The sequence below is a fragment of the Gopherus evgoodei genome, chromosome 1 (assembly GCF_007399415.2).
Source record: "Gopherus evgoodei ecotype Sinaloan lineage chromosome 1, rGopEvg1_v1.p, whole genome shotgun sequence".
Taxonomy (NCBI): domain Eukaryota; kingdom Metazoa; phylum Chordata; order Testudines; family Testudinidae; genus Gopherus; species Gopherus evgoodei.
The window spans coordinates 304,722,666-304,935,115 of NC_044322.1; the positions used below are offsets into that span (position 1 = coordinate 304,722,666).

General features: G+C 42.6%; 1 protein-coding gene and 1 long non-coding RNA gene across 10 annotated transcripts; both read right to left on the reverse strand.

Annotated features, from left to right (window-relative positions):
- Positions 1–5,628: 5,628 nt before the first annotated feature.
- LOC115644475 lies at positions 5,629–9,557 on the reverse strand. 3 transcript variants are annotated; one of them, XR_003998505.1, is made up of 2 exons: positions 7,558–9,557; positions 5,629–6,678 (listed from the first exon to the last, which is right to left on the reverse strand). It is a non-coding gene; the product is annotated as an uncharacterized LOC115644475 (long non-coding RNA). The 3 variants fall into 3 exon arrangements; XR_003998503.1 differs by having other exon boundaries at positions 7,456–9,543; XR_003998504.1 differs by lacking the exon at positions 7,558–9,557 and adding an exon at positions 7,105–7,449.
- A 16,784-nt stretch (positions 9,558–26,341) lies between these two features.
- MON2 (MON2 homolog, regulator of endosome-to-Golgi trafficking) lies at positions 26,342–197,865 on the reverse strand. Of its 7 annotated transcripts, XM_030548862.1 has the most exons (36): positions 178,131–178,134; positions 175,492–175,496; positions 171,433–171,496; positions 167,109–167,236; positions 165,375–165,506; positions 148,071–148,200; positions 146,130–146,227; positions 145,011–145,136; positions 143,889–144,083; positions 137,453–137,577; positions 136,923–137,062; positions 127,396–127,549; positions 120,239–120,471; positions 118,524–118,605; positions 115,551–115,732; positions 111,455–111,567; positions 110,659–110,763; positions 110,163–110,243; positions 110,004–110,077; positions 109,836–109,926; positions 108,308–108,409; positions 105,254–105,364; positions 100,434–100,609; positions 86,324–86,486; positions 85,470–85,763; positions 84,137–84,335; positions 78,539–79,161; positions 72,365–72,508; positions 71,792–71,809; positions 71,374–71,502; positions 67,719–67,909; positions 51,236–51,296; positions 48,971–49,094; positions 48,012–48,237; positions 41,483–41,565; positions 26,342–27,720 (listed from the first exon to the last, which is right to left on the reverse strand). In XM_030548862.1, exons 4-36 carry the CDS (start codon positions 167,193–167,195, stop codon positions 27,557–27,559), a joined length of 4,956 nt encoding a protein of 1,651 aa, XP_030404722.1. In that variant the 5' UTR covers positions 167,196–167,236; positions 171,433–171,496; positions 175,492–175,496; positions 178,131–178,134; the 3' UTR covers positions 26,342–27,556. The 7 variants fall into 7 exon arrangements, with proteins under 7 accessions (XP_030404722.1, XP_030404717.1, XP_030404716.1 ...); XM_030548857.1 differs by lacking the exons at positions 175,492–175,496; positions 178,131–178,134 and adding an exon at positions 197,646–197,865 and having other exon boundaries at positions 48,012–48,219; XM_030548856.1 differs by lacking the exons at positions 175,492–175,496; positions 178,131–178,134 and adding an exon at positions 197,646–197,865.
- Positions 197,866–212,450: the final 14,585 nt, after the last annotated feature.

Sequence of the window (212,450 nt, forward strand, 5' to 3'; positions counted from 1 at the left end):
CAAATGCAAGACTGATGCCATTCCGGATTTAAATCACTACCTTAGTACAACTTAATGTGGGGATTGAGGCGGCAGCAAAACCATATTAAGAGTCCAACACAGGAAGGAAAGCTCCAACTTCTATTGAGAGGTAATGGGCAATGCAGGGCTTGGAAAGTATTGGAGGGCAGGTAAGCTGATAGGAAACATGAGCAAGGAGTAAAGGTACACAGAAAATTGGAAGAAAGATAGGCAGATTGGCAAGCAGTCTATGGGGAGAGAGACTGGAAGGCCAGATAAAGAAGGCCTTCTCTTCAGCAATCATAATCCTGAATGGGGATAAAGAATGACAGTTTATCTCCAGACTTCATATTTATCTCCCAGGATACATGTGCCAGCATCCCTCGTTCTGATGTAACACTTACCACACCAGAGTGCAGACACAGCCTCCAGCCAATTCCCATCAGGTGTAAGCCTTTCATTCAGTTCTACTAACTCCCAATTAGAGAACACTTGCAGTGACCCATCTCCCTATTCACTCTCCAAGTGCAACCTTTTTCAATAATCCATTCACACAGAGACTGTGAAGTCTGTAAATCTACTAGCTGAACTGGGAAGGTTGAAAATTTTAAAAAATAAAGATAAAAGCACTGAAATAAAAGATTTAAATATTTTCTAAAACCAAAGGGACTTCCTGAATCTCTCAGGCAAGGTGTAAGTGCATATTGGCAGACTGAAAAAACTACAATATTCTAATCCAAATACGCAAGTCACAAGATTCAGAAATTAAGTTTCTCCAAACCTCTCTTTTCCTATACCTTATATATGCTTAATCACACTTGCAGCTCATTTGCCTAAGAACATAAGAACGGTCGTACCGGGTCAGACCAAAGGTCCATCTAGCCCAGTATCCTGTCTACCGACAGTGGCCAATGCCAGCTGCTCCAGAGGGAGTAGACCTAACAGGCAATGATCAAGTGCTCTCTCCTGCCATTCATCTCCATCCTCTGACAAACAGAGGCTAGGGACACCATTCCTTACCCATTCTGGCTAACAGCCATTAATGGACTTAACCTCTATGAATTTATCCAGTTTTCTTTTAAACGCTGTTATAGTCCTAGCCTTCACAACCTCCTCAGGTAAGGAGTTCCACAAGTTGACTGTGCGCTGCGTGAAGAAGTTCCTTGTATTTGTTTTAAACCTGAGGCCTATTAATTTCATTTGGTGACCACTAGTTCTTGTATTATGGGAAAAAGTAAAGAACTTTTCCTTATCCACTTTCTCCACATCACTCATGATTTTATATACCTCTATCATATTCCCCCTTAGTCTCCTCTTTTCCAAGCTGAAGAGTCCTAGCCTCTTTAATCTCTCCTCATATGGGACTCATTCCAAACCCCTAATCATTTTAGGTGCCCTTTTCTGAACCTTTTCTAGTGCCAGTGTATCTTTTTTGAGATGAGGAGACCACATCTGTACGCAGTATTCGAGATGTGGGCGTACCATTGATTTATATAAGGGCAATAATATATTCTCTGTCTTATTCTCTATCCCCTTTTTAATGATTCCTAACATCCTGTTTGCCTTTTTGACCACCTCTGCACACTGCATGGACATTTTCAGAGAACTATCCACGATGACTCCAAGATCTTTTTCCTGACTTCTTGTAGCTAAATTAGTCCTCATCATATCATATGCATAGTTGGGGTTATTTTTTCCAATGTGCATTACATTACTTGCCATTTTGTTGCCCAATCACTTAGGTTTGTGAGATCTTTTTGAAGTTCGTCACAGTCTGCTTTGTATCTTGAGCAGTTCAGTATCATCTGCAAACTTTGCCATCTCACTGTTTAAAGATAAGAACCCTCCTATTACACCCATCTGCAGTTCACAACAAAATATTATCTTAGCTCTTATCAATGTGCAGTACAAAAAACACATTCTCCATCCATCATTTCATTAAGAATATCCATTTTACAGATTGGCTAAAGATGCAAGAGTAGCATCACTTCTGAGATGAACTCCAAGGGTCAGAGTAAAGGTTCTTCATACAACTTTCTCTGAATTACCTAGTTTTCAAATACTTTTTAAAAGCAGTATTTCAATGCTTTAATGCATATTTATAGCCTTAACTATCTATGAATTTATACTTTACTGATCCAGTACACTAAATAACTATATGGGTGAAATGAGACAATCACTTTGCTCTCAAATGAACTCGCACAGAAAAATGATAAAAGATAAAAACCCACTTATTACAATAATCTATAAACCACTAAATCTCACCCTGCCCCCAGTCCTTTTCTCCCATCCTTTCCCATCTATGGAGAGGTCTTAACTGGCTATTTCATATAGAATGGTCTCTTGAAATATGTGTTAACCACTTATGCTAAACAATCTGTTCCAACTTGCATTTAGCTGTGACACCCAAGGCCTTGTCTACATTAGGAAATTAGGTTGGTGTGATGTTCAGGGATGTGTAAAATCCACATCCCTGAGCAATGCATTTAAACCAACCTAAGCAATGGTCTCAGGTTGCAGTGGGGGAGGTCTAGGTTGGATATTTAGAAACACTATTTCACTAGGAGGGTGGTGAAGCACTGGAATGGGTTACCTAGGGGGGTGGTGAAATCTCCATCCTTAGAGGTTTTGGAGGCCTGGCTTGACAAAGCTCTGGCTGGAATCATTTAGTTGGGGGTGGTCCTGCTTTGAGCAGGGGGCTGGACTAGATGACCTCCTGAGGTCTCTTCCAACCCTAATCTATGATTCTTAACCCTTGATGTAGGTAGCACTAGCACTAGGTCAACAGGAGAATTCTCCCATGGACTAAGCTACTGCCTCTTGGAAAGCAGAGCACCAACACTGATAGAAGAAATCCTCCCACCAGCATAGGTAGCATGTTCACTGAAGCACTACAGTGGCACAGCTGCAGCATTTTAAATGTAGACAAGTCTTGGGTACATCTCCCAGACCTAAGAAAAGCTCTGTGTAAGCTCAAAAGCTTGTCTCTCTCACTAACAGAAGTTGGTCTAATAAAAGATACTACCTCATCCCCCTTCTCTCCCTAATATCCTGGGATCGACAACAATGCTGCATACTTTACTCAATATTTTTTGAAGGTCTGTCTCCAAATTGCACCTGGGATGTTTTGTTCATCACATGCTTTACACTGATCTATTTTTTTTAACACTCTAGCAATTGTGAATTTTCAAGTATCAGTTCTTTTAGTATGGGGACTGGGCCTTCTCCCTGCTGACAGAAAGGGCAACTGCACCCTCCAGGGAAACAACTGTCATTAGTACAAGGTTTTAAGTTGATGTGTGCCAGTCTCTTTAGAACAGGGATTGGCACAACATAGCTGGTGGGGAGAACGGCTGCTGCCTCTTCTCAAAATAGGTAAGACAATAGTGCAGAAGGGCATCAGATCAGGGAAAAAGAGCATCTAAAGCTTAATCAACTATGCTGTGATTCTCAATGCATTTTTATCATTTTGTGACTCAAAAGCGCTCAAAGCTACATAATAACTTTTCTTGCATTACTTTCTCACTCGGCAAACACAATAGGGACATTATATCCATGAACTAAATGCCTTCACACATGGATCCCATCAACTCAGTCATGTGCCTATTTTAACTTTTCTATAGGGAATTCATATAAAAGGATATTAGTTGAAACCCCTTGCAGTTAATATAAAAAAAATATGTTGTATACAATGACAATGATACATTCGAAACAGCAGGGTGCATTTTAAGTTTTTTGTCTCTGAATACTGATTTGTCAAGTCCTGTAAAGGATCATTAAATTTGTAAAACACTGACTCTGTACTCAGTTCCTTCCATCTGGCAATCACAAATCACTTTCAGAAACAACAGTGAATTTAACTTCACAGTACCTGTAAGATTGGCATTATTCTCATTTTGCAAGAAGAAGAATCAGGAAGAAAGTAAAGGGCTGATCTTGCAGCCCTTATTCATACGAGCAGCTGCACTGAAGTCAAAAATTGGACAATCGGGCTCTAAATAACTTGCCCACGGTCATGCACAAGTCCATGGCAGACCGAGGAATAGAACTTTAGTCCCCTTACTCATTCATGTACAGGTCTGTCGCATCTTACACTAGGATTACGTTCCACGGTCAGCGTGTAAAGCGAAAACTGCGTATAGTCAAAATTACATTGAGCGTAATGGCGGGCCAAATCGCCCGCACTACAGATATAGTATTAAAATCGTTCTTTTTCTTTTTTGCTGACCACGTAAAGCTGAAATTGCGCATGTTAAATGCATGTAAATTGTGACAGACCTGTACCTTAAAGACTAAATGAGAAATTCGGGCATTATACCATTACGCTAAACTGACATCTTGCTAAAGCGCTCCATGGGAGGTAGGGAAAGCTCACAATATGGGTACTGGAATCAAACTTATTACAGAAGCTTCAACTATATATTAAGAATGAAAGAACAACCCCATGTGCCCGAGAAAGCAGCTCTCTTTGACTTGTCCCCATAGGTACAATTTTTTAATGCCACACCAATAAAGTTATTAAACATTTATTATAATATGGGATCCCTCCATCTACACGAACATTCTAAATTTATTATTTATAATCAACCACTAGAACACAACACATTTGAGGGTAAATTTGTTCCAATTAACTAACATATCTAAAGTGAAGCTCTACATCAGGGGGCAGCAACCTCTGGCATGCAGCTCCCCAGGGTAAGCACCCTGGTGGACTGGGCCAGTTTGTTTACCAGCCAGTGGGAGCTATGATCGGCCAAACCTGCTGACGCGGCAGGTAAACAAAGTGGCCAGGCCCGCCAGGGTGCTTACCCTGGTGAGCTGCATGCCAGAGTTTGCCGACCCCTGCTCCAGGTATTCACATACAACTAGAATTCAAGGCTCTCCACATTGGAGGTCAGTGTTAGAACACCTTATAAAATCCTAGTGGTAAGTAAGTGAGAATATATTCTCCCTACTATAGAGTCACGGGTAGAACCATCTACTCACAGGAAAAACAAAAGGTATTTTACTTTAGATCACTGTCCTGGGAGTGACTGAAAACTTAGCACACACTAACTTCAAATGTGACTTAATGGACGACCTTGTTTGGTAAAGCAGTGTAATTTGTTATATGTTTGCATATCTCTGTCACTTCCATTTTGGATTTCTGGGTATTTTCATGCATTTTGTCCTTTTAAGTAGTATTATAACAGGATTTATTATCTGCATTTAAATAAAATACTTTGACACAACCATTGTTCATTTATCAAGCTGCAAAATCACCTAAAATTTCTTAGTGAGAGAGTGAAAATCATATTTACTTTTTAAAGACGAAATTATATTACAAAGGGCTAGTACTGCAATGCACAAATGTACTACCAATGTATAAAAAGACTATGGGGTGAAATGATAGATACAAGATTTTCTGTATCCTGTAAGAATACTTTACATGTTCAACTTGTACCCAACATAAAAAAAAAGTCTTTAAAGCCACATAATATATTTTTATTATATTATTTCAGTCTGATTTGGAAACCAAAAATGTATTTGCTTATTGGTAAGTTGAAACATTAAGACACCGCCCCCTTATTTATGAGATACCAACTCTACCCCAATTTACTAAATATAATATATTTGTGAGAGATAGCTAGTGCTAAGGCATTAGCTTTATTTAAAAAAATTAGTCATAGCTTTGACAATTTTTTCTGATGTATCAAATGAAATTAGAATAGCAAACATGCAGAAATAATGTAAATTCAGTGTTATAGGACATATAATTGAAGAACTAAATTCTCAATACAAGACAAAGTTATGTTTATTGTAAGCATATTAATACATTTTAGATTCACACCATTAAGCGTGGTCAACATATTAAAATTCACAAAAAGTATCTCTCAATCAGCACTCTGATAAAAAATGTGAGCAATATGAATTTATGCCATCCATACTTCTTAGGTTAATTTGCTTTACTGTGAAATAATCAAAATGTACCCCAGACATTTTAAAGATTCAGAAGAAGAAATCTGTAAACGTTAAGCAAAATAAAATTAATTAGCTTGTATTGTACAAATACTGTCTTCCCAATAAGCAATGAAATGCTCTTCATACATATTAGCTTGTCCCAGACAATATCCATAGTTTTTCAGTATAAATATATACTTGTGATTTTAAATACAAATACAACATTTCAAGCAACATATATTCAAAATACACAGAAACAATACCAGTCAGTCATTAACTTGTATGTCTTCAGAATACATTAGAGCCATCCCCTTCAAAAGGTGGCTGGCAAAAATAACCTTAAGCATTAAAAGAAGCAGATACTGTACTGGCTCTTCAGCCAAAATTCCATAAGATAGTGTAAAAAAAGCCGCAAACTAATGGTCTTCCATCCAGCTGCACCAACAGAGCAATATCTATCTCACTGGTGTAAAAAGGAATCACTCACATTTCAGTAGCCAAGGAAAGGCTCAATTTCTGCAGGAGGAGGAGGGGGAAGAATTGTTTGCCACCCCATCAGCATGCAATCCCGGGAAAACAAAGGGGATTCCCACTGTCATTGTCTTCATCTGCAGCCGATCATCACCAGCACTAGCAAGGCAGTAGCTTGCGCAGTTATCTCCACAGCGGGCAATGTCACAACCCGACCAACAGCACAAACTACTACCTCAGCCAGGGCCATGGTGCACCCGACCCATCCTGAAGAGGAAAATAAGCAGACAGGCAACGTTGGACAATAAATGAAATTACAGAGAAACCAGAGCGGAGATACAAGGATTCTTGGTCGTTTGATGTTCCTCGTCTCCCGTATCTGCCGCAGACATCAGCCAGACTCGCCTTGCCTGGCTGTGAAAAGCAGAGGGAAACCCCGCCCAGCTCCCTGCTCGGCTTTGCCCTGTTCCTGGCGTGACCTGAGAGAGACGCGCGGGGCGCCCCGCGCTCACAGCGACACTACAGCCGCCAGCCGGCCCGAAGCGCGGGTTTAGCGTTGACAGCCCCAGCGCGGGCGGGGCGAGACCCTCCCTCCCTCCCCTGGCACCGCTCGGGCAGGGGCCAGGACCCGCATCCCACGCTGCCAGTGCAGCTGGTCACCCTGCCTGTGCCTGCCCGGTGACCAGCACTGACCTGCCGCCGCTGCCCGCCTCCTGCCCCGAGAGCCCCGCGGTAGCTGGCGGGGACACGGGCGCAGGCCGCTTAATCCGCACGAACGAGGAGCCAAGCGCTGCCGGCGGGCGGGCGGGGCGCGGGTCTGTCCCCTCCCCCGCCCCAGGGGAGCCCCGCGACAGGGCGGCGGCGCTTCCTCCCGCGAGCCGAGCTCCCCCCTGTACGGCCGCTGCTGAAGAGACACTGATTGAGGCCACCCGACGCAGCCCCTCCGCTGAGGCACGAGAGCCCCCTCAGGCGCCTTCCCGCGTCGCCGCCGCCTGTGTGGCCGGCTGCACCATAGAGATCGTGTGCGGGGAGAGAGGGGCTCACCCGCTAGTGCCCACGTGACTAGGCATGTCAATCACCCCGCCGTCGCCATCTTGAATGAGGGACGGGGCGCTGCTGCCTTTCGGGAACACGATCCCCTCTTACCCCCAACCAGCAAAGATGGCGCCGGCCGGCGGGAGCATTCTATGCCGAGGCAGACCCTGCGCCACCCTCCGCAGAGCCCGCCTCACGCCCCTCGGGACTCGCCGAAAGGAGCCGCCCTGGACCCAGCTCCCGCAGGCTGCGGTCAGGAGACGGAGAGTCCTTCCCAGAGTTCCCGCGCCTAGATCCGGGATTACGTAAAATCCGCGGGAAAACACTGGGCAGGGCCCCCGTTGCGGCGCAGGTCTCTGCCCGCATAGGCTTCTGGGATCTGTAGTTGTGAAAGTGTGGGTGTGGGGTTGTAGGTTCTGGCCCTAATAAATCAGAAGACTTGTATAAAAAACAATCAATAGGGATATTAGATCTTCTGGCTTTTAGGATAGTCACAGCACATGTTCTAGTTTTGCTGCATAAACGTGAGGGTCAGAACCCTTTTTTTTTTATTAAAGCAGTTTAAGGAAAGCACTTAAAAACAAACCCCAAACCCTGCAAGACTCATGATAAAATCAGGGGCACTTAGAACAATGCCATTATTTTACTGATTTTACTTTGGTTTGGCTCAGCTTTGCAGAACCAGCATAACTTGTGCATCAATAAGTTAATTCACTACAGCTTTGTCAACACAAGCTCTTGTCAGCAAAACTTGGGTTGGTCAGGGGTGTTTAAAAAAAAAAACAGCCCCCTGCCCAAGTTTCACTTACAAAAATGGAAACATAGCTACTGCCACTTGTTGGGGATGGTTTAATTATTCTGGCAGGAGAGCTCTCTCCCACCTGCATAGAGTGGCTACACAGGAGACCTTACAGTGGCACAACTGCAGCAGTACAGAAGTGCCGCTGTAAGGTCCATTGTGTAGATGTGGGCTAAGATGGGGCTGCTCTTTTACAAATCCACTAGACAGATCAGGGCTATCAAATTATGGGGATAATTTGGCTAACAAAACTTTTAATGCTAATGATGATGGAGCTGATGCCAGAGCAGAACACCACACCTTCAGTGGGGTCTTGCTAATACAAACAGCAATGCCGTTAGTGCCAGTTTGTAACAAGTTTCACTGTAGTTGAAAAAGCTGAAATCATGTCAACAAGAAGCAGACACATTTCTACCAACAAAAAATCAGAGGAAACAAGTTGCTCAAAGGACAGGCTTGGGAAAAGTAAAGGAAAATATTCTCTCTTTACCTTTACTATTTTTTTTAATTAATAAGTATACCAGATACCACACTAGAATATGGTTTACAAGACATTTTAAGTCATGTTATTAAAGAAAGTACATACACAGAGAAACAGAATTTGTGCTTCCTCAGAGTCCTTGCAACTTTGTAATAAGTAGCAACCGTAACTTTGTTTGTGACATCAAAATAATTTAAAAAACAACATGCTTCTGGTAGGAAAAATGGAAGTAGTGTAGCTTAATGGCTAAAGCCTAGGAATGGCAACTAACAGCTGAGTTGTACTCCTGGTTCTGGCAAAGACTTGTCTGACCTCAGGCAAATCACTCCCTTGGTGCTTCAATTTCCCCATCGTTAAAATCATGATAAGAATATTTCTCACATGGATACAGTGAATTAATTCAATACAGCTGCTGATTGAAGCCAGCAAAGACAATGAAAATTATTACTAGACAGGGACAGATTAACTGAGGAAACACAGGGCCCGGCTTTATGCAATTGTGGTTGGGCATGAAATAGGGCAATAAACTTCACAGGTAACTCGGTTCTGAGAAATGACTATTCAAAACTCTATAAATCAGTGTAAAAATTAGGAAACTTAAGTTCTCAAAATTGAATTTTGAGAAAAATGAAAATATTACAGAATTGTTTTGATTATAAAACCAAAAATAAGTGCAGTAGAGAATTCTAAATTGATATTTTTCCAAAGAACTGGAAACTACATGTTACAGATATTAGTCATGTAATTTGTTATACTATTGGAAGGCATTTGAGGTATGTCTACACAGGAATAAAAGACCTGCAACATGGCCATGGCTGGCCTGGATCAGCTGACTCAGACTGGGGGGGCTAAAAATTGCTGTGTAGACATTCAGGCTCTAGCCAGAGCTGAAACTCGAATGTCTACACAGCAATATTACAGCCCAGGCCCACGTTAGCTGACCTGGTCCAGCTCCGGATGTTTAATTGCTGTGTAGACATAAGTTATTTTACCACAGTCCTAGGCATGATATAAGAATGAACTAGAAAAACAGATAATACAAGTGGATATTTCAGTTATAAATTCTCTATTTTGAATTTTATTTTTATAAAAAAATATTAGGAAAGAATGCTCCCAGAGTCACTATGACATTTGGATCAATTGTAATTAACATAAAAAAGAAAGGAGAAATCTATTGCAAAGAGAATATATTTCTACCAAGTTCCACTAAGAATAATTACCAACAGCACTTCACATGTGCTGGGAGAACAACATGAGGGGGAAAGGAGTGCAGGAGAGCTGGCTGTATTTTAAAGAATCCTTATTGAGGTTGCAGGAACAAACCATCTTGATGAGTAGGAAGAATCATAAATATGGCAGGCGACTAGCTTGGCTTAACAGTGAAATTCTTGCTGATCTTAACACAAAAAAGAAGCTTACAAGAAGTGGAAGATTGGACAAATGATCAGGGAGGAGTATAAAAAGATTACTCAGGCATGCAGGAGTGAAATCAGGAAGGCCAAATCACACTTGGAGCTAGCAAGAGATGTTAAGAGTAACAAGAAGTTTCTTCAGGTATGTTAGCAACAAGAGGAAAGTCAAGGAAAGTGTGGGCCTCTTACTGAATGAGGGAGGCAACCTAGTGGCAGAGGATGCGGAAAAAGCTACTGTACTCAATGCTTTTTTTTTTGCCTCTGTCTTCACATACAAGGTCAGCTCCCAGACTGCTGCACTGGGCAGCACAGCATGGGGAGGAGGTGACCAGCTCTCTGTGGAGAAAGAAGTGGTTCATGACTATTTAGAAAAGCTGGACGAGCAGAGGTCCATGGGGCCGGATGTGCTGCATCTGAGGGTGCTAAAGGAGTTGGTGGATGTGATTGAAGAGCCATTGGCCATTATCTTTGAAAACTCATGGCAGTTGGGGGAAGTCCTGGGTGACTGGAAAAAGGCTAATGTAGTGTCCACCTTTAAAAAAGGGAAGGAGTAGGATCCAGGGAACTACAGGCCAGTCAGCCTCACCTCAGTCCCTGGAAAAATTATGGAGCAGGTCCTCAATGAATCAATTCTGAAGCATTTAGAGGAGAGGAAAGTGATCAGGAACAGTCTCCAATCTCTTTGATACAGTCTCTTATATGTCCAGAATAGTGAGTAGTACTAGGTAGGTAAGGTGAGTTAGGCTTATGTTTGTTTTCTTTTATTTGCAAATGTGTATTTTGCTGAAAGGATTTTAATTTGTACTTGTATACTTAGGCTGGGAGGGTATTCCCAGTGTCTATAGCTGAAAGACCCTGTAGCATATTCCATCTTAAATTTACAAAGATAATTTTTACTGTTTTTCTCTCTTTAATTAAAAGCTTTTCTTGTTTAAGAACCTGATTGTTTTTTTATTCTGGTGAGACCCCATGGGACTGGGTCTGGATCCACCAGGGAACTGGTGGGGAGAAAGGAGAGAAGGGGGAGAGAGAGGTTAATTTTCTCTCTGTGTTAGGATTACTTTCTCTCTCAGGGAGAGTCTGGGAGTGGGAGAGAGGAGGAGGGGGGAAGGTGAATTTTCCTCTGTTTTAAGATTCAAGGAGTTTGAATCACAGTGATCTTCCAGAGTAACCCAGGGAGGGGAAGCCTGGGAGAGGCAACGGTGAGGGAAAGGGTTTACTTTCCTTGTGTTAGGATCCAGAGGGACTGGGTCTTGGGGGTCCCTGGGCAGGGTTTTGGGGTGGGGACCGGAGTGTACTAGGCACTGGAATTCCTGGTTGGTGGCAGCGCTACAAGTACTAAGCTGGTAATTGAGCTTAGAGGAATTCATGCTAGTACCCCATCTTTTGGATGCTAAGGTTCAGAGTGGGGGATTATATCATGACAGGAACAGTGCACTGTGGGTATCTATCCCACAGTTCCTGCAGTCTCCGCTACCCATTGGAATTCTGGGTTAACTCCCAATGCCTGATGAGACAAAAACGTTGTCGCGGGTGGATTTGGGTACATTTTATCATTCACCCCTCTCTCCGTGAAAGCAGCATCAGACAATCGTTTCGTGCCTTTTCTCCGTGCAGACGCCATACCACGGTAAGCGTGCAGCCCACTCAGCTCAGCTCATCAACACTGTCGCTGTTGTGTCCTGGGTGCTGCTGTCAGCAGACAGTGCAGTAGGACTGCTAATTCTAGTCATACACTGCTTCCACTGCAACTCTGCTCTGTTGCTCTTGTCTCAATAGCAAATTTCTCCATGTTGTCTGTCATATGCTCCTGGGTACGTGTGTTTTTCCTCAGGAAATGTGCGAGGTGCTAACCGTCGTCCTTAACCGCTTCTGCTGCAAATCTGCTCCCCTGGTGCCATGAATCCACCTGGCAGGTCCTCTCATCGTTCTGTATAAATATCTATTCTCGTGGCATCCATCGTCATCCACCGCTTCTGCTGCAACTCTGCTCTCCTTCTCTCCTGCAGACACCATACTACTGCAAGCATGGAGCCCGCTCAGCTCATCACCACTGCTGCTGTTCTGAGCATTGTAAACATCTCGCGCATTATTCTGCAGTATGTAAAGAACCTGCAAAAGTAGGCGAGGAGGCGACAGCACGATCACAATAGTGATGAGGACACAGACAGACTTCTCTCAAAGCCTGGGCCCTGGCAATTTGGACATCATAGTGGTAATGGGGCAGATTTCTGCCATGGAACGCTGATTCTGGGCCCAGGAAACAAGCATAGACTGGTGGGACCGCATAGTGTTGCAGTTCTTGGATGATTCCCAGTGGCTGTGAAACTTTTGCATGCGTAAGGGCACTTTCATGGAACTTTGTGACTTGCTTTCCCCTGCCCTGAAGCACAAGAACACTAAGATGAGAGCAGCCCTCACAGTTGTGAAGCGAGGGATGATAATCCTCTAGAAGTGTGCAATGCCAGACAGCTACCAGTCAGTCGGGAATCAATTTGGAGTGGGTAAATCTACTGTGGAGTTGCTGTGATCCAAGTAGCCAATGCAATCACTGAGCTGCTGCTATCAAGGGTAGTGACTCTTGGAAATGTGCAGATCATAGCGGATGGCTTTGCTGCAATGGAGTTCCCTAACTGTGGTGGGGTGATAAATGGAATGCACCTCTCTATCTTGGGGCCGGACCATCTTGGAAGCCAGTATGTAAACTGCAAGGGGTACTTTTCAATCGTGCTGCAAGCACTGGTGGATCATAAGGGACGTTTCATCAACATCAACGTGGGATGGCTGGGAAAGGTGCATGATGCTCGCATCTTCAGGAACTCTGGTCTGTTTTAAGAGCTGCAGGAAGGAACTTATTTCCCAGACCAGAAAATTACCATTGGGGATGTTGAAATGCCTTTAGTTGTCCTTGGAGACCCAGCCTATCCCTTAATGCCATGGGTCATGAAGCCATACACAGGAACTCTGGACAGTAGTAAGAAGCAGTTCAACTACAGGCTGAGCAAGTGGTAGAACGTGCTTTTGGACATTTAAAAGCTCGCTGGCGCAGTTTACTGAGTAGGTTAGACCTCAGTGAAACCAATATTCCCATTGTTATTGCTGCTTGCTCCACAGTATCTGTGAGAGCAAGGGCGAGATGATTACGGTGGGGTGGGAGGTTGAGGCAAATCTCCTGGCCGCTGATTACACGCAGCCAGACACCATGGCAATTAAAAGAGCACAGCTGGGCGCCCTGCGCATTAGGGAGGCTTTGAAAACCAGTTTCATGACTGGTCAGGCTACAGTGTGACAGTTCTCTTTGTTTCTCCTTGATGAAAACCCACCCCTTTAGTTGACTCTACTTCCCTGTAAGCCAACTGACCTCCTCCCTTCGATCACCACTTTCAGAGGCAATAAAGTCATTACTGTTTCCAAATCATGTATTCTTTATTAATTCATCACACAAATCAGGGGAAACTCACAAGGTAGCCCGGGAGGGGTGGGTGAGGAGGGACGCACCGGGTGGGGTGGTAGATGAAGCGAGAAGGGAAGGACAAGGCCACACTACAGTTCAAAACTTATTAAATGCCAGCCTTCTGTTGCTTGGGCAATTCTTGAGGGTGGAGTGGCTGGGTGCCCATAGCCTCTCCCCCGTGTTCTCGGGCATTTCGGTGAGGAGGATATGGAACTTGGGGAGGAAGGCAGGCGGTTATACAGGGGCTGCAGTGGCGGTCTGTGCTCCGGCTGCCTTTCCTGCAGCTCCACCAGATGCCTGAACATGTCAGTTTGCTCCCCCATTAGCCTCAGCATTGCATCCTGCCTCCTCTCAGCATGCTCCTCCCTCCTCTCATTATGTTCATTTAACGCTTTCCTGGACTCTGCCATTGTTTGCCTCCAAGTATTCTGCTGAGCTCTTTCAGTGTGAGAGGACTGCATGAGCTCTGAAAACCTATTATTGTGTTTATGTTTTTTTCGCCTTCTAATCTGTGCTAGCCTCTGGGATGGAGATGATAGGGGGAGTTTAGAAACATTTGCAGCTGCGGGAGGAAAAGAAGGGAGAGTAGTATTTTAAAAGATACATTTTAGAGAACAAAGGGAAGACTATTTCACACTGAATCAAGTGATTCACATTTCATAGCACATGTGCTTTTGGTACAAGGTCGCGTTTTGCCTCTTATATTGAGTGCCTGCTGGTTTGGTGTGAGACATCACACACACTCAGCTGGGCAACAGAATTCGGCTTGCAGGCAGCCATGATAAGGCAAAGCGTTTCGGCTTCTTCAGTCTTCATAACATGTGGGAACAGTTTCAAACAGCAGCGCCCTCCTTTCCCATATCAAGCAAAGTCCATTAGGTTGGTCATTTAAAAAGAGGGGCTGCGGTTTTAGGGTGAATGTGCAGCACAATCTATCCCCCCCACCCCAATTCTCTGGGACGATCGCTTCACCTCCGCTCCCCGCCTACACATGGCTAGTATCAGGGAAGATCCCTGTCAGCCAAACACGAACAGCTCAGCATGAGCGGGCCTCCCCACACCGCATGGCTAACAGCGGGGATGATTTCTTTTCATCCAAAAGCAAACAGGTCAGCAGGAACAGGCACCTCTGAATGCCCCCTAAAACAAATTTTCTGTATTTCAACCAGTTGATGATGAATGATATCACTCTCCTGAGGCTAACACAGAGAGATAAAGAACGGATGTTGCTTGAATGCCACCAAAGCCTGGGCCCATTCGCTGCAATGTTTTGTTCTGCAATGATTCCAGACTACTTGCTACTGGCTTAGCATGGTAAAGTGTCCTACCATGGAGGACTGAATAAGGCTGCCCTCCCCAAAGCCTCTGCAAAGGCTTTTAGAGTACCTCCAGGAGATCTTCACAGAGATGTCCCTGGAAGATTTCTGCTCCATCCCCAGACACATTAACAGATTTTTCCAGTAGCTACACTGGCTGCAAATGCATCCCAAGTCTTCAGGGCAAATTAATCATTAAACACGCTTGCTTTTAAACCCTGTATTATATTTACAAAAGGTACACTCACCAGAGGTGCCTTCTCCAGCTTCATGGTCCGGGAGCCCGCCTTGGGAGGGTATTGGCTCCAGGGTGATGAACAGTTCCGTTCCTGGCTGCCTGGAAAAAGGGATTCTCTGCTTGCCTGCTGAGCACTATCCTCAACCTCCTCCTCCTCATCATCTTCCTCATTCACAAAATTGTCATCCCTGTTGCGTGAGACTCCCCCCTTGCAGGTGTCCATGGACAGTGGTGGGGTAGTGGTAGGTGCCCCCCCCAGAATTGCATGCAGCTCATCATAGAAGCAGCATGTATGTGGCTCTGACCAGCATCCTTTGTTTTTTGGTAAGCTTGCCTCAACTCCTTAACTTTTACGTGGCACTGCTGTGTGTTCCTGTTGTAGCCTCTGTCCATCATGCCCTTGGAGATTTTGGCAAATATACTGGCATTTCGTCTTTTGGAAAGGAGTTCTGCCTGCACGGATTCTTTTCCCCATACAGGGATCAGATCCAGTACCTCCTGTTCAGTCTATACTGGAGCTCTTTTGCAATTCTGAGACTCTACAGTCACCTGTGCTGATCAGCTTGCCACGCTGGTCAAACAGGAAATGAAATTCAAAAGTTCCGGGGGCTTTTTCTGTCTATCTAGCCAGTGCACCCGAGTTGAGAGTACTGTCCAGAGCGGTCACAATGAAGCAGTCTGGGATAGCTCCCAGAGGCCAATACCGTCGAACTGCGTCCACACTACCCCAAATTTGACCCAGCAAGGTCTATTTTAGTGCTAAAGCCCTTGCCGGGGAGGATTACAGAAATTGATTTTAAGAGCCCTTTAAGTCGGGTGCAGGGTTAAATTAACATAATGCTGCTAAATTCAACCTAAACTCGTAGTGTAGACCAGGGCTAAGAAAGAAAATAGGAATAGCTGATCTATAAATATCAATTATTAACGATTCACCCAGCTTCTCCATGCAATACATCCTCCTTTACTAGAAAAAATATCTTACTCAACTGCTAGAATAATACTAACAATGAACTAATATGGACTCTCTACAATTATATCTTACAATACCCAGAAAGTTAAGAAAAATTTAGATTATTTTAAGGTGGCCTTATAAAAGTTAAACCATCTTCTTAATACTACAATTTGATTTCTTCCTATGTGCAATTATTTCATGCATAGTAAATTGGCATACTGTCTTCTTTTCAAGAGAAATTAAAAATTTCCAGGCTCCTTCACCTAAAAATAATCCTAAATTGACAGGAACAAAGAATAGAATGTGTTCCCACTGAAGTCAACAGTAGAACTTCCAGCAGGGAGATAGCTCAGTGGTTTGAGCATTGGCCTGCTAAACCCAGGATTGTGAGTTCAATCCTTGAGGGGGCCATTTAGAGATATGGAGCAAAAATCTGTCTGGGGATTGGCCCTGCTTTGAGCAGGGGGTTGGATTAGATACCTCCTGAGGTCCCTTCCAACTCTGACATTCTACAAACTATAATGGGAGCTGGGTTAGGCTACTGATTGCATCTGCAGACCCAACCTACAGTTTGTGTTTTTCTCCAATACATTTTTTAACACTTGTAACCATGGACAAAGGGTTAGTTGGGGAACTACCTGTCTGAATTTCAGGATGAGAGGAGAAATGCCTTTTGATCTGGGCAAAACCATAATGCAATCTTTTAAGATCTTATTTCAGTAAATGCAGATATTATGCCTATTAGTATTTTGTTCTTTGATATCAGGATACTCAACATAATATTCAATAAACTTATTAAAAATTGGAAGCTGTGGCAACTTTTCTCCATCCAGAGCCTATGCTCTAAACAGAAATTAGGGTATATACTCACTTTTTCTTATTAGATAAACTGTGATTATATACAAGCTCGAAGTCTTGCTCATATTGTTGCAATGTCTGAGGCATGGAGATGAGGTAAGTTCTCCCCAATATACCAATATCTTGTATATGTTCCTTTCAATGTATCTGCCGGACTTTCCCATTTTCACTCCTGGCTGCCGATAATTTTTTTTTAGGAGGTGGTGGCTGCATTCAGTAATTTTATAATTACTGGAAGACATGTCCCACAGAATCTAGAGCAGGGGTTGGCAACCTTTCAGAAGTGGTGTGCCAAGTCTTCATTTATTCACTCTGATTTAAGGTTTTGCATGCCAGTAATACACTTCAACATTTTTAGAAGGTCTCTTTCTATAAGTCTATAATATATAACTCATCTATTGTTGTATGTAAAGTAAATAAGGTTTTTAAACTGTTTAAGAAGCTTAATTTATAATTAAATTAAAATGCAGAGGCCCCCAGACTGGTGGCCAGGACCCAGGCAGCGTGAGTGCACTGAAAATCAGCTCACGTGCTGCCTTTGGCATGCGTGCCATAGGTTACTTCCCCCGATCTAGAGCCTTTTAGTACATTGCAGGAAGGGAGCTCAAGAAGTTATCTTCGTAAGGCTATAAGAATTACTTGGACTCCCCAGCTACTTTTGGTGATCCAGTGCATTTTAGTGAATTTTAAACTAAAATAAGTTAGACTCCAACCTTGCAAACACATATGCGCATACTTTACTTTATGTGAGAGTACTTCTTTGAATGGGACTACTACTCATGTATATAAAGTTAAAAATATACATATGTATGTGAAGCTTCAGGGTCTGGTTAAGATATTTCTCGAAGGAGGAAGTACAGAATCTCCATTACTAGAAATATTAATTAAATAAAAATTCTACAGATCCATAAAGACTGTCTGCATCAATGCTCCTGTATCAATATTTATTAGAAAACAAGAACTCTCAGCAGAGGAAAAAAGACGGTTACTCACCTTTGTAACTGTTGTTCTTCGAGATGTGTTGCTCATATCCATTCCAGTTAGGTGTACGCGCCGCGCGTGCACATTCGTCGGAAAACTTTTACCCTAGCAACTCAGTGGGCCGGCAGGTCGCCCCCTAGAGTGGCGCCACCATGGCGCTCCATATATACTCCTGCCGGCCCACCCGCTCCTCAGTTCCTTCTTGCCGGCTACTCCGACAGTGGGGAAGGAGGGCGGGTGCGGAATGGATATGAGCAACACATCTCGAAGAACAACAGTTACAAAGGTGAGTAACCGTCTTTTCTTCTTCGAGTGATTGCTCATATCCATTCCAGTTAGGTGAATCCCAAGCCTTACAAAGGCGGTGGGGTCGGAGTGAAATGTGGCAGAATAACCAGGGCATACTGCGAAGCAAAGGTAAGGACCGAGGACCAATGGAGCTTCGCGACAGGTCTCGTGGGTAGAAACACGAGCCAGCAAGGCGGCAGATGAAGCCTGAGCCCTGGTAGAATGCACGGTGATGTGGCTTGGTGAAATATGAGCCAAATCAGAACAAGTGGGGATGTCCGCCATCACCCAAGATGAGATCCTCTGAGAGGAAAACAAGCAAGCCCTCCCTTTGGCCCGCTCCAGGGCAGAGCTGGGGCACCTTAGGAAATGATTCTGTCAGCACAAGATAATGCGAGCACTCCACAGATGTCCAAGGAGTGCAAAGGTTATGCCCATTGCGTTGAGCTGTGGGTAACACGAAAGGCCAAAACACCTTAGGGAGGAAAGCCGGGTGCGGTCACAACTGCACCTTGTCTTTGTGGAACCTTCGTAAGAGCTCTGATCTCAGAGACCCGTCTGGCCAAGACTAGGTTGAGGCCCCAGGGCGGGGCTGGGCGGCGCACCCGAGGGTGCAAGCGCTCCAAGCCCTTGAGGGACCTCGAACCCATAGAGCGTGGGACACTGAACGTCCATCTTAGCCTGCTGGAAGGTAGGGACGGCTGCTGAGAGTATCCTCAGCGATGATACCGCCAGATCCTGCCGCTGAAGGCCAGAGGCAGGCCAGATAGAGGGGATCGAGACCTCAGCAGGAGCAAGATCGAGCGTACTGCAGCTGTAAAGGAAACGCTTCCACCTGGCTCGGTACGTTGACCAGGTGGAAGGCTGCCTGTCACCCCAACTCAGGTACGCAGGAGCCACCGTGAGGCGAAGAGGCTGCAGGTCCGAGTGACGAAGCCTGTCATTGCCCTGAGTGATGAGGTCTGGGCTGACAGGCCGAGCAACGTGGTATGTCAGTGCTGCCTGGACCACTCTGGAGTGATCATGATGACGCACGCTCCGCCCCTGCGGAATTTGAGCAGGACGTAACGAACCAGTGGGAACAGCGGGAAGGCATAATGCAGTTGGCCGTTCCACGGTATCAGGAATGCGTCCAAGATCGATTCCGAGGAGAGACCGTGGAAGGAGCAGGACACCTGGCATTTCCTGCACTCGCGGTGAGCGAACAGGTCTGTGTGAGGAACCATTTCCACTTCCGGAAAGCGGGACGCCTCACATGGGGCAGAGTGATGACTCGTAAGACAGGAAAGACCTGCTGAGTCAAAGAGATAAGACGTTCCGAACGCCTGGGAGAAAGGACGTCGCCAGCTCCATCGAGCGGGCCATGCAAAAGACCCGGAAATGGATGGCCTCCTGACAAAAAAGGGGGGAGGACTATGTCCCCCCTGAATGCTTATGAAGCACCTGGCCATTGTGTTGGCTGTAAACACCGAGATACAACGGCCTCGCAGCTGCCGCTGGAACCCCTGGCACGCCAGGCGGACTACTCTGATTTTTGGGGCATTAATGAGGAATGCCAGCTCTCTAGAAGACCGAAGGCCTTAAGCTCGGAGGTGACCAGGAGCACTCGAGCAGAGAGATGATGCGTCCGCCGTCAGGGGCAGTGAGGGCTGGGGCGGATGAAACCGCATCCTGTCCACACCAAGGAGGGGGTTAGCCACCACTCTAGGGAGCCTAAGGCGTTCGAGGGAACGGTGACTACCATGACCATTGGCTCCCTGTCCAAGCGGTACGCCGAGGTGGGCCAGACTTGGAGAGGACGGAGGCGGAGCTTGGCGTGTTTGGTTACAAACTTGCGGGCAACCATGGACCCAGGAGACTGAGACAAGAACGAGCTGAGGTCGTTGGGAAAGCCTTCAGACCTCAGATGATTGATGCCATCGCCTAAAACCGCAGTTGCGATAAGCAGGCTCCGGCTAAGTAGGAGACCAAGATAGCCCCTAGGAAGCCCAACCTCTGCGTGGGAACCAGAGTGGATTGCTCTATAGTAATCATCAGGCCTTGATCTGTGAATAAGACCGTGACGATGCCCACGGCTGAGTGGGTTGTGTGTCAGAGTCTCCTCGGATAAGCGAATCGTCCCAATACGGAAAAACGCATATCCGACATAGCTACGGTAGGCGGCGACTATGGCCGTAAACCGGGAGTATTCACCGCTGGCTATAAAGCGGAGGCATCTCCCGTGCGGAGGGAAGATGGCATTGCTAAAGTACGCGTCCTTCCTATCCAGGGCGGCATAGTAGCCCCCAGGAGGCAAGGATGGAATAATGGTTCCCAGGGATACCATGCAGAACTTCAACCTTATCCCCAACCGGCTGAGTCCATGCAGGACCAGGGAGGTCTGAGACCTGTGTTCGAGTGGGGAACTAGGGCATAACGGGAGTAAAACCCCTAGCCCCTTTCGTCCGCTGAAGGGGGACAGGGCTGGAGCAATTTAAAGGTGGTACCTATGCTCCATCGTGCGCAGGACCCAGCGATCTAAAAGTAACTGGGGCCATGCCAGGAGAAAGCGGGATCAGGATCCCGTCTTGCGACTGGTACACCGCCCTCCGACGAACCTTGGAAGGTCCGTCTTTGGTCCCAGTGGTAATTGCGAGGGACCTCGACTCTGGCTTTTTAGGGGGCCTGACGTTTGTCTGCGGCCACCTTGGCCTCGCCGTTTTCCAGAGTTCTGCCTCTGGCTAGGCACAGAGTATGGCGGCTGGGGCCATAAAGGCCTGCGGTTGGCCGCAAGCATATACACGCTGAGACGCATTAGGACCCTATTGTCCAGCAGGCTTCGCAGTCTGGGCTGTCTCTGCCGCGAAGATGCCTGTACCAACAAAGGGTAAATTCTGTCCCCCGTCCTCCAAGACGGCAGCGAACTCTAGGTGGGAGGTTCGAGGGAGAAACTCCTCCACCCAGGTGCTATAATTATCGCAGCTAAGCAAGGCTTGTTGCTTTGTTACCCAGAGGCGCAGGGCCCCTGCAGAGTACACCTTGCATTCGCCAAGGCTCTTTCTGCTTCGGGGCTGGCGCCCGCTGGCCATGATATCAGGATCGTGGTCCTGAGCATAAAATCTGCGCATATGGGATGACACGGATGCGTGTCCGGATGGCCATGGAGGTACTAAAAGAAGGCACGGGCCGAGTCTCTGACTCACTCGGACCTTGCCCAACTCGGCACCGGGGACCGGCATCGGGAGGGGTATCGGTACCTGGAACGAGATCCAGACCCGCAACCAGAACGGTGTCGGGAGGTCGACCGAGATCTCGAGGCTCGGAGAAGAGCTACAGGAGTCAAGGTACCTGCCCCGGTGCCAGATGTCGGAACGGTGCCGATAGCGGGTCGGCGAACGGGATACCGACCGGTGCAGCGAGTGTGACCAGTACCGAGGAAAACAGTACCGGGACTGCCAGTGGTGTCCGGCGTGCCGGCGGGACCGTGATCATGGACGGTGCCGCTCTGCTGTACTGACAGGGGACAGTCCCTTGAAGAGACTGTATTACCCGTACCGGCGGTGCCCGGGTCAGGCAGCACTGACTCCGTCATGGCACTGAGAGCCCTCGCCGTTGGTAACATCTCCGGCGCGCAGGGAACAGCAGGCTCAACCACAGTGCGTACTGGGGAGCTGTCAGGCACCGGATTCGACGGCCCTCGTGGGGCCGGGATCCACGGTACCGAGGTCATCAGAGCTTCGGTAGGTGCCGGTGCCGGGAGAACCGAGTTATATAAGCCGTCTGGCTGGGGTGCCGTCAGCACTGAAGCAGCGGGAGTAATACGCTCAACCACGGCGCGTGCCGGGGAGCCGTCGGGCACCGGATTCGATAGCCCTTGTGGGACTGGAATCGACGGCGCCGATGGAAGCAGCCGGAACAGGAGCTCAACCACGGCGCGTGCCTGGGAGCCGTCAGGCACCGGATTCTACGGCCCTTGCGGGACCGGGATCGACGGTGCCGACGTCATCGGTGCCGCAGCAGGTGTCGGTGCCGGGCGATCCGACTTAAACTAGCCCTCTGGCCACGGTGCCGTTGGCACGGAAGCAGCCGGAAAATTAGCTCGACCACGGCGCGTGCCGGGGAGCCGTCAGGCACCGGATACTACGGCCCTTTTGGGACCGGGATCGACGGTGCCGACGTCATCGGTGCCGCAGCAGGTGTCGGTGCCGGGCGATCCGACGTAGACGAGCTCTCTGGCTGCGGTGCCGTTGGCACGGAAGCAGCCGGAGCAATACGCTCAACCACGGCGCGCGCCGGGGAGCCGTCAGGCACCGGATCCTACGGCCCTTGTGGGACCGGGATCGACGGTGCCGACGCCATCGGTGCCGCAGCAGGTGTCGGTGCCGGGCGATCCGACGTAGACGAGCCCTCTGGCTGCGGTGCCGTTGGCACGGAAGCAGCCGGAGCAATACGCTCAACCACGGCGCGCGCCGGGGAGCCGTCAGGCACCGGATTCTACGGCCCGTGTGGGACCGGGATCGACGGTGCCGACGTCATCGGTGCCGCAGCAGGTGTCGGTGCCGGGCGATCCGACGTAGACGAGCCCTCTGGCTGCGGTGCCGCTGGCACGGAAGCAGCAGGAGCAATACGCTCAACCACGGCGCGTGCCGGGGAGCCGTCAGGCACCGGATTCCACGGCCCTTGTGGGACCGGGATCGACGGTGCCGACGTCATCGGTGCCGCAGCAGGTGTCGGTGCCGGGCGATCCGACGTAGACGAGCCCTCTGGCTGCGGTGCCGCTGGCACGGAAGCAGCAGGAGCAATACGCTCAACCACGGCGCGTGCCGGGGAGCCGTCAGGCACCGGATTCCACGGCCCTTGTGGGACCGGGATCGACGGTGACGACGTCATCGGTGCCGTAGCAGGCGTCAGCGCCGGGCGATCCGACTAGACGAGCTCTCTGGCTGCGGTGCCGCTGGCACGGAAGCAGCAGGAGCAATACGCTCAACCACGGCGTGTGCCGGGGAGCCGTCAGGCACCGGATTCTACGGCTCTTATGGGACCGGGATCGACGGTGACGACGTCATCGGTGCCGTAGTAGGTGTCGGCGCCGGGCGATCCGACTAGACGAGCTCTCTGGCTGCGGTGCCGCTGGCACGGAAGCAGCAGGAGCAATGCGCTCAACCACGGCGCGTGCCGGGGAGCCGTCAGGCACCGGATTCTACGGCCCTCGTGGGACCGGGATCGACGGTGCCGACGTCGTCGGTGCCGGGCGAGCCATCTTAGACGAGCTGTCTAGCTGTGGTGCTGTCTAGCTGGCACAGAAGCAGCAGGAGCAGTAAGCTCTACCACGGCGCGAGCCGGGGAGCTGCCAGGCACCGGAGTCCCTGGTCCTGGGGGACTGGAATCGACGGAGCCGAAGTCATCGGTGCCTCTGCAGGCCGGATAACGCAACTGAGGCGAGCTCTCTGGCTGCGATGCAGGTGGCACGGAAGTAGCGGGAGCAGGGGGCTCAACCACGGCGCGTGCCGGGGAGCCGCCAGGCACCAGCAGGAATCGTAGACTCTCTCGACCTCGGAAGAAGGGAACGGTGTCGAGTCGACATCGGTGCCGGCGACGGTCGGTGCCGAAAGGCCTTGGTGGTACCGGCGGGGTCCGGTGCCGAGGAGGCGCTTCTGCCCGCCGCTTGAACATCGCTCCGCGCCCAAGGTGGAGGGGCAAGTGAAAGTCCCGCACCTTTTTGTTCTCGGCTTAAAAGCCTTGCAAATGGGGCACTTATCTGTCAAGTGTGATTCCCTGAGGCACTTCAAACAGGAGTCATGTAGGTCTCTCTTCGGCCGCGGCTTCTGGCAAGCCGGGCCCCTTTTGAAAACCCGGTGAGCCATTCATGGCTCCGGCACTGGGCTCATGGAAGGGGCTACTTCCTGAACCCCGCTAACTAAACTAACCATGTTAGCAAAGAAACACGTATAACCATACAAATATATATATAAAAGTGTTATAACTGCATAATTATATACGAGAAAACGAGTAGCTAGGGAAGTGGAGGTCAGCTAAGCCGCGCTCCACTGTTCCAACGACCGACACGGGCGGTAAGAAGGAACTGAGGAGCGGGTGGGCCGGCAGGAGTATATATGGAGCGCCATGGTGGCGCCACTCTAGGGGGCGACCTGCCGGCCCACTGAGTTGCTAGGGTAAAAGTTTTCCGACGAATGTGCACGCGCGGCGCGTACACCTAACTGGAATGGATATGAGCAATCACTCGAAGAAGAAAAAAGCAATACTTCAAATGTAAGGAATATTAGAGTTATAAATGAGCAAGATGACATTGTAAAGAGGCTGACTTTCATCCACAGTGAAAAGTCGTCCTTCTAAATTAAATGCTTAAGTTGTTATCTTTCATAAGCTAGTCATGTATATAAAAAATGGTAAGAATATCTGACTAGATTAGACCAAAGCTTTAAGGTGAGTTCCAGATGTACAATGCCCTAAGAATAATTTGGTGACTAAGGGGAGGAAAAATAAGCTAATAAATAGAAGAATGTTGGTTTTAAATGTCTCTTAAAAGGTGTGCCTCCCACCCCCCAGGCAATAAAGAATACTAAGTTGTAGAAGCAAAGAACATAAAGAAAACAGAAAATGTTTATACATATCAAGCTGAAGGAAGTTCACTGTACTGAGCATATACTGTTATCCTTTATTGGGTCTGATGTATCTTTAGCCTGCTTTCCCAAATAAAATAAACAGGAATTAAAAACAATAAGCTCTGACATAGCTAGCTAAAATAGAGACATCTAAATACCATTATTGTGCTCTTTTTTTTTTTTTTTAAGTGACACTATGGGCCCTGACCATCCTTCTACTGAAGTCAGCAAGACCTGGCCCTAAAAATATGTTGCTTTCATCAGTATTGCAGTTATTTTCAGTTTTAGAGGAAATCCAAAAATTGACATTCATTTGGTGTATAGGTTTCCATATTGTGGCATTTTGGAACTGCTTCTCAAAATTAGCTATTTTTACACTAAAAATGAACTAAAACATTTCAAGACCTACCCAAACTCAGCTGTTAGGGAAAATATTTGGTTTCTTAATACAAAATTTGTGTTCTCTAAAGCTCAGGAAGAAACTAGTTTATCCAAGGTCTTAAAGCCTGTTGTGCATTTACTGTAGTATAGAATCATAAAACTGGAAAGGACCTCGAGAGGTCATCTAGTCTAGTCTCCTGCACTCAAGGCAGGACTAAGTATTATCTAGACAATCCCTGACAGGTGTTTGTACAACCTGCTCTTAAAAATCCCCAATGATGGAAAATGAAACAAAGGAAAGTTCTCTCTCTCTCCTATTTTTTAAATGAGAATAATAATATAATCTACAGCATAAAAGGAGCAAGCATTTAAAACTATGGTTGCATAGTACTATGCACTTACAGACTCTCTAATTCTGACCAATTCATAATGAAACACTCTACTAGCAACTCTTTCAACTTTACATCAATTCTACGATTGCCAGTTTTGGTTGGACATATTCCTGGAAGTTTCATCACGACATTATTGTTAATTAAAGATTAATATTTAATTCCTGGAGACTTCAGGACAATCCTGGAGGGTTAGCAACCCTAATCTATTCACATAAACCAATCTTTTAACTCACAAAAGTATTTGAATGATCCTTGTTTTTAATATCTGCACAATATTTTAGAAGTCCAGAACCTAAAGTTAATCTCTGTAATCCATAGGAAGCTGTCTGCCCAATTTTTAAAAGCAGTGAGTACCCAACTCCTCCCAAGGACCTTGTCTGATTTCATAAAATCATAGAAATGTAGGCCTGCAAGGGACTTGGTAGGTCATCTAGTCCAGTCCTCTGCACTGGGCCAGGACAATAGCAGCTATTAAGAATTCAGCACTTTGGAAAAACCAGGCAGGTGCCTAGCTGTGGATGCAGGAGTCTAACTTTAGATTTTTATGTTTTTAAAGCTATGTTTTAAAGCTCTTCACATGGATGATAATAAATACCTAAATACAGGTGAAATATTACTGAAACAATTCATTGAATAGGAATATAATATGCTATGTCACAATTCAACTTTATAAAGAACAGTACTCAAAAGTATTCTGCTTCAACTACATAGTACATGAAAGGGAAACAAAATTCACATTTTACTTCATGACAGAAAGTTTACTGCACTTCTAAATGAATAACAAACTTCAAAAATACACTTCTCATGGTTTATATCACTTGAAGGTTAAAACAATTATTGTTTGGGCTGAAGACAGTACAAAACAGAGCGCTTAAGATTACTGAAACAAACAAACAAACAAAAATTACAGCCAAATATATCAGATATTTGAAATCACCTTTCTTGGATCATAATTCAAAGACAATGACAACTACCATTATGGGCAAAAGAGAGATATAAATCCCAAATATGAAACATTTTTGTAAAGCAGGACAACTACCAAAACCATAAAAATGGATAGACTTACGTAAACGAGTATGTTGAAACAAATATATTGTGATGTGAGGTATGGCAGAGTTGGAGTGCTACAGTATATTTCCACATTTTCAAACTCATTTCAAATCACCTACTTTAAAGTTTGAAATCAGCAGATCATTGGCTGTTTGCTGCCTTTCATCATATGACATCTTTGTTGAAATAAGATACATTCAAATAAGCAAAAAATTAACTGGATGATCAGATATGAATAACCATATCTGCCAATTATGAAGGCAAATTGTACGTAAAAATGCAAGCATACAACTTAGTATTCATAATAAATACATTTTTCAAGCATTTAACATTATCAATATTTTAAAAAGAATTTAAATAATAAATGCAACTATTTTATACAGAACTGTACCATTTATTATACACACAAGTTCATCAGTTCCCTTTGTTTACAAAGGCTGGTTACAGATAATCATATGGAATGTTACAGTACCATCTTGCATAAAATTTTAGTACAATTTTGTACTTGAAAAAATGGTGCAAAACACCAGCCTAATCAACCTGACTGAATTGAAATACTTTTTTTTTTTAATTACATCATTAACACATATACCACAAGCTATACATAAGCCCGCTTTTCAGTCACCACTTCAATATATTGTAGCAAATACATTAGGTTACAACTGATTCCATCCTGTCAAGTAAATTTATTAAAGGCTTGCACTGCTACTCACTCTGGAACCTTTGAGCTGTTAGCTTGTTGTATGCATGAATTACAAAGCTCTTGTTAGTACAACTGAAAGAAGGTCAACACTGGTTGCCAAGTACTAGTCACAAGAGATTTCCTCAGAGAAGTCTCAGTTAGGAACAAATATTCTTTTTTTGGGATACTTTTTCTCTTTTAAAAATAAAAAAAGTTTGATCTTTTCAAGACTCTCCATTCTGTACCTTGGGTGCTGGTGGATGCATGAAGTCCTTAAAGGGAACTAGTGCCTCCTTGAGAGCACAACAGACTTCCGAGGATGAGCAAGTGATACATTCAACTAAAGTTGGGTACAACGCAATAACTTGTGCCCATGTGTTTGCATCAACTGTAACAGAAAGTACAAAATGAAATAATGTAATATTGTTCATATTTTTGCAGTAGAAAAGCATTTTTAACTAATATGTAAAGAAAAATACTAAGAAAGCTATGGGACACCAGATTTTTACCTCAATCTCATTGAGCCCCAAATGGTTTTTTTTTTTTTAATACAACATAAGGGGTGAAGATGTATATTCAGCACAGAAAGACATTGTTAAAAACTAAAAGTCAAAGAAAAAGAAAAGAGAGTTACCTTTTCCGTAACTGGTGTTCTTCAAGATGTGTTGCTCATGTCTATTCCACAATAGGTGTGCATGCTTGCCATGTGCACCGGTGCCTGAAGTTTTTTCCCTAGCAGTACCCGTAGAGGAGTGCCCTAGTGACCCTTGGAGTGGCGCCTCCATGGTGTGGTATAAAGGGCACTGTGTGCTCCCCTCACCCTCAGTTCCTTCTTGCCAGACAACTCTGACAGAATGGAAGGAGGGTGGGATGTGGAATAGACATGAGCAAAACATCTTGAAGAACACAAGTTACGAAAAAGGTAATGGTCTTTTCTTCTTCGAGTGATTGCTCATATGTATTCCACAATACGTGATTCCATGCTATATCCGTTAGAGGTAGGAAGGAGTTCACAAACTCTCGGTATGGAGAACAGCTCTGCCGAACCTGGCGTCCTCCCTGGTCTGAGAGACAGTCGCATAATGCGAGGTGAACGTGTGAACTGAAGACCACATGGCAGCTCTACAAATGTCCTGAATGGGGACAAGGGCCAAAAAGGCAGCCGATGAGGCCTGCATCCTAGTCAAGTGAGCCTTCACAATTGGTGGCAGAGGGATTCCTGCCAGGTCATAACAGGAATAACGAGGTGATCCAGTTGAAGAGCCGCTGAGTGGAGATCGGCTGACCTTTTATGCACTCAGCCAAGGCGATTAACAGTTGCAAGGACTTTCTGAACAGCTTAGTCTGCTCCAAGTAAAAAGCCAGAGCCTGTCGCAAATCCAGTGTGTGTAGGCCACCACCAGTGACATACATTTCATGAAAACCTTGTGGGCAGTGGACAGACCAAACAGGAGTAGTGTAAATTGGTAGTGTTCCTGTCCCACTGTGAAACAGAGGAAGCATCTGTGCCCCTCGAATATATGAATGTGGAAGTACGCGTCCTGCAGATCGAGGGTGGCGTACCAGTCCCTGGGATCCGGGGAGGCCAGAGAGACCATGCAGAACTTGAGCTTCACCATGTACTGGTTCAGGCCTCGCAGGTCCAAGATGGGCCTGAGCCCCCCTTTGGCCTTCGGGATAAAGAAATAGTGGGAGTAGTACCCCTTGCCTTTGAACTCCCCCGGTACCACTTCCACCGCCCGTAGGCCCAGGAGCCGCCACACCACCTGCTCAAGCAGAGCCTTATGTGAGGGGTCCCCCAAGAGGGATGGGGGCAAGGGGTAGTTGGATGGGGAGGAAATAAACTGGAGGGTGTATCCCGGGAGATGATGTTGAGGACCCATCGGTCCAAGGTCAGCCGCAACCACGCTGGGAGGAAAGCACACAACCGACTGGGGAAGCTATATTGAGGCTGGATCCCTGATGAAAACTGGTAGGGCGGTTTTGACAGAGTGCCTTTTCCCCATTTGCTTGCCCTTGGAGGATCCAGGCTGGAGGGAAGGCCGAGACTGCCTCTGTGGGTGCCTCTTATAACCAGTTTTGTATTTTGACTGGGTGGCCTGAACTGCAGCTTGAACTTAGGTTTAGCCGGAGCCGGAACATAGAGACCCAGAGTCTGGAGAGTCGTTCGGGAGTCTTTCAGGCCATGCAGCTTTGTATCCATTTTCCGCAGATTGAGCTTTGCCATCAAACGGGCGGTCCTGCAGGGAGGTCTGCGCCTCGCTGGACAGCCCAGAGAGCAGAAGCCATGACGCCCTTCCACGGAGGCCATGGACCGCGCAGCTGTATCTGCTGAATCCGAAGCTGCCTGAAGGGTTGCCCTGGAAGCCGCTGTGCCTTCCTCCACCAGCACTTTGAACTCCTTCCTGTTGAGCTCCTGGAGGAAGTCCTCGAACTTGGGCACAGATTGAACTCATACTGGCCCAGAAGAGCCTGGTAGTTCACCACTCGTAACTGGAAGCTCGAGGACAAATTTTCTTCCAAATGAGTCCAGCCTCCTTGAATCTTTATTTTTTGGGGTAGAGGCTGGTTGGCCCTGTAGTTGACCGACTCGACCACCAGGGAGTTAGGAGCAGGGTGGGTGTATAAGTATTCATGCCTCGTGGCGGGTACAAAATACTTGCGTTCCACTCTCTTAGAGATGGGAGCCAATGAGGTTGGGGTTTGCCATAGGGCATTTGAAATTTTCACCATCCCTTCATGGAGAGGCAAGGCCACCCTGCCCTGTGCTGAGGAGAGTCCAAGGGCTCCTCCATCTCCTCTACCTGGAGGTGGAGACTTGATGCCACCCTTTTTAAGAGCTCTTGGTGAGCCCTAAAGTCCTCCTTTGGGACGGAGGGAAGAGGGGCCGTAAACACCTCATCTGGTGAGAGTGAAGAGGCTGGCACGGTACTTTGTGTCCCCACCGGCACTGGAGGGTCTACCACCTGGTTGGTCTCTGGGCATAGTGCTGAGGATGTACGTCCCACCGACTCCTTCCTCGGAGGTCTGGAGAGGGAGGCTGATGGTCCTTCTGAAGCTCCAGCCACCGAGCGAGCCCCCACCAGGGGCTGCGTCAGGGGCCACGGTGCCCTCTGGTACCACTGAGCAGACCACAGCACCTGCTGTGGCACCGGCGGGAGCCAGCTGTTCGGCCTGGCTCATCAATGGATGACTACAAAGAGAGGCCAGGCTGACATATGACCTGGACCAGGAGGAGTGGTGACGCTAAGAGCGATGTCAACCACGGGACTGCGACCCCTCCGTGGAGGACTGGTACCGTCAGTAACAGCTGCTCCATGATCGGCTCCAGCGAGTGGACCCGCAATGGCAAGACGCTGGCGATGAATGCCCAGGGCTGCGGAGGTGGTAACGTGGCGGGGTCCTGGAGCGGGACGACGAATGGAAACGATGTCAATGTTCGTGCCATGACTGACTGCTATAGCCCTCTGAGATGAGGATCTTTGGCATCATCCACCTCAGTCCTGTCCGTGTTCACTCCTCGAGGCGGAGCGGTGCCAAGAGTCTCGATCAGATGGAACCAAACCAGGCGGCCTGGTGGGCGTTGAGGGCAGTCCATGTGGACTGTGCCCCAAATGGACGCTGGGCAGCGAACAGTGTCAGGAACATTTCCTCGACCGAGACTGGCACTGAGCCGGGGGTGACTGCGGAGATCCCAGTGGTGGCTTGCCTCTGGAGTGCAGGGCCGACATTGGCGGTCCTCCTGGTACTGGCATGGACATAACATCCCAGGCTGCTTGCAGGGCCTCCAGTGTGGTTGAAGTTGAAGGCCTAGAAGCTGATGGGGATCGAGGACTGCCCAACATGGATCTAGCCTCTGCCCTGGATTTACTCCAGTGCCGCAGCAAAGAAAGCCTCTTCCTAGCCTTCTTGGCGTGCCCCAGGGACAGGGAGCGGTGCCGACTAATCAATGGCACCGAAGGGTCGCCATGCACCGACACTGTGGTGCCCAGTGCCAACTCCATCAGAATAGCCCAGAGCCAGATGTCCCTTTCTCTCTTGGTCCGAGGCTTAAACAACTTGCAAATCTTCCATCAATTGCTGACACGGGTTTCCCCCAAATAGCGTAAACAGTCCACATGCGGATCACTCACTGACATAGATCGCCTACATAAAATCGGAATATCAGGGTTGGAAGGGACCTCAGGAGGTCATCTAGTCCAACCCTCTGCTCAAGGCAAGAACCAATCCCCAGACAGATTTTTGCCTCAGATCCCTAAACGGCCCCCTCTAGGATTGAACTCACAACCCTGGATTTAGTAGGCCAATGCTCAAACCACTACATGTGTTGCACGACTTAAAACCTGGGGCATGCCCCGGCCTGGGCGCTGTAGCTAAACTAAACTAACTGACTAACTACAGGTAGTACACTGTACACACACTGAACTAACAAGCAGTTTTGGGGACGAGCTGCAGCAAAGCTGGAGCAGTTCCAAAGCACTTTCACTGACGACAAGAACGAACTGAGGGTGCGGGGAGCGCCATTCCAGGGGTCGCTAGGGCGCTTCCCTACGGGTACTGCTAGGGGAAAAATTTCCAGCACCGGTGCACGTGGAAAGCACGCACACCTATTGTGGAATACACATGAGCAATCACTCGAAGAATAATTTGTATTACAAAGCATCCTAGAACCCTAAACTATTGGGATGCTCATCCTCAAAATAGGGAAGTGGTATGTGGGCCTCATGCCAGTGAACCTCATAATAAATGAGCAGAAAGCTTTTATAAAAATACATTGCTTCAAATTCCAAATCACAAACAGAATGTATATCTAGTTTTTAAATGTACAGACATTTTAAATCAATATAACTAAGTCAGTTTTTCCTTTGATTACCTCACAAGAACTGAATTGTGTGTATCCTGCAACATCTGACACCAAAATGACCAATCTCTCCAGCCGCAACCCTGGGAGCAGGTGCAGGAGTGAGGTAAACTTTGCCTCAGCCACCCAGAGCAAGAAAAATCTTTGGCATAGCTCTGGTCTATTCTACATAGGGTGTCATTAATGATATGCTAAAACAGTGCAGGTCCTTTTTTCATTTGCAACCCCCTAAAAATTTATAAATGGAGGTGTGGACCTCTCTGGAAATTCAACAAGTGGCCTCTTCCCCATCGAGCCAACGTGATGGCTACCAGAAATGCTGTTTTCATCAATAAATGGAGGAGTTAGCAGGTAGCCATTGGTTCAAATGGAACTCTTGTAAGACATTTAAGAACCAGATTAACATTTCAAACCAGAATAGGACGTTTGACTGACAAAAAGATTTCCAAGCCCCCTGAAGAACTTAATTGTTTAGGCTGCGTGTCTGTTATGGAGATCATAAAAATCATGGATTCCATGACTTTCTGTGGCCTCCATGACTTCTGCAGCGGCCGACGCAGCTGGCTCTGGGGCTGCCCGAGCAGATCAGGCAGCTCCTGGGTCACCCAAACCGGGCGCTGCTGGGGAAGTTTGGGTGAGAGAGGGAGCTCAGGGTGCCGGGTGGTGCTTATCTGGAGGGGCACTCCCCTGAAGCGGCTGGCAGGTCCCTGCAGCTCCTAGGCAGATGGGTCAGGGGGCTCTAGACGCTGCCCCCACCCAGCGGCGCCACTCCTGCAGCTTTCATTGGCTGCAGGTCACAGGCAGTAAACAAAAATTCACAGCCCGTGACCTGTCCAGAGCGGGTGGTGGCTGCGCATGGAGCCGATCTGGCCTTTCTTCCCCCTAGAAGCTGCAGGGACACAACAGAGCCAGGTAGGCAGCCTGCAAGCCCCGCAAACCCTCCTCCCAGCACCAGCAGGGGTTCCCGGCCCTGTGCCACCTCCTGGTCCCTCCTCCCCTAGCACCAGTAGGGGTCCCTGGCCCACGCTGCAACCCCCCCCCCAACCACCAGCTGAGGTCCTATGCTGCTGCTCTCCGCACCCCCCCGGCTGAAGTTTTAGTCAGGGGTACATAGTACAAGTGATGGACAGGTCACGGGCTGTGAATTTTTGTTTACTGCCTGTGACCTGTCCATGACTTTTACTAAAAATACCCGTGATTAAAATGTAGCCTTACTCATCATCAATGGGTGGGCGAATATGGAATAACCTTCTGTTGGAGAATGGAAATCTGTGATGGCTGCCAGGAATACTCTAACAAAACACAATGACAGTTTAGTTCTAGAACGTAGTCCAGTATTTAACAACAATGAGGTTTTGGAATATGTTTTGAGATCACACCAACAGGCAAATCTTGTCCGCTTATGTAAGTGTGGCACATAGATGGTTTTCTGCTGTGCAGTAGCAACCTGATCGGGGTACCATGAGCTGAGAAATTGAAAAAACTGCAGGAACACAAACTCAATCCGGGGGCGCTCCAGAGATGTAGGTGCCACATAATTACAGGTTGTTTTTAAGACCATTAATCATCAACCAGCTGTACTATGAGCAGGAAAACCCTCAAGATTGGGGTGAAGGATCTTCCTGTGTTCCTTGGAGAGGAAAAGAGGAGCAATCAGGAGAGTGATCAGTGAGTGAACAGCCAGCTGTATCACATAAAGAAACTATGTTTGTCAGGGTCACGTCAGGACTGTTAAGAGTAGCTCTTGGTTTGTCCTTTTTTATTCTGAGTAGGACTTTAGATGTTAGAGGTGTCAGGGGAGAATGAGCCCTGAGTTCCAGGAGGCTGATGTGCAGAGTGGTTTCCTAAGGCATCCACCTGCCCTAGGCCATGTGGATGTCTAGATGCGCTCTCCACTCCAACAGGGATGCATCTGTCATTTTAACAACTGCTGGGGAAGGGAAGGTGAAAGACTTCTGCACAAACATTATGAGGGTATTTCTACAACTTGAGAGATTCCTTTATGAAGGTGCATATGGAAAGTAATGTAGTTAGACTGTCTGTTCAGTGCATAAACAGTCGTGAACCACCCTCAAAGGCACCACATTTGCAGTTTTGTGCGGTCTATAACTAAAGTACCAGCTGCCATATGCCCCAGCAGCTGATGACAGCTCTTGACTGAGGTTTGAATGCTAATCTGGATTGTGTTAACTATGCTGGATAGGGGCACAGATATGTGCATTGGAAAGCAGGCTCTTGCCACTACTGGACCAAGATTAGCTCCTATGAATTCTAACTTTTACAAAGGCGTCAACGTGGATTTTTGAATGTTGAAATGCAGGCCCAATCTAAGAAAGAGGTCAATGTCTTTGCAAGTTGTCTGTGAAGTTAGGCCCAGGGAGCTAAACACCTAGATAAGGGAACATTAGAACATTAAAATTCCTTTTCTGTGGAAGTGTGCCACTACTCCTGATGTACTACTGATGTGACTGATGTACTACTGATACGACATTTGAAAAGACCCTTGAGGTAGCTGATAAGCCAAAATGGAGCACTATGTACTAAAAATGATCTTGACTGAGAATAAAACATGGAAATCTTTTGTGGGATGAGTAGATCATTACATGGAAATATGCATCCTGAAGGTTGAGGCTAAGAGCCAATCCTCTTGGTCCAGTGCCAGAATTGTTGAAAATGTTGCTATTTTCAATTTCTGTGCTTTCACAAAGGTGTTGAGTAGCCTTAAATTGAGGATGGGTCTCCAACCTTTTTTTTTTTCTTCTCCTCTTTTTTGAACTAGGAAATACTTGGAATAAAACTCTTTCCCTCTGTGATGCATGGGAATTGAAGCTAGAGCACCCAAGAGTAGAAGAGAGTCTATTTTCTGTCATAACAAGCTCTCATGAGAGAGGTCCCTGAAGAGGGACAGGAAAGGGGGCTTGGAAGGCAGAAGAGAAATGAAGTGGATGATCTCCAAAACCCACTCATCCATAGTGATAGATTCCCAAGCCTACCGAAAGTGTTTACACTTAAGCTTAGGAATCTATCACTTGGCGGTTGCCAAAGAGAGGAAGGAAAGAGAGAGAAACATTGCAGTTGGTATGAAAAGGGGACAGCAGCTCAGGACCTCAACCACCCTGTCAAAATTGATGCTATGAAGTGGAAGATTGGGAAATGGGTGATTTTCTCTTCTGGAGTCTGTCTCTTGCACTGAAGTTCATGTGGCCTCTGGGAATTGAATGGGGCAGGATCTCTGTGCTGTCTGGGACTTACTAAACTCTCTCCTTTGGGTACACGTATAGATCCCCAGAGAAAATGTAAAGTGGGCCTTGGAGTCCTTTAATGTGTGCACTCATCCTGTGCTGTCAGTGAACAGTTTAGTACCAAAAAAAGGGACGTCTTCAACCATATTCTGGACCTCCTTTAGAAATCCTGAGAGCTGAAACCAGGTGGTCCTCTTCAAAACTACTGCCATAGAAATAGACTGAACGGCAGTATCAGCAGTGTCAAGAGAGGCCTGCAGAGATGGTATAGCCAGCAGTTGGCCTTCTGTAAAAATTGCCTGAAATCGCTCTGTGTTCTGCTGGTAGATATTCAATAAAGGAGTTCAGCCTGGTTTGGATGGTTATACTTCGCTATTAATGTCTGGTAGTTGGTGATCCTGAATTGTAAAGTAGCTGATGAATATTATTTTCTAAAATACACTGAAGCGCTTTCCCACCTTGCCGTGTCCTACAGCTCAGTATCCAGCCCAAGCCTGAATGTCTACACTGCAATTAAACAGCTCCTTAGCCCAACATCCATGAATCCGAGTCAGCTGGCCTGGGCCAGCTACGGGTTTTTTATTGCAGTGTAGACATACCCTTAGTGGCCAAGGAGTGAAGAAGGCATCTCCTAATGAGTTATGGTGGCATCCCCCCCACCCAGCAAAATTGTGGGAATTTCTTGTTGTATGGCATCAGGAAGAGGTCTATCCCTGTACAGCCCTAGGTGAGCACTACCTGTAGGACAGGATAGCTCAGCTCTCATTTGTAGTTCTCACAGAAATGTCTGTTCAGCGTTTCTACTATGATGCTTTGCAGACGTGATAGAAATGCCACTGAGATCTTGATTTGGTGGGTTATGCACCAGTTCCAAATTTCATTGCTTCTGTGCACAAGGATTGGGACTGTGCTCCCCCTCAGCAGTTTACATAAAATATGGTAGCTCTCTTGTTGATCATGTCTCTTCTGCGTGACTCTTGATTTTTGGAAAAAAATTACTGCACTTATATTGAACTGCTCTGAGCTCAAATAGATTGATGTGAAGAGCAGACTCCTAATGGGTCCACCTGCCTTGTGCCAGGAGATCACCAGCCTAACAGAGAGGCATCTGTAATGATGGTCCTTGTGGGGGAGTGAATACAAGCATACCTTGCAGGGATCCTTTCATTCACAGAGAGTTGAGAACTCAGAGATAGACACCCTCCTGGACAAGCTGTGCTTGAGCCAGGCTTGAAGGCACTGGGAATGCAGTCTGGCATGAGATCTTACAAATGTACAGGCTGCATATGGCCGACAAGCTGCAGATAGGCTCTTGCTGTAGTTTGTGTGTGTGGGGAATTAATAAACATTACATTAAAAAGTTTAAGTAAAATAAAATTAAAAAAACCAGATGAGCAAGCTAGCTAATCTGAAGTTAACTGACACCACAAAAACTCTGTCTCTAGCACACGCAGCTGAAGAAAAAACTGGAGCTGCAGCAGCTCTCAGACTGGAGCACAAGGACATATTAGGTGCAGGGGCAGACACTGCTACCAAAACACTCACACACCCGAAGTGTGCTACCAAACACTCGCACACCCATAGGGACAACTACTCTAGGAAGAACCTATTTATCAGGGATAAGGTAGACACACAAAGATGACTAACCTGACTCACAAAGGAAGAGCTGACAGACAATGAAGTTATGTTGTGGCTCTGTGCGCAAGTTAACCACCTACTATATAAAGATGAAGCATTTTCAGGTTAGTAGGTCTCCAGGGTTTAATGTAATGCATGCTATCCTTTAGGATCATAAACTGGATAGAAAATCTCAGATACAGTGGGTTCCACTTATTAACAAACTCTTGGTTTCCAACAAAAGTTTCCATTACCCAGAAATTGCCAACAAGTGGAAGACAGGTTTGTGGGGCTGTGGCCAAGAAAGGAAGTGCTGGGACATGCGGGTGCAACCTGGGGAGTGCATGGAGAGATACCACGCAGCTGTGTGTGTCCCCATGACCACCATTCCCTGTGGAAATCCCCAGCATCAGGGATGCAGCCCCCAATCCTGCTGCTAATCTGCCCACAACCTCCCCTCCCAGCCCACATTGCTGGGACTTTGGCAGGAGATACAGGCACCCCAGTCCTTTACCTCCTTTGCTGGCAGCTGGTCTTTGGCTGCAGTCGGGTTTGTGGGGAGGCAGCCAGGAAAGGCACATCCCAGTGCTTCTTTCCCCTGTGGAAGTCCCACAAACCTACCTGTGGCTGTGACCTATCCTCCAAAAAAAAAAGTCCTCAATAGTGTCATGCAGTTGCCACTATTTGAACTCCATTAAGTCAATGTGATGGGACTGGTTCCTGGCAAAATGCTGCTATTAACTAGGGAAGTTGTTAATATAGGATTGCTATTAAGTGGAATCTACCATATTTTGCTCTTATTTTGCACATTATTTCAGAGACAGTAATGCACCGCAGGAAATTTATGTATGATGTTAGACTTCCAGAGTTGGCAAAAAGAAGCAGCTTTTTAGCAGTCTCCATTCTATTCTTGTTGAAAGCTTTCTTAGTTTTGTATTTTTCTCTTCTGTTTCTGCTAAAAAAATTGTAGACATTTTTAAGGGATTTTCAAGCAGCCCTTTAAGGAACGTGGTCATGTTTGAAAAAGATGTGAGCCTCCTTGAAAAGTGACAGTTAAAAATGTGCTTCTGATTAGGGTAGGAGAGGAAAATAAAGACTATTAGCCATCCAAAGTGATAGCTGCAGCAGTCTTTTTGAAGCTTTTCAGGAACCACGCCTCTTGTCAATTTCAGAACCCTTCCTGAATGCAAGAACAGAGACAGCAGAGGGCATGAAAGGACAGCACAACACATATCCGTGATAGTACTTCTCATCCAGTTCAACAAATTGGAGTTTTAAACTATATGCCTTGTTTAGTTTGCTGTCTATTTTTAGCTTCCTGTCCTAAGAAAGTTTTTTTCCAACAGCATGAGTTTTACTTTTGATTTTGGAATACAATAGTTAAAAACAGAAGAGTCAAGAGTAATCTGATTCTAAGGAGTGTTAATTTTTCCTCAGGGGTATTAAGCAGCAGCTCTGGCAAACTGAACCAAGTGGAGAAATGTGCTGATGCACAAAGAAAATAGTGCACTCGGCACAGAATCTAGGCCCTGGTCTGCACTATGAGTTTAGGTCGAATTTAGCAGTGTTAGATCGATTTAAGCCTCCACCCGTCCACATGACAAAGCCATTTTTGTCGACTTAAAGGGCTCTTAAAATCGATTTCTGTACTCCTCCCTGATGAGGGGATTAGCGCTGAAATCGACATTGCTGGTTCAAATTTGGGGTAGCGTGGATGCAATTCAATGGTATTGGCCTCCAGGAGGTATCCCAGAGTGCTCCATTGTGACCGCTCTGGACAGCACTTTGAACTCAGATGCACTAGCCAGGTACACAGGAAAAGCCCCGAGAACTTTCGAATTTCATTTCCTGTTTGGCCAGCGTGGCGAGCTCATCAGCGCAGGTGACTATGTAGTCCCCCCCAGAAAGTTTCTACGCTCCCCCTATCATCTCTCTCCCTGAGGTTATCGCAGATTAGAAGGCAAAAAAACTACACTGGCGATGACACGTTTTCCAAGCTCATGCAGTCCTCCTGCACTGATAGGGCACAGCATAATGTATGGAGGCATTCAGTGGCAGAGGAAAGAACTGCTGTGTTTGCTTAACAGCAAAAGTATCATGCCTCGCTAGCAATCCTGCCCAAACCAGGTTGCTGGGTTACATGCACTCTGTGCTGTGTCAGCCTTGGGCGGGGGCATGACCGCTTTGTGAGCAGGAAGGCCATAGATATAGACCTTGCATTAGGTAGCTTCTGTAGCTAGAGAAAACATTGCTGTGCATTCGGCAAAGTCTGTGGCAAAACAAGAGAAGCCCCATAGTGTAGTGTTTATCAAATTCACCTAAGATGTGAAAGCCCTTTAGTGTAGTGGTGATCACGTTCCCCTAACACGCGAAACTTCGCCAGTTCAAAACTGGGCAGAAACAGGCCACTGTTCCTTATTCTGACTCCCCTCCTTAGAACAGACCGCACTGTGAAATTTTACTTTGAATTATATCAATTATGAGTTAAATAATATGGAAGCTCTCTCTAAGTTACAGTCCCGGGTTCCTTACCTTCAGCTGCTCTGATAAATTAAAATTTTTGTTAGGGGCAGGGGAAAATTTTCATGAAGCTTTTTATAGGAATTAAATGCTATCTAGGACACTAAAATAATCTAGATGTGGCCCATAGAGCGCAATCCTTTGTTCTGGATTTGTCATTCCACAAGTTGAATTGCTCCTTACTACTGTCCAGACTTCATGAGCCACGGGAGCAAGGGGTAGGGCTGGGGTAGCTGCAACCACGCGGTAATTCCGGCTGGGAGAGCAGCCTGCGGCAGAAGCCTCCAGCTCGCATGATATTCCAGGCAGGACTGAATCTCCATGAGATGAAACTTGAAGAGAATGACCTGAATTCACTCCCATTCGGTGCTCTAAGAGGAAGATAGCCATGTCTGTCCAGGCACCCCTGATTGACCTCACCGAGGTCTGCCAGCTGAGTGGGACCCCGACTGGCAGGAGCTGGTGGACAGAGTCCCAGACCCCACTGCCAGTCTGGGGCGCCGTCCATTGGCCCCGCTCAGCCCACTGCCTGCCTGGGGTTCCGATCATCCAGGCAGGCAGTGGGCTGAGCGGGTCCGGCAGACGGGACCCTGGAAAAAAGGCGCGAAATGATTGTCTGCTGTTGCTTTCATGGATGGAGGGAGGGATGGGGGCCTGACGACATGTACCCAAAACCATCCGCGACAAAGTTTTTGCCCCATCAGGAGCTTAACCCAGAATTCCAATGGGCAGCAGAGACTGTGGGAACTGTGGGATAGCTACCCTCAGTGCACCACTCTAAGTTGATGCTCGCCACTCCACTGACTTAATGCGCCTAGTGTGGACATACGCTTAGTTGCACTCCACCCACTTAATGTGCTTAGTGTGGACATATGCAAGAGACTGTATAAAATCGAATTCTAAAAAATTGACTTCTATAAAATCGACCTAATTTTGTAGTGTAGACATACTCTAGGAATTAAAGATTTGTACCAATACAAAAGAGCTAAGGGAGTGCACAGAAAATGATCTAATGGGGCTCAGAGGTTGAGAGGTGACTGACACTCGTGTCTGAGGATAGTGTGAGGAGACATGGAAGTAAAAAGTTATATTTAAAACACTAAACTGAAGGCAAATGAAAAAACAGAAGAAAGATTCAGTGAAGCAGCAAAGTAAAGAAGCCGAGTGGTGCTGAATGGTAGCAGGAGAATCACAGCTCTTGATGAACATTCCTTAATTGACTATGGTCAAGAATGAACTGGATATGTTTTCCAAGAGCAACAGTTAAGACTACTGGTGAACACTGACCAAAAATGTTCTAAAAGCTACAGGAATTCTGCTTGTGCAGCATTAGGGAGCCAACACTCTGAAGTAAAAGTATTACACAGATGGTATCTTTAGAAAAGTAAACTTATCCATATCACTTTACAAAAATGATTATCTTAATCTTAATGGACCTAATAGTGAACGAGAGCTTTAAGACTGAATAGAATATGGTCTGGGTAAACAAGGATTTAGCAAGATTAATGTAGACTACAATGGGAGATAAAGAAAAGATACAAAGATAAAGAAAATCACTCTAAGATCTTATATTTTATAGTAATTATTTACCAAAAAATGTTTTGGATTAAGAGCGAGCATTGGTACCTCAGCTGGAAGCTTTCTACTCTAGTGATATTATAGTGACACTCTTTTGTAAAGTGTTGTGAGAGTGACTGATGAAAAGCAATATATAAGAGTTAGATATTATTATTTTATTTATGTAGGCTGATGGACTCGTTAAAGAGATGTTTTAAAAATTTCTACTCGGCACCTACACAAACATGAAAGGGCAAATTAAGATTCTTATGAAATAGTGCTTTAAATATATTTTTTTGCACAAACATATTATGTACACAATTTTGTTTAGACTTCTGATTAAAACAACTTACCATTTTCAGGCTGAGTTTTCTTAAGGGAATCTATTAGAGTACTGACAGCTTTTAAAACGAATATGATTTCTGTTACTTGCTGCCTACAAGGGGAAAATATATAAACTATCAACTGTACAATTTCAAAAAATGTTTCCCAGAATACGATTTTTCTGTTGACTTTTATACAGCAAATACAAAAACAAATTTTGAATAATAAAACCTTTGAGATGCAACCCAGTGAAACCAAGGTTATTTAATGCTGTAATTAACATTCATCTTTAACTGATGTCATTTTCTCACATAAGTGTGACCAATTTATATTTAATTTTTGAAATCATGTCAATACATAGGCCTCGATCATGCAAACACTAATATATGTGCTTAACTTCAAGCATATAAGTAGTCCCACAGAAGTCATTTATTCAATCATGTACTCAATGGATAAATTTTTCAAGAGCTTTTAAATGGAACTGAGATGCCTAAGTTATTTAAGTGCTTTTAAAAATGTTACTATATATTTATGTTCAGTTTTCTATTTCAACAACAACTATGGTATGACTAATGCTTCAAAATACTACTACTTTGCTATTACTTTATTTTATTTTTAGGAACTATTATTTTCTCATCAACCTATCAATAGCTCTGCTAGAAATAAAGGAAGAGATGGTTACAGAAACTTTTCAGAGACAATGAAATACAGTTGTACTATTATATGTTGCACTCCTGAACTCTGGGCAATAGTCCTGAGGATAACTGCTTCTTAAAGGCACTTCCTTTCAATAGCCTTCCCAAATTTGGCCTTTGATCTGGAACTCCCTGCCCTTACACATTCTTCCATAACAAATGGTAACTCGCCCCGTACAGTAACTGCATTTCTTCGAGATGTGTCTCTGTGCGTGCATTTGTGCTCCTCGTACTTCTGTGGGAGATTTTTCATAGCAGTTTCTTTTCAGCCTGAGCATGCGTGTTATTCCACTTTGTGTTCCATGGCGTTGCTATATAGCACTGCACAGGCTAACCATCGTCAATTCCTTCTCTACTGTGAAGCCTCATGACAGGTAACTGAAGCAGAGCAGAAGGAGGGTGGGTACTGGAGCACCATCGGGTCAGACATCTCGAAGAACTGCAGTTACTGTACAGGATGAGTAACCATTTCTTCTTCGAGCAGCGTCCCTATCGGTTCTCCACTCTAGGTGACTACACAGAAGTTCCCTTTTAAGGAAGAGGCGGCTTTGGAGTCTAATTCAGTGTGAAAGAAAGTACTGCTGACCCGAACACAGTATCAGAAGCAGAGTTGTGAATTATAGCATAGCAGTCAGCAAACGTATGCATAGAAGCCAGTGTTGAGGCTTAATACATTTCAATGATAGGAACATTCTTAAAGACTGTGGAGGTGGAAATAGATTTCAGAGTGAGTTTGTAAGTCAGTGGGTGTTTCAAGATTATGAGATCGGTAGCAGTTACTAATACAGTCAGTTATCAAGCTAGAGAGCCTCTCTTTAGAGACTGCAGCTCCTTTTGCTCTGTCTGAGATCAAGACAAAAATCTGGAGGTCTTCCTGAAATGTTTAGTCCTATCAAGGTAGAAGACAAGGGAGCTCCTGACATCAAGTGTGTGGAGCAACGCTTCCCTCTTATCTGGTGAGGTTTATAGTAAAATACAGGGAGGTGAACAGGCTGATTAATATGGAAATCAGAAGGTACCTTTGGCAAAAACTTGGGGTATGGTCATAATGTAACATTGTCTCTGAAAATTATGGGTACTGTGTCATAAAATGGGGAGTATGCCTTACAAGCCCCATTTCCCCCATTCAGTGAGCCAATGTGATGGCAAACAAATGCCAATTTCACTGATAAACAGAGTTGTGAGCAGGCAGCCATAGGTTCAGATAGTGGTCTTACAAAGCATTTAAGAATCAAACTGAGGTCCTGAACTGTAGTAGGGCATTTAATTGGCACAGGCCTTTGAGGAACCTCATTGTCGTTGGGTGGGCAAATACAGCGTAACCTTCCACTGGAGGATGGCTGCCAGATGAACTCTAATGGAACTCAGTGACAATCCTGAGGTCTGTAGTTCTAGAATGTAACCCAGTATGTCTGGCAGCGATGAGGTTATTGGTGCAATGTGTTTGAGATTGCACCAATAAGCAAATATTGTCCATTTCTGTATTGCCATTTTTGCTGTGCAGTAACCCCCTTTTTACTTGCTGTGAATAGGCAGTTTCTATGCCCATGCTTTGAGGTGAAGGATTCTAAGATGGGGTGAAGGATCTTCCCACTCTTCTAAAAGGTGAGAGGAGGAGTGGTATGAAGAGCAATTGGGGAGAACACTGTCATCTGTATCAGAAAAGGAAACCATGTTTGTCAACTCTGGCCTTGTCCCTTTTAATTTTGAGTAGGACTCTGGATATTGGAGGAGTTGGGGGGAACATCTACGGAACACCTGGCAACAACTGGAGGTGAAAGGCATCCCCCAAGGATCAATGACCAGATCTGGAGCAAAACTGGGTGCATTTCCTGTTTATTGCTGGGGTGAAAAGGTCTATCTGAGGAGTACCCCATTGGTAGAATATGTGGTGAACTATGGCTGAATCTATCCCCCACTCATGGTCTTGAGAGAAATGCCTGTTGAGTCTGTCCACGGTCACACGCTAAACTCCTGGAAGGCATTTTGTGATAAAAATCTGATTTAATATACTCCAGTACCAAAGCTTTATAGCTTCAGCACAAGGAAGGGGGATCTTGCTCTTCCTTGATGGTTTATATAAAATATTTATGACACATTGTCAGTCATGATCTTTATGTTTTTGCCTCTAATTAGCGGCAGGAAACTGGAGACATGTGCATCTGCCTGCCCTTGATACCAGAGAAACTCCTTTTTGAAGGCCCCAGACTCCATCTTGTATCCCCTCCATTTTGAATAAGCAAGAATCACTCCACTATTAGATGAAAATATGTAGGTCATGTAGTACTGAAATTGTCATGGGAGAAGTTGACAGGGATAACATTGACCATGAGGCTGGGCACCTTCTGGGTACATTAAAGACAACGTTGCAAAGTGATATGGACAACCTGAAATGAGGCAGTTGTTGATCATAAGACTAGGTATATTATAAATTATGTTGCAAAATAGCAAGTAATGAGTTAATTGTTGATCATGAAACCAGATATTTTAGAAATAAGTGGTATGTGCTCTGGAGAGTTCTGACAAAAAGATATTAGCAAAAGCAAGCAAAACAACATGTCAATCAAGCCTGTCAGAAGAGGATATAAGAAGAGGTACAGAGGACATCAGTGTTCTGTTCGTTTGCTTTGCCTGTTTGGTACTGTCCATTCAGTCCAGGAGAGGGAAAGACCAGGAGCAGTTCAGTAAAGAGGGAAAAGACCAGGAGCAGGAGAGCAGAAGATCAGAAAGGAATAATCTAAAGACAGTTACCTGGAACTGTCAGTGGCCTGTGAATGACCGATCACCATAAGCAGGGTGCAGTCACTTAGCATCACATCAAACTGTGTGGTAATGTAGTTTTGGGGGGTGCTTTAGCCTGTTGTGTTGGGGATTTGTGTTACTGTGTTAAGGATTTGTGTTTGCACCAATAAAAGGGTGACTTGTTTTGGAATTATACTACCTGGGTCAATCATTTATCAGAAGTCTGTATCTGTGTCCTCCAGGTATTGCTTTAGCCATCCTGGAGACTCAGACCTGATGGTTAATAGGTGGGTTGTTTTGAGGGAGCCTTTGGTAAACCTTAGAGAGGTCACTGGGTGAGCTACTGGGGGATACCTAAATTGTGTTTCCAGGGTAACACTGAGTTCCAGGAGGAAGATATGCAGAGAAGTTTCTTGAGGCGTCCACCTACCCTGAACTGTTTGGAGCCTAGATGCGCACACCATCCCAACAGGGAAGCACCAGTCATTATGACAGTTGTTGGGGGGAGGACAGATGAAGGGGACTCCCTCACACAAGTTGTGAGGACATTTCCATCAACTATACTGAACTGGGTAAGGAAAGCAACATGTTGAGACTGTGTCTGCTAAGCGAATAAACCATCCTGAACTACCCTTAAAGGCACCGCATAAGCAGTCATGTGTGATCTATAGGGCCCTACCAAATTCACAGCCATGAAAAATGCACCAAAGACTGTGAAATTTGGCCTCTATGAGCTTTTACCCCATACTGTACAGATTTCATGGGGGGAGACCAGTGTTTCACAAACTGGGGGTCTTGACCCAAAAGTGAGTTGCAGGCAGGGTCCAACAAGGTTATTTTAGGGGGATTGTGGTACTGCCACCCTTACTTCTGTGCTGCCTTCACAGCTGGGGGGCTGGAGAGTGGTGGCTGTTCACTGGGCACCCAGCTCGGAAAGCAGGGGCGCAAAAATAAAGGTGGTAATACCATGCCATGCAATCCTTACTTCTGTGCTGCTGCCTTCAGAGCTCAGGAGGCGGAGAGTGGCGGCTGTTGACTGAGGGCCCAGCTCTGCAGGCAGAAGTGCAGAAGTAAGGGTGGCAATACCATACCCTGCCATCTTTACTTCTGCGCTGCTGCCGGGGGCTGCAGTTCTGACTTCAGAGCTGGGATACTGGCCAGCAGCCACCGCTCTCCAGCTGCCCAGCTCTGAAGGCAGCACTGACACAAGCAGCTGGACAGCAGTAAGGGTAGCAGTACCGTAACCCCTGCTATAATAATGCTGCAACCCCCCACTCCACCCCCAACTACGTTTTGGGTCAGGACCCCTACAATTACACCACCATGAAATTTCAGACTTAAAGAGCTGAAATCATGAAATTTACGAATTTTTTAATCCTCTGACCATGAAATTGACCAACATGGACTGTGAATTTGGTAGGAGTTTAGTGATCTATAATGAAAGTGCCAGCCACTATATGCCCCAGTAGCCAGAGACAGTACCTGACCAGGGTCTAAGGGCTGATTGGAATCGTACTGATTAAGTCTGAAGGGGACATATATCTGTGCACTGGGAGGAAGGCTCTTTTGCACAGGGGTCAAAGTGGACCACCTGCTTCAGGAAGAGTTCATTGCCTGAGAAGTCACCTCCCAGGAGTGTCCTTTCAGAAGCCAATCGTCTAGGTAAGGCAACAGGAAAATTGCATTCCTGCAGAGGTGACACACTATTACTAACATGACCTTTGAAAAGACCCATGGGGCATATGATAGGCCAAAATGGACCACCCTGTACTGAAAATCATGGAAGTGTAGGACTGGAAGGGACCTCAACAGGTCATTTATTCTAGTCGCTTACGCTCAGGACAGGACTATGTATAACTAGACGATTCCTAACAGATGTTTGTCTAATCTGTTCTTAAACCAATGACAGAGATTCCACAACCCCTCTCAGCAATTTGTTACAGTGCTTAACTACCCTAACATTAATTTTCCTAATATCCAACCTAAACCGCCCTTGCTGCAATTTAAGCCCATTGGTTCTTGTCCTATCCTGAGGTTAAGGAGAAAAAAATTCCCCCCTCCTCCTTGTAACAATCTTTTATGTATTTGAAAACTGTTATGTCCCCCACCCAGTCTTTTTATCTCTACTAAACAAAACCAATTTTTTCAGTCTTTCCTCATAGGTCATATTTTCTAAACTTTTAATAATTTTTGTTGCTCTTCTCTGGACTTTCTCAATTTGTCCACTTCTTTGATGAAATGCAGCTCAAGAACTTGACACAATACTCCAGTTGTGGCCTTATCAGTGAGGAGTAGAGTGAAAATTATTTCTAGGCTTGCTTTCCACACTCCTGCTAATACATCCCAGAATGAAGTTTTCTTTTTTGCAACAGTACTACACTGTTGACTCATGTTTAGCTTGTGATCCACTATAACTCGTAGGGTCCTTTTCTGTAGTACTCCTTCCTAGGAAGTCATTTCCCATTTTGCATGTGTGCGATTGATTGGTACTAGCCTACTGTAAAGCATAGGAATCATTTATGGGATGGGTGGATTCCAATGTGGAAATATGCAACCTGAAGGTCTAGGGCCGAAAACTAATCTCCTTGGTCCAGTGATGGGATTATCATTGCAAGTGTCACCATTCTGAATTTTTGTGCCTTCACAAAGGTATTGAGTAGTCTTAAATCTAGGCTGGATCTTCAACTGCCAACTCTCTTTTTTTTTGGGACCGGAAAACATCTAAAGTAAAACCTCTTCCCCTCTGTGCTGTGTTGGAACTGGTTCTATAGCATCCAGGTGTAGAAGGGGATCTATTTCCTGCCATAGCAGGTTCTTATGGGAAGGGTCCCTGAAATGGACAGAGAAGGAGGGTTGTCAGGTACAAAGAGGAAATTATCTCCAAAACCCACTTGTCCATAGTGACGGACTTCCAAGACACTGCAGCTGGTAAAGGTGGCTCCTGAAAGGAGAAAGGCAGGTGAAATATTGCACCTAGGGTGGAGCACCCATATTGACACTACCTGAGGAAGAACAGAGGTTTTTTTTTAGGTCAAATTATATTCTTAATTATAAATACATTTTTTTCAACCATAAAATATTGGTGTGCCCCCCCCCTTTTTAAAATACATACAGTACATACCGTGGAAGAGGACATTTGCCACTTAATCTTTCATCTTCTATGTAGCGATGCAGTACATCCTGTGATCTTTTCAAGAGTACAGACAGTGCCATTCTAGAGATGTATCCTTCCTGAGGAGTTGTGACTTTATTACTGAATGAAAACTGGAGCAGTGTTTCAAAGCACATCTTAGAAAATTCTTCTCTCATTCGAATATCTATTTCTGCTTCTGTCAAAGTAAAATAATCTTTAACAGTGAAACAAGTATGGTAAACATACTGTATTTTTTATTTCAATAGCTGCCTTAATCATACCTAAAGTATTTAAAATGGTAACATTTGCAAATACTGTAAAGCACACATTCTGAAAAAAGACAGCCATACAGCCATTCTTAAATAGCACATAAAATTCAGAAACAGCTACATATTTTCAATTAGTGTTTTAACTTAGCTATAAAGCTTTAATTTAAAAGCAATGTCTAGTCAGTTACATCCCTTAGTTTTTATCAAAGTCACTCAATCTCAAAGAACAGGATTTTTTTTTTATGCATTGCAATTGCCTGAAATTATTACCAGTACCTATTTAACTTGTATGCTGGAGACCAAAGTGAGTGGGAAGTGGAGAAAGACGTTTAAAAAAAAAAAAAAAAAAAAGACTCAAACCTAGGTAAGTACAAAGAGACAAGAGTGCATCCTTAAACAAGATATTTACTCCAAAATGCAGAAATATTACCAGAAAGTGGCAAACAAACAGAATACTATGCATTCTTCATAGCATGAAAGTTATCCCATAGATTAAAAAATTATAGTATTTGAGATCACCTCTGTGGGCTGGGAATTTATTCACAATATCGGTGAATAAGTACTACATGCAGTTTAAAATCTTTGGTAAAATCGGTATTGTAATATGCACATTTTAATTTGCCTTCCATACGATTTTTACACTGTTCTTATCTTTTGTTTATAATTCAGGTTACATACCCGTAAATGAGGATGACTGAGAATGTATTGAACCTTTATTAAGCATAGTCATTATCTGACCAACAAATTCCTTGGGAATAAAATTAGCATACGGCAGTATCTCTGTGCTGATGAGTTGCACCACCTAAAACAAATGAAATACATTTAAAATTTGTTTTCTAGGAAAAATTCAATGCTTAAAATTATAACTAACACTTAGAAGACATATCTACACTTAAAGAAATGGAACAAGATACAGGAAGTTATAGTCTGGATGCATTCATTAAATATAAGAAAATGTTCAAATAAAGTATGAATCGTCATGCTCAGTGAAACTTGAGAAGCAACATCTTTTATATTTATTATGCTTACTGCTGTAAAATTGCTAATACAGGATGTCTAAATTTTTCAAAAACAGGAGCTTAAAATTAGGCTTCTAAATTCATATTTTAGGCATCTGCCTGATCATCTGAAGGACAGATCACTCAACAGATCCCACTGAATTTTGAAAATCATTGCTGAAATGTTTACTTCAGACTGAATTTAGACAGTTTTGGAAAGGGACAAACTGACCTTCAGAACCAAACCTCCTCTTCCCCTCCCTACTCCATCTTAACTAGAAGATTAAGACAGTGTATTAACAAGACCAAGCAGAAGAATGTCTTTATAAGAGAAAGTCCTCTTTTGGCTTGATCCTGAGAGGAACTAACATGAGACAGTTAGGTCCCATGCACACCAGTAGGTCTGTTTTACTGCACACTAGATCTAAGTCAGTGACTCTCAACCTTTCCTGACTACTGTACCCCTTTTCAGGAGTCTGATTTGTCTTGCATACCCCCAAGTTCCACCTCACTTAAAAACATGCCTACAAAATCTGACAAAAACATATTTGTATCATAGCACACTATTACTGAAAAATTGTTTACTTTCTCATTTTTATCATATAATTATAAAATGAATCAATTAGAATATAAGTATTTTACTTGCATTTCAGTGTATAGTATATACAGCAGTATAAAACAGTCACTGTCTGTATGAAATTTTAGTTTGTACTGACGTTGCTAGTGCTTTTTAATTTAGCCTGTTATAAAACTAAACAAATAACTAAATGAGTTGATGTATCCTCTGGAAGACTTGTGTAGGTTGAGAACCACTGATCTAGGCCACTACAGGGAACTCTGCTTTCATTTTTAATCCTTAGTTCTGTACATCCTGGCTGCAGTCCCTGGGAGATAACTGAAAGCACTTAATTATCACTGCCCCTCAACCTAGAACTCCTATCTCAGCCCAGATGTGAAAGGTGACCAATCTCTCTTCCTTCAAATGTCTCTTTGTTCTCCAAGGCTTTTCCACTGTTAACCTAACCAAGTACTGTAATACACCCATTTAAACTGCAGTGCTGTCTGACAACCTGCCTGAGGTCATCAAGGGCATTATGTGTCTGAGTTGCTTCATCTGTCCATTCAGATTTAAAGTTCCTGGAGCAAGGATCATATCTTCCTGGTTTTTGTTTGTTTTTTTATATAGGTGAACACGATCACTGCTTAAATAATCATGATTACTGAATGTTTATCTCTTGACTAATCAAGAGTGTTGCTTCACTCTTAAGAAAGTGCAACATGAGGCATTCACTTTAGGTCAGGTTGTGAACATTTACTCTCAAATGGTAAGCAGTTGTGTGAGTAACAGTTCACAAATGGGAGTAAGGGGTTCACAGTGTGGTCCTCTATGAACATTTAATAAGGACTATTTATGAATACAGAAATAATTCTATTTAACAATTATGGGACAGATTGTGCCATTAAAGTATGATCTTGAGTATGGGATTGGATGGAGTTGCACCTTCTCAGAGAAAGCTTAGGAGACTTTTTAATTCAGAAAAGCAGGAGGCTTCAGTGAAATCTGGAGAATTGCAGCAGTTATGCCATCCCTTAGGAGGCTGTCACATGCATTCCCTCTATGCAGAACCAGATAATGCGTGGGAGATAGAGACATGTCCCACTTCCCTCCATTCCTTGGGGTTGTCCTGCACCCCAGCTGATCCCAACAAAGAACTCCTTGTGCATGACTTCCCACCCCTAAGCACACCCCAAAAGCCAGCCACAATCTGGACCCTGGTTTTAGCATCTTTTTTACTGATCAAAAAAGAAGTTGCAGCCAAGTTAGTAAAATTCAATATCAACCACAGTTTTCTCCAGATGTTAATTTATGACTGTTACCTATGAGTTTGAACATTCCAAGTTAGTTTATATATAAGGTAATACAAAAACACACTAGTCTCCTCACCTCAACATCAATACTCTCATTTCTCTGAAATTCTTGAATAGAAAGATTATCTGGAGGTATACTAAAAAGAAACATGAAAATATTATATTATATTTTTAAAGTGCATAGAATCTTCTGGAAATTGTAAAGAGAGAGAGAAAGCAGCATGCACGGTGTTAAAATAAAAAATATGTATATACATAAAGCTAGTACTGTATATGCCAGACTAATTAATATCTTAGAATACAAACCTTACAGCATATGAATAAATAAAACAACCTAAAAAGGACCGAGCAAAAAACATTGTATTAAAAAAAATAAGAAATCATAATAAAGTGTTACAAAAACAGTTGATTATTGACTTTAAATAGTAATCATTTGTCACTGACAGTATTGTTTTGATATGTGCTTTGTTTCATTAGCTATTGTGTGTGTCTGTAATCATCTGTATTAGTGTTTTAAAAAAACAGCACTTCAATTAAAAAAATCAGAAATTTGCAAAGATAAAGACTGTGGTACAAGAATAGTTTATCAGTGTATCAACAGGTTCCTCTTTGTTCATGTCATAATAGCAAATTTAAAATTGTCACTGTAAACCCTTTACACAGATTCCACAGAGACACTGCAGTGGATCAAACATATTTTACCATTGTTGCTTATCCTCTCTGGTCACAAGGTTATACGATTGTTGTCATTTTAATTTTTAAGCTTACCTTAAAAAGCACTTAATTTGAATTTTACTTGATTTTCCCACATGTCTACCAGATATCCGATTTTTGTTTTTGGTAGAATACTCTCCCATCTTTTTTAAAAAATAAAAAAAACCACATAATTTGAACTACCAAATGTTCATTTTCTCTCATTCCTGTTTAACAAGAGTGCATCCATCACTGAATTCTACTCCATAAAAATATTTGGGCTTGTTCCATATTTTAAATCACGCTGCTGACATGAAACTGAAGTATTGTGGGTGTTTCACAAACTACTAATTCTGAACAATTTCATGTTTTCTCCTTTACAATGTCACATCACTTTTGTAATGTATGTGCCCTTCATTTATGTGGCTAAGAGCGTCTGTCCAAGGGGAGTAGAGGGGGCAAGAGACATATCTGCCTTTAAGACTAAGCATGATAAGTTTATGGAGGGGATGGTATGATGGATAGCCTAATTTTGGCAATTAATTTGGCAACTGATCTTTGATTATCAGCAGGTAAGTATGTCCAGTGGTCTGTGATGGGATGTTAGATGGGACGGGATCTGAGTTACTACAGAGAATTCTTTCCTGGGTGCTGGCTGGTGAGTCTTGCCCACATGCTCAGGGTTTAACTGATCACCATATTTGGGGTCGGAAAGAATTTTCCTCCAGGGCAGATTGGCAGAGGCCCTGGAGGTTTTTCGCCTTCCTCTGCAGCATGGGGCACAGGTCACTTGCTGGAGAATTCTCTGCAGCTTGAGGTCTTCAAACCACAATCTGAGGACTTCAATAACTCAGACATAGGTTAGGGGTTTGTTATAGAAGTGGATGGGTGAGATTCTGTGGCCTGTGTTGTGCAGGAGGTCAGGCTAGATGATCATAATGGTCCCTTCTGACCTTAAAGTCTATGAGTCTGTAAGTTTCAAAACAGTTGGCATAGTCTTTTTGTCCTGTAGGTAGACAGCCAATCCTTATATTTGAGTTTACATTTTATATGTAATTTATTGTCTAGGGCAGAGGTTCTCAAATTGGGGGTCAGGACCCCTCAGGGGGTCATGAGATTATTACATGTGGGGGGGTCATGAGCTGTCAGCTGTTTTGCCGCCTGCATATATTTTAAAGTGTTTTTAATTTATAAAGGGGGTCGCACTTAGAGACTTGCTGTGTGAAAGGGGTCACCAGTACATAAGTTTGAGAACCATTGGTCTAGGGACTTCTATAGTTAAGTTTGCCTAACAATGTACATTATAAGAAACTGGTTTTAGTTGCTTATAACTTTGCCAAACAGTAAAAATGATGCAGCAATTTCTGAGGACAAAGTTAGGGGAAAATATGTTTTTTTTGCCAGTGTTAAAAAAATTCTTACAACCATTTTCACGGAGAAATTCCTGCATCTCCAGGCTTTAGAGTAGAGACTTGAAGATGGGCACAGAGGTCCCTTTGGGGTCAGAGTCATGTACTTTGCTTCTCCCATGAAAATTCATATGGCCAATTTATAACCCTATGCAAATGGCTATTTGCACATGCTCAGGGGAAGCCTCTCAGAATCTGGCAGCTAGATTCTCCAAACATTCTGTCTGCACTGAACATGTTCCAGTCCCACATACATCCTTTATGCCAACCACATTGTTCATACTTAATTCCACGGCTTCAGGACTTTCCCTGCAATTGCTCATCCTGTCTGCTGGGGGCCACTGTGATACCTGACACTAAAACTGAAAGGAAGGAGACTCTCTCTCCTTTGCTTTCAGTGCTTTCCATGCTAGCGGCCAAGCAGCAGTGAGGAGGAGGAGAAAGACACCTTACTTGAATGCAGAGGGATAAGGAGCAGAACGGACAGGTGTAGTTTGGAGGTGGATAAAAGTAAAGAAAGGCGGGCCATGTCCAAAAGGGGATAGGCTTGAGGGAGGAAAAACAACAGAAGGGTCGGTAACCACTATACTCCCCTCCAGAACACCCAAGTCCTAAAATTAATTTGCTGTCTAGAAAATTCTTGTAGAACCCACTTGCAAACTGTGTACCCTATCTCTAGCTAGTGACTGGTGTAAATTGAGGATAAAAGCCTACTACTTCTACCAGTTACTCCATTAGCTCAAGCGGTAAAGGCTGTGCTATGGATATAAAGATTCACAATGATGCAAACAGAAATTCTCTATTCCTGGTTTGTTTTAAAAAACAATTTAGACCACAGATCCCCAAACTGTGGGGCACCCCCTCCAAGATGGGTGTGGACAAACATTTGTGGGGGGCACAATGAGGCCCTGGCCAGCCCTCATCGGGAAAGAAGAGATCCTGCTCTGCCCCCAGCTCTGCTCCGGCTCTGCTCCCAGCCCCAGACTTGCCCTCAGTTGCAGCCCTGCTATGACTTCCGTTCCTAGCCCCACCCCAAGCTGTGGCCACAGTTTTGGCCCTTTACGCCATCTGCTCCCTGCTCCCGGCCCTGGCTCTCATGGGGGGCCTGACCACGAAAAGTTAAGGGACCACTGATCTAGATACTACAAACAATCGCTCTCTGCCTCACAGGAATAGTGTGAAGATAAATTAAATAATGTTTGTGAAACACTCAGATACTGCGGTAATCGGTTCCATAAAAAAAGGAATAAGAAAATTTAATGTTCTGTATTTGCTGCAAGTGTTGGTTGCTGTGCAGTAAGCCAGCCCAGGACCCACAAATACTGTATGCTGAGGGCATAAAGATATTGATTAGCCACCTGTTCAGTGAACGCTCTCTTCGTGTACACTGAATGGTGAAGGTGTCTATGCAAGAATTGTAGTGACGTAATTAAAAGTTGTATCACAATGCATACATATAGGGGAGGCTGAATTAAAGCTTGCATAGTCAACCTTAATTCTGGCATTTCCCCACTTTTGAATGCTTGACTTTTCAACCTCAGTGTTCTTTTGATGTGCTTTTGGTATGTTACATTCTATGTACACATGCACACACTTTTTCTGGTTTTGAATATTACTTCATATAATGCTTCCAAAAGAGTCTCTAAGAATTGTTATGAAGTAATACACCAGCATGCTACTCACAGCTCTGTTGGTGCAAATTAAAGTTTAACTTGAAAGAATAATATATTGACTCCTAAAAGTTCAGAATGATTTTGGCTTATTAGAAAAAACAATCTAGTTCTCTAAATTTCCATTATAAAGAAAGCAATACTTATTGCGTGGAAGATGTTATGTTCCATGACGGAGAAATTAATGTTTTATTTTTTCATTGGCCTGGGCTCTTTTGGCAACACCAACAACTGCTTAGCATACAACCTTGCACATAATTTTAGTTTCTCCTCTCCTACCTACGTTTCATTAAAAAAAAATTAAAAAAAAAATCTACCCACATCCAGCCCCACAGGTAGCTTACAAACCTACCCCAACTTAAGAGACAATAGGCTATTCAGGTAAAGTCACATATCCCAAGGCCAGAACACTGTGATCATCTAGTTTGATTTCCTGAATGACATAGACCAGAGGACTTGTCTGAATTAATTCCTGCTTCAAGGCCAATAGTTGTGGTTGAAGTAGAGTATATCTTTCAGAAAAACATTCAATCTTGATTTAATTTCCATTGATGGAAAATCCACTACAATTTGTGTTAATTGCACCTTCTTTCTAGTAGGAATTTGTCTAGCTTCAACTCCTAACCATTGGATGTTGTTGCACCTTTGTTTGATAAACTGAAGAACTCTCAATTATCAAATTTATGTTCCCCTTGTAGGAACTTACAGATTGTGATCAAATCACTCCTTCAACTTATTTTTGGTAAGCTAAATAGACTGAACTCTTTGAGTCTTTCACTGAAAGGCACATTGCCCAATCTTTTGATCACTCTTGTGTCTCTTCTCTTCTGTTGCATGTGTCACAAGTCAATATCTAGATTGTCCAGCATCTAACTGCTCCATCACTGAAAGCTCCAAAGTGTTGCAATCCAAATCTAATATTTTAATTTTGGAACTCCTCCACCGCATTTAACTATCTGCATCTCTGCCCTGCAGTCACACACTAAAGATTGAGCTAAGCCAAAATTTGGCACTATGGCGGGCTTGGCTTCTAAGTGCTTCTTTTAACCCTCTCCAACTTTTCAACAGCATTCCTGAAGTGTGGACACCAGAACTAGACCCGAGTGGTTACACCAGTGCCAAATACAGAGGTAATATAATCTCCCTACTCCTGTTCCCCTGTTTATACATGCAAGGTCACATTAGGCCTTTTAGCCTGAAATCTCATGTTCAGCTGATTACCCACCATGACCCCAAAGGCTTCTTCAGAGTCACTCCCTCCCTGGATTGAGTCCCCCATCCTGTAAGTATGGCCTACATTATTTGTTCCTAGATGAATGACACTACATTTGGCCATACTGAAACACATATGGTCTGCTTAAGCCCAGCTTATTAAGGGATCCAGGTCATTATCAGTGACCTGTCTTCTTCATTATGTACCAGTTAAAGAAATATGGGCTGGATGAATGGACTATAAGGTGGATAGAAAGCTGGCTAGATCGTCAGGCTCAAAGGGTAGTGATCAATGGCTTCATGTCTAGTTGGCAGCCAGTATCAAGCGGAGTGCCCCAAGGATTGGTCCTGGGGCCGGTTTGGTTCAGTATCTTCATTAATGATCTGGAGGATGGCGTGGACTGCACCCTCAGCAAGTCTGAAGATGACACTAAACTGGGACAAGTGGTAGACATGCTGGAGGGTAGGGACAGAATACAGAGAGACCTAGACAAATTAGAGGATTGGGCCAAAAGGAACCCAATGAGGTTCAACAAGTACAAATGCAGAGTCCTGCACTTAGGATGGAAGAATCCCATGCACTGCTACAGACTAGGGACCGAATGGCTAGGCAACAGTTCTGCAGAAAACGACCTAGGGGTTAGAGTGGACGAGGAGCTGGATATGAGTCGACAGTGTGCTCCTGTTGCCAAGAAGGATTTTGGGCTGTACAGTAGGGGCATTGCCAGCAGATCGAGGGACATGATCATTCCCCTCTATTCAACATTGGTGAGGCTTCATCTGGAATATTGTGTCCAGTTCTGATCCCCACACTACAGGAGGGATGTGGAAAAATTGGAAAAAATGATTAGGGGGCTGGAGCATATGACTTATGAGGAGAGGTTGAGGGAACTGGGATTTTTTACTCTGCAGAAGAGAAGAATGAGGGAGGATTTGATAGCTGCTTTCAACGATCTGAAAGGGGGTTCCAAAGAGGATGGATCTAGACTGTTCTCAGTGGCATCAGATGACAGAACAAGGAGTAATGGTCTCAAGTTGCTGTGGGGGAAGTATAGGTTGGATATTAGGAAAAACATTTTCACTAGGAGGGTGGTGAAGCACTGGAATGGGTTACCTAGGGAGGTGGTGGAATCTCCTTCCTTAGAGGTTTTTAAGGTCAGGCTTGACAAAGCCCTGGCTGGGATGATTTAGTTGAGGATTGGGTCCTGCTTTGAGCAGGGGGTTGGACTAGATGACCTCCTAAGGTCCCTTCCAATCCCGATATTCTGTGATTCTATGATCTACAAACTACCAGTAAAAGTTTAGTGTTTTCTTCCAGGTCACTCATAAAACTATTAAAAATAGTGCAGGGCCAAGAACCAATCCCTACAGGACTCTATTAGAAATATACTTGTCCAGTGATAACCCCCCCATTTACAATTATATTGTGAGACCTATTAGTCAGTCAGTTTTTAATCAATATAGTAAGTGCCATGTTGAATTGTATCGCACTGGTTTCTTAACCAAAACATTTTGTGGTATCAAGTCAAATGCCTACAGAAATCAAAGTATATTAAATCAATACTATTACCATTATCAACTAAACTTGTAATTTCATCAAAAATATTAATATAGTTTGAAAAGATCTGATTTCCATAAACCCATGTTGATTGACTTTAGTTACCCTCTTTTAATCTTTAAACTAAGTCCCATATTAGCCATTTTATTATTTTCCCCAGGATCAATGTCAAACTGGAAGTCCTATTATTATTTGGTGATCCCATTCATCTTTCTAAATGAATAATTTATTTAAAAAGAATAATTTCTTCCTGTCCTCTGCAACCTTCCCAGTGTTCTAAGCCTTACTAAAAATCAACATTAATGATTCAGAAGGTTCCTCAACCTTCTCTTTATAAACTGTTGGATGTAAGTTTTTCAGACTTGCTGATTTAGAAGTGTCTAACTTCAGTAGCTACTGTTGGAGTTAAAAGTATTTCCTCATCATGAACATCTTCTGATATGAATACATCATCTGACTTTTTTCCCATATACAGCACAGAAATGTTTACTGAATGCTTATGCTTTTACATTATTGACAGTTGTTCCATTAATGGATAATACCATTGCTGGGGTTCCTTTTATTCCTGTTATACTTAACCTTATTGTCCTTAACTTTGCTGGCCAGAGATTTCTCTTTGTGCTTATGCTTCTTCTAGTTATAGAAACGGGGAAGACAAATCATGGCAGCCAATCCAGCTGTTTGCCAAGAAGAGAAAGAGCAATTGAAGGAGCACAAAAAGGAATCCCGGATGCTTGATTCAAGGCTGAGAAATAAAGTAATGAACCAGGGAGCAGACTTAGTTTTAGTGTAGACACAGCCTAACTGATTACAAAATCATGATTAAGGGGCAAGATCAAAAGAAAACAGTTCAGTTTGCATCCACACAGCAACTTTTCTACCAACACAACTGTGCTTTCCATGGCAACACCTACTACCCTACTTAGATGGTCTAATATCAGTGGACTCTGAGAAAATCTGGGCAATTATCTATTCTATGCTATTGCAATTTTGCAAAGAAAGAAAGCCTGTACCACTGCCAGTTATTAGTTCAGTTTTAGTGGTGTTAGCAACAAAAGAAACCCTAAGTGTTTATAAACCAGCATTTGAAGTACCATGTTGATTAGAAGTACTATAAGGAGGCTTAGAAGAAACAAAGTTTAAAATGTTGGCTCCCACTATTACTAACACTAGTGAAGCTCAAAACAGTATTAACTACAGTGGAAACTTTTCAAAAAATGGTCTTAATATAGACAAGGTTATAACACCTCAGGGGGGCATAGAGGCCCAGAGGCCATGCACACAGCACCATGTGGGACAATGCACTCTGGGATATTTTACTAATCCGACACTACACTCTCACAAGGTATAGCAAATTTCAAGTTAAACCATGTAAGCATATGGATTTTACAATACTAAGAAGAGACAATCTTTAAGCAGGAATAGCTTCCAGACCTTAGCTAGAGTAGAGCTGGCGCTCCATTATATTATTATATGAAATTAGGAGAATGGGGAGAACAGGCTCTACACATCAGCAGCACAGCAGGGTCAGAGTGGTGTGAAGTGGTCCATTCATCTCAATGAGATGTTTGCAGCTGAAAGAAAATACCCAGTGGAGAATGCTGCCTGAAATAATAGCTCTGAGATGCGTGAATTGCTGCATTCATGACAGTGGGTGTTTCCATCCCTCCTCTCCAGTGTTAGAAAGAGTTTCTGATATGTGTCAAGCATACTCATTCTCAACTCCTCATCCCAGTCATCTCACAGCAGTTGGTTCTTTGTGCATGCCCTGAGCATGCCTGTTGCAAGCTCCCCATCCAGATCCTGGCTCACATGGAAAACGGCAGGGAGAAGGGCTCAGGCCCCCTTAGAGGAGAAAGGTACTCCAGATCCCATCTCATGTGATGGGAAGAGTAGGGAGAGGAACTCACACCCACCCAGAAAGGCAAATCTCCTCCAGAACCTACCTCACATGGTGCGGGTGTGAGTGTCTTCCATAGGTGAGCACAAGCCCTAGAGCTGCCAATTTTGGTTGGATATATTCCTGGAGAGTTCATCACAGGACATACCATATATACTCAATCATAAGCCGGTTTGTTTACAAGCTGCCCCCCCCGCCTCGGGATGGATAAGTCAAAATGAAAACTTTTTATAACTCACTCATAAGCCGACCCTATAATTCAGGGGTCAGAAAACTTTGGCTCCTAGGCCATCAGGATAAGCCACTGGTGGGCCAAGATCTTTTGTTTACTTTGAGTGTCTGCAGATATGGAGGTAAACCTAAATAAACAAAGTGTCCCAGTGCGCCAGCTGCTTACTCTGATGGGCCAGGGACAGCAATTGGTGGGGAAATTTTTTTGGGGGGGAACAACCGGGGCCACCCCCCCACATGACCCCACGCCTAGCCTGGGACCCTCACACTCTCCCCATCCCATCTCTTCCCACCTTATCCAAGGAAGGCCGGGGAGGATGTCTCTGACCTGGCTGGAGCTGCTCTGGCAGGTTGAGTGGCGTGGCCACAGCCAACTCCAGCGGGCCAGACCGGGTGATGTGGCTGCTTCGGAGGCTGGGGGGAGAGCAATGTGGCCAGAAGTGGAGAGACTCTGGCCCCTCCTTGCTCCCTCTGTTGCGGGGAGGGACTGTCTCTCACCTCTCCCTCTCTATACCTGTTCATAAGCTAACCCCCGTCTCTGGTGCTTTCCTTTTTTACTAAAAAATTAGGCTTAATCTTTAATGAAAGATTAATCTTTAATTCCTGGAGACTCCAGGCCAATCTTAAGAGTCGGCAACCCTAACAAGCCCCCCCTAGATCACAGCACACACACGAGAATGGGGAAGCAGGGGCTCAGACACCACAGGGAGCAGGGACCACTACAGAACCTGGCTCACATGAGGAGGGCTAGATATCCACAGAAAAGCAAGGCCCCCCATATCTCAGCTCTCATAATGGGGGGGGGCAGGAAGAGGGGCTCAGACTCCTCTAGAGGGGCAAGGGGGCTCCAGATCCCAGCACATACACAGAAAGGGAGAATGGCGGCTTACAGGTGCCCGTCCCTGTTCTCCCCAAGACCTGTTACTCAGCCCCATGTCCCCTTCTCAGTGTCCCACCTTCAATCCCCTCAATCTCTCTGACCTCCAGTACCACCCATCCCTCTCCCCAAAGCAGCGACAAACCCCTCATCTCTATTCCCTTCACATCCTAAAATGCCCCTCCCATGCCAGCAAGAATTCGCATCTTTATTTTATTTTTGATTATATCCCCCCCAAATAAAAACCCCTCACAGAGACAGATTTTAGCAGTACTTCCAGACTTTCCCAGATTTCAGCCTAAAGTAGGATTTAAACTGTCACTGGCTGGGTGAGTTCAGGATCTAAGTCTTACTGCTTATCCCCCAGCCAGAGCTATAATCCAGCTGCTGTGATAGCTTCCAGCTATAAATTCTCTCAGCCTCGTTCTCTGCATATGTTCAGTGTGATCTGCTTCGTGCTAGATCAGGGGTTTTCAAACTGGGGGTCAAGATCCCTCAGGGGGTCATGAGGTTATTACAAGGGGGTCGTGAGCTGTCAGCCTCGACCCCAAACCCCGCTTTGCCTCCAGCTTTTATAATGGCCTTAAATATATTTAAAAATGTTTTTAATTGATAAGGGGAGTTGCACTCAGAGGCTTGCTATGTGAAAGGGGTCACCAGTACAAAAGTTTGAGAACTACTGTGCTAGACCTTTACTCAAGAGCCTAACCAGAGAACCAAACTCTTTTGCTAGTAATGTTCTGAATTTTGTTATCCCCTCAGGGCTAGAGGGTCCCCACGCACTCTCTAGGAGTAACCACTGTGCCAGGATCAGAGTCGTGATTTGATCTCTACGTAAGTACATACACAAGAGAAGAGTAAAAAAGAGGACAGATATTTAGAAATTTGGTCACCATTTCGAGTATACTCAAAAGAGGACTTTCCATCCAAAAAGCCAGAATCTTTAAATATTGACCTGATTCTGAACCAGAAATGGACAATGTAGTATGTTAATATTTTATTGTAACTTTGCATTAATAAAAAGTTTTTCAAAAGCTATTTATTTCAAGGGGTTGTATCTCGGGAATCCACTGACCAAAAGACCCCAAATTTGGATCACTACCCATATCCCATGTGACATCAAATTTCAAGACAACCTGAGTAACCAGGTAGATTTTTTAGAGTACTAACAAGAGCTGTCCTTTAAACACAAAGGGCTTCTCAACTGCTGTACTAGTGCTCCACTATAATAGAATGGCAGCTGTTACAGGACAGATTCAAATAAACTTTTTCCTGCTTGCACTGTGCCAAAAGCATCACCGTTTATATATACTCATTCCTTATAAACTTCTTAACTGGGAGTTTATAAATTCACTGCAGTAAGAACTGCAGGATGAATCAGGTTTTTTTATTAAATGGATAAGACAACTTTTAACCCCCAAACTCTTCAGAAAAGATCACATCTTTCAGTACATATGACTTGTTGCAACAGCCAATTCAAATTTTATACTGTATAAGAAAAACTTTTCTTAGTCTTTGCAATAAAAATATTCTATAGCTGCACAGGTGGCTTTATAACCTACTTCCCTTTACTAATACTGTCAGTCGTGCAGTCATGAAGGAAGCATTTACTTCTATAGTATATCATACCCATTGTGTTCAAGAAATGAGTACTAAGAATATCTAACTGGCACTCCATCAAGGTCAAAGATAAAATCTAATAGGAAATCTAAGGATTTTATTGCAAATCTCTGGAAAGTTTCCTTCTGAATGACACATTATATAAACTTTACCACCTAACAAAAGAGAAAAGATTAAATTTAATACATCCTGCCATATTGGGGCACATTTTCTTGGCTACAGGTGAACTGAACAGTTTTAATATCAGTGTCAAAAATGTGATGAATTTCTGTTTGCTGTGTACGACTTGCCTTAGAAAAGTCTAGCACTGAAAGGCGCTGATTGGTGATACTACATCAAATGGATCGCCATGGTGGGCATCACAAATGGAAACTAAAACTAAATCCCAAAATGCCCTCAAAGCTGCTGCTTTGACTTTTTAAAAAATTCCCACTACGAATCCCTATTTCTAAAGTATACAAAAATCTCTGTCAGAGTTCTTCACACCACGCATAGCAATGTAAGCAAAATATGATTCAACCAACTGTGGTACGGTTTTATTTTAATTTTTATTTATTTATTTTTTAAACAGTATTCCCAATTGCCACTCATCTTTGAGGGAAAATAGTGTTGTATTAGGTTGTACTGACAGTTGATGAAGAAAGATTATTTAGGGGGAAAAAAGCATAGGAAGTGTACGGATAAGGGAATTAAGGTTTACACATTGGCCCTCTGAGTTCACTAAAAGGAGTATATGAATTGGAGAAACTTCTCTTGAACAATAAATAAATTAATCTCTTGAGTTTTAGGTTAACAAAACTGCTTGTGAGAACTATACATGAAGGAGTTGGAGGAGGGAAAGGGAATCTGAAACACCAAACTGGGACTCTATGGGCTTATTTGAGAAGGTGAAAAAAAAAAAGACTAATAAAAGATATGCTGACAAAAGTATTAACGAAGAAATGAGCAACAACAACAAAATCTTACATGTGTCTATACTTTAATGCTAGAAGAATAAGTAGTAAGCAGGCTGAGCTAGAAGTTTTCATTATTGAAAAAAATTATGATTTAGCTGGCTTTACAAAGATATGGGATATGACACAACTTGATCAATGCAGAAGAATAAAATTTCTACTGCAAATACTAAGAAGGAAAAAAAGAAGGCAGAGTAGTCGGGCATACCAAAAATACATACACAGAAATATGGAGGAATGAACAGCAAAAAAAACAAACCAACCCTATGTGAAATGAGAGATACACAGTATAACCTCAGAGTTACAAACACTAGAATTAAAATCTGGCTGGTCAACCACACACCTCATTTGGAACTGGAAGTATGCAATCAGGCAGCAGCAGAGACAAAAAAAATATGGTACCGTGTTAAATGTACACTACTAAAAAAGTAAACTTTCTGTGCTTGTTTCATTTAAATTAAGATGGTTAAAAGCAACATTTTTCTTCTGCATAGTAAAGTTTCAAAGCTGTATTAAGTCAATGTTCAATTATAAACTTTTGAAAGAACCACCATAATGTTATGTTCAGAGTTATGAACAACCTCCCTTCCCAAGGTGTTTGTAACTCTGAGGTTCTACTATACATCACCACCTAAATCAGTGAGTAAGGTAGAAGAGGCATTCATGGAGCATGTATACTATAGTTTTGTTGTCACTCTGCGAGGGTTAGAGATCTGGAGTGTGTCACTGGGATTCAAAAGCGTTCCAAAGATCAGCTGGCTACTGCAGCATACCAAAAGCAGATGTTACGACTTATTAGACTCAGCAGAAGAGTATCTTTTCTGATTCCCAAAGGCATATGCTGTCATAGTTCAGAAAACTAAATCAAAACTACTCCTACTTAACTATGATTGCATCAAATAAGTATCAACGTCCATGAAAAAGAACCCACTGTCAAGCAATAACATAACAAAGACATTTCACTAACAGTCACTAAGAGGACTAGCTTGCGCAAAAATGATAAGGCCTAAACATTAATTATCTCTGAAAAGCATCTTTTTGCTATTTCTCCCTGAAGCTTAAAGATTCACACATGCCTTAAGAGTCAAAAAATAACAGGTAGTAGCCAACTACTGCAACACTGACTAGATTGCTTTCCGAAAATACACTTGTTTCAGATACCAGTGTGTTTGACGTATAGATTTTCTACCAAATACATCTTTCTTTGTTGAAAGAATGACAAAGCTAAGAAAAAACTGGCAAGACCATGAAATAAAATGTTCAAAGAACTGAATACTATAATTAACCATTATTTTAAACAGGACAAATTTAATTTAACACAAATAGAATCTGCATAAAGTTACAACATTTAAAAAAATGCATAGTACTATAGGAGCCAGATTCTTTGGTCTGCCAAGTCTACTTCTGCACTTCTCTCATAGTAATGCAAAGATGACTTAAAGTGGCCCAAGATAATCAGTGGAGAATCCCTCGTGTGTGGGAACTCTCCACCAGTGAAGGCAGTTCTTCTACCTCCCTGGCCAGTCATCTCCCTCACTTGGTACAAAAGGAGAGGTAGATGTCAGCAGCATTTGGGGGGAAGTGGAGGGAGTGAGGGTGAGACAGAGTAAGAGAAGACCTCTGCAATGCTTGATCCTCTGCTGGATAATGGCACAAGTCAGACATGCTCCTCTGCACTTCTAACTTGTGTTAAGGTTTTGGATCAGGGAGCTGATGTCAGTTCCCTCATGCTACCCCACATCACTGCTTCAGAGCAGAATTTGGGGAGGATGGAGAACTTGCCCTTACAGAATACAGCTATGCAGCTTAAGCTCCAGTACCAGGTTTTAGGAAAGTATTTAGATAGTTGAGAAGAGGCTTACATTTCAAGTCTTCTATTGGTAGTGATATATTCCAAAAGCAAACCTGAGAAGATGATAGTGACAGCCAACTATGGGGATGTACACACAGTATACTCAGAAACTATTTTCCAATGCGATATATATGACCTGGTGACCAGGACGTATCTGGAACTTCATCATATTCATTGATCTGATTCACTTCCTGACATCTAACAGAGCTAGACCTTCATACTTTACTTTTCACGATAAATAATATGGACTATCCACCTAAGAATATTTCTGCTTCTGGCACTGTTTCTAACAGAAATTCCTTCTACCATGACCCCATTTAGTGATGTCTGCGGATGTCAGAGGATAAAGAGCAGAGGAGGTGGAGAATGTAACATCAAGATGTCTCTCTCTTGTTCACTAGCTCCAGTACTCATGCTGACAACAAATGGTATTCACTGTCCAAAAAAATGAGTCACTGTCTCCCAGAAGATTTCTGGGTGCAAAACAGATCCTTATGAATTTATGCTGTATATTTTGATTTACAGGAGGATGTGATTACAGTTTCAAGACTGATCTCTAGAAATGGACTCTAGGAAGAGTATTTTCTAACAACACTGCAAGGAAGTATGAAAGAAATATCTGTTTAAGTAAAATTTAAATTCATTCTCTGTCTTGACGGTTGTGAGCAAGGAATATTTGGATTTTTTTTTTTTTTTTTGCAGTATTACCTATCGCTGAAGAACAGATCTCCAGTGAACTATGGGGTTGCAAGAATCAATGATTTTGAGGTAAATTAATCACAATATGGAAGCTCTAGCAAAACATGTAGTAACTAAGGAAGTTCTTAGGGTAACTGAGGATGCCTCAGGTCTTGGGAATGATTTCTATCTTCCATTTATAAGAGCATAAAAAGAGAAGATCAGAGACAGAAGGAGCTAAATCATGGAGGACCCTGAAGGTGAGAATGAATTGCCCATATTTGATTCACAGAGCAATATGTTGACAGGAAAGAAATTTTAAGAGGGGCTGATTATGTTCACAGCACTGATCAAAATAGATTTAACACAGTAAGTTTTGGACTTATCTGTTTATGCACTCAGGAATGCACAAATTAAAAGTGTGATATTCCAGTACCTTTCTTGAACTGGTCATCCTTTCTGCTTGGAGTTTTTGAGTAATTTATCAAGTTTGTTTTAACCTTGCTCTTTCATTTTTTTACAATTAATATGTATTCCCCAAGGTAGCATTCCACGTAAATGTACTTTCTTTCACCCAGTCCTCTCCCATAATCTCACCGGATTCAGTTTATTAAGAGAGAGTTTTTGTTAGGTTTATTGTAAGCCAAAATAAACTGATTGTTTCAGGCTGACTCAAATTACTTACCCCAGGAATGAGTCCCACCAGAGATAGCAGAAGGAGATGCAACCATACAAGTAATTTAAACCATGTTTTCTCAACAACAGACAACCCAATAATTTAGTGTCAAAACAAATTAAAATCTTGATTGACAATATAAGTACCTTTAATCTTTCTGGAAAAACATTAAAAGAATGTTTCAAGTCCATCTTATTTAACAAAATTTCTCTGAAATGGACATAGACCTAGGAAGCATAGTAGCAAGATAATTATCTTGTGACCCTATTAATGGAAGCCCAAAATCACCCATTACGGCACTAAAGGATGAGAGTCAAACATGGAATTTTGTTCCTCTAGCTCTACTTATGGCTAACTGCTGTTGATAATCATCATTAAAGATGGCTGTAGAAGGAAGGAGGGAGCGTCATGCTTTTCATGAGCTGTCATTTTACATAGAACTATTCTACTCTTTTATCAGTAAATCTGCTGCTGAAATCACCTTTGCAACACTTGCTTTTGACAGATAATTATACAGATATAAAATATTCCATTCCGGATTATAAATATTATATTCTAGATTTTCAACAAATCATTAACAAAATTAAGTATACTTTGCAGCTATTTTATTAATTTCAGATCTAAAGAAAAAGCCATGAACACTAAAGGTTTTCAAGTGAAAAGCATGCAGTACAAATTTTAATATTCATAACTCATGAAGAGTGTAGAAAAAAAGCATCACAATGGAACTCTTACCAAAAAAAAAAAAAAAAAAAAAAAAAAAAAAATCATACAGTAACATGACGTTCACATTAACAACAAAAAGTCATTGAGTTCTAATAAAGTGGAAAAATCCACAAGGTCTGAATACACGTTAATAATTCTGCATGAGGACTAAGTTTCCACTGAGGTTTGCATGAAGATCAATGGGCAAATACGAAAAGTTGTACCCTGTCTTTCAAACTCAGTTTAGTTTAGAATTACAAGTAATACTAATGTCTGAACTCCCTTTTTTCCAAACAAAAGACGTTGGTTATTTTTTTTAAAATAAATTCTTTAACTTGTATATTTGTTCTTTAAAACACTTCCACCTAGCAAAAATATGATTAAATATAAGACTTTTCACTGGAGTGCATGTTTTGTGTGCACACACACCAAATTATATATTATCTACCATAAAGACCAGTTTAGTAAAATAGTAAGACATTTATAAACATTTTTTCACAACTTTATTTTTAAAGCTGCATGTACCTTTTGGTGAATAAAAAGTCTTCAAGTGTGTTGGCTAGTTCTGGCCACATACTGTCAAATTTTCCAGAAGAGGCATGCTGCCTTGCAACTGGCAGTCCAATAGAAAGAACTTTAAGAAGAGAAGATACTGCTAGTTTCCATGTGCTTTCAGAGGGGCAGGCGTACTTTAGGCTCAGAGGTATCCTCTGTGTCTGTGAAAAGAAAGTTTAAATAAGCTTTATACTTTCTTGAAGAAATGTAAGAGCCAGACACATCTATGGTAAAGAAAATCTCCACCAGAGATCTCTAAAGATATGTTACTCACACACACACACACACACACACACACACACACACACACACACACACACACACACACACACACACACACACACACACACACACACACACACACACACACTCTACATTTCCCTCCATGTTCTGGTGGGACTTGGGATGCTCTCTTCTAAATATGATTATTAGATTACTAATTGTATGCCAGCTGGCTCAAGCACAGATTTGATTAACCAAATTCAAGGTTAGAAGCGTTAAAGAGTTAATCCATTAGCAATTACATTGGAAAATTACCTGCTAATTTTCTTTTTCTAGACTACATCTATCATCTCTGCTAATCCTGACAAATTGGTTCCTGTTCCCTCTGCAAATAAATTGGAGGTAGTTCATCATTATGAGGGGGCTCTGAAGAATTAGCCCCTTCTACCTTGGAAGAATTGCTCTGCAGTGTCCCAAGTTGTGATGACACGAATTTGAAGAAAAGGCCATAAGGAATTCAAACTTCTTGTAAAATGTAAAAAAATGAACAATATACATCATTCATGTGAAGCATCTGGTCATTATTAAAAATAAGAGGTCTCAGCTTAAAAAGGCCAACAAACTGTTAAAGGTGGAACAGAGTAACAGAGATGGCATCCTGAGAAACAAAATTAGCACGGATAAGATTTTCCATTCTCTGTCATATGACTTTTGCTAATCCCAATGAGTGGGAATATAGCAAGTAATTAAATAATTTAAGAATGAACAGCTAGAGAGGAGTTGGAAGACTGGAAGGTGAGAGCACTGCTGCCAAGTAAACAGGAAGTTGTTTTAGAGCCCATCAGCTGGAGCACCACTCTGCCACAGAATGCAGATGTAGAATCCTGAAGTTGCAGTGCCTTGCAAACAGAGAGAGAGAGAGAGAGAGAGAGAGGACATTGCTGCTTTAAAGATTTCTTCTGCAGATGCTGAAGTTGTCTCTCTGCTCAGAATGTACTCATACATCTGGTGGAAGGGTCAAGAATATACTTGCAAAGGCTTTGTATGTTTCAATGATACAACATTTAGGGTATGATTTTCAGAAGTGCTCAGGGTTGTGCTATCTGCTCTAATTAAATCAATGGTTAAATTCCCATTGATTTCAGTGGAAGCAGTTATGCCACTCCTGACTGCTTTTGAAAACCACACTCCTCATCTAGTTGATTTGGGAGATTTTATGCCTAAATAACAAAGGTAAAAAGATAAACAGCGGATGACTTCCTAATGAGCTGTGTGTTTAAAATATATTTTGAAAGCCATAGTACTGTGGTTGAGTAACAACTAGATCAAATATACTGGAGAAAATTATGAGGCACTGAAAAATAATAGCTAGAATGGAAGACCATACCAAACAAATTACCAAATTCACAGGTGCAAATACTGTGGCTAAGACTTTACAAAAAAGGATGTCTAATCTTAGACTCCTAAATCTGTATTTAGGATTTTCAGTAATCAGGTACACTGCACTTTTGAAAGTCATGCACCACTATTTTCATATACATAAATATGGATTTAGAAGCCAGTTTTTAGGCATCCACACTTTTTTTAACCTTTGTCTATATCTATTGCATGCTTAGGCTACCACACAGTCAAACTAATGAACAGGGTTATGTGATCTCAGCTATATTACTGCCCTAATAGCTAGTCAATAGCTTTTAGCATGAAAAATTGCCTACTGCCTAACCCCTGCCTAAGACAATCACAAGACTCAGATCTAGAATTCCAAGTAGAGTTTGAGAGTTATTGTAGGAAAAAGTTTGTCTCAGAATAATTATATTACTACTGCAGTAAACAGCTCAATACACACATTTAACAAGCACAGTAGTTACGAACACCAGAGTTCCGAACTGACCAGTCAAACACACACCTCATTTGGAACTGGAAGTATGCAATCTGGCAGAAACAGAGGCAAAAATAAAAAGCAAATACAGTACAGTACTGTGTTAAATATAAACTATTAAAAGAATAAAAATGAAAGTTTTAAAAAAAGATCTGACCAGGGTAAGGAAACTTTGTGTTTGTTTCATTTAAATTAAGATGGTTAAAAGCAGCATTTTTCTTCTGCATAGTAAAGTTTCAAAGCTGTATTAAGTCAATGTTCAGTTGTAAACTTTTGAAAAGAACCATAATGTTTTGTTCAGAATTATGAACATTTCAGAGTGATGGACAACCTCCATTCTCAAGGTGTTCATAACTCCAAGGTTCTACTGTATAAATTTAAACAAATGATCTTACTTCAGTCCACTAAGGTTAAAGAACTCAATGTCATGATGTGGAAAATCTGTCTATGAATTTAGGCTGATCATCCAGACAAAGGACAATGGAGGGTTGCTAAACCTTGATGGTTGTCCATTCATATGTGAGCAACTTCTGGTAAAGGGTTGGCTGAATCTAGGTGACCCAGATTTCTTCCAACTCCGAGAGCTAGCATTTGAAGAAATGGAATTTCAGTAGAAGCAGAGCTGAGAGATCAAGTTTTAAATCACATAGCCTGAGAGACTTGGGGGTGGGGAAGAGGACTCAGAAAGTACTCACAGGAGGAACAAAGGAACAGATTTTTGGAGAAAGAGGAGACATCTTTGACAGGAGGATCAGCCAAGATAAAAGGAGTCTGGCTGGAGGACAAAAACTCCATGATTTGGAATAGAAGCCTGAATGTAGGAATGGGGTGCAAAAGAGGAGACCTAGAGCCTCAAAAAGTGACCTTCAGTTTGTGAGGAACATGCCAGAGTAGTGAGGAAAGTGAGGCAGAGGATGGTGTACAAATGTTTTATTTTTTTTTACTAGATGTATATTTCTCATGCTGTCTAAAGTAAAGCGTGATTGGTTTTGGAACCTTTGCAAATTCTGTGTTAGGTGTTTCCCCATCACGTCTCTGAAGTGGAAACCTGTAAGCCAGAGTTCCTACAAGTTTTGAGAAAGTGTGTGTTTAAGCCAGTGGGGAATCTGGGGTGTGGGGGAGTCTGGCACTGATCACAGGGCCTAGGCAGTTGGACTGTGGAATCTCAGCTCTCAGAAGGTGGTGCTAAGATGGGGTCCCAGGCAGAAGGGTTGTGGTTATTTTGGCTGTAGCCCTTCTACTGTTGATTCAAGCAGAGGCTGGTCAGGGAGCCTGCATGTAACTGCAGCTGGGTGTCTCTCTACCTGTGTGAATGCTGGTGGAAGTATAGGACCTGGCTCTGCAGCTTGTCACAGCAGCACAGAGTGAGAGGGAGCCTAGGCTGGTTGGTCAAAGGGCTCAGTGGTACCCCAGTTTCATGTGGCACCCCGGGGGAAACCCATGACAGTACTATCTATACTATTCCCCAGTGGCTCCAAATAAAAGTCACTACTTTAGTTCATAAACAGAATGCAAACTTTTTACCTTAATAATGTTCTGAAGAACCTTCTCATTAACTACAGCTTTGTGGCAAGCAGTCTTTTGGTACAAATCCACCACAACTTCCAAAGATCTCTCAGCAAATGGTACGTAATTCAATGCTACCCATTCTGCCTAGAAAAATAAAATTAGTACACTACTGAAGAAAACATGAAAAAACATTAGTTATGTAATAGAAAACTTACATTTTACATTTACCTGTTTTAACGCATGCAAAATTCTCAAGAATATATTTCATAAGGTAACAGTTTTGATCCAAGCAAAAAATAGTTTATGAAGAAAAAACATAACATTCTGAGTAAGAGCATGAAATAGATTTGGGTAAGGTAAATTTTAGTAGGTCAAGTGCTGTATTTTATGCAAAACTACTATATTAGGACAATCTTAAGGAAATTTAACTCACCGGTGCAAATAGTTGTATCTAGTGGGATTCCATTGTGTAGCAGGACAAACAGAATAAGAAAAATTAATACATATATAACAATTACCTGAAATTATATTAAAATTATATTTTCATGCTTACTGAAAACCATCAGTATGTGCATGGATTTAAAGAAATTTTATCGTGTTCTAATTTCCACAGCATAAAAGATTCAAAAATTGTCGACTACGGTGGAAGATTTTTTCAAAATAAGATTATTTTAAGTCCAATTATATTTTTAATATAAAATAAAGCAAGATATGTATGTCGGATTCCCTGGGAAGATTCAGATTTATTGTGTCTGATGTTCATTAAAGGCTTTTCCTTTAAGGAGGAATGAAAGTTTCAATAGGAAAGAAAATTTATATAGGAGGATGAAAATGCCTACAAAAACTAAATAATAATAAATTAATTGATAGCACAAGATGTACAGAAAGTTTTTGCACATGGGGGAAAATGGATGTGTCTTGGTAATCCACATCCATCTGAAGCTGAACGGACTGTTCACAAGATACCATATTAAAAACGGAACAGATATGATGCCTAAGAAATTACCTGATTATATTTTGCATTTGCAATGTGTTTCATTTCCAGCTGTCCATACTGTGGCGGTTTACAGGAGAATTCTACAAATGCCAAAAGCTGATCAAAGATTGCTGGATACATTATCTGCATGTTTTCTGAACCTACACATATGGCCTATAAAAACCAAAAGCCAAACATTATAATTCAATAATTTACCGCATGAAATTTCAGCATTTAAGAACTGCACCAATATTAAGAGCTTTTAAAGAGGAACAACCACTCTCAGAAGAAACAGAATATACTTTACAAAAATATAAATGCAGATTTATCAGTAATTTCTTGGACATATTTGCGAACTATGTCTATTTTTTGTTTAATCCATGTTTGCTCTTGCTATGTTATCATAATGTTAATTTTTTAGGACAATACAGAAAATGCTGTAACAACAGATTGGTGGCATAAATGCAAGATGGCTGCTGCAGGATCAAGCTGAACCAGCAAGCATGATGTCTTAGTAATAAAATTTGTGTCTTTGTGTAAGTTTTCTTGTCTGTTGACCTGTGCCCCAGTGTTTTGAAGTCTACTCTGAGGAACATTTAACACTGCAAGAAGTCATCATCACAAGGCTTTAATTGGTAGTTCAAAAATGATATATTATAAGAAGCAATGTACATCAAATGAGAACTATACGGAAGATTTCAACAGAACTGAGAACCATAATACAGCTTTATAATACAGCGCTTTCTAGTTATGATATATTTAGAAGATGTCAATGGAACAGAACAGGATGATGACTTCCTGCTGCGATATAAATTCTGAGGCAAAGCCAAGACATTTAGTTTCAAAGCGGAAGCCAATGATCCCATAAAGTTACTCTATTAATTTTCTTCAACGTCATATGTCTTGCCCCTTCCTCCTTGGAGTTTTCCGAGCCCCTCTCCATGTTAGAAGATTCCTTCCATTTTATTACTCCACAAAAGGCCCTACGTCATATTAATTCTATCTCCGGGGACAGCTCTAACACTCTTGCAGGCAATGAAAGGCGTGTCTAGATAATGAAACACTCCCCCTCCCAACAAAAATGGATTGTGCAGATATCACAGTTCTCAAACACTTAATAACCTCAGGACATGAGAAAGCTCAAATACTGAATTCTGATCAGTGTGACACTAAACCACTAGTCTAAACAAAAATGTTTGATATCCTGTAGTTTTAATAATTCAGTCTGATGGATGTTGGTACACTGGAGTGACAGTCCTTCACTGCATTTTGATAAGTTAAAAAAAGACTGCATGTATAAGAATAAAAAACAGGATTATTAGGTTTTAAAAAACAAGTCATATATACACACATTGATCAGTCACTGGAATCTAGAAAGGAAGAAGTGAAAAATATTCCATGAAATAGACTTTGAATGAGATTTAGAAGCCGAAGTCATTTGGGCACATTGGTTTAAATTTTCCAAAGCATCTATCATGAGAGAATATACACAATATTTAAAAAATCCACATACTTTGGGTCAATGTCTAAAAACTATGAAAGGTTCTTCAGTGGGGAACTGTATTTGAAAATAATCCAAAACAGATACCAAAGATGTTAGAAACTACAAAGTAGTCTTGCAGAGTATGACCAAGTATGTAAATGATCTGCAGCGTTTTTAAATTTCCATATAAGAAATAACTCTTCTACTTCACAAGCCATTATATTTTCCCCAGACACCCCTATATTAAGCCCATTACTGTACTTAGACTACAACATGTCAATCCTCAGGAAACTAAACTGTTGTGCATCACAGATAGAGAACAGACAAGATCACAGTGCCATCAATACCCAAGGCCTCTTCTATGGCAGGGAATTGATTAAGTGAGATATACCCAGATGATCCCAAGAAGTGAACCATGACCCATACTGCAGATGAAGGTGAAGGTGAACAACCTCCAAAGTCCCTGCCAATCTAACCAGGGGAAAATTCTTTCCCAGCCCCAAATCTGGTGATTAGTATGCTCATGAACATGTGAGCAAGACACACCAGCCAGGTATCTAGAAAGAGAATGCCCTGTACCATCTCAGAACACTGGTCCTCCCCATCCGTTGTTTCACTTCCAGCTGTGACCAATCTCTGATGCTTCAGAGAAAGGCAAAACAAACAAATAGAATACATCTGGTCAATTGTGCATGAGAAAAAAAATTCTTTTTTACCCCTGCAGGAGCCCGTCTGAAGCATAAGATTTGATTATAGTCATTATCTTAATGCCAGCCTGCAAGTGTTATGAACATAACGAGGGCAACACAGGCCATCCTGTTCTCCCCATGGCCCATGAAGGAAGGGTATTCCCATAGGGAAATCATAGATTCCAAAACCACACAGGTCACAGAACTTCTTCCAAAAACTGTATTAAAGCATAGCTTTTAAAAATACATGTAATCTTGTTTTAAAGACACCAGGCAATAGTCAGTCCATCACCTACTCTGGTAAGCTAATCAAATGTTTAACAACCCTCACAGTTAGGAAATTGTGTCTTATTTTAAGGCTGAGTTTATCTAACTTCAACTTCTAGCCATAGGATCTTGTTATGCCTGTCAGCCACGCTGAAAAGCCCCCCATTTTCCATTTGCAAGTCCTTAGACCCAATGATCAAGTCATCTCTCACTCTTCTCTTCAATAAGCTGAATAGGTTGAGCGCCTTAAGCCTCACATCTTAAAGCTTGTTCCTCAACCCTTGGATCATTTTTGTGGCCCTTCTTTGAACTCTCTCCAGCATTTCCACATCCTTCTTGAAGTATGGACCAGAACTGGACACGGTATTCTAGTAGTGTTTTTAATCCATACTAGGTGTAGAGCCATGCTCATTTCCCTATTTCTATTTGATATTCCCCTTTTTATACATCCAAGGATTACATGTGTGTTTTTTTCCACTGCCATTCCTTTGTTTTCATGAATTGCTTTTGAGTGGTGGGACTTGTGTGAGAACATATATGATGCAGTGTCCCCAGCTTCTACTACTTTCTAAGAATAAATAATAATCAAATAATCAGCATGAGACAGACATGCAGCATGGAAAATTTTAGGCGAAACAGTTAAAGTTTGACAAAGTTATAAATAACTGAAAATACTGTGGTTTTTTTTTGGGGGGGGGTTGGATTGGGGGAGTGGTGTGCAGAGGAATTTCGTTCAAAACGGTATGGCTATTTCTGAGAACCAGGGTAGGGAAAAATACATTGTTTTGCCCATATTAAAAAATTCTACTGACCTTTTGTTTGAAATTGTCTAGCACCCTCATGCTCTAGAGTACGGTCTTGAAATCTGACCACGGTGTCGGAGGAATTGTGTGTCCACAATGTGACTTTTGCTATCCCTATGAAAATTTGCCCAGTTTTAGCCAAGTTATAAGTCTCTGAAAAATTGGAATTTGCACATGCTCAGTAGAGGCTTAGATTTTAGCAGCTAAATTCCTTGGAAGATTCTGTTCAGAATGAACATGCTCCGGCCTGGAGCTCAGCAAGACTTTGCCTGTAGTTGCAGCCAGGGGTGGCTCCAGGCATCAGCATGCCAAGCGCGTGCCTGGGGTGGCAAGCCACGGGGGGCACTCTGCCAGTTGCTGCGAGGGCGGCAGGCAGGATTCCTTCGGCGGCATGCTTGTGGACGGTCCGCTGATCCCGCGGCTTCGGCGAACCTCCCGCAGGCGTGCCACCGAATCCGCGGAATGGGGGCCTCCCGCAGGCAAGCTGCCGAAGGCAGCCAGCCTGCCGTGCTAGGGGTGGCAAAATACCTAGACCCATCCCTGGTTGCAGCTCTGGGATGCTCTGGGCCATGCCTAATCCAGGTCCAAACAGTTAAACTGAGAACAGGAAGCCTGTTTCTCCTCTGCTTTGAGTGACCCCCTGCTGTGCCCTGACTACTGGAGAACACTGCCTTATCTGATGCAAAAGGGACAAGAGTTGTATCTGTAAGGGGTGCTGTGAGAATAGATTGGGACTAGGAATTTGAGGGGTGGCAGGGAGGGGAGAGGGAAACTGGGACTGGGAATTGTGGAGACGAGACTGGGACTGGCTGGGCAGCAGACTGGGACTTGAAGTCAGGGAGAGAAACAGGGAGGGTAACTGGAAGACAGCATAAGGAAGAAATACAGATTGAATGAGGGATCAGGATGTAAGCAGGAGACTGGGACTGGTTGGGGAAGCAGACTAGGGGGCGAGAGAAGGAGACGGATGAGACTAGGATTTGCTGAGCAAGGAGTCTGGATCTGGAGTGAGAAGTCTGAGGACTGGAGACTAACTGCATAAGTGAAGAGAATGGGGTTTGGATGAGAAACCAGGGCTGAGGAAGAGACAGGACTTCAACAGGGAGAAGCTGGATGGGATGGAGCGGAAAAATTCAAGGTTGGAGGAAGATGTGTCTATGCTCACTAGAAAACACTTCCCTCCAGAACTTGGAATGGAACCCAAGATTCCTGAGTGTACTCATTCCTCTACTGTCAGCAAATGTCTGTGAAACCCTTTGCCAAAGTCTCCCTTCCCCCTTCAGTGCTGGTCCACATAGAGGATGATAACCTCACTATTACTATTACCTGCTTCCTTAGATCGAAGTAGCGGAGGTCTGTTTGGTGGGTCTAAAGGTTCCAACTCTGCTGACAAAATATGTGCATGTCTATATACCACCATGTTTTTTCAGTTTGCTTTTTTAAAACCTAGAAAATTTAATGTAGCTTTGTGTGTGTGTGTAAGGAACATTATTAAGGTTGAAAGTGAAGTACTCAGAAGTCAAGCCTTAATTCTGGTTTTCCTAACATTTGAGTGCTTCGCTCTATAATCTTAGTAATATATGTGTGAGAGAGAGAGAGAAAATATGAATGAATATGTGGACAGTTACTTTTGCAAAGGAATAATTTTCAGTTCTAAAAAGAAAAAAGGTGCATTGGTAGGATGAAGTACAGTAGTTTGCTATGTTCCTCCACTCAGAATATTTCTTTTAAATGCAGGAAAGTTCCTGGAGGATTACTTCATTTCTGCCCATGCCTTCTACTTTTTAAGCATAGCTCTCATTTTGCAGCACGTTAAGAAAAAGTGCTGACAGGTGGTTTCAATTTAAAAGGTATGAGCAACAAGATCTAATCAGTGATAAATTTTAAAAGAAAATCAAGGCTACTGGATATAACTAATTTAATCAATAGATTCAAGTATTAGAGGGGTAGCCATGTTACTCTGGATCTGTAAAAAGCAATGAAGAGTCTTGTGGCACCTTACAGAGTAACAGATGTATTGGAGCATAAGCTTTCATGGGTGAATACCCACGTTGTCAGACACATGTAATGGAAATTTCCAGAAGCAGGTATAAACTGATTCTTGCCTGCATATTTATACCTGCCTCTGGAAATTTCCACTACATTTGTCTGACAAAGTGGGTATTCACCCACGAAAGCTTATGCTTCAATATGTCTGTTAGTCTATAAGGTGCCATAGGACTCTTTGTCGCTAAATCAATAGATTATTTCCTTCACAAAATAGTCATGTGATCTGAACATACAGATCACCCTTATCTGCTGCCTTGCGTTTTAGCTCTATTACAGAAACTCTTCACTTAAATGAATGGTGCTCTTCAGGGCCATGTCTTTGATAAGAATTTCTGCAGCAAAGCACTAGTATTTTTGTTTTACAGAGTAGATATGGGAAGAGAGGAGAAGAGGTAGAGAGAGCTGATGCTTTTTTCTTCCACTTTACACAACTGCAAGTCCTTAAATTAGGATCATCATCCTTCCAGACTTTGCTGGAGTGAACAATGTAAGAAAAGCTGTCCCCGCAGAGGCTGAGTGTATTGCCTCCACTCCATTTTCAGCCCATTAACATGCTAAAACTTAACAGTCAAGCAAGCAAATTATTGAACATGCAGTACTGAATATTAAGTATTTTCACAGTGATACAGAAGAGATTTTATTCAAGATTACACGATTCATGTCAATATAGAGCTGCTGAATGGCAAGAAGCTTAGTGTAGTAGGGACAGGAGACAAGGTGAGCTTCTGGTTCTGATTGTTCTTCAAAAGAAGCAAAATTATCTTTTACAGAAGAATAGTACATTACTAACCCAGAAGTAACTAGGCAACTAAGGTTAATTTAACTCAACATAGTGCAGGTGGCAAAGCAAAAGAACCACTACATAGTATGGTTCACCTTTCAAAGGACATCTAAAGCTGTATTATTATATTACCTTTTGTAAGACATCTAAAGCGGTAAGCACTGCTTCCTGCAAACTTGTCAAAACTGCTTCAGTATAAGATGGCAGGATGAAAGGGGAAGCATCAGAACTGATTGGAACTGAAACAGCACCATGTAAAATGACACCAAGCTTTTGGAGATCATCCATGCTGAAACCAGTTTTGATGTGTTGGTAGAGAGCTGGGAATATCTGAATTAAAGCTGTGAGAAAAGGTTGGCTGGGTATGAAAGTCAATTTCTCACAAGTAATTGGAGGCTTTGTACTTTCTGAGCCAATCCTATACCAGGTGTTCCAGGCAGCCCACCAAAGATTTAAATCTTCAATCTCATCTGTTATTATAGGTGGCTCAGATTCATTATATCTTCCAATTCTTTCTCCTATAGAGTCAGTTCTCATGAATGATCTGCCCAGACCAGTAGCAGTCATTGCCCCTAGGAGGGCAGGCACATTAATAGCAGGTGGCGTATCAGGTTTCTCTGAGTCTCGGACAGGAGACACAATTTGTAAAATTTCCTGAAAACTTTTCAGAGCAGCCAAGGAAACTTCATTGTTTTTGCTGAGTGCTGCAGACTGGATGTGATCAAGAAGAACATCCCAGGCTTTGGAAAAATCTCCTATTTAAAAAAAAAAAAAAAAAGGTAAATCAGTTTGAGGATTTTTTTTTGTTGTTGCCCCTTCATTTCACAGGAGTTGGAGGAGGGGGAAGGTACCTCCCTTCAACTGCTTTCTGAAAGAATTGGCTTGTGAAAAAAAAAATGCATTACACCAGTGACACAGACCTCAGTGGTTCTGGAGCCAACTTAGCAAAAGGGCCACAGTAATGCGAGTTCATTCTTTAATTTGCAATAGTACTAGCTATTATATATTATATATATATATATTTTTTTGCTGTGAGAATACCACCTTCCTATATAGGTTTACCTTTCGAAGGAAGGTATTATTCTCACAGCAAATAAGTTAATATCTTAGTGCAAGTTGATAAATTAATTGGTTAACAACATAGTAAAACCATCCTTACTGGTTAATAATTTAGATTGGTTAATAATTAAATCACATGTTTAATGTGTGCTACAGAGAGTTGCAGGAGACACATTAAAGAACCATTTGTGGCTTGTGAGCCTCAGTCTGAGTATCGCTGGTTTATACCAAATCTGCTACCTACATGTTGCACCACATGACTGGAAATGCATTCTCTTTATCTTGAATAGTGGAACTGATCCTGTTAGCATTATGCATACCATCGTTTTCATAGGGTCAAAGGCCAGAAGGGACTATTAGAATAGATCATCTAGTCTGACCTTCTGCACATCTCAGACCATTAAATTTCACCCCGATAATCCTATACTGTGCCCAATTATTTTAGTTAGATTAAAGCATTTCAGTGTCATCGCCCCCTCCTCCCCCACCTGCAGCTGGGGAGCTACAAGGTACTCGCCCTGCCCGTGACGGCTTGGAGCTTGGGGGCACCACTGTGTTAGGCAGCGTGGGTACCGCACAGCTTCCTGCCACTTCAGGGGGCTTTGGGATCCTGCAGCTCCTAGCCGCCAGGGCTGAAGTCACAGAGGTTCCGTGACCAAATCGTAGCCTTACCCATAGCCAGCACAGCTATGCCAGAAAACCCCACAGTGTAGACGTAGTTATGTTTGCAGAAGAGGGCTTCTACTGGTATAGCTCATGTTGTTTGTGGAGATGGTTTAGCTATGCCAGCAGAAAAACTCCTTCTGCAAGATGCATCTCACTAAGGGGCTCTGCTAGTGTAACTATACCAGCAAAGCATTTGTAGAGTACATAAGCTCTAAACTTGTTGCAGAGAACATGCAAGGCCCCTACAATGGCAGGAAACTGATTAGTTGAGATATGTACATATTGCAGGAGGCGATACATGCCCCATACTGCAGAAGAAAGTTGAATAAACTCCAAGGTCCCTATCAATCTGACCTGAAGGAAAATTCCATCCCAACTCAAAAACTGGTCATCAGTTTGGCCCTGAAAATGTGAGCAAGATATACCAGCCAGGCATCTATGAAATAGTACAGATAATCCTATCTCAGAGTACTGGTCCACCCCACTCAGTGTCCTGTCTCCAGCTGTCGACAATCTCTGATGCTTCAGAGAAAGCCAGAACCTCCCTACCCGCCTCCCCACACACAATGTATCTGGCCATCGTGCATCAGAGGAAAAAATTCCTTTCTAATCCCTGCAGGCAACAAGCTGAAGCCCAGATGTCTGTTGATTTCAACAGGAGTTAACTGTATATAAAGGACGCAGGATCAGATCCCTAGCCATTCAATATGCTCCTATGGTTCTCTGAATGAAACAAAATTCCATGATAATTATATCTTCATTGAGTCATAGGTATGCTGAGGGAGTTATTTAAGAGAGATAGGCACTACTCTCTAACTTAATTATGTCAACTAGAAGCACAATCACTAAATTGGAAATTAATGGAAATACCTAAAATGGTTTCTTGGATTAACAAAACAATTTAGTAAATGAAATGGGAACTACGGGAAGATTGTGGGGGTTGCTAATGAATATACTGAGATAATAATTCTGCTGTTAAACACGGCATCTAGTCTTCCATTTCCAGTTTTCTATAGTAACTCACTTGTTCCAATTCCTTATGTATCCTGTAGCAGGGAAATGAGGCCAGAATGCTCTAGACCAATTCTCCTATGGCACAGAACTACTAGAATGCAAGAAAGTAGAAGCCAGACTTAACTGAGACAAAAGTACAAGAATAGTGGCCCAGAGTGGAGGCCTGTAGACATTGGAAAGGAATTTTCAAAAGATTCAAAGTTGGGTGCCAAACTCCCTTAGGCTCCTTTGAAAATCCCAGTCTACATCAACTAGGTAAGGAAATATGTGGCAGCAAGGTACCGCACCTAAAACTAGCATGAACACACATAAAAGAAACCTAACAAGATTAAATTAAAATAAGAGTTTTAATACAAGGTGGTAAAGGGAGAAGTAGTTACATAGGCAAGAAGTTATGAAGTGTCCTCAAAGGAAAGCTAAATGTAGAGGCTTTTTCCTACAAAGTTTAAATAAGTGGTTACTATAGAACATGTCCATAACTTTAATTCCCTGTATTGGGTCATTGTTACCACGCTCTTTCCCAAAAATTCTCCATGACAAAACCACAGATCTCCTTTCAAAGGATGAGAGTTAAACCATCATACTTATTACGGAAGTTCTATTCACAGTTACACAGTTAAGGTTGAGTTTGGCATTTTAAGAAGGGTTGCAATCACTTTGTAATGAAGGAACAGTGTACCCTCCTCTAAATTGCAGCATTCAATCTTTCAGTACAGAATGAATTTTCAGGGAATTTACAAGTAAATTAGTTAATTTTCTTGAATTCATAACAAAAATTGATCTTTGAAGAAATTTAGCATCCTCTTCAAAACATATATAGCTAAATGAAGAAACTCTGTTATGAACAATAATGACACAATGACTATTAATCCTAAATATTTCTTTTAAAAGACTATACATTGCACCAGATCTATTCAACAGGAAGGACCAGAAGTAGAAACGCATGAGGTGATGTGCAAAGGACATTTGGGGGAAAAGCAAAGGAGGAAAGTGGGACGGTGAGCATAATGGAAAGTAAGAGGCAAGAGAGAGGGTAAAACGCGCAGTTATGGTACCTAAACAACTTTAATTCCAACCTGTAGTGATATCATTCAGTAACCCAGTAAGACAATTCTGGTAGTACATAATACTGTTTGTAGTCATGGATTACACTGACTTTTAAGGACACATTAAGATTTTCAATTTTTGTCACTACAGAAGGAAGTGAAGGTTGTTTGGGTGCCTTAACTGTACCTTTCTACTGCTTAACATGCATGGATTTCTGTTAATTTTAAACTTAACTCTGAATTTTCAGCGTTTGCAATGTTTGGGGTTGTTTTAATTACAATATTCCTGCAACGTTTTTACTTATAAATCACTAGTATGTATGCAACCTTAAATCTGGTTTTAGGTAGCTTAAATCCATGACTAGAAAATGATCATAAAAGGTGTGCTATGAAGTATGAAGTTATTTCATCACATTTATTCAAATGACTATTTCTACTGTACCAGAACTGTAGAATATCACATGTAGTCAAAGCCTGGTACATTCAATTAAAATTAATTAAAAGGAAACAAGCAGATCAAATATTAATTTTACTTTTCTTTTCTTTTCCCTTTTCTCACAGCCTGTCATGGCAATGTGACCAAGTAGATGGCAAAAATTCATCAATACAGCTTGAAATTACTTTTCACCAACTATATACTTCCTTAAATCTGTCGTTTTTCCATTTTGAATGTATTTAAGAGATATCATTTCACACTTTACAGTACTTAGAAAATGAAGTTCCTTTTGCAATTCATTAACTTAGAACTCCTCTCAGTACAAGCCTAACTCAGCTGAAATATTTTGTCTATGTTAGACTGTAAACTCATGTATGTTACACATGGTTGTACAGTTCAAGCAGTGTCAGCACTTGCTAATTAATCCTATTTTATATACTAATAACTTTGCAAATTCCGAAATGGTAAGTTGTTATAAAAAGGGAGAGGAGAATAAGTAAGGAATGCCAGAGAGAGCTACAAGGAGGGTGAAGAAGCAGAGAGAAAAGAGAGAGAAGAGAAGGTAAAAAAAAAAAAAAAAAAAAAGGAGAATAGCAAACATACGAGAAGAAACAAAAAGAATGATGAGGGGAGAGAAAAGGAAAGATTTAGAAGGAAAAAAGAACTGATGGACTTGCCACTATTAATTTCAGTTAGTGAAGAGATGCCAATCAAATATTTTGAACTAAAACAACATAAGAGGGAAAGTGGATGGATAAAGAGGAAGAGGAATCACTTGAAAGAGTGTAATCTTCAATTTCTTCCACTTCATAATGAGTCTTAATTTTTTTCCTTAATAAATTTCCCTTGTTCCTTTTTTTAAATTATGTACATCATTGACTGCGCTAGTGGACCCCTCAAGACACTCAATTTTTTCCCCTCCATTAATAAGTTCACTCAGATGCTCACATGAAGGAAACCTATATATAAATGTTAAAATATCAGGGCCCGTTAATAGTTTGAGACTACAGAACATGTTTTTTGTGTTAGGCATTCTCTCTCAGCAAATGAGGGGAAAACCCAGCATTTTTGGCAAGGATTCAAGAAATGCTTACAAAATTATGATTTTAACAAATATTTGACATCTGGAGTCAGGAATAATAGAATTAACATCAAATGTAGCCGCACTTGGTATTTAAGAATTCTAATTCTGAGCACCTGAGATTGCAGGCTCCACAACAGCTATCACTTTTCAAAGCACATACTATAGAATATATAGCTGTGAGATTAAACACTTTGCCAGTGATCTAACAAAAAAAAAAAAAAAAAAAAAAAAAAAAAACTTATCACAAAACAAATTAAAAGTTATATTACAACATCTGGCAATAAAATTAAATATTTGAATTGCTACATTTGACAGAACTGGGATCCAGTGAGCCAACTGCTAGCATTGAAATTGTCTGAGCCAGTTTTATTAGTAAAAAAAACCAAACAAACAACAAACAGTTCTTAAACATTAAGAGAGCCTACCTAAAGGTTGTAGTAAGTATCTCCTAGTGTTGAATATTCTCGCTACTCCCGCCAATGTTAATACCCATGTCTCAGCCCATTGTTTCTCTGCTGTATCCCTTGAATGATGAATGAGAATATTGCCTCCTCCTGATTCAATCTTCTCTTTGTCAGCTGTTGTGGAAGACTCTCTAACCCTATCCAACAGGTGAAACAGAACCTACGATATTCAGAAAAAGGATGCATTGATTATTTCAGTCACATATTTCAACTCAGGTAAATGTAACAAGGAAATCATAAAATAGCACACATTTTCTCCCTTTCCCTGTTAAATTCCAGAAGGCACCTGAAGGATTCCTCTGTTTCACCCAGCCTTCCCAGCACCTGTGGTGAGGGTACCTGAATCAGCCAGCTGATTGGATAGGCTGGCATATGGATCTTGAGATGAAGGGCCACCATTACCATGATCAGAAACTTTGAAAATATCCTTAGTGCTAATAAAAGACCAACACACTGACAATGCTCCATTCCCAGAGAAAATCTGAGAAACCTATGAAGTGCCTCCGTAGTAGCTTTTGTCTCTCTTTTAGATTGGCTGATGTCAAGAGACCAATAGGTCTGAAGTGCCATGCAGATGGAATGTGAGACAGCAGAATCAAGCTAGGTATGATCATAGTGGAACATGAGTCCCACAAGGGACAAGCAGTCTGCCCAGGTTCTAGGCAAAAGGATTTTCATACATAGGCTTGATTGGCTGGAAAGGGTCAGAAACAGAAGTGGCAGAAAAGCTAAGCCTCTTGTTAGATCATCCCAGTCACATGGATAAGGAATTACTTTCTTCCATGTGCTCTTCCCCAGGAAAAGGAAGTTGCTTTAATTTTTTCCAGGTAGAAACAAGATCCAGGTCTTCCTTTCTATCTGAGGTAGAAGGAAGACTGGGTCTTTGATGGCTATGCTACTCTCACAAAGGGCACCAAAATTTTATGCAAAGGAATCATGCATCTATCTGTGTGGAGAGAGTAAGAATGAGCAATACAACAGTCCAAGACCAGAGGATACAAACTGAAATACTGGTCTCAATTTCATGAGCACATTTGTGTAGAGAAGGGAAATCAAGATGATGTAAAAATGGTGATAAGCTAGCCTAGGGGCAGCACAGAAGGAAAAAGAAACCATCTGGAAGCTCTAAGAACGTTTAAGATAAAATAGTTCCTAGTTACTGTGTGTGTGTAAATAATATATTATCTTTAAAAATCCTATAAAAATTAAAACTGGTATTACAATAAGCATGTGTAAGAGACAGAGACTACCAAAATGTGGATGTTGTATTCTACAGCAGTTTTTTGCTCAGTACCTTCCATATAACTGTGTGCCATGTTGAATGTTGAAGTAAAGTTCCATGGGCACCAATTGTAGAAAACAATGTCTGTCCAGCACTCTTTCTAACTGCAGGTCGTGGATCTACACAGAGTTCCCCCAGCTTGGCATAGAGACAGAGCCAAAGGCAGTCAAATGGTGGTGCTGGGTGGAAAGGACGGTTTAACAACACTCCCTTCTCTTCTGCCTGCTTCTGCAATACTGCTTCCTCTTTGTTCAGCTCTTTTTCAATGGTTTCACCTCTTTGGAAGAAATAATCTGAAATATTCCACTACAAACAAAGAAATGTAGGAACACATTTTATGTATGGAAAAATAAAATATTTAAATACACATTGATAATTGCTCTGATTGTGAAGGAGCAGTGTTTCTAATTTGCCCATTTTAAAGTGTACTGCAAAATATGTCCTAAGCAACTCTCAGCTCTACTGATTAGAGAAGGATTACATTTAATTATTCTTACAAACCGATTATCAAGAACTATATTTATTTCCAATCTTCAGTTTTTAGGCTCTCAAGACACAAATATATACAAACTGAAGCATCAGAAAAGGATTATTAAAATCTATAATGTTTCTACTAAAAATGTTGATAATCGTCATCTCTCTGCAATACCATTCATTTTACATAATCATGTTTGTTTCAATAATAATTTACTTAAAGACAAATTCTTATCAGTACATTTACGTTGACTTCAGTGGGAGTTTTATGAGAGAATGACATGCAGTTTCCAGCCTTTATCGGGATAACAGTCTAGACATTAACTAGCATTAACAAGATTAATTAAATAAAAGCCACACTAATCCTCATTATGAATGCAAATGAAACTCACCAGTAAACCAATTGATGTTAGGCTAATGTTTAGTTCTTGATTGTGAAGTCCAAAGCTTCCTGCAACTTCAACAACTATTTGTAGGCAAGTGCATGGCACGGTTGGTAGGAAGTCTGTCACAACCAGCTGAAGACACTGGAATGCAGTTCGTATTAAGGACTCTCTTGAGGAAATTGAAATAAGGTACATGTTATTTTTTTTAAGAGGGTACAAATTATTCTATTATGCACCAGGATGCAACATTACTACAGAAGAATAATCGGATTTACACACTTGCTCTAGATTCAAGCAAAATTTGAAATACATTTAGGATTTGTCCCAACTGGGGAAAAAAGATGTTTGTGGGTTTTGTGTTTGGTGTGGACTTTTTTTTGGTTTGTTGTTCTTAAGAATGTGTTAGCTAGCACATTCTAAATTCTAATGCAGAGAAGGCAAGTTGTACTTTAGCACGTTGGCTAGACCAACTGAAGCACAGGCTCCCCCAACTCTGCCAGCTTTCACATGCTGAGGTACAACTTGCTTGTCTAAATGGAGTTTTAGAACTTGTTAGCTAACATTCTAAAATACGTCTTTATCCTTGGCAATATAAACCCTAAATTAGGTGGCAAGACCGAACTGGCCTGCAGAAAGTGGCAGGAAAGGAAGAAACCAAAAATGCATGACAGGATGCAGCTAAGCAACTGGATGTAGCAGGAGACAGTGTCTAACATGTAACCCTCTTTCTTCTCTTTTCATTTTACACGGTTAAACCAAAAACATTATTGCTATAATTAAAACTGCTGTTTTCACTTGCTCTGAGTTGACATGGAAACATTAAAAGACGAAATGGTCGTACAGAAACTTGAGTGGCTTCAAACAAGTAGATGCTACTTCAGCACACTAGAAAGTGTGCAGAAGTTGTTATCCATGTACAGTAGCTGTTTTGAAGCTGATGTGGAAGTCTTTGTTAAGGGCAGACATTTCTGCACATACACACATATGCCCTTAGTTAGAAGCTGGAAGATCTAGTCCAATCAGATCCAGCTCAGCCTTGCAGGAAGAAGATGGAGCTGGCAGGGTAACCCAGACAATCTATGGATTGGCTCTAAATAAAGTTTCCTGTAATTTTACAGATGTCAGTGGGATTGAGATTAGAAAACTCCATACAAGAGGAATCGCGGACTGGAGTCAACTCCTTTGTGAGCTGAACTACATCACTAAATCAAAGACATCATTTTAGCCTAACAGCTACAGAAATTGTCAGTTTTTTTTTCTTATTTCAAGTTGTGGGTGCACTCTGTATTGTGGATGCTGAAACAACTGGTTATGCGATACAACTGTTTTATCTAATTGTTAATATAATACCTATAATACCAGATTATCTCTGATTGCCAGAAGTCCCCATGATTGCATTTTCTGCGAGGTTTAAATATAAATATATTTTAGGATTTAGGCCAGTGTTATATGCTTCATTTTAAAGGAAAATAACTCTCTAATTAGTGATTAGTCTAGTGAGGGTGCGCTGTAACTGCTGTGCTGTAATAGTTTATCTTTGGAGTGTTATTCAGTAAAAAGACACTTGAAACAGCTAATTGTGTGTGTAACTGTCTTATGGTAGAGACTGGTACAGGATTCCTAAGAAAAGGAAAGTGAATCATATAATTTCCACTTTTAATATTCAGAGGGTTACTTTGGAAATTCATCTGTATTCCGTGCAAATACTGCAAATCAAATAGAAGAGTCCTGTAGCACAAAGCACATATAACCTACATATAACCTATGTAAGTTATATACAGTTGTAATCAAGCTTCACTCTGGAGCTTCCCTAGTATTTGACCCAGAGTTCACCACGCTTGGATTATAGAAGCATGGATCAATCCAGAACATAAATTCAGAAAAGGTCCAGAGTCTGAATAGAGGAGCATCAGTTCTATATTAGCTGAGCCCTGTGAAAAAATGTTTGTTTTCAGATACTAGGCTCTACAAGTAAGAGAAAAAACAGTTACCTATCTTTTGTAACTGTTCCTCTTCAAGATGTCTTGCTCATGTCCATTCCATTCTAGGTGTGTGTGCACCCGCATGCACAGTCATTGGAGACTTTTGCCTTAGCGGTATCTGTAGGGTCGTCTGTACCATCCCCTTGAGTGCTGCGTTCATGAGTTGGTATATTAGGTGCTGACCTATGACCTCTCAGTTCCTTCTTGCCAGTAACTCCGACAGAGGGGTAGGAGGGCGGGTAATGGAACAGACACGAGCAACATATCTCGAAGAACAAGTTACAAAAGGTAGGTAATCGTTTCTCCTTTGAATGCTTGCTCATGTCAATTCCATTCTAGGTGATTCACAAGCAGTATCCTCAGAGCTGGGTTCAGAGTCTTGTGGCTTGTAACACTGCTCTACAGAAGCCAGCATCGTCCTGGGCCTGCTGGGTAAGTGCATAAAGAGACGAGAATGTGTGGACGAACGACCAGGTGGCCACTCTACAGATGTCCTGGATAGGCTAGGAATGTTGCTGAGGAGGCTTACGCCCTGTTTGACTGGGCGGTTACAAGATTCAGGTCCCATTCTGGAACAGGGTCCCTGATGTGTGGGTAGAGGCCCTTGAGGAACCTGGCAGTCATGTCCTGGGCAAAAACCAACCTCCCCTCAAGCAGTGGATGGAAAGCCGAAATAGCGGCCAAGTGGACTTTGATAGTTGAAAGGGACAGGCCTTGGAGCTCCAGATGCAGTCCAGGACCAACTGCAGCAAGGCCCACTCATGTCGAATACCTTTATCCGAGGTCCAACAAGCAAACCACTTCCATTAGGCCAGGTAGGTCATTCTGATGGAGGGCTTTCTGCTTCCTGTTGGACAGTGGCTGAGCATTCCTGCTCCTCTGCATTTAACCATGCAGCAGCCAAGCAGTTAGGCGCTGCCAGGTTCAAATGCAGAAGACTGCTGTGGTACTGGGACAGCAGGTCAGGCCTGAGTAGCAACTATAACGGAGCAGCCACTGAGAGCTCCAGCAGCGTGCCGAATCAGTGCTGGTGTGAAAGTAGAGTGAATTATATTGTAAAAATAAGAATGGATTAAAGAAATGTTGCAGGTACCTTTAAGCAGAAATAAAAAATGTTGAAATACAGGTGCCAGGAAAAGAAAGATTAGGCATAAACAATGGTGCTAATGGCAAAACATTAACAGAAGATGGGTAATAGTTAGTAAGGAAATAAGATATGCATGTCCAGCCCAGGTAAACTTATCAGATTCTGCTTCCTTTGTTATCTTGTTAAGTTCTCGCCCTTATATCTGTATAAATAAGACAGTTTGTGTCTTGCATCGTGCTCACATTATCTGGGTGTTATTAGCAGAGCGCTGTGCTAATAAAACAGAGTGGTCTGACAAACTGTGAGTCCCGAGTCTAACTTTGACAATTTGGCAGGTCACACCGAGATGGCAACCGTCTTCACTAGGGCCGTGTGATTCCTGACCATTTTTGTAGGACGACCGTGGCAGCCAGCACCTGGGCATTTGGCCCGAGCGGTCCTCCACCTGAACGGAAAGGCGAACAACCACAGTGAAGTCTACACCATCGAACCTGTTGCTTCCCAACTCTGTTCTGGTAGGGATCCCAGGATCTCACATCAGGAATCTGGTCAGGTAATTATTTCTGTGTTTTGTCTGGACTGAGGACTGTCCTGTCTCTGTGTCTATCTGTTCTCCTGTTGAGTGTTTGAGTCTGGGTGCCGTCTCCGTCCAGGGATCGGCTGACCAAGGGTTCCTGTCCCCTGGTCTGAGTGAGTGGAATCTGCACAATCGCAGCCGCACTGCACCTTGGGTAAAACCCTTGGTGTGAAATCAAGGGCGATTGAGGCAGTAGCCTGTGGGCTCCTTTTGTGTGTTGCACCAGGCATCGCTCTGATGAACCCGAATTTCCTTCTTGTGGGATTGGTGTGTGAAGTCCTCCTGTATGGGTAACCAGACGTCTAAGTCGGGGCAGTTCCCTAAAGGAATGCTGGCTCATTTATGTATTTTAGGATGGGTCCGGACTCCTGTAAATTACTGGAAAAATGGTCTAGGCTAACTCAGGGGGATCCCATAACTCAGTGGCCATTGTTAAAATCTTGAAACAAAGACCTAGTGGACGTCTTAAAGGACAAACTTGGCCAGCCTAAAACTAAATTGGCTAAAGGAGAGATTAATTGTTTCATGCAGTGGTGGGAAGAGGCAAATTGTAGGTGGATAAAATCAAAACTCGCCTCTCTCAAATATTCAAATAAGTTACAAGCTTTATTAAAAGCCCCCTCTCCCACAACCAGACCGAGCACTCCCCTTTACCCCGTTCTCCAAACCCTGGATTGATCCCAACCCTCTTCATACTCCCATCTTATTGTAAAAAGGACAAAAAGCCCCTTGTTTTGTTCCCCTTTGTCGTCTGCCTCAGAAACTGATTCTTTAAGTGTTCCACTACCAATTCAGCAAGGATGGTGGGCTCCTCAACTAGACCCCACCATGCCTGGTCCTTTTTCTTAAACATTTCATTCAAAATTGTGAAGTGACCATAATATCACTCATAAACGGTTCATTGAAAAAAGCAGGATCGGGCCTAGACAAGCAGGCAAGCAACAGATAAAGAAACTGAAAAACAGGCTGGAAGCCCTAATGGCATAGTGTCAGGAGTAAGAAAAGCAGTAAGTGCAGACATGAACCCCTGGAACAATACCTAAAATGGTGAAATCTGAGGTGATAAAGGTGTCATTTTGGGAGATAAACAAGTGATTTAAGGAAAGAGAGTAAAAAGTTAACTCTACAGAGGCTGGAGAGAATTAAGCAGTTAAACTTTGTGAAAATGTTAAAAAGGACCACATTAAAGAGAGAATTCTGGGTTTCTTTGCAGCCATTCTGAAGGGAAAATGGGCCCTTTTCCAAAAGTGCACTTGTAAATAATCCAAATATATATACAGCTATGTAAAAACAAAGCAGTGTAAAGGAATGTTAAGGAAAAGAAAATGAGTATGTATCTATTTGTCTGCGAAAATATGTAAATTTCTAAGAATCTAAACCAGCACATCTGGTTTGTAAAACTCCTGTTTTGTAGGTGTAAGATAAATTGGTTTTGTTTTTGTTTTTAATGCCACTAAAAATTCAGTTGACTCTTTAATTCATAGCTGCAAAACCAACAGACCTTTCTGCAAGACACAGGTAATTGTGCTGTTTGGCTTTGGGATTTAGCATTTAACCCTTAAGGGGTAACTTGAGTCTTTACAAAATTTAAAATGTTTTTAAATAAAGACCAAGTCATGGCTGCAGCAGGGCAGTCCAAATCAGGAGAATAGGGAGAGATTCTGGAGTCTTTTTGTTTGTTTGGTTGTTTTTTTTTTTGGTAACAATAGCAGATAAGAGCTGTAGTGAAAGAATAAGAAATTAACAGTGACCCAGAAGCAACAGCAGAGGTGAGGTGCACAAAACAAAAAGAAGCAATGTTAAAAACACTGAGCCTTAAAATGGCTCTCTGTAATCAGACTGTCACTTTGATAAGGGTACTTAAAAACTCTGTAAGAACAAAATAATCAGTTATACCTTATGTAAAAATTGATATGGCTAATGTTTTAAAAAAAGTTATAGTATGGAAGGAATGTGCATTTTCCCTAGGACATGTGCAGTGTATATTGTAGAAAGGGGTAAAAGAAATGCAAATGAAATGTGCAGCTGAATTAAAATCTTATTAGGGCTCCAAAAAGACCCGCAATAGGCTGTGTTTTTTTTTTCAGATCCCTGTGTGTTAAGACAGAGGGTATGTCTACATCTACAATTTTGCAGCGCTGGTTGTTACAGCTGTATTAGTACAGCTGTATAGGGCCAGCGCTGCAGAGTGGCCACACTTACAGCAACCAGCGCTGCAAGTGGTGTTAGATGTGGCCACACTGCAGCGCTGTTGGGCGGCTTCAAGGGGGATTCGGGGAACGCGAGAGCAAACCGCGGGGAAGCAGGTCTCCTTCCCCGCGGTTTGCTCTCGCGTTCCCTGAACCCCCGTGCAAGCAGGTCTCCTTCCCCGCGGTTTGCTCTCGCGTTCCCCGAACCCCCGTGCAAGCAGGTCTCCTTCCCCGCGGTTTGCTCTCGCGTTCCCCGAACCCCCGTGCAAGCAGGTCTCCTTCCCCGCGGTTTGCTCTCGCGTTCCCCGAACCCCCCTGCAAACCGCGGGGAAGGAGATCTGCTTGCACGGGGGTTCGGGGAACGCGAGAGCAAACCGCGGGGAAGGAGACCTGCTTCCCCGCGGTTTGCTCTCGCGTTCCCCGAACCCCCCTGCAAACCGCGGGGAAGGAGACCTGCTTCCCCGCGGTTTGCTCTCGCGTTCCCCGAACCCCCCTGCAAACCGCAGGGAAGGAGACCCGCTTGGGGGGGGGATTCGGAGAACACCGGAGCAAACCGCGGGGAAGGAGACCTGCTTGATTACCAGAGAGGTATCCTCAGGTATGCTGGGATACCTGCTTATTCCACGGAGGTCAAGAAAAGCGCTGGTAAGTGTCTACACTTGATTACCAGCGCTGGATCACCAGCGCTGGATCCTCTACACCCGAGACAAAACGGGAGTACGGCCAGCGCTGCAAACAGGGAGTTGCAGCGCTGGTGATGCCCTGCAGATGTGTACACCTCCTAAGTTGCAGCGCTGTAACCCCCTCACCAGCGCTGCAACTTTGTGATGTAGACAAGCCCAGAGTCTCTGAGCTCTGCTGACGGCTTTGAATCCAAAAGCCAAGCCTGTGTGGATGCAAATTACCTAACTGATAAAGAAAAGTGACAACTGCCAGCACAAAAGAAGCTGCAAATAGAGAACATACCTGGTCAGCAAACAAATTGCCTAAATAAAAGACATGGTATAACAAGATACCTTTAATAGATTTAACATTAATGTTATTGTTAATATTAAACACTGAAATAAATTGAATGTTAGTAAATACCCTTGTAACAATGTATAATGTGTATGATTTTTGGAAAAATCCTTTAAGGTAATATGGTAATGATGCTTCTCAGCTATTACCTGTGAATAAACTTAAAGCTTAACACTGCAGGAAAAACATTACAAACTTGGTCTGCTATATAAGAGGAAAAACTGAGGTATACCACCTCATGAATTTAATAACTGAACAGTGGAATAATTTCCCCCAAATCCTTAAAAAGTAGAAGCCATTAAAACCTGGCCTGCCTACAAAACAAAAAACACAGGAAAATATGGAGGTAATTCCCCAATCAGCAACGGTATTTGTAAAAGAAAGGAATCTTTAGGCAATAATCAATGCCACCCCAAAAGGGGTAGAAAAATGTTATTTTTGTCTTTCAGAAAATCTAAAAAGCTAATACCAGCTACAGAACAAATGAAAGTAAAAAAAAAACCATACTGCAATAGCTATGGAATGTACTGAAAAGTAGATGTTTAGAACAAAAGATGTTTTGGGTAATATCAGAAAATATTAAAGTTTTAATGCATCTGTTAAAGCAAAGGAAAAAAATCATTGTTTGATACCTATCGATATAAATGGATGCAGTATGTCTCCAGCACGGTGAGACAAAATTTGTTAAGTGAAAAAATCGTTGTTAAAATTGCACACAAACAGACTCTGGAAGCAAAGATATGGAAAGTTAGCCCACTCCCCAGATTGCACCTGGAATCCTTCTGGCTACCCAGGACCTTGAGCCAGTGGGCTCTGCTTGATTTTCATCAGGACTATGTGAATCAGCAGCAGTGAAAGGAAAGCATATAACAAAGCCTCCAACCATTGGAGCAGAAAAAAGTTGAACTGGAAGTCTGTCGATTTCCCGAATTGAGCCGAAAACATGGCATTTCCTGTTCTGCCTGGATGCGAACAGGTTCTGGGGAATCCCTCAACCTCTGGAAGATGGAACTGAACGCTTCCGGGTGGAGGGACCACTCGTAGTGAGATGGGAAGGTCCTACTGAGGTGATCTGCCAAAGCATTCCTAGCCCTAGGAAGGTGAGTGGCTACGAGATGGATGCCGTTTTGTACACAGTAGTTCCAGACCTTGAGGGCTTCCTCGTAAAGGGCAGATGGTGTGGCTCCACACTGCTTGATATAGAACACAGCTGCTGTATTGTCCATCAGGACCTGGACTACTCTGTTTTTAAGTGAGGTAAGAAGGCTTGGCAGCCCAGGCGAGCTGCTCTGAGCTCCCTGATGTTGATATGTAGGGACTCAACTAATGATGCTGCATGCTGACACTGCCCAGGTGGGCTTCCCACCCCAGATCTAAGGCAACGGAGATGAGGGTCACCGATGTGGATAGAGCCGCAAAGGGAACTCCCTCCAACACCAGTACAGGACTCTGCAACCAGGTGAGTGACGACACTATGTGGTCCAGGACCCTGACCACATTGTTCAGGCTGTGTCTGTTTGGGATGTAGACCAATGCCAGCCACCTGTGCAGGGGCCTGAGGCGGAGCCACATATGGCAAGCCATGTAAGTGCAAGTCATCATGTGGCTCAACAAGTGCAGGCACATGTGAGCGGTAGTAAGAAGATGGGCTTGCATGCACGAGATGAGGTCCACCATGTCTTGGAACTGAGCCTTGGGGAGGAAGGCTCTGGCCTGAGCAGAGTCGAGGACCACTCCAATGAACTCTATGCTTTGTACCAGAATTAAGGTTGACTTTTTCTCATTTATTTACAACTTCAGGTCGAGACACGTAGAACAAATGGGATCGCGATACTGTCACACTGGAACCCGAGACCAACCCTTTATTAGCCAATCATCAAGATATGGGTAAATTTGAACACCCCAGCGCCTCAGGTAAGCAGCCACTAGTGTTATGCACTTCTTGAACACTCTTGGGGCTGACAGGAGACCGAATGGCAATGCCATGAATTGGAAATGGCGCTGGCCTAGAGTAAAACAAAGGAAGCACCTGTGCCCTGGGAAAATGGAAATATGCAGTTTTCAGGTCGAGGGCAGCGTACCAGTCTTCCAGATCCAGACAGAGGATGATGGAGACCAGGAAGACCATGCGAAACTTCAACTTTTTGAGAGACTTGTTGAGACGACGCAAGTCCAAAATGGAACTGAGGCCCCCTATTGCTTTTTGGGCTTAGGAAGTAGCGGGAGCAGAACCTCTTTTCCTTTCATGTCTTGAGGGACCTCCTCCATCACCTCCAGGCACAGGAGGTTCTCGACTTCTTGGACTAGGAGTTGCTCGTGAGAAGGGTCTATGAAGACGGACTGGGAAGGGGGTGGAAAGGAGGGTCAGCCATAAACTGCAAGGTGTAAGCTGAGGATATTACTTTGAGCCCCCAACGGTCCAAGGTCAGCTGAGACCAGGCCGACCAGAAGCGGCAAAGACAGTAGAGGAAATTGTGGAAGTGTGGATCCTGGGAGGTGACTGGGGTGTTGTCCTCGAGTGCAACCTCAGCATGACTGCTTCTGGCTTCCTTGGGCCAGGCTGAGAAGACGAATGGGAAGACAATGGATGTTGCCGCTTAGACCCCTTGTCTCTATCCTTTCTCCTGTAGGTGCTCAGCCGGGGAGTCCCCAAGGACCTAGACTGTGGAGGCAGAGGGCAGAACAGTTCCTGGCCTGCTAAGGAGTATGAAGTCCCAAGAAGTGGAGGGTGGCATGGGAGTCTTCAAGGCCATGGAGTCTCAAGTCCATGAGCTTGGAGAAGAGCCCATCCCCTTCGAACAGGAGGTCCTGTATAGTGGCCTGCGTCTCCTGGGATAACCCGGAGGACTGCAACCAGGAGTTACACCTCATGGCCAGCACAGAGGTGAACACTGGTCACTGAGTCAGCAGTGTGACAGGCCATTTGAAGGACCCCCCTTGCTGCCACTGTGCCTTCATCCAATAAAGCGGTGAACTCCTGAGCTCGGTCCTGTGGGAGGGCCTCCTTGAATTTGTTAAGGGAGTCCAACAGGTTAAAATTGTACGTGCTTAACAGGGCCTACTGGTTAGGCATCCAAAATTGCAGGCTTGCCATCGAATAAATCTTTCTGCCAAGCAAGTCTATAGAATCATAGAATATCAGGGTTGGAAGACACCTCAGCAGATCACCTAGTCCAGCCCCCTGCTCAAAGTAAGGCCAATACCAACTAAATCATCCCCACCAGGGCTTTGTCCAGCCTCTTGGTGTCTGTTTTTCAGTGTACCACTGACTTAGCCCTACCTGTCCATTTAATTAATGGCAGACATGACCAGTGACGCTGCTGGAGGGTACATATACAGATATTGAAACCCTTTCACGGGGAGGTAATATTTCTTTTCCACCTTCTTAGAAGCAGACAGAATCGAAGGGGAGGTCTGCCACAGTGATTTGGCAATCTTAAGGACTCCTAAGTGGCTGGGCAGCATGACCCAGGCCATGGTGGAGGAGCAGGGGGGCTGCCCGTTTAGGAGGGACTGCCACTGCCTTGTTCGGAGATGACAATGACAAGCGCACTGCTGGGGGAGGGGCGTGTTCTCCCTCCCCTTCTCTGGGAATGGCTCCTTAGGTGCTGGAGTTCGATGCACTGCCTCCACATCAGATTTGGTACCATATTCCGATTCCACCGCCAGCAGTGCTGGGGGTGGTTTGTCCGAGTCCACCAGGGATGACTGATGGGAACATGGGACCAGCATCATGGACACACTGCACAAGTTCCAGTATGGCCATTGAACAGGCCCCTTCCCTGCTGCCATGCTGTCTCTGCAGGTGCCGTGCCAGGTTATCGGCTCAGTGGTGAACCACCCCTCCTTGGAAAGGGGTTGAATTCCCAGTCCAAGTCTAACCATTGCTCTTCTGGCGACCAGGGCAGAACCGTCAAGGTCTGAGTCTGCCAACTGACACTAGTCCACTTCCGGTGAGGTGAGGATTGGTGACTGCCCGACTAGTAATACTGCGGGGGCCGGAGACTGGTGCCATGACACGGAGTGATCCCGCCCCGGTGGGGACTGACATCTGGGAGACTACCTGAGCGAGGGTGACCTGCACCATAGTGATCTTTCATGGGAAGCTTGCTAGTATCGGTGGTACAGGGACCAGTGCCTAGACTCTGGTGTCCCATGTCTTGTAGCAGGAGAGTGTGGTGTCAGGGATTGGAGACACGGTGTCAGGGTCCTAGGCCGCAGAGACGGTGATCTATACCTGCGGTCTGGGGACCAAGGGTGCTTCACTGCCCCATGAGGTGGTCCCATGATTGGCTTGCCCTTAGATGTTGGGGCCTTACCAAGTCCAGTGCCTGGTGCAGCGTCTGCGGTACCGGTCACCCAACCTGCTCTTTACCTGCTGGGGCCACTTCGGGCAACAAGGACCTGAGGAGAAGCCAAGGTCTCCTGCTGCTCCTGGGAGTCAGATCCCTGGATAGGCTCAGGTGTCTGACCTCAGTGGTACCCCCATGAAGGGCACATAGCCTGACACAGGTCCGTTGCCTGAGGTCCCTTTCCCCTCCAGTACCAGAGGGCTCTTCTTTTGCCACATCTATGGTGCTGGTGTTGCGCTCCACACCGATGCAGAGGTGGGCAGTGCGGGATCTGAGTGGGACATCTCCAACATAGGACAAAGCGCAACCTCCATGAGGAGGGTCCTCTAGTGGATATCCTGCTCCTTCTGGGTTCTGGGGCAAAAGCTCTTACAGATTCTGCACTTGTCCTTCCTATGGGACTCCCCAAAGCACTTCAAACAGCTGGCACGTGGGTCACTAATACACATCAGCCTGTTGCATGACAAGCATGGTTTGAAGCTGGAAGAAAGGGGCACGTCCCACTCAGGGGTAAAGTCCCAGCTGGGACTCTAACTACATACTAACCTAACACTTAATTTAATTGCTAACTAATGTGACAGATTCAGACCAGAAGAACATGAGAGTGGTGGAAGGCAGGGATATCAGCCTTCAGAATGAGCAGGTCCCTGTTCTCTGGATAGCCAAACAAAGGCTACTCTAGACCAATTAAGACACCGGACACCAATTAACCAGTTAAGGCCATTAGGCTAATGGAAACAGCTGGAACCAATCACAGTCCCACTTATACTGTTTAAAAGCTCTCCTTCCAGTGGCCTCTGGGGAGCTGAGGTGAAAAGAACTGGAGGAGAGGAAGCATTCCTGAATCCTGAAGTAAGGGTGAAGCTAGGAAAAGGGGAACCATGAGGGGAAGTGGCCCAGGGAATCAAAGCAGGGTCAGTGATGAAAGGAAAGCCTCCAAGAGCCGCTACCATTAGGGTCCCTGGGCTGGAGGCCGGAGTAGAGGGTGGGCCCGGGTTCTCCCCCCGCCATACTCTAGAGATCCCCTGGAGAAAGGAAGCAGGACTCGGTCCAGGCAGGGGGATGAACTGTGTCTACTGAGCTCTATGGAGCAACAGAGACTGTGTGGTATTCCCCCTTTCCATCTCCCATACTGGCCAGTGATGAAAGTAACTCAATAGGCTCTTGCCTACTGAGTTACTCTTGCCACTACAATGAGAAAAGGAGGTCGTACTGGGGCCTTACTGAGTTTCTGAGGCCACTGAATCTGCCCAGTAGCGCAGGACCCACCAATACAGGCTTGGAACTTGGTCACACTAAGTACCTACAAACTATATACAAAGACAGACAGACAATGGGCTGTGAAGAACCGCTAATGCTCTTGCGATGCAAGACAAGGCGCTCTGACCAACTGTCCCAGGCGGTAAGAAGGAACTGAGAGGCCATAGGGTCGGCAGCACCTAATATATCAACACATGAGCATGGCACGACCATCTGGATACCACTAAGGCAAAAATCTCTAATGACTGTGCACATGGGCGCACACACACACCTAGAACGGAATGGGTATAAGCAAGCACTCGAAGTAGGCTGTAGCCCACGAAAGCTTATGCTCAAATAAATTTGTTAGTCTCTAAGGTGCCACATGTACTCCTGTTCTAATTTTCTTTTGTAATTTCAATATTGGATCAAATTACTGAACCATATTTTTGTCTCTCTCACAATGGCAATGCTCCCGTACCAAATGCTTCAGAAGAATGCACAAGAAACCCCATAATGGACAATTATGGGATAACTTGTCTATAAAGGAAGGTTTTCTCCCTAAACCCCGTCAGTCAGCAGTTGGTTTATGCCTTACAGCATGAGGGTTTATGTCCTTTGCAAATGTTTTCTCCTATGTAGTTTATCTTATAAGAATAATGAGAATATCTAAACGTTAATATTTTCTGTTACTATTAAGTTCTTGATCTGAATGATATTGTGAAGAAATGAGTTCTGCAAGTGAATTATACATTCTGTAAAATATTTCCTTTTAATAATTTTAAATGTTTAGCCTCTTGTTCTTGTGCTATGAGAGAGTAAATAAGCACCTTACTTAAATTCTCTGTATCAAAATTTTGGCTCATTTCTTCCCCTATCTACTTGTTTTTTAGGCTTCTAAACAGAGATTATTAAAATAAGATCAACACTATGTAGCAATTACTCTATGGCCCAGAGGGAGAAACCATTAAACATTTTCTGAGTTTAGCAGTTAATATTTCTAATCTTCCAACAGAGTGCATATACAGAGCAGAGATATTATAAAGTAAGTTCTATCTTGCTTAAAAGAATAAAAGGAAGGACATCTGTAATGAAGGTACTTAGGAATGGGAATCACCTCCAGCCTTTTTCTTTATTGTTGCATGCATTTTCATAAGCTAGTGGAAAAGTCCAACGAATTTCTCTTGTGAATCACTTAGTTATTTTGTGGGAATTGGTCTACTAAAATATTACAAACAAAAACATGCCATGGGTTTATTCTGCCAGGTTTAATGTAAAATTTATCTGTGAAGTTACTCTTGTCATTCATCAGTATTTTTACTGTCAAAATTCACCATTACTATCAAAATGTATTTAATTCCACGGTAATATAAAACAGTAACAAACTCTGCAGAGGTCTCTCTCTAACACACACATCTTTCAAAGCACCAACCTTTCCATAACATTTATACTAATGGCTTATCAGTACAAATCTGCAGATTTTCAAATGATTTTTTTAAGTCTCTTGAAAGATTAATACAGTAGAAAGCTGACAATGTGACTTTAAATAAAACTTCTTTTCTGGGGAGTCCAGCTATTTAGAACATAGAAATAGCTAAAAACAATTATGAGTATTAGTAAATGGTGATTTCTCTGTTTTTCTTATCTATATCAGATTTATATCAATCACTTACCCTTGATCACTTCTGATTGCTCCCATGACACCAAGGACTAATGGCCAGCCAGGTCCTAGACTGTCACCTTGACTCTGCAAAATCTGCAATACACACTCCAATTGTTTGAGCCTGATATCAGGATGAATAATGTTTGAAAGTTCCTTCAATGGATTTAACAAAAGCAACTGCAGCCTCTAGAAATAAATAGAGAAACAACAAGGAGAGTAATAACTAACAGATTAAAACCACTCTCATGAAGCAACACAGAACAAACCTGCATTTTTTAGAGTGGGATTTTCAAAAGTGCCTACAAGCCATCAGTTGGAGGCTGGGCATCTAACTTCTTTAGGTACTTTTGAAGATAATTTTAAGGTATAGGTTTGTTCTCCCTCCTTAAAGTACTGTATTTCCCAACAAATTTGGAGATACTTTTAAATCTTGCAGGTGAAGTTTGAACTTAGGAAATGTAACATTATATTAAAAGATTGCAATGTATTATTTTAAAATAAGCACCAAACTATTACCCAATATGAGGGCTACTCTTTTAGACCCAAATGTATTTAAGTCACACAGAAACTTGGTGCAGTGTAAATGGAATTGTCATCCTGATAACTGCAAACAAATGCTAGATCAGGGATGGCCAACCTGTGGCTCCGGAGCCACATATGGGTCTTCAGAAGTTAGTATGCGGCTCCTTGTATAGGTACCAACTCCGGGACTGGACCTAAAGGAATCAACTTTCCAATGTGCTGGAGGGGCGGGGGGCGGTGCTCACTGCTCAACCCCTGGCTCTGCCACAGGCCCTTCCCCCACTCCACCCCTTCCCAGGTCCTCCCCTGAGCCTGCCGTGCCCTCGCTCCTTCCCCCACCCCGAGCCTCCTGCTGATCGGGAGGTGCAGGGAGGCAAGGGGAGACGCTGATCGGCTGGGCAGCAGGCTCTGGGAGCAGAGGTAGGGGGATCTGATGGGTGGGGGTGGAGACTGATGCTGATTGTGGCTCTTTGGCAATGTACACTGGTAAATTCTTGGTCCTTCCCAGGCTCAGGTTGGCCATCCCTGTGCTAGATCATTAGACTGAAGATACAGCTAAAGATTTATTTCCAGATTCTTTCAACCTTTATCCCTCCTTTTTGGGTCTTTGTTTCACAGAGTATCAAACACTTTGACTTTGGCAGGTTTTGGGAGCTCATGGCCAAGAATCAGGAACTCCTACATTCTCACTCACGCTTTTGCAATGACTTATTGTGTGACCTTGAGCAACTCACTTAACCACTATCTCAGTTTACTCATGTATAAACTGGGATTAAGAAAAATCACATTCCTTGTAATTTTGCTTCTTGGATGACGATTTCACAAGAGTCTCATTCATAAGTTTCATGCCACCAGTGTGAAACTGGTTGGGAACTTCCATAACCAAGGATCCTTGGAGGGCAATATCCCTCCATGCAAGCACTCATAATCGTTCCGTGAGAGTAATCATCAGTGGTTCACAGTCACGCTGAAAGGGCATAACAAGTGGGATCCCGCAGGGTATAACAAGGGCATAACAAGTGGGGTCCATTTCTGTTCAATATATTCATAAATTATTTATATAATGGCATAAAGAGTACACTTACAAAGTTTGCGGATGATACCAAGCTGGGAGGGGTTGCAAGTGCTTTGGAGGATAAGATTAAAATTCAAAATGATCTGGACAAACTGCAGAAATGGTCTGATGTAAATAGGATGAAATTCAATAAGGACAAATGCAAAGTACTGCCCTTAGGAAGGAACAATCAGTTGCACACATACAAAACGGGAAATGACTGCCTAGGAAGGAGTACTGTGGAAAGGGATCTGGGGGTCACAGTGGACAATGGTGTAATGCTGTTGCAAAAAAGCAATCATCATTCTGGGATATATAAGCAAGAGTGGTGTAAGCAAGACACGAGAAGTAATTCTTCTACTCTACTCCGTGCTAATTAGGCCTCAACTGGAGTATTGCGTCCAGTTCTGGGCACCACATTTCGGGAAAGATGTGGACAAATTGGAGAAAGTCCAGAGAAGAGCAACAAAAATGATTAAAGGTCTAGAAAATATGACCTATCAGGGAAGATTGAAAAGATTGGGTTTGTATAGTCTGGAGAAGAGATGACTGAAAGGGGACATAATAATAGTTTTCAAGTGCATAAAAGATTTTTACAGAAGGAGGGAGAAAAATTCTTCTTCTTAACCTCTAAGGATAGGACAGGAAGCAATGGGTTTAAATTGCAGCAAGGATGGTTTAGGTTGCACATCAGAAAAACCGTCTTAACTGTCAGAGTGGTTAAGCACTGGAATAAATTGCCTAGGGAGGTTGTGGGATCTCCAACATTGGTTAATTTTTGAGAGCTGGTTGGACAAACACCTGTTAGGAATGGTCTAGATAATACTTAGTCCTGCCGTTAGTGCAGAGGACTGGACTAGATGACCTCTCGAGGTCCCTTCCAGTTCTTTGTTTTTTTGATTCTATACATGCATCCTTACATCCCACAAAACAGGTCATACATTCTACTTGTGTTAGTGGTTCAGCCACTGCTCTCCTCAACAGTCAGTGTGATAATGGTATCTTCAAAGTTGGGAAAATTAGTTACTTTGTAATTCTGGTCCTTTGAAGTTCTCTCACAGAACTGTTATTCTCCACATAGATCACCACACCTGTCTCTCTTCAAAGTTTGGAGGTTTTTGCTTTCGAGGTCACACATTTTTACCTATATGAAAGTGCATGCGTGAATGTTCCATCCTTTTACACCAAAAGGAACTGACAGCTGATAACATCAGTGGACTGTACCACTTGCACTACAGGATTGGAAAATTGCCCGTGTTGGGATTGATGCACCTCACTATAACTCTTCAGCTGTGGGAGTTACCAGGCAATCTTGTATTCATGTAATGGATGCTGAGAGGATGGAATCTTTAAACTGTAATCTTTCACAGAAGTGTTTTGAAGATTAACTATTATCTTGTGCAGGGCTTATGAATCTTATAAAATAATAATGCTAAGCATTTTTATAGAGTATTATTTTTATAATATTAAGAGGCACGAGATGATATAGGATTTCATTTATTTTTCATGGTTGACAGATCTTTAATTATTCACCATGAAAGCATAATTAGCAGTTTTTTCCACAGTGCAGTTTTTTCAAATAAAAAGGGAAGTGATACAGATGAGCAGTAACTAATATTGACTACTGAGTCCACTTCAAATGCAATGGGAAGGAGAAAGGAGGACTTAAAAGAGAAGTGCATAGTATCAGACAGGGACATTCCATGCCAAAGTCCTAAAGGCTTTTATTTCTCAATAACAAACTGTACCCCCCCCCCAAAAAAAAATCTCCAAAACATTTTACCCTAAATGGAACAGACCATATCACATTAAAATGAAACACAATACTTTTATGTTCCTTTGTTTCATTTGGTATGTCACAGCCATCTATGGGGAGAGGGATAGCTCAGTGGTTTGAGCATCGGCCTGCTAAACCCAGGGTTGTGAGTTCTAACCCTTGAGGGGGCCATTTAGGGATCTGGGGCAAAAAATATGTCTAGGGATTGGTCCTGCTTTGAGCAGGGGTTTGGACAAGATGACCTCCTGAGGTCCCTTCCAACCCTGATATTCTATTATATGCATTACTTTAATTTTTATACATATACACTGAGTGAACTTAAAAGTTCTCCTTTTAACAGTTGCTTTGCTCTGGTGATATAATTTTCGATTCCAAATGTCTAATGACCGGAAGATTGCAGATCTCACCAGAACTTAGTCCTCAGTCAAAAAACACTGAACTTGTATCTCAGGCCTTGCTGGTTTGACTCCACGTGAAGGACTTGATTCCCTCAGTGCATCCAACCATTGTCTAGCTGCACTCAGCCCTCTGATTCTGTGGTCTAGTCTGTGCTAGCTCTAGCATACACCAATGAAGGACTGATATAACATGGCTGCATCATCTCTTTGGCAATTTCCCTATGTTAGGGTGAATGAAACCAGCTCTGCCAGTCTTCTGCCAGCTGAAAGTTCTCTCTCTCATGGTGGTTTTTCTCAGCTGGTCAGTCACTTTAAGAATCTGGTTCCTAAACTGAATAGTGCCTAAGGGCCAGATTTAAATAGAAAATCTGGCCCAAAAGATTAATTAGCAGTAGGAAATCTGCATTGAAGTAAAATTTATTAAATAAAAAGATAGTGTCTGAAACACTACCCCTAAAGAACATAGTTTTATTACACTTTTAAAAAAGAGACATAACTTTTAAAGTCAGATAATAAAAATATATATTGCCAAAGAAAAAAAAAAATTATAGGGACAGAGTAAGATAACAGAAAAGGGCTATTTTTTTTTTAATTAAATGCTGAGAAATGAATAGGCGACAGAAAAATTTAAGAAACAGCTGACGAGAAAAAGCCAAAGTATGTGTAGGAAAATCAGCTAACTTTCTCTCTCATATATAATGGCTTTATATAGGGAGATAGGATAAAGATTGATTCTTTTGGTGTATAAATTGTATCTTGTAATCCTGTGCCTTCTGTTAAAATTTTCTATATTCCTCTAACCATTTTAGAATGGTTTTGTACTGATGACAGTGGCCTATATTTTGTTCCACTACATGAACACAGTGAGTTAGCAACATCATTCTTTGTTCTCCATGTGTGAAGGGAAGGAGGTTGTAGCTGATCAGACTGCATGATCTCTGTACTTAATGCACAAAGTTCCATCTAAAGTATTTATAAACTCAATTGTTTGTTGAATTACCTGTAGGGAAGACTCTGATTTCATGTTCATTATGAATTCCAGAAAAGGAAAGAATCATTTCACAAAAAAATTACTTTACCTGATTTTGTGATAATGGAGGGTCATGGTTAAATGTAAGCCCGGCTTTAATGAGAGAGGTTAATGCTTCTGCCCCCCATTCTCTCATTCTGGAGTTTGGATGCTGGCAGACCTGAAGATACAGCATAGCCTTATTTAAAGATACATTCATTTAAACCAACAAGAGTTGTAAACTTTCACAATTCAAACTGGATATATAAACTATGTTGTGTTTTTAAAATAATGATGATAATCAAATATTAATTTACAAGAATAAGACAAATAGCTGGAACCTCTGTATTTCACTATTTTTCCTATATTTCTCAAAACAATGTGCTTCTGTCAATCAATTAGACAGCAAGGTCCTCAAATGTTAAGACTAAGTTTAATAATGATTAAGGAAAACACATCTGTAGGAAAAGCTTACCTTCTGAATAAGGAAACAAGAGGAAGCAATAGGGAGAGAGGCAGAAGTAAACAATGTGAAAATCAAGGCAGTTCAAGAAAATATAGTTTCACAAATTAAATGAAAAGGCAATACATATCATTGCTAATTTAGGTATTGGTAGCTTAAAAACGGTTTGACACAAAGAACCAAATTCTGCTCTAGAAGGTGTGCCTGTAACTCATTTTCATTTAACTTGGCCTTGAACTGTTATGAAACAAACTCATGTTCATTATTTTTTAGTACAGCAAAAAATTTTCTTAATATAACAGTTTGGAAGTAACCAACAAAAGCCTGTGTGTGTGTGTGTGTGTGTGTGTCTGTCTGTCTGTGTTTGGTTTGTTACACATAGAAATACACATTTAAATAGCCCTAAAATTATTGTACAAATGTTAGAAAATATAATGTGAAGATGACAAGCCATTCTTCTTTCAAACTCTTGAGAAAAAGATAGGTATAATGCCATAAATCAAAGAGATACTAAATTTTCACTGGCCTCTCAAAATTGACTTGCCTTTGTCTCTTGCCATGCATCCGATGAAGTGGGTATTCTCCCACGAAAGCTCATGCTCCAATACGTCCGTTAGTCTATAACGTGCCACAGGACTCTTTGCTGCTTTTAGAGATCCAGACTAACATGGCTACCCCTCTGATATTAATTTATTGATGTAACTCACATCAAGATTGCCCAATTCTAAATTTTCATAAATCACTATTTGTAGTGCAGAGAAATTAAAACACTACAAATGCATATCATCTTCTGCAAAGCCATGCAAACATACCATGAGCAGTTCTCCATGTTTTCATACTTGATATATCTGTGTCAGTCTCAAGAAAAAACTGTTTTGAGCCTTCAGCGATTTGTAAAGACAATGCTGCGCCAACCTCTTGTCAGTGGGGATGGGGATGTAAGGGACTGTCAGGGATAGGCAATGACTGTGCCAAGGGAAGATGGAGAAAGAGAAGGGCAGATTCAACTGTTCTGGGGATGTGTTGGTGGGGAGTGGAGAAGTGTCTCTACCACCCCGTCTATCACTCACTAGCCAGGGCCGCCCAGAGGATTCAGGGGGCCTGGGGTCTTTGGCAGCTAGGGGCCCCTGCTTCGGCAGTAATTCTGCGGCGGGGGTTCCTTCCGCCCAGCGAGAGTTTTCCGGGGCCCCCGGAGCAAGTGAAGGACCCCACTCTAGGGGCCCCAAAAAACACTGGTGGGGGCCCCTGTGGGGCCCGGGGCAAATTGCCCCACTTGCCCCCCCCCTCTGGGCGGCCCTGTCACTAGCCAAGCTTGAAGGGTGGCTCTCATGCCCTTTACTCCCAGCTATATGGAAAACATCCCAGGTAGAGCCTGGTGCAAATACACAAATGTGTGTCCACAGCTGATCCACAAAAATTATCTGCAGATTTGTAGGGCTCTAGACTGGGGGCCAGGCTGAGGCTCCCAGGCATTCCCCCTGCTGGGATCTGGTGGGGAGTTGCGGACCCTCCACCTGCCCTCGGCCAGGCGGGGAGCCGAGGGGGCAGGGATATGGCCAGGGGCTGCTCTCAGTGCTCCCCCGACTCCGTCAGGTGGAGGGTCCGCCACAGGTACCCAGCTGGGCTCCACATCCACAGAAATGATCCGTGGATATCCATGGATATAAAGCGGATACCCGTGGATTTTCAGGGCTCTAATCCCAGGTACACAGCAGCCATCCTGCTAGGATTTCTTCTGTTCTCCCTGCCACATACCACTGAAGTATAGTTCCAACTATGTTTCGCAGATGCTGGGTGGAGGGGGAAATCGGACCAAATTGCCAGTTTTGGGGATCAGGAAGGACTTTCCCCCCTCAGTGGAAGTCTGGCAGGGTGTCCACTATGTGTTATCCATCTTTCTCATAACATCATGAAGGCCCAATTTTAGGTTAATAAGGATTAAGGCAGCACTTTAAAAGAATGTTTGTTTATAGGTGGAATTTGTCATTTCATTTCAAGTTGTGACTGGTGTCCTGCATGGGCAAGAGCCTGTAAAAATCAGCTGCTGAAGGAAAATATGAGTAAGAGACTCAAGAGATGGCCAATACACTGAGCTGACCTGTAGGATAAAGGGTCTTCTGTCTTAAGTCTTTGCAAATAGGGTACCCTCATTCTTCCTCACAGGGGAAGATGAGAGGCTCTGGAGATGAGCTAAATCCGAGGGATTATGCTGAAGAGTGCCAACCCAGAATAGTGATTATTGCTTTACTATGTCAGGGAAATGTGCTCAACTTCATTTTGAGAACATTAACTACCCAATAGGCTACATGAATCCAGAATTAAACTTCTCTGAGGTGCAAGTAGTATATAAAAATGTTAAACTGATAATCATTTTGCTTTAACATACTTAAAATATATATAAAGGCAGATATTTAAGACTGTAGAGGAAAAAAATACACAATTCCAATAACACCTTTAAAGGTAAATGAGATATAAATCAATTCTAGAAACAGGAAGTCAGACAACCTAAAACTAAAAAGATCAATCAAAAGTTACATTTAGAATATTGATGCTTCTTTTTACCTTTTTAGTTAAGTCCTTGCAGAAAGATAGATATTAGAAAGATTTTACTAAGAGCTATATATATATATAGTAGTATTTATGATGAGACAAATCAGTTACCTCTAGGAGGTGACCAGTCAGAGGTCTCCACAGAATCTCAATCCTATGCATGTTAACCAGTCCCGTTTCCAACAGTTTAGCAACAGCAAAAAGAGATGGTTCCTAAGTAAAATGGAATTTAAACACATGATTAGAGGTACCTAGTGCAATTTTAGAAATGTTCCCCTTCTTTTGATTTCCTGGTAAGATTTTTCCATTAATTATAGTAATTGAATTTAATAATTTATGGAAGTCACAGACCTCATACTGCAGCTAAATGGGACTGGGAGGTTTCCACAAATGCAGCAACAATATGCTATTACCAGCCACAAGGGGATAGGAAAAGAGACAAACACTCCCTTTTGATAACAGTTTTTTCCTTTTTTGATACACTGAATTTGCTTGAGTAGCATGAGTATTAAAATCCCAGCCAAAGCTCTCTCTCTTGCATAATAATTTTTTTAATGCTATCCTTCCCAACAGAAAAATCTTAACACACTTTACTAACAAAAAAATCTAATTTCTGTTCCATCATAACAGACTTAAATTAGAAACATATAAAAGCCAACAGTAGAGATCATTTTATCTAAATATTTAGCAAAGCTCGTATTGCTGTTATCCTACATTTAGGATCAAAGTTGTAAGTTCCTGAAGAAATGTGATCAATTTCCCATTCAATTGATCTGTGTACAAAACAGTAGCATTTTATGCTCAACTATAAAAAAAATTAACTATCACCACACAGTCAAATGCTGCCACATTACAATTATGCGGCAGAGTGCACTTTACTATTTCCCCTTAACGTGAAGTTCTGTGTTCTCATTTTTAGTTGATATTCCAACTATTTTAACTCAATTTCATTTCTTTGCATTTTGAAGTCCCCTCTCTCAGTTTTATAATTTTAGTACATCATAAACCAAAAATCATTTAGTCATTTTTGTATTTACTTCTCTCCTGAAAACATTACCATCAAAGCAAAAGAACAAGCAACACACCACCCAATACCACACCCATCAAGGGGGATCCTCACCCCTAAAGCTCCTTAAATATCTCTGGAGGGTAGCGGGCTCAGAAAGTTGTTCCACTTCTCTCCTCAGGACTCCCACGTAATGATGTGCTTTTTTTGTTTTAAACCAACACTGTCAAACTAGTTTTCAAGCATTTTAGAAGGTATTGGTTGAAATGGAAGATTGTAATATATCCCAGAGCATACCATGTCATTCCATAACATCCTAGCTTTCTGAAATCTACAAAGCTTTTAAAAACTCATCCATCTACAACCTGATTATTAATGGAAATGCTCAACATTGCTTAATGTTAGAAAACATGATAAAAATACTGCACAAAAGTATTCACAGAAGATTTAGTAGCACTGCCAATCATTAAGAACCAGAAAATTCCTTGTCTTAATGTGCTAATTTTATGCTCATATCATATGTAACATTAACTTATTTTGATATTAAAAAACAGTAATCTAGCTTAACAACAAACATGAGTCTGATGCCTATCTTACAAATACATATCTGAAAAGTAATAAAGTGTTCTATACCTTGTTATTTCCATAGGCCATTTCCATGGCTTCCAGAGACAAGGAACAAAGGGCATTTATTAAATGATGTAAAGACACGTCATCAAGGTACCTGAAAAATACCAGCTATCAAAACACTGTCTCCGCTGATACAAACAAATACTTAGATCATAAGAAGATGTCTCTTACTGTGAGCTTTCAAATAGTCTTGAAAGTATGTTGGATATAACTGGTAAATCAGTCATAACTGCTGTAGTTAGAACCTAAGGGACAGAAAAATGTATTTTGTAGATTTCAAGAGAAAGTATTGCACAATCATTATATTACAGAATGAACAATTATTCTTACTGTGCTGGGTCCTTCTACAGCTCTCCCGGGTTTTAAGGCACCTCCAACGCCAGGCTTTAAACCCAGAATCCATACGAGATGCTGAAATATAAAGTAAATTTAAATTAAAAGTAAAATATAAATTTCTAACGCAACTATAAAGATCGATGAATATAAAATACTATATTCGTACATTTGGAGATACCTGATCTCTAAATATTTTTCTGAGTTCCATAAGAAAAGCCTCATCAGTTTGTGAGAAGAAGCTAATACTTCAACTCTTTTAGAGAACAATCAGTCTGCACCTGCTCTCTCAGGCAGATGCAACAAACTAAGTTCAGAGGACAGCGCTGGAGCACTTCTTTATGTACATTAGAACATATAATGAGTAAAATACAATCTAAGCATATGTTGCCGTGTTCAAATCAATAATGCCCAAATCTTAGAAATCATAACCCACCCTGAATTATTATAATAAACAAATAAAAAAGCAATACATGCATTACCTACACCATACCTGTAGAGTAGCCAAGGCAAGTTGCCATGATGTACCAAGGACTGCTCCATGGCAGTGGGCCAAGTTAAGTAACGTCCTCATACACTGGATATTTTTTGAAGTCAGCTAGACAGAACATGTTACATTGTTATATTTATGTATTATGAGACATCAATGGCATTCCTAGTAAAATCACTAATCTTAAAAAATATTTAATGATATAGTAAATAAAAAACCTGCACTTTTGTGATACATCCATACCAGGGAAGTAACTCAACAGCTTTCAACAACTGGTCCCCCATTCCCAATTGAATAAAGGTTGGGAATTGCCTGACAGTGTAAACAGAGTCAAATTATTTTCAGTTTTATTTCCAGAAATTAGACACTTTGTTTCTCCAGATGTCTGACTTTTAAAAAAAAATGGATGTTCAATCATATGACCCTGTCTACATAAACCATTTTTAAACCATAGTTGAGGGGGACATTCATGGTCATGATAATGGGTCATTCAGGTGCACAAAGAGCCACAGTGGCCACCTCTTACATGATAACAGATCTTTCATGTCCACAGGTTCTCCCAGCTATGAAAAAATTAGGAGGCTACTTTAAGAAAAATAGGCCTCTTATTACACTAAAAGATTATCCATTATCTCTGCTACAAGAAAATACGCAAGAAAATTCCAGCTAGTCATAGTGAGTATGTTCAGTTCATTGTAGTAGTTAGGAATCACACAGGAAGAAACGGCTTGAGAGAGAATCAGATACAGAAAAAGGAAGCAATTCAACAGAAAAAAGTTACTTAGAAATTGTACTTTACCATTACTGTTCCCTGTGGCTGGAGAGCTAGCGGTTGCCCTACTGCCACAACTTGCTGGTGAGATTCACTTGATGGACTGATAATCTGAACATTCTGCCCCTGAATCGAATAAGCTAAAAACAAAGAAAAATCCTCATGTAAAATGCAGTAAATATTCTATTAACTTGGCTGCAAAAACATAAGTAGTAACTTTACTCACGAGTGGTCCCGTTGGGAACCTTGCAGGACTGAGCCCATAGGTTATATTTATAGCAGTGTCATTATGTCACTTTATTTTATAGATAAAAATAGTCTCTCACTTATATTTATTATTGCATAGGACTTGCAGCGAAACAGATATTTATCTTGAAAGGGAAACAGTCAACTTAAAAGGACCTCATACAATCTCACTTCTACCTGAAAAATGTGTACCTAACTATTGTTAAAAGTAAATAAAGGCTACTCACCAGTAACCAGTGTTTGAGATGGACTCTACACATCCCCACTCTTTGGATGTGCCAGCGTCGCCGCCTAGACAGTCCAAATGCACAGGAGTGGAAATGTGCAAAAGCCATTCAAAGAACACTACCCAAAATAATTATTAGAATGGGAAGAGATTAGAAAAAGGGATTTTGCTCTATTTTTTCTACTTCGTTTACTTTGTGCATACTCAGTTGCTCTGTCAGTCACCATTCCTTTTATGTGTGTCTTTTCCAAACACAAAAAGAGAAACATTTGAAAAATAAGAAAGGATTATAAAACCACTGAACTCAGAGAGGGATTCTGGAGATTAGTACCAGAAATTATTTTAATTTTTTCTTTAAACTGACTGGGATTCCAGGGTGATAGTTCCTTTTAAATATCAGATCATGAGAGTATTACTGTATTTTACAGAATGACAAACCACATGTCCTCCTTTAGTTTTATCTGCACTGGAGGATTTTGGTATTGTAAACACCACGATAAGCCATTTGTCATGCTTGAAATATACTTCATACCCACACTCAAAATGTTTCAAATGGTGCACAAGCATTGCCAATGCTGTTAAAACTGCATTTTCTCTGTGTATAGCTCATTGTGGTTACCATGAATTAAGTCACTCTGCACGACTGTAGCTTGTGTATTCAAAGTGAAAATACTGAAGCTGCACTATGCCTCCCAAGTACAGTGCTAGCGTCATAGAGTGACTGACTCCTCTAAGAGAAAGCAGGGCCATTGAACCAATGATTGAGTAGCTGCCTCCCAACTCGGGTTAAAAGGTGGCACATAGGACATATAAGGGGAAGAGAAAGAAGAGCAGGTGAGAGCTGCCCAAGAGTACAGACTGAAAAAGCAAGGAAAGGGACAGGTGACAGCTGCCTGGAAGCAGAAAGGAAAGGGGGGAGGTGAGAGCTGCCTAGGACAGACAGGAACTCTGAAGAGAGCAGAAAGCTCTGCAGGCCCTCCCTGGGAATAGGGAGGGATTGGCTAGGAAACTAGCAGAGGTGCTAGCCTGCTGGACTACTGTACATGTATTTGAATAAGTTATGCCCAGAGGCATGACTCTGGACTGGACAGTGAAAGAGACTGAACTTTTATTTTTTTTTTTTATACCTGGACTGGGGAAACAGACAGGTGCACCTGTCATGCTGCAGCCTGCCATAGGAAAGCATCTCAGGCAGGTCTGTCCTATTACAGCTGTAAAGATAATTAGTCCCTTTCTGCAACCAACCTGTGCAAAGACTATTGTACTCCTCACCACTTTGTTTTTAGCTACTGAAAATTCCTAAATTTAATTCATGCAATGGACAAAATACAATACATTCAATCTTCTTTAAAGAATATTTAACATTAAGCCTCATTAAAAATATTTTAATGCAATAACAATGCCATTTCATTTTACAAAATATATATTTCATACACTGAAAAATTCTGATACTGTTCATGTTTTTATAAAAATTGGTATAGTGCCTTTTAACTGTAGATTGCTACCCCCGGAAGCTCCTTCTTTGAGACCTGTACCGAGAACTATGGCATAGGTAACTACAATGCTGCATCTGCAAATTATGCAGCGATGCACTCAAAACACCAGCGCTAATATGCATGCAATGCATCATTATAAATTACAATTCAGTGGAACCATTACAAGTTGCAAATCTCCTGGTTAGTCAAAGCTTCTCTTCTTATTCTATAAGTAAGGCTGCAAGTGTGTCACGGAGGTCACAGAAAGTCATGGATTCTGTGACTTTTCGTGACCTCCATGACTTCTGCACCAGCCTCTGCTGGGGCTGTCTTGAGCCACCATGCCCCCCTCCTCGAGCAGCAGAGTTTGTGTGTGGGAAGGGGTATGGGGTTGTGGCAGGCTCTGGGCAGCACTTACCTGGAGGATTCCTCGAAAGTGGCAACATCCCCCTCACTCACTAGGCAGAGGCATGGCCAGGCAGCTCTGCATGCTGTCTCTGCCTGCATGAACCGCCCCCACAACTCCCATTGGATGTGGTTCCCGGTCAATGGGAGCTGCAAAGCCAGCGCCGTGGGCGAAGACAGTGCACCGAGGGAGCCTGCTGGCCTTGCCAACTCCCTCTCAGCACCAGCAGGGGTCCCGAGCCACACCCCACTGTCCACACTCCCCCACCCAGTACCCAGGCTGTCCTCCCCCAGCACCTGTGGCGCCCCCGGGCAGTCCCTCCAACTCAAGTTTTGGTCAGGTGTATATAATAAAAGTCATGGACAGATCACGAACCATGAATTTTTGTTTACTGCCCGTGACTTTTACTAAAAATACCCATGACTAAAACGTAGCCCTACCTATAAGTATATGATAGTCATAATATGACATGGCAGCTAATGGTCCCAATTGCAACATAGGCCAGATCATCCTCTCCTATGGAAAACCTCATGAAGGAAAGAAAAAATCGGAGTTTCCTCAGATCATTCCAAATGGGGGTGCGTATATTTCTGCTTTTGTCTCCCCAAGAAACATCAGTGGCTTCTTCCCTAGAAGCCATACATCTCATGGGATCTAACACAGGCACAGTGCCATCAACACAAGTACCCTGTACTTCCACATTGATTATGAAGGGTTCTTCCCCCACTAGTTGCCCAACAGGTGTGAGCTATATTTAAGACATGCTATTACAATTCCCCAGTCTGCAAATGTGTCTAGAAAACTTTTCGTAAGGAGAGGGACTATAGTGCATAGTGCAGCGATCTGTAGGAAAGCTTAAACAGCTTTAGCCTTCAACAATTTACAAGTAGATTTTGCATTATAGGTGGAAGGACTATACTACCTGTATTTGCAACCTGTATCTCCTCCTACCCCTGATCTATTGCCTGCTCATGCAAGGGCCCTCAACCTTGAGGCATTCCCTGGTGGGATTGAAGGATAGCAGGGGAGAGTAGAGAATAGTGTTGCTGTGGCAGCTAAACCCAGCTTCCATGAAAGTAGGAGAGGTTCCCTACCACTCACAGATGTGGAAAATATGATCCAACCCATGGAGTTACAAAAAATATGACTACTATAAACAGAGGTTATTTTGGACATATTTTTGTGCTCTGTAAAGACTCATACAAGAAATAATACTTATAATTTTCTTGAAAATATGAATGCTGAGTAAACTTTTCTGCACAGAATAAATAAGATCTTTTAGCAATTTTTTAAAATATAATTACATTAAAAAAAATAAATACTCAGAATGGATGGAGGCATGAGAGCCATTATATCTAGGATGCATCAATACCAGAAATGTCAGTTACACATCACTTAAAAAAAAAAAACACAACAAAAACCAAAAGCAGTTTTCTTTTTCAAAGTTTATAGTGGATAAATAAATCAAATTCTCAATTATGCGAAGTGTTGCACATGGGCAGGCTCCAGCACGTGCACAGTGGGGCCACAGTCACGAGTATCAATTTGAAGTATCAGCTTTTCCAGTTTCATATACCACATTGCCAAACATTTTATGCCAGCAGACAATAAAAACTTACATATGTTTACAGTCATGTCATGAAAAAGAAAAGTACTCCAAGTTTGTCATTGTGGCTTGACATTTTTTACATTAAGCATGGGTTAACGTAGCGTGCGAAGAAGACTAAATAAACAAATGAGTATACAATTTAGCCTTAATTATACCCTTACATTTGCTGGAGAGAGTTGTAGTTGTGCTGTTCAGTACGGTGAGGGAATAATGAGGAGGCAAGGAGCCCTTGCAAATGGCAGTGATAAAGGCATCTCTTGAAGTTACAAGACCCAGTTTTCCACAAAGTGCAGCCATGGTCAATTCTGCTTTTAAGATATTTTCTGTGGCAGCTTCATCCGTGCTGAAAAAAGTACAAACCGTTTCATAGAGACAAGTCAGATAGTCATTATACAGAAATAAGCAGCTGGTTAGAAGTATGATGGTAAAAGCCAGCAAGAATTCATATACAATACTGTCAACACTGAAAACGTCAAAGAGCAAATTTAACCAATTAAAAAAACATTTTGCAACTCTAATTCTTATTACATAGTTCTTCTATTCTGAATGATTTAGCATAAGGAGTGTAGAGTGGATGTGTAATTTTTTTAAATTAGCTTTCTACCATCAGAAGAATGTCTATGAGGAATCAAGAGGGTTTCTGGAAGAAAAATATCTAATTAAAAATATTGCAAAACCATAGCTACTAGTAAATAAATCCCTCAAGGGAAGTAATCACAGCTTTTATCCTTTAAGTGGTATCATTTCACCGTACTGAAAAATTCCAGCTGCTAGTGTAAAAATGATTAAATAAGTAATTAAAAGGTAAATCTTCAAAAATCTAATTTCATTGGGTCCCGATTTGAAGTCCTACTAAGAGGTGTGTATAAATGTAAATAATATAAAGATCCTATTCTTTTAATATTTACAAGTCAAACATTTTTTCTGTGAAATCTGGATACAAGGTGGTTCTCTCTAGACCAGGTCTGCACAACACGTGGCTCGCGGAGGCTCACTGTGCGGTCCGCGGGGGGATTCTAAATCCCGCACACACGGCGCTCTGTGGGCAGCCCAGAGCTGCGGAGAGCCCTGAGCCCTTTAAATCCCAGCCTCAGCCTGTGGCCGGGATTCAAAGGGCTCTGGGCTGCCCGCAGCGGCGGGGTGCCCTGAGCCCTTTAAATCCCAGCCCCAGCCCGCGGTTGGGATTCAAAGGGCTTTGGGCTGCACGCAGCGGCAAGAAGCCCTGAGCCCTTTAAATCCCAGCCCGCAGCGGCGGGGAGCTCTGACCCCTTTAAATCTCAGCCGCGGCCAGGATTCAAAGGGCTCACGGCTCTCCGGTGGCTGCAGGCAGCCCAGAGCCCTTTGAATCTCAACCCGGCTCCAGCTCCGGCGGCCAGGCTGGGGCTAGGATTTAAAGGGCTAGCGCTCCCCGCAGTGGAAGAAGCTCTGGGCCCTTTAAATCTCTGCCCCAGTCCTGCAAAGCTCCGGTTCCCCCGGCCGCCGGAGCCCCGGGCCCTTTAATTTGCCCCTGAGGGCGCCCAGCCACCTCTTCAACTAGGAGCCCCTGGTTGATTTAAAATAAAGTATCATCTCCCCACCCCCAACCTTCCTTTTTGGCCCACAGCTGTTTTGGTGGGGCGGCGCTGGGGAAGAAGGGTTTGTTTCTGCAGGGCTGGGTGGTGCTGGGGCAGGGTGTTTCCGGGGCCTGGAGGTACTGCGGGGGGTGTTTCCGCAAGGCCAGGGAGTTTTGGCCCTCAGCTGTTTTCTTTGGAGTAATGTGGCCCTCGCCACTTTACGAGTTGTGCAGGCCTGCTCTAGACATTTAACCACAGTTTTAGGAGTTGACCCAGAAGGAAGCTAAGAACATAAGAACATCCATTTAGGGTCAGACCAGTGATCCATTTGGCTCAGTCTCCTGTCTTCAAACAGTGGCCAATGCCAGATGCTACAGAGGAAATGAATACAAAAGAATAACTACTGAATGATCCATTCCCTGTTGTCCACTCCCAGCTTCTGGCACTTAAGAGACTTAGGACACCCAGAGCATGGGGCTGCATCCCTAAGCATCTTGACTAATAGCAACTGATGGACCTATCCTCCACGAATTTATCTATTTTTTTAATCCAGTTATAGTAGGAGCAAAAGGTTTAAATTTTAAGATGTATAAAATTTTTACTGAAAAAGATGTTAAGAAAAAAAACCCAGAAAAAAAATTGGAAGACATATTGGTACAAAGACACTGATCAGGATGGGAGTGTCTCTATAACTGAAAGGGAATTCATCTTCAATTTGTCTAGCTCATAACAATTTTTTTTTTAATAATATAAATTAGTTTATAGATGGCATTTAACTCTAGGTAAAATCCATCTTATTTTTGCTACTTGGAGTGTTTGGGGGGGAAAGGGGAACATACTTGCACATGTGGTGGTTGTGTCCTGGAATTTGAGTTTGGGGAGGAAGCTTTTAAATAGTTTCATCTTACGACAAAATGTCAGCTTCCTAGAGATCCCTTCATTTGCTCACTTAATGCTCCAGTAAAGGATACATGTTTTAAACAGAATGACAATTATTTTTTTTTTATTGTTAGCAGCTCCAGGAGTGATCCCTGACTCCTATGGAATTGTGGTGTAGTAAAATATGGACTGTCCTTGTAATGCAAAAACTTTCACACTAACTATGTACACAAGAGAAGCACCAAAAAGAGAATAGGTATTTAGAAATTTGGGTCAACTTTTTTAGCAAGAACAGGGTGCCCCAGCCATCAGGCCAGAATCTTCAGCCAGTTTTTTTGTATATTAACCTGATCCTGGTTAAGTTATAAGTAACGTACAATATAGTATGTTAAAGTTTTATTGTAACTTGGCCTTAATGAAAAGTTGTAAAAAAAATAATAAAATTCTCTGATAAAATGATTTCTCATTCCACATAGAACTAGGACTTATGTTAAATTTTTAGGGATCATCAGAAAGATTATTCCTGCAAGGCCAGATTGTCCTTCCTTAAATCACAATCACCACAATCATTCATTCCCCATTTCCTGTGAACAGTTTCTTCGCCCAAGCCAGCTAACTAGACAACTTTAAAAAAAAACAGTTTTGGACAGAATTGTGAACATAACCAATGAAGATCAGCAAATATTAACATAGAGTGAGTACCTGGCATCAAGAAGCAGTGACAGCGCAGCAAGAAGACCACACCAACACGCATTCACCATTTCCTCCCAAACAGCTCTGTTAACTTAAAAAAAAAAAAAATTTTATAGTGCTAATAGATTCTGGAAGTTTATTAAATAACTGTTGTGCATTTGTCTGTGCAATAACAAATGCACAAATGCTAGCTGTTAGATCTTTTTTTAAGGTTAGTAATGTATAAGCCAAAATTACTTTTATATTCTCCTAAACAAAAAAGTAGTTACATTTGAGAGAAGATTGCTGAAGTGAAAATATCATCCATGCAATCATTAAAAATTAAGGAAACTGCCAGTTAAGTCACCAATCATTGCTCTCTGACTCCTTACCTTTTTAACAAATTCCCTTGCATTTTCACCCTATCACCAAGGCTAGGATTCTGTCACAGAGGTCACGGAATCCGTGAGTTTCATTGAACTCTGTGAATTTTGCGTGGCGGCTGGAGCTCCCAGCCTCAGCGGGGAGACCCAGCGCAGCTGTCCAGCCACGGTCGGTGGCTTCGCTGCATCTGCCCAGCCACAGCGGACAGCCAGTGGATCCCCTGCATCTGCCCAGTTGATGGACTTGAACATTATCCATGTTGTTTTTTCTCCCATCCTGCCCCGACTTTTGGCATGTCACAAAGGTGCATCATGTCAGGTATTCCTGTGGAGCCATGGCAGCAGCACCATGGAGAGCTCTGGATTTGTTGACGCCCTGGCCCATCCTGATGATATGCCCCTAACTCCCATAGCTGGGAAAGCAGTACTGAGTGTTGACGCTTAGCATGGAGGCATTCTGCTCCCTGCAGCATTACTGCCTCAGCTTCCTGGCATACTAGGCAGCAGTACCATCGGAGCCCTGTCTTTTTGTGCCCAGGGAGTAGGCTCAACACCACTCCTTGTACTAATCAGCTCCCTGTATCATTGCTGTTTCTGCCTCTTCCCCTATGTTTCTAATTAGGCTCCCTTTCCACCCTCCCTACTCATAGCCCCATTTAACTTTTGTTTCTCTGGAACCTCCATCTTGTCCTCTGCAGCCAGAGATCTCCTTCTCCCAGCCATATATCCTACCATCCCAATACCACTATTGACCAGGATGTCTCCCTGACCTTCCAGGGTTTCTGTGCTATGCCGAGTTGAGGACTCAGGGAGGCAGTAGGTAGTCGTGGAGAACAGAACTAACTAGTAGAACTTGGTCTATTGCCTTTTTCTTGCACAGATAAAATAGTATATAGCAAAAAAGGAAAATAACTTAAAATTGAAAAAAAGTGGCTTATGTCTGAGATGTTCTAAGTGTGAAACAGAGTGCCCACAAGTCAAGGGTTTCTAGAGACTGGCCATTCAGCTACAGAAACTCAAATGTTATCAGAAAAAATTTCAAAAAGAGATTTTCAAAAGCGTGTTCTGTCAAAGTTATTAAAAATGTGACCAAAAATTAAATTCATTTGCCCAAGAAAAAGTTCGTATATAAAAAACTTAGAAACTAAATTAAAATAAAGTATCAAAGAGAGGATTTTGCTCCTCTGCTTTAAATGTTAAATATGCAAGCAATCTTTATTATGGAGCTGCTAAGATGCTTCTATAAAACTCCATTTAAGACTTCTAAAGTAAACTGAATGTATCTAAAAATTCAAGGTATTTAATCATGAGATTTTATTTCTCTTGGGCTGCACTTAACATAGTATCGGCATTTTTGTATACCTAGCTCCTTGTCAGTTTGGTCAGATACTGACTGCAAATCTTGCTGCTCCAAAGACTGTATTGGTGATGAAGTTGCTTCAGTCATGGTCTGATTGTCTGTTTCAGCCTGTCCCAACTCTCCTTCAATCATGGTAGTGATACCACGGACAAGATCCAGTAAACAGTGAAATGCCACAGACATGGCATAACCTTCAGGAATTGTAGGCGGCTCTACTTTATCCAGCATTTCTAGGCTGAAAGATTAAAAACATTACAAAAATATTTAACAGCAATACTGATGAGGTAATTGAATGAACAATATGAAAAACTGATCAAATAAATTGACAATACTCCCACTACACACTATTAAATTATCAAGAGGTCATGTGGTAATATCCTAAATGAGTATTAACAAGGTACAAAAAAAGATCCTTACACCAAATACACCAAAACTAATTAAAATATGACTAAATATAAAGCTACAACGATATTGAGACTATTATAATATCTATGTCAATGAATCTTTGTGTTAGTGAAATCTGCTTAAATATTTGACCAATTTCCGAATGAATCACTTTATTTTTATTCTTATTGTATTAACTCAAAATTAATCACAGTACCACAAATCTATCACTTACAGATTTAAGGAATTTAAACAACGGAAAAGTAATAATTCAGAAAACTACCAGAAAAATAAACAAATTACAAAAAGTAAGGATATGTCATGTGGAAGTCACTGCTTGTCTGTTCCGATGAAGAGTTACTGCGGAGGCCCACCATAGCTAGGCAATATGTTGGAGGGTAACCAAATATTTCTCATCCCTCACTGAGCCATTTGTGTCGGACAACTCTAGCCACTGAAGCCACAGAAGAAGAGGTAGAGGTAGAATAGGAATCACTTACAGAAGTTGCAACTGACTGATAAGCAAGGGATCTGGATTAGATCCCAGTGCCTGCAAGCCATCAAAACAGACAATCAGTCTCTGGCTAAACTAGAATATTGAATTTGATTGGTTCCACACCTGCACGGATGTTGTAAGCATGAAAGAGTGCACTAGTGCATGCTCACAAGCTCCATTTAAGACTTCTAAAGTACATTGAATGTATCTAAAAATTCAAGGCATTTAATCATGAGATTTTATTTCTCGTGTTGTACTTAACATAGTATCTGCATTTTTGTGTACCTAGCTCCTTATCAGTTTGGTTGCATACTGTTTGCAAAACTTGCTGCTCTGAAGACTGTGTTGGTGATGAAGTTGCTTCTTTTTGGATTTACTGTACAAAGTTCATGATTATATTCATCACTGCTGGATATCATGTGACCAAAACATCACTATTTGACAGTTGCAGCCTCATTGCCTCTCCTCCCCCTTGCTATTCCCCTTCTGCCTCAAAATCAGCACAGAGCTGGTCAGCACAGTGGGAAAAGAGAGGAGGGAGCAAAGGGTGGTGGCAGTAGTAAAGCCAGCACAAGGAGAGACAGTGCTGCGCCAGAAACTACCCGCTGCCCCAACAACACCACCTGATAATTCAGGCAGCTCTCCAACTGTCCAGCTGCACCAGCCCTCTTCACTAACCCCATTACTTAAGTCATTATTACTCTAGCCCACCATCCACATATACCACCGCCCTGCACCATCCACTACTCCTCCTCTTACTCAGATGCCCCAGCTATTCCCTTTAGCATCCTCCCTGAAGAACTTGGGTATGCATACTAAGAGAGATCCCCCATAACTTGCTTCTGGGAAGCACAAATGGGAAAGACTGCCTTCCATTCCCATCCCACACCTGCTTTCAACTGCTCAGGGTAAGGCAGACCAGTCACTTGTTCTCCATCTATGAGAAAAAATATACAAGGGACTTGAGAGGCCGAAAACAAAATAGAAACTTGGTCTGATGACCCCAAAAGCAAGAAAAGAGAAAGAGTGTATTTGTATGTTGGCCCATTTTGGCATTCAGACATTCAATGAGGCCATGGCTTGAGCACAGTTGACTGGCAAAGTAATCATAGGGACTACATCAGAGACCAGCAGGAGAATATGACCTACTCAAAGCCATCAGATATTATGGTGGAGAGCTTAAGGGTCCTGCTTAGCGAGAACTGCCTATGACAAGGCTTACACAACTGAGCAGCCTACTCAGAAAATTAGGCTGATTAGCACTAGTAATACATCCCTTCCAACTGTCCTGTAACAGGATACTGTCTCACATGAAGCAAACTAGGGAAACACAGGCTAGACAAACCTACTATAAATTGGCATACAACTGGTTGGAAAATTATACTCAGAGTAGTTATCAATGGTTCACAGTCAGCTGGAGAGGCATATCAAGTGGGGTCTCACAGGGATTGGCCCAGAGTCTGGTTCTACTGAGTATCTTAATAAATGGTTTGGATAATGGCATAAAGTGTATACTCAAAGTCTGTGGATGACACTAAGCTAGGAAGGGTTGAAAGAGCTTTTGAAAGACAGGATTAGAATTCAAAATGATCTTGATAAGTTGGAGAAATGGTCTGAAATAAATAGGATGGAATTGAGTAAGGACAAATGCAAAGTGCTTTACTACACACTGAGGAAGCAATAATTAACTGCACAAATACAAAATGGGAAATGACTGCCTAGGAAAGAATACTGTAGAAAAGGATCTGGAAGTTATAGTGGACACAAATAAAATGAGGTAACAATGTAATACTGTTGGGAAAACAAACTGAACATCATTCTGGGATGTATTAGCACGAGTGTTGTAAGCAAAACACAAGTAGTAATTCTTCCATTCTCCTCAGCACTAATAAGGCCTCAACTGCAGTAATGTGTCCAGTTCTGGGAACCACACTTCAGGAAAGATGTGGACAAATTTAAGAAAGTCCAGAAGAGAGCAACAAAAACGATTAAAGGTCTAGAAAACATGACCTATAAGAAACGATTGAAAAAAACTGGTTTGTTTAGTCTGGAGAAGAGAAAACTGAGTGGGGACCTGATAACAGTCTTCAAGCACATAAAAGGTTGTCCACTGAGGACAGGACAAGAAGCAATGGGCTTAAATTGCAGCAAGGGAGATTTAGGTTAGACATTACGAAAAACTTCCTTACTGTAAGGGTAGTTAAGCACTGAAACAAATTACCTAGTGAAGTTAAGGAATCTCCGTCATAGAAGGTTTTCAGTAACATGTTAGACAAGGACCGGTCAGGAATGGTCTAGGAGGGGGGTGACCCAACTCGCATGCGAGTGGGGTGGTGCAGTAGGGGCTTCTGCCCAGTGGGATAAGGGGGGGTCTTGAGGCTTCTGCCTAGCAGGAGGAGGGGGTCTCAGGGCTTCAGCAGGAGTGGGGCTGAAGCCCCAACCCCCAGCTCCCAGCAGTTGTGTCCCAAATATTTGCTTCATCATTAGCAAATGGTAAAACACTAATCCGTAGAAGGCTGTAACTCAGTGGGGAAAAAAATGTCTTTAAATCACAACTTATTCAAGCAGAAAAAAACTCTCTCACCTTATAATCTTTTTTTTTTAAATAAATGTTCTAATCACTTAGCTGTTTATAAGAAAGTTTACAAGTCAATTAGTGTAAGTCAATAAAAAGTACAGCAAACAGAATGAGAATAATATTTGCACTAGTATTGTTAATTATCCATGGACATTGGATGTACAGTTTCAAATAACTTTTCTGTGGCTTTACACAGAACCACGTGGGTTACAGATTAAAACATGAATGGCTGAACTTCAATACTCAAGTATCAGAGGGGTAGCCGTGTTAGTCTGGATCTGTAAAAGCAGCAAAGAGTTCTGTGGCACCTTATAGACTAACAGATGTTTTGGAGCATGAGCTTTCATGGGTGAATACCCACTTCATGGGTATCTGAAGTGGGTATTCACCCATGAAAGCTCATCTCCAAAACGTCTGTTAGTCTATAAGGTGCCACAGGACTCTTTGCTGCTTCAATACTCGAGAACAAGGACACTCAAATTTATCATATTACAGCTTGATGCTACAACAGATGTATCTTTATATAATAGGGTTGATAAATGTAATTTTTTAAATTAATCAATTTTTAAAAAATTTAAATCATGATTTTTATTTCTCTCTCCACTTTAGAGATAAATTCCTAGCATTGATATTTTGTACTCATTTAATTAATTTCCTAATTGTCAGTAGACTTTCAGATTTTACAAAGAGGTGCGTTTTTTGTTTAAGAAATGTCATACTTAGAATAGTGAAATGCTCTGACCAGGCTACATTCATCCATCAGGGATTTCAGTATGAAGTCAATGAAACTTGCGCACCTAAAATCACAGGCTCCTGTTTTTGGAAATTTTGACTTGTGCTATATAAAAAAAGTCACTATGACTTTGTTAATGTATTAAAAGTCTGAATAACTTTTCATGTTAACATTAAAGCACTTTTGTTTTGAAGTGACAAAGATTTTATGCAAGTAAGAACAGTGTAATAAAAATAGTTTTAGCCCCTTATGCTGCAAATATTTATGTGCTTATCAATTTAACACGATAAATAGTTCCATTGAAGTCAAAGGGAATATTCATGTGAGTGAAGTTAAACCTGTTGAAATGTTTGCAGAATTTGGGACTTAATTTCAATATTTTGTGTTTTGTCTATAGTAGTGTTCAAATAAGATCCCCTATTCGTAGTGACATTTAGAACACAGCATTTATAATTTATTTCATTATAAATCTTAAGCTAAAGTTGGAATAGCACACTTTCAAATTAATTAAACAAAGCCTCAACCTAACTTAAATCAATGATTTTTTTTTTAAATCCAGTGACTTAAATAATTTAATCACCTTGACTTAAATCACTCTGCCTGCCTTGTTATATACAGCACAAGCAGTGTACATGGAACTTTCTAGGAAAGAAAAAGTCCCTGCTTCAAAGAGTTTACAAATTTAAGTCTGACTGATAATCACGCAGAAAATTAGACACACAGTGGATGAGAGATAACAAGGGGGGCGGGGGAGAAAAAAGGATGAACTGCTCTAGAGGAAACGTTACTTGCAAAAATTCAGACTGATATAACGTTTTGGTGATGGGTTTATTTTCTGGGGGAAAACTGTTAGTTTTGTTTTAATTAATAAAATATAAAATTAGGTGTGAGATGAACCAGAATACTCTGGAGGGAGGTTTAAGGATGGAAGATGAGCAGAGAAAGATAAGTTTTGAAGGATTTTAAAGAGGAGAGAAACGGGTACCTGGAAAAAGGGAAGGATGAGACTGATGTTAAAGTAGGGGACAGTGTAAAAGGAGGTACTATCTCATGTGGGAGAAGACAAAATGAGTGGGAACAGGCTAGGAGAGTGGGCGGCAAGTCAGATTAAGGCACATATACCTATGACCCCATCTCCTAGACTCACATAATGAAAACAAAAATCTGTTTTTGTTTTTGTTTTTTTTTTACAATTCTGTTTTGAGCCCTCATCTATCTGGACACTTATGTGACTCATTATAGTAGTATCTCACAGTCATTAATTTTATCCTCACAACACATCTGTGAGGTAAGGAAGACGTATCCTCCTTTTACAGATCGGTAACTGAAACACAGGGTAGATTAAGTGACTTGCCCAGGATCACAGTGGAGGTCCGTGGCTGAGCCAAGACTTGGACTCAGGTCTCTTGAGTCACAGTTCTATATACTAGCCACTAAACATACTTCCTATTTCATGACTGCAAATAAACAACATTCTGAAAATACAAATTAAATGTAACTGATATTTGCCTGAACCTGCCAAGAGCCCTATTATCTTAAATGGGGTGTCAACTCAAACCCATTGCTCTGGAGGGCTTTTGACTCCATCCCGGCAGGGATATATGCCATGTGGCTAGGACCCTGGTCCTCCCTGCAATCACACTATCATGGCTGTGCAGGGGTGTTTACAGAAGTATACACAGACAAGGGTGAATGGTAGCAGAATCCTCCCACCCCCTAGACAGACTTCATACACTTGAAGGCGAGGAATATGTAGGGAGAGCCCCTAGAGACTTCCATTAACCCAAATGATGGCTTATGTAGGTGATCCTTATCACTGCCACCCCAAAGTGGAGCACAGCCATAGTGTGGGAGCGCAGCTGCAGCAAAAAGACAAGGACAAGGGCCCAAATTCCCATACAAGTGTGTCTCTACCATCCTGGATTTCCTTAGTCTGGTTCTAGAGTATAAGCAGGGGAATAGAAGATCACAGCTGATCATAGGTTGGGGACAATTTTTATAGAGTCTTTCACATAAGGAAATAAATATGAACATAATTCAGAAGGAGCTGGAGTCAATGAACAGAAGAAAAGGTGAGGGGTGGGATACGTTGGAGAACCAGAAGATGATGAGGATTTTAGCTGAAGAGTTCTAGAGAAACAAGAGATGGGGGGAAAAAGGGAGAAAGCAGGAGACTATAATTGTTGGCCAAAGCATAAACCAGGTTTCATACTTAACCTACTTTTAGTTAAAACATGAAGAACAGCAGGGTAAGTTAGACAGTATTTGCACACTCAGTCTTAATCTCCTTGTTCAAATAGACATTGTCCAGCACAAAATGCTATTACACCTTCAATAGTGTCTGAAATTTATTCTTCAAAAACATTAAAAATCTATGATAGCTTGAGAAGAAAACCTCTGCACTCACTTTTGAAGATTCAGACCACTTGCTTTAAAAATAGTGTCTGAAATTTATTCTTCAAAAACATTAAAAATCTATGATAGCTTGCGAAGAAAACCTATGCACTCACTTTTGAAGATTCAGACCACTTGCTTTAAAAATACCCATTTCAGGTATGTTAGCAGTGCGGTGCAATTTTATGGGTTCTGAAACTAAATCACAGTTTTAAAGAGATGGCACTAAGGCCAGGTTTACACTACAAAATTACATCAATATAACTATGTCGCTCAGGGCTGTGAAAAATCCATACCCCTGAGTGATGCAGTTCTACTGACTTAACCCCGGGTGTAGACAGCGCTACGTTAAAATGAGGGCTTCTCCTGTTGACATAGCTGTATCCCAAGTACACAGAGAAGGTCAGATCACCGCATAGGCATCAACAGGAAGAGAATCTACAGTAGGACTAACGTCAGCAATGTGCTGAATGTCACTGTATATCAATGCAAGAATAACTACATAATTAACATGTAAATGTTTTTATTCCCAAAATTTCATTTTTAGAGAGACATTAGTAATTTTACTACTTACTAGGTAGCTTTAGCACTGCCTTGTATTGTTACAGTGAGTATAGGTATCCATGTGCCTCGATATTCAAATGCAGGTAATACAGTCACACCTCCACCCATTCCCAGCATTCCTGGGTTGGTTTGTGATGAGGCTGTACCACCAGATGTATTGCTTCCTATAAATTAAACAAAAACAGAAAGAATAAAAAACTATGCACTTGAGTTTTATTTTAATTAGAAGAAAGTATTCTTTTTCAGTATTTCATTGTGTGCAGAGATATGCATATAATAATGCAAGAACACATGCCTGATAAAAATTTATCATCTTTCGAGTGCCTCTGCTGGCTACAATGAGGTATATTTTGTATGTTTCTCTTAGTTAAAGGAGCATTGTTAATATAAATGATTCAGTTTTTACACACACACACACACACACACACACACACACCACACACACACACACACACACACACACACACACACACACACTTCAGAATATAAAATATTTTGCACTTCTGTAACACCTTCCAACAAAGAGCTCAAAACATTAGCAAATTAAACCTAAAAAGCCCTGTGATATGTTGGAGTAAAAAGGAGATTACTGAGTTACCATTAAACTGAATAAAGATATAAATAAATGTAAAATAGTTCTTTCACTTTAGGTTTACATATGTAACAAATGTAATAACACAGCTAGTAACCAGACTACAAGCCCTCCAGAAACTTTGCATTTGTATTCGGCTTGCTAGCCTGTGCTGAAGCCCATGTCACCATGTATATACTGCTATTGTTACCCATGCTAGCTAGATTAAAGTTAGCAGGGGTACAGCTGTACAATCACACGGTACAATCACACCTTCACTTACCAGTGTAGATATACCCTTGCTGTGCAGAGAAGGCCTTAATTTCCTGCTATGCACAAGCAGCTCACCTGACTATTCATTTAAAAACTGAAGGCCAATGCCTATGGTAGAAGCTGACAAGGCAATACGCTACAGTTGATTAATCATTGCCAGCAACAGATTCAGTTAGTAAGCCAGCTGCACAGAGCTGCTCTGCATCTGTGCTTCTGACATGAGTTTGAAGAAGGAGAGAGAGAATAAGGAAACATGGAAGAAAGAAAGAGACTCATGCAAAGGGAGAGGGAGACATAGCAAGGAAGAAGAATGAGTGAAATGAAGGATAGAGAAAACATGACAGGAAGATAAGGCAAAAATAATAGTGCTGGATACAAGGGCTTGTCTACACTTGAAAGTTATTTTGGATTTAGGCAGGGCGTGAAATTAGCAAGAACTATTCCAAAATAGCAACCCTGTGTACACACACTTATTCCGGGGGGGGGGGGGGGGGGGAGTGTCTACATGGGGAATTATTCCAAAACAGCTATTCTAGTTAATTTCCCTATGTAGACAAGCCCCCAAAATTTTTCCACTGGGAACTAAGGAGACTCCAGCGTTTATAACTGAGCTACCAAAATATGTCTAACAAACATCAGGTAAAGTAACTTTTTTCATTTTTAACATTCCTAATTTAATAAGGAATATGCGGATGTGGGAAAAAACTAAATTTCAGATTAAATTTAATTTCCAGGGAACACGAAAAATGTCCTCATATCTTAGATATTTTCTTGCACTGTCTGTGTTCTGTAGATATTAAGAAATGTACAGGTAAGAGGAAAAGTGGTACTATCATTTCAGTTACTGAAACTTAGGTCCACATCTCATTTTGGTCACATATGAAAATGTTGTCTCATTCTATTCCTCACTTGTAGATGCATCAAATCCTACATAATTTAGCTTAATTACATATAATTAATAACTTCTCAAGAGAGGTTCAGAATCACCCTAGAATAAAAAAAGATGTTTGACCATCAGGAATAGGAAAGTGCATCTGTCCTTACCTGAAATTTTCCTTCGAGTAATAAGTATCTCTGTTGCAATGGGTCCTACAGCTGGCTTACAGCCTGTGAGCCTAACCGGCACTGGCAGCAGAGGCAGTTCCCTCCAGTTGAGTCAAATTCCACAGCCAAGATGATTTCCCTGTACTTGCCTAACTTATGGATTGATAATTATATTTTGAAGAAAAAGCACAACAAAATAAACCTGAATTTTGGATGTCAATTTACATCTCTATCGTGGATGATTCATTTGTCTCCGGGTGGGCTGGATCTGTAGACCTTATTGCTTGAAGAATGGAAGTTTTTCAGTAAACACAAGTAAATTTTCCTATTCTTCATCACACTATGGTCCACAGATATCTTACAATTGGATTTTGAGAGCAATGTGCCTCCTACCTGGGTGGGAATTAGGAGTGTCCTTTAAATATGGACATCCAAAAGGAGGTACATTATATATCTTCTATCTTCCCTGGGCAGTGAGATGTAGAGAAGACTTCTGCCAAAAGTATCACTGGCTAAAGATTGCACTATATGTAGAATATGATGAATTTATTTATTAAGGGCCACATGGCAACCTAGCAGACCTCATTACAGGAAACAAATTTCTCTGCTCTAAGTTTGTTAGTGTTTCTACAGATTGGACTTGCTTGACAGAAGGAGGAACAATTTACTGAATTTACAGTTGGGAGGACTACTTGCCTGAATTTAAGGTCCAATAACAGGTCTCATCTGAAAAAGCTCCCAACTTCATAAATGTGTCTGACTGGAGTCAGTAGTTAGCCATTAAAATAAACTTCCTGTTATGTATGACCTTTACCACTGAGGTTCGATTGGAACAGTGCTGTAAGAACTGGAATTAGGTTCTATAACTTTGGATTGCATTTGTATAAAATTTGCTTTTCTTGAATATGTTGAGACCATTATAGTTCAGAGACTTATCCTTTTTGCTTGGACACTTGGATACATCCACATTAGAGGTGGAATTCAAGCTATGGGCTCATCTAAACGAACACTTCATTCACAGCAAGCTGGGTATAAATCTACTCCACACTAGTGAGCCATTCTCTAAGTGTCCATGTACTAAAAGTTCCCTAATGCACTTTGATTTATCCCGCTTTGAAATAGTAGAAGATCACAGATCACTAGGGAACTTTTGGTGTGCAGCAGCAAAGTCCAATGGACACCTACTGTGGGGTAGATTTATACAGCGTTCATATAGACAATCCCCAAGTGTCACTTGTTTAATACAGTAGCTAAAGTATGGACTTTGCATCAACCATCAGAAAAAAATAACAACTATTGGTTAACTTCTAGGGTCCACAAGAGTGACACTTGCTTCATCCAAATATCCATTTTGAATCTTTCTGGTGCTAGATGGAGAATTTTCTTTTCCAAAAGCAGACCTCCTTTGTGAGATAGAAATATCAGAAGATCTAATGCTAGGTCAATCTAGGCCTGAGATTGATAGCCATTTCAGTGCCCCCAATTTTTTTTTTTTTTAATTAAAGCTAATGTTAAAAAATTATATAATATACAGGTTAAGAAAAGTGTGTCTGCACATCTGGGTATAGTGCTTAGATTATCCACAATACAAATTTTATTTTAAAAGTCATAAGACACACAAAAGTGAATAATCAGCAATAACCCAAATTAAGGTGACTAAATTTAACAATACAGTTTGGATACTAGAATTTGAATACTTGGGTACATTACTCAGGAAAAGTTATACAGAGAGCTGGCTCTACAAAGCAAATACAGGAATGAGTGTAGATTGTCCCTCAGTAAATGAGCATTTAGGGTATCACTGGTGCGTCCCTATCTTTCATATCACTCTGATCGGAAGTAGATTATGTGTGCTTTCACTCACTTTCTGGCATTTCCATGGACTTCTTGAGAGTGGAAATAGGAAAAAACTGTGCGTATGATTTCTGCACAAGTCCATAAGAGTATCAGCTCTGGACAACGCCCAGTGACCTTATTTTGACCAAAGCTATTGGTAGCCATCTGCTCTCTAGCTGAAAGAATCTGTTACCCAACAGGACACCAATTCCAGATAGCACTGCCTGGGAGTCATGCAGATTGCTCCCCGCAACTGAGGGCATCTGTGCCTCATCTCAGCACCCTAGTACGTTCAAGATAACACATTCAAAGTAATATTCTCTCTTGTACTTCAAAGCCTGCTTCACTTGCCACATAATCTATACATTTCTTTCTATAGCGTCTGGAAGGAGTCAGGATTGTAAATCTACTTTTCTGATTACTCTGATTAGCCTCAGCTTTCCATGAAGTTTCCCATTGTAGAATTAAGAGAGCTGAGAAGAGGAAGCTACTCACCTTGTGCAATAACGATGGTTCTTTGAGATGTGTCCCTCTATGGGTGCGCCTCTAATCAGAGATTTTAGGTAACAGTGTCTGTTCAGCCTGCACATGTGCTCTCTCCCCCTTGTGGTCTGTCTTGAGGCTATGTAGCACTGTGCAGGTGCCTCTTCCCCTCCCTCCCCCAAGTTCCTTCTCTACCATAGAGCCCTATATTGAGAACTAGAGGGAAGGAGGGCATGTTGTGGAGCATGCATAAGGACATGCATCTGAAAGAACCATTGTTATTGCACAAGCTGAGCAACTTTCTCTTTTTCTTTGAGTAGTGTCCCTATGGGTGCTCCACGGTAGGTGACTTCACAGCAGTATCCCCCATGGAGAGCTGGGGCTTGGAAGTAGAGTCTGTTATTACAGAGTACTGAGGAGCCGAAGATGGCGTTGGAGGCCAAATCTCCAGGTTTCACATAATTTTCTGTGAAAGTGTGGGCAGATGTCCAAGTTGCTGCTCTACAGATTTCTGAGATAGGCACATCTTTAAGGAATGAGGCCAGGTTGAAATTGAACTCGCGGGGTCTGTACGGACACCAGACAGAGGCAATAGATTGCATCCTTGCTAACAGAGATTAATGCAACCCGAGACCCATTTGGATAGTCTTTGAGATGGTACTGTGGAGCCTTTGGATCTTTCTGCAAACGAAAGGAAGAGATTAGGGATTTCCTAAAGTCCTTAGTCCTGTCCAAGAAGAATGCTAGTCCTTAGTCCTGTCCAAGAAGAATGCAAGATCTAGCATAGGCAGAATCACCTTCCTGTTGTGATGTGGGTTTTTTTTCGGAGGGGGGGAAGGGCATGGGGAGGTGCGGGGAAGTTAGATCAGCTGATTTAAATGGAAAGCGGAGAACTTTAGGGAAAAACTTGGGATGTGGCCTTAGAGTTACTTTGTCTTTAAAAAAGACCATGAATGGTGGGTGTGCCGTCAGCGACGCTATTTATCCTATGTAACTCGCTGAGGTGATAGCAATTAGAAATGCTGTCTTCATGGATAGGTGTAAGAAAGAGCAAGTTGCAATGGGCTCAAAGGGAGGTCTAGCCAAAGCTCTGAGAACTAGGTTAAGATCCCAGGTTGGAGCAAGTGGTCTTACATGCAGGAAAATATTCCTAATATTAAGGAATCTACACATCAGCGGACGGGTGAACACCAAGTATCCACCTACATGACAGTGGAAGGCCATTATGGCTGCGATGTGTACCTTAAGGGAGCAGAGCAACAGTTCTGACCATCTGAGGTCTAAAATGGAGTCTAAAATCAGAGGAAGGGAGGACAAGGCTTTGTCTATGAGCTTAGAATGATACCAAATTTGGAATCATTTCCATTTTTGTAGGTAAGTATGTTGAGGGGTCGACTTTCGGCTCTGTAGCAACACATCTTTCATCTTGTTAGAGCATTCAACTTCTAAGTCTCGGAACCAAGAAGCAGCCAAGCATGGAGGCAGAGGATTGCAGGTTGAGGTGAAGGATCAGCCAGTCATTTTGAGAGAGTAGTTGAGGAATGGGCCGAAGAAAAAACCAGAGCTCATCTGTGCCAGTTAAGCGAACCAGACTTGTCTTGACCAGGAAGGGTCAATCAGAATAACTCTCACTTTGTCTTGTCAAATTTTCAGTACGACTTTGGTTAAAAGGGGAAAAGGCATACCAGAGATCTCTGTTCCATGGGAGGACAAGGGCGTCTCCCATTGAACGTTTCTCCTGGCCAGTAATGGAGCATTAGTGAGAACATTTCTTGTTCTGATAAGCAGCAAACAGATCGATAAGTCAGGGCGAATATGTCATGAACCACCTCTGAGTTCAGTTCCCATTTGTGATCGTGAGAAAAGTTCCAACAGACTATTGGCAGTCACATTCTGTATCCCTGGTAAGTATGTGGCTGACAAAAGCACACTATGATGGATGCACTAATTGCAAAGTTTGGGCACTTCTGTGCAGAGAGAGGAAGAGCTGGTGACTCCCTGGTGATTTATGTAAAACATACAGGTCACGTTGTCCATCATGACCTTTGTGTGAGTGTTCTTGATGAATGGCAGAAAGTATGCACAGACATTCCTGAGTGCCCTCAGCTCCAAAAGATCAATAGGGCTGCTTCTGTGGAAAATCAGTTGCCCTGAACCTTGCAGTTGTGTGGTCATGTAGGTGGGCTCCATAGGCTATTAGGGAGGCATTTACTGTTAGAGTCAATGCTGGTAGTGATGGCATGAATGGAATGCCTGCTCAAACACTGGATAGGTCTTTCCACCAGTCCAGGGAATGCCTTACTCTGGAGGGCATTGATTAGAGTTTGGTTAGTCTGTCTTTGTTCAGGGAATAGACAGAACTGAGTCATATCTGAAGACACCTCACAAATAGTCAGGCGTTTAACACCTGCAGGCAGTTCCTGACCCACATTTGGGAGCTGGCCTGGACTGTCTCTGAGACTCAGGAGGGTGGTAAGTCTGTGCTGTGTCGAGTTTGGCAGCAATAAACTCCAGTTGTTGTACAGGGGTCAGTATTGATTTCTGTAGGTTGAGTTGCACGCCTATCTAGCTGCGCAAATGCATGCATGGTTGTCTGAGTGGCTCATATTGCATCTTCAAATAAGGGAGCCCTGAAGAGGCAGTCATCCCAATGCAGGTAAATAACACCCAGTGTTCACAGGAGAGGCAGTATGGTGGAGAGAACCATGGACAATACCCTGGGTGCAGACAAGAGGCCAAAGGGGAGCACTCTGTACTGATAATGGTCCTGCCCAAAGGTAAACCGTAGGAATCTACTGTGGCGTACTGAGATGTGGAAGTAGGCATCTTGTAGCTTAAGGGACAAAAACCAATCTCCTTCCTCTAGGAACTAGAATAATGGCTGCTGGGTGACCATCTTGAACTTCTGTGCCTTCAGGTATTTGTTTAGTGCCCTTAGATCTAGAATGGGCCTCCAACCTCCATTCACCTGGGGGGGATCAGGAAATAACAGGAGTAAAACCCCTTGCCTCTGAATTGCACTGCAACTGGTTCATTGGCATAGCATAACAGATTCTCTACTTCCTGGTTCTCTTAAGAAGGGTCCCTGAAGAGGGATGGAGAATGGGGGTGGGACATGAATTGAATGGTGTAACCCTTCAAAATAATTTCCAAGACCCATCTGTCAGAGGTGATATTCTCCCAGCTGCTGTGAAAGAAGGCCAGGTGACTTCCAATGGGATGTGACAGGTGTGTAGAAGGCAGCTGATGTTGCAAGGAATAGCTGTCAAAAGTGTTTAGCGGAGGGGACATGAGAGAATGAGGATTGGGGTGCTGACCGCTTCCACTTTTTCACTCAGATTAGAGGCGAAGGGGCACAGATACACCTACAGTGGAGCATCCATAGGACACTACTTGAATAAGAACTTATTTACCTGATCAACTGATCTCAGTGACGAAAAGCCCCATAATATATCTGATGAAATAGATGTGTGTCCCACTATTTTTTTCAGGGACAAGACCTTTGGTCATGGGATTTTTAGGTTGAGAGAGACCATACCTGCAGCACTGTCCACTCATGTTAATACTGCTCATGAAAGCATGTGGAGGGCATGAAGTGACTCTTCTTAATTTTATTTCTAGTTACTTTTGTTGTTGTGGGTTGATGCCACCTGAGAGCTTTCATGCCCAGGAGAGGGGGTGGAGGTGATGCTTGCCCAGATTCAGTAATCTGCTTGAAATTTTTTTTAAAATATGTATATTTTATTTGATCCCCTAACTCTTATTTGCACAGCTGGCTTTCCCCTTTCCTGAATAGGAAGTGGGGTGGGGTAGGATGGGGAGGGTGTGGACACCCAGAGGAACCAGCACAGATGTTTGGCTTGGTCTTTTTTGCATAGATCTGCAGTGCTGAATCTCCATGAAGGTGGGAAAGTGAACCAAGTACTATGGATTATTCATCCTACTGCACATTGTAAAACTGAGCAGGTGACGTGGGTACTGAGGATTATCCACCCTGCTGTACTCTGTGAAGATGAGCAGGGAGCTATTTTTGTTTATGCATATCCCCTTTGGAAGTTTGTCCCCTATAATCCTGCTTCGGGGGGGGGGGGGTAAAATTGAGTTTAGACATTGCTTAAATTGGCTAGCAATCTCTCTGCTCTCAAAGAGGTGGGATTTACTGTCTTCTCTCCACAGCAGAGGCCCTCCTCCCTTATTGGGTTTCTCAGAATAAGTTATTTCTCAGAGACACTCTGCCACATGTGTCAGATAGGTTTATGTTACCCCTGAAGGTCTCAGCGTAGGAGCTGGGTAAGGATTCCAAGGGGGGAGGAGGATCCTATTATAAAGGTCACAGCAAGGAGACGGACTAGGACCCAAAGGCCCCTTATTGCACTTGGGTGGTTTTAGTGTCCATACTATGCCCACTGCCTTCCACCCGAAACCCAAGGGGGCTGAAGGGGAAGAAGTGACTGAGTTCCACAGTCAGAGGCATAGCTGCTGGGGCAGGCTCCAGGGACTTAAGTGTAATTTACCATCTGGTGCCCCACTCATCCAATGCCACTCCCCTTTTGGAGTTGGAAGTGGGGGAGTTACTTGCCCCCAAAGCAACCTATTCCAAAGCCTGCCCTGTCTGACTCCTTTCCTGCTTGAGAGAGGGAGGCAGAGACAACCCTGCCTGGACTGAGCCAAGGGGGAAAAACTGCACTTTGCCCACAGAGAAGGCAAAGCTCATCAACAAGACCTTTCCCTTTTGCCTTTCTTGGCCCAGCTCTCTCCCTAAAGGCCACAGAGGCATCAGCTGCTGCAAACATCTCAGAAGAAGCAGCAAAGCAGAGAGGAAAAAGTCTCCGCAAAGGCAAAAGTCTCCCTGGGACACAACTGGGAATCTGACAATCACATTATTGGGGCAAATTTCTGACAGTTAGAAATCTGAACCGCAGTTTGCAATTTCCCTTAGAAAAACTCTACAGCAGGGTGGGGTCTCACTGACACAGCAGAGGCAGCTAAAACTGCAGTGAACTTCAAGTGTCAGGGCATCTCCCTGCTGCAAGAGACTGACAGGTTCGATCCTGCCGCCAAGCTGCAAGCAGGCTGAAGTACCCATTGCAACAGACCGTCAGACCTTAGCACTATGAAAAGTAAAGGCATATTGACAATACAGTCTGTACAAGCTTGCACAGCACTACATTTCTCTTGGCTCAAGCTAGTTTCTCACTATCACGAGTGCTAAATTTATACTGAGAATTGTATCAAATAAGCAAACCTCAGATTTTCACAAATATATTTTTGATTATTATCAGAAATTATTAGGAAATTACTTGAAATAAAAAATACAAAAAAGTCTTTACCAGTTTGGTTTACTGTCGTTGATGTGTTTCCTGTGCTTGGTACAAGAAAAAGCGACTGGATGAATGATCCGAGTGCATTTACAATGTCACGGAAAACCTTGGTAGAATGCTGTTTCATATCATAGGATTGACAAAAGGACCTGTAAAGTGTTTTAAAACATTTCTGAGCACGTAATCAACAAATTAAAGAGTAAAAACTACATTTTTAAAGCCAGCTATTTAAATGAGTATGTATGTATAGTATGGTTAATGTTTCCTTATTCTGGCTGGACTATTTATAGGCTGAGCTGATAAAGTCTTTAAATTCTGGAACAAATATTTAAGTTTCAAGGCATTAAACCAAACAAGTTTGTTAATAATGGCTCAGTACTCAAGGACAATAAATATTCCCTTGCACTTCAAGAAACACTCCACACTGCAGATTCTATTGCTTTCAAGTCCCTAAATGCTTAGCACAAAGAAATTTTTTGCTACAGATAAATATGATCTCTTCATTTAATGCATAAAGTGAGATATGGCATAAGTATTACCTTAATAGCTGGGGCTGCACACAAAGCCTGTGGATAGATTCCACTGCAACAGCTCTTAACCACTGTGGTTTGTCTGCATCCAGAAACTTTACTAGTAGTGACAGAAAGATCTCACATTCTGTTACCTAAAACAAACAGGCTATAGTCATAAAAAGAAAAAAAGGAATGTGTCATCTAAGCCCTAAGCATATAATATATCAGCAAGTGCCAGTATCCCTGGCACATACAGGGTCATTCTGCTTGGCATAGGTTTTATATCTGTCAACAATAAGAAAAAAAAATACTTTCCCCACAAAAAAAATTATACCCAATGATCATGGGAGTGTTGACATGTCAAGCACATACTGTACATCCAAAGGCATTAAAACAAGTTAAATTCCTTATAGCCATATCTAAACAAAGTTTTAAAGAATGACATAGAACAAGTCCCTATTAGTTTGGCTTATTTTAAGGCTGGAGAGGTCAGCAGCAACTGAAAGTTAATCACTTTAGTGAAAGAACAGAGTTTTATAGTACAAATAGCTTTAACAGGCATCTGAGTTCTTTTGCTCCTAGCCAGTTTGAAGAGTTCAAGTCAGAAAGCCTCTTACTAAACTATTAACACTGAAGTAAGAAACAACTGCTCTCAAGCCAAAATGCGTGAAGTTGATGCAAGAAATATCGCAAAGAGCTTTAACTGAATTGAGAATCAAGATAAAATAGCTATCCAAGACCTTTATGGTAAGGGAAAAAAACATGCATGGGAAGATGGTTATTAATCCAAACTCTGATTTTTCATTTCAACCCATGCTTGAAAAATGTAGGAAGAGATGGTTATAGTTGCAGCATCTCACAACTACAGGTAAAAAATAAAAAAAAACAAACAAGTGAGAACAAACTGGAGCACACCATCTTTTTCTCCCAATCTGAAGCCCTGTTCCTATATATCATATCTGCAAATTAAGTTTCTTATCTCTCATTAGATATGTCAAATGTCAGACACCGAATGACAGGAAATATTTTACACAATGTACACTTAATGTCACAGGAAAACATCCAGACAAATAGTTTAGTGGAATTTAAAAAGGATATAGACACATATATGAAAAGTGTGAACCAGCAGCACCACAGCAGAAGCCTCAAGGGGTAGGAGGTAAGGGCACTAACCAAGCTCACCCTATAGCGCTTTAGAAACCAGGAGTTTGGCAACAGAACCCCCAGCAGCCTACACTCTATCCTTGAGAGACCATGTGGGCTGAAACCTTTCATGGAATTTTCAAGGGGCAGCAGATCTTTAAGACCACCCTCAACATCCTCTAGAAAAAAAAAAGACAGTCAGCAGCAGCAATCAATGTTAGCAGCACCAAGAGGAAGGACCTGGAGGGTATATATACGTTGCAGCTGAAAACCTGCCTTCCAGCCTGAATAGACAGACTCAAGCTAGCTCGGCTTGAGCTAGTGCACTAAACATAGCAACGTTGATGTTGCAGGATGGGCAGCAGCTGAGGTGAGCCACCCAAGCCACAGCATCACACAACTGTTTTTAGTGCAACAGTTCAAGCAGAGCTAGCACAAGTCTGTCTGCTCAGTCCCAGAAGTCTTGACTACTTTAGCAGTTCTCGATTCCTAGCTGTTTGGTGGGGTTGGGAGACTCATTGTTAGGTGGGGCAGTGTGGGAACGGGGGGAGCGCAGTAATGAGCAGACTCTGCAGTAATGGGCAGACTCCATAACACCGTCACAGCCCTGGACTTAGTAATAATCAGAGCATACAACTCTGTAACTGAGCATTGGACTTTCCACCATTTTGCACCAAACATCTGACAAGATCCTTAGATGCTCCTTGGACAATAGCTGAAACAGTAAGATTTCTTTCAGTCCTTCAGCTTTCTAGCCTCATAAGAAACAGGCATCCCATGAGGCAAGGCTTATGTAAAAGAAGGCCCTTCATCTGAGGGAACTGTGAAGATTTAAAAAACAAACAAACAAAAATACTAATAATTGTAAGGACAGAGGAATTTGGGAATAATCTATTTAGAAGGGGAAAAATAAATATGATAAAATATCATACTAGGCAGTGATCTCAGGGTCATTTTATTATAGGATGGAAGGATGGTTTGATAGAAAAATAATTTTGAAGTGTTCAGATGACTCTGAACCATCAAACTGTACACCGTGAAAGCCTATGTTACTCTGTATACGTATTACCATTATCCTCTCTTGTGCAATATGCACATCTTCCTACATCTTTATTTAAAATCAGTAAATTTCGGTGGGAAGGGGACAGGGACCAAATCTACCCACTCCCTTATATAGCATCTAGCACAACAGGGCCTTGCTGATCCCAATAGTGGCTTTGTGTGCTGTAGTAATAAAATTGATAACAAGCTTCATACTTCAGGATAAGCTAACCAAACCTACTGCGACTGCACAGTACTTCTTGCTCTCCCATGATAAATCTTAGGGAAAAAAAATGTTAGGAAACAATCATAGGGGACTTTCACCTTCCTCTGAAGCCTCAGGTATATGCCAGTGCTAGACAAGCAATTTCAAGCTGAAGTGGACCAATGCTTCCTAACTGTCCACAGATCAGTGAACAGAATCTTTTCCTGTTTATTAAGATAACTGTCAGTCTCAAAAGATGAATGTGGTGTAAGCACCAAAGCAATTCAGTTGCTGTGTGTCATGCTGCAGCATTGCGAGTGGCTAAAAACTCCAGTTCTCAAATGACAGTCCCTGCCTCTAATGGTGCAGGTATAAGGCGCAGGGTCAGAAAATGAAACCAGCATGCTTGGTGCTTGAGACCTGCTGTGCTTTCCTCTTTGCTCTCTTCACTTTCCCTCTCAACCACCTCCCATCAACCAATTTGACTACATGATGCAGTGCAGCACTCCAGTGTAACCTGTTACTAGCTAAGTCTTCCCAGCTTGCAGTGTCAATGCTGAAAGTTTTCAAATCCTGCTTGCAAATGTCCTTGACCCCAAGCCTAGGTCATCCCAGTGGTCTTGGAGCATCCACAAGTTCTCCATACAGAAGGTCTTCTGGAATGCATCCATCATCCATCCAGTACAGAGGACAAAGCCTATGAAGACATCTGTGTTTAAGAATGTTAAGATGTTGCAACAAAATGTTAGAACTTGGATGCTAGTGTGTTTTTGACTGCAAACTCCACCCCATGTTCATGGCAGTCTTGTTTGCTTTTCTTTGCCAAAAAAGGAGTAATGCATGTCATGTAGAGAGTCTGTGCCAAAGAGAGTGGCCACACAAAAGTCAAACTTCTTCAGCGTTCTATCCATGACTGCAGACTTTCTAAGGTCATTGACCTCCTCTAGGCCATTTGACATACCAGTTCACTTTGTCCTGACTTTCCAAGAAGAGAGTTTGAAGAAGGCAACCATCACACGCAAACCTTGGTGTGTAGGCCTAAGCTTAAAAAATAGGGAGGTAGATGCTTGCTTTAGAACCAAAGCCCATCCTTTCAGCAGTAATGACTCAACCAAAAGCCTTGGGGACTAAATGTCTAGAAGCCGACATGGATGCAGGAGAGATGCCAGAAGACAAAGCTGAGTTACAGTAACACCTGTCTGTTTTCTTCACTGCATATTGTGTTCAGAGTTTCCTCCTCTAGCTTTTGTTCAACCAAGAACTGGCTGCAAGGCAGCAGAACCAGGTGGATATTACTACTTTATGGACACTGTTTTTCATTCCAGTGGTGATCTGGCATAACCCCACTACTCAGTGAGAAGTGGAATTCCTGGTTTAGACACCGGGAACTCAGTCCATGGCAGATTGTATTGGGTTATGCAGTACCCAAAGCAGGTCACATTTGCCTGCCCTGTCCTCCCCGCTACATTATATACATAAGTGAAAATATGTGTTGGTTTTTTTTAAAAAAAGGGAATTTAATGTTTATGAAATGTGCGAGATTAACAGGTTTAGCATAGGCAATGGCAATACCAGAATCAGCTTTCTTTCACTGCTCTATCAACATGTTTTAAAATCTGACCCATCTACTAACCATTAGATGATAACTCCATTTCCATGGAAATTAAATTACTGAAATCTCTAAGAGTTAACAAGGATTTTAGATTTGGATGCTTTTACACCACGTGGGCACCTGCCATGAAGAATGAAAAAAGATGGTTGTACCATCTATCCAAGTGCCATTAGAAAGGGATTCCTCTCTCCCTTCTACTCGAATATCTGTATTTTCATTTAGATCTCTGCACACAGCTTCAGAGCTCTCACTGAATATCTGTATTCTTTGCACTTTTCTTTAATAAAGAACTATACATTCAAAACTATACAAACATAAGCTTATTACATTTGTGTCCAATTTTTTAAGTAAATTTTTTGCTCACCATTAACTTCTTAAGTGGCTATTTTATCCCATCTCTAAAATTAGTTAAAGCCCTTTGTAAATACATACATATTTCAATTAACTCTTTATGAATGATTCCCGAATCTCTCTTTTTATCTCTGAGCCCTCCTACATTCATTTTACTTTATATTTTCAAATGAGAAATGAGATCAAGCAAATAAAAAAATTAATCAGCTCACCAAACACTAAAATAATTCAAGTACTAGGTAAAAATTTTCAAAACCCTCAACTGACTTGGGAGCTTAAGGATCACTGATCTTGAGTGATATCTTTATTCCAAAAACAAAAAATTAATTATAATTTTTTAAAATTTCTTATAACAGATTACAGCATATTTTGAACGATCAGGAAAAAATGTATATTATCAATATAACTTTTTTTAAATTTTACAATGCTAGGTTAATTTCCTGATCCTTACCTTATTCACCACAGAACAAAACAATAAGGGATCCACAGATTGATAGTCAGATGAAGGGCCTAAGACCATTTTTAAGAGTCATTCAAAACACCTGAGGTGTTTTAAACTTCAGGTACAGGTGATTCAAAAGTCTGAACTATCCTTTCCCCCACCCCCCAAAAAAAAATTAAAAGGAAAAATACCACAGGAGTTAGGTTCGTCAATGTTTTCTGGTCGTCCTAGCAGTCACCCTCACATTTCAAGAGTTAATATTTTTCTTATCCAATTTTTTGCAAAATCTTCAACATAAGATACTAATAAATCAAAGGATTTAAATAAACTGAAGCACGAGTCAAGTGTCAGAACTGCAAAAAGAAACACACCAAGAGCTGTGATTCTCTTCATGGAGGTCTGATAAGGGAAAAGTATTTGCTGCTGAACAAACAGTATTAGTTGAGGTTAACAGGGATTGGGAGGGGAAGGAGCAAACAAAGATCCCTCCAACATCTCTCCTTTTAGAAATCTCTGTAGTACTTGAAGTAACACACTTCTCTATATCATACATCTGTTTGTTCGACTGATGTCTATTTGGAAATATTTTTTATTTAAAAAATACATAAATGTCACAAGGACTTTACGAGGAAATAGTTTAAGGATAGAATACAACTCCCTCAAAAACAGCAACTATAGGAGACTGGCCCCTGACAGCCTATCTTACTAATACAAGTTCTTCAGGTGGTTTAAATTCCACCTTCTTCTGACATCCTCTAGCTGAGAAATGGGCAAGGGTGAAGCAGTTGCCCAAAGAGAAGGCATAAGCAGCAGCTTCTTTAGGGGTATGTGACGAGGTGGCTGCCCCTCACTTGCAGAAAAAGGGTTAAAAGCAGCCCTAGGGAGATTGTGCCAGAGGCAGCCAATTAGAAAGGAGCTGAGAGGAGCAGCCAATCATGGCCCGACAGGCTCATATAATGAGGGCTGCAGGGCAGAGCAGAGTTCAGTAACTGACTGCAGCTTGAAGGGAGAAGACCAGGCCTCTAGCAGGAAGAAGGCACCTGAGACAGAGCAGTGCAGCTGGGACCAGGGGAGCTAGAGAGCACTCCTGGCTGACTGTTACGGTCTGCAAGCTGAGGCCCTGAGGTAAGGACAGAAGAGCATGCTGGAGCTGCCTGGGAAACAGCCCCAGGACAATGGACTGCAGCTGCCACAGAGGGAGTGGCTGGACAGAGATTGCAGGTCCCTGGAAAGGCAGAGGATCACCTTCCTCAGCAATATGGGACACAGGTCACTTGCTGGCTTGTATTAGAGTAAATGGTAGATTCTCTGTAACTTGAAGTCTTCAAATCAAGATTTGAGGGCTTCCGTAACTCAACCAGAGTTTATGGGCCCACTACAGGAATAGGTGGGAGAGATTATGCTTGGGAGGTCAAACTACATGATCATGATGGTCCCTTCTGACCTTAAAGTTTCTGAGTCTATTCCATTTGATTAAGAATAGTTGTATTGTCCACAAACACAAAACATAGTTTATGAACATGTAAATACTGAAAGCTATACACAGTGTATATAGCTATAACCATTAGTAAGTTGACATTTATAAGCCGCTAGCACACCATGGTGCAGAGTGCATGCATAAACCCACGAGTGTAGATCTGTGAAAGCAATACTTTGAATATATTCTTACCAGCAAACTGTAAAACTGCTTGATCAAAACAGAGACAACTCTCAGCAGGCGCATGCAGATAGGAAAATATGGTTTTTCCACTGGTGCAGGTGAAGATGATGTGCTGGAACCTTGTCTGAACTTGATATTCGGGGAGAATAGCTTTATCACAAGAGGGCAAACCCTCTCTTTAAGGAGGAAACTAAATTCTTGATGCTACAGAGGAAAAAAAAGTAAATATTAAAAATGAGTTATATAAATTAAAATCATCATTAGTTCCAGGATTTAAAGCAGACTTTCTTTAGTAGCTATCAGTACCAATGGCTATAGCCATAACCATTTTTATTTAGTTAATCCAGTAGTTAAGAAAATGGAAATTAAAGATGTTACGTGGAAAGATGTCAGTGATTAATCTCTGTCCAACTCTTGCTAATTCTTTGATTAATTTTATAGAAAAAATATATTCTTCTTATTTAGAATGCATCTTAGTACTATGAATATATATGTGGCCTAATTCAGAAGTGATATAAATGAGGAAATGGAAAGGAGACATGCAGCAAGGAAAGCATGATAAAACAGTGTTTCTTTTCACGCTACATTCCTTCTCACTGTGGTTTGTAAGTTAAACTAATCTACCAATACATGACTTATATACCTTGCTCCTGAATTTGGCCAGTCTCTTAAATGGATTACTGCAAGGTTATGACTGAGTATTTCCATGCACCAAAGTCATGCAAATTAAAAAATTATGGTTCCTACAGTTTTGTGCAAGAGGGACCAAGTTAGGCTTGCTGTGGGAACAGTGATGCCACAATATATCTTCCATATTTTGAAAGAATAGCTTCAAAAGTATAATAAATGATAATGCTGAAGGACAAAAAATGTCATTGCTTGGCACACACCTTGACACTGGAAACTTAAGAAGATATTTATGGCTTATAGAGAATTACATGTTGCATGTATTTACACATAATCACAAATATAGATATCCCCAAATGAAGCTGTACCTTTTAGGAAAGGAAAAACAGAAAGCCAATAAGCACAAACTAAAAATTGTAGCCACTTTCAAATAGTCAACGTTTATCTTACTAAAACTCTGATGTAAAAGTCTGTTAACTTTCAGCTCCTTTTGAAATAACTTACTTGTAAAAACACTTGAGGAAAATCATTGAGGACTGACTCAAGAAGTTCAAGACCAAATGTTCGGGTCATTTCTGTCATACCCACCAGCCAGTAAGGAGCATCAGCATTAACCAACTGGCAAAGATCCTGAGGAACAAATATCACATAAGTTCTCTTCCTTCTCAGTCATTAACTATTCTTTTCCAACCTGAAGTTAACTTTTCCCCTTAAATATATGAATACATCTGTATACATACCAAATACAGAACAAGAATAATATGATGGTACGAACAAAACAAATACTGCACATAAGTCTTTTGAAAGCAGAAGTAAACAAAACATCTTAATCAACAGGTCAGATAAATCAGCAAGCTTCTGACTGCTGTAACAAATATTGTATGGATCATTTTCATTGTATACTTCATAGTGTTATTGTAATTAGTAATGCAACACACTCTAGTTTTATCTAGCTTTTAGTATTTGGTTAAATAAAATTAAAAAAGCAAGCTCCTGAAATTATTATACTAATGACTCCATGTCAATATGCATAAGACAGTTCCACATATCTTATTTTAAAAGTGTCTCCCAACATTCACCCTATCTTCAGTTTCCTATCACTTCTCTGGGAAAGGATACATCATTATTGATGATAACCATACAAAAGGAGGATTGAAAACTCTGGGCTCTAATAATAGGCATGATGTCCATATCATTCCTAGGGGGGTGCACTTTTATCATAAAAATGACTTGCATGCTCAAAAAACAGAATCCAAAAGGAAATGTCTACAAATAAGCAATGTGTTAGTGAATAGACAAATATGATTATAATCTATTAAGGACTATCAAACTGAATTAAGAAAATACGATACTATACTGGTAAAATCCTTTTTGGTCACACAAGTGCTTCGTTACTATAATCTCTTCAACAATTTAGTTATGCAATGGAAAATTACCAAATAGCTGAATTTTACTAATACAATATTCCTCAATATCTGTTGGTAAACACATGACCCACATCTCTACTATAAAAAAATTAAAACTTCAGTTATGAAACTTCATCGGGGCTTTTCAGAAACAAAAAACAACTGTTCAGAACTGCAGAGTTATTAAGCACAAATCCTAAAACACATCTACCAATACCTGAAAAAGCATATATGCATCTTTAGCGCATGGTTTCAGAGTACTGACAGATCTTCTGTTACTGTTTCCTGGAGCTTGTACTGGTTGTTCAATAATATCTGTGTTTAAAAAAAAAAAAAAAAATGTTCACAACCAAGTATTTACCCCTATAAGACAAATAGTGGCACAAACAGGTAATTGTTCCACTAATAAGTTTCAAAAATAAAGGTCAGATTTTTATTCATTTTTATTAATGAGTATTCCTTTAAAATACCATATATAGTTGATCATAAGTCAGTTCGTTTATAAGTCAACTCCCCCCAAGATGGATAAGTAAAAATGGAAAATTTTTACAACTCGTTCATAAGCCGACCCTATAATTCAGGGGGTCAGCAAACTTTGGCTCCTGGGCCATGAGGATAAGCCGCTGGCAGGCCGAGATGGTTTGTTTACCTTGAGTGTCCGGAGGCATAGAGGTAAACCTAAGTAAACAAAGTGTGACAGCGCACCAGCTGCTTACCCTGACAGGCCAGGTGGAACTGGTAGGGAATTTTTGGGGGGAGGGGCGGGTGGAGGGGAGGAGGAAGGCAGAGAGCAGAAGCTGGGGGTCAGGGGAGTAACCCCTGTGACCACCCCTCATATGACTCCACCCCTAGCCCAGGACCCCCACACTCTCCCCATCTCATCTCTTCCTACCTTATCTGGAGAGGATGTCTCTGGCCTGGCTGGAGCTGCTCCGGCACGCTAGGCAGCGCAGCTTCAGCCTGCTCCGGCAGGCCAGACCAGGTAGCGCGGCCGCAGCATGTTCCAGTGGGCTGGGCAGCGTGCTCCGGTGGGCCAGGCAGCGTGGCCACAGCCTGCTCTGGGGGGCGGGGCCAAGCAGCACAGCTGCAGCCTGCCAGCCCCAGAGCTGCAGCCACTTCGGAGGCTGGTGGGAGAGCAGCGTGGCCAGAAGTGGAGAGACTCTGGCATCCGCCTCTTCCCTTCTGGCTGTGCTGCCTCTCTTTGCTCCCTCTGTTGCGGGGAGGGGTTGTGTCCCACCTCTCCCACTCTACACCTATTCATAAGCCGACCCCCTTCTCGGGTGCTTCCCTTTTTTACTAAAAAAATTCAGCTTATAAATGAGTATATATGGTAGGTGTTCCTTAGTCAGTTACTTCATATTCACAAAATTTAGTTAAAGATATTTACTATAAATGATCTAAGACTAAGTTCTATATATATATATATTTTTATTTATGATTTTACTTAAGATGCTATTTTAACCTATTTTCTTTTGCAGTAACAAGAGTAACAGGAACACTAGAGTAATGTTTTTTGTATTACAGCAGTGCTAAGAGGCCCATGGTGAGACTCTGTGCTGTGAAACACCAAATTCACAGCCCAAAGGAGGAAGAGTCATGGTAACTTCAAGCCACCTTTGTGCTCACCCAATTCTGGGCCACTACACAGCCTTCCAACATAATACAGTTTTAAAGTTTTACCTAAGTTTCAGCAGATTGTCCCTAGCTGCCTATGACTCACAGAAATACTCAATCTCCACAGTTCTACATGACCATCCTACCCTCACAGCCCCCACTCAAGGACTGCCTTGCAAACCCTAGCCTTAAGGCTGTTTTCTTACGTCCCTGCATTGGGGAAATTCTGTCCTGGCTTTTAGAGCTTTACACCACTCTGGCCTGTTTATGCAATATAAAGAGACTGATGAGATCCTCATCCCCTCTTCTACCAGGATCAAGGATCCACTACATTAGATTCTGTACAAACACAGGGGTAAAAGTGTATTCCGCTTAACAAAACTGAATGAGCTATGCCTACAATTTTTGCAGCATTTAGAAACTCCGTTCTTCAATATATTTATATATTTCAGAGTCTAAGCAAGGTAACTATTCCTGTGTTTTTAAATACAGCTCTAGAAATCAGGTTAAAATACACACAAAAAAACAAAAGGAAAACATCTACCTTTGTATCGTTTGTCTTCAAAAACCACTCTCTCAAAAACAACAGTAACTACTTGTCGTACTGTAGCTGCAGCAGTGTTATTTGTGATATTATCTTTCGTGAAGTGAAGTCGAAAGCAAAGAACAATTGCCTGCCAAACAATTTTCAGTTAATACAATGTATATTTTTTTAGCATAGTTAACCATAATATTTTTCCCTCTACTTTATCAAGATACCTAGAGATGACTTTTTTTATTCTTCTGTATATCTGAAAAGCTGAACTAAAGTTTGATACAAAAAATTTCTAGATTGTGCTGTGAAAAAAATGTATTTTCATTGTTCCCATGATCTCATGGAAATTAGACACAGTAATATCTACATTCTAAGTTAGAGATGTGCCAATGAAAACTAATAATTTTACAGGCAATTCAAATACAATAAGTGACCATGTAAAATATAATTTAACACTTTTCCATTAAAATAACTATGTTGAGAGGACATTAAGGTTATATAGTTAGTCACACAAAGGAAATGCCAAAGCTAAAGAGGTAAACACAACCTTAACTCTGCCCCTCTTGAATTAGGAGATGGTCTAATTACATGATCACACAGTCCTCTGAGGCAAGTAATTAAAATACAAACCATAGGGAGAAGTGATGTTATAACCACACTATACAGTAAGAAGTTGGTTCCTCTTCAAGGTGATAACACCTCACACAGTAATCACAGTAATTCACAAGATGTTTCTCACAGAAATACACTGCGTTGCATTAATAATACATATTTTAATCATTTCTTTTTACTATGTATTTTATATAGAAGTTCTCATTTGTATGACAAATTATTTTCTCCTGAAATAATTCATTTTATAATTAAATTTACTATTCTGTGTTTTTGCACTTATGTTGCACTTCAACATAGCAACATTGCAATGTGTTGTGAGTTGCACAGATATTTTAAAAACCTTGTTTGGCTTTCTCTTTCTGTAATTGACTTACGGAGTCTGTTCACATGGCACACACAGATTAGTACACAGTACCATAAGATACTACACATATAAAAGTTTCCAGAAAATACTACTTGATACTAAATATAGACTTTTAAAATTATAGGCATTAGCATCAGTGTCATCCATAGCTAAGAATTTGACAGCTATATTCTGTCTGTACTGAGCATGCTCCAGCCAAAGGCTAAGCAAGCTCTTCCCTGCACTTGCTCTTCTTAACCACCAGGGGTTGCTGCCATGCCATATAACATGGGTAGGCAACCCATGGCACGCTTGTCGAAGGTGGCACACGAGCTGATTCACTGGCACTCCACACTGCCCCGGTCCTGGCCACTGGTCCGGGATGCTCTGCATTTTAATTTAATTTTAAATTAAGCTTCTTAAACATTTTAAAAACCTTATTTACTTTACATACAATAGTAGTTTAGTTATATATTATAGACTTATAGAAAGAGACCTTCTAAAAATGTTTAAATGTATTACTGGCACGCGAAACCTTAAAATAGAGTGAATAAATGAAGACTTGGCACACCACTTCTCAAAGGCTGCCGACCCCTACCATATAATGAAACAAAGGAGGGAGACTTCCGTTGCCTCTGCTTGCATGCTTCAGCTGCTGGCACCAAAAAGGAGGAGGAAGCCACTTGCTGGGAATGAAAAGAGGGAGGAATGGGGGATGCAGAGAGAAGCTGATGAGAGAAGAGAGAAATGCAGAAGGAGGAGAAGAAACAGGATGTAGGCAGGATGAAGCGTGAGGGATCAAGACAGGCAGACTGCAGAGTGAGGAGGGGGCACAGAGAGGCTACTGGAATACAGAGGCAGAGGGAACAGATGGTTAGACAGGGAAAGAAACTCCTGTAACTACTAAACCATGCTCCCTCCCAGAACCTGGATTAGAACCCAGGGTTCCTGATTCTCAACATTCCTCTGCTACCTAGAAAACAGCATGAAATCCAACGGCAAAGTGCCTTCCCTATCACAACCATCCACCCCATTTAATGTCTCATCCACAAAAGACAGCCAGCTACTGATATCAGTTACTCCACTCCATTAGCTCTAGCGGTACAGGTCTGTGCATCTAAAGATTCCAGTCCTGCCAGTGAACCATGTGAATGGTCAGTGTCTCCACATGATAGAAGTTCTGTTTTTTCAGTGTGTATGCGCGCGCACGCACACACACTTTTGTTTGTTTTTTTTGTTTGATTTTTAAGACTAGGAAATGACACAGTAAGACTTAAGCTTGTAAAGTAAAGCACTAGAAAGTTAAGAAACGCCAGAATAAATGTTACCCAAGCAACCTTAATTTGGCGCTCTTGTGCATATGCATTGTTGTGATAGTATATAGTTATTTAATGAGACTTTTTTCCACTGGATCCTGCCTCACTCAGTGCACAGGATGGAGGATGCTCAATATTCAACACGTAGCATGTTATATTTACTGCATGCCTTCCAAATTCTGCACAGAGTACAGAATTCCTAATTTCCTCACAGACTTTTCTGTGGTGCCCACCACAGTAATATCTCACTGCTTCACAAACTTCAATGAACTTCTCTTTGCAACACCCCTAAGAGATAGGGAAACAGTATTATCCCTATTCTATAGATGAGAAATAGGCAAAGAGATTAAAGCCAAAAATGTCAAGAAAGTCCACTAATTTTCCGCTGCAGAGACCAGGACAGAATTCAGTTTCCTGGGTAGCATTCGACTGCCAATACTTCAAGACCATTCTTTCTTTTCCCACAATCTTCCAAATTCAGCAACAAATAAGGCACTGGTTATACAGAAACAGCTTCATGTACTACACAACCTTAATTCTCTGAGCACCATCCATCCTGTACACTGAATGAAGCTGGGGTCCTGTGGAAAGCATAGTACGTAATTATATACAGTAACTCCTCACTTAACATTATTCCAGTTAACATTGTTACGTGGCTGATCAGAGAACATGCTTGTTCAAAGTTGTGCAATGCTCCCTTATACAGCCACCTGCTTTGTCCACTACTTGCAGAAAGAGCAGCCTGTTGAAGCTAGCTGGTGGGGGCTTGGAAGCAGGGTGGACTGGCAGCCCCTTTATCAGCTCCCCTAAGTTCCATGTGCAGCAGCCACGCAGCAGGCTATCAGCTGTCCCTCCCCACATTGTCATGTGCTGCTCCCGCCTTGGAGCTGCTCCCAGGAGCCTCCTGCTTGCTGTGCTGGCAGGGGGAGGAGGGGAAGAGGAGTGCAAATGTCAGGGTGTACCTCTCCCCACCGCTGCTATACCTCATCTTCACAGGGCGGGGCGGGACCGGACAGGGCTCAGGACGGAGGGAGCTCACTGGCAGCAGCTGCTGTCTCAACTTGCTGATCTGCTTAAAAAGGCAGTGTACTTAGAGCGGGGTCACTGTAGTTAAAGGGGCAATGTGCATCTCTCTCACACATGGCATGTGATTGTCTCTCTCTCTCTCGCGCGCACACACACACACACACACACACACACACACACCCCTACCTCTCTCTACCATGCCATCTCACCTCCCTCCATTCGTGCTGTCTTGTAAAGTGTGAGGCTACATTAACAACGTGTTAATCCTTGAGGCTCATCATTTAGCAGCAAGACATTCCCTGGGAAATATACCATCCTCTGACTTCACCACCTCAACCAAGCTTCACAATCATCATTGTTGTGGACAGTATTAAATTGTTTAAAACTTATCCTGTGTATGTATGTATATAAAAATAAAGAAAAATATAGTCTTTTGTCTGGCAAAAAAAATGTCCCTGGAACCTACCCCCCCCCCCCATTTACATTAATTCTTACGGGGAAATTGGATTAGTTTAACATTGTTTTGCTTAAAGTAGCATTTTTCAGGAACATAACTACAAGGTTAAGCAACGAGTTACTGTAATTAAACTATCATAATGCACAAGGGGGATAAATTAAAGTTGCATGGGCAACCTTAATTCTTGCGCTAACTTTTGAGCACTTGACTTTGTGTCCTTATAGTGTTCTTTTAACATAGCTTTTGTGTGTGTGTAATTTTAGAAAATACAATGTGCTTATGCAACTTAAGATTGCATTGTAATACACAGATTCAAGGAACAGAGTTAAGGTTATGCATTCAACCTTAACTTTTGAATATTCAGCTTTGCTATTTTAATGTAATGTTCACAGATTTTTGTGAGGAATTACCTGGGGTATTTTTTGCTTTAAAAAAAACAAAGATTTGACTATACAGTTTAAATAATAAAAATTTGAATACACAAATATCAAAAAGCTATCCCAACTATACCTGTGCAAGATACCAGTAATTAGAAAAAAGGGAATATTTGCACAAATCAAAGAAAAAAATACTGTAAATACACCAAATCAGCTAGCAGTCTCTGACCCTTCACTAGTCACGCCAATGTAAGTCTCATTCAACTTTGAGGCTAAAAATACATCAAATATTTCAGTGCTAACCACACTCAACAAAACCCATTCACCCTTCTAAGCCTGCATGAGTGATGCTCTTCAGTATTTATTCAAAAGTATGCACTTTAGAGGACTAAAGAGTCAAAAATATCTATTGTGCATGGTTGCTACATGATTTTCAAACACTCTTAACTAGGTCACACAAAAATTATTTTTCTTCAGAAAAAGCCCATGCCCTTATTCCGTGGGGACTACTGCACATCAAATTGCAATTTTCAGATTTCTGCCACTGCCATTCCCAGGCTTCAAAAATACGATGACATTTGAAACTATGAAAGTCAGTCAGAGAAAGAAGCAAGAACAGAACACTGGCTCTCAGCCCCTGAGGCATCTCCCTAGGCCTGGGGAACCACTGGAAGCAATCAGCAGGTGGAAGATCTTTTACCAGATGCTAAGTCTTCCACAATGCCAGATACCAATTTTAAACAGGAATTCTATCTATTTGGGAACTCTGAGAATCATAGAATATCAGGGTTGGAAGGGACTTCAGGAGGTCATCTCACAACTCAAAGCAGGACCAATCCCCAGACAGATTTTTACCTCAGTTGGCCTAAACAGCCTCTTCAAGGATTGAACTCACAACCCTGGGTTTAGCAGGCCAATGCTAAAACCACTGAGCTATCCCTCCCCTGCACAATTAACTTAGCTACATGCGTATACATATGCACCACTGAACTTCATGAAGAAAGATACACATGCTTGGGATGTGATTTTTCAAAGGCTCATAATTTGATCAAAGTAAAACCATTTTCCTCCTGGAATAGGCTATACTTAACTCCTCAGTGAGGACTATTTCAATGCTAAATTGCAACTTTCAAAACTCAATCAATTCAGTCAACTCTTTCTTGTTAAAAATATAATGGTTAAAGTATTTTCTGTTCTTATATTTGCATCCATCATAATATGAGTGCCTACCTCTTACTCATATATGCTTTCCTTTCACTTAAGGATGGCTGAACCTTCTCTGTTCATAGATATAGAAATATCACCTTCCAATAGAGATCAAGCATGAAAAATGTCAACCAGGAATGTTAGTCTGATAAATCTGAGAGGCTGAAAACAGTGGGTTATAACAGAAAGTACTGTGTAGTAACTGCTGCATACAGACATGACTAGTGCCTGCAGATAGTAAGGGGGCACAACTTAAACATTTGCCTCCCCAACAGCATAAGTGACCGCCCCCTACGACAGACCTCCACCCTCAGCAGCCCTTCCCTCCAGCTCCCAGCTGTCTGCTGCTGCCTCTCCCATTGGCCACAGCTCCCAGCTTGCCAGCTCCTGCGGTGACGAGCGGGGACAGCAAACCCTGGCAAAAATATGAGGGGAAACACATGAACCAACATGGCCCCTCCCACGCGTTGCCTCTCACTGCATATAAGTTTTCTTGTTTAAAAAATTCACACAGCAGTTTAATTTCAGTTGGTGGAAAATACAGAATGTCCAACTATTATATTCCTGATGCAGCATCTAACACTCTCTCCTCTTAAGGGATTTCCTTTTTCCCTACAAATGATGCTGCTTCTGCTCAAACACTATCTCTGACAAACAGATAATAATACAGGGATAAATAATAATAATAATAGGGATAAAATCCATTTTGTAAAAACAGGAGAACTTTTGAGATTGAATCTCAGCTTCCACAAGGAAAGACATGGATCCGAGAGTTATAAATCAGAAAAGGAACTCCTAAGGCCTGCTATCTTTTGTGTCTCACACTCCTTCACCAGAGAATGGAAAAAACTACAAACGTAATAGCAGAATAAGGAATAACTAAGTAACATTAGACATACTGATGTTAAGTGAGGCAAGAGCGGAATGCCTCACTAAGAGTTATTAGTAAATTCCCCCCAGAGGCTGGCTCAGAAACATTTGTCTCGTTAAGACTAGGAGCATGATTCAATATAACGTATTCGTACAGGGATTGCTATGCTGTTGCATTCAATGTCAACCAAAAAAATAACATCCATATATCTAGTGAAGATGCTAAGGGCACATTTTAGCTTCAACAGTAGTGACTCTCTCGTAGTACGACTGCTTCTAAACTACACTGTATGTGACTGTTTTAGGGGAATATGGATTCATGCCAGATTTCCATTGTTCTTGCTGAAAACAACATATGACATTTTGTAGTATTAATAAAAAAAAAGTAGAGATTATTTGTGAAACTCCAGAAGTCGCTTAAAGCCAACCAGCTTTGCTGTTCTTTAGGACATAGATTAGGGCGTGAAGTACCAAGAATAAAACTCTACCTGAAAGGTTTCTGTTCGAATAACTCTATTGTCGCTTTCAACAATGGCTTCTTTACCTCTCAACACAGATTATCATTTTTTAAAATATATGTCTGGAAAAAATGAGATTGTGGAAGTGCTGAAGAGGTATTTGAAGTAATTTTGGTGAAATCATTACCTAAAGAACGGAAAATAATATTTCATTTTCTCTCTCTATAAAAAGTATTTATAAACTATTTGAATAATCTTGATCAGCCTTGCTCTGTGCCAATATCTGTCACTTGGACTGCAGAAATGAAGGCATGAGAGAGTTTTATATTTTAATAACCTCCTAAAACTGACCAAACACTGGATGATCTATGTTATCTGGGACAGGCTAACTAAACCCTTCTGCATGTAAGTAGGAAGCCTTTAAATAATCATCTAGGAAATTAACTTGTTAGAGGCAGCCAGAGTATAGTTTCAAGCTACAAGTCGTGAGATGTCTGATATCAATATCTGGGGGCTTACACACTTTTTCCCACAGGAAACCAATTGTTCCAATATAAAATTCTTATATGAATTGTTTAATCTCTTACAAGATGGAAAGTCTGTGTTGCTATAGATTTTCATATTACTAACTGGAAAGTAGGTTAAATACATTAACTCTAAAGTTAAAAAGCACTGAATGAGATATATCATCTTTTGAATTGCTTATAAGGAAAACTTTCAACAAGGGATTGTCAAAAAAAGTCAATAATAGCATAGACTTAAAACAGAAAACATTACTTCAAATCTTATCAATTAAAATAAATTGAAAGTAGCTTCAAATCTTACATTTTCCCAAGTCACCATGCCAATATTCAAACTGCTCCTAAAACTAGCCATTTAGGCGGCCAGGCAGGTGAAGATGGCAGTTTCTTTAGTGACTTTGCCCCAGCCCCAGGGTTGCCCGGGGGGGGGGGGGGCAATTTGCCCCAGGCCCTGCAGGGGCCCCCCACGAGAGTTTTTCGGAGCCCCCTGGCGCGGGGTCCTTCACTCGCTCCAGGGGCCCCAGAAAACTCTTGCGAGGCCCGGGCCCCCAGAGCTTCTGCTGCTCCAGGTCTTCACCAGCAGGGGGTCCTTCCATGGGTCTTCGGCAGTAATTCGGCGGCGCGGGGCTCCTGCTGTGGGTCTTCGGGGCATTTCGGCAGCGGGTCCCAGAATGGAAGTGCCCCCCGCTACCGAATTACTGCTGAAGTGGGAGCCTCCCACTGCTGAAGACCCCAGGCCCCCGAATCCTCTGGGTGGCCCTGCCTAGCCCCCCAGATCCTGAATTACTCTCTGCTCTGTTCTTTATAACATTTATCCAATTTCCAGTTGCCTTAATGGGCTACTCTGCCACAGCTGCTGCAGTCACTAGAAGCCCCTGATAACACTACTTCGTTCCCTCCTGTGTACATGTGGACTGTAATCATCCAAACATAAAATAAACACTAAGGGAAAAGAGAGCACCTCCCCAAAAAAATTACCCATGCAGCCTTTAAGGCACTCAACCATGTGGTCACTCTGTCAACACACGTGATTTCAAATGCACAATGTACACTGAAAAAATAATGAAAGATGTTTCTCTAATCTTTCAGTTACAGTAATCTTAGATATTATTTGTAACAGAAAAAATAGATTACACAGAAACATGATTTTTAAATTGTTTGCAACTTGGATACTGGAGACTCCCAATTCTGCAAAACTGGGAAAAGACAAAGAATGAAGTCCTTTTGTTCAGATCTACAGCATTTGAAAAAGATTCTAATAATTTCTACTCCCCAGAAAAATGTGACATTGACTAGATTAACACATGCTCTGCCTTCAGAGCACAGTGAGTAGGAGACAATTCAGAATGCTTTTTATAATTCTATTTAGATAGAAAGTGAAGAAAAAACCTGTAAGGGAGTTTTGGTACACAGAATTCCTCAATCCAAATTTTGCCAAGACATAGATTAACAGACATATTATTGAAAAAAGTACCATGGAATTAAGATAAAAGTGAATCAAGACCCTCATTTTTGTGTCTCAGTTGAAAAGTGGCATCAACACAATGCATCTTTAAAATTATATTGTAATGTTATTTCAGTTCTAACTCAAAACAAAAGCATGCCACCAACACAAGGTCTATTTAGGAAATAGGTTTTTTGGGGGATGCCTCCTTTAAAATACTAGTCAGGATAAACTCTCAGTGTATTGGCTGTGATTTCAGAGCTCAAGGTGTTTTGGGGTCCAGATATCTTTGCCATAAAAACATGCACGCATGCACAAGATTAATGGATTTAAAGTACTAGATTATCACTCAACAGAATAGTCCTTTTTTAAAAAATCACTTCTGTAGTCTTAGAGAGAGGAATTTCTTGTTACAGGGGAACAGTAAAAACAGATGAATAAGGGAAGAAGCTAAAATTAAACCAGTTATTAAAGTCCAGAGGAAGACAGACTAAAACAGCAGAACCCCGATTTTTTTTCCTTCCATCCAGTGCATTGAATCGATTGGGAAAAAAACACCATACCCTTTCATTTTGTAGGTAAACATTTCTGGATGAAGTCACCTGTCATGATTAATGTACTTAACAGCATTTTGTTAGGAATAAATATTCTAATAGTAAAATTTAGACTAAGAAACAATTCTTATTCTAAATACCAATATTTTAAAAAAGTTTTTTTGCGTGTGCTTGCACATGTGGCAAGAAGCCAGAAATTGATCTGCTAGTAATTTTACATAGCCTACCTCTCCTCCAAGTCTACAATGGTATTTAAAATGTAACCATTGCCTTCGGCATCAACAATATTTGTCAATACTAGCTTTGTATAAATTAGTTTTGCGGGAGGAGACTTCAGCCTTTCCAGTGATTGCTACATAAGCTACCTTTGCTATCTTACAGATATTTGTCACTGCAAGGTTACCCTTACTAAAAGACTGTAAACCAATGAAATAACAATGCCAAAAGGAATTTCACTCTCACATACTAACTTTTTGTTGCTGGAGTTGACACATCCAGACCCAACATGCAAAACATATTCACACTACAGTGGCAATTCCTGGCTCTTGCAGTAACCAGCTTGTTCCCACTGCTTTGAGGTTTTGCATGTAGCTACCTGGAGTATGGATGTGCCATGGATTTAAAAGTCTTCTTCTGTGACATCAGGAATTAGGTTCTCTCAACTGTCTGAAAGTCACTAAAAGTGAACTGGCAAAATTGTTCAAAGATTTTAAATAAAAAATAGGAAACTACAATCATTTCAATTTTAATAATTATTTAGTTGATACATATTTCACCTATGAATTTGTATTTAATATCCGTGGCCTTGCACTGTCAGCCTATACAGTTGACTAAAATCTCTCAAATTAAGCCATGGAATCTTGCTGCTTTGCTGTATTAGGTCATGTTTTAGTATGTATTAATTAGCAATACATATTACCATATTTATAGGTGATCTGAAAATATGTTTAAAGAGTTACAGCTTTTAGGATCTGCATTAAATTGTTCAAATGACTAGAGTAATGGGGAGACAAGGTGGGTGAGGAAATATCTTTTACTAGATCAACTTCTTTTGTTCAGAGAAGCTTTCAAGCTTCACAGAGATGAGGAAGAGCTTTTAAAACAAACTTCACCAAACAAGGACACTCCACCAGAGAAGTAGATTGTATTATGGAACAAGTCACTCAAATAACCCAAGAGAATCTTTTTGAATGTGGGAAAAAACACTCCGTCCACACACACCTAGCTGTCACCCACCCCGTCAGAATCATTAAACAATTACAACCCATTCTTGATGGGGACTACATCCTGAAAGAAATCTTTCCTGAACCCCCTCTTCTGGTCTTGAAGCAACCCCTCAACTCCAACCTTGTTGCCAAAGTCCTCATTGGAAGCCAGATCTCCAACGACCAGGATCCGCTAACTCAAAGTGGTGCCAGACTCTGTCAGACCAACAGATGCAAAATGTGCAGACGTATCTCAACCTCTATGATCATAGAAGTGCAGAACTGGAAGGGTCCTCAATAGGTCATCTAGTCCAGTGCCCAGCACTCAAGCCAGGATTAAGTAATAACTGAACCATTCCTGACAGGTGTTTATCTAATATCTAATCTGTTCTAAATTAATCTACAATGAGGGAGATTCTACAACCTCCCTAAGCAATTTGTTCCGGTGCTTAACTATCCTGACAATAAAGAAGCTTTTCCTAATATCCAACCTAAACCTCCCTTGAAGCAATGGTCTTAAATTGCAACTTCTATCCTCAGAAGGAGAAGAATTTTTCACCCTCCTCCTTGTAACAACCTTTTATGTATTTGAATACTGTTTTGTCCCCCCACTCAGTCTTTTCTTCTCCAGACTAAATACACTCTTTTTTTTTTCAATCTTCTCTTATAGGTCATATTTTCTAGACTTCAGTCATTTCTGTTGTTCTCTTCTGGGCTTTCTCCAATTTCCCCACATCTTTCCTGAAATGTGGCACCCAGAGCTGGACACAATACTCACACTGAGGCCTTATCAGTGAGAAGAGTGGAAGAATTACTTCTCGTGTCTTGCTTACAACACACCTGCTAATACACACTAGAATGATGTTTGCTTTTTTTGCAACAGTATTACACTATTGTCTCATATTTAGCTTGTGATTAGAGATGTAAACAATGTGTAAAAACAGTAATCATGTTACTGATTAAAATTCTATCAGTTACAGGATTAAATGTTTACCCAGGGAACTAGGGATGCATGGATCCCCGCTGCTGCTCCCGCGTCAGCATCCCAGCACTTCCGGAGTCCTGGCTGCCAGCCACAGGGCCAGCAGCTCGAAGGGACCCCAGCCATGAGGTTTGCAGCAGGGTGAGCATTGTGGACCCCAGCCGCACCGGATACTGAGCAGCAGCAGTGCAGCTGCTGCGATGGACCCCTGCCACAGGAGGGATCTCAGTTGCAGGGCTGCCTGCCCACCTGGAGGGACCCCGAGCGGCAGCAGGGACCCTGGGCGCAGGGCTGGCAGGTGCGACGGAGCCCGGGTGTGGAGCCGGCAGCCCAGAGGGAGACTGGGTTGGGGATCCTCTTCCCTGGCAGCAGCAGCTCCAGGCCAGGGGAGAGGCATCTCTCTCCGACGCAGCCCTGAGTGCCTGTGTGGCGCTTAATAGGCTGCTGTGCAGCCTCACAGCTTAAAGGGAACTCAGGATCCCAGGAGCAGCAGGCGGGACTCTGGGCAGAGTTTAATCATTTAGCTTGATGCTTATTGGTTTCTGTTATCAGTTAACTGGTTAAACTCTTACATCCCTGTTTGGTCCCTTTCTGCAGTATTCCTCCCTAGGAAGCAATTTCCCATTTTGTATGTGTGCAACTGATCCTTCCTAGGTGGAATACTTTGACATAAATAGGATGAAATTCAGTAAAGACAAATGCAGGCCAATTCTCCAGTTTGTTCAGATCATTTTGAATTTGAATCCTATCCTCCAAAGCACTTGCAACTCCTCTTAACTTGGTATCATCCACAAACTTTATAAGTGTACTCTCTATGCCATTATTTAAATCATTTATGAAGATATTGAAGAAAACCAGACCCAGGACTGATCCCTGACAGACCCCACTCAATATGTCCTTCCATCTTGACTGTGAACCACTTTTGATTACTTTCTGGGAGTGGTTTTCCAGTTAGTTGTGCACCCAGCTTACAATAGCTCCATCTAGGATGTATTTCCCTAATTTATGAGAGAGTCAAAAGCCTTACGAAAGTCAAGATATACCACATATGCCACTTCCCCCATACTCACGGCTTGTTACCCTGTCAAAGAAATCTATTATATTGGTTTGACATTACGTTCTGGACAAATCCATGTTGACTATTACTTATCACCTTATTATCTCCTAGGTGTTTGCAAACGGACTGTTTGCTTATTTGTTCCATTATCTCTCTGGGTTCTGAAGTTAAGTTGACTGATCTGTAGTTCCCCAGGTTGTCCTTATTTCCCTTTTTATAGACTGGCACTATATTTGCCCTCTTCCAGTCCTCTGGAATCTCTGTCTGCTATGAGTTTTCAAAGATAATCGCTAATGGCTCAGATATCGCCTCAGTCAGCTCCCTGAGTGTTCTACATATTTCATCAAGCAATGACAACTTGAAGTAATTTTTAATTTGATCTTTCACTATTTTAGCTTTAGATACTACCTCATTTTCACAGGTGTTCACTCTCTTAAATGTGCTATCTCTACTAACCTTTTTGGTGAAAACTAAACAAAAAAGTCATTGAGCACTTCTGTCATTTCTACATTTTCTGTTATTTTCTTTCCCCTTCTCATTGAGTAATGGCCTATCCTATCCTTGGGTCTTCTGCTTGCTTCTAATGTATTTGTAGAATGTGTTCTTGTTACCCTTCGTATCTCTAGCTCAGAAGTGGGCAAACTTTTTGGCCCAAGGGCAACATCTGAGTATAGAAATGTTATGGTGGGCCATGAATGCTCATGCAATTGGGGTTGGGGTGCGGGTGCAGGCTCTGACGTAGGGCCAGAACTGAGGGGTTCAGGGTGCAGGAGAGGGCTCCGGGCTGGAGCAGGGTGTGTGTGGGGGGGGAGGGCTCCGGCTGTGGGTACAGACTCTGGAGTGGTGCTGGGGATGGGGGGTTTGGGTTGTGGAAGGGTGCTCCAGGTTGAGACCAAAGGGTTCAGAGGGCAGGAGGTGGATCAGGGCTGGGGCATGTAGTTGGGACATGGGGGGATGGCTCAGGGGTGCAGGCTCCAGAAGGCGCTTCCCTCAAGCAGCTTCTGAAAGCAGCGGCATGTCTCCCCTCCAGTTCCTATATGGAGCTGCGACCAGGTGGCTCTGCTGCATGCTGCCCCATCTGCAAGCACCAGCCCTGCAGCTTCCATTGGCCATGGTTCCCGACCAATGGCAGCTGCAGGAGTGCCACTTGGGGTGGGGGCAGCATGCACAGCAAAGCCCCTGGCTGCTTCTACATGTTCGAGCCGGAGGGAGGACATTCAGCTGCTTCCAGGAACCATGTGGAGCGGCCTCTGACCCTGCTCTAAGGCCGGAGCGGGGCAAGCCCCAGATCCTGCTCCGGGGTGGGAGCTCAACAGCTGGATTAAAACAGCTGGTGGGCCAGATCCGGCCGCAGGCCAAAGTTTGCCCACCCCTGCTCTAGCTAGTTTAATCTTGTTTTGTGCATTGGCCTTTCTGATTTTGTCCCTACATGCTTGTGCTTTTTAAAATATTCAGTCTTCCTAATTTGACCTAGTTTCCAATTTTTGTAGGCCTCTTTTTTGAGTTTCAGATCATTGAAGACCTCCTGGTTAAGCCAGGTTGGTCTCTTACCATATTTCCCATCTTTCCTAAGCAGTAAGATATTTTGCTCTTATGCCCCTTAATAATGTCCCTCTGAAAAACTGCCAACTCTCTGTTTTTCCCCTCAGACTTGCTTCCCATGGGATCTTACCTACCAATTCCCTGAGTTTGCTAAAGACTGCCTTTTTGAAATCCATTATCTTTATTCTGCTATTTTCTCTCCTACCATTCCTTAGAATCATGAACTCTACCATTTCATGGTCATTTTCATTTAAGCTGCCTTCCAGTTTCAGATGCTCAATCAGTTGCTCCCTATCTGTCCAGATCAAATCTAGAACAGCCTCTCCTCTACTGGCTTTCTCCAAAGCTTTCCAAGAATTTGTTGGATAATCTGTGCCCTGCTGTATTATTTTCCCAAGAGATGTCTGGGCAGTTGAAGTTTCCCATCACTACCAAATCCTGTGCTTTGGATGATTTTGTTAGTTGTTTAAAAAAAGCCTTAACTACCTCTTCTTCCTGGTTATATGCTCTACAGTAGACCCCTACCATGACATCACCCTTGTCTTTTACCCCTTTTATCCTTACCCAGAGATTTTCAACAAGTTTGTCTCCTATTGCCATCTGAACCTCAGTGCAAGTGTATCCATCTTTGATCCTTCCTTCTTTTCCTCTGCCTGACCTTCTTGACTTTCTCCTCTGCAAAATCTCTTGGGCAGATTTTCTGCACCATGCAAGAGCTTTGGGATGACAATCAGTTTCAAGAAGACAGTGATCATATACCAAGGGGTGGAAGAACCAGTGCTCGACATTACGCCGAAGCATAAATCTCTTTGCATCATTGACAGCTTTTGCTACTTGGGTTCTATGATCAGCAGGAAACTTGATCCTCAGATTGAACTAACAGAATTGGAAAAACAGCTAAGAATTTCAAGATATTACAGAAACGTGCATGGAATAACAGCAAATTATCAACTAAGGTGAAGATACGGATCTATGAGACTTGAGTGCTGTCATTCCTGCTCTACGTTTCAGAAACATGGACAACATATACTAAACACATTAGGAGACTGAACAATATGAGATGCCTGTGTAATATTCTGGAAATAAAGTGGGAAGACAAAATACCAAACACAGAGGTGCTGAAGCATGCAGGATTGACACACTTAGAAAATACTATCAAGAAGAAGGGGTGGCAATGGCTCAGTCATGTCAGGAGAATGGGAGGTGACTATATCCACAAGAATATTTTGTACAGCAAGATTCAAGACGGCACTAGAAAGCGGAGTTGCCCTTTATGACTGTACCACAATGTGTGCAAAAATTATATGAAATCATTCAACATCAGTGTAGACAACTAGAAGGGGCATGCAGAATTCCATTCAATCTGGAGGAACATCTGGCACTGGGGACAGCTCAACATGAAGTGGTTTGATCCAGAGGATGGAAGCAAAGCGAGAAAGAAGAAAGCAGTGTGCTGTAATCTTCAACTCCAACTCAGACAACACATGGATCTGTGAAACTTGTAATACGCTATGTCGCTTTTGAATTGGGCATGTCAACCATAAGCAGATTCATTAGGCATCTGACTAGACCTTTCGCACGTACACCATGATCCAGTGGATCACCAGTTAGCTGAGCAATCAATATACCAATATTCCAGTCACATGCATTATCCCACTTAGTCTCTATGATGCCAACTATATTACAGTTGTGTTTATTTACTAGTATTTCTAGTTTTTCCTCTTTATACCCCCCCCCATAGTATTAATGATCAATACTACCCACTACGCACCTTTCAAAATGCATAGGTCCTACGTACGTCTATCACTACATGTGGTGTACCTCATCCATGCCCCAGTAACAACTATGTGGGTGAAATGAGAATCACTATGCTATCAAATGAACTCTCACAGAAAAATGATAAAAGACAAATGCCGTATCACCCACGGGCAAACATTTTCACAAAGCAACCACTCCATATTTACCCTTTCAATTCTCATCCTCAAAGGAAAGTTAGAACACCACCTTCAAAATATGAGTCTAGGAACTTAAATTCATAACTTTGTTAGATATCAAAAATCATGGACTTAATATAAATCTAGTGTCTTTGTCTCATAACAATGTGGAACCCACTAACCTTTCTTGGTCCTTGGTACAGGTGCTAACTGTCCGTTTCACCATGAATGGTCTCTCTTGCAACATCTGTTCTACCCTTCTATTTAGCTGTGACAGTGACAGTACCTCTCCCACACCTAAAGAGCAGCTCTGTGAAAGTTTGAAAGCTTCTCTCTCTCCAATAGAAACTGGTCCAATAAAAGATATTACCTCATCTACCTGTTCTCTTAGCATTTATTTTGGTTTTCCTTATTTCAAGCATGCATACACTCCTGCCCAACTATCAAAATTCTGCCAGGTTCTACTCTTCAGAACTTTGCCACTGATGTTACAACTACCAAAGAAGAATAACTGATAGTGGACCATGCTTACTAGATTAAGGCAAGTCACATTTCTCCCAATATTACTTTTTAAAAAATATTTTTCTTTTAACTTATTTAAAAAATACTTGTTACTTGATCTCCTACATATTATAAAATAAGAATATTTAAAATATGCAACAGATTTCAGTTTCTAGTATTCTCACCAGCAGAGTATAGTAGGGCATGGGTAGGCAACCTATGGCACGCGTGCCAAAGGCAGCACGCAAGCTAATTTTCAGTGGCACTCCCACAGCCCAGGTCCTGGCCACTGGTCCAGGAGCTCTGCATTTTAATTTTAATTTAAATGAAGCTTCTTAAACATTTTAAAACCTTATTTACTTTACATACAACAATATTTTAGTTTATACATTACAGATTCATAGAGAGAGACCTTCTAAAAACGTTGAAATCTATTACTGGCACACAAAACCTTAAATCAGAGTGAATAAATGATGACTTGGCACACCACTTCTGAAAGGTTGCTGACCCGTAAAGTAGGTTATCACACCAAGTGGTAGTTCCTGATCAGTTAAGCCTGTTAGTTACAATATACAACCAGACAACAGCAGAATATTTCATCTTGAGCAACTCACTTAACTTTTCCATACTTAAGTTTTCTCTTCTATGAAATAATACTACCCTCCTCCTTGGTAAAGTACTTTGTGATGTTTGAATTAAAGATTCTTTATAAGGACAAAGCATCCTTTCGTATTCACTCTTACATAAAAAGTATTTTTATCTTTACTAAAGGACTAAATATTTCAACAAGTGTTCGCAGAGTCAGGGCCTGTGTTTCGGAAACAGGTACATTCCTTCAGTGGAACTGATTTAGATAAGTAAGTTAGCATGTTAAAATAAATATCACAGTTACATAAACAAATTCCTACCTTGGAGAGTGCTTCATCATGGACAACTGTATTGGTTGTTAAAAGAACAAGAACTGTTTGAAGTAATTTGAGTTCTTCAAGACTATTTTCCATCAGTTGCCAAAGCATGTTAATAATATTTCCAGCTGCAGCCTATGAAGAAATCATTTGATATATACAATTAATTTTATACTTGGTATTTAATACCAAGATTACACACACATTTAAAATACATCATTCACATATACTACAGTAAATTCATTTTTTCCTACAACCATATAAACACACAGGGAATACAATACTAATTTCTTTGTCACAATGGTCCTGGATATCAAAAGACTTACATGATCAGTTCTCTTCTATTTAAGGCATATATTTTAACCATTCTGTCAACCTGTGTGCACGCTTCATTTTTCAACCAGAAGCACAAGTTCTCTTAGAGGAAGAGGCAATTCACTACAAAGCTAATTTGACTACAAACTTCAGAGACCTATATATGCCAGAAAAATATGTCTATTACTCTGTCTAAACACAGAGTACGTATTACTTTCATGGACTGTTTGACATATTCAGTAAAAAGCAGTACTACTAGATATTACATGTGTATTTAAGACTACAGTAATAGTTGTATGCTATATTATCAAATGGATGCAAACACCCTGCATAGGCTCTGGAGCCAAAAGAAGGTGAAACTATATGCAGAAGTACAGATTTATCAAACTTGTGTAAGTCCAATCCTCTTATATGCATTTGAAACATGGATTCTGCTTAAGCAAGATATTGGGAGGTTGCAGGCATTTCATATGCATTGCCAGCAGCGAGTACTGGGTACATGATGGTTTGACTTTATCAGTAATAAGATGTATCACTGAGAACTGGCCTCAAGATGACTAGTCATCATTGGCCACTGATAGCTAGCTCTTTTTGGTCATGATGCTTGCCTTGGAGACAAGTCTCTGCATACCAAGCTTTGAAGATTGGACTTGAGGTCAGGAAAGGACACTGCCCGGTCATAGACTGGTGGCAGTCACGACATTGCCCACAATTAACTTGAACCAGATCAGTAATAAACCTGGGGAGTTCTTAAATGCTGCAAATAAAGCTGTGCAGTGTGGTCACGGACACTTGGCACTACAAACCTCCGCTGTCTAAGCATATTATTCTTGTTACTTATTATACTGAATTCAAGAACTATGTCACTGAAACTTTAATATAACAACATACTATTCGTGCACAGAGACAGGCAGAGTAAAGATTATACTTCCGTTCTTAAGTGTGGTACGTACCAACTTTTGAATGCTTAATTGTGCCCTTTTCATAAAGTACTACAACTACGTTAGCCAAAACAGCTTTTCAAATCAGCCATTTTTATCATGTAAAAGAGGTCTTCCTGGTTTGTAGTACTGATTTCTTGCACTATGTCAATACAAGTTTGGCAATAGTGTTTCCCAGCTAACTGCTAGTGAGCCAACTAAGGAATCCAACTATTGTAAAGGAGTCTACAAAAGGATACTTAAAAAAAAACAAAACTATTTTATGTACTTTTCCTTTGGTTCCAACGGCGTGGACTGAATTTTGACAATGATATTTTAAACTCCAAAAAAACATTTTCCACTCGATTATATCCATTTTAATATACATAAATGTGTTTCAGCTTTAGAAAGCAGTCTTGCAAGTGTTTTTATCTTTGCTAAAGTACTGAATACTTCAAATATTTCAATACAAGACAATATTTTCATATAACATCCATCTTACCTCTGAAACAACTTCATGTGACATAAGTCTCTGTATGGCTGCTAGACACAGTTGAGTAATCTTTGGTTCCTTTGTTCCACAGCCCATTAGAAACGGCTGAACTACTTCTGAGCTGTTCTCTTTCAATGCTTTTGAACAGAGATAAGGAAAGTTGGTCAACTTTTAACAGCTTGCTGATTTGAACGACGTAAGGCAAATACTTGTTAGTCATAAAACACATAATGAATAACAGTTAAGTTATTCAAATTATAAACAAGAACAAAACCCAGAAAGAATCTCCATTGAAATTTATGGCAGATATTTTTGCACTGGGGGGAAGCAATTAGATTAAGAGTGAGAGAAATGCCAGTAGTCTCCTGAATACTTGACCTGCCAATGAGCTTCTTGTCCTATCCTCTCTTAACCCTTTCCACAGTGCTCTGATCCCCACATCCCCGCTTGTCCTCCTCACTCTGTCCCATTTTAGTGCATCTCCTCATCTTTGTCTTTCTTTCTCCCTAACCCTCAAACTTCCTTCTAGAGTGACTTTGGTTTGTCCATGTCATAAGCCTCTTCCAATCTTCAAGAAGCCCTCTCTTCCCCTTTGGGCTCTGCAAGGAGTTTCAAACTTGCACTCTCTTCAGTCTGTTGGATATCCATGTATGGAGCAGTGCATCAAGGAGGTGCTACATGTGTAGCACAAAGGATGTATACCAGTGCAGACAGAGTGGGTGGGGAAAAAATATCAAAGCAATACTCATCACCAACCACATGACCCTGTATAGTGTAGTGAGAATGACTGGTCATTTAGAGCCCTGGATAGGACATTCACATAAGGATACGATGAGTTTAAGAAAAACAGAAGTTAGTCATTTTTGTACCACAGCTCTTATAAATAAAACTTATGATTGTGCTACGATGGCAAATAGCAGACAAACAGCTTTTTATTTATGTAACACTCAAAGAAATTTGGAGTATATGTGAGAGTTTGTTTTTTTTACTCAGTGTTTCAACAACTGATCTGAAAACCAACATCAAGTTAAGAGCAACAAAAAAGTATTTAAAACTGAGGCCCTCTTGATTAAAACATCTCAAAAAAAGGGCTAGAGGATTGTTAAAAGCATCTGCTTCCTGTAAGAATGTTATATCCGTGGACTTATAAAAGGATCAGACAAAGTGAATGTATTAAACAAACTGCATTCTATAATGGCAGTTTCTTCAGAGCCACTACAGGGTAACAATGTATTGACAGATATACAGATCTGGACATTACAGAGCCAACATCAAAAGCTTATTTAAAAATCAGACAGACAGCCCTGAATGTGTAAGAGCACAAGCCACTTTTTAATCCTCAATATTCTGACTATAAAAAAAAATCAGAATTGAAAATCAGCTATAAACTCTGTTTTAAGCAAAACAATCTGCTTTTTAAGTCACAAGAACACAAATTTACATCCAGCACTAGTACTCTTCTGCTAAATGTTCCACAGTTCTCTAACAACATGAGTTATAAATTATTGATCAGTGAACTGAAGTGCTTTTATTTATAGTTTTTTTCTACAACTGTCACTGAACTCCAAATAACAATTAAGAGAAGAAAAATACTGTAAATTTATCCCCCACACATGACTCCCAATAGAGTCCTGAAAAGGAGTCAAGAGATGATCATTAGGAGACAAGGATAAAAAGTGGAGAAGGTGGTGAACAACTTTAATACAATATCTCACATGCTGTACATTTAAATAAAAAAAGGTCTATGCTTACGTCAGCCTGTAGAGTGCAGACTATACCTGTGCTAACTGGGCGCGCGTAAACAACAGCATTGACAGTGAGGCACAGCTTAGGCAAATAATGAGCCATACATGCCTGAACCTCTATACAGCTCTACACAGCTCTCTACACACCCAAGCGGTGCCTTTCACCTCTACAGTGCTACTTTTAGTAAGTCTCTATTCAGAAAACCTTAAAGATTTTTGTCAATAATTCAAACACATATTTATTGTATCTGCTCACAAGTAGCCCTATAACAACAAATCTGTGTAATTATTGGTGAAGGAAACAAGTTATAGTAAACACATTTCATTTTTAACTTGAAAAAAAGAATTCATGAAATATGAAAAATACTTTGTGTTCCTTTAAAAAAAAAAAAAGAAGTCTGTCCAGATATACTCAGAATGCCATGACCTTTCACAATTCTTCAGTCTTGGAATGAAGATGAAAAATTTTACACCATTAACTAGCTTTTTTTAAAATGTAAATTGTTTATGTAACTAATACTCCGCAGAATGTTGCTAGCTTTCCTAATGAGTAAATGGAGATTTCTCTTTTGTCTATTTGTCTTAAATTTGTGTCTTTTGATGCATAGCTGATGTTACCTGGCATAGTTTTCCCACTTATGTCAGCATTCATGACAGCAGTAAAAACAAAGAAAAACAAACAAATAAAAGACACACATTAAAGTAAAATAGAGGGGAGGGACTGCTATTTCAAACACTTCTAGGAATCTCCTTCTCAACAATATTTTTACATCTCTTAATATAGTACCCTTTCATTACACAGTCTTTTCTCAAATCTTTCAAATTATTCTGTTGTGGAGATTTTGTTTAAGTACCGCTGTGCTAAACACTGGTGTAATAACTCATGGAAATCCAAAAACTTTTGCCCTTCTGAGGGCTCTAATGGCAACATGCAAGAAACCAACAGATTACATGCAATTTAATAAAGTTGCAGAAAGCTGGGCAGATCATTTTAAGATGCACAGTTGCAGCCCGCAGGGATTTCCAGTCCCAAAAAGCTATATTGCATCTCAATATGAGCAACCTCTATCCAGATTAAGATGAAGCACTGGCTGCTGGGTACTGTAGTTTCCACAGGCAAGACTCATTAGATAGATGGGCATATTGTACAATTCCCTGGGCAACAACTGGTGAGATGAACACGCACAGTGAGCAAGAGATATTGAGAGTCCTGAGAAGAGTTGTTAATATTTGTTACTTTTCCCTGCTCGAACAGTTCAGTAGAAAAACCACTGAAAATTATCCCTGACCGAATTGTGCACCCTCACATGGTCCACATATTTCTGTGCCCCTCACTCAGAAAAATGCAAAAGAAATCTGCGGGGGACATGCACCTCTTTCCCAGCAGCATATCTGTTCCAGTATTCCTGGATCAGCCTCAGAGCCTCAAATCACTGCCGGGCGGGAGGGGGGAGGGAAGTGGCTGGGCGTAGGAGACATTGATCACAGTCAGGGTGCAAGGCTGGGCGTGCATGTGTGCCAACAAGCAAGAGAGACTCTGTTCCTCTCGCTTGCTACTGTGGCTCGCAGGGCGTGGAGCTGTAGAGCTTTTTATTATGCTGGAGGCAGAAGCGTAGCAGCCTGCCTGCTACTTAATTGATCTCATTCTCTGAGGCAGAAATGTAGCTGCCTGCCTGTCTAGTAACATTGTTAATGTTCCTATTGTTAGATAACTGTTCCCATTCTCAGTCAGTTCCCCTAGGAGCATAAAACCTGTAAAAGTTTTAAGGCCTCTACATTGCCAGAGTCAGGTAAAGCCTTATAAATGACAGTAAGGGAATCAGCTAGGAAGATTTATGTGCTTTCTTCCCTTTTTCTGTGCCAAAGTGGCACAGTGGGGTTAGATTACAGCTCAGGATTTAAAAAAAAAGGACTTTGAGGGCAAATGAAACGTTTACCAAGCAGTCAATAAAATGTCAGGACAATCAGAACCAAACACTTCCCAAAGCTCCAAGCCAGGTCCAGGACAATGATTAGCAAAACTGTATGACTTTCACGTGTGGAAGTCTGAGCAATTTTAAACGACATTCTACTTTCCCCCCCTCCCCTTCTTCTTCTGTCTGGTGTTCTGTAATGAAGTTTAAATGAAAATCCAGAATTATAATTGGAATGCAGGGTATTAGTTACCAAATGTGTGTAATTTAATTTTCATGTGTTTAGGAAATGCTGAATAGTTTGACTTTTTACTGTACTGAAGTATAAATAAGTTACCAAAACAATTGAAACCAGTGTGATTATATTGCATCATTTTAACAAAATATGCATAATTTTGCAGAATTTTTAATTTTTTGGCACAGAATCCCAAGCGTAGAAAATTATGATTCCTTTACTAACACAAATAGAGTAACAGAAGGAAATGCAAATATTCTACAAGATATTCCAACATTATTGTGTTGTTTCTTTTGCTGTGCCCCAAACAGTAGCATATTACTGATTCATGTATTAAAAACCTGAAAGATGATTGTACATATCTGAAACATCTTTAAAAATGTTTTGCTTTCGGTGACCCAAATGCATCTCCCAATTGTATTGTTACTGTATATAATTACCTGCCAAAATATCGGTGTTTCTTGCAGCTATCGTTTTAACTTTTATTATTCCTGATTCAGCAGCCTATAAGCAAGAGATAACAATTAGTTCAGCACCTAGTTTACATCTACACTATCTGAAAAGAAAGAGAAGTTATCTATGGTTAATGAAAATTTTAACAGTACAAACATCAGTGCAGTTTTGTTGTATTCTCAGTATGTACAACCAATCTGACAGTGAGGGCTTTGTGCTTTCTGCAATTCTGCAGCCGCAATCTCCATCTCTTTCCACACAATTGTGATCAAGAACTTCAACTTTTTAAAAGAAAGTGAATTACTTTTCTGGTGTTCATGGTTATGAAGATAATCTCTGCCAAACAAAAAACCTGTACAATGTAGACTTCCCAAGTCTTTGAACAGCATGACAATTGCTATGATGTATGAATTGCATCCATTTATCTCAGCTGAAACACTGACTCGTAAAGCCTAATAATATAAACATCACCATTTTTTTCACAGATTATTTTAGCAGTAGCATTCAGCTAACACACCTGTCCACTGCTCTCAGATGCAGTAGCTGAAGCAAGGGGAAAACTGGCTGTTGTCCAATTTGAATCAGCTGACAAAACTTCCAGCTTTAACCCCAAAACAACCATGCAACATAGTTACGAGATCGGAGGGAAGTGTATATGAAAACATTCTGAAATGGTGATTTCTGCTGAACTTAATATCAAAACTAATCTACAAGAGATACTTCATCAAATTAGACTACTATTTTTCATCTTGAATTCAATATACATTTTAGTTTAATGTAATAATCAAACAAACATATTTTAAAAAATACATGCATTTAAAATACAAAATTATAACAAGTTGTGCTAAGGCTTACACTTATTATAATCTATTACAAGCATTTAAATTCAATTAATATTAAACAATACGTTTGCTGCCAAAGTTTTAAAGTTAAACCAATGAACTCATGGACACCACTAACTAAGCACTAGAAAAGACGGTTACTCACCTTTGTAACTGTTGTTCTTCGAGATGTGTTGCTCATATCCATTCCAAGTTAGGTGTGCGCGTGTCACGTGCACGTTCGTCGGAAGATTTTTACCCTAGCAACACTCAGTGGGTCGGCTGGGCGCCCCCTGGAGTGGTGCCGCCATGGCCCCGGATATATACCCCTGCCAACCCAACCGCCCCTCAGTTCCCTCTTGCCAGCTACTCCGACAGTGGGGAAGGAGGGCGGGTTTGGAATGGATATGAGCAACACATCTGAAAGAACAACAGTTACAAAGGTGAGTAACCGTCTTTTCTTCTTCGAGTGATTGCTCATATCCATTCCATTTAGGTGATTCCCAAGTCTTACCCAGGCGATGGGGTCGGAGTGAGATGTGGCAGAATGCAAAACTGCTGAGCCAAAGGCTGCATCATCTCTAGCCTTTTTGAACCAGAGCATAATGCGAAGCAAAGGTGTGGACCGAGGACCGGGTAGTTGCACGACATATTTCCTGGATTGGTACATGAGCCAAGAAGGCAGCAGATGAAGCCTGAACCCTGGTAGAATGTGCGGTGAGATGGCCCGAGGGAACATGAGCCAAATCATAGCAAGTGTGGATGCACACCGTCACCTAAGAGGAGATCCTCTGGGAGGAGACAAGTAGGCCCTTCATTCGGTCAGCCACTGCAATGAAGAGTTGGGGCGATTTACAAAAGGGCTTCATCCCTTCATCCTAAAATGCGAGCACCCTACGGACATCTAGGGCGTGCAATTGTTGTTACCGTCGAGATGAGTGTGGCATCGGGAAGAAGACCGGAAGGAAGATGTTCTGATTCGTATGGAAGGCCGATACCACTTTAGGGAGGAACGCTGGGTGTGGTCGCAACTGCACCTTGTCCTTGTGAAAGACAGTATAGTATATGGTGGGTCCACCGTGAGCGCCCGAAGCTCGGAGACTCGCCTGGCCGATGTAATGGCTACGAGGAAAACTGTCTTCCAGGACAGGTATAGGAGCGAGCAAGTTGCCAACGGCTCGAATGGTGGAAACATAAGTGTGTTTAAGACTAGGTTGATGTCCCAGGTAGGGGCAGGGCGGCGTACTTGGGGGTATAGGCGCTCCAAGCCCTTGAGGAACCTGGAGACCATAAGATGTGAAAACACAGAGCGGCCACTGTCTCCTGGGTTGAAGGTAGAAATGGCCGCCAAGTGCACCCTCAATGATGATATCGCTAAGCCCTGCTGTTTGAGAGACCAGAGGTAGTCCAGGATGGTGGGGATCGAGACCTCGGTGGGAGTAACCTTTTGCGTTTCGCACCAGCAGGAGAAATGCTTCCACTTGACCAGATACGTAGACTGAGCGGAAGGTTTTCTGCTACCCAGGAGCACTTGTTGCACTGGGGCAGAGCACTGTAACTCTGATTGAGTTAACCACGCAGGAGCCATGCCGTGAGGTGAAGGGACTGCAGGTCTGGGTGGTGAAGACTGCCGTGGTCCTGAGTTATGAGGTCTGGATGACGAAGCAGGGTGATTTGGTTGGCTATTGACAGGTCAAGCAACATGGTGTACCAGTGTTGCCTGGGCCATGCAGGGGCGATCATGATCAGGCGAGCTCTGTCCCTGCCAAGCTTTAGTAGGACCTTGTGAACCAACGGGAATGGTGGGAAGGCGTAAAGTAGTTGGCTCTTCCACGGAATCAGTAAGGCATCCGAGATCAAACCCGGGGAGAGACCTTGGAAGGAGCAGAACCTCTGGCATTTCCTGTTCTCACAGGAAGCGAAGAGGTCTATGTGGGGAAATCCCTACTTCCGGAAGACAGAATGTATAATGTCCGGACGAACTGACCACTCGTTAGACAGGAAGGATCTGCTGAGCTGATCTGCCAGAGTGTTCCGAACTCCTGGGAGAAAGGACACTACCAGGTCTATCAAGTGGGCTATGCAAAAGTCCCATAGTTGGATCACCTCCCGACAAAGGGGGGAGGATCGTGTCCCTCCCTGCTTGTTTATGTAGTACATGGCTGTTGTGTTGTCTGTAAACACTGAGACACAACGGCCCTGAAGATGTTGCTGGAATGCCTGGCATGCCAAGCGGACTGCTCTTAGTTCTCGGACATTTATGTGTAACGCCAGCTCCTGAGACGACCAAAGGCCTTGAGTGCGAAGATGTCCGAGGTGAGCACCCCAGCCGAGAGAAGATGCTTCCATTGTTAGGGACATGGAGGGCTGTGGCAGATGGAACGGCAGTCCTGCACACACCAGGGAGGGCGTCAGCCACCAGTCAAGGGAGCCTAGGATGCTCGGGGGAATGGTGACTACATCTATGGCGTCCCTGCCTGGGTGGTAAACCGAGGCGGGCCAAGTTTGAAGGGGACGCAGACGTAGTCTGGTGTGCTTGGTCACGAACGTGCAGGCAGCCATGTGACCGAGAAGGCCAAGACAAGTGCGAGCCAAAGTTGTCAGGAAGTTTTGAAGGCTTTGTATAATTGATACTATTGCCTGAAATCGGGGTCGTGGTAAACTGGCCCTTGCGAGATTGGAGTCCAGGATGGCCCCAATGAACTCTATTATTTGTGTGGGCACTAGAGTAGATTTCTCTAGGTTGATCATCAGGCCGTGTCACATGAAGAGGTGCTTGACGACGCCCACATGACTGGTGACTTGGGCCTCAGAGGTCCCCCGAATGAGCCAATCGTCGAGGTATGGGAAGACATGTATTTGACGACGACGGAGGGAGGTAGCAACTACAGCCATGCACTTCGTGAATAGCTGAGGGGCTGTAGAGAGACCAAATGGAAGGACCGTAAACTGAAAATGCTGATGGTTGACCACAAACCGGAGGTACCGTCTGTGCAGAGGGTAAATGGCAATGTGGAAATATGCGTCCTTCATGTCGAGGGTGGCATACCAGTCTCCGGGATCCAAGGATGGGATGATTGTCCCCAGAGATACCATGCGGAACTTCAACTTTTTCATGAACTTGTTCAGTCCCCGCAGGTCTAGGAGAGGCCTGAGCCCTCCTTTCGCCTTGGGGATTAGGAAATACCAGGACTAGAACCCCTTGCCCCTTAAGTCCTTCAGTACCTCCTCTATAGCTCCCATGGCAAGGAGCGTCCGTACCTCTTGCAAGAGGAATTGCTCGTGAGATGGGTCTCTGAAGAGGGACAAGGAGGGGGGTTGGGAGGGAGTGAAATAAACTGCAGGTGGTTTCCGAATTCTACTGTGCGTCGGACCCAACGATCCGAGGTTAATTGGGTCCACGCAGGGAGGAAAGGGGAAAAACAGTCGTAAAACTGAAAAGGATCCTGGGAGACAACTGGTACACCGCCCTCGGGCGCACCTTCAAAAGTTCGGTTTGGATCCCATCGTTGACTTGGAGGGACCGTTATTCTGACCACCTTGAGGTCCAGACCGACGTCTGCGGTTGCCTCAACCTCACCTCCTGCCAAAGTCCTGTCTTGGTCTAGGCGGTGGGTAAGGGCATTGCGGAAGGATCTTAGCTGAGTCTGTGGTGTATGCATTCTGAGCGAACACATAATCACCCCGTTATCTTTCAGACTCTGTAGCCTAGGGTCCGTCTTCTCGGAGAATAGACCCTGGCAATCGAATGGCAAGTCTTGGATAATGTGCTGAAGTTCAGGTGGCAGGCTTGACACCTGAAGCCATGATATATGCCTCAGGGCGATTCCAGTGGCCACAGTTCTGGCTGCCGAATCTGCAGCGTCCAGTGAGGCCTGGAGAGAAGTTTTTGCCACCTTCCTTCCTTCCTCCAATAGTGCCTTAAATTCTTGGCAGGAGTCTTGTGGGACCAGCTCTATGAATTTCCCTACCGCCTCCCAGGTGTTGTAATTATACCTGCTAAGTAAGGCTTGCTGGTTCACCACTCTGAGTTAGAGGCCCCCCGCGGAGTAGATTTTACGGCCCAACAAATCCATGCGCCTAGCCTCCTTAGATTTTGGGGCAGGGGCTTGCTGGCCATGGCGTTCCCATTCATTTACGGACTGTACGACCAGTGAGCAGGGTGCACGTATAAGTACTTGTACCCCTTAGAGGGCACCATGTACTTCCGTTCCACTCCTCTGGCCGTGGGCGGAACAGATGCCGGAGATTGCCCAATAGTATCTGCCTAGCTTGAATCGATCGAACGAACGGTAAGGCCACTTGAGTTGGTGCATCCGCCGACAATATATCTACCACGGGGTCCTCAACCTCCGGAACCTCCTCCACCTGGAGGTTTATATTCAGGGCGACGCGCCTCAGGAGGTTCTGGTTTGCCCTGAGGTCAATTGGAGGTGGGCTTGATGAAGATGTTCCCACTACCGCTTCATCCGGGGAAGAGGAAGACTAAAGGCCCAGGACGAGTGGGTCCTGTATGGTCTCCTGATCATGGGGAACGTCCGGGACCGGTGGGACCTGAGGGTCCGGTGCATGGATGGAAGATTCCTCCGTACACGCAGGAGGGGGGCAGCTGACAGTGGCCTCTGGCACCCGGTGCACTGGAGAACGGTACCGGGCGCCATACCGGTACTGGGAATGAGACCGGGACCTGTGACCGGAGCAGTGCCGGGAGGTCGACCAGGCCTCGAAGCTCTACGTCGAGAGCAGCTGCGAGAGGTGCGGTGTCATGAACGGTGCCGGGAGCTGGATCAGTGCTGAGAGTAGCGGGTCGGCGAGCGCGATCTCGAACGATGCCGCGAGAACGACCGGTACCAAGATGGAGAGCGGTACCGGGACTGCGAGTGGCGTCAGGACCGGGATTGGTGACGGGACCAAGAACGCCGGAGGGACCTCGATTGTGACGGGTGCCTTTCCGCAGTGCCGAGTGAGGATGGTATCAGCAGGGCAGGCTTGCCTACTGATTGGATAACCCACACCGGCGGTGCCGGGGGTTGAGGCAGCGCAGGCTCTATCAGGGCAGTCAGCTCTCTTGGTGTAGAGAATGTCTCCGGCGTGGAGGGAATAATAAGCTCAACCACGGCGCATGCCATGGAGCTGTCAGGCACCGGACTCGACGGCTCTTGCAAGGCCGGAATCAATGGCGCTGAAGCTGTCGGTGCCACAGCAGTTGTCGGTGCCGGGCGGTCCGACTTAGGCGGGTGCTCTGACTGCGATGTAGGCACGGGAGTCGTAGGAGTCTTGTGCCTCTTGACCCGCAGGGAGAGAGAGCAGTGCCGGGCAGGCTTCTGGGCCGGCGACGGTTGGTGCCAAGGGGCCTTTGCGGTGCCAGTGCGCTCCGGTGCTGAAGATGCACTTCTCCCCAGTGCGGACTGTCCGGCGCTCGGTGCCAAGGTCGGAGGAGTAAGGGCTGCCTCCATCAGGAGCTGTTTGAGATGAAAGTCCTCCTCCTTTTTCGTCCGCGGCTTGAAGGCCTTGCAGATGCGGCACTTGTCTGCAAGGTAGGATTCCCCCAGGCACTTAAGGCAGGAGTCGTGAGGATTTCCTGTCGGCATCGGCTTGCGACAAGCCAAGCTGGGTTTGAAACCCGGTAAACCGGGCATGGGCCCCTGCATCGGGTGAAGAGAAAGGGCTAATCCCCAACCCCTCTTAACTATATACAATAACTACGTTAAAGAACTAATAAAACTAAGCAGAAATATAGAAAATTGAACTATATACACAAGAATGATGAAAGAATTACGAGAAGCTAGGGAGAGATCACTTCTAGAGATCAGCTAAGTCGTGCTTCACTGTTCCAACGACCGACACGGGCGGTAAGAAGGAACTGAGGGGCGGCTGGGGCAGCAGGGGTATATATCCGGGACAATGGTGGCACCACTCCAGGGGCGCCCAGCCGACCCACCGAGTGTGGCTAGGGTAAAAATCTTCCGATGAACATGCAAGCGGCGCGCGCACACCTAACTGGAATGGATATGAGCAATCACTCGAAGAAGAACCAGAATTTGCTGAAGCTGTAAACCAGCTTTTGATAGTCTTTTGCAGGTGCAGAGAAAATATTTTCTTCATTTCAGTTTATTCAACTAGTTCAGTTCAACAACTAGTTCATTTAAAGTTGAGAAAACAACTGGCAGCTGAAAAAGCAGGAAAGCGTGGTTTTTTTCCTCTCTTTCAGTCTATCCATAAACACTAGGTGTGAGAGGATGAGATCTACTACTTCTAAAGTCTTGAAGGACATAGTGATCAGAAATAATCAGTTCAATTCACTAAATTACAGATAATACTTCCTTTGTTTAAAAACATCAGTTTTAAATACAAATCATATTTTGATTAATCTTTTTCCCCCTTATGTATCCAGCACACAAGGTAGATTTCTTTAAAAAAAAAAATTCAAATTGTTTGTGCATTTTTAATTCCAGTTCCATACAAACACACCTTGTGACAAATTACAGGTAAAAAAAAATCTAGTAAATAAGGAATGCATTATTCACTATTTTATTACATAATAAAAAGTGTACAAATTAATCTGAATAAATGTATATTAAGCTATATAATTGCTTAAATAAAATGTTTACAGATACAGTACATGGATGGCCAAACCACAGCTCGTTAGCTGCATGTAGCAATTTTATAGTCAAAATGCAGCTTGCGGAATCCCCCCACGCCCTCCCCATTCTCCGCCTACCAGTCTTGGCGGCTGGAGACCTCAGGGTTACTGCCCTGTGGTGGGGGTCTAGGAGCGTCTGCCAGAGATGACTGGTGCCTGCTCGGGGGGAGCGGGGGGGGGGAGGAAGGGAGGGGAGCACAACGTAAAGGTTTGCCATCCCCCACAGCTTGAGTCATGCTCCCACAGGAACATCTTCCCCCCTCACCTTCAGCAGCTCCTCCCTGAAGCTCCCAGGTATTAGCTCCATGTTGAGAAGCAACAACAAACAGCTGGGAATTGCAGGGAGAAGATACTGCTTTAGCTCCATGGGGAGAGGCAGCAGCAAAAGCAGGTGTTCTCCTGCAGCTCCCAGCTTGCCAGCTCCAGCAGCTGCCGTGCAGGGAGGGGCCCCAGCAGCATCATGTGACTGAGTGGGGGCCAGCAAACACTAGCAAAAATGGGGAGGGGGCGTGATTTTACATGCCCCTCCCATGCATCACCTCTGGCTTCTGCCCAAGGGGGGAAGGTCCAAGGCCTTCAGCAGGACTGGGGCTGAAGTGTGATTTTTTAAAAATATGACAGTGTAAATTTGAGAGTCGTAATTAATTCAATAATATTACTGCAAACCTTCATATAACTGTATGTATTTTATTTCTCAGAGTAAACCTAAATTCTAAATACATGTCTTTAGCTTTCTACAAGTTTTGTCAATTAAATCCAGGTAAGGAAATGGTAGAACTATGCATCAAGCCTTTTACTTTGTTAAATTTCAATTTATTCCTGAAAGTTTTGGGAATGAAAATAAGGTTCACTGAACATCACTTTCCTATACTTCAAAAACTCATACCTAAACTGACGTACAGTAATAACCATAAACCGATGTGCAGATATAGTGTCTTGGAATGGTTTAAACTGCAGAGCATTGGATATCTCTCTTATTTATTTTAACTATCTTAACTTCATTTACTGAAATGTTTACATTTTTCAGGAAGTCATCTCTGTTCTGCTACAGTTCTAAAAGCTCGGTTAATTAGGAGTACCTTGCCATATCAGATTGTTTCTATTAATTAATATGAAGGATTTACTTGTCACAGTCTGACTTCAATTATCTTCAAACTAAACCTCATCACATCTTCTGGAAATTGCTTTCTTTCCTGCCAGCAGTGACAAACTCAATTTAAATCAAAGAAAAATGAAATTGCCCGTGGATCTAAGATGTTCACAGATGCTACCATACTTTGCTGGGAGAATGGAATAAACAACATTATAGTGTAATGCCCCTGAACTGGCTACACAGTTCTGCAATGTTTGTATAAAAATAGCAGATATTTCAGAATAAAACTAGATGAAAACAACTAGATATTGTTGAGACCAAAGCAAGATGTTTTACTCCATTCTTAATATCAGAACACTTTGTTTTTCCAATTCACAGAAATATAGTAAATTAGATCATTTTAAAAAACTAAACAATGCTCAAACTAAGCAAACAGTCTACATTTATATTGTTACTACATGTGACAAACAAAAGAATATTGATAGGTGACTATTTTATTGAAAAACTAACCATGTACTAAAAGTTTACAAAAAATTAAGTTCCTAGTGCTTTAAAATTCCAATTTATGAGTAAGTGTCCTATTAGTAGGAAAGAAATTAATATTTTGCTAGCTATGACTGCTATCTATAATTATTATATATCCAATATGTTTACAAATAAAACTAATTTTAAAGCATCATTGCTTGTTTCTTTTTAAAAATAAAAGATTATTTTTGATCAAAGTATGTCTTATTGACTGTATGCACCATGATGCACAGCTTTAGTTTGAAGAACAGGAGTACTTGTGGCACCTTAGAGACTAACAAATTTATTTCAGCATGAGCTTTCGTGAGCTACAGCTCACTTCTTCTGTGTGTCTGAAACACACAGACAGGAGATATTTACAGAGCCAGAAGAGTACCCAGAAGCCACCTACTACAGGACAGGCCCAACAAAGAAAACCACCTACAGCCCCCAACTAATACCTCTCCAGCGCATCATCAAAGTCTACAACCTATCCTTAAAGATGATCCCTCATTCTCACAGATCTTGGGAGATAGGCCAGTCCTCGCTTATAGACAGTCTCCCAACCAGAAGCAAATACTCACCAGCAACTGCACACCATACAACATAAACACTAACCCAGGAACCTATCCTTGCAACAAAGCTCGATGCCAGCTCTGTCCACATATCCATTCAAGTGACACTATCATAGGACCTAATCACATCAGCCACGCCATCAGGGGCTCGTTCACTTGCACATCTACCAACGAGATATATGCCATCATGTGCCAGCAATGCCCCTCTGCCATGTACACTGGACAAGTCTCTACGCCAAAAAATAAATGGACACAAATCTGATATCAGGAATCATAACATTCAAAAACCAGTGGGCGAACATTTCAACCTCTCTAACCACTCAGTGACAGATTTGAAGGTGGCAATTTTGCAACAAAAAAAACTTCAAAAAGAGACTCCAAAAAGACTGCTGAACTCGAATTAATATGCAAATTAGATACAATTAACTCAGGCCTAAACAGAGACTGGGAATGGTTGAGTCATTAAACTAACTGAATCTATTTCCTTATGTTAAGTTCTCCTCACACCTTCTATGGGTCATCTTAATCATCACTTCAAAAGTTTTTTTTCTCCTGCTGATGATAGCTCATCTCAATTGATTAGACTCTTTCTGTTGGTATGCATACTTCCACCTTTTCATGTTCTCTGTATGTATAAATATCTCCTGTCTGTGCGTTCCATTCTATGCATTCGAAGAAGTGAGCTGCAGCTCATGAAAGCTCATGCTGAAATAAATTTGTTCGTCTCTAAGGTGCCACAAGTACTCCTGTTCTTTTTGCGGATACAGATTAACACGGCTGCTACTCTGAAACCAGCTTTAGTTTAAGTTACTTTGGTCTCTCTCCACCTAGTGATTAAATAAACTTACCAGGAAATACAGAATTGAGTGTCTTTAATATGGAGAACATCAATATATGGTCCCAAATTATAAACAGGAAGTCTGAGTGATTAAAAATAGGAGGAAGAGGTAGTCTCTGGGCCACGGGCTCTGTTAAATGTGTGGTCCATACTATGAAAGAATTTAATAACCTCTGATGCAGAGGACTGCCAGCACCACTGAAAGTGCTGCTGTCAATAGCACAAACATGATCTTCCTCTACCAAACTCATTCAAACAGGGTAAAATATCAGGCTTTCAAGGTGGTAACTTAAGATCTTTATTGCTACAGATGTTTTGTAGCTTTGTGATAACTGCAAATCCAAATAAGCATTTGTTGTTTAAGATTAATTCTATAGTACTGGTAGCCCACCTACCAAATTATTTGCTGCCAGATCATTCACTCTGATGGCACAAACTTAAATAATTACAAATAACATTGTCAGTCCATTGTGCATTAACACCACAACACTAGGGTTATGTCTACACTACGAAATTAGGTCGACTTTATAGAAGTCGATTTTTAGAAATCGATTTTATTCAGTCAATTGCATATGTCCACACTAAGCGCATTAAGTTGGCGGAGTGCATTGTCACTACCATAGCTAGCATCGACTGACACAGCGGGGAACTGTGGGTAGCTTCCCACAGATCCTGCAGTCTCCGCTGCCCATTGGAATTCTGGGTTAAGCTCCCAATGCCTGATGGGGCAAAAACATTGTCGCAGGTGGTTTCAGGTACATGTTGTCAGACAATCATTTCGCGTCTTTTTTCCTGGGTTACTCGTGCAGACGCCATACCATAGCAAGCTTGGAGCCCGCTCAGCTCACCGTCACCACTGCTGTTGTGAGCATTGTAAACATCTCGTGCATTATCCTGGAGTATATGTAGAACTGGGCTAAGAGACGCCAACATGAGGAGGATTTTGATGAGGACATGGACACAGATGTTCCTGAAAGCACGGGCTGTGGTAATTGGAACATCATGGTGGCACTGGGGCTGGCTGATACAGTGGAACGCCAGTTCTGGGACAGACAGACAAGCATAGACTGGTGGGACCACAGAGTGTTGCGGGTATGGGATGATTCACAGTGGCTGCGAAACTTTTGCATGCGTAAATCCACTTTCCTGGAACTCTGTGAGTTACTTTTCCCCAACCCTGAAGCACAGGAATACCAAAATGAGAGTTGCCCCGACAGCTGAGAAGTGAGTGGTGATAGCCCTGTGGAAGCTTGCAACACCTGACTGCTACTGGTCACTCGAGAATCAATTTGGAGTGGGAAAGTCTACTGTGGGGGTTGCTGAGATCCAAGAAGCCAATGCAATCACTGATGTTCTGTTATCAAGGATAGTGATTCTGGCAAATGTGCAGGTCATAATGGATGGCTTTGCTGCAATGGGGTTCCCTAATTGTGGTGGGGTGATAGACGGAACGCATATCCCCAGCTTGGAAACCAGTACAGAAACCGCAAGGGGTACTTCTCAATGGTGCTGCGAGCACTGATGGATCACAAGGGACGATTCATCGACATCAACGCGGGATGGCCGGGAAAGGTGCATGACGCTCGCCTCTTTAGGAACTCCAGGCTGTTTGAGCAGCTGCAAGAAGGGACTTACTTCCCAGACCACAAAATTACTATTGGGGATGTTGAAATGCCAATAGTTATCCTTGGAGACCCAGCCTATCCCCTTGCTTCCAGGGCTCATGAAGCCTTACACAGGCAGCTTGGACAGTAGTAAGGAGCAGTTTAATTACAGGCTAAGCAAGTGCAGAATGGTAGTAGAATGTGCATTTGGACGTTTAAAAGTTTGTTGGCGCTGTTTGCTGAGTAGGTCACGCCTCAGCACAACCAACATTCCCACTGTTATCACTGTTTGCTGTGTGCTCCATAATATCTGTGAGAGTAAGGGGGAGATGCTTATGGCAGGGTGGGAGGTTGAGGCAAAATGCCTGGCTGAAAATTTTGAGCAGCCAGATACCAGAAGCGCACAGCAAGGCATACTGCACATCAGAGAGGCTTTGAAAACCGGTTTCATGACTGGCCAGGCTTTGCTGTGACAGTTGTGTGTGTTTTTCCTTGATGCAAACCCATCCCCTCTGTTGATTTTAATTCCCTGTGAGCCAAGTCGCCCCTCCCATTTCGAAATAAAGTAAAAGACGGTTACTCACCTTTGTAACTGTTGTTCTTCGAGATGTGTTGCTCATATCCATTCCAGTTAGGTGTACGCGCCGCGCGTGCACATTCGTCGGAAAACTTTTACCCTAGCAACTCAGTGGGCTGGCAGGTCGCCCCCTAGAGTGGCGCCACCATGGCGCTCGATATATACCTCTGCCGGCCCACCCGCTCCTCAGTTCCTTCTTGCCGGCTACTCCGACAGTGGGGAAGGAGGGCGGGTGTGGAATGGATATGAGCAACACATCTCGAAGAACAACAGTTACAAAGGTGAGTAACCGTCTTTTCTTCTTCGAGTGATTGCTCATATCCATTCCAGTTAGGTGAATCCCAAGCCTTACAAAGGCGGTGGGGTCGGAGTGAAATGTGGCAGAATGAAAACTGCTGAGTCAGAGGCTACAGCGCCTCTCGACTGTTGAACCAGGGCATACTGCGAAGCAAAGGTATGGACCGAGGACCAATGGAGCTTCGCGACAGATCTCGTGGGTAGGTACACAAGCCAGCAAGGCGGCAGATGAAGCCTGAGCCCTGGTAGAATGCATGGTGATGTGGCTTGGTGAAATATGAGCCAAATCATAACACGTGGGGATGTCCGCCATCACCCAAGATGAGATCCTCTGAGAGGAAAACAAGCAAGCCCTTCCTTTGGCCTGCTACCGTGACAGAGCCGGGGCTCCTTAGGGAAAGGTTCTGTCAGCACAATATAAATGCGAGCACTCCACAGATGTCCAAGGAGTGCAATGGTTGTGCCCATTGCGTTGAGCTGTGGGTAACATGAGAGGCCGAAACCCCTTAGGAAGGAAAGCCGGGTGCGGTCATAACTGCACCTTGTCTTTGTGAAACCTAGTGTACGGCGGAACCACCGTAAGAGCTCTGAGCTCGGAGACCCGTCTGGCCGATGTAACAGCTACGAGGAAAATTGTCGTGCAAGACAGGTATAGCAGAGGGCCAGTCGTGAACGGCTCGACTAGGGGAGACATAAGTCTGGTTAAAACTAGGTTGAGGTCCCAGGATGGGGCTGGGCGGTGCACCCGAGGGTGCAAGCGCTCCAAGCCCTTGAGGGACCTCGAACCCATAGAGCGTGAGAACACGGAACGGCCACATTAGCCTGCTGGAAGGTAGAGATGGTTGCTAAGTGTATCCTCAGCAATGATACCGTCAGGCCCTGCCGCTGAAGGTCAGAGGCAGGCCGAATAGAGGGGATTGAGACCTCAGCAGGAGCAAGATCGAGCGTATTGCAGCTGTAGAAGAAACACTTCCACCTGGCCGGGTCCGTTGACCAGCTGGAAGGCTGCCTGTCACCCCGACTCAGGTATGCAGGAGCCACACCGTGAGGTGAACAGGTTGCAGGTCCGAGTGACAAAGCCTGTTGTTGCCCTGAGTGATGAGGTCTGTTACTGACAGGCCGAGCAACGTGGTATATCAGTGCTGCCTGGGCCACTCTGGAGCGATCATGATGATGCACGCTCTGCCCCTGCGGAGTTTGAGCGGGACCTAGCGAACCAGTGGGAACAGTGGGAAGGCATAATGCAATTGGCCTTTCCACGGCATCAGGAATGCGTCCAAGATCGATCCCGAGGAGAGACCTCGGAAGGGGCAGAACATCTGGCATTTCCTGCTCTTGCAGTGAGCGAACAGGTCTGTGTGAGGAAACATCTCAACTTCTGGAGAGCAGAACGCCTCACATGGGGCAGAGTGATCACTCGTAAGACCGGAAAGACCTGCTGAGTCAAAGCGTTAAGACGTTCCGAACGCCTGGGAGAAAGGACGTCGCCAGCTCCATCGAATGGGCCATGCAAAAGACCCGGAAATGGATGGCCTCCTGACAAAAAAAAAAGGGGGGGGGGAACTATGTCCCTCCCCGGATACTCATGAAGCACATGGCCGTTGTGTTGGCTGTAAACACCGAGATACAACGGCCTCACAGCTGCCGCTGGAACGCCTGGCACGCCAGGCGGACTACTCTCCTTTTTGGGGCATTGATGTGGAATGCCAGCTCCCGAGAAGACTAAAGGCCTTAAGCTCGGGGGTGACCATGAGCACTCGAGCAGAGAGATGACGCGTCCGTCGTCCGGGGCAGTGAGGGCTGGGGCGGATGAAACTGCATCCCTGTCCACATCAGGGAGGGAGTTAGCCACCACTCTAGGGAGCCTAAGGTGTTCGAGGGAACGGTGACCACCATGACCATTGGCTCACTGTCCGGGCGGTACGCCGAGGTGGGCCGGACTTGGAGAGGACGGAGGCGGAGCTTGGCGTGTTTGGTTACAAACTTGCGGGCAACCATGGACCCAGGAGACTGAGACAAGAACAAGCCGAGGTCGTTGGGAAAGCCCTTCGACCTCAGATGATTGTTGCCATCGCCTAAAACCGCAGTTGTGATAAGCAGGCTCCAGCTAGGTAGGAGACCAGGATAGCCCCTAGGAAGTCCAACCTCTGCGTGGGAACCAGAGTGGATTGCTCTATAGGAATCATCAGGTCTTGGCCTGTGAATAAGACCGTGACAATGCCCACGCGCTGAGCGGTTTGTGTCTCAGAGTCTCCTCGGATAAGCGAATCGACCTGATACGGAAAAACGCATATCCGACATCATCGATGGTAGGCGGCGACTATGGCCGTAAGCCAGGAGATTGACAGTTGGCTATAAAGCGGAGGTACCTCCTGTGCGGAGGGAAAATGGCGTTACGAAAGTACGCGTCCCTCATATCCAGGGCGGCATAGTAGCCCCCAGGAGGTAAGGATGGAATAATGGTTCCCAGGGATACCATGCAGAACTTCAACCTTATTCTAAACCGGTTGAGTCCGTGCAGGACCAGGAAGGTCTGAGACCTGCGCCCGAGTGGGGGACTAGGGCATAACGGGAATAAAACCCCTTGCCCCTTTCGTCCGCTGAAGGGGGACAGGGCTGGAGCAAATTAAAGGTGGTACACTGTCCCCAGGCGCACCTTGGAAGGTTTGTCTTCGGTCCCAGTGGTAATTACGAGGGACCTTGACCTTGGCTCTTTAGGGGGCCTGATGTTCGTCTGCGACCACCTTGGCCTTGCCGTTTGCCAAAGTTCTGCCTCTGGCTAGGCACAGAGTATGGCGGCTGGGGCCAGAAAGGCCTGCGTTTGGTCGCCGGCGTATGCATGCTGAGAGAACGCATTAGGAGCCCATTGACCATCAGGCTTCGCAGCCTGGGGCTGTCCCTGCCATGACGAGGCCTTTACCAACAAAGGGTAAATCCTGAATGGCAAACTGCAGCTCCGGCTGGAGGTTTGAAACCTGAAGCCATGCACCTCATGGCGGCGCCCAAGGCCAGAGTCCTGGCCACAGAGTCTGCTGCGTCCAACGAGGCCTGGAGGGATGCTCCGGGAACCTTCTTTCCCCCGTCCTCCAAGACAGCAGCGGACTCCTGGCGGGAGGTTTGAGGGAGAAACTCCTTCACCCCGGTGCTATAATTATTGCAGCTAAGCAAGGCTTGTTGCTTTGCCACCCAGAACTGCAGGGCCTCTGCAGAGTACCCTGGCGGCCAAGCAGGTCCATTCGCCAAGCCTCTTTCGGCTTCGGGGCGGGCACCCGCTGGCCATCATATCAGAATCATGGTCCTGAGCATAGAATCTGCGCATATGGAATGACACAGATGCGTGTCCGGACTGCCATGGAGGTACTAAAGAAGGCACAGGCAGAGTCTCTGACTCATTCGGACCTTGCCCAACTCGGCACCGGGGATCGGCACCGGGAGGCGTACCGGTACCTGGAACGAGATCCAGACCCGCAACCAGAACGGTGCCGGGAGGTCAACCGAGATCTCGAGGCTCGGGGAGAGACTACAGGAGTCAAGGTACCCGCCGCGGTGCCGGGAGTCGGAACGGTGCCGACAGCGGGTCGGCGAACGGGATACCGAGCGGTGCAGCGAGTGCGACCAGTACCGATGAGGAAAACAGCATCGGGACTGCCGATGGCGCCGGGCGTGTCGACAGAACCTGGAGTGCCTGCGGGACCGGGATCATGAACGGTGCCGCTCTGCTGTGCTGACAGAGGACGGTCACCTGAAGAGACTGTATCAGGCAGCATCGACTCTGTCATGGCAATGAAATCCCTCGCCGTTGGTAACGTCTCCGGCGTGGAGGGAACAGCAGGCTCACCCACAGTGCATAGTGGGGAGCTGTCAGGCATCGGATTCGACAGCCCTTGTGGGACCGGGATTGACGGTACCGAGGTCGTCAGAGCTTCGGTAGGTGTCGGTGCCGGGCGATCCGAGTTAGATAAGCTGGCTGGCTGCGGTGCCGTCGGCACGGAAGCAGCATAAGCAATAAGCTCAACCACGGCGCGTGCCGGGGAGCCGTCAGGCACCGGATTCGATAGCCCTTGTGGGACCGGAATCGACGGTGCCGACGGTGTCGGTGCCTCAGAGGCGTCAGTGCCAGGCAATCCGACTGAGACTAGCCCTCTGGCTGCAGTGCCGTTGGCACGGAAGCAGCAGGAGCAGTAGCTCAACCACGGCGCGTGCCGGGGAGCCCTCAGGCACCGGATCCTAACAGCCCTCGTGGGACCGGGATCGACGGTGCCGACGTCATCGGTGCCGCAGCAGGCGTCCGTTCCGGGCGATCCGACTTAGAGGAGCCCTCTGGCTGCGGTGCCGTTGGCACGGAAGCAGCATGAGCAGTAGCTCAGCCATGGCGCGTGCCGGGGAGCCGTCAGGCACCGGATCCTAACGGCCCTCGTGGGACCGGGATCGACGGTGCCGACGTCATCGGTGCCGCAGCAGGCGTCGGTGCCGGGCGATCTGACTTAGACGAGCTCTCTGGCTGCGGTGTCGCTGGCACGGAAGCAGCAGGAGCAGTAGCTCAACCACGGCGCGTGCCGGGGAGCCGTCAGGCACCGGATTCTACGGCCCTCGTGGGACCGGGATCGACGGTGCCGACGTTGTCGGTGCCGGGCGATCCTTCTTAGATGAGCTCTCTGGCTGCGGTGCCGTTGGCACGGAAGCAGCAGGAGCAGTAAGCTCTACCACGGCGCGTGCCGGGGAGCTGCCAGGCACCGGATTCCGTGGCCCTGGGGGACTGGAAACGACGGTGCCGATGTCATCGGTGCCTCTGCAGGTGTCGGTGCCGGGTAATCCCACTTAGACGAGCTCCCTGGCTGCGATGCAGGTGGCACGGAAGCAGCAGGAGCAGGGGTCTCGACCACGGCGCGTGCCGGGGAGCCATCAGGCACCAGCAGGAATCGTAGGCTCTCTCGACCTCGGAAAAAGAGAGCGGTGCCGAGCCGATATCGGTGCCGGCGACGGCCGGTGCCGAAAGGCCTTGGTAGTATCGGCGGGGTCCGGTGCCGAGGAGGCGCTTCTGCCCGCCACTTGATCATCGCTCGGCGCCCCAGGTGGAGGGGTAAGTGAAAGTCCCACACCGTTTTGTTCTCGGCTTAAAAGCCTTGCAAATGGGGCACTTAGCTGTCAAGCGTGATTCCCTGAGGCACTTGAAACAGGAGTCGTGTGGATCTCCCTTCGGCCATGGCTTCTGGCAGGCCGAGCCCATTCTAAAACCCGATGAGCCCCGCATGGGCTCCGGGACCAGGTTCATGGCAGGGGCTACTTCCTGAACCCCGCTAACTAAACTAACCATGTTAGCAAAGAAAAAACGTATAACTATACAAATATATAAATAAAAGGGTAATAACTGCGTAACTATATACGAGAAATACGAGTAGCTAGGGAAGTGGAGGTCAGCTAAGCCGCGCTCCACTGTTCCAACGACCGACACGGGCGGTAAGAAGGAACTGAGGAGCGGGTGGGCCGGCAGAGGTATATATCGAGCGCCATGGTGGCGCCACTCTAGGGGGCGACCTGCCGGCCCACTGAGTTGCTAGGGTAAAAGTTTTCCGACGAATGTGCACGCGCGGCGCGTACACCTAACTGGAATGGATATGAGCAATCACTCGAAGAAGAACTATTGTTTTGAAACCATGCATTCTTTATTAATTAAAAAGAAAAAAAAAGAATGTACAAGGTAGCCCAGGTGAGGTGGGGGAGGAGGGAAGGACAAGGCCACATTGTTTGTCGTCGTCACCCTAACAATCAAACTGTTTGAATGACAGCCTTCTGTTGGTTGGGCCATCCTCTGGAGTAGAGTGGCTGGGTGCCCGGAGCCTCACCCCCTGCATTCTTGGGCATTTGCTCTCCCAACAGACACTTCATCATGTCCGTTTGTTCTCCCATTAGCCTCAGCATCGCCTCCTGCCTCTGCTCTTCACGCTCACTTAATTCTCTCTTGTCCTCTGCCACTGAATGCACATGCATGAAGCTGTGCCTTCACTGTCATGGTTTGTGCTGCAATGATTCTAGAATACTTGCTACTGGCTTGGCGTGGTAAAGTGTCCTACCTTGGAAGATTAAATAAGGTAGCCCCCCTGAGAAACCTTCTGCAAAGGCTTTCAGAGTACCTCCAGGAGAGCTTCCTGCTCCATCCCAGACATGTGAACAGACCTTTCCAGTAGCTGTACTGACCGTAAATGCATCCAGTTCTTCAGGGCAAATCAAACATTAAACACTATTGCTTTTAAACCTTGTAGTGTAGTTACAAATGTGCACTCACCAGAGGTGTCTTCTCCAGCTTCAGGGTTGGGGATCCTGCCTTGGGAGGGTATTGGCTCCAGGGTGATGAAAAGTTCCTGGCTGCCGGGGAAAACGGATTCACTGCTTGCCTACTGCACAGTCTCCTCCTCCTCCTTATCCCTGCTGCGTGAGACTCCACCTTTGCAGGTATCCACGGACAGTGGTGGGATAGTGGTAGGGTCTTCACCTAGAATGCCATGCAGCTGGTCACAGAACCAGCATGTATGGGGTTCTGACCCGGAGTGACTGTTTGTCTCCTTTGTCTTTTGGTAGGCTTGCCTGAGCTCCTTAACTTTCACACAGCACTGCTGTGTCCCTGTTGTAGCCTCTGTCCAACATGCCCTGTGAGATTTTGGCAAATATATTTGTATTTCTTCTTTTTGATCGGCGTTCGGCCTGCACAGATGCTTCTTCCTATACAGCAATTAGATCTAGTGTCTCCCTTTTGGTCCATGCTGGAGCTCGTTTTCGATTCTGGAGGGACTGCATGGTCACCTGTGCTGCTGAGCTCGCCACGCTGACCAAACAGATAACGAAATTCAAAAGTTCCCAGGGCTTTTCCTGTGTACCTGGCTAGTGCATCGGAGGTTCAAAGTACTGTCCAGAGCGGTCACAATGGAGCACTCTGGGATAGCTCCCAGATGCCAATACCGTCAATTTGCGTCTGCACTACCCTAAATTTGACCCAGCAAGGTGTTTAAATCGACCTAATGTGGCTAAATTCGACCTAACCCCATAGCGTAGACCAGGCCTAATAGGTTAAAATAGTGGTTAGCTGTGTTTTGTATTATTAATACCATGCAGTTCAATCCAAATTTAGAAGTTAAGCATTTACTTCCTGCCAAAAAAGGATAAAGACTACCAAGCCTACTACATTAAACAAAATAATTATTATACCAAATGATAAATACATATATTGTATATTGAAACAATTCAGGTTGTTTAATGTTATGAGTAGTAAACATGAGGATCAACTATTGCTCTACCATTAGTACTTTAAGCAAGTGGTTTAATCTTCCACTTTTGCACTGATATTCTACCACACCAATTGTCAGAGACAATTTCTTTGGTATAGAAATAGAATTCTGTAGTAAACTGGAGTAAATTCTGCATTAGTTTAATTAACTTTGTCTGCCAATAAAAACTGATGAGGCATTTTACAACTTTATGATAATCACATCACTCTTTGGCCTCAGAATATATTTTTCATTTTCAGAACACCTCTGTGTATAGTGTAAATCTAGAGAGATACAAATAAGACTTGGATACCATTACATAACACAGCCAAAAATGAAGAAAAACACAAGGGGTAGTCTGAATGTCAACTTCAATAGCAAACTCATGTTTTTTCCATTCAATTACAGCAGTGGTTCTCAAACTGTGGGTCCTCGTTTTAACGGAGTCTCTAGGGTTGGCGTTAAGATTTGCTGGGACCCAGGGCAAAAGCCTAAGAGCTTCAGCCCTGGGTGGCAGGGCTCAGGTTACAGACCCTGGTATCTGGGGCTGAAGCCATGGGGCTTCAGCTTTGGACCCTCCGTCTGGGGTATTGGGGCTTGGGCTTTACCCACCCTCACCCCCGTGCGGTGGGATTCGAGTGAGCTCAGGCTTCAGTCCCCCGTCTTGGGGTCATGTAGTAATTTTTGTTGTCCGAAGGGAGTCATGGTACAATGAAGTTTGAGAACCCCTGAATTATAGAAAAGTTAAGTATAGCATATTAACTATACCTGAAATATTGCCAGCAATATATGCTCAAGATATTAGAACTTTTGTTTGTTTTTTGTAGGCTCCATTTTGCCCAGTATCAAATGTCACTGTAAGTGACATCACCTAATAAACCACAGGCACACCTCTATTGGTCTCCTACCAGAACATATTAGCCTAGGATAAAGGATAATGATGCTGGCTGAACTGCTGGAGCTTCAGGATACATGTTCTTACATATGCTGTGAAAAAGCATCTAAGACTTTGGGGCAAGGGGGGGGGAAGGGGGAGAGATGAAGAGTATGTTTCATGATTTCTCTTCTCTTCATGCCACAGCTATTCATAATTGAAACAATTCCAAGGTTTCTCAACCTCACAGATTACCAAACACAATGGCTTCTCTAAGGTAATATCTTTTATTGGACCAACTTCTGTTGGTGAAAATGACATGCTTTTGAGCTACACAGAGCTCTTCTTCAGATTTGGGAAAGGTACTCGCAGGGTAATGTCTACATTGCAACTAAAATCCCACAGCTGGCCCGTACCAATTGACTGGGCTCATAGGGTTTGGGGTAAGGAGCTGGTTAACTGCAGTCCAGATGTTTGGGCTCGGGCCGAAGCCTGGGCTCTAGAACCCTGTGAGGTGGGAGCAGGGCCATCCTTAGGATTTATGGGGCCCTATGCAGTATTATTAAACTGGTGCCCCTATGCCGGATGGCAGCCCAAGCTCACAGCCTGGTGGGGGAGGGGGAGGAGGGACTTGACAGCAAAGGATAATGAGATGCCCAGCCTGCCTCATGGTGGTGGAGAGTCACAGTTCCCCGCAGAGACTTCCATGCACTCTCCTTCATGCAGAATGGACATGAAGTACCTAATTAAAAGCACTAAAATTTGGGAATAAAAAAATGTCAGTCACAGGTTTTTTGATATGCCCTGAAGTTTGTCAGAGATGTATTTGCAAAAACTTTATAGTAAGGGTGAGTCAGCTCTCCTGCTGAATACAACATTACATATAATGGAATACATGATGCAGCTCTTCTCTGTTTTACATTTTCTTCATCAGTATTTCTAAGTTGAATTTATATTTTAAATGTACTCATATCTTAAGCCAGCATTCCAGATTACTACATATTTAACTCACTGAAACAAAGACATTCTTTTAAATTAATCAGAGAGGTTTAGTGTGTTCATAACAATGTTCATTGCTTTTAGAAAAAGGGAACAGTAATTTACTTTGTGTGATCTCCATAACAAGAGACATGGTTATGAAATTTCACCAACTTTAAAAAAATATGTTTCCAAAGATTTTAGGTATAACAAGGATTTTGTCTTACTAAGGTACTGATTCTGCTGGAGGGTTCTTTTAAAACTAGTTTGTCGGATAGTCAGAAGTAAAGAAAGGGAACTCTTTGTCCAGCTATCTGGAAGGGAAGGACTGTTGTCCCTGTAAGGGCTCTCTTCAGTGGGGAGTGGGGGGAGAGGTGGTGAAGGGATGGACAGAAAGGACAGGAAGACTTGGAAGCACCTTTTTTTTTAAAACTATAGTAATTAAAATGTGTATTTTAGATAAGGGAGGTCTTTTGAAGGATTTATTTAAAAAACTATGTGTGAAGATCCACACATTTAAGGCTAAAGATGATTGTGCATCTAAAACTCTATGCAAGCATTTTTTAGAAATGTGATTTTATAATCTTCACCAGCTCACTAATGAAATATTTTTAAAGCAAATTTTAAACTAAGGTCTTGTAGACTGACATGTTCTGTGTAAATATTACATTAATGCACAACTGTTTTTGTCAGTAAAGTCAGAAACTGACAGTATAAAAATTTATTTGGGCATAAGCTTTCGTGGACATCTGATGAAATGGGTTCTAGTCCACAAAAGCTTAGGCCCAAATAATTTGTTAGTCTTTGAGGTGACACAAGGACTCGTCCTTTTTTTTGCTGATACAGACTAACAGGACTACCACTCTGAAACCTGTCAGTATATACCTTGGGGTTGGCAAATGCCTGTTAAATGGCTTTATTACCCCTCGAATGTCTCTTTAACAGTTTCAATGTTGTGCTAATAGGTCTGGCAGGCTGGAGGTTTTTTCACTTTTAACTACTAGACTCTCTCCCAAGGAAGACTCACCAGGCTAGAGCAGCCATCTGTGGGAGCCTGCAGGAAGGGTCAGAACAGGGATAGGAAAACAAGAGGGTGGACACTAAGACCCAGTGGTGCCCCAAATTTTCAGATGCCCTACGCAGCTGCCTATGTTGCCTATGCCTAAGGACGGCCCTGGGTGGGAGAGTCCCAGAACGTGGGCCACAGCCCAAGCCTGAACATCTACACTGCAATTAAACAGCGCCTTAGCCTGAGAGAGCTGACACAAGCCAGCCGCGGGTTTTTAATTGCAGTGTGGACATACCCATACAATGTGGAATAGATTGTTGAATATAAGTAGTTAAAACTTAGAGGGAGGAATAGCTCAGTGGTTTGAGCATTGGCCTGCAAAACCCAGGGTTGTGAGTTCAACCCTTGAGGGGGGCACTTAGAGATCTGGGGCAAAAATCAGTACTTGGTCCTGCTAATGAAGGCAGGGGGCTGGACTCAATGACCTTTCAGGGTCCATCCAGTTATATCCAGAGATAAGTTATAATAATGGAAATATACCTAAGAGACACAGGTTGGGTGATGTACGTACAACTTATGTGGGTGAGAGACAAGCTAGCCTGAAGAAGAGCTGTGTGGCTCAAAAGCTTGTCTCTTTCTTCAACAGAAGTTGGTTCAACAAAAGATATTACCTCACCCATCTTGTCTCCGTAATATTCTGGGACTACACTACATATACATATTCTAAGAGACCATTCAAGGTGAAGTGACAACCACAATGCAAAACATATTTGCTCACATATTATTTCTCAAGTAAAACAGTATATCATAGAATTTTTTCTACAACATAGATTCACCTGCAACATTTTACATGTCGGGATATTACTCTAAGTCAGACAAAGATTAATTTTCAGACAAAATGTTTAATGATTAGCTCTGCTTCATTCACTTAGCCAGAGGTTCTCAAACTGTGGGTTGAGACCCCAAAGTGGAACATGACCCCATTTTAATGGGGTCACCAGGGCTGGTTTAGACTTGCTGGGGCTTAGGGCCAAAGCCCAAGCCCAAGGGCTCCAGCCCTGGGCGGCGGGGCTAAGGTTACAGACCCCCTACCTGGGACTGAAGCCCTTGGGCTTCAGCTTTGGCCTTCCGGCCTGGGGCAGGGGGGCAGAGCTGTAAGAAGGAATTTTTGCGCCTGAGGCAAGGGCCAGCTCCAGGCTCTTTGGCGGCAATTCGGCAGTGGGTCCCTCAGTCCCTCTCGGAGGGAAGGACCCGCCGCTGAACTGCCACAGAAGAATGAATGAAGCGGTGGTGGCAATTCAGTGGCAGATCCTTCCCTCTGAGAGGGACTGATAGACCCACTACCGAATTACCACCAATCGCGGCTTTTTTTTTTCCTGTCTCCTCTGCCCCGCTTGGGCAGTAGAGCTGTGCCCCTCCGCTTTGTGCACCAGAGGCAAGTGCCTCACCCGCCCTGCCCTTGTTACACCACTGCAGGGGGCTTTGGCTTTGCCTCTGCTTCTCCCCAGCGTGGCGGAGCTTGGGAAGGCTCAGGCTTCAGTCCCCCTTTCTGGGGTCCTGTACTAATTTTTATTGTCAGAAAGGAGTCACAGTGCAATGAAATGCAATGCACTTTACAATGAGAATGAAAAACTGTTATGACATGGTATTATCTGAGATATATGAGCGTGTGATTAGAAGCTACATCATTCTATATATGCAAAATAAAGCAGAGTTAAAGGGACACTGTCAACGTAAAACATAGTCAAAAGAAATAAGTTGTTTCAGGTAACACAAACTTTCAGTTTTTGTGGTTTTACAATCATTTTTACAGTTTTAAGTGCGTTTTTCCTCCTGTTTGTGTGTGAAAAACCCACAAAAAATGGGACGCGAGATACTACCAAGGTGAAAAAAGGAAAACTAACTACATGACATATTGTTAAATGCATAAAATAATCAAAAAAGGAAACTCCTCTCTCTTTCTGCAATAGTAATCTTGACACTTTAAGAAAAGAGATTAAAAATTCAGACAAGTGTGATTTTGAAGTTGATATTGATCTAAGACTGCATTTGCAACCTTAATTTTGGTTTCAGAACTTAATAATAATAAATCTGGTTCTTAACATAGACATTTCATTAATAATTTTTTTTAAAGAAAATAAGTTTGTTCACCTGAAATCAAAACAACCTGTTGACATGCAAAGCTCATGCCCAAAGAAAGAGTTCATGAAGAGCTCAGATTCACTTAGCGTGCACCTTGCATGATGGATAACTTTAGAATCACTGAAATCTTTGTCAGTAGGTAAACAAGATACACTGAATTTGGAGACCTTCATTTGGGAGATGTACACATCCACTCATAGGTAATACCTCAGTTCCACAACTAGATCTGCGAATTTGGAACCCTGTACATATATGAAACCTCACTGAAGTCAATGAGATGCCATGCAAGCGAAGGGATCTGTCCGCACAGAACCAGGGCTAAATTAGCAATATACACCTAATGCAACTTATCTTTTCTTTCTTTTATCGTTGGCTGATTACTGTTAAAAATACTGCTATTGTTAAACATCTACAAGATATGTGCAAAATATGTGCAAAGCCTCATAACTCAGCCAAGCTTCAAGCAAATTTTATCAGATCATTCAGAGTTACTTCTCCTTTCTAACGGTTATTTTCCCTGCTAAATTTCATCTTTCAGCCTGCACCTGAACTGATTATGAAAAGCCCATAAGACTGGGGGACGGGACGGGACGGGACGGACGACGAGCAGTGTTTTATAACACAGTGCCGGAGCTCAGCCTGCTGAACTAGTTGGAACGCAACTCTTCCCCGCCACACACAACACCCATCTCTGGGCAGAGACTAGGCTTGAAAAGTTCCAAGTCCAACCCGAAGCGCCAGAGCTTCCTGGTGGTTATAAACCGGGGCAAAGACAGAACCAAATTGTCAGCAACACGGCCCGGGTTACCAGCCCGCACCCGGCAGCTGCCCAGCGCAGGCGGGCACCCAGCGCGCACGCACAACGCAGCGCGCCCCCCTAGGCCTCTCAGGCGCCGGCCTAGCTCTGATGGGGCCCCCAGGGCAGCCGGTGAGACTGGGACGCTGCCCCACCCCCCTTCTGGCCCTGGCCCGCCCCAGCCCCTCACCTCCTTGACGGGGGGGAATTTCTTGCGGCACTCCAGGCTCAGGCCCCGCAGGTCTCCCTGCGTATTTTCCAGCAGCTTCTTCACCGCCTCGGGGCTGCTGGTCCCGGACATGGCGCCGCCAGCCCGGGCTGAGGCGGCAGCTGCGGAAGGACGGGCCGGGACAGCGCCAGGCTCCGCGCGGCCGCCACCAGACACGTCTGCGCTAAAGCGCCGGAAACCTTCCGCCTCAGTCCCCTCCCGCTCCCACAATCCCGGGCGCCGCCGCCGCCGCGTCAGCACCGCTTCCGCACGCAGGGCTGGGAGAGCGGGGCTACCCGGCCGGTGTGAGCGTAGGCGGGAAGGGGCGCTGCCCTCGCGTCTCTATAGGCAGCGAGTAACCGGCCCGTGAGGTGCTTTGGGGGCGCCCCAGGCGGGCTCGCGGGACTAGAAGTGACACCCAGCGCCTTTCGTCGGTGTGTCGCCGGGGAGACGGTGCCTATTGACAGAGCGGCTCCCACAGTAACTCCAGGTGGCTCCGACTATAACACACCTACCACCCAGTGGCGGGTTAGCCAGCGGGCCCCAGGACCCTGGAACAATGGGCGCTCCTGCCGCGGGGGCTGCAGGTGAACAGGCTGGGGAGGGGCGCGGGGGCTCTGCAGCCACACAAGCGAGGGAATTAAAAGTTGAGGTGTCGGCCACTACGCGCTTGAGACCCGTTCTGTTCTTCCAGCCTCGCTAGACCTACCCGCTCTACAGCACACCTCAGCCCCAGCTCTGCCCCATTAGCCAGACTTCCACCTCCCCTCCCCCAAACATGAGCCACTTTGGTTTTCCAGAGCAACGCGAAGTGCAGAGTATGAGGAGGGTTGGGTCTGTTTATGGTGCTGAGTGATTTGGAGAAAGGCTGGTTGGTATCTCCTGGGGCAAAATTAAGGTTGTGTGGTGGATATTTTAGTGATAATATGGTCTCGGGGTGAAGCAGTAGAAGGCAGATATTGTTATATTTTTCATTTCCTTGTGTTTTGTATTGTAGATATGTTATATGTGCAACCAAGTCTTATTTTTTGCACCATTAATTTCTTTTTTTTTTCTCAAGGGTGCCAACACTCTAGTGCCTAGTTTCACAAAAGAACAGGATCTTTGTAAAAGTGCACAGGCCAGCTCTGCTCTGAGGCAGCTGGGCACATTTATGAAAAACAAGATATTCAAGAAATTGCCCAGCCAGCTCAGGAGTTCCATTTTCATGAAGAGGCACTTACACAAAGAGCTTTTTCTTTTTTAAATTAGCCTCCGTTTTGTTGAGGATATTCTTCTGTAATGCCACACAAATGCTACTAGGCTAGAAAATCCTCTTTCTACTGTTTTAAGCCCTAGTTTTGTGGAAAGCACATTACTAGGGGCATGTGACAGAAAGTAGTACTGTATTGCTCTCATAAAGCATTCAAAAGTAGAGATGGTCAACATTTTATGAAACAAACTGTTCATTTTCCTTTGCTATCGCTGAGACATTTCATTTTCCTTTGCAAAACTGAAACTTTTCCTTTCTGAATTTTTCATGTTGGTAACTTTTTTCCATGATCTCCATTAGTTAAACATTGTGCATAAGAAATCAATTATAATGTATTGCTAATTAAGGAGGGATTTCTGACCCAGCAATGACTCCTTTCACAAAGAATGGGATCTGCTTCTGAGCCAGTTGGGATCTTTCACAAAGACCCTATTCATTAAAGTAGCAATTGAGAGTATTTTCACAAAGACTAGGAGCTTCTGTGCTGAGCCAGCTAAATGGTTTCACAAAAAACAGGATATTCTAGTCTACACAGTAGGTAGTGCTTTGTGAAAGATCATGTTCTCCATTAAACTGTTTAGCCAGTTTAGGAGTGAGCTCCTGAACACACTTTAGCTTCACTCCTGAACCAGCTGAACTTTTCTTAGAGGTCTTGGCCTTCAAACCAGCTGCTACTTCACAATTGGCTATCTGTGATGCATAAGCATCCAGTTGTGACAAGGAACACTAATTTTTTTCTTTTGTTAATTAACAAAATAATTACATAACACCAGACAGCCCACTAAAGTCTCACCGCATACATATTTTTACTTTCTGTGGTTTGTAGACTTCAAAATAGAGGGGCCTGAAAAATCATGAGACTTAAGAACTGCCCCAAAAAGTTTACTGATTGATAATTTGGAAACAAAGTAACCAATTTTCTTGAAACTTCTCTGAAAATTCAAGCTTTACTCAAAGATTGTGTGGAAAATTTTGAGACGAACTCTGGTTTTCATACAAAACAAAGATGATGAATTTCCACTTGAAGTGCGAAACAGAACACAGCACTGACTGTGTCATGGCAATGGCTCTCCCATAATTCATTTTCTCTTGTTTACTTTCATGAGTATTTTACATCCAAACATAAAAAGGTCTCTCTCACAAATTGGCATCCCCTTTTGCCCTTCTTTTTTCTTTAGAAACATGTTAACCAAATAGTACATAGTAAAAAAATTGAGGTTAATGCAATAGTCTTCCTTGCATCTTACCCGATGCTTGAAATTGGTGTTTGGACTAATAATACTGACTTAAAAAACAAATCTCAATATGCACTGTAGAGGTCAAAAGCTGAAAAGTCACTTTGAAGAGAATGATTTATATATTTAATATTCAGCAAAAGGTTTTGCTATATATCATTTGAGATGCTGAATGATGTGGCTATTAATTTAAAAATTGTACATGTTGAAAAGAAGTCATTAAAGTGAATTTTATCATTGATTTCAATGGGAGCAAGATATCATCCTTTGAGTTTTAAAATATTTAGTTTCAGGGTGGGGCAAGATTTCAACCATAGTATTTCACTAAACTGAGAGATTGGATACCATAACAACATGAAAGCATCAGATATCATATATACTCGTTTATAAGCTGAATATTTTTGGTAAAAAAGTGACATCAGAGAGCAGGGGTCGGCTTATAAACGGGTCTACACCAAAATTTGATTTTAAACTCTATGGAATCATTGCACTGAATATCTAATACATTGTCATTTTGTTTACCTGGAGCATCTGCAGGCATGGAGCCCCTCAGCTCCCTGTGGCCGCAGTTCGCCATTCCCAGCCAATGGGAGCTGCGGGAAGTCCCAATGTGCCAGCTGCTTACCCTGACAGCCAGGAGCCAAAGTTTGACAACCCCTGAAATATAGGGTTGGCTTATGAAAGGGTCATACAGTTTTTGCTATTTTTACCTAACTATGTGGGGTGGGGGGTCAGCTTATAAACGAACAGGCTAATGAACGAGTATGTATGGTACCTAGTTCTAAGGCACTGATCCAGTATGCTTAATTATAAACACGAGTAGCCCTATTGACTTCTGTAAGACTTAACTAAATAGTTCCTAAGGATCTTTCTTGCATAAACTATCACATCGTGCTGTTTAGTCTTTATGGTAATTTACAGACCAATCCAAATTATATGCTCACAGGAGAACACAGATGACTTCCTTAGAGAGAATGAGGAAATAATTGTAATACAATTTATGACTATAGTCAAGTATTTCTGATAGTTAACTTTCTTAATTATTTACTTCCGTTTTTCTTTTTCATACTTATGCATGTTGCTGTTTTGGAAACATAAACCCCAAAACAGCAAACACTACATATATGCTTAACTTTAAGTACACAAGTATTCCCACTGATTGGGGCTATTTGCATGCTTAAAGTTAAGCATATGTGCAAGCCTTTGTAGATTTGGGGCCATAGAAATGCTTTGCTACTATGAAGGGTATCTTTCTTTGTAAAAGAAAATTGGCGTTTTGGATGGAATTTTTCTGAATACAAGCTTTTCAATTAAAGCTTCCTACTATAGTTATTGCTGTAATCAAAATATGGGAAAGACAACTATGTGGCCATGTTTACCTATCTTACAGTTGGGTAATGAATAAGAATTGTTTCATCATATCCTAAATAAGCAAGCTAGTCAATATGTAATAAAATACAGTACATGTTAATTTACAGTAAACAATGTTCTCTGTGTTTAATAAAGAAAGACAAACACTTTAAGCATCCAGTTCAGCCATAATCAACATTATGGGCTGCCTGAAAAATTAGCTTGTATGGAAGACAGATGACTTTTTCCTTAATCCAACCCATAGTCTTCTACCCTTACTCAGATAGAGTAGTGACTTACTCTTCAGCAAGGACTACTGAAGGAATAAGGTATTACTCTATGTGAGTAAGCATGACAGAATCTAGCCCTCTGGTGGTTTTAATATAGCTCACCTTTTAAAATATTGCATAAAGACAATAACAACAGTAATGATAAATATCTTGGAATGTAAAATATTTGATTCTAAGATAGTTCCCTGCAGTTTGTGTGTTACAATACAGATAGTTATTTCTATATGATTACAACTTATAAATCAAAGGCAGACTAGTTCATGATGTTTATAGTGTCAGTCACATTATCTCTTATGCTACAGTACCTGTCACTCAGCTGTTTTTTCTAGGTACTTAGTAGTATAGAATCAGAAGCAGGCCATAGCCCTTAATTTCTAAAATGACTTAATGAAACCCCACTGTATCAAGCCAATAGAAATTTTCCAAAATAATTTGTTATTTTTGGTTTACACCCCTCCCCCACCTGTGACACTGATTGACCAGCTCAGTTTGGAGTCATAGGTCATTTCACATGTGTGTGTTTCAAAGAAATGTTAAGTGTATTAATATGCATGAACCAATTCACTTGTTAGACTAGAACAAAAGGGGGATGTCATCACATTACATTTACATGGCATATGGCCCAGTAATTACATTTGCCCTAAATTCATGAAAACTAGGGAATGTTAATGGCATTGTCTTCACTTATCTATATTTTGTTTTCTGCTATCAGATTACATGTAGTTACATTATATATCCCTGTAATCAGATAATCCTAGATCACAGGTGCATTAATATTAGCATGAGAATTTTCTTACTGTGTAAGAACTTCATGAAAACTAGTGAAAGATGGTCTGGATTGCTGTAACTAAATGTATTCTTTATGTATCTGTAATTTAATTGCCCATCTAATGGGACTGGAGCCTTGGAACTGCAAATGAAGATGCATGCCAACGTCAAAGTATGGGAAATTTACAGACCCCTGCTCTGATGGGAACACTTGACAAACTGCTTTGCAGAGAAAACAGCTATAAAAATAAACCCTGGTAGCAATTTTGTATCTCTGAACTGATGGGTTCTGACAGGGGGAATCCTGAGCGATTGGACAGAGGTATCCCTGAGAGACTTACAGAGAACTAGCAGATACTACATCTCTGCTATCATTTGGACTACAAACTTAGACTCACCTGCAATGTATTTTACCTTCCATAACTTCTCAATAACTCTCATTTCTTTTTCCTAGCTAATAAATCTTTACTAGTTTACTAGATAAATTGGGCACAGCATTGTCTTTGGTGAGATCAAGAGTATCCATTAACCTGGGGTAAGTGACTGGCCCCTAGGGGTCGGGAGTAACCTAATGTGTGGTGAATTTTGGTTTTAATAACCTTTCATCACAAAGTCTAGTTTGGGTGGTAAAGTAGGGGCTGGAGAGCATAAGGATACTGTCTTTGGCTCCATGGTAAGACTAATATAGTAGTCTAGGAGTGCACATTTGTTACTGGCTTGGTGAAATCTAATTATAGAATATACCACCAGTTTGAGGTATTTGCCCTGTTTTCTTACAGTCTGAACTGAGATTGGCACTTACTGCTATGAACCATTCCAGACAGCATGACACCCCTATGCACAGAAACCTCCTATCCAAACCTATTGCTAATATGAGGTGAGAGGAGGGGAACCTGAACAGCTAAAAAGGTTTCCTCTTTACCCCCAGAAAGGGTAGTACGCTATTCCCAAATACAAAAATGGCCATTATTCCTGACTCCTTAAAATATATATGGCCATCCAACTTTTGCTTAAATTCCTGAGAGCTACTTGACTAAATTTAATATAATGCTTCTTTAAGTTCTTATTCCCTTTTTAGTCGTGGTTTGCCAACCAAGTATATCAAGCTTACTTTTGTAACATCTCTTAGCTAATTTTAAATACTTCAGACATATCATTTCATTATAAATCATCCTCTTTCAAGACTAAATCTCAGATTGTTAGTTTCCTCACATCCATAAAAATTGACAAAAACTTAAACTATAGCTGCTTTAGTGCTGCATCTAAAATGCAAGTCTATCCATTCCAGTTAGCACTGTTTTTGTCCTCTGCCGTACTTTCTACGGCTTAATTGCGTCCGTCTTCAACCCTGGTGACTAAAACTGGACATTATACTCCAAATGCATCTAACAAGTGGGCTAAATGATATTCTGGGTAAGAACATAAGAGCATGTAAGAACTGGCATACTGGGCCACACCATAGTCCATCTCAGTAAGTATCTGTCTCCAACAATGGCCCATACCAGAGCTTCAGAGGGAAAGTACAGAGCAGGGCAAATTTGGAATGCTCCAACCGTCTTCCGGTCTCAGTTTCTGGTAGTCAGAGGTTTGGTTTCACCCCAACCATAGGGTTCTGTCCTGACCATTTTGGCTAATAGCATTGATGGACCTTTCCGCCAGGAAGTTATCCTGTTCTTTTTTGAACCCAGCTATCACAACATACCATGGCAATGAGTTGCACAAGTTTGTTGCACATTGTGTGTAAGAGTACTTCCTCTGATTTGTATTATACCTGTTATCTATTAATTTCATCAGGTGACCCCTGGTTTTGTATTGTGTGAAAGGGTAAATAACACTTCTCTATTTACTTTTTCCACACCATTCATGATTTTATAGACCTCTATTGCAGGGGTTCCCAGACTTTTCCCCCTGAAGCCCAACTGTGCAGCTGCAATAAGCACTGTGGCCCACTGTTAACACTTCTTGAGGAAAATTATTAATTTTAATTACATACATATAAAGTATAATAGAGTAAATAATGTACGATTCCTTTTCATTTTAATGTAAACAATTGAAATGATAAAGTCCTAGCAATATGCACTCAAAGAAATGCTTCAAGATCTTTGAAACCAAATAGTTTTAGTAAAATTACACTTTAAAAAAATGTTGAGAGCAAAATTGGGTATTCAAATATGGAAAACACAATTTTGTTTAAAAGTGAACTATAAGCAATACAAGAATAACAAAATTGCTAAAAAATGTTAATACTTGAGTTAAAAAAAAATTTCCACCTTTGAAAACTATTATGTATTCAATTTTTTTTAGTGTAAAATCTGAATTTCTGTGCTGTGTAAGTAAAGCCCAAACCCTATTCTCTACTAATTAGAAAAGAATCAAATATTGTACGTAAAATATAAAATAACTTGCAGACCAGGCATCATCTTAATTGGATGGATGTACCTGCTTCTCATTGTGCAGTTTTTCCAGCTGGGGACGTATGTTAGTTAGGCCCAACCTGATTTCATCTTCAATTTTCAGCTCAATTCTCTCTCACTAGAAGGAATATAATTTCTCTCATTCTTCCATAACTGTGTTGTCTGTGCAGTGTTAACAGGTGTAAAAAACATGATTTTGTCATTAGAGTCTGCAGATATGACTGAAAACACAACAGGAGCAGACTTATTGCGTAAGGGCTTGTCTACACATGGAATTATTCCAGAATAGTTTTGGAAAAAGAGAATAGCTATTCTGCTTTATATTCAAACTCTACCTTATTCCAGAGGCTACGGTTTAGTCACAGGTATTTTTTAGTAAAAGTAATGGACAGATCACAGGCAATAAACAAAAATTCACGGCCCATGACCTGTACTATAAATACCCCTAACTAACTCTTAGGTTCTCTGGTGGGCTCCCAGGCACTGTAGGTGCTTGGCGAGGGGCCTTCAGGGTGTTGCCGCTGCTCTGGGGAGGAGGGTCCAGAGGTGCCACTGCTGCTCCAGGGGGGCAGTCGGGGCCTCTGTTGCAGCTTAGGGGGGTGGGACAGCCCAAGGCCCCATTGTAGCTCCAGGCCCATGCTTGGGACTGTTGCTGCTCCAGTGGCACCTAGGGCCAGATGCCTGGGGCTGCCCGAGCAGCAGCCACTGCAGCTGGCCCTGGGGCCATCCCAGCTCCTCAGGTGATGCGGGGGATCAGCCACACTGGCTGCTGCAGAAGTCACAGAGGTCCCAAAAAGTCACTGAATTCATGACTTCCATGACCTCTTTGAAAGACGCACAGCCTTAATTATGGCCCTGGCCAAGACTGGAATCTCTTTGTCCTAGGCACTGTACAGCCACATAGTAAAAGACATCCTTGCCCCAAGGAGTTTACAGTATAAATAGACAAGTTGGGCAAGGGAAGGATTATTATCCTGATGGGTGGTTAACAAAGGCCCAGAGAGAATAAGTTATTTAACCACAGGCCAAGCCTTGCTCTCTGTTTTGACAGTGGCCTTGTCTAAATGGAGAAGTGGCACTTGTTTGACTTAAATCAGTTTTAACCAGTTTGACCTGGTGCAAATCCCTGTGTGGACATTCTTATTGCAGTTTAGAAGTGGCTTATTTTGGTTCAATCTAAGACTGTTCCCAATCAAATTAACCTAAACCAAAATAAGCCTGGTTTAAACCTAAAATAAGTGTGTCCACTCAACCTCTTGCACTCATTTAACTAAATCAGTTTAAAATCATATCTTAAGTTAAAGTAATGGGACTTTCTTGTCTAAAGTAGTAGACAAATCCGTGGTCACATTTTGGAGTAGAAGCATGTTAAATTGCTTTATAATATGCATTTTGTTCCCAGAAAATACATATTATTAAATTACAGGATATTTTGTGGTGAACAGTGAGAAGAATCACAGTGTTACTTCATGGCCAGGTGCCAGCTAAAATATCCAAGAGACATCGTATGATTCAGAAAGTTCCCTCGGGAAACCATTACACATGCATGCTCCAAAGGATGTGTCTCAGTCCCTTTTATTAAATTAAAGATATTAAGATAGCTGATTACATTAATTCCAGGTGTCAATTCCTCCTATTCTATCCCAATGGGTATATGCGTATTCCTAATCTGCATTTAAGGACCCATTCTTCTTGCCAATGAAGAAAATGGCAAATCTATTGTTTTCAGTTGCAGCAGAACTAGGCCCTAAGGATGGGGAATCCCAAGTTTACTTTCTCCTTTCAAGCCTTTTACTAACATTCCTGTGTGCATTATGAATATACATACAGAAATTATTGGATATAATACTTATCATACTTGACAGGTTTCAAAGTATTAGCCGTGTTAGTCTGTATCTGCAAAAAGAACAGGACTACTTGTGGCACCTTAGAGACTAACAAATTTATCTGAGCATAAGCTTCCGTAAATTTGTTAGTCTCTAAGGTGCCACAAGTTCTCCTGTTCTTTTATCATACTTGAGTCACACTACTATACAAATGAGATATAGTAAATGGTTTCTACAGGTTATGTCTTCTATAGGAATTTGTGGAGTTTTTCCACTATAGGAGAAGGTAGAGTCAAGCTGGAGAGGATTTTGCCTTGCAGCAAGCTGTAAATGAATGCTGATACAGAAAGACAAAACTGGAAATGTGCAATAAAAACTAGGAATGAACAGAGGCGTACATTAACCTCATAGGTTAGGGTTAGGGTTAGTGTCAGCGGCACTGCTATGGGTATCTGCATGGCCCCACAGTATGGTAACATTTTTATGGCTGACTTAGAACAATGCTTCCTCAGCTCTCGTACCGTAATGCCCCTACTCTACTTGCACTACATTGATGACATCATCATCTGGACCCATGGAAAAGAAAATTCCACTATGATTTCAACAGTTTCCATCCCACCATCAACCTCAGCCTGGACCAGGCCACAGAAGAGATCCACTTCCTGGACACTACAGTGCTAATAAGCAATGGTCACATAAACAGTACCCTATACCAGAAACCTATTGACTGCTATACTTACCTACATGCTTTCATCCAGCTTTCACACCACACGATCCATTGTCTACAGCCAACCTCTAAGATAAAACCGCATTTGCTCCAACCCCTCAGACAAACACCTACAAGATCTCTATCAAGCGTTCTTACAACTACAATACCAACCTGCTGAAGTAAAGAAAGATTGACAGAGCCAGTAGAATACCTAGAAGTCACCTACTACAGGACAGGTCCAACAAAGAAAGTAACAGAATGCCACTAGCCGTCACCTTCAGCCCCCAACTAAAACCTCTCCAGGGCATCATCAAGGATCTACAATGTATCCTGAAGGACGATCCCTCACTCTCACAGATCTTGGGAGACAGACCAGTCCTCGCTTACAGACAGCCCCCCCCCCCAACCTGAAGCAAATACTCACCAGCAACCACACACCACATAACAAAAACACCAACCCAGGAACCTATCCTTGCAGCAAAGCCCGTTGCCAACTCTGTGCACATATCTATTTAGGGGACACCATCATAGGACCTAATCACATCAGCCACACTATCAGAGGCTCATTCATCTGCACATCTACCAATGTGATATATGCCATCACGTGCCAGCAGTGCCCCTCTGCCATCTAAATTGGCCAAACCAGACAGTCTCTATGCAAAAGAATAAAATGGACACAAATCAGACATCAAGAATAACAACATTCAAAAATCAGTCGGAGAACACTTCAACCTCCCTGGTCCCTCAATTACAGACCTCAAAGTCACTCCAACAAAAAACAGACTCCAACAAGAAGCTGCAGAATTGGAATTAATTTGCAAACTGGAAACCATTAAATTAGGCTTGAATAAAGACTGGGAGTGCATGGGTCATTATATAAATTAAAATATCTCCCCATGCTAATTCCTCCCCCCACACACTGTTACTCACATCTTCTTGTCAACTGTTGGAAATGGGGCATCCTGATTATTACTACAAAAGTTTTTTTTCTCCTGCTGACAATCTTTGCTCAGTTGCTGCTGTGTTTACAATCAGTGATCCAACTTGGTGTAAATCTTGTTGTTCAGATAACAAGGCAACACAGAAACAGAAAAAAACATACTTCATAGAAAATCTGAAAGACATCCAAAAAAACCCTACTAACACCAAAGAGCCATATGCTTCCCTTAATAGTAGATAGCTGCAAGAAGGGGAAACTCTCAAATCACTGTACAAATTAGCGCTAACGATTAATACACATCATGCCAACCAGTTGTCAGAAGTGTTTGTTGTAACTGGCAGTCAATCTGAACAGAACTACCCACTGAAAAGGTGGGTTTATTTTTGTTTTTTAAACCTGTCAAATATATTGAAGAAGCACAGCATAGCTGAACTTATGGCTGTATCTGCAATTCTTATGCTTTTTATACATATGGCAAGTGCTCTTAAAAACACTATGTGGGTGTTGTACAAATTCACAGAATGAATGACCTTTGTTCTGAAGAATCATAGAATTGTAGGACTGGAAGGGTCCTCCAGATGTTATCTAGCTCAGTCCGCTACACTCATGGCAGCTCTAAGTATTATCTTACAAGCTAAATAGGGAAAGGAAATTACTGAAGGAAATTGGTACAACATACAGAGAAAATCAGCAGTGAAACCAGCTGGTCATTCTGGGCCAATGGGATTCAGCATTTTCCAAAAATCAGGTCCCTTAATGTATGTCAAGTTGGGCACCCAAAAATTGAAGCACTCAAAATGATTAGTCGTGTCTGAAAATGAAAGTTAATACGTTTAATAGAGCTATGCAAAATGGTTTGAAAATGTCACTGGAGACCAAGAGGTACTTTTGCACCTAGGAGAAATATATCAACCACATTCTGATATGTTTGTATGTAGAGCTGGGCAAATAATTAACTTCTTTGGTTTGCTGACAGTTAAGGCTGTCAAGCAATTAAAAAAATTAATCACAATTAATTGCATGATTAATCTCACTGTTAATAATAGAATACCATTTATTTAAATTTTTTGGATGTTTTCTACAATTTCAAATATAAGCAGCAAAGAATCCTGTGGCAGCTTATAAACTAACAGATGTTTTGGAGCATGAGCTTTCGTGGGTGAATACCCACTTCTTCAGATGCATGTTGATTTCAATTACACCACAGAATACAAAGTATACAGTGTTCACTTTATTTTTGATTACAAGTATTTGCACTGTAAAACACAAAATAGTATTTTTCAGTTAATCTGATACAAGTACTGTAAGTGCAATCTCTATCATGAAAGTTGAACTTACAAATGTAAACTTATATACAAAAAACCGCATTCAAAAATAAAACAATGTAATATATCAGAGCCTGCAAGTCTACTCAGTACTACTTCTTGTTCAGACAATCGCTCAAACAAGTTTGGTTACATTTGCAGGAGATAATGCTGCCCTCTTCTTGTTTACAATGTCTCCTGAAAGTGAGAAGAGGTGTTCTCATGGCACTGTTGTAGCCAGCATCGCAAGATATTTATGTGCCAGATGCGCTAAAGATTCATATGTCCCTTCATGCTTTGGCCACCATTCCAGAGGACAGGTGCAGAGCAGGGGACATACAACTCTCCCCCGGGAATTCAGTCACAAATTTCATTAATGCGTTGTTTTTTAATGAGCGCCATTAGCACAGAAGCATGTTCTCTGGAATGGTGGCCAAAGCGTGAAAGGGCACACTGTTAAGCAAGAGCTGAAATTCAGTTAGCAGCTGAAACAGAAACCCACGTAACTAACAAGCAGAAACACCAGAAGCCCAAGGACACTGACAACTGTAAACACTTGATAAACTTATATGGTCAAATGTCTGCCCAGTAACTCGGATCTCAGAACAGAACAAACTGTTCCTTCATACCCCTCCGGATATCTGTAAACACTCACCCCCACCCCACCCCTTTGCCTGAAGGTAGTCATGGATAATTCATGTAATCAAAATAGTTTTGATGCATATGTTTTGTTCCTGTCACGGTCATATTAAGTGCCTTCTGTCTCTGAAACAATATTTGTCTCTATAAGAACAAGATAAATGCAAGTGAAGTGATAAGAAAAAGGTAAATATTGGTCACTGTAACCCCACACATTTGAAGCTGCTTGTCAGTCTTCCCGGTACCATAAATAAACCCCCTTCAGTACTATCTGTGCCTTCCTGATTCTTGGGGGGGAAGAATCTCTTTGCTTCACAATACGAATGTTTAGCATGTCTGGCATGTAAATACCTTGCAACGCTCCGGCTACAAAAGTACCATACAAATATCTGTTCTTACTTTCTGGTGACATTGTAAATAAGAAGAGGGCAGCATTATCTCCTGTAAATGTAAACAAATTTATTTGTCCGAGTGATTGGCTGAACAAGAAGCAGGACTGAGTAGACTTGTAGGCTTTGAAGTTTTACGTTGTTCTGTTTTTGAATGCAGTTATGTAACAAAAAAACCTATATTTGTAAGTTGCATTTTCACCACAAAGATTGCACTACAGTACTCGTATGAGATGAATTGAAAAATACTATTTTTTATCATTTTTCCAGTGCAAATATTTGTAACAAAAAAAGATAGACTGATTTCAATTACAACACAGAATGCAATACATATGAAAATGTAGGAAAATATCCAAAATATTTACTAAATTTCAATTGGTATTCTATCATTTAACAGTGCGATTAAAACTGCAATTAATTTTTTTAATTTGTGACTAATTTTTTGAGTTAATCATGTGAGTTAACTGCGATTAATGAACAGTCCTACTTTAGATATATTTTTCCCTCTAAGCAATGTCAAATGTTTTTGCTAACATTTATTAGCAGCTTTCTTAGCTTAGCTTCACAAAGCTTCATAGGAGTCTTGATTAACAATTCTTTATTATCACATAGAGCTTTAGACCTATGTGTTACCACCCTCCTCTGCTTGTCACTGTAACAGTTTATTATAATGACGCCTTTACCTCATTAATCTTTGGTGTGATTTGAAATGTTCATTTAGTAGCTCCATTTAATACCTTAAGGCAGGTTTTGTTTTTTTGTTGTTTTTTTGCTTTTGCACTATTATTTGTAAGTTGCATAACAGAATTAATAGAGTATAATATTAAAACAAGAAAATTGTATCTTTTAAATGCATGGGAATTATCAATACTTTAGGATTACCATTTTGAATTAGACTTTCAATTATTCCTTGGACTGGGCCATACTCTTACTAATTAAATAACATGATATCTTAAAATTTAGAATTAAAGGATTTATGTGGACCTTGAATTGGGGTACATTTGGTCAAGATGTGTTTCTTTTGAAATACTATCAATTGTGATTTCTTTTTTCCAAATTGAGACAGTAGTAATAACTGTGTTCAATGATAATTTTTCCCAGAGGTGTAAAACGGAAGTGGTTAGTAACTGAATATGTTAGAAAGCCATATTAGTAGTTTTTGTGATTAGGTACTACACAGTCATATCCCCTTCATATTACTGGTTATCCTCACAACTGAATTATGCTATTTGGTGAGCCAGGCAAGACACAGCAGGGACTAACTCACTGATTTGTTCGACTCTTCTTCTAGTCAAGCATATCCACAGACTGGAATTGTGATGCCAATCACATAACACTTACATACATACAAAATTTCCTTAACAGAGCAACAGGCTGTGTGAGGGGCTCTTCAAATCCTGGATTCATCACAATATACAAAAATTCCAGTATATGCATTATAACATTAATATCCTTATTAATGTTTCCTTCCAGGTAACCTATTTAGTGGCCAGCTGCCAGCCTAACAAATACTTAGCTGGAAGGATTAAACATGGGCAAATACAAAATAAAATAAATATTTAGGAGACTGGCCATTGAAATACAATTAATTTTACATCATTGTCATTAAGATAGGGGGTGATTGATCCCAAGTTAGCCAAAATACTAGTTTTTGAGTATTTGAAGTAGCAA

What these genes read in the sequence shown, in the direction of transcription:
- MON2 (XM_030548856.1), bottom strand. Translation starts at nt 197,756, where the DNA reads ATGTCCGGGACCAGCAGCCCCGAGGCGGTGAAGAAGCTGCTGGAAAAT. An exon ending in AGACTATTTGAAAGCTCACA is followed by an intron (nt 109,927 to 110,003) that starts GTAAGAGACATC and finishes GGTATTTTTCAG; the next exon opens with GTACCTTGATGACGTGTCTT. An exon ending in ATGAGAGTATTGATGTTGAG is followed by an intron (nt 49,095 to 51,235) that starts GTGAGGAGACTA and finishes CATTTGTTTTAG; the next exon opens with GTGGTGCAACTCATCAGCAC.